Source organism: Nymphaea colorata, chromosome 12 (genome assembly GCF_008831285.2).
Source record: "Nymphaea colorata isolate Beijing-Zhang1983 chromosome 12, ASM883128v2, whole genome shotgun sequence".
NCBI lineage: Eukaryota > Viridiplantae > Streptophyta > Magnoliopsida > Nymphaeales > Nymphaeaceae > Nymphaea > Nymphaea colorata.
In genome coordinates this window covers 21,948,993-22,202,579 of record NC_045149.1, presented here as the reverse complement: position 1 = coordinate 22,202,579, position 253,587 = coordinate 21,948,993, and the positions used below count along the sequence as shown (strand labels likewise).

The 253,587-nt window shown below is 38.8% G+C and overlaps 26 protein-coding genes, 2 long non-coding RNA genes and 1 pseudogene across 41 annotated transcripts; 12 read left to right on the top strand and 17 right to left on the bottom strand.

The window, feature by feature from the left end:
• Positions 1-16,136: 16,136 nt before the first annotated feature.
• On the top strand, positions 16,137-20,458 carry LOC116265316 (U-box domain-containing protein 3-like). Its single transcript, XM_031645868.1, is given in 6 exon segments — positions 16,137-16,245; positions 16,248-16,402; positions 18,095-18,190; positions 18,321-19,006; positions 19,314-19,511; positions 19,513-20,458. Coding segments are annotated over 6 exon segments (2,085 nt in total). The 3' UTR covers positions 20,354-20,458.
• A 1,205-nt stretch (positions 20,459-21,663) lies between these two features.
• On the bottom strand, positions 21,664-27,455 carry LOC116266273 (3-phosphoshikimate 1-carboxyvinyltransferase 2-like). Its single transcript, XM_031647420.2, has 8 exons — positions 27,017-27,455; positions 26,587-26,831; positions 26,350-26,503; positions 23,308-23,522; positions 23,085-23,202; positions 22,784-22,991; positions 22,618-22,679; positions 21,664-22,302 (listed from the first exon to the last, which is right to left on the bottom strand). Exons 1-8 carry the CDS (start codon positions 27,332-27,334, stop codon positions 22,084-22,086), a joined length of 1,539 nt encoding a protein of 512 aa, XP_031503280.1. The 5' UTR covers positions 27,335-27,455; the 3' UTR covers positions 21,664-22,083.
• A 6,474-nt stretch (positions 27,456-33,929) lies between these two features.
• LOC116265386 (nucleoside diphosphate kinase B) lies at positions 33,930-35,966 on the top strand. The gene is made up of 4 exons (XM_031645959.2): positions 33,930-34,083; positions 34,353-34,401; positions 34,533-34,764; positions 35,552-35,966. The coding sequence occupies exons 1-4, from the start codon at positions 34,033-34,035 to the stop codon at positions 35,664-35,666; spliced, it is 447 nt and encodes a 148-aa protein (XP_031501819.1). The 5' UTR covers positions 33,930-34,032; the 3' UTR covers positions 35,667-35,966.
• A 2,080-nt stretch (positions 35,967-38,046) lies between these two features.
• On the bottom strand, positions 38,047-39,383 carry LOC116265382 (uncharacterized; annotated as a pseudogene).
• Positions 39,384-42,202: 2,819 nt separating this feature from the next.
• LOC116265929 (cationic amino acid transporter 9, chloroplastic) lies at positions 42,203-46,870 on the top strand. The gene is made up of 8 exons (XM_031646937.2): positions 42,203-42,562; positions 42,982-43,391; positions 43,916-44,092; positions 44,285-44,509; positions 44,737-44,913; positions 45,046-45,282; positions 45,638-45,727; positions 46,523-46,870. The coding sequence occupies exons 1-8, from the start codon at positions 42,313-42,315 to the stop codon at positions 46,667-46,669; spliced, it is 1,713 nt and encodes a 570-aa protein (XP_031502797.1). The 5' UTR covers positions 42,203-42,312; the 3' UTR covers positions 46,670-46,870.
• Positions 46,871-49,130: 2,260 nt separating this feature from the next.
• LOC116265961 (uncharacterized) lies at positions 49,131-55,191 on the bottom strand. Of its 3 annotated transcripts, none has more exons than XM_031646980.2 (9): positions 54,595-55,191; positions 53,538-53,647; positions 52,772-52,840; positions 52,178-52,293; positions 51,984-52,038; positions 50,922-51,042; positions 50,796-50,843; positions 49,910-50,037; positions 49,131-49,822 (listed from the first exon to the last, which is right to left on the bottom strand). In XM_031646980.2, exons 1-9 carry the CDS (start codon positions 54,677-54,679, stop codon positions 49,721-49,723), a joined length of 834 nt encoding a protein of 277 aa, XP_031502840.1. In that variant the 5' UTR covers positions 54,680-55,191; the 3' UTR covers positions 49,131-49,720. The 3 variants fall into 3 exon arrangements, with proteins under 3 accessions (XP_031502840.1, XP_031502841.1, XP_031502842.1); XM_031646981.2 differs by having other exon boundaries at positions 49,910-50,004; XM_031646982.2 differs by lacking the exon at positions 50,796-50,843 and having other exon boundaries at positions 49,910-50,004.
• Positions 55,192-66,499: 11,308 nt separating this feature from the next.
• Positions 66,500-69,411, bottom strand: LOC116266368 (peptide methionine sulfoxide reductase-like). Its single transcript, XM_031647548.2, has 2 exons — positions 68,887-69,411; positions 66,500-66,909 (listed from the first exon to the last, which is right to left on the bottom strand). Exons 1-2 carry the CDS (start codon positions 69,235-69,237, stop codon positions 66,658-66,660), a joined length of 603 nt encoding a protein of 200 aa, XP_031503408.1. The 5' UTR covers positions 69,238-69,411; the 3' UTR covers positions 66,500-66,657.
• A 4,094-nt stretch (positions 69,412-73,505) lies between these two features.
• Positions 73,506-85,807, top strand: LOC116265442 (uncharacterized). The gene is made up of 4 exons (XM_031646034.2): positions 73,506-73,589; positions 77,480-77,853; positions 79,168-81,301; positions 81,526-85,807. Exons 2-3 carry the CDS (start codon positions 77,516-77,518, stop codon positions 81,020-81,022), a joined length of 2,193 nt encoding a protein of 730 aa, XP_031501894.1. The 5' UTR covers positions 73,506-73,589; positions 77,480-77,515; the 3' UTR covers positions 81,023-81,301; positions 81,526-85,807.
• Positions 85,808-88,409: 2,602 nt separating this feature from the next.
• On the top strand, positions 88,410-92,977 carry LOC116265192 (uncharacterized). The gene is made up of 5 exons (XM_031645737.2): positions 88,410-89,030; positions 89,188-89,607; positions 90,757-90,849; positions 91,672-91,811; positions 92,373-92,977. The coding sequence occupies exons 1-5, from the start codon at positions 88,425-88,427 to the stop codon at positions 92,821-92,823; spliced, it is 1,710 nt and encodes a 569-aa protein (XP_031501597.1). The 5' UTR covers positions 88,410-88,424; the 3' UTR covers positions 92,824-92,977.
• A 700-nt stretch (positions 92,978-93,677) lies between these two features.
• LOC116265467 (uncharacterized) lies at positions 93,678-102,459 on the bottom strand. 2 transcript variants are annotated; one of them, XM_031646066.2, is made up of 15 exons: positions 101,803-102,459; positions 101,161-101,264; positions 99,673-100,797; positions 99,493-99,559; positions 99,335-99,397; positions 98,835-98,898; positions 98,653-98,746; positions 98,487-98,570; positions 98,306-98,395; positions 98,185-98,212; positions 95,208-95,744; positions 94,761-94,822; positions 94,521-94,630; positions 94,337-94,424; positions 93,678-94,255 (listed from the first exon to the last, which is right to left on the bottom strand). In XM_031646066.2, exons 1-15 carry the CDS (start codon positions 102,227-102,229, stop codon positions 93,977-93,979), a joined length of 3,222 nt encoding a protein of 1,073 aa, XP_031501926.1. In that variant the 5' UTR covers positions 102,230-102,459; the 3' UTR covers positions 93,678-93,976. The 2 variants fall into 2 exon arrangements, with proteins under 2 accessions (XP_031501926.1, XP_031501927.1); XM_031646067.2 differs by having other exon boundaries at positions 99,682-100,797.
• A 2,528-nt stretch (positions 102,460-104,987) lies between these two features.
• Positions 104,988-110,572, bottom strand: LOC116265230 (vesicle-associated protein 2-1-like). The gene is made up of 9 exons (XM_031645791.2): positions 110,414-110,572; positions 110,180-110,250; positions 108,903-108,973; positions 107,224-107,305; positions 107,004-107,119; positions 106,770-106,925; positions 106,650-106,676; positions 105,542-105,610; positions 104,988-105,367 (listed from the first exon to the last, which is right to left on the bottom strand). The coding sequence occupies exons 2-9, from the start codon at positions 110,226-110,228 to the stop codon at positions 105,215-105,217; spliced, it is 723 nt and encodes a 240-aa protein (XP_031501651.1). The 5' UTR covers positions 110,229-110,250; positions 110,414-110,572; the 3' UTR covers positions 104,988-105,214.
• Positions 110,573-112,335: 1,763 nt separating this feature from the next.
• On the top strand, positions 112,336-120,990 carry LOC116266229 (WD repeat-containing protein 55). Of its 3 annotated transcripts, none has more exons than XM_031647358.2 (16): positions 112,336-112,737; positions 114,358-114,490; positions 114,579-114,611; positions 114,703-114,767; positions 114,874-114,961; positions 116,171-116,243; positions 117,777-117,883; positions 118,201-118,243; positions 118,351-118,407; positions 118,615-118,691; positions 119,365-119,410; positions 119,515-119,561; positions 119,663-119,736; positions 119,824-119,879; positions 120,029-120,104; positions 120,500-120,990. In XM_031647358.2, the coding sequence occupies exons 2-16, from the start codon at positions 114,396-114,398 to the stop codon at positions 120,577-120,579; spliced, it is 1,017 nt and encodes a 338-aa protein (XP_031503218.1). In that variant the 5' UTR covers positions 112,336-112,737; positions 114,358-114,395; the 3' UTR covers positions 120,580-120,990. The 3 variants fall into 3 exon arrangements, with proteins under 3 accessions (XP_031503218.1, XP_031503217.1, XP_031503216.1); XM_031647357.2 differs by having other exon boundaries at positions 112,337-112,737; positions 114,368-114,490; positions 119,990-120,104; XM_031647356.2 differs by having other exon boundaries at positions 112,339-112,737; positions 119,990-120,104.
• Positions 120,991-122,443: 1,453 nt separating this feature from the next.
• LOC116265196 (50S ribosomal protein L19-1, chloroplastic-like) lies at positions 122,444-126,046 on the bottom strand. The gene is made up of 5 exons (XM_031645741.2): positions 125,825-126,046; positions 125,102-125,449; positions 124,879-124,965; positions 124,610-124,743; positions 122,444-122,746 (listed from the first exon to the last, which is right to left on the bottom strand). Exons 1-5 carry the CDS (start codon positions 125,846-125,848, stop codon positions 122,638-122,640), a joined length of 702 nt encoding a protein of 233 aa, XP_031501601.1. The 5' UTR covers positions 125,849-126,046; the 3' UTR covers positions 122,444-122,637.
• Positions 126,047-127,115: 1,069 nt separating this feature from the next.
• Positions 127,116-131,072, top strand: LOC116265888 (putative glycerol-3-phosphate transporter 4). The gene is made up of 3 exons (XM_031646865.2): positions 127,116-129,127; positions 129,950-130,498; positions 130,592-131,072. The coding sequence occupies exons 1-3, from the start codon at positions 128,041-128,043 to the stop codon at positions 130,627-130,629; spliced, it is 1,674 nt and encodes a 557-aa protein (XP_031502725.1). The 5' UTR covers positions 127,116-128,040; the 3' UTR covers positions 130,630-131,072.
• A 2,400-nt stretch (positions 131,073-133,472) lies between these two features.
• LOC116265768 (transcription initiation factor TFIID subunit 4b) lies at positions 133,473-140,606 on the bottom strand. 3 transcript variants are annotated; one of them, XM_031646656.2, is made up of 16 exons: positions 140,235-140,605; positions 140,000-140,114; positions 139,202-139,794; positions 139,000-139,095; positions 138,783-138,893; positions 137,871-138,680; positions 137,038-137,061; positions 136,837-136,967; positions 136,628-136,715; positions 136,378-136,513; positions 136,212-136,267; positions 136,059-136,115; positions 135,712-135,855; positions 135,545-135,604; positions 135,195-135,444; positions 133,473-133,857 (listed from the first exon to the last, which is right to left on the bottom strand). In XM_031646656.2, exons 1-16 carry the CDS (start codon positions 140,271-140,273, stop codon positions 133,673-133,675), a joined length of 2,895 nt encoding a protein of 964 aa, XP_031502516.1. In that variant the 5' UTR covers positions 140,274-140,605; the 3' UTR covers positions 133,473-133,672. The 3 variants fall into 3 exon arrangements, with proteins under 3 accessions (XP_031502516.1, XP_031502515.1, XP_031502514.1); XM_031646655.2 differs by having other exon boundaries at positions 136,837-136,955; positions 137,871-138,893; positions 140,235-140,606; XM_031646654.2 differs by having other exon boundaries at positions 137,871-138,893.
• An 8,199-nt stretch (positions 140,607-148,805) lies between these two features.
• LOC116265959 (classical arabinogalactan protein 9-like) lies at positions 148,806-149,752 on the top strand. The gene has a single exon (XM_031646978.2). It carries the CDS (start codon positions 148,867-148,869, stop codon positions 149,491-149,493), a length of 627 nt encoding a protein of 208 aa, XP_031502838.1. The 5' UTR covers positions 148,806-148,866; the 3' UTR covers positions 149,494-149,752.
• A 6,234-nt stretch (positions 149,753-155,986) lies between these two features.
• LOC116266082 (umecyanin-like) lies at positions 155,987-157,360 on the bottom strand. Its single transcript, XM_031647166.2, has 2 exons — positions 156,688-157,360; positions 155,987-156,587 (listed from the first exon to the last, which is right to left on the bottom strand). The coding sequence occupies exons 1-2, from the start codon at positions 156,860-156,862 to the stop codon at positions 156,151-156,153; spliced, it is 612 nt and encodes a 203-aa protein (XP_031503026.1). The 5' UTR covers positions 156,863-157,360; the 3' UTR covers positions 155,987-156,150.
• Positions 157,361-160,323: 2,963 nt separating this feature from the next.
• Positions 160,324-161,415, bottom strand: LOC116266171 (uclacyanin-2-like). Its single transcript, XM_031647282.2, has 2 exons — positions 161,197-161,415; positions 160,324-160,902 (listed from the first exon to the last, which is right to left on the bottom strand). The coding sequence occupies exons 1-2, from the start codon at positions 161,351-161,353 to the stop codon at positions 160,547-160,549; spliced, it is 513 nt and encodes a 170-aa protein (XP_031503142.1). The 5' UTR covers positions 161,354-161,415; the 3' UTR covers positions 160,324-160,546.
• Positions 161,416-163,493: 2,078 nt separating this feature from the next.
• On the bottom strand, positions 163,494-170,571 carry LOC116266059 (pentatricopeptide repeat-containing protein At2g38420, mitochondrial-like). 2 transcript variants are annotated; one of them, XM_031647133.2, is made up of 3 exons: positions 168,488-170,571; positions 167,862-168,183; positions 163,494-164,115 (listed from the first exon to the last, which is right to left on the bottom strand). In XM_031647133.2, the coding sequence occupies exon 1, from the start codon at positions 170,405-170,407 to the stop codon at positions 168,935-168,937; it is 1,473 nt and encodes a 490-aa protein (XP_031502993.1). In that variant the 5' UTR covers positions 170,408-170,571; the 3' UTR covers positions 163,494-164,115; positions 167,862-168,183; positions 168,488-168,934. The 2 variants fall into 2 exon arrangements, with proteins under 2 accessions (XP_031502993.1, XP_031502994.1); XM_031647134.2 differs by having other exon boundaries at positions 163,494-163,720.
• Positions 170,572-173,386: 2,815 nt separating this feature from the next.
• Positions 173,387-175,151, bottom strand: LOC116266037 (blue copper protein-like). The gene is made up of 2 exons (XM_031647104.2): positions 174,895-175,151; positions 173,387-173,966 (listed from the first exon to the last, which is right to left on the bottom strand). The coding sequence occupies exons 1-2, from the start codon at positions 175,046-175,048 to the stop codon at positions 173,617-173,619; spliced, it is 504 nt and encodes a 167-aa protein (XP_031502964.1). The 5' UTR covers positions 175,049-175,151; the 3' UTR covers positions 173,387-173,616.
• A 4,779-nt stretch (positions 175,152-179,930) lies between these two features.
• Positions 179,931-185,503, bottom strand: LOC116266022 (uncharacterized). 5 transcript variants are annotated; one of them, XM_031647076.2, is made up of 8 exons: positions 185,248-185,382; positions 185,055-185,133; positions 183,998-184,086; positions 183,778-183,853; positions 182,237-182,286; positions 181,843-182,151; positions 180,895-180,933; positions 179,931-180,407 (listed from the first exon to the last, which is right to left on the bottom strand). In XM_031647076.2, exons 2-8 carry the CDS (start codon positions 185,110-185,112, stop codon positions 180,219-180,221), a joined length of 810 nt encoding a protein of 269 aa, XP_031502936.1. In that variant the 5' UTR covers positions 185,113-185,133; positions 185,248-185,382; the 3' UTR covers positions 179,931-180,218. The 5 variants fall into 5 exon arrangements, with proteins under 5 accessions (XP_031502936.1, XP_031502937.1, XP_031502934.1 ...); XM_031647077.2 differs by having other exon boundaries at positions 185,055-185,140; positions 185,248-185,371; XM_031647074.2 differs by lacking the exon at positions 185,055-185,133 and having other exon boundaries at positions 185,248-185,503.
• Positions 185,504-190,074: 4,571 nt separating this feature from the next.
• Positions 190,075-197,030, top strand: LOC116266400 (probable phospholipid-transporting ATPase 4). Its single transcript, XM_031647606.2, has 10 exons — positions 190,075-192,746; positions 192,848-192,958; positions 193,164-193,440; positions 193,527-193,615; positions 193,716-193,803; positions 194,536-194,745; positions 194,826-194,951; positions 195,725-195,823; positions 195,914-196,105; positions 196,204-197,030. The coding sequence occupies exons 1-10, from the start codon at positions 190,915-190,917 to the stop codon at positions 196,876-196,878; spliced, it is 3,699 nt and encodes a 1,232-aa protein (XP_031503466.1). The 5' UTR covers positions 190,075-190,914; the 3' UTR covers positions 196,879-197,030.
• Positions 197,031-197,294: 264 nt separating this feature from the next.
• LOC116266402 (uncharacterized) lies at positions 197,295-198,668 on the bottom strand. Its single transcript, XR_004175351.2, has 3 exons — positions 198,529-198,668; positions 198,000-198,229; positions 197,295-197,922 (listed from the first exon to the last, which is right to left on the bottom strand). It is a non-coding gene; the product is annotated as an uncharacterized LOC116266402 (long non-coding RNA).
• A 757-nt stretch (positions 198,669-199,425) lies between these two features.
• LOC116266401 (uncharacterized protein At4g17910) lies at positions 199,426-215,064 on the top strand. 2 transcript variants are annotated; one of them, XM_031647608.2, is made up of 16 exons: positions 199,426-199,559; positions 199,650-199,713; positions 200,728-200,770; positions 202,503-202,609; positions 202,923-202,996; positions 203,121-203,211; positions 203,329-203,418; positions 204,752-204,825; positions 205,673-205,760; positions 212,009-212,135; positions 212,250-212,354; positions 213,155-213,287; positions 213,379-213,430; positions 213,613-213,657; positions 214,136-214,231; positions 214,327-215,064. In XM_031647608.2, exons 1-16 carry the CDS (start codon positions 199,510-199,512, stop codon positions 214,477-214,479), a joined length of 1,392 nt encoding a protein of 463 aa, XP_031503468.1. In that variant the 5' UTR covers positions 199,426-199,509; the 3' UTR covers positions 214,480-215,064. The 2 variants fall into 2 exon arrangements, with proteins under 2 accessions (XP_031503468.1, XP_031503469.1); XM_031647609.2 differs by lacking the exon at positions 199,426-199,559 and adding an exon at positions 201,038-201,127.
• Positions 215,065-219,350: 4,286 nt separating this feature from the next.
• LOC126410650 (uncharacterized) lies at positions 219,351-219,996 on the top strand. Its single transcript, XR_007575105.1, has 2 exons — positions 219,351-219,502; positions 219,609-219,996. It is a non-coding gene; the product is annotated as an uncharacterized LOC126410650 (long non-coding RNA).
• Positions 219,997-223,556: 3,560 nt separating this feature from the next.
• LOC116266160 (transcription factor bHLH94-like) lies at positions 223,557-226,236 on the top strand. Its single transcript, XM_031647266.1, has 3 exons — positions 223,557-224,043; positions 225,344-225,730; positions 226,023-226,236. Exons 1-3 carry the CDS (start codon positions 223,579-223,581, stop codon positions 226,143-226,145), a joined length of 975 nt encoding a protein of 324 aa, XP_031503126.1. The 5' UTR covers positions 223,557-223,578; the 3' UTR covers positions 226,146-226,236.
• Positions 226,237-231,183: 4,947 nt separating this feature from the next.
• Positions 231,184-232,951, bottom strand: LOC116265220 (RING-H2 finger protein ATL52-like). The gene has a single exon (XM_031645782.2). It carries the CDS (start codon positions 232,549-232,551, stop codon positions 231,370-231,372), a length of 1,182 nt encoding a protein of 393 aa, XP_031501642.1. The 5' UTR covers positions 232,552-232,951; the 3' UTR covers positions 231,184-231,369.
• Positions 232,952-237,490: 4,539 nt separating this feature from the next.
• LOC116265362 (29 kDa ribonucleoprotein A, chloroplastic-like) lies at positions 237,491-240,413 on the bottom strand (the record flags this gene model as incomplete). The annotated part of the gene is made up of 5 exons (XM_031645926.2): positions 237,491-237,788; positions 238,639-238,786; positions 239,242-239,523; positions 239,762-239,860; positions 239,970-240,413. Coding segments are annotated over 4 exons (948 nt in total), but the record flags the coding sequence as incomplete, so codon positions are not given.
• A 9,540-nt stretch (positions 240,414-249,953) lies between these two features.
• LOC116266364 (mannose-specific lectin-like) lies at positions 249,954-250,516 on the bottom strand. The gene has a single exon (XM_031647543.1). The coding sequence runs from the start codon at positions 250,448-250,450 to the stop codon at positions 250,040-250,042; it is 411 nt and encodes a 136-aa protein (XP_031503403.1). The 5' UTR covers positions 250,451-250,516; the 3' UTR covers positions 249,954-250,039.
• Between the last annotated feature and the right edge of the window lie 3,071 nt (positions 250,517-253,587).

Sequence of the window (253,587 nt, the reverse complement as noted above, 5' to 3'; positions counted from 1 at the left end):
AAGTTGCCTGTGAAACTGGGGGTTTAAACTTTATTAAAAATGACAAGAAAGTGGGGACATGGCAACAAAAAGATGCCGTTCGGTGGAATTCTATATCCCACCTCCAATTATAATGGTCCTTGAGATAATATTAAAAATGTAATATATATATATATATATATAACGGAATCCGAGGATCTTAGTTAAGAGATTTCATGGCTGAATCTCACATGGGGAGGTCGTTCACCATAAAAATAGCAAAAAAGAAGACAAAGAAATACAAATATAACATACTAAAGGGTGTTTTAAATGTCCTTTTGCCGAGTCATAGCGAGGAAAGTGTGGCTTGGGTAGTACCAATATATCTTAAAATAAATGTACTTTAAAGTTTTGGGTATAGGTTATAACCAAGAACTGGTCACATTTACATTTAAGGGCTGTTTGGCCAAAATAGCATACTATTCAGGTCTCATAAATATGTGGGAGGAAAATTTATAAAATATTTTAACTATGTTTTATAAGCCTGCCCTATTTATTGGAGCATATTCATGAAACAGAAATAATGTGTTGCTGTTGCCAAACGGTTCCATAAGAGGTGTTTGGTAACAGAAACATTGTGTCGGTGTTTCATGAACATATCATAAAGATCGAAGTAGCATTCCATGATTTTTTTTCAATGTTTGAGATAAATTTATGAAAGACTCACGCAATGTTCATATCACCAAACGCCTCCTTGAGGACCATGCTTTCGGTTGATATGCTGATCTACAGATCTACAAATTCTCTTTATGAATGAGTTTTGCGTCCTTCTAATCGATTCAAAGTCTTGTGAAAACAACTCTTTGTTACTGATAGCCCCTCTTTCAATGTTTTATGACTTTGCCAAATTTTGGTAAGTCCTTTGTATGATGCTTTCGGTCCTTCATGATCGCTATGAGAGTGTTTGGTAAGAAAAATATTATGTTCTTCAAACATATGCATATCTTTCAAATAGGAATACAAATACGGCTTCATTGAAAATATATGTTTTAGGAGCATGTGTTTCGTTCACACAATGTTTTAACTAAACAATCTTTGTGAGCGTTGAGTGCATTGTTTCACATTCATAAGGTAGTTGCACCGCGTCATGTGAATAAAGGGTTGGGTGGATGCTTTAGCCTTTTGTTGGACGGTGGGAAACTCCTCTCACTAGTAATATAGTTATCAAAATAAAAACAAGAGGCCATCCCAACTATTATTAACAAAATAAAAGAAAAGGGCAAGGGAAGCAATGCAGGATACAAACTCCAAACCTTGAAAAAAGCTTGAATTCTTGAAACCTAAAGCAATTAATTAAAAAATGGAAAAATTGTAGAACCAATTAATTAAATTGTTAAAGTCAATGTCATACTTTTCCATAAATTCATCTTCTATATATATATATATATATGTGTGTGTGTGTGTGTAAGAACGTCCATTTTATAGTTGGTTTGTTAAAAGAACTATTTTTATAAATAAAACCACACCCATCTATCATTTGAACTGTATTTTCGTGATCAAGTAGATATAAGGCAGCATAACCAAAATTTTCATTAACGAAAAGCAAGCTCACATAATATTTTAAGGGCATCACCATGGCACTTCCACAACAACTTCACAAGATCCAAGCGTCAAATTATTTTAAACGATTCAATAATTGGTCTCATGCCAGCAGTGAGTTCAAATTAATGCATTAACACATAAATAGGGATCTGTCTTCTTATACGTATACTTTTCCAAATTCAAAGCAAATTTGGGACCTGAATCCTTATAAATTATGATAGCAGCAATAAAACCCTAAAAGTTCTTCTTACTCAGTAGGTACACACATCTCAAAGCAATCTAATCATGGTTTTTCATTTGACAGCCATAGCTTCTTTGACTAAATAACTAAACCACTTACAGCCAGTAGGAGGTTAACAATCTACCATCCTAAAAAAGAGACCCAAGTTGCACCCATTCCTCCTACCTTCGAAGTCTTGGGTTACATTAGCACCATGGTAGTAGCAGTGTACTATTCAACTTAGGTAGTTTCATATTAAAGGTTGTGAGGGATCTTCAAGAGTTTATAAAAAATGTTATTAAATAGATGGTTGTCCTGGTTCTTACTCTTTTGAGAGCTGGAGCTGAAACAGCTAAGGGGCCGGTTGGGATCTACCAGACTAGGGGTCCGAGCCCAAAAATGGGTCGAATTGTTACATCTCAGGTCTTGGGTTCATCGTTGTCATGATAGTAGCAGTATACTTTTCAACTTAGGTATCATTCTTTGCCATTTAAGAGGCGGAAACATAACACCCACGAAAAATGAACTAAAGACATGCCTTTTCACAAACCTCTAACCAACTATGCTATTAAGGCTGCACAACGAGCCGAGCCAACTCGGGCTCGAATTGAACTCACTCGAAAAAACAAAGGCTCATGTTCGATTTGTTTATAAAGGAGCCGAGTTAGAGCTTACAAATATACTCGAAATAATAAACGAGTTCGAGTTTCAGGAACTGGACTGGGCTCGCACTGGTACTCTATGTAATGTTGCTAAAACCGGTTCACCGAATCGCCGGTTTTTAACTTTAGGGTAAAAACAAATGTTCACAAGTTATATAAGCTAACTTACACGAGTTAAACAAGTCAATGCTTACACGAATTAACGGTAAATGGGTTAACGGATAAACGAGTTAAATGGGTTAAAAGAGTCGAGTTCGAGCTCGATTGTGTGTAGTTGAGTCGAGCTCGAGCTTGCTATAAGGAGCTCGACTCGAGTTCTCTAAGCTCAGGCTCGGCTCGACTCGACTCGTGTGCAGCCCTATGTGCTCTGTAGTAACTAAATCTCTTTACGTCGTATCCTCACATGTTATTTATATCAAAAAATTAAGAAAACTAGGTGTATAGAGTTTTTTTTTGTGGCGAGGCCATGTGACATAGATATTGACGCAAGACATGGTGCCTGCCATTAGTGTTCATTACTCAGCCCTAGGAAGAGTCCTATCATTTTCTAAGGAAGTTAGGTATCTTCATCATGCAACAGAGTGCCCAGCAACTCACAAAGGATAAATCTTCAAACTATTATAGTAAAATATAGTACGCGCCTTTTGTGCTCATTGGTCATGGCTTGGTCGGAGTCAAGAAGTCTCTAGAACAAAAAAAAAAAGAAAAGTGCAAACAATAATTTATTGCCTTAAAGATTGCTTTCTTTGAGAACAACCTGACCTTATTGTTCATGTCTCTATTTTAAAGGGCAAAGTAGACCATTTAGGTTTAAACAGAGAAATCTTTTGGTGTCTCACATGTATCGACGATGTATTTAATCAGAACCATTTGATAATATAAAGATTAGAATGGCCGGAAAATCTCTCCCCCCACCTTTAAGATTGCTTTCTTTGAGAACAACCTGACCTTATTATTCAAGTCTTTATTTTAAAGGGCAAAATAGACCGTTTAGGTTTAAACAGAGAAATCTTTTAGTCTCTCACATGTATCGGCGTGTATTTAATCAGAACCATTCGATATAAAGATTAGAATGGCTGGAAAATCCCCCCCTTAGACGGTTGTGATTAGATAGAAATCTAGATGACCGGAAGATTTTACTGGCGATTGGTGTGGGCAGTTGTTCATACCAGCCTCTTAAAAATTCTTTATTTTTAAATAGAAATCTTAAATATTTTATCCTTATATGTATATAAATGCCTCACCAGATTTAAATATTTTATTACATTGAAGAACCTTGTAGGAAATTTTATACAGAGATTAGAGATGTCAATATATCTGATTTGAATTGGATATCCAATCGATCCGATTTGAAAAATCGGATATGAAAAAAAAAATTAAATATCCGATTAAGAAATCAGATCGGATTCAGATTTAATAAATGACATCTGATCGGATTCAGATATACATAAATAATTAAATATCTGATCAGATTTGGATATGGATTTGGATCGAATTCATTTTTAGGCAAATATCCAATATTTAATGCTATCGAATTTTGAAATTATCAAAATACAGTTCAATATTCAGATTCAGATTTAAATATAAAAATTGGATTCATATTGTAAAATTGGATTTCAGATTTGGATTCAGATATGACTTATCTTTATTCGAATTCGAATTCAAATACATTAATATCCAAAAAAACTGATCTGATTAAGGATATATGCGATCTAAATCCGATCCGTTGACATCCCTAACAGAGATGGAAATCATATACTCAAGAACCTAGAAAATTTGAATCTTGATATGATATTATTGAAAAAACATACCATATTTAAGGATATGTCATATTTGAATCTGATCCGTCGACATCCCTAGATTTACCATGGTTTGGTGCTTTGGCGAACTTGATCACCTATTTTAAAGGCGAGGTAGGGATGCATATGCAGAGCTTGGGAGTTGGCTTTGATGATAAACCTTGGGATGTCCATGGATCATATTCAAATATGGTATATTTTGTTCAATATTTTGGTTTGAATGCAGCTGACAAAAAAAAAAAAAATAATGACATTCAAGATCCGAATCCATTATAAATCCAACTTTTATATGCACAACTGAATCTAAAGCGCATTATTATCTATCAAAAACTGACTTTGAATATTAGATATAGGATATTTATTTAAAAGCAAATCTGAATTAGAAAAACACATCTTAGAGAGTTTGGATTTGAACTCATTGTCGAGGGCAAGTTTTGAGTCATTCGACGACTTGTTGACCAAGACCGATTGACTTGACCATTGGACTCAGTGACCCCGACCCAATGGCTACCCAGTCTCCACAAGCATAGGCCTTTGGAACCCATGGTAGCTCATTAAGTTGTATGTTTAGATCAATGAACCGAGTTTTGTCACTTGGCTGTGGCCCTAAAACTTTGAAGCTTAAGCATGGTAATACAGTTAAATATATTACGATACATGTAGTGGTTGAAATCCATTTTATAAACATTTTAACTTGAAATCCATTTTATAAACCTTTTAACTTTTCAGCATCAGATTTATTTTACGATACATGCTCCGTTTAGCTTTTATGGAAAACAACTCTGATTTATTTTAGACTCTATCTGGAGATAAATAAATGTTCATAGTGAAACTCAATAAAGAATTATCAGTACTACCCAATTGAACCCCAAAAAAATGAATTATTAAGTTGGTCCAAGTTACGGGATGGCCGCTTGTCCTTGACTTTTTTGGTCTTCATTACAGTACCCGGCTGCCGGTTGCATTTTATGATTCAAAAACTAATTATCAAAATGAAAAGATAAAAAAATTCCAATGAGAGCAAGTAGGAAACAACAACACCTCTTAAAAGGCAGCTAGGACAAAGATTTAGAGCCAAGAAGTTTAACGATCCCACTGATTTCGTTGATGGGCTGCTGCAACACCAGCTCATCCTCCTCCTTCCTATATCGACCATCACATCGTGTTTCTACCAATCAAACAAGACAAATATTAGAGATGCTAACTCTTTTTAATACGAAGTGTAGGACAACACTACAAACTCGTTTTAACTATAAGCGGTCTTTTGTGTCCTCCACCTACCTCTTCGCCTAACCTGCGTATATCAATTTCTATCATTCTCTTCTCTCATACACCAGAGAGGGAAATCAGCCACGCCCCCCTACCTTTGGTTGCCGCAGTCTGAGAGGAGGATGGAGATATGGCTTTGTTGCATTCTGCATTGTAGGTACAGATTGCGGTCCAGTCCCGCCATGGGACGATGGACAGCACCTACCTCGGGTCGAAATATTTCGGTGCACCAGTGGCGGTTCTTCTGTTGGAAGGATAAGGAAGGAGAAGGCCCTCCATCAAAAGTGGTTTGGCTTTCCAGATCAAGGCCGCCACCTTGGTCTTTCCAAAGCAAATAATTCTTTATATTCTTGTGCACCTAAATCTCTTCTTCTTTTTAATATTGGGGGTGTATGGTTGCATCTTTCCGCAGCAAAGGCTGCCAAGGATGGAAACTAGATCCTCCTGTTGAAAGCAAAGGTTTTACAAGCCAGCCACACTGCAATGCAGATGATATAATACATATAAGAAATGCCAAGAGCTTCATTTCATCACCGTTGCGACCGCCGCTGCTTTTGACATCCCACCCTTCCATGCACACAGCAACCGTCTCGACACCTCGATGTTGGACAACACCTTCCTTTCGACATCTGCATAGTACGTGTCTATTGCATGAATGGCACCATCTCTGTTGCTGCTCCTTTCCGGCTTTCCGCCGAGCAACTCCACCAAGATCGTAGTCTCAACTGCCGGATCTACAACTCTCGTTCTATGATCGGACAAGGGAAAGATGTATGTCTGGTTGTAGTAGATTAGATATAATAAAATCAGTCTTAGAAAAGGGAAGAACCATGGATATACCGGTTACTTGCCCTTGATTCTAAAACTGCCGGTCGTTGTTGTCGTGAGGGAGGAGTCTCCCAGAACCATGAGCTTCTTCTTCATTCGCAGCCATTCTAGGTATCACTTCCGGCCTCTAACCACCCTTGGAATGGAGGGAGATTGCACCATAAAGAGACTCGTGCGTTCTGGTCGGGGATTTGTGTGGGTTGAAGGGACGCAAGGGGTCCCCAGTTGTCGTCTGCTGTCTTCTTCAATCTTTAATCCAATCAGCCATGGAGAAGAGAGATTCTAGACGAAGAAGAAGAAGTAGAACGAGAGGAAGCCACTGGTTCACCAAGAGAAATTTCAGCGGCGCCAGTATTTGAAGAAGAGAGAGAGGGAGGCAGGAGAGATCAAACTCAAACTTGTATTAACATTCCAAAAGCTTAGGGTTTACGCCTTAACAAATAGTTTAAATAATCTTAACATTGTCTCAGTTCTTTAACGTCCTGAACTGAGACACACAAATAAAAGCAAAAACAAAACATAAAAGGAAATACCGAGATGATCCGTCTCAGTTGCTCAGACATCTCAAACTTTGTGAGTTTAAGGGAGGACTTGTTTGGGTGACACCCAGACTCGGTCTTCCAATGGTAACGCGGCCTCACCCGGTTGGGATCAGCTTGGGAACTTGCCTAGGCTGCCCTAGGTTGCCTTGATTAACTTGGGTCGGACACTTCACTCGGTGGGCTCAGTCTCTGCCGGGTCTAGGTTCTCTTCTGTACTATGACCGTTTGAGTACTCCCCTGAATGCCGCCCTATAACTGAATCCACCTGTCTCTTAACCTCCTTTGATGCTCCTCCGTCCTCCACAATGCACATCTCATATGTCACATCTTAACCTCCTTTGATGCTCCTCAATCCTCCACAATGCACATCTCATATGTCGCAGGTATAAATAGTTGGGCTCAGCTACTCCCGGTAGCCTCGCCAACTGTCCTTAGCGTAGGGCTAGGTAGGGCCGTATCAGATCTACCCTCCTGAGATCGAGCTTGTTCCAAAGCTTGTGCTTCTGAAAACAGGAGGATAACATTATCATAAAGCTCCCAAGAGGTCCTACCATCGACACCCTCCCATTCTACCAGTATCTCATACCTTGCCTGTCCTTCTCTTGTTATGCATGTGTGTCTTAATATGCGGTAGGGCCTATGCCGCTGATCAGATATAGACTCTTTTTGCACTGGCAACACAACCAATGATGCGGCTTCAGTCGTGATACGTGAAACACGTGGTGGACCAAGGCTGTAGGAGGTAGTGCAAGCCAATATGCCCAACCAGCTCATCATCCTTTTTCTCCGTGGTAGCGATGCCTTGATTTGGAAAGCCAAACCTCTTTTGAAGGAGGGCCTTCTCTATTTGCGTCCCTCCAACAGAAGAACCGTCGCTGGTGCTCCTGAATACCACGACCGGAAGTAGACACTCTTTATTGCCACATGGCGGGATTGCGTTGCGTTTGTTGCCGGCGATGCAGAATGCAACTAAGCCATAGCACTGTTCTCATCTCAGGCTGCGGCAACCAGAGGCAGGGGTGGGTGGCTGACTTTCCTTTTTGGTGTATGTGAGACGAGAAGGATAGAGACTGATATACGTAGGATGGGCGAGGAGGCATTTCCTAAGAAAAGTTCAACCTCTTTTGTTGAATTCTTTGCCACCAGGAACTGACCACTACAACCTTCTATGCTTTTTGCATGTCTTTGTTTTTTCAAAGGATTAAAAATATAATGAATATCATCTAAGTTGTCCACCGAAGTTGTTCCCTAGAGAAAATATTCCCAACAACAATTTGAATGCCTTGCATTAAAAAAAAACAATTTCTTTTTCTTTAAAAACAAAACTGTTCTTGGCACCCTCAATAGTTGGCCTATTAGCTTCAATAATGAATCCAACTGTAAGAATTGTTCTCATAGTTGGCCGGTCGCCTAGGATCTCCAAAGTCTCGACACCAAAGCAAAGTTAAAATGAGAATCGAATGGTGCGCAAGGTGAGGGACTTATCTCGCTATCCAGCCGAGAAGATCTGAGGAAAACCATCAGCTGAATGGCTGGCTGCGGTCTTCGATTCAACTATGGCTTTCTGCAGAGTAGCTCCACCAAGATCGTAGTCTCAATCGTCGAATCTACAACTCCCGTTCCATGATGGGACAAGGGAAATATGCATGCCAGGTTGTAGTCGACTAGATGTAATAAAATCAATCTTAGAAAAGAGAAGAACAGTGGAGATACAGGTTACTTGTCTTGATTCTAAAACTCTCAGTAGTTGTCGTCGTGAGGTAGGAGTCCGCCAGAACCACAGGCTTCTTCTTCCTTCACAATCTTTCAAGGTATCACCTCCGACCTCTAATCACCCTTGGAATGGAGGGAGATTGCACCGTGAAGAGACTCGTGTGTGCTGGTCGGGGATTTGCAAGGGTTGAATGGTCGCAAGGGATTGCTGGTTGCCACTTGTCGTCTTCTTCAATCGTTAATCCAATCGGCTATGGAGAGGAGAGATCTAGATGAAGAAGAAGAAGTAGAACAAAAGGAAGCCACTGGTTCACCAAGAGAAATTTCGGCGCAACCGGTATTCAAAGAAGAGAGAGATGGAGGCAGGAGAGATCAAACTCAAACTTGTTTTAACATTCCAAAAGCATAGAGTTTTCCCCTTAACAAAAAGTTTAAATAGTCTTAACATTGTCTCGGTTCTTTAACGCCCTGAACCGAGACGGACAAACAAAAGCAAAAACAAAACATGAAAGGAAATACCGAGACGATCCGTCTCAGTTGCTCAAACGTCTCAGAATTTGTGAGTTTGAGGGGGACTTGTCTGGGTGACGCCCAGACTCGGTCTTCCAATGGTAGCGCGGCCTCACCCGGTCGGGTTCAACCTGGGAACTTGCCTATGTTGCCTTGATTAACTTGGGTCAGACACTTCACTCGGTGGGCTCAGTTTCTGCCGGGTCTAGGTCGTTTGAGTACTCCTGAATGCCGTCCTTTAACTGAATCCACCTGTCTCTTAACCTCCTTTGATACTCCTCTGTCCTCCATAATGCACATCTCACATGTCGCATGTGTAAATAGTTGGGCTTGGCTACTCCCAACATCCTCGCCGGCTGTCCTCGGTGTAGGGCTAGGTAAGACCATATGAGATTCATCCTCCTGAGATGTAACATGTCCCAAAGTTTGATTTGGTTTGTTTGTTTGATTTGTCAGGAGGAGATACTTTCCAATGAGGAGGTCTCTTCGATCAGCTTATCATTCTCACCGCCGATCCTCCAAGGAGGAGACCTTGGTCACCTCCTTCAAATCGGACTACTGAAGTGGGGAAATATGAGAATAGTTTATTCGTTGCTGGTTTCAGCTTTGCCACCACTGAGAGAGATTTAGAGACAAAGTTCTCCAGATTTATCCCTTAATCTCCTTTGATGCTCTTCTGTCCTCCACAATCTACATCTCACATGTCGCAGGTGTAAATAGTTGGGTTCCATTACTCTCGGTGGCCTCTCCTACTTTCCTCGGCATAGGGCTAGGTAGGAGCATAAGATCCACCCTCTTGAGATCGAGCATGTCCCAAAGCCTGTGCTTCTAGAAACCGAATGATAACATTATTGTAAAGCTCCCAAGAGGTCTCACCATCGACACCCTCCCATTCTACCAGTATCTCATGTCTTGCATGTCATTCTCTTGTTACGTATCTGTGTCTTAATATGCGGTAGGGCCTAAGCAGTTGATCAGATATAGACTATTCTTGCTCTGGCTACAACAAATAATGATAATTTAGTCGTGATACGTGAAACACGGGGTGGACTAAGGCTGTTGGAGGTAGTTATAACCGTTATGCCCAACCACTCATCCTCATTTTTCTTTGTGGCAACGATGAACTTGATCTGGAAAGACAAACCTCCTTTGAAGGAGGGTCTTCTCCTTCTGCATCAATCCCGACTAAGACTACCTTCTATAGCTTTATTTCACTTCATGTTTCTCATATCACTACTGAAACCATATTATTTGGTGTTGCCAGAGTAAGAAGAGTCTATACCTGATCAGTGGCCTAGGCCCTAACACATATTAAGACACACATACGTAACAAGAGAATGACATGCAAGGCATGAGATACTGGTAGAATGAGAGGGTGTCGACGGTGGGACCTTTTGAGAGCTTTACGATAATGTTATCATCTGGTTTCTTGAAGCAAAAACTTTGGGACATGCTCTATCTCAAGAGGGTGGATCTTATGCTCCTACCTAACCCTACGCCGAGGATAGCCGGCGAGACCGCCGAGAGTAGCAAAACCAAACTATTTACACATGCGACATGTGAGATGTACATTGTGGAGGACAGATGAACATCAAGGAGGTTAAGGGACAAATCTAGAGAACTTGTCTGGTCCGAAGGGGGACTTGTCTGGGTGCTGCGACTCAGTCTTCCAATGGTAGCACGGCCTCACCTGGTCGGGTTCAGCCTGGGAACTTGCCTAGCTTGCCCTAGGCTGCCTTTGATTAACTAGGGTCGGATACTACACTCAGTGGGCTGAGTCTCTGCCGGGTCTAGGTCCTCTTTTGTGTTCTGACAGTTTTAGTAATCTCCTGAATGCTGCCTTTTAACTGAATCTGCCCATCCCTTAACCTCCTTTGATGCTCATCTGTCTTAACCTCCTTTGATGCTCATCTGTCCTCCACAATGCACATATCACATGTCGCGGGAGTGAACAGTTGGGTTCGACTACTCTCGGCAGCCTCACCATAGGGCTATGTAGGGTCGTATCAGATCCACCCTCTTGAGATCGAGCTTGTGTCAAAGCTCGTGCTTCTGGAAACCAGAGGATAACATTATCGTAAAGCTCCCAAGAAGTCCTACTATCGACACCTTCCCATTCTACCAGTATCTCAGCATTGCCTATCCTTATCTTGTTATATATGTGTTTCTTAATATATGGTAGGGCCTAAGCTGCTGATCTGGTATGGATTCTTCTTGCTCTGGCAACAATCAACGATACGGCTTCAGTCGTGATACGTAAAACACAGGGTGAACTATGGCTGTAGGAAGTGGTGCTCGCCGGTTTGACCAGCCAGCTCATCCTCCTTTTTCTCCGTGGCAGCAACAACCTTGATCTGAAAAGCCAACCCTCCTTTGAAGGAGGGCCTTCTCCTTATGCATCCCTCCAACAGAAGAACCTTCGCAGGTACTACAGAATACATGGACCAGAGGTAGGCGCTCTTTATCACCACATGGTGGGATTGTGCTGCGTTTTTGCCGGTGATGCCGAATGCAACGAAGCCATAGCACTGTCATCATCTCAGACTGCGATAACCGAAGACAAAGGTGGTGGCTGACTTTCCTCTCGGGTGTATGAGAGAGGAGAAGGATAAAGACGGATATACATAGCATGGGTGATGAGGCATGTCCCAAGAAAAGTTCAACCTTTCTTGCCGAATTCTTTGCCATCAGGAACTGATTACTACGACCTTCTACTATTGTCCTTTGCATGTCTATGTCTTCATCAACATGAAGGAGAGCCTTCTCCTTCTGCATCCCTCCAACAGAAGAGCCGTCGCTGGTGCTCCGGAATACCTCGACCAGAGGTAGGCGCTCTTTATCGCTTCGTGGCGGGATTGCGCCGCATTTTTTGCCGGCAATGCGGAATGCAACGAAGCCATAGCACTGTCCTCCTCTCATACTGCGGCAATCAAAGGCAGGGGTGGTGGCTGACTTTCCTCTCTGGTGTATGAGGGAGGAGAATGATAGAGACTAATATACGTAGGATGACGATAAGGTAGGTTGAATACACAAAATTACAAACAACTGAGGAATAACAAACTACAGTGTAAGTTTTGAATAACAACAGGACTCTTCCATAAACTTTTTGACATATTTTCTCAAATTGTAGTCTCCCTTCAAAAATATTATAACAATTAAAAAAAGGACTAATGCACCCTTTTTAAATTAAACTTTTTTTTTTTAAAAGGACCGTCATTGCGAATAGACGGTGATGGCAGATGGATGGACCCTTGACCAGTCTCACATGGTCCTACTTTTCTCTTTTTTGAAATTGAACCTTGCTACTCTTGTCTTCGCAAGCCAATTCAAAGTTGGTTAGAAGGAAGAGAAGAGGTCAGAGCAACCATGATCATAACCAGCCTTTACTCAAAGAACCGAAATCACAATTCCACTAGTCAAATGCAAAAACAACAAAAAGGGAATACACACGAAGATAGCAACGGAAGGAACCTTTGAGCAAAAGAAATGTTGTATCAAGAAGCTCAATCTTGGCCCAATTCATGGATCAAACTCAAACATGTATTAACATTCCAAAAGCTTAGGCTTTATCCCTTAACAAAGAGTTTAAATAGTGTTAACATTGTCTTGGTTCTTTAACGTCTTGAACCGAGACATACACACAAAAACAAAAACAAAACTTGAAAGGAAATATCGAGACGATCCGTCTCAATTGCTCATACCAGTTTTTCAACAGGATAGCAACATGAACACATGGCAGAAAGCAAGCACTGGTGATGATTGAGAATGCCAAAAGTGTGAAGCTTGTGATGAGCAATATTAGGAGGTTGCATTCTGTGATATAGAGAATAAATAGTAAACCTGCGAAAGATAGAAGTAACAAGTAGACAAACAAAATAAGAAAGAAAATGGGTATATGGAGTTTTATCCTATATAAATACTAACAAAATAAATAACTTATTGGAAAAACACCACCCACGCCTAAACCAATGAATCTACAGCCAGAAAGTCACAATGAGCATCACTTATCTTATCCTCCTTGAGAGGAAGAAACAGAACCTTTTGTAATGGTTTGAAATTTTGAATCTTAAAGCAAGAAAATTCTGCCAAGATACAGGATATACTATCATGGCATACTAGACAACACCAATATCTACAAGCACCTATTCCCCTTCTTGAGAGGACACAACTAAGAATTAGAGAAATCTTTTATTAATATATGATTTCCTTCATACAACAAAGAATTTAAATCCATATAAAACTCCATAAAATAATCCATTGTGACCAAATTTCCAGAGATTCAGTAAAGTGAACATCAACAAGAAAGGAACCAGAACTACATTTCCTTAGTACAGGAAAATGAAGAAATATAAGAAGCCCTTTAAGGTTAAAAATTATGCAGCATGTTGTACTTGAGACGAATGTCATTCATTCTCGTAGGCAGTGTTGTACGTATCGTACAATACGAGACTGTATCAACGTATCGTATCATTTACAAAATACGATATAATATACCTCATGTATCGTAAATAGGGGGTGTATCGTACAAGTATCGTACGATACGTATGATACAGGCTGATTTCAAAAAAATGGGGGCCCAAACCCCCTTTTTTTAAGTTTCCATTATAAAAACCCACCCATTCTTCATTTCTACCTTAGAGATTGTGCCGCCTTGGAGGGAAATTATTGATTTTCACCTTGAAATCATTGATTAAACCATGGATTTGTGTGTGGATGACTGATTCCCATTGGGAGAAAAGGGGTTTTTTAAATCAAGAAGATGAAGATGAAGAAGAAGATGGAGATGAGGATGAGAATGAATATGATGAAGATTATGAATGAGAGTCGAGAGTGTTTTCATTTTATATGTATTGACATTGAACATTTTCACAACTTCATTATCATCTTGTGATGTAATAAGCCAGCCTCATCCACAAAAGTCGCTTCCATGCCAAAAAATAACAAAAAAATATTCAGTCACTATGTGGAAAACCACTTGCACAATTCCTCTAGCGATATGGAAATAGAATTTCTGTTTGGAAGAAATTTGCAAAAAGGTAAGCAAATTGAAAACACGGCTGGCGGTTTGGTGGAGAACCAAGCATTTGTACAGAGTAATACATTAGCAATTTAGCAGGAATAAGCATGAAAAAGTGAATGCATCACAGCATTCTTCAAATAATAAAAAGATTATGGAGAAGAGCACATAACCCACCAACTTGCTCTGCAACAGCACTTTGCCACAATGAGGAAACTAAAAACAAGTTAGACTACAGTAATACAGAACAGATAACATAATATGGACATGCCTAACCGAGTAATTCTGCTGGTATAGATGGCTTAGCTGAACTTGATATTTTGCAATCGTAAGTTGATTCAATACAAATAACTAAATGGCCAACTAAAATCAGTTTCACGTAGTGACCAAGAAGCTCCATTTCTCCCTTTTTGGAAGAGCAACCAACTTCAAGAATATCGATTAGATAAAAACTTATTGATGATGAGCAGAAATGACGAATAATAAACAAAAGAAAAGGCGACAAACGTCGTTATGCTAAGAACCATAGGCCGCCCAATCGAGTGCCAACTTCCACTGGCAATCAAAGCGAATGAAAATAACAAGGATTAGCAAGTAGATGCACAAAATAGAGGTTGAAACATACAAGCATAAAAATGGAGTCCTGTAAAACAATAATCTTCATTCTCCACCAAGCTAATAGACAAATGCCCAAAACACCCCATCGACCATATAGAACAAAAACACATAAAAGAAGCTAATTTCCCAATCCAAAAAGAATGATACGTATTGAGGAATAAGGACAAAACAGTTACCTCTTGGCTTCTCCTTTCACTTTCTTGGAGAACTCATTGAAGACACTGAACTGGCGAACGCCCTCCATAAAACGATGGGGGCCGAAAAAAAACACAATCAAGAACGAGTAATATTTTTGGGAGTTATGCTATGTAGATGGTTTTGAACAATGAATGAGAAAGATGGATTGGTGGTTTGTACATTTTCACAACACGAGACTTTTAGTCTTATTTTTGGGACTCGCCAACGATTAGATGGGCTTTTTACAGTAATCATCGATGTCTTCCACTGTGGTGTATGCGAAACGTTGTCCATTCATTTGACTAAGCAATGTTTTCGGGGATGATTGTAAATTGCTCCAATGACTCCTAATTACTTGTGTTTTTGCCTTCATGGTTTACTTGCCTTGCGTCAAGCTACCTCAATCCTTATCCTTTTATCCTTCTTAACTATAACTAGCTGTGCATGAAGAAGTCGATCAATAATATTTACCTGATTATTTATGTCGATTGGCGTGACTAGCCATGAAGTGGTTTGAAAAGTACAGGCAAACATTTGAGTTGTCTTGATGGTGTTGGAGGGTCTGGTTCTTGATGAGTTTGAGAGAGTTGATTAAAATTTGAAAATTTTGTTAAATGATGTAGATCTATCGTATACCCGGAACGAAGGTTTTGGAAAGCAGAACTGCAGTATTTTGCTCATAAATTGCTAGCTTAAATTAAATTCAAGATATAATCTATTATCTGGATAAAAAGCGTGAACGTCAATCTTGTTAATGTTGAAAGGTTTGATATTTGATAAGCCCGACACTTTTGAAAATTAAACTTCGAAGATTTAGTTGGTGTCAGCAAATCTTTCTTATGCTCAAAAGAAAAGCTTTCAAGCTAAAGAGGGTGATGTAATAATGAGCCTGCATAAAGCAATAGAAGTTTCAATTGTGTTTTTTTTTTGTTTTACTAATTTTAAGAAACTATGGGTTTAATCTGATTCAGGTGATCTGTCTACTATGACTGTTCAAGTGGCACAAACATGTATAGTAATTTTTATCTTAAGATCTTTTGAATGAGCTGTTTCAGAAACTATCTGCATGAAGTTGTGCTTTAACACATGCATGCATTCATGGTGGTGCATGTGCATGATTAGTTGCATGCATTTGCATTGTTTCTTCAATCATAAGGTTGTTCTGATATTGTCCAGCGACTACTGTCATGTTGCTTCTTTGGAACAGGTCTGATGGGAAATATGACTGGTGAAGCTCTAGCCAACAGTATTTCTAGATATATTCATTTAGTTGCCTGACAGACCATGATGAAACTAGATCCACTTCAGAAAGACTACAGAAATATAGTTGACATCTGAAGCTTTTGAGGCCAATGCTTGATGAGGCCATTGAGTTCAACGTACACTAAGAGGAGATACTTGTGGAATTTAAGGAATTGGATTTGGTGGTTAATGAGGCCAGGGATGTCATTGAAAACTGGAATCCCAAAATGAGTAAGATATTAAATGTATGTCCCATTTCACTTGCTTTATGCTTGCCAACCTGGAGCTTGCTTCTAGTATAATGCTTCCCAGTACGGAAAGTGTTTCTTGAATAACTATATGTTTCAGAAAATTGTGTGTGTTATGCTAACATTGCCGAGAAAATCACTGATGAGTTGCTGCCATTGCCATCATCTGTTTATTCCTTTAAAAAGTGAAGTGCCTCGAATGTTGTGTCAACTGCATTCGGTTTATGTACATTCCTTCGAAGTAATCCCATTCACTGCATAAACACCTCATGTAGTTACCATTGTTTGTTTTTTCCCATATCACATCTTTGGTTAAACCCCTTACTTTTTGTTCAATGGTTGTATCCAAGACTTGTAACATTTGATGTGGTACTGGGGTAATTCTTGTTACATGTGCAAACTGGATTTGGGCGTCATTCCTATTCTTACCCCAGGAGATCGTTAGAGTTGTCACTCTTAGCTTTCAGTTAGTGTCTGGTCATCAAATACAACATGAATAACCAACTTTCAGTTACTGTCTGGTCATCAAATGTAACATGAACAATGAATGTCATTTGTAATATGATGGGCTCCAAAAGAGAGAGAGAGACAGGTGGGACGGGGAGGAGCTTTGCAGCTTATTATATTGGAAGGTATCATATATTTTTTTAGGCTAGTTAAACCTCTTATCTTCATTCTTTGTCTTGTTTTCTAAGTTTTTCTTAGATAAACCAATTAAAAAGCTTAAATGCATCATTCAACAATAGGATAATTTGCATTATGGAAAATGAGAAAATCAACACAGTCAGAGCAGTGCAGAAAATAAAAGGTTGAAAAAACAGCACCACAATTCGCAACTCTGTTTTCTTCAGGAAACAGGAAAAAGTACATTACAAATACTTGCATTCAATGAAACATTCATTTGGCTGACAGAATGAAGTTATTTTTTGAAAAAAAATTATAAGATAGAAATACTACACACACACACACACACACACACACAGAGAGAGAGAGAGAGAGAGAGAGAGAGAGAGAGAGAGAGAGAGAGAGAGAGACGGATGTGCTATAAAAGCACTCAAAGGAGCATTCTCAGGCCTGCAAAGTGAAAATGAAGAGGAGTAAGAGTCCCATTGGTTTTTATTTAACCCAAAAAAGGGGGCAGAACTGAATTCAAGGTTGACTGGGTCCATATTTGGGCAAAAATAGACTTGAATCCATTGACTTTACCTGACACTGTGTCCGAGTCGAGTAGAACACCACACCCACACCCATGAGAAGAATAGAACTTTATACTTGAATGCAGTAATGAAGATGAAGATGAGATCCGAATGGCTAATAAGAAAGGAGAATAAACATATGATCATGTGAAAGGATTGCATCATAGCACATCCATAAACTAAAATTGACCCATCATTTTCTTAACTGTTCCATTTTCTTAGCATGAGGTGGTAGATCGTGAACTTTGTACAGTATCCGGTGCTGGGTGGTTATTTTTCCCTTTACAGCATCTGCATGCTTGCAGTTCTTGCTTCCAGTATGCAACGTCTGATGGTGCATTCGAGAAACATGTGCCTAGTTGTATGAGTTCATTAGAGAAAGATGTAAAAAGCTTCACGTCTCAGTGTATCTTTGTTTGTGAAACCTCTCTACATCATAAGCTAGCTTTTGTCCCCAAAATCATGAAGTAGCTCTTGGAAGTTTTTTGCCCAGGTCTTCAGAAGTGAGCCAGTGGTGATGAAGGTTCAAAAAAGTTTTGTGGGAATTTGTTGTGTACTGAACAGATTGCTTCTCTCTCCTGCAATTGAGGTATTATAGAATTATCATTAATGTTTGTTTTTTTCATATGCTCTTCTATCAACTTTGATTTTTTCTGGTTTTTACAGCTTTAGGACTGGTTGCATACAAATGGCATCTGATAGAATTCGAATTGTGTCAGCACTGTATGCAGGAACTTCAATGTATGGAACAGGGACAAGCATCAGAATTCATCGAAGCTCTGAGAGATCAGAGAGACAATCTCAGACCCCGATCAGATAATTTGATGAAAATTGTGGAACTGCGTGGTTTGGCATTTAACCAGGAGTTATTCAGGGAAAGTGTTGCTTTGGAGAAGGAAAAGGAGAAGGCTGAATTATCAAAAGAAAGAACAGACATGCACTATCTTGGTCAGATTATTGTCCTTGTCAGCCACATTCCTGGTTGCATCAGTTTGAATAAATCCAGACTTAATGATGGCAGGGCAGTTCCTGCACATTTTTGCTGCCCATTATCAATCGAGTTGATGATTAATCCAGTTATTGTGGCCTCCGGACAAACATTTGAAAGGGCATTCATTCAGAAGTGGCTTGACTATGGCTTAAGAACTTGCCCGAAGACACGCCAATCACTTGCTCACTGTGATCTCATTCCTAATGACACAGTTAAGGGACTTATTCTGAATTGGTGTGAGATGAACAATGTTCTTTTCCTCCCTTCCTTCATGTCAGTAGATCACCAGCATTCATACCCTAATGTTCCTTCAACAGTCTTGGATTCTCGAGATAGTAAAGCCCTTCCACGCGATAGGAGTGTTAGGTCTGATGAGGCCCTGTATACAGCCAATCAGTACTTGGCAGCAATGAAGTATTGAGTGATCACAGTTCAATTTCTCAAAGAGTTAGGAACATGTCAATTCAGAAAGATGGCACTGTTATCGTTTCAAAATGGAAACTCCTTTACGTAGAGAAGAAAGGGAGTCATGGCATGCGATGAGGAATTCCAAGTATGGTGGTATCAGAAAGTAAACCCAGCAACCTTTCATCATGTGACCAATCCAGTGACCATAGCCAGACTGATCACTGTCAAGTGCCATTTCTAGCATTGAGTATAGTCATGCAGTGGGTACAGAAGATTCGAATGAAGCAACCAGGTTTTGAGGCAAGTACGATAGCAATGAGGCCCCTGGAGAAATTACATCTTTCCGTCATGTTTCCCCCACTTGGTTGCCTGGACGAGTGCATAATTCAGGAAACCAGGCACAGGCTGGTGATAGTACTGTTCCTCGAAAGCATGCATCTTCACTTCCATCTTATAGACGTGAGGATGCCTCAGCTTCAACAACTGTTGAACATTTTAAAAAATTGATTGAAACTTCATAGCCAATCAATTGGATCACAAACGGCAGCAGCAGAAGAGCTTCGGCTTTTGGCAAAGTATAATATGGAAAGCCAGGTAATGATTGCAGAATGTGGAGCTATAGCTCCATTAGTTTTTCTATTATATTCTCAAGATAAAAAGACACAGGAAAATGCAGGGACAGCACTTCTGGACTTGTCGATAAATGATGAAAACAAATGTAGAATTGCTGAAGCATATGTGATTGAACCTCTCATTCATATCTTGAAAACAAGAAATTCTGAAGCCAAAGAAAACTCTGCTGCAACTTTGTTTAGCCTCTCAGTTATGGAGGAATACAAGGCCAAGAGTGGGAGATCTGGCGCTATCTGTCCGTTGGTTGAACTTCTTGGTAAAGGAACCCTTAGAGGAAAGAAAGATGCAGCCACTGCACTCTTTAATCTATCCATCTTTCATGAGAACAAAGCAAGCATAATCCAGGCAGGTGCTGTCAAGTTGCTCGTGGAGTTCGTGATGGATCCAGAAGCAGGAATGATTGATAAAGCTTTTGTCGTTTTGGCAAATCTATCAATGACCCCAGAAGGCCGATCAACTATTTGCGAGGAGGGTGGGATTCCAGCATTAGCAGAGGTTGTTGCGTTTGGATCTCAAAGGGGTAAAGAGACTGCAGCTGCCGCCTTGTTGCATCTTTGCATTAATAGCCAGAGTTACTCCAGCCTGGTGTTGCAGGAAGGAGTTGTGCCCCCACTGGTCGCATTATCTCAGTCAGGCACACTAAGAGCAAAAGAGAAGGTAATGTGTTCTTCCATGATTTTCATGTTCCATAGAGTAGCCTTAAAACACCATGCAGATTGAGTTGGACGACCAAGTAAAAAAATTGGTCGTTCCATTTCAGAACTCTAGTATCAAGGCCAATGAATTTGGAAGGCATGTTCCAGCTGCATGCCAACAAGAGCACCGTACACCTGGCTATGGAGTCTGCTTAAGACTTTTGAGTTGGAGGAGGTTAAGAATTTGACACCCAGGGTTCATCTTTTTGCATAGTCTGGTAGAAGGCTGCTTAACCCCGGCTTGGCCATGGAAAAATATAAAAAATGAGCTCACTTAGACAAAGTAGGTTCCCCTCTCAGTTGACCATCTAGTGGCCCATTTGCACGACACAAGGAACATGTTAGATAACTCGTTTCAGTAACAAATCTAGTTTTAAAATACTTGTTTCTTGTAACAGTCGGGTTTCTGATAGTGTTAGTGCATCTTCACGGCTTGTCAAGCTTTCGTATGAGTTACCAAATTCGTAAGTGAACCATGTTAAGTTTATTGAGTCAGTTGATCATTTTCATTTTCAACTTAACTGAGCCAATTAACCGAAATATGCTAAATGCATTGCTCTGTTCCGTATGTATTCTACAACTAAAACTCAAAGAAGCTAAGCTGGTAAAGCAGTTAAATGCACAAGACCACCATCTTCTACGTCAATCAGAGCAACTTAAATGTAAGGGGTTCGCCCCACAGATATTAATTACAAAAACAAAAAATATGTCCTCCACTTAAACATGTCTAACTAGCAGTACTTTTGTGCATGATCATCATATCTTTTAGTGCATATAACCATTAATAAATAAATACACACACACACATATATTATCTTTATTATGGTCATGCAACCCATATTTTCCCAAAGATAATATAAGGTAAATTCGAAGTCTTTTCGATTTTAGCAGTGAAAAAACTTTACTTTAAACACAAAATTGGTCTCCCACACACTAAATTAGCCTCCAAATGGTGTTTTTTTTCCTCAAACACGTGAGTATTCTTGCACCCAACTCCTAAAGAGTGTGCAGAGGTGAGAGGCGTCTAAAGCCCAAAATCAGAAAAAGTAATGATCCAAATACACGTTGTCCAACTCAACTAATAATAAGAGAATCACATAACCTATGTCACACTGGTGCAGATGCGATACGAGTGCGGATACGGGGACATGGGTGCAGATACGGCAATTTTCAAAATTTTCGGATACGCGGACACGGCTACATTAAATATTCTAAAAAATGATAAGATTAAAAAAAACATTAAATTAATAGTTCACTCTTACAATCTTGTGAGAAAATGTATTTTATCACAAAAGTACTGAATATTTGAACGGATTGTTTATGGAAATAATTGGATGCATCACAAAAAATTGATAAAATAAAAAAAACATTAAATTTTTATTTTTTGCTGTGTCCTAACCGAGTCCCGTGTCGGCGAGTCGACACGGGTACGCGGCCTCTTTAGCCGCGTCCGTGTGACATAGCACATAACAGATGTGGGCAGGATGGTTGCACTTCCACTAACATAAAGAAGAAAAAAAACAAAAATGAAAAGAGAGTCCTTGTTCACCCAAATGACTTTGACTGCCACCGCTGCCTTTTGCATCCTTAGACCAAGGAATGGGCGCTTATGAATCCTCAATCTCTTGCCTCTTTTAAGATTCTCTAATCCCAGAATGTGGAGCTCTTCAACAGACACAAAATTACAGACCCCGGATTAAGTCATATTGTTCTAAAATTGCTTAAGAGATCTGGCATGAGACAGGATAACCTTCCCTAGTGCTTTGTGACACTCTGTAGAACTTGGAAGTAGTTCGGAAAAGTCTTGCGCGTGCAACCAGGATCCTTAATGGTGACAGGCACATCTGAACATGCAGCAAGAGAAAATGCCATTGCCATCCTGTGGTCATCATATGTGTCAATTGCTGTCACATTCAGCCTCTCTGGGGGAGTGATTATGCAGTAATCTGACCCTTCTTCCACTGTTGCACCCAACTGCAAACAACCAGAAAATGCATTTCATTTGGTCAGAGATGGAATGAACAACCAAAAAAATGACCGTTGACCACGAATTCTAGGTGGTAACTGAATAACATCATATGTTTGCTAAGAATTATCAAGTTAGAAATACAATCACAGTCTACAATTTACAGTTCCACTAAACTTTAAAATTTGGGAATACTGTAATTTAGATTGTAATTAGTGATCACAGAAACTTGATAAAACTCAAGAAGACAAGAACCATTTGAAGTGGTAAGTATACTCTAGTCTGTTATATACGAGAACTCATTCAAGGTGAAGAAAACCAACCTTTGTCAGCTCTGTGCATATTGCTACCATCCTTTCAGTTTCCTTCACTCTCCAGTTTGCCACTGCAAACAATAAATGAATGTTTCAGGTTGCTTGAATATAGTGTTAATTCCTATAGCAACGAGAAAAGTTAAGCTTTATAGAACATTCATAGTGCAGTAAGCACCATCTCTTATCGCTGTTGGACCATTGGCAAAAAGTGCAACAACAGCTAGGGTCATTGCAACATCAGGCATCTTGTTCATATTGACATCAATACCACGCAGACGCCTCCTTGAACCATCCTTTGGTGGACCAGTAACAGTGACACTGTTCTTAGCCCAAGTAACTTTTGCTCCCATTTTCTCGAGAACTTCAGCAAACTTCACATCACCCTTCATGTACAAAACAGAAATTAGCACCATCCTTACAAAGGAACAAACAAAAGAGTCCTTAAACCTCACAAAAAAAGCAAACGGCTACTGTACCTGCAGGCTACTTGTACCACAACCTTCTACAGTTACAGTGCCACCAGTTATTGCAGCACCAGCCAGGAAGTAACTTGCGCTAGATGCATCTCCTTCAACATAAGCACTTCCAGGTGACCTGTTAAGTATCACCCAGGCAATAAGCATATAAGCGACTTATCTGGCTATCCATTGTTTCTTTCTAACCAAGAAAACTCTACCTCTACCATAAGTCTAAACTTACTTGTACATTTGACGACCCCTAACCAAGAATCTATCCCAGCCACCACCATGCTCGACTACCACTCCAAAGCGCTCCATCAATTTAAGTGTCATTTCCACATATGGAACAGATACAAGTTTGTTAGTCATCTCAATTTCCACATCTCCAAGAGCTAAAGGTGCTCCCATGAGTAAAGCTGAGAGATATTGACTGCTTATTGATCCAGCGAGTTTCACCTAAAAAAGGAAGCACAAAAGGAGTAACTAATAGATATATACAATATATGCTATATAAAAGGATTTGATAAATGCATCAAATATTGTGTTTGTGTGTGAGTGGATAAGTGTGTAGTGCTTAGGCTAATGAAAGTACCATGTCACCTATAATAAAGACTTAATGAATTCACGAAACTAGGTTCTTCTACTTTGCTAAGTTCTCCTCGCCTAGCAGCATCTCCTGCTCTACTAAGTTCTTGTTGATGTGGTTGATAATGCTTGTTCAACATCTTCATTTTCAAAATTAGGGATTAGATTTTCTAGCGATCTATATTGATTTGCAAACTCAAAAACAATATTTGGTAGAAGTGAACTTTTGTTGTCACCTGCAACCCTTGTCCTTCTTTGTGTGAACTCTATGAATCATTTACAAAAAACAGGTGTCTTTTCATCTAAATGCATAACGGCACAACATATGACCACCATCTTCTAGGTCAATCAGAGCAACTTAAATGTAAAGGGTTCACCCCATAGATATTAATTACAAAAACAAAAAATATGTCCTCCACTTAAACATGTCTAACTAGCGGTACTTTTGTGCATGGTCATCCAACCAATATTTTCTCAAAGATAATAAAAGGTAAATTTGAAGTTTTTACATTTTTAGCAGTGAAAAATCTTTTCTTTAAACACAAAATTGGTCTCCCATGCACTAAATTAGCCTCCAAACTCAAACACGTGAGCATCCTTGCACCCAACTCCTAAAGAGTGTGTAAAAAGGTGGGTTCAGAACCCCTCTTTTCCTGTCAATTCTAATATTGTACCAAACAAACCGTGTCATACTTTATCATATGACATGGTGTCATATTGTACAATACAGGCATTACACCTATTTTAGACCCCTAAAACTAGTTTCGTGGGTGTTTTTTGTCATGACTTTTCTTTATCAATTTTTGCAATAGTTAAGTAATATAATGTATTGTGCGGTACAGTAGGCAAAAAAATTAATAGACTTCTAGTGCTTGTTTTCTCTTAGACTTTCTTCCTTTCCTCCTTCCATTCTAAATACAAATCCATGATAGAAAATCCTCGATACTGATGGTGATGATTCCAATAGTTCTATTGACCAGTTGTTTGTTATTGCACCAGAAAACATTAACACTACAGTAAAGATTAGAAAAAAAAAAAGCTAGCATCTTTCTCAAAAAGTACATATCCAACATTATATGTACATTTCATATAAACAGACCAATGAAGGTACCATGTCCACAATGACTGAATGCAGTCAATTGTTCCTTCTTATAAGCTAATTTTGTACTCAAATTGTATCACATTGCATCTTTCCCATGCACTTAGCATATACTTCAATTTCCTTTTTGCAGATATGTGCCTTCTTCATGCAATACAAAGTACAAGACTGCATAAAAAGTCACATAATAGACACTTCCACTAAGGCCTATATGCACTTTTTATAGGCCGAGGACATAGTGTACGTCTCATTGATTCATAATCCTAACGTCCAATAAACACCATGAACAGAAGAAAAAACTATGAGAGTTTTGATAGTAACATGGATTGCTTATTTAAAATTTATGGACAAGCAAGGAATTAGATAAGGGTGCAAACATATTTGGTTGGAAACAATAATATAATGTCATGAAGGCTACTAAAGTTCAACTAAGATGACCAGATCAAAATATACCTATGCATTTAGCAAATTGATTATCTTGATCCAACAAGCCACAAGCTTTTGTAGCTTATTTGACAGGAATCGTAGTCACAGGAATTCTTTTTTTCAAAAAAAAACTTGTTTTATACTTCAAAAATAGGTTTAAAAAACCTGTCTTTTAGAAAAAGATGGCAAAACGAAAACAACTCCAAGAAACATGAAAAACCACGTTTTTTTCACAGGTTTTGCCGTTTTGGTGTTCTTTTTGCATTTTCTATTACTATATTTTTATTTTGGCATTTCTGGCATTTTATTTTTAGGAATTTTTGTTTCAATTTTTTAAAATTTGTCAAGACTTTTCCAAGAAAAAGAACTTTTATCGTATTTCACTCAAGAAAAACCTTGCCGTTTAAGACCCGTAAACGATTTTTCAACTAGGGCAGGACTACATTGTAGGTGGCACCACTTGTCTTTGTCTTTTGCGATTTGCTTAGTTTTGCACTATTCTCATGGTCTCTTCCTAGAATAGATAAATCTAAAAGAAATGAACAGGAAGAATGGGTGGCATCACTAATAGGCTTTACAAATTTGTCTGTTGATTACCATGTTACTGACAAAGGGGCGCTCAACCTACCAAAAGGGGTTGCCAATGTCAGCCAATCAGAATAAAGGATGACTGCCTGATGGCAATAAGGTTACTGGGATTGCTTGTAATAGTAAAGGTAAAGTTCTCCACAAATGCTCATTAGACGTGACAACTTCTGCATACAAGGTCCCAAGAGGAGACCAAAACATGGAACACTTATTCGAAGGGTCATATCAAATATTTAAAGATGTTTAAAGTAGCTTCTTTTTCTCACTAATATGTTGAGACATTAAGTAATTCAAATTTTAGAGGAAGTTTCACAATGGGGGACAAGCAACGGTAGCCCAATTTTCACCACAAATTATGAATGGTAGAATCATTAAATTTAGATCTATATGCAGGAAAGTCCACCATCCTAACAGTCAGAAATTGGTACAATGAGTGCTTACCAAAAGAGAGAAATAAGGACTTAAAATTGAAATTGTCTAAAAACATATCATTATCATCCACGTATTTGAACCGAGAAGCAGATTTTGCAAATCGGTTAGAACAAAAACAGAAATATACATAACACAGCAACAAAGGACCCTCACCTTTCCTCCAGGAAGTCCTCTCTTTCCATTTACATAAACTGGTGGGCAGTTGGTACCTAGTGTACAGCCAATATCTGCACCGAGCTGCTGTAGGCCACTAACCAAGTCTCCTATAGGCCTCTCCCTCATTCTCGGAACCCCATCAAGTATATATCTAACAATTTACGGGGGGGTAAAAAATACAACTTAAAAAATTTCTTCTTTTGAATTAACATAAGAAAATGCAGATGGACGGACCTTGTATTTCCACCAGCAGCAACAACTGCAGCAGTCAGCGGGCGCATCGCAGTCCCCGCATTTCCCAAGAAAAGTTCAACTTCTTTTGTTGAATTCTTTGCGATCGGAAACTGACCACTACAACCTTCTACTATTGCCCTTTGCATGTCTCTGTCTTCATCCACACGAACACCAAGCGTTCTCAAAGCGCCAAGCATATAATGAATATCATCGCTGCTCAGTAAGTTGTCCACAGAAGTTGTTCCCTGGGGAAAACATTCCCAAAAACAAATTGAAGGCCTTGCATAATTTAAAAAAAAAAAAAAAAAACTGTTCTTGGCACCGTCAATAATTGGCCTATTAGCTTCAATAATGAATCCAACAATCTCAAGAGGTTAGGTTAAAATGAAAAGATAAAATAATTCCAATGAGAGGAAATAAGAAACAACACCTCTGAAAGGGCAGCGAGGAGAAGTGTGCGATTGGACAAAGATTTAGAGCCAGGAAGCTTAACGATCCCACTGATTTTCTTGATGGGCTGCAGAACCAGCTCATGTTCCTTCTCCTCCGTGGCAGCATCGGCCTTAATCTGAAAAGCCAAAACTTTTTTGAAGGAGGGCCTTCTCCTTCCCCTTCCGCATCCCCCCAACAGAACCGTCACTGAGCCACCACAGGAGTCCCTGGACCCAAGATAGGCGCTCTCCATCGCCCCACGGCGGGACTGCACTGCGTTGTTTGCCATCGATGCAAAATGCGACGAAGAAGCCATAGCACCGTCGCAGGGGTGGGTGGCTGACTTCCTTCTCCTTCTCTGGTGTCTAATAGGCAGACGCGCGAGAAGGTAGGTGGAGGAACGAAACAGGTTAGAACGTGAGGGGGGCGCCCGACTCTCAAATCAAGATTCAAATGGTAGCTTTGCTTAAAAAATGTTAAAATAACAGCACCCTTTTGAAATTAAATCTAAAAAAAAAAAGGACCCGACGGTAATGGCAGATGGATGGACCTCTTCGACCAGTAGTGCTTTTTTTTATTTTTTTACTTTTAAAAAATAAAAAATTTAATTCAATATAGATGTATTTCATGATTTTATATAGATGTATTTCACAAATTTTGAACCATTTTATAAATACAACAATAGATAGGTATCTTTTAGTAAATACATCCAACGTTCTGTACCTGTCCCACGAGGATTCGATGGGTGTTTGGTCCTTGGTTCTTGGTGGCCGCCACCAGCCCTCGGTGTTTGGTAGGATGTTGGGTATATAGTGTTCTTAAACTAAAACGACAACCCCATATTCGACCGTTAAATTTGAACGGATAACACCAACGCCTAATTAGTCGTAGAGTCGAACCAAACACTGCACCTAATTTTTTTTTTTTAAGTTCAGCCGACCCGTTGGTCAGTTTCGGGATTTTCAACCTTTTGGTTCTAAGTTGAAGCCTCCCATTTAGTAAGTATTACTATTTTTTGGAAAGGGGATGTCTATATCTTTAATTATATTCGTTTTTTTGATATTCATATAGTTAGATTTAGATTCAGATTTAAATTCGGATAAAGCAAAGTCATATCTGAATCCGAAATTCGATTTTACAATCCAAATCCGTTTTTTATATTTATATCCAAATCTGAATTTTGAATCCGATTTTGTCATTTTTCAAGTATTAGATAGAGGATATTTGTCTAAAACTGAATCCGATCCGAATCCTTATCCAAATTCGATCTGATATTCATCTATGTCATTTATTAAATCCTAATCCGATTTCTTAATCGGATAGATGCCTCGGCCAGTCGGTCGCCGAACTAGGGTCAATGGCCGCGGCGGCAGTCGGCGGCGGCTTTCCATTAATCTCCCCGCTCATGTTCCGCGAGCGCGTGCTCTTCAGATTATAGTGTGGACTACTGAAACGGCGAGCTTCCTGCAGATTCTCTCGGTTCTGGTGATTCTCCTAGGGCGTGCAAGGCCATGTTTTCTTCCTTTCACTTTCCTTCTCGAGTCTTATGGTTATAGTTTTGTCGTGAGGGAGTCGTGGTGTTGAGAAATTGTGGGTTTTGCTTGTGACGTGCTCGTAGCTTTTTAGATTGTAAATACTATAGAAGAGCATCTGCTTGGTTATTGGGGTTGGGATTACTCACGGAGGGCCTCCGTGAGAAGAATGAAGATCTCGTGAGCTTGTGCTTTCTCTCACGGATCTGGCTTTGGCTTATGCTCATGGTGAAGGGAAGAGGGGCCCAGTGTTAGTGGAGGATGATTGGAGAACAGAAGGCCCGACACCAAATTCAGTGTTTCTCTCATTTTTCCTTGTAATTTCTTTTACTAAAGCTTGAGAAACTGTTACCCATTCATTTTTTGAGAGTAAATCAGCATGAGCTAAAACTTCTATGTGTTCTTTCTTTTTTCCCTTCTGGAATTTTGCTCCCTTTCGCCCTTTTCCTGTTGGAGCAATGAAATTGATTTTCTGATCATTTATTCCATCTTTCTTCCCCCGACAGTTTTCACAACCCACTCTAACCGACTTTTTTCGCCTGAAAATCCCATCTCCCCCGAGGTTTCTCCTGCTCCCGCAGGAGACCAGCTCAGCTGCTCAGTGCGTCTTCCTCCTCAAAAATGAGTTTTAAAAACTTGCCTTTTAGAAAAAAATGGCAAAATGAAAACAACCCCAAGAAACATGAAAAAACAACATTTTTTCATAGGTTTTGGTGTTTTTTTGCTACTTTTTTTTGCATTTTCTTTTTGAGAATTTTTGTTTCAATGTTTTAAAATTTGTCAAGACTTTACCAAGTAAAATAACAGAGATTACCATGTTACTAACAAAGGAGGGCTCAACCTACCAAAAGAGGTTGACAAAGTCAACCAATCAGCATAAAGGATGACTGCCTAATGGCAACAACAAGTTCACTGCGATTCCTTGTAATAGTAAAGAAAAAACTCTCCACAATTGCTTATTAGATTTGACAACTTCTGCATACAAGGTCCTAAGAGGAGACCATAACATGGAACACTTATTTGTAGGGCCATATCAAATATTTAAAGATGTTTAAAGTGGCGTCTCCTTCTCACTAATATGTTGAGAAATTAAGTAATTCAAACTTTAGAGGAAGTTTTACAATGGAGGACAAGCAACAGTAACCTAGGAAAGTCCACCATCTTAACAATTAGAAATTGGTACGATTAGTGCTTACCAAAAGAGAGAAACAAAGACTTAAAATTGAAACTGTCTAAAAACAGATCATTATCATCTACGTATTTGAATCGAGAAGCAGATTTTGCAAATCGGTTAGAACAAAAACATAAATATACATAACGTAACAACAAAGGACCTCACTAAAACATTTCCTCTTTGAATTAACATAAGAAACTGTAGATGGACAGACCTTGTATTTCCACCAAAAGCAACAACTACAGCAGTCAGTGGGCACATCACAGTCCTTGCATTTCTCAAGAAAAGTTCAACCTCTTTTGCTGAATTCTTTGCCACGAGGAACTGACCACTACAAATAGTCATTGTCCAACTCAACTAGTAATAACAGATGAGGGTAGGATGGCTGCAGTTCCACCAACATAAAGAGGAGAAAAGGAAAACGAAAATAGACTCAAATGACTTTGACTACCACCATTGCCTTTTGCATCCTTAGGTGCTTATGAATCCTCAATCTCTTGCCTCTTTTAAGATTCTCTGATCTCGAAATGTGGGGCTCTTCAACAGACAGAAAAATTACAGGCCCCGGATTAAGTCATATTGTTCTAAAATTGCTTAAGAGACCTAGCATGAGAAAGGATAAACTTCCCTAGTGCTTTGCGACACTTTGTAGAACTTGGAAGTAGCTAGGACATTCTGCCTCTTTGGGGAAGTGATTATCCAATAATCTGACCTTTTTCCAACTGTTGGACCTAACTGCAAACAACCAGAAAAAAGGAAGCACAAGAGGAGTAACTAATAGAAATATACAGTATGTGCTATATAAAAAGATTTGATAAATGCATCAAATATTGTGTTTGTGTGTGAGTGGATGTGTGTGTGGCAATTAGGCTAATGAAAGTGCCATGTCACATATAATAAAGGCTTAATGGATTTGCCACACTAGGTTCTTAGAGTTTGCGACTATGGTAGTTTTAATTTAAATTATTTTTGAATTATTAGCACTAAACATTCGATTTCAACCAAAACATATCTTTTCCGTGGTGCAGCCAAAAGTTTTTCCCTTCTTGACCCCTCCTGAATTGCTTTCATCTGCATCAGTCAGAGGGGATCTAGTTGCCATCTTTGGTAGCCTTTGCTGGGGAAAAATGCAACCACAAGCCCCCAATAATAAGAAGAAGAAGAAGGGATTTAGGCACACAAGAACACAAAGAATTACGTGCTTCGGAAAGACCAAAGCCTTCCTATATCGACTGTCACATTGTGTTTCTACCTATCAAACAAAACAAATATTACAGATGCTAACTCTTTTTAATATTAAGTGTAGGAAAACACTACAAACTCATTCTAACTATGAGCGGTCTTTAGTAATTTTGTGTCCTCCACTTACCTCTTCGCCCATCCTGCGTATATCAGTCTCTGCAAAACTAAGCAAATCGCAAAAGACAAGTGGTGCCACCTGCAATGTATTCCTGCCCTAGTCGAAAAATCGTTTATGGGTCATTAATGGCAAGGTTTTTCTTGAGTAAAATACGACAAAGTTGTTTTTTTTTTTTTTGGGAAAGTCTTGACAAATTTTAAAAAATTGAAACAAAAATTCCTACAAAATGCGAAAATAAAAATGAAGTAATAGAACATGCAAAAAGAACACCAAAACTTGTGAAAAAAATGTGGATTTTTCATATTTCTTGGAGTTGTTTTCATTTTGCCGTCTTTTCCTAAAAGACAGGTTTTTTAAACCTATTTTTGAAGTATAAAACAAGGTTTTTTTTTTTTGAAAAAAAAAAGAACATTTCCTATGACTACGAGTCCTCCTGTCAAATAAGCTACAAAAGCTTGTGGTTTGTTGGATCAGGATAATCAATTCCCTAATGCACAGGTATATTTTTGATCTTGCCATCTTAGTTGAAATTTAATAGCCTTCATTACATTATATTATTGCTTCCAATATATTTGCACCTTTCTCTGATTCCTTGCCTGTCCGTAAATTTAAAAAAAGCAATCCTTGTTACTATCAAAACTCTCATAGTTTCTTCTATTCATGGTGTTTATTGCACATTAGGATCATGGATCAATGAGACATGCACTATGTCCTCAGCCTATAAAAAGTGCATATAGGCCTTAGTGGAAGTGCCTATTATGTGAGTTTTATGCAGTCCTGCACTTTTTTTTTTTTGCATGAAGAAGGCACATAACTGCAAAAACGAAATTGAAGTACATACTAAGTACAAGGGAAAGATGCAAGGCGATACAATTTGAGTACAAAATTAGCTTATGTGAATGAATAGTTGACTCCAATCAGTCATTGCGGACATGGGATCTTCATTGGTCTGTTTATGTGAAATGTACATATAATGTTAGATATGTAATCTTTTGAGAAAGATTCTAGCTTCTTCTTTAATCTTTACTGTAGTGTTAATCTTTTCTAGTGCAACGGCAAACAACTAATCCATACGACCATTGACATCATCACCAACAGTACCAAAATTTTCTATCATGGAATTGTATTTAGAATGGAAGGAAAAAAAGGAAGAAAGTCTAAGAGAAAACAAGCACTAGAAGTCTATTAAATTTTTTGTCTACTGTACCACACAATACATTATGTTACTTAACTATTGCAGACAGGGGTGGAGCCAGGATTTTTTCTAGGGTCGGGCCAAGACGATTCGCGGGTCGGGCCAAGAGGAGCGACGAGGAGCGACCGGTCAGGCTAAACTAAAAAAATTTGATTTTTTCAATGTAAAAAAAAAAAATCCTGCGCTCACCCCCCCCCCCCCTCCCTCCGTCCCTAATTGCAGAAATTGATAAAGAAACGACATGACAAAGATCATCCACGAAACTAGTTGTAGGGTTCTAAAATAAACATCATTTGGAGGCTAATATAGTGCATGAGAGACCAATTAACCAAATCCAATTTTGGATATCCAACTGAAATAAAATTAAAGAAAACGACTTGGTTATATATAAATGTTAGACCTAGGTTCGGGTCCATAAGCAGTGACAATTGCCGTACGAAGACTCGCTTTCGCTGTGGCTTGGGTGTTTTGAGTTAAAAAAAATTATGGATAGTCTAATTCAAGATTAGTTGTAAAATTGTATGTTGTCTTGTGCTAGATGGTATAACTAAAAACAGTCATCAATGCCCATTAGCAACAGTTACCATACAACAACAGTTCATCGTATTTTTAGCAATGATTCATAGTGCTTTTAGCGATAATTTTTTAAATTTTTAACCATCCAAGAACATCTAATGCACGACAACATAGAATTCTTCTAAACCGCAGATCCATGTCTGGGCCGATTAATTCATTGGCATATTCATCCATTATGAGAGCAATCAGAGCATCACGAGCATCACTGGTACAGGCTGAATAAGAAGATAGGGGAAGCTGAAAATCACAGAGTGGCATCACCATAAAAATAACCAAACATGAAAAAAATTCAGTTTTCACATGCCAACAAGCAGATGTGAAATATTTGCAGGTTTTGTAATTTCTCAACACAGTCTAATGTACATTTAAGGGAAGGACTTTATGAAATTTATGTGCAGCATGAAATCATATGGTAGATTAATGTTCAAAGTGGCAAAAAAGGAACTACTAAGAGTGCATTGGCCAAATAAATGTTATTCTCAAACAAATGGTGCACTTGAAAGTTCAAACTAAGGGTGGACACCAGGCGGGTACCCAATGGGTTCCTGGCCTTGCTTGGGCCCGGGGCTTAAATTTGAGCATTAGCTCGACCCAATAATTCATCGAGCTGGGCCGGGCTAGGTCCAATAAGTTATTTAAAATATCATTCTATTTGTGTGTGTGTATATATATACAATTACAATCTGAATGGAAAAGAATTGTGGGCATGGACTCTCACCTCGCCTATGCCTAGCTCTACTTGAAACTCAATGTCGTGTGGAGTTCTAGTCGAATTTATTATTTGCCAAATTGGATTCAGTTGGATCCTTTGGACGATGATTTTGATTCATCTATACTTGATTCAACTTAAAACCAGATCATAATTGGTCACATCTATATCAAATCTCAGTTGAATTTGATATACCCTAAAATTGGCACTCGTGGGTTGTTAAATGTCAATATCAAGTTATCAACCGCATGGTCTTTCATAAATTAAAGAAAAATGAGGATATTTTAAAATTGAATAAAACATTTGTCCTCTGAAAGAAAATGTGCTCCCAAGAATTTAGGGTTTTTGTCTCCTTGCAGTTTGGACTTGGGAGTATTTAGTTTAGGGCTTTGTTGGCCTCTCTGTTCACTCGTTAGAAGCGGAGAACTGAAAGAGACAGCGATCTCTTTGGTGGAGAAAGAGGGAGAGATGGAGCAAACCTTTGTCATGATCAAGCCTGATGCTGTTCAGAGAGGCCTGGTTCGTCTTTCCTCTCCTCTGTGTCGTAGTAGTTTTTTTTCTTTTTTATTTCCATTCGGTGAAATGGTTTAGCCATGGTGATGATGATGAAGTGGCTTTCTTCATCTGTTTATATTTAGTTGTCCAGTAAATATTTTTGTGGGTATGGATTTGATTTTTTGATAAAAATGGCGACTGCCATCTATGATTCTCAGTATCTAATGGAACTAGACAAAAAGAGCACAATGGGTGTTGATCATTTTATGCTCTTTTCCTCTTTTGCCTTTCAGGTTGGCGAGATCATTGCTAGGTTCGAGAAGAAGGGTTTCACGATGAGAGGTGGAAAATGAGTTTTCCTTATTTTTGCTATTGGAGAACTGTGAAAAAATGGTTTTCTTTCTCTATGCATGTTGGTCTTGTTCTACGTTTAGAAACTCAGGACTAGATTGATTTCTCTTCTACTGGATCAGGTTTGAAGCTTATGAGCGTCGACCGGGCGTTTGCCGAGAGACACTACAACGATCTTTCTGCAAAACCTTTCTTCAATATTCTCGTCGAGTATATCATTTCTGGCCCTGTTGTTGCAATGGTGTGGGAGGGCAAGAACGTAGTATCGACAGGTCGAAAGATCATCGGAGCTACCAACCCTGCGGAGTCTGCTCCTGGCACCATTCGTGGTGACTTTGCAGTTGAGATTGGCAGGTAATTGGCCTTTTCTTTCTTCTGTTTGGCTGTGTTAGAATCAGTTCTTACGTGCTGTTTGGAGATTAGGAATGGGCTTTGCAAACAGAGTTTGACGGTGAAGTATGGTTTACAACTTCACATGCTTCTGTCGGCTGCATGTATTTTGTCTATATATTTTGCTTCAACGAATCCATGTCTAGGCTGTGTAGATATTGTGGCTTGATGTTCAATGCATAAATATCATGTTGGCTGAACAGGGGACATTAATTCTCTGCACTTTGCTGGGTGCTACATCTTCCACTTCTAAAGAGTTATTCATGGTTTCATCTCATTTCAACCCAGATCTTCAGTTTTCTTGTCTCCAAAGTTGACACTGTGACTAGCAAGACATTTCATCATCCAATGCATGTTATTTTTCACAGAATTTACCGGATTATGTACTGTATCCTTACTTTCTAATATTGAGAAACGATTTGTTGTTTTTTAATGGTCTACACTTCTGTAATCTTACTGGAAGCCCCAGCATTTTGTTTGCAATAACCCCAGTATTATGTCTGTCTACCTTCCTGTTTGGATTTATTTCTGTGAAAACGCATGTCTACGCACCACCTATTATGTAAATGTCTGTGCTTCTTTCGTGGAAGTTTTGAGCTTTAAATCTGCCTAGCCCTCAGCTGTTAGTTCTCATGTATGCTGTATTGTAAATGGAAAAAGCTCATTCAAAGTCCGAGCTGCTTGTTTACCCTCTTCCCTTCTCTCCATTCTAGCAAGCAATTGATAAATCTTCTTATTCATTTTCCCTCAGGAACATCATACACGGGAGCGACTCTGTCGAGAGTGCAAGGAAGGAGATTGCCATGTGGTTCCCAGAGGGTATTGTTGCTTGGGAAAGTAGCATTCTTCCATGGATCTATGAGTAGAGAAGAAGCAGAGAAGCTTTGCCGCTGCTACACGGATCCGGCAGAACTTGCTACCAGGCTGCATAGGCAACACCGTAGGCTCATCATAACTCGCAGCTCGCTGTTGTGCCAGATTTGAGTTGCTCTTGCTTTCTGTTGTATCGAATAAGCTTTATGTTGGGACTTTGATAGGCTTGGCTTTTTCTGCTATTTGCTCGCCTTTGGATGATGGCATGACGTTCTTCTCCATTGGCATTCGATTTTGACAGGGTGGTTGTGGTAAACCTGTTTCTGCTTATATATTTGTCTTGAATGCCTGAAGCTTCATCTAAAAATTCATGTCTTCACAAAGGTTACCCGTCGTGTCTGATAAAATCAGCGTGATTTACGGTCATTATAATCCCGTCACTTGATGGCTGGGAAGGCCGTTCAAGGGCATTTTATTGCTTCTCATCTTAAACCGACTAATGTGACAAACGCATCCAATTTCATGGTTTCGTTTCTTCAGATCTTTGTACTAGCAATGTCACGGGCCGAATTTCTCCGACCCGCGCGGCGCCGAAGGCGTTTTCCAAAAGCCTTCGGCCAGCCTAACACCTCTTTTAAGCTAGCGGAAGCATTCATCATTATTCGGGACTGTGGACTAGACGAGGAGTGCAAAGCACTCGGCACACCATCACCCAGGTTTTATCCCCTTGTCGACCATCGGCAAGCCGTGGCCATAAGGCCCTGTCAGAACTTCACCATTCTTCCAAGTGCCTATCTACATCCAAACGAAATCTGGGTGGGGGTAGACTTCCCTTGGGAGGAAGTCCCCAGCCGAAGCCAGTTGACGACTATATGTCATTAAGTAAGGCGGCCGACCATCGCCCTACTCGACGATGAGCATTCACTTGCTCACCCCCGCGTGACTCTACGCGGTTGTGGAACGCAGCGTATGCGCCCACTGGGGGAATTGCCCCTAACCCACGCGCACCCCTTTGTGTATCCAAACACTACGCGTGGGGAACCTACTGGATTCCCCAACGACGAACTTGCACTTCCAAAGGGACTGCTGATCATGATGCATTTAAACGCCTTGTCACTGCACCACCGCGCTGCACATTCCACGTGCATTGCTTTCTGCTTGACTCGGCGACCGATTGATCCCACATGTCTTTCAATTATGCCTAAGCTGGCCAAGCAGCATTCCCTTTTACTGGCTTGGCCGGCCAGACACAGTGGACCGGCAACAAGCAATAAATCTGATTTAAAATTAAATGGACTTCAAAATTACAAGATCCTTAGATGTAGTCTCCACCTTCCACTCTTCTTTTTCATGCAAAGAGAGGACAAGAGCGAATAAGGTGTGGTGCTATACCGTGTTCTAAAGGGTAACGTACCTGATGAAACATTTCTCGTTCATCTGCTTGAAGTAGGCAGTATGGTTCCAAATCGATCAATCAGAGGAGCTTGCAATTGCAGTCTGACCGCCCACCATTTGCTTATGCTAATATGAATCTGATCTTTTGCACTCTCACCGGGAACCGGATTCTTTTGAGGAGGGAATTAGTGGGCTTAATGAGAAAATAAGATGGGGCCTCGCACAGATTGCCACCATGCTGCTGATCGGGAACCTTTTCTTCACGTCTAGCCGGACTAACTTTTCCACACTGGAAAATGGTTTTCGTTTCCTGCACCAGTTCTGCGTTTGATCAATTTGGACCTGAGCCTGAGGTCTGAAGTTATCTCAAATTCCACACTTTGAAACTCCACAAAAGGTTCTCGCTTGACTGCCATCTAGTCGAACAGAGGTTCGTCGATATAATAGGATTACTTTCTGATACCATCTTCCAAGTTTTACTACATGTTTGCAGGAAACATGAATTCAGAATATTTCAGTACTCGCAGACACGACGCAGAGGACCATGAACAATCCTTAGCAACAATACTTTCCGTCAGGATGAGAGAAGATCAAAGTAACCATGATTCCAGTGGAGGGCGAAGTCAGTATCAGCTTAACATCTGCGTATGCCTATCTTGAGTTTCTATTCATATTTACAAAGTTACAAATAACAAAACCCAGTGCTGCACAATGCTTGTTGGGCATGCATTCTTCCAGATCCCCTGCTGCACCTATGCAGTTGGGGATCAGGTGAGAATAGCATCACTTGAAAACACTAGACATTCCATTGAAAACTCAGTATCATCTATTATATGATAGGCCGCCTAATCCAGACAACGGCGATACCTTGGGATTCCTGCCTGGTGGAAGGAGAATGCGAGCTTCAAAATTTTTCTGCAGAACTTGTGCTGCCAGACATCTCCCAAAGGAAGAAGTCGCATGATTCAATAGTCTATAAGGGAACACAATTTGGTAATAGAAATCTTTTGGGAGTGGGAGAGAGAGAATGAGAGAGAGTACTTGAAGCACACATTCATTAGGAATGGCCTCCTGATTGAGGGGAACAGGCAGAAGTAGAAAAAGGTAACCTTTGTTAACAGGCAACACAAGAATAGGCGTTTACGAGATGTAAATGTGAGAATATATACATATCCATCCTTACTATATGTTTCCCATTTCAATGCTGGATGACAGAGGCACAGACTCCCCAAGATAGCCATCCAGATGTTCATACAGAGAAGACTTATCAATTCCCTCATGATGGAACGCCTTGCAAACATGGTAGAACACGCTCTGCACCAGCAAACCCACCAAATTCACCAGAAGGAGGAGTCCCGCGAGCAGAATCCCCAGTACCAATCTGGCCCGAAAGCTCAATCCAGCCGCCCCGTTGACCGCAGCCGCAGCAAAAGCGATCCCGATCCCCCAGATGCTACCAATTCCACCAAGGCGAAGAAACAACCCAAGACCACCTTCCCCTTCAGCAGCCCTCTGCTCTTCCTGATCACCTCCCGGCCGCGCACCTCCTCGAGGACGGAAACGATGCAGGAGAGCCGCCACTCGGCAGAGAAGTAGAGGCCGGTGGCGGAGAGGAAGACGGCGGTGGTCGAAAGGATGAGGATGGGGAGGAAGTGGTGGCTCTCGGGGTCTTGGAGGAGGGAAATGAAGAGGACCAACTCGACCATGAGGCAGGTGCAGAGAGTGACGGCCCTGAGGAGTACGCCAGGGAAGGTAACCAGGAGGGGTTGGAGGAGGCGGGGGACGGCAGATAGGAGGTGGGAGAAGGAGATGGACTTGGTGGTGTAGACGCAGGCGACGCTGTAGACGACGGTGCCGGTTGAGAGGAGGGACAGGGAGAGGAGAAAGAGGAGGGAGAGGGACTGGTAGAGGGCGAAGAAGAGAGGGTAGGAGAGGGAGTACGGATGGAGGTAGAGTCGGGAGATGAGGCGGAGGGTGAGGGAGGAATAGGCGAGAAAGGAGAGGGAGAAAGGAAGAACGAAGACTAGCGTGAGGGAGAAAAAGTGGGCAGTGGAGGAGCGGGCGATAGCGATGGAATTGGCGAGAATTGAAGAAGCACTAAGGTGTTGCAGATCCTCTGGTTCTAAATCCATGGCGGAACAGCAAGAGAAAGGGGTCGACTTTCTCCCTCCAGTGAAGAGAGAGAAATAACGTGGACCAGAGATGTTTGTTGCAGAAGCAAAGCAAAGGGGACTAAGAAGGCTTTGGGGCTTAATGAAAGGGGCGGCCAAAGAGCTTACCTGTAGATATCATCCGGGTGGGAGCTCCTCTTTCCCCTTCTCTTCTTGATATGCGTCTTGATACTTCATAATCTACAGATGACAAGGTCTCCATATGCTTTAACTATATAAGAGTATAAGCCTCCGCTCATTGAAAATACAAGATTTCTTTCTTGTTCTTCCTGAAATATAACCTTGGAAGATCAGTATAAGCAAAATACATGTAATTCTGATTGTAACTGGATTTCGTAAAGCCAAAGAAACCCAAAAATCTAAAAATCATATTCAAAGGCTGCCTTGTTTTCCAAAGTCCGATACTCCATAAAATTCATCTGCATGTAAGAAAATTATTGCATTATGTGGTTGATGTTAATAATGAATCAGTTAAGAGAGAGAGAGGGACCCAAAGAAGAAGAATGCATTGTTGGCAAAGTTGGTATCAGAGATAAATCAGTTTACAATACGATATATAAAGCTGGGCCGTATCTAACGTATCGAACTGGACAGAAATCCATTAAAACAAATGTCTGTGCAACATTATATCTAGAAAATCTGGTTGTCTTGACCATGCTTTTATTTCTTAAAATACAAAAAGGTCCCAAAACAAATGGACCAATTCTTAAGAGTTGGTTAATTTTTTCTCTATTTTTCAAACAGCCACTTCCAAATGAAATATACTAACATATACATTTGAACAATCGAACTGTCTCTTTTTATAAATATGTTTCTTTAAAAGATCCCCTCACAGGCCACAACTGGATCCCGAGGTGCAGTATACTAGACTACCCTCATTGCCGGCCGCAGTGGTGGAGCCAAAGTGGGGCCGGCGAGGGCCCTGGCCCTCCTCAATTTTTTTTTTAAATTCACACGTGAATTTTAAAAAATTTCACTTGTTGTATATAAAAATTATGAAAAATAAAAATTATGAAAAATGATATTCCGGCTTCTGTAAAAAATTTAAAACTATAATCGACCCCCTTCATGAAAATTTTTTGACTCCACTCTACCGCCGCCTGTCATCTAGAAGCAAGAATTGACCAGTTTGCCGCCACTCTGGCTGTCTAGCAAGGGGAATTTTATTTTTCAGTGAAAGGCTATGTTGGTCGTTCGAGTGCATACTCTATTTTTTTTTTTTATTGAAAAGCAGATGCTTGAGAAGTAGATTGTAAATCTAAGCATCTCCTTCGTATTTTTCAAAAGATAAGCTGTAGTTCCTTAATTGCCCATCTGTTGGGCAGCCTTTTTGTAATTTTCTATATCTTTAATTAAGATTAAATAACACCATTATACTAAAAATTTCAAAAGTTTAGAGTGAGATAAATAAAAAAGCAAATCTGCTACCTCCTTTGGCCACCAGCTCACATGACCGATTAGGTACTCGGTAAATGTAACATTATGCTGTGTAAATGCCTCATCATTGAAATGATAAAAAAAAATAAAAATATTATTATTTTTATTTTAATAAGCAGGTAGGGCTGATGCCCTGCAATAATGTCAACAAAAACATGCAAATTAGCTAGACATTGGCGTCCTGACTAGACCAACCTTAAATTGCAAATTCTTTACTTAAATTGCACGATTGGTGACCTTGTCAGCGTCTTCATTTAAAATATGACTATATGAAGAAACCTATAAACCCTAAATCAGCAATAGAAATTACTGACATCATATTTCTGGTTTTATTCATAAACACTTTATTTCTACATAATGGGTTGTTTGTTGTAACATTCTATTTACGAGGATTGGTAAAAAAAAAAAATTGTCATTTGTTGTAAAGAGGTTTGCTATACGTCGTATGTGAAATGCCATAATATGAAAGTCACCCTCCTCATTTTCATTGACAACAGTGAATAAGAAGCCTAACATTAGATTGTCTTGTTGAAACATAAACAATAATTTTGCTTTCAAATGATGTTTTTTTAGTCCAAACATATATTTTCCTTTACCACAAGAAGTAAAGATGAAATTTGTCACTTTGTTTTTTAATTTGGATTAATATTTTAACCAAATTAAGGGACATCGGCGCTGAAACAAGTGATGCTTGTATGAAAAATCATAATATTAATAGGAGTCTTGTGCTTGGAATTATAACAGAATTATAATAGAATGTAGTAGTATTAGAGCTAGTTCACTACTCGGATCTGAGATTCTACATACGCATACACAAGTGCCATGAGAAATAGATTGTAACACCCTAAAAGTTTACTTTTGTGTTTAAGATTGTCAAAAATCTTAAGAGACTTATGAAACAAGTTATTAAGTGATCGGTTGTCATAGTTCCGAGCTTTTTTGAGGGGGTTGAAACTAAAGTGGTTAAAGGGTAATCTGAGCCATGTGTAGGAGTGAGCAGGTTGTTACACCTCTATCAATTATTGGTGCATGAAACAATTACATAAAGTTACTATTAATAAACAAACTCAAGGGGCCGTTTGAGAATAATGACATTATGTTAATATCTTATACACCTAACCTAAAAGTTGGTTGGATATATTATTGGACACTTCCATAAGTGTTCTATAAATTTACCTCACTTTATAGAGTCTATGCATGAAACAATAATTCTCAAACATCCTTTAGGGGCTAGTTTGGTAAATGAAACAATAAATCTATTACAAAATTTATTACAAAATTTAAGGCGGATTCATAAAATACTTTTTATTTTACACTTTGAGAATAGTTTGGTTTGTCAAATGGGCCTTCAGGAATGCAAATTGTTCAAAAATTTCTAACATTTTATGAAGCAAATTCAATCACATCAACTACCAAACAACTTTTTAATAATGTTTTACGTTTATAATGTCACTCACGAGCGACGATAACTTCATATTTTTATCCAAATCATTGATTTGGTTCATATCTCGTGTTTGACGTGAAGAGATTCAGATTCATAATTTTTGGAAAAAAGAAAACACTCTGTCGTATATTATTATTGGATAGAACCTGGCAAAAGGAACGAGGAGAGAAAAAGTGGGGAGAATTCTCCGCGGGATATCTTCCTCTCTGCCTGCGACGGTCCGGAATCACTAGCCCAAGAGCTTCGGAGAAGATGGCGCGTGGCGGCGCTTCTCGCCGCGGCCCGCCTCCCTGGCTCGCCGGCTTCTGGAATTCGGCCTGCCGAGTCAAGCCCATCCAGATCGCAGCGACCCACCAGGTGGCACCGCCGCTTCCTGAAGGTGGAGGAGAAGAACTCGTGCGGCGGCTGGGCGCTATCGACCTCATCCTGCTCGGTATTGGAGCTTCGATCGGCGCCGGAATCTTCGTCGTCACCGGCACCGTGGCACGCGACGCTGGACCTGGTTCCGTTCCTCTCCCCCTTCTTCCGCTCGAGTATTCTTGGATCATGAAACTGTAGTTTTCTCATTTCTGTAGAGAAATTTGTAGCATTTGAAGTCGGTCCGCTAGCAGTGGATGGAATCTAGTGCTTTAAGTGCGGGTTGAAACTTCAGAATTCATCTTCGCAGAGCATTCCTTGTCAATTGAGCCGTTAAAGTTCGATTGTGTGTTGGTAGTTCCAATTCTCAGGTTTTAGCTTGATCATGGACCAGAATCTGGGAATTCCTATCGTGTTTGGTGATTTTCAAAATGCAAGAATGGAACCATATCTGTTACTCGTTCTTTAGAGAGAGGGCGATAGAGAGAGAGAGATTATCACCTCATGCACGTGTCGTCTAATTGCTGTTTTGCTTTATTAATTTTGTGTTTACATTTCTTTTAGGTGTTACTATTAGCTTCATTATAGCCGGTGCAGCGTGCGCGCTCTGTGCTCTATGTTACGCTGAGTTATCGTCACGCTTCCCTGCACTTGTTGGCGGTGCATATTTGTATACGTATGCAGCATTTAGCGAGCTCGCCGCATTCCTTGTGTTCACGCAACTGATGCTCGATTACCATATTGGCGCGGCAAGCATTGCCCGCAGCCTGGCGAGCTACCTGGCAGCGCTGTTGAAAATCGCTCCCTTTTTCCGGCATATCTTGCCTGACTGGATAGGGAGTGGTCAAGAATTATTTGGAGGAGTTTTGTCTATCAATGTGTTAGCACCAATTCTTTTGGTAATATTGACCATAATTCTATGTCAAGGTGTGCAAGAATCAGCATTGGTGAATTCGGTTATGACTGCCACAAAGGTGTTGTCTTGCTTCTAGAACTTTTCGTTATTTTATTTTTTCATTTTCCACAAAAGTTTGTTCTTTTCCGTGGTTTCTTTTGCTCAGATACATCCTCATTAGGATAACTATGTCTTATTTCTCTTGCTCATTTCGCCTGAACAGTGGGTTACTAGGAGTATGGTCTTCATGTCTGAGTACCAGCTAAAAAAACTTTGTGCTTGGTGCAGTGTTCAGAATTAAGCGAACATTTTACATTTAATTGGACCTGTCAAGCTTATCATATTTGTTTTATTCGATTTTTTTTTTTTTTCATGGACGCATTTTTTGACTCTTTGGGTTGAGAATTTCAGTATCTCTGAAAATTGGACGTTTGTTCGCTTGACCTGTAGCAGCGTCCTCAAGCAATGACAATTTTTGTCATGTTTATCTTTAACTTTCTTGGTGAAATTTCGGTGCTTTTTCACTTGGCAATACATTCCACCTTCTTGTGAGCGTTGTCACATGGTTTAGTTCCTAGCTAATGGGTGTTGATGACTATGCAGGTAACAATTGTCCTCATTGTTATATTTGTTGGTGCTTTTGAGGTGGATGTCTCAAACTGGTCTCCTTTTGCCCCAAACGGGTTCAAAGCTATCATTACTGGAGCAACTATAGTTTTTTTCGCTTATGTTGGATTTGATGCTGTTGCTAATTCTGCAGAAGAATCCAAAAGACCACAGGTTCAATAACTTCTGGAAATTGGTGCATTCTTTAGTAGGCAATGCTAGAATCTCATGAACTTTTGCCCAAGCAATTTCCGTCTATCTTTTATTGAGGTTGCAAACTTGCAATGAGCTGCTCAGCCTGATTTTGTGTATCATTATGCTGATATCATTGTCCTTTGAACTATTTGCATCGGCTCCATGTTTCAGAGAGATTTGCCCATTGGCATTCTTGTCAGCCTGCTGGCTTGTGCAATATTATATGTTGGTGTATGCCTAGTAATCACTGGAATGGTTTCGTACAAGTTACTTGGTGATGATGCTCCATTAGCTGAAGCTTTCTCTGGCAAAGGGCTGAAATTTGTGTCAATTCTGATCAGTATAGGAGCTGTTGCAGGCTTGACTACAACCCTACTAGTTGGCTTGTATGTACAGGTGATGGTTTGTTTTGGATTAATATCTTGCTTGGCTGTATGAACATGCATCCTCCTTGTCTTCCTTTTACCATTTTCTGAAGGCAAGGCATGTGGGTTGCCCGTTGTGATTAAGTTGTAATTTTTCTTGTCTTGTATCATGACATATATGAAGTGACTTGTGAATGAATATGTGATTTACTTTGTCTTGTCTTTAGCATACATGAGGTGACTTTTCTCTTTTTTCAGTCTCGGTTGTACCTTGGGCTTGGAAGAGATGGACTACTGCCATCAATCTTTTCGAAGGTGCATCATATTCGGCACACACCTGTACGTTCACAGATTTGGGTTGGTTGTGTTGCTGGAGTCCTGGCCGGGTTGTTTAATGTCCATGAACTCTCACATATTCTTTCAGTTGGAACGCTAGTGAGGTCCCTAACTTCATTTGAATTGCAGTTATGATTTTAATTTCAAGCTTATCTTTACTTGAATTAATGCAGGCAGGTAGTTCATTTGCATTTTTGTTTTTTGCTCATACTTGTGGGATTTCTTGGACAGACGGGATATTCTGTTGTTTCAGCCTGCGTTATTACTCTTCGCTGGAAGCCGAGGTCATCAGGTCATCTTTCTATAGGGGGATTCTCAGCTCGACATGAAGGCATCATTTCCCTTCTTGGTGTTGCTTGTGGTGGTTTTTTGGCTGGGTTGTGCTACCGTTTCAGTGCTGGGATAGTATTTTTGTTAATAGCTATTCTGATGTCTGTTGTGTTTGCTGCTGCTCTTCAGTATCGCCAAGTGAGTTTTCTTTGTTTCTTTGTGAAATTAATTTACCATCGATGGATACACCGAGAATTCAGCCATTTAACTTTTGGACTTCATAATGAAAAAAATTCTTGCTTGAATGCCATTGAGTAACCCTGATATGCCTAAGAATGGTTTGCTTACGGTGATAAAATGGGTGGTCTGTCACCGGGTCAAGCAAAGGTTCATCCTACTGTCACTTTCATTGTTCCGTCAAGTTGCTTAGACTGAACCATTTGTGCAAAGGCTGGTGTTTGTTGACATGCAAAAAGGATCCATGTTATTTTCATATCATACTGTGGTTTCTTCATGGTCTTTGGGCTAACATCCTTTCTAAATAATGTAACAGGCCTATGCAGATCCCCCTGGATTTTCTTGTCCAGGAGTTCCCGCCGTGCCAATTATTTCCATATTTTTCAACATGTTCCTGTTTGCTCAGGTTAGTATGAATCGTTAAACAGATTTTACTGGTAAAATTCTTCAAATATATGTAAATGAACTTGAACAGCATGATCTTGGCTGATTCCTTGGAGTCGAGGATATCTGCAACTTAATCAAATGGATTAAGTAGTAGGACTGTAGGGGCAGGTATGGTCAATCTGCTGTCTGATTTAATTAAACACATGCATTTATTGCATGTACTGCTTCTACTTCTTGATTGCTTTCCTCTGCAAGTTGGACCCTGGGCAAGATCTTTTATTCCTAAATGCTTTTTCTCCTGGATTTGAAGGTTCTTCACTTGTACGTTGTCTCAATGGTAGGATTTCTCACGTGAGGCTTATGCCTAAACAACACAAATATTTCCTCCCTTTATGACTACTGGTTGTTTGGTTCACTCTCTTTTGACTGATCATTTGACTCTGGTGGATCACTTTAAACAATATCAACTTGACATGAATTTAGCGTCATTATCCTTATCCTTGAGGTTTCGAAAAGGAAATCCTGGTACTTTTCTTTTACATTTGAATTTTCTGACAAAAATAGATTTTATGTTGTAGAGAAGGATCATAGGATATGCTTGACTTGAGGCCAACTTGATTATTTCTATTGCTTTAGCTGGTCTTGCTGCTGGGTCAAGTCTAGCTTAGGCATATTGATCTCTTGGTTTGGAGCCTTGCTGTAGTTGCCAGAATTATAAGTTTTGTTGCATTAGACAATAATACTAGGAAGCACCATTGCAAATTGCTGGGTCGCCTTCCACCAACTATTCTTACAGTTTATTTTGCTCTTACAGCTGCATTGGGAAGCATGGGTTCGGTTCATAGTGGTCAGCATCCTTGCTATAGGTATTTATGCTGCTTATGGGCAATATCATGCCACTTCACCGGACTGCACCAATTCGACTATTTATCACCCGATGCCTGCAGAGGATTCTCAGTAGTTTCATTTGTCTTTCATATTGCTTTTTTTTTTTTTTTCCTTTTTCTGTAATTCATTTCTTCTGAGCTTCCCCACAATGATTATTAGACAAAAGACAGAGGTCCTTCCACAGTTTTCATGTACAGTATGAGCAAATTGCTGCCCAAAAAAAAATAATAATAATGTAAATGGGGAGGGTCAAGAGTCCAATATTGGCTGTGCACTTCTGCCCAAATCTTGGCTCAGCACAAAATCTGCGCAGCTGAAAGTCACTAAAGGAATTTCTCCATTTCTGTATTTTTAAGAGCAAAGTCATTGGTGTGTTTGATTACCTCAGATCTTATATTCGAGATTACCTTGGATTTTAAGATTTTAGACATTAGAATTTTAGATAAGGATATGAAAACCTAGATTACATCATGAATTTGTCAATTTTGCAGTCTAAAATTCATGGTCGTCTATTCAGAGCCCATTCCTCTCTTACTTGAGATTCATAGTTTTGAAGCCTACTAGTGATCTTAAATCGGTGGTCGTCAAATCTGAAGTTCGTTGGAATTATGGATTTAAGGTGGGCCCTTTTGTTAAACCAGACAGACCATTGGATTTAAGAGGGGTAATTGAAGGCCATGCTACACCCAAGTTACTTTTCCAAAGCTTGCAGTTACTGTGCTTGATGTTCACGCTTGCAAATTAACCGTGTGGCAGAAATCGGCATAGTCCAAATCTTGGAACCATTAATTTTGGCGACATGAACTAAGCAAGCAAGTCATACAGCTTGTATAGGAGAGTTAGATAACTAAGAGCTTGTGGAACATTAACAAGAGCACCGCTATTCGAGTTTTTCGTGGCTTCAAAACTTGGATGTTTTCACGCTTATGACTTGAAAATTTACCTTCCCAGTTGCAGTCAACAGTCCAATCAGAACGGACCAATCAGTGCACGGAAACTGAAGTTTCAACCTTTGGTGTACACATATCGTTTGAATGATAAGCTTTGTTGCAAGCTACATGCATATGCTGTATGACCAATACCTATATTAACGATAATGCCTCAAATTACTTACGGCCTCTTACAAATGCTTGTGCTGCTAACGTATTATCTTTGTGTGTATATGTTGTTCTACATGAGTAGTAGAGCAGTTGGTTGTCCTACTGTCAGAGCATCTATTTCTCTGCAGAGCATATCGGATGTCAATATATCTGATTTGGATTTGGTTTTCGAAAAAATCAGACATGAACAAATTATTATACAAATTATTATCTGATTAAGAAATCAGATTGGATTTGGATTTAAGATATGACATCCAAACAAATTCAAATATACATAAATATTCGATTGGATTCGGATTGGCTTGGATTTAGTTTCAAATAATTATCCTATATCTCCTACCTTTGAAAATCGGCCAATTCAGTTCAAAATTTGGATTCGGGTTGTGAAAATTAATTTCGGATTCAAGTTCGAATATGACTTTTTTTTTTATATATTTGAATCCAAATTCGAATATGAATATGTGATTGCTTGAAAAAACAGATATGGTTCAGGATATATCTGATTCGGATCTGATTTGTTGATATCTCTACCTTTTAAGGCATTGTAGTGGACTTAGGGAGTTTCAGCGACAGGAGGTGAAATAGAAGAGCAGAGGCCTGTTGGAAGGGACGACTACCTTGGGCTCTGTTGGGTTGGCAGCTCTCTTCTAGTGGCCATCACCTTCTCCGCTGGCGTGCTGTTGATCCTGGTTACTTTGCTGGTACTACGTGTCTCCAATGATGAATGCGGTGACCAAGGCATGCTCTAAAGTTCATCAAGCCCACTAATTAATCCATTTGTATCTATCGAGGACTCTCCTCTCAATCTAAGAAGCTCCTTTTCTTATATGGGTTTGTCTTTGTGTTTAATAAGAAATTATTAATTTTGTTAATTATCATAACCAAGATTATTGTTCTTTTTTCTATTATTTACACTCTCTTTTAGGAAGTTATCTTTATCTGCTGTGTAGTTTGTTCATGTATCTATAATCATATCTTAACTTCCCTTTTCCCTGTTAATTTATATCTTTTCCCGTACACATTTTATTTTCACAGAAAACTTCTTTGCTTCCTCCTCTCTTTGCAAACTATGGTGATAAAATGGATTGCCTTTTAGGCAACTATTTTGGAAGCTTGAACTTACAAATAAGCATAATTGCTCAGAGCAGAATTCAGCCTGAATAGGCCGATCCACATTATCAGACCCTTCTCATTTCGATACAGGGTTTAGTTCAGTAGGGATAGATGGCAATTCGCATACAGTTCGGATTCCGGTTCAAGTCAACTGATCTCTGAATTGTTTTGCGTCCTTTGGCAGTACTCCTTTCTCTTAATCAAACCCCTACATGCATCATCCTCGATTTAGACTTTTCAAATCAAGTCTTCTTTTTTCCAGAATAGAAAACACCTTCCAATTGACCTCGTTCCAACTTAGACATCAATGACAAGCAGGACTTCAAAATTAATATAATTATAATTGCAGCAGAAGGCGCTATTTGGAAGAACACGTGTTCCATAGTTGCTGCTTTCCTACATTTTACAGAGAGGTTGAGATAAATTGGTTTTGAGAAGAAACAAAAAACCCAGCAACCTCGTCTGGAAACAAGTAGCCAACCTGACTTTTACCAGCTCGGTTTTGCGGCCAGCAGAGCCAAGACAAGCTGTTTAAATTCAAAGGAGTCAGGACAAACGAACAGGTGTCACGAGTGGCTCCTTCCACTTGTTTGCTAGACCAAGGTGCAATGGTCTCTGATCTGCATGGGCAGAAATTGTATTGCAGAAGAAGCTCCACCAACATCTGCTCTCCAAGTGCTCAACTCTTTGATGAGGGTTGACTTCCACAGGAAAATACAAAGACAAATAGCCTGTAAAATTTTCACATACAGGAGCCATGCACATGTTTTCTTCCTCCCCCACTCCTCTCAATTGACAAAAACTCAAACCCTAAAGAAGCAGGATTTCAAATAGCAAAATCTGCCATACGGCAAGAGGGAAAACAAACAAGTAAAAGCTGTTCAGCCAACGCAGTTACAAACTTCTGTTCGTCATTGAAGAAGCAATTTGTAAGAAGGCATGTCCTCCAGGCGCGCTACATCCTCAAGGAGCAGCTCTCTTTCCAGCTGAGCACGTGTGGCCTTCATAACAGACTGTCGGAACACAGTAGAAAGCAAAGAAAGATGCATCAGCAAGAACTGCCTAAAAGCAAGTATTTACTTTCAGCAACCAAAACTCACGTTGAAGTCCATGTATGTTGCCCTCATTGCAAGCCACTGCTGATCCATCATCTTGAACGCTATACAGTACAACAAGTCAAATGCCCACTCGTTCTCTGTAAAGTAACAGTCTTCAATGTCACCAACCCCTTGTGCAATGCACAAATTCATACAAGAACCAAGTACCCAAATATCATCAGGATATTAGCTTTAACCTAACATTACAGCTAGTAGGAGCTCTTAGCGTGAGTACAGCAAGAGTAATAGGTAACTTCCCCAAGGTCATCATCTCATAAAAGCAAGATAAGAGATGTGCAACAACAAAATACATTGCAAATTTGTAGATAACTAGTTTAAACTAGCAAAATCTTCGGTCTTTTTTGTGGGCTGATAGTGCAAACCATGGTAACAGGAACCAGTGAATCAGTCAGGTTGAGAAAGATAAATGGGTCCAGAATCGAGCATAAAACTGTAGATTCAGATAACAGACGAATCGTTGCTCAATTGACCGAACTTCCAAAAATCTCAGGAAAAAAAATCATAAACTGCATGTTTCATCGTATTTTCCAAACAGAAGTGGCATTTTGATTCTTGAGGCTCAAGAGCAACACAACTGGTGAAACAAGATTTGAGCTTTGTACCACTGCAGTTACAAGCTTAACTGAATCAGGTAAATGGGGAATAGCACTTTCAGCTCACAATAATGTGTGGCGGTAATACTCCATAGACCAACTGTTTTGCGGATAAAAACTCCAACCAACCATTTCAGCAGTATGAAAAACTAAACGTTTTCAAAACAAAGGAAATTTGACCCAATGATTAACTCCAACACAAGAAAGACAGTTTACAGAAGATTGCAGAAGACCACTACAATTTCCATGCACCATTTCATTTTTGACCTACATACCTGCAAGCAACTTTACAAAGATTGCTCCTAATAGAGTTTGTGGTTTCACTGTAGAAGTCAAATGACGCGATTAACAACCTTGTTAAAAATATTATAGTGAAAGCACAACATAATATAAATGCAAACCTGATAGGAGGTCAAGCATCTGAATCAGCATGAACGTAATGTTCACACCAGCTACTGCAAATGGGTATTCCCACATGGCTCGGTCACCTTCCTGCTTCCGAAGAAGGTCTTGGAAACATTTCTGCAATGAAGTCAACTGATTAGTGATTCAATTAGCAACAGCCATCAGAACTACAGAAACGTAATAAGCAACATGTCTAAGGTCTCAGGTTCACTACCAAAAAACAGAAAATACCTGCTTTTATTTTCAACAAATGAAGGTAATTTGAAGATTTTAACAAGGCATAGGTGACAGAGTACTGCAGGAGATTTCATTTGGTTCTCCCTTCAGCTATGCTAACAACAGTTGCAAGGTCTCAGGGCCACCCATAGATTTAAAGGTACATACAACTCGCAGGTAAAAACTATCAGTTGTGCTTGAAGTATCATTTTCTTCAAGCAGAAATGAGATCGAAAGAAGGTTAAAGTCAAAGCTCAGGAGTAGCTCACTCAAACTGCAAGTTCAGATAATGCCATTGGACTGGAATCTTCATGCAAAACAGAGTGAACAGTGATGTATGCCACACTTCTATTAAGAGCCACCATAAGAAACACAGAGTAACCCTTCTTAGGATATCATTAGTTAAGGTCCTTTCTTGCTGATAAAAATGATCTTTTTAAAATAAAGTTCCTCATGATTCTGAGACTACATAGGGAGCCAACACTCAGTTGGATGTTTGCCAAGAGCTATACAGTATATTGTTATTAATTTTTGTCATATGTTCATGTAGATCCAAGATCTTTTCCTGCCAAAACTAAAGAATTTGAATAATCTAATTTCACATCAAGAAACAGAGATTCACATTTTACGCTTCAAAGTCACCCCTTTGAAGGAAAAGTCATTTCTAGCATGAAAAAAACTATGTTCCTTAACAATGAATACAAAACAATGGGAACTGTTATATACAATATTTCATATTACGTGTGTGATCATTTCATCCACCCATACATTCATCGACATATCAATATGTGTGTGTGAGTGTATGTAGCATTCAAAGGAAATGAAATCTATGAGAAATTTACCGGATAAGTCTTTGCAAAGAATAACAGATTTTCCAAAGATATAAATCCACCACCCCTACATCATCAATTTAGCATAGTTAGACAAGAAGTTTGGAATTTAATGTCAGAGACGTAAACTGTAAATGGAAAGAAATTGGCTAAAACTTGTGGAACAGAAAATAACCAGATAGTTTATAAGAGAATGAAAGAAGTACCTAAAATCAGTAGATGGGTCTTTTCCTTGCCAACCCATTTGCTTCCATTGTTCTGATATCAAATCACGAAGTTCTTCATCAGGGAAGGCTGCAGACCACAAAGCCCTCAAAGCTTCCTGCCAATAATCCCACAACAGTGAAACATAGAGAGCTTCAGAGTTGCCTTGCAAGATATGCCTATGCAATCACATACGCTCGCTTCATGTCCACATACTTGATTATTCAAATTTGCATTAGACCTTTTTTGGTTGATGAAAGCAACAAATCTTTTTTCAAATTCTGTGTGCTGATGTTCAACCATTGTACACTTGGCTTTGACTTCCTATACTTTGACTGACTTGACAAGGTGCATGTGCTTAAAAGTTTGAAAAGTTCACAACTTTGTGTGGTCAATGAAAAGAATAACAAGTTTGTCAAAATAGAATTCAACAACTCAACCATTGATCAACAAAATCAGTACTTTACTCTTAAACAAGATTAGTCTTCACAGAGTCCAATTTGCCATGCAAGCCAATTAATAAGTCTCGTAATGCAACATGCACAAGGTGAACATAAAAATGTTGAATCTTGAAAGTGATATTGAAAATACACTACCTGATGTTCAGGCTTTGAACTATCATAAGTAACTTCTATCCGATTCTTCAGCCTGAGTAAGCAGTCCTCCTAAGCCCAATATACAAAGAAAAAAGGTCGCTTGAATTTAGATAACGTCTGATAGAGAAGCTAAGATGGAAATTATTTTTAAAAAATAATGCAATTCAAAGATAGAGATAGATGAACAGGGTAAGCAGATAAATTGCTTCACCTAGCACCTAAAACTATAAACGGATAGAGGATTAGTATTTATTGAAGGGAACTTAACTTTTAAAAAGCCTAATAGACAATACAAACTACAAAGAAATAAAGGATTCTTTTTGCATGAGACTATACCAATATATTTCTGCCTCATATTTATAAGATGATAAATACAGAACCTTAAGAAATGTATAATCATGTTTGCAATTTTTTTACACAGTTCAAAATGGCAGGAAACAAGCTATGAATTAAATATCTCAGAGAGCCCACCAGTGAACATTCTTCAAGGGGACACAAATATGTAACATGCCTGTTGCTAACTCTTTCTTTTTCTTAGGATCAGCATGCAAGTAACTTGATAATAATGCAGCTCTGAAATGTCAAAAATTCAAACCTTACCAGTAACGATGAATGGCCAGTGATCAAGAGCCAACACAAACATATACGCTAGCATGATCTAGAAAATGACACTGTAAACCAGAACATAAAACATTGTACAAGGCGAACTAACAGTAAGGAAACCTATATGGAAAATAACATTACAAATTATAGACATGGCACCAACCTGAAAAGGGGTTAAATCGAAAGAAGCACGAGCATCACTTTCTCTTCCTTGTACACAAACACATGAAAGACCTCTCCCGATCCAAGCTGATGATCCAGTAACAGCTTCGGCTGTAACATTGAAGAACCACCATGAGAATGTAGACTGTAGAACCTTCTTTTCTTTTTTCCCGAGAACCAAGAAACAAAAGTAACTTGATACAGTGAAGACGCTAAAAAAAAATTCATCTTATTTACCGTCAGATCCCCTTAACAATATGAGATCTGTATCCCAAATTATTTCCACCTAATTCTGTTTTTCTAGGCAAGTAGGAAGTCCGAGGAAATATTCAGCACGTAAAAGCCTTAAATTTAAGGAAGATAAGAAATCCAAAATAAGAACCCTAAAAAGTACCCCAAAGAACTTTTAATATTATGACAAGTTCACAAAATGTTAGAAAATATCATGATCTTATCGTTACCTACTCTTGGAATAAGATTATAAAGTCACTGTTCCTTCTACCGTTATCTTATCTACGCTTGAAATAAGGTTATAAAGTCAACGCTCTTTCTAAGCGGAATGGTGCTTTCAAAATTGCGATAAATTCACATAACTAAGTAAAGACTGAAAAGCTGACGGCCCTAGGACAGGGATTGGAAAACATATCATCGGCAACAGAAACATATAGTCTGCTCGTTGAAAACAGATATAAATTGCGACACTCCTTGATGCCAATAACCAAGTGAAAAATTTTAGAAATTCCGTTTGCGATGGAAAGCAGGTATCAAGACTTACAGAATCACCAAAACCATATGAATTGTACAAACTTCATCCTCATCATATTCCAATCGTGCAAAATTTAGGCACTAGCACATCAAACGTCTCCCACTTATCCCACATTTCGCTCCATATATAAACGTCTCTGACAGCTTATTTGGCCTCTACTATCTTCAACCGACCAAGAACCATCTTTTACCACCAAGAATCAATGCAATAGTCAGGTGTATGAGTGTTTACATAGATAGATAGATATGACTTGGGGAAGAAGGAGATGAAAAATAACTTGGGGGGAAATTACCGGAGGTGGTATGGCACCCGTTCCCGCGCTCGATTCCGTGGGAGAGCCGCCTCACGGCGACGAACGACCCTCCTCGCTCGTCCATCTTCTTCCCCACCACTCCACACCCGAAGCCAGGAACGAAAGCCTTCCCACTCCGTCGATCTCTCTTGCGCCTCCACCAACCAAGCCAAGAACAAAAAGGAACTCGAAGAGAAACTCGACTTTGCTCAACGGGAAAGACGAAACGAAGGACGCCTCCTTCAAACCCTAATGCACCAGAGAACCCAAGAACAGGCCCCCTCCTTTTCCCGCCATGGGAAACCAAAAAAAAAAAATGAAAGAAGTAAAAGAGAAAAAAGGGCGGCAAGGAGCTCCGGCGAACCGGAAAGATGTTCTCCCCCGAAACGAGGAATGCCAATTCCGAAGACGACGAAAGAAGCGAGAAAGAGAGAGAGAGAGGGGATGGAAATGGAATCTCCGGAATTGTCTTCGCTGATTTTGGTTGTCCGTTTTTTCTGGTTTCCTACGAGAGAGAGAGAGAGAGTCCTTTATGTGCACACAGAAGCGGAGAGAGAGAGAGCAGAGACAGAGAGCTGGAATACGTTACGAGTGAGGAAAAATATTTTGTTTAGTTGGTTGGTTTACTTCCAGAGTGGCGATTAACGCCCCCCTTTACATACTGCCGGTTCTACCCTTCAAAATTCGTAGATTTTTCAAGCCGGCTACGTATCGGAACGCACAGAACTCGGATCGGCTTACTCCTTCAAGCCCAATGGCCCTCTCGAACACGAACAGTTAACTCGTTAGGCTGAACAACTAGCTCAAATGAGTTTTGGAGTTTACGAGCGAGCTTAAGATCAACATATAAATGATAAATCAAGTTTGTCGAGTCTTAATAGAGTTGAGCTCAAGCTCAACACGCTACTCAAATGAATTTGTCAAGCCTTAATTAAGTTGAGGTCAAGCTCAACACGTAGTTGTCGAGTCAAACTCAAGCTGCTTTCATCAAGCTATTCTTGAGCTCATCCTGAGTCGAGGTTGATTAGTCGAGCCGAGCTGAAATTGAGTGAACTCGAACTCGACTCTTGTTTACCCCTACATCTAGTCTTAGTCTTCAGTCTTGAGTGTAGAAAGGCGGGGAGGGGCATTCTCGTCATTATGTGGTATGGCCCGTTACAATGAAACTACTCCACGTTTCAGCTGGAATATGTCGGTGATGTCAATAAATCGTGAGATGAATGGCCGCCGTCCAATTGGTCAATCACCGGGACATATCCCTTTTCAGTATCATCTTCAATTTTTTTTATTTTTTTTATTCCTTAAGAAATAGATTTCATTTATTTTCTTCCACTTTTGTCGTGTTCTCTTCAATATTCCAATGCCTTAAAATTCACTGTAGAATTTGTTTGAATTTATTTAGCAATTCTCCATTTCATTTCTGTTTGGGGACACCCTAAAAAAAAATACTTGGCTTTTAGAAAATCTAAGTTTTGTGGAAACAGTTAAAAACTCGTTTTCTAAAACCTGGTTTAAATATTTGGATAACAAGACAAAGTCAGTTTTACAAAATCTTGTTTGGTAGAAACCAGGTTTTGCCAAAACTCGGTTTTGATATCATTTAAACATGCTTGAAATGGCGTTCTAGTGTTATTCAAACGCCGCTTTTAAAGCTTTTACCAAATAGGCAAATCACATTCTATGGGTGGATTTGAATCAGATTGGTGGCAAACGGATTCAGTTTGGTGATCTGATTATTTTTCTTTTCAGAATTTTATTACTTTAAATGTTTTGGCTTTTATTTCTCAAAACATTATGGATTTTATGTATGTATCTTTGCTAATCTCTGATTACCAAAGTTATCAATATCAATGTGTATCGCATCTGCTGCTGCCGTCTCGCCGCTATCCGATACGATTCGGAACTTTGCATGAGGAAGTCCCCTTTCTAAGAGGACCCTAATCACACAAGCCACGAGCTTCAACCAAATTTCACTGCACTTTCATAAGAAAGAAGAAAAGAAATGTTCAAAAACCTTCCTTGAAATAATATAGCGACATTCATTATGCATGATCTTTGCTTGAGAATAAAAGGAAAACAAAAGCTCTGGAAGAAACAAAGACCCACACATATATTTATATAATGTGGTGTCAGTAATAATGTGATTGTGGAAGAGAAGCTCTGTGGCTGTGGGTTGCCCCATGTGACAAAGGGAAATAAAAGGGAAGGTGGGGATGGCTCATTTTTGCCTTTTTCTTGCCAAACTTTTCTGGGGAAGAATCAAATTTTTATGTATTTGGACAGAATCTGCAGTCCCCACATTAGATCAAGTCAGAAAGGCAGCAGCCTAATCTTTCCTAAAGAACAGATTCAACTTTTAAAACAGATTTTTTTTTTCTTAAAAAGCAAAATTTATATATCTATAGCAAGAAATCTGCATCAATCTCCTCTTGGTTGGACAATTATGAACTGTTGAGGCTGTCATCTAAAAAGAATAGTTACTATTTTTCCAAGAATCCACTTTCATGGTGTCTAATGTTGTTCCTCGTTTACATAACATATGGAAGAAACTTGGTTGTTACTTCTCTCGTAATCTTGATTGTGTGAGTACTAAGTTCTGTCATGCTCTCTGTTTTCAAAATTTAGTTTCGTATTGAAGATTGTTAGGCATCTTTAAGGACTCATAAAGGAGATTGTTAAGTAATTCGTTATTCTAGTTCCTATCTTTATTTGATCTGGAACTGAAAATATTAGGCGATAGGTTGGAAACCTACCAAACTCGAGGTCAAGCCTGATGTGAGAATGGGTTGAGTTGTTACATCATCTCTTATAAAATTATACTTACCAGTAGGAGAGATGAAAGAAGAAGATAAAGACTAAGATGTCACTGTTGCTAGGCTTATAATAAGTCATAAAATGGTATATGCATAAAATTTAATATGTATTCCCTAACTACCAACCAAACAAGAAACTTATATTTAAATGTTTAGAGGCATAAGATTGGTATTATATTGGGAATGCCATCATGTTTTCACATGGCGTTTGGCGCCTCTTAACACATGCTTCCTCAGCCAATGGGCAGAGACACCCAAAAAACAGTGCTTGTGGAGGTGCTTGCACGTGGTTGCCTCTATTTTTGACTGCTATGGACCTTTTCGGCCATTTCCCTTTAGCCCATCCAGATGGAAAAAGCAGCAAACATGGCAGAGTCATTGTCCCGAACTCTAAAACAAGTATGCTTTTGAAGAAGGGCAGCTTTCCTCCTCCTCTTCTTCTTCTTCTTCTTCTTGTACTCATAGTTCCCCATCTCTTTGAGGAATCAAACTACATTGAGATTACTGGATTCAAAGAAGTTGGCAGGATAAGTCAGTACTCATAATTCCTTTATTTTTTTCATATGCTAAAGTTGGTGGTAGTTTTGAAGTTGAATCAGGTGTTTGCATTGGTCTCAAACGCAGAATTTGGTCCTACAGTTTGTATTTAGAATGTTAAAAATTATAAACATTTAAAAAAAAAAAAGTGAGCGGTTCATTTCATCACCCTTAAGAGAAACCATTGGCCATGTTCCCGCCCCTCGGGTTAACAGAGCATGTTTCAGAATCTTTTACGGTCCAAAAGAAGAGCGCACTAGGACATGACAGTGACCATTCCAGGATTCAAACACGAGTCCCTATAAGAGGTGGACTATCTTGCCGTCCAGTACACTACCACCACTCATGGCATACCCATGTTTATGGTACACTAGAAAACAACATTTAAGACATATTTTGGTGACAGTCGAAACTAGGCTTGTGAAAAAACCCAATTTTGAGAAAATGTCATTCTAAAAAAAAAAAGACCGAACAATTTGTCCTTCCTCCCTAAGGTTTTTCGCAAAAAAACATTGTTTTTGTGTTGTCACCCAAATACATGGACCATGTCTTCTAGGTCCCCATAAACCATTGTTTTTGAAGGCATCATTCAAGAAAAACCTATATGTTTGTGGAAAAAATGATATTGCAATAATTCAGTATGTGTGTCAGATTTTTTAAAGGATTTACCATCCACAGTCTTTTACTTCATTTGGCTTGTAAAGTTCGATTTGTTTTTCATTTTTGTTCCCATCTTTTTTTGGACAATCTACATCTATTTATGCTGGTAGACTTTGGAAAGATGCCTATCTAGAAATGCCATATGGCGAAATATTGGTGGGTAGGCAGATTTCACTATTGAGCTCCCTTAAAAAGCATTCAGTTGTGTTCTTAAAATGCATACTTTGAAAACATGGTGTGATTATAGATATTATTCCTAAAAAAACAAGTTAATTTTTAGACATAACCAACCAACACAATATTCTTATTATCAACAGTCATCTTAAAGCATCTTTATGGGGCATTTGATTGCTTCTAATCTAGAATCCTCTAGATTTTGGAACCGTGGATTTAAAATCAGACCCCTTCCCCCCTCCAATTTTAAATCAGATCTTTCCTCAATGCAAACAGGTAAAAGAAAGATGTTAAACGTGAATCTTAGGTTTGACGTAAGATCCTAGTTTGATAAACCATGGATCTTTTATCACATCAGTAAAAGCATGTCACGTCATATCTACATTAGGTCCATGGATTTCAAATCCAAAGTAATCAAACACCCCCTTAATGACTAACTAACAGGACTCGATCAAGGTCCATCTAACATACACAAATTTACACTGCAAAAAAGTCAGACCCTTGCTAGTCTGACCATTTCATCGTTTGCTTTCCCCTTATGGAAAAGCAGGATGAATCGGGGCGAACACTTGTTCTCACCCCTTCAAACTCCCGTGTTTGATGGTGGAGAGAGATTTTTTTTCCTCCTTCCACTGGCGGCGAAGAATGTGTCCACCTATCAAACCCCACTTTAAGCTTTAGTTTTTGCTAAGCGAGAATCATTCGACTGCTTTCAGGATACGATTGAAGCTTGTGATTTTGGAGAAGATGATATTGATGGTGTTACAGTTATTCCACCACTGCTTCTTTTTCTTTGTGTGGCTATACATCAAAGGTGTGCCATGAGCATCTAGATGTGAGGGCAATTTGTTCTCCTTTTCTCAAAATTGGACAGGGAAAGTCAGTATCAGTGGATTGCCGCCAATCTCTAACAGCTTGGAAAGAGATTCCAGTAGTCAATCTTTTTTATGCCAATGCCATTGTGGGGGCTCATGACCACCCAATAGTATTAGGCTTCATCTCATTGCAACCAAGTGAAAACAAGTGGCCTCGAGAAGGGTGCGGGTGCAGATGCCGGTGGCATGGTGCAGCCAAGTAGGTCTAAGTTTGCTTTGTTGAATAATCCGGCCTGTTGGCAGCAAGTCACTAAAACATCAACTTTCTGTGCCGCAAAAGGGGGTCACTGATATGCAAGTTGAAGTGCAGCGAGGCCAGTACCTTAAGGGCCGAAAGCAGACCTTATACTATAAGAAACAAGGGCGTTGGGTGTGAGCTTCAACTCTCTTTTAGGTGGTAGGGTGAAATATCTTCCTGCTCACGCATAAGATTTGCATAGCTTTTTTTTACAGCATCTAGAACAATCTATATGGTGCAACAAGGTTTTCACACACAAGAAGCATTTTTTTCATGTTGCGACATGATCAATCGATAATATTCACAAATTAGAAAAACATCACATCATCCTCAGTGTTTGATTAAGTAATCAAACCTATAAGCATGGTTTCCTTATTAGATAGCACAATGATTAACTGGTTGGTTCCAAATGTTATACACCATAAGTAAGTTTTAATTTAAATATATTGGACTGAATAATCCTCAAGGAGGTTGGCGCAACAGCCGGGGTGGAGGATGATAGGCTGACGTTTCAAACTCCAGCGGCATCAACCCTCTGTATTGCAAAAGTGGGGCCACTGATATGCACGTAGTATATAGCGGGTCACCTTCCTCGAGGCACCGTAAAGCAGCCTTGGATCTTGAAAATGGTGAGAGAAAGAGGGGTGGGAGGAGCTTTGGCCTTCACTCAAGCAGTGGGATTAGCCTATCGCGCAACTGAAAATACATTGGACTGCATATCTGGAGATGCAAAGACAATTAGCCAAAAAAATTAAGACCATGATTAAGATACTTTCACTTAATGCAATACAAACAGCAGTGATCAGTGTCTGTAAAATAAATCCAAACAACATGGGTAATGGCATGTCCTTTCTAAAAACATGCATTCATGTGCTACATGAAAAAGCAGGCAAATCACATGGGATGCTCCATATGTGGACCATCTCAGCAACTTGGACTTGGACCCCTTCCCTTGGCGTGATGCATCCAACGAAGTTGGTATCTTGTCATCTCTGAGATCCATCATTTCTTTTCCTTTTCTTCCTTCATAAGCATATACATGACACGGACCCGATCAAGCACACTCCGTGGACACGAGATACATAAAAAAAAAAAATTGACTTTTCAAAGTGTAGATCAATTTTTGTGAGCCAATGGTGACACCCGGGAAAAACTTATGATTTCTGTGATGAATCTTATAGACATGGAGCTTGCTTACATGTACTTTAATGTTGGTGATGAGTTTTGGATGAGTTGCCCATGAGGGGGTTGGTTTCATGGCTTGTGGTGGGGGCTGGTAGGCGGCCGGTCTTCATTTCGAGCATCAAGGTTGTCAACATCCTGTGTCATGAAAGAGGGTTACCGATATGCCTTAAGGGGAACAAAGGGTTAGGTGGGAGTTTTGACTCTTTACTAAGTACCGAAAGCAAACCATGGACCCTAAAATGATAAATGGTTGGGTGAGAGTTTTGATTCTTTATTGGGCAGTGGGTCTCTACCGCTCCGGTGATCAATCAAAGTGACTTGGTGCTAATTAAATACACACAAATTGGATTCACACAAGAAACCATAGAAAATGTGTGTGTGCACGCACGTGTGTGTGTGAAGCAAAATTACAAGTCCAAACCTGTTCCATACCCCTTGCACGAACATTGCTAGGACATTAATATATCTGTTATTGCGATCAATATGAAATGGACTTAGGTCTTGGATTGAGCGATTGTACAACTTCTTGATTGCACGGTACTATCATATCTCCTGCTGGTGAGTAAGGAAACACAACCTTCCCATTAGTTGAAAACTTGTCCTTGAAACATCTCATGCTGCTATAGACTACTATCATGAAAAAATTGTTGCTTCAAGCTCTCCTTTTTTTTTTCCTTTTCCTATACGAAGAAGTGGATGCTTCAAACTCTTTTTCTTTTTTTTACTTTTTCTTGAAGCAAACCTACGTTATGAGTCAAATGAGAAACACAAATCTTACACACATGCATCCATGCACGCAAGCACACATAAGCGTGCTAAGAATAAGGCCTCTCTCTATATATATATACATCTCCCTCTCACCATATAAAGAAGAAAAAGAAAAAACACACAAGGATTTTTTACATGGTTCAGAGACCAAAGTTCTCCTACACCTACAGCCTTACAAGAATTTTCACCAACTCAGAATCAAGAATACAAGAGATAACAGTCCCTCTTAAACATTAAACATGGGGAGTAAGACAAACCGCAAGTAAGTCTTTAAAAACATGCTCTAGCAACACGTGTGCACGCGCGTGTGTGTGTGTATGTGTGCACACGTACACACACACATGCAAAAAGAGAGAGAGAGAGGGAGAAAGATATTTTTGCAAAGTAAGCTTTAAGAGGCCCAGATATCGAAGGTAACTAAGTTGTTTACTTTCTCAGGTAGCTTTCAGACTACCTAAAATTATGGCCTGCAATATGGTCAAAATACACTGTCCAGTGCAGATTGTGGACCATCGGTTTACAGGCGAGATCCTAACTGTACCATGGCTTAGCCAGCTTTCGGGTTTGGATCTTGATTCACAATCACCGGGCACACTTTATAGGCTTTACCCCTTTTTGCTCTGAATATGCAAAATATTCTGGATCAAATTCATACATACCCATATACAAAATTCTGTAATTTCTCCTAGGATTGGATCTCGGAATGGATCGTTTTTGAAGTCAAGTTTTGTAGGCTTTACCCAACTCCGCTCTTAATATATCTCAGCCTTCACCATGCAGAGAGTCAATAAAGGGTGGCCCGAGTAGTCTGTTGACATGAGAGTTGGTCCTGAATCTGAAAACTGCAACTAAACTTCAATTTTCTCTACAAATCATTCACTTCATCAGGTCTTACAGCAGTGGCGGACTCACATATAGAAAGGCCAGTCCCATAGAAATTCTTTATTTTCATATAGTTTTTTGCTCATTTATATATAGTCGTGCCCCTCAAGATATGGGTGTTCTTAAACTAGCTCCGCCACGGCAAGTAATTGATTTTGAGAAGAAAAAGTGCAGAACCATTATTGCAGGCTCCCCATGAGAGGGAGCAGAAGGTCCACTGTTGCTGCAGAAGGTCCACTCTTGCTTCCCCCTTTGAGTCCTCCATGATTTCAAGGAGGCTTCACGTGGAGGGGAAGCAAATGTGCAGGCCTAGCTGGGCATTATGACACCCTACTGATCTCCCTCCCTTCAATTATTTGCTTCATTTTGATTTCATTCACGCAGCTGAATCCCAAGGGATTATGGTTGTGCAGCGTGGAGGGAGCAGACAGGGTCTGTCTCTTTATCTGCTACCAACTTTGCTATCAGAACTCACTGACTCTTTTCATTCAAGCTTACTGCATGAGAAAACTGCACTCGGTTAAGAGACTCTGAGCCTGCTCGCGGAGTTAAGTGTGCGCTAATGCGAGCAATTGCCTATACCAGCCCACAAAAATTGCCTTTTTATACAATAATAGCGCGCTGGGGAGTTTATAAATTATAACCCCATGGCTACTACCTACGCTTTCAGGGCCTATGTGTTCTTCAGCTTGAGGAGAAAGCTGTCCGGATAACAGCAGAGGCATCACTCACTCCTCTGCCGGCCACTTCGTCCTCTGCAAGGATTTCACTGTGTGTCTGCTGTTCTGCTGTAACTCTACGTGCTCCATTAGGAAGATGAAGACATGTAGAGTTCTATTATTACCTCCATGACTAGGTGCTTGTTTAGCTTTGACTGAATGAATATATTATGGAGACACTCTTTCCTTTTAATAGTATAACGGTTCAAGCAAACACTTGACTAAGTGTCAACGACTCGACCGTCATGTGGGCTAGAGCATGCAGCTACTCACAGAGACCCTCATAAACTGGTAGTGCCCCAGCCAAAGTATTCAATGATATATTTGAAGGGCTTCAGGGTGGGCATCAGGCGGCAGTACCCGACATGTACCCACTATCCGGCCCAACTAGAGCTTAGGCCCTAAAATTGGGCATTGGGCTGGCCCAATTCAGCCCCACAATTTATATTTTATTATTTATATATTTTTTATAATTAATTATATTTATATATTAAATCATATTAAAAGCATTTTTTATTGTAATGAGGTCAAAACTTGGGCCTGGGTTGTAAGCAGTCAGGCCAAGACTACGCTGCAGTCACAATATGAGGCTTGGCCCGAGCCTGATTATTGTGTGGCCGGGTCGATTCGATGCTCAGTCCTATTTAAAATTTTGATCTTGAAAGGACCGAGCCCGATTCTTTTTTCTCATGGACAAAGTGAGACATAGTGAGGGATCTTTTGTCATATAGGCGAAGATCATAAGAGTGAGACACAATCACATTAACAGCACTGATTCTAAACTCTTCTAGAATTTGGTTGAAATTAGGATGTGCATCAGAATCAGAATCAGGTAGAGTCAGCTGTTTCAAATTAAATCAGTGAAGAGATTTTATTCACCGGGCTGATGCATGGGAGTCGCATTTTACACCATATTCATTGTTTTATCTTTGTTCAAATGCTTTTATGGAGCATTTGATTACTCCAAATTTGAAATCCAAGAAACTAATGTGGATCTTACATAGCTTGCTTTTGCTGATATGACAAAAGTTCCCTGGTAAATCCACAGTTCATCAAACTCACTTAAGATCCTTGTTTTATTATTTGCATCAGAAAAGTCGGATTTAAGTTCAAAGAGGGAAGGGTCTGATCTTAAATTCATGGTTCTCAAAAACGAAAAGAAAAGAAAATAAGAGAGAGAGAGAGACTTCAGTAGTGTAGTTTATAAATGTATCTGCTAACATTTCTTGCATATCAACATTATTTTGGTGTCATGATGCACTTGCAGAAGGTGTATCTATTGTTGTCATATGCTTCCCATGGAATATCCAATTTATATAATTTTCGCAAAACCCATGACAAATCATATTATCCATTACATCGTGTAAACTCTTAAAATAATAGTTGTGACAGTTAAAACATGGGCATCTAATCTTTTTGTTCAGCATTGCATTGTTTTCGACAACAAATTTCACAAGGTTATCAACACCTGCACAATATTCTTCACTTAACGTGTTCATGTCATGCCAAACATAATAGGAAAATATTGAATAATGTTAAAATATTCAACTACAGTTTGAGATAATTTCAAACAACTTTTCACAAGTCCAACGCTCTGGATTCAAATATTATGGAATGCAAAGGTTTTCTTGAAAACTGGATCTTATCCCTATCGAATATTCTTTTTTAAGAAAAAGACGCCCTCCAATTGAAGGCCTCTCTTTAAGCCTTGTCAACATCATAATCCAAAAGGAGTTACCGATCACGTAAACAATCTTGGACATTTCAAAGATGTCATGTCAGCCTGAACAGAAGTCCAACTTCAACTAAGGCGCGTTAACTGTAGCCCAACCAACATTCAAAGATGCCTTTTATATCTCGAACAAGTTGCTGCTGAAAATTATCCAACATGAAATGCCAAAATTAAAGTGCAGAGATACAGACTATTCACCACATCACTCCCATCCCAGAATGAAATATGATAGAGCAGATAATATATCTTGGCGAAAACTCACTATCCTGGGAAATCCTATATGGAACAGAAACATGTATTTTCACCATTGTGGGAATCTGCAACTTGCTCAATCTAGGGGCGTTCTAGATGAAATCTAGTGCTACTATTTTCACCTCAAAGAACATGGTGTAGAACACAACTTAAAGAATAAGACGCTTAGTTTGGGATGCTCATATGATGACTAAACTGAAATCAAATCTGATTGTTTGGGCTTTGAAACAGAAACTAACCCAACCAAACAAATACAGCCTGATTTATTCATGAATGCCTTTTTACTTTTCCGCTTTCAGTATTACAAAATAGTGCCCACGCAATCGAAATGGGAGACAAATAAGCCAGACAATCTGTTAAGAAGGGAACCAGATGAGCACTTGACCATCGTCATGAGGCATGCACAAACTGGAGATGTTTGGTAATCCAAACTGTGGGGTACACCATCTTCTAGACGTGAACTACAGGCAAGTTTGGACAACAAAGGTCTATGATAATTCTCCAAATTGTCAGGTGCGGCTGGAAACAGATGAAGACAAATTTAAACAGAATAGACTTGAACATGCATTGCATGCGGGTAAGTGACAGCCAGCCCAAGGACTTCACCACCAAACCAAGCACTTCACTTTGAGACGAACGAACAATAAAAGAAGACTTTCACAATTGCCTGAGATGAAGGAAATATGTTCCACTCTAAAAAATAAAATCAGAAGCTTGCATTTTGTAAAACGGAATACTGAACGGTACTTAATCCCATTCTCCAACTACACATACCGCCAATATTTTTTTAAAACACTTAGGATGGAAGAAGGTCCCCAAGCTCTTGAGGTACGTAAAGCATGGCAGTGGGCACCCATTCAGGCTGTTCTTGGTAAGGGTTCTTCATATGAAGGGAGAGAAAGAAAGCTAAATAAATCTACCACTTTAAGCACATATTGCCCGGACAAAGATCGATGACCGGTCACACCTCTTAGAAATGAACCAAAAGAATCAACATATTCTTGCTTGTTTGTGCAGATCAACATATTTATGTCATCGTCCTTCACCCAAATTTCTAAACCACAAGGTCATGCACGCAATCTCTTACCACAATTATTTATTAACAACAAAAGCATATCAGAGAGTAACAGTTTACATCACGTTTCATATCAATAGACCAAAGAAGCAGAGCCTTTCCAAATGTTGTCAACCTTGGCGTAGATTTACCAAACCAAGGATTTTGTAAAAGTCAACCATAACAACGGATAGGATCATTGCAGCCTTTAGCTGTGGACTGCTTGTCGCCATAGCGGCCACCCTTGGCAAGGTACTGCTGATGATAATCCTCTGCCCTGTAGAACTTTTTCGCCGGCAGGATCTCGGTAACAATCTTTTTGTTCACAACCTTCTGGTGTTGTTCCAGCGATTCAAGAGCAGCTTTCTCCTGCTCTGGTGTATAGAAGTATATTCCAGAACGGTACTGAGTACCCACATCATTACCCTGGAGCCAAATCCTAATTCTTAGCAACCAATGGAATGGCAACAAATTTTGAAGTTCTTTGCAACAACAAGCTTTTATAATGCAAAACAAAAATTAACAACATATGAAGCACAATAGCACATCCAGTACTGCCAGAAGAATGATCAGAAACATATTCATAACATGTCAAATTATCCTTGCATTAGATCTTGGGAACAAATATTGAATGTCAGCCGAACTGGACCAGAATCTATCTGCCACTAGCATATAGACAGTGTTTCACATTTGAACACAGAAGAGGTTTATAGACTTGCCACGTCAGCATGGGCAGTCCTACGTCCTTTCCCATATGCATTAGTTAATCTAATTATGCAAGGGTATGTGCTACATGAACTTCTAAAACAAGAAGTATGACTTGTACCAACAGTTGAAATCAATGGCAAAGTGAGTACCTCTTTACCAAACCTTCAATAATTTGTTCCTTTTTCTCCTTGTCCTAGACATTCAACTTTTTTTCTCCGATTAGCCAACTTTTCTCTATTCAAACACGGTCTACATTTCTATATTCTTCTATAACTAACTATTGTGAAGGTTTAGGATGTGCTATACTTCCAGTTCTAAAACGTGCCACGAGGCCTCTTTAGATGGATATCAGCACTGCTTGACTGTGTCATAAGTGAGTTATTGTCATTTCTAATAACAGGCACATGGTATTTGTTAGTTGATGAGGACGCTTTTATATTCTCAAATATCATCTTTATATGTGCATTCCTCTTGTCAGTAAAGCACGCACGAACTAATTTTTTGGAAAAAGTACGACTCTGGAGGAGTTAGCAAATCCAGGATACATAACTATGTAATACCATTCCCAAAACCTGGATGCAGAATTTAAGCACCGAAGACACAGTCGGCTTGAAGATGCATAGTCTGTTTTCAAAATGTTGTATGTGGTTGCAGAACCAGAAGTGGTGAACATAGACGATAGTCGCTCCCTGGAGACATGTACATGGAGAATAGGTGGCATAGCTGCATACTTACACCGCTTGTGAAATCATAGAGATGAGACCTGCAGCAGTGCAATGCACTTAAAATAAGAGAAAACATTGTCCAACTCCGATCTCCAAACCTGTTGCGGCAAACAGACAAAGATAAACTATCTTTGTCAAGCTGGTATCTCTTCCTATGCAGGATACATACTCCAACACCATGGCTGCTGACTCAGGAGCCGTTACTTTATGAAGTCCTTCTATCCTGTATGTACGGCGCCAGATGTGTAGCTCAAGTTGCTAATGACTCCACAACTTATCTTCCTCTTGCAGTCGGTGCTGCATGTTCTTAAATAACAATTTTCCGACTAATAACCCTTCAACTAAGAATTATAATTGTGTAGGAATTCTGGGACCTGTCTTCCATGATTAAAATAGAGAAGATCATCAGTAGTTATTGTAAAGGTGAGAAACTAACATGTAACCTTTTTGCCCTTTCTCCTCCTCCTAATACCTTCTTGTTTTTCTTTTATAATTTTATTTCATTCTTACAAGGTAACTTGAGACACCACTCTCAATTGGAGCCATTTGGAGACAAAATGTCAATTCACTTCACTAGTGAACAACTTAAAACATCCTTGTTAATAACCTTCATTACGTATATGAGGTCTTACCATTCTCATTCTTATATCTCACTTGCCAGAACAACCTCAAACATCCAAAATTAGTTGGGCTAAGAATTAAACATCAATCGCGCACTGCCACTGGATTCATTGCCACATAAAGCAGAAAGTTAGCAACGTATATCCGAAAAAAGAGGGAAAAAAACATAGGATCACAGATTTTCTGACACGAAACATCAAATGAACTAGACCAGACCATCTTCTATCTCCAATCAAAGAAAACCTACTAAATCCTCATGAGAAAGCAGTCCCCAGATATAAACCATACCAACAACAATTTTCCGGCAAAGAAAAAGGGCGGGGAAAAGCGAAAATGATAGAAATCGGACCTGACGGTTGATCGTGGTGGGATCATGCCGACCCCAGAAGACATCGAGCAACGACTCGTAGGTACACTCCTGAGGGTCATACTGAACACGGACGACCTCCGCATGGCCGGACATCCCGGAGCAGACGTCATTATAGGAAGGGTTATGCAGCGTACCCTGGCTATAACCAACCTCCGTCTTGGTGACGCCAGGGGCCCTCTGGAACGCCAGCTCGACGCCCCAGAAGCATCCGGCCCCGAATTGGGCGAACTGCTGGCCGGCCGGCGGGGGGTGGTCATCGGGGCCAGTCGCCTCCGCCTGCGCAGTGGCGGCCTTGGGGCTCCCGAATCCCAGCTTTCCAAGAATATTCATGGCGATGGTAACTCGGATTTAGGGACTTTAGAGGTTACCGCTTCGTGGGGATGAAGGAAATCCCTGGTTCAACGGCAGATGAAGGAAAACGGAGGCGCGGGAAAGAGTGAGGAAGAAGACGATCAGGTGGTCAGCTTTTGCCCTTCCATTGTTTTATTATTCTGTGTTATATCCCATCATGGTCACGGCCCCTTTCTTACGCAAAATGATTATTAAAGCGTCAACAGTCGAATTTGGCTAGCTAAATGCCTTGAAATTTTGAATCGGTTATTAATTAGATTCATATTTGACATTACATGACTGGATTGACTCGGAGTCTGATATCTTAGTAAGATTCGATAAAAAAATTCAACCTGATTTTCGTAGCCCAGCTGCATTCAAATTCAGTTTTGTAAAAAACAGTATAAATCTGAATTCGAACATAAATCCATTTGCCTAAGTTCAAATTAATCCAGTTTCAACTATTCATGAGCTTCATGTAAGTTCCAAATGAACGATAATTCCATAAGATAATATATATATATATATATATATATATATATATATATATATATATATAAAACAAGAAAATGGTCATCCTGAATTTTTTGAGCCAACCAAATGTTCATAAATGAACAGCCAAAGAATATGCTTTAAGCTATACTCACAAATATTATTGATGGGTTCTAAATAGCAAGACTTTTCTCGGGAATAATATTCTGTTTTTACAAAAAAAAAAAATCTCAAAAAGAACTGAAAAAAAATCTTAAAACATTAAGAAAATATATATTGAAAATAAAATTGCAAAAAAAATCTAAAATTAAAATGTGATAATAGAAAATGCAAAAAAAAACATGTTTTTTTGCTTTTGTCATCTTTTTTAAGAAAGACTGGTATTTTTTGTAGTTTTATACGGCTGACTTATTTTTGAAGAATAAAACATGTTTTTTAAAAAAATGCATTTTTTATGACCATGCTTTAGACAAAATTTCCATGGACCTATAACTTTGGTACATACATTAAATGGTGTTCCCATAAGCAAAATATGTGAAAATTGTGAATATTGTTATTCCAGCATATTTCCAGCAAGAACAAATGAAACTAGAACTAACATTGGCAGTAAGGAAAATAAAAATAATCTCTTTTGGAAGAACATTAGCAAGTGCAAGGCAAATCTTATTCACAATCTGTGATGCTTGAATTACAGCCGGATGATATATAGGGACGGCAATCCAATGAATTCGTAATGTCTAAAATTCATCCACTTCTGCCATTTCCTTTGCTCTACTATATAACTGTGTATTATAGCTAGATGGTAGTTTAAGCAAATTAAGCATGAAATTTTATGAATCAAAGTCTGATTTTATATTCTCTTTTATGGGTTATTGACTCGAATAACAAATTGTTATTATCCAATACATAATTTGGGGCAGATTCATGAAACAATATGTTCTTCGATTTTATAAATCTACGATAGCTTTTTGCACAAATTCACTGGACAATAACAATTTATTATGACGGTCAATGGCATATTAGGGATCACATAAATCATTTGCATCTTTACCTTGTATCTATTAACAATTAATGAATTCATAATGTCTTGAAATTCATCCACTTCTTCCATTTCCTTTGCTCTATTATATCACTGTGTATTAAAGCTAAATGACTATGTAAGCAAATTAAGCATGAAATTTTATGCATCAAAATCCGACAACAAAATTTTATATTATCTTTTATGAGCTATTGGCACCAATAAAATATTATTACTATCAATAACTTGAGGAAACATTATGTTTCAAGATTCCTTGAATTTATCACAATTTTTTTTTGCAGACTCACTGTTTAGTGACAAATTGTTAGCGGTGTCAAATGGCCTATATTAGGATCACATAAATCATTTGGATATTTAGCTTGTATGGCAGCAAAGTTTTCCTGGATGAAGGCGACCACAAAAAAAAAAAAAAAAAGATCTCTTTGCTCTTTGATTAAGGAAACAAAATATCTAGTTATCTTGTGTCCAAAGTATACTTCTTTCTTGATATATGCAGGGAGAGAAACTTATAATCACAAAATGTCATACAAGACAAGAAATTAAAATGCTATAAATTACAATAGGAAATAACAGAAGTGGTAAGATAATGTACCGATCTCATTAGAGATTTCTTAGAAGGTTTCATAAACCCACATAGCAACATTGGACATGAAAGATACCAGTATAGATGCATGTTTAGGGTCATAGCAGCATGTTCTTTTTCCCTTTTCCAATTCGAGAAATAGCAAATTGTCTACCAGCATCAATTCATAACAAAAACACTTTTGCAATTCAACTATTTCAAAAGTTAGTAATAGGCACATCTAGAAAAAACTCATCCCAAAAAAACAGACCATTAAATTTTAAAAAAGATCTTTTAAAAGATAATGTATAATTTCCCAAACATTTATACTTACATCCACAACAAAATGTAAAATAAAAAAGCAGTAGAAAATAATAAAACATGGATAAAAGCAAGCAACATGTTGAAAAAGTAAATTGACAACATACGAAAACAAGGTCTCCCATGGCAATAAACAATTTCTTATCGTGGACATCATTTGTCATTAGTTAAGACTTCAAGTGAGCAAAAGAAGCTTGAGAGCTCAAGGCCCTCACTCATTCCTCATATGATACCAGACCTATTTTTTGTGTCTCTGCCTTAGCTATGTTTTAACTTGCATATCGTGTATTTTTTTTTGCAGCACAGAGAGTTGGTGCTACAAAAACTCGAAACAGAGATTGACTGTCTACCAGACATGCTTCATCCATTATACCAACCCCCTTGGGCTTGGGAATGTCATCAGTTAAGACTCAAGACAAGGTAAGTGTCCAAGTGATGCGGATAAGTTCACCACTTTCTCGTCATCCCTCAAGCAAATGCTTTAAAAATCACAACCTAACTAGAAATAAACCAAACAAAGAATCTATCGGTATGCAACTAAGTGAATACTTGAAATGGAAAAAAACACAAAAAATTTGATGAAGGAAACAAAATGCATGCCTCAACAACAAACGAAACAAACTACTAAGGTAATCATAATGTAAGTAATAAAAACTTGTATTTGATTGTGCTGAGCAATGAACTTTTCTTGACAAATGTAACCACTACAATGACGACAACGTTGCTCAACTTAATAGACTAGAATTTCGCCTCCTTTTTTTTTTCTTTTTTTTTTAAAGACAAAGTCAAGCTAGAGTAGGCTTTGAGAAACTTTAAACAAAAAAAAAAACATTTACTTTAAGCCAAAATTTTTACAACTACATTCCACATTGAATGTTGATATTGTCACGACATGATCTACTCCCACACTGAGCTCGAGCTCTAAATTTGATGGATACCAACCCATCTCTAGTTCTAATACTAAAAAAAAAAAGTTTAAGAACCAGAACAGTCAAACACTTACCTAACCCTTTCTATAGATCTCTCAAGATTCACTACAATTATTGATATGAGAGTGGACTTATCAATGAGATGTTATAGGATTTCAAGACTACATGGGTTCAATCAACACATTAACCAAAAAAAAAAAAAAAAACCTTTGGACTACTTTTGAACTTTTTTTTTTTGTTGGACCATCTAATTGTCCAAGGCATCGCCTTAGCAGCTTATTGTAGAAGTAAGAACTAGGAAAGGTGAAGCTTTTGCCGATAAAATGAGAATTCATTAACAAAATTTGGTGCTCTTACTCATTAAGAAAACAATAAGTCAGCAAAAAACAAAGAAAACAAAAGTAAACAAAAAACCCACCGAAAAAAGAAGATAGAGTGGAGAAAAGAGAGAGAGAGAGAGAGAGAGAGAGTGAGTGAGTGAGAGATGAAGTTAGAAGCTTTTGAAGATCTTTGTTATGAAGGTCTTCAATTGTGCAGGAACCATTTGATTGTGGAAACAAAAATATAGAGATGAGTTCAATTGTATCGTTTTTATGAGGCAAAGTTCATGTTTAGTGTGTGACTCCCCATAACACATAACATGGTCGCTTCTCTCCAGTGAGGGTAAAGAAAAAAATAGAAATACTAGGTATGCATTTGAATTATGTAAAATGGCAGGGCTCAAAAAAGAAAGTTTCCTGAAAAACCAAAAAACAGCACAGAGGCTGGGGACATTAAAAAAATTCCGGATAGATTTCCAAAAATACCCCTAAACGTATAAGAGCGCGCATTTGGCAGTCGTGCTAAATGAGGGGTAATACAGTCAATTTCCACATTGAAGAACGTACAATTTCATTTGCACCATAAAGCGGCAATAGGGCGAGCTCAGTCTCGCCATGCTGATGGAAAGAGATCGGTGGGGTTGAGTCGTCCGTACGTTGCTGCCGCGCTTTTTCTCCATCTTGAGGAGGTGACCCTTCTCTTTGTTCCCTCTAATTCCTGATTGCCGTTAGTTTCTCTTCCGTCAACCTTTTTGGAATCGGTGATTTTGTTTCGAGTTTGGTATGGGCGTACGCATTTGATGGGTTTCTCTCTGGGATGGCTCCCGACGGTCCAAGTTTGCTGACCTTCGTAAACGTACTGAACATTCTGCCTCGGATTATTCTTTATTGGATCGAAGGAAACGAAACTCTAGGTTTTTGTGGCGTTTGGGGTTGCCCTGGTGTTTGTCCGAGGGATTCCTTGCCCTAAAATTGTGGGCCAGTTCTTTGGTGTATAATCTGTGGCACTCATAATGGATTGCATCGCAACAGTGCCTGGGCTGTTTGATTCGTTTTTATGGTTTGACTTCTGGAGTTTGGTGCTCCAAAGAGATTTTGAGGGTCAAATTCCGAATTTCTGCTTTACTATTAGATGCTTATTTTGTTTGACTGCGGCCGGATTGAGTGAGATTGATGTAAGGGACCTCTTGATCCATTTGCACATGAAATTGGTAGTTCTTGGTTTTCATTTGGAACTTGGTGGGACGACCCTTAGAAGTGAAGTGAATATTTTGACGTATATTCGGTTTAACTGGATTAGATTTCGTGGGACTAATGCAGGGTTCTCTTGGTTCTCTCATGCCTTTGCAAATCGTGGCTTTAGTTATTCCGGATATTTCTTTGGCGTCAAATTATCTGGATTCCATTTTGTTTGATTTTAGGCAACGTGGAGGAACTCTTACTATATTCTTTAGGAGAACAACAATCTAGTTATTCCTTTTCCTCCTCTCAGGTGCCTTGCTTTCTATCTATTTTACTTATTGGTCGACAAAGCGATGCAGTTTGAGACCATCTTACCAGAAAAATCTACGTCACTTAGCTGGTAGTCCACCAATGCAATGAAAACAGAAAGAAAACTAGAGAAACTCAAATTCTTTGTTGATCACATCAACCGAGCTGCTGGAAAAAATTGAGAATTTAGATAGGCAAAATCTAACTCTAAGCTAGTTTGGATTATGCAAAAAATTAAGAATTTTAGTCTATGCTACCAGTCTTTGCACATGCCACTTGTCGCCTTTCCTGCATCATTGATCCAAATAAAAGGATTATTAAATTTAAGCCCATTCCTGCAACATTTTCCTTGGACAGGAGAAGATTTGGCTTCATTATCTTCAGGGATTGGTGCGCTTGTAGACCACTTTTTGCTAATTATTCTCGTTGGTTGTTCAGTTAACTCATATAATTTCCATTAAAGCTTGCCCTAGGCCATTGTTGGCAATTGCTAGACATTGTCCTTCACACTTGAAGCGAAGGGGCCTACCGTCTAACTTTTTCTTGGAGGGTGTCTTATATGTGCATCCTACCTTATCTTATTTTCACATTATGAAGGCAATGACCTGTCCTTGTTTTGAAAAAGGTGTCTTTCTGAAGGCTTGAAAGATGTATATCCCCCATTGGTGTGTAGCTTATTTTGTACTTCTATTACTTTTCGATGTGGATGATAGTAGATAGAGATTGTCGAGACACAAACTAATTGTCAACAATAAATGCATGAAGTTCATCTAAGTATATTGTCTGTCCCGTTTTTCCTTAATTTGGATGTAAAGGTTGAGGCAATGAATCTTCTCTCTATATTCACCATCGGCCTTGAGCTCTGCCTCAATTATAGGCACTTCTTGTAGCTATACAATGGGTAGCTCATGCCTTCATCACCAACTACTCGTACTCCCATACCGGTCACACCAGTCAAGTCAAAAGGTCAGGCAGATTCTAAAGCTGCTGATTTTAGCACACCATAAACCCTCACAGTCAAAGTGGATAGGTTGACATCGGTTTGTTTTGAAGGTAGAAACCAAGGCTATGAAAAAATGGTTTTCTCTGTGGCTTGGTTTCTGATAAACCCGTTCTTCACTGTCTGCAGTTGGATTCGTCGAACAACCGAAAGACTCTTTGAAAGAGTCGAAAGTGGATCAGTCTTATTTCACAGCAGAAAGAAAGAGTGATGTAGGTCAGCTACCGAGTGAATAGCGGGCTTGTCATTTCCTCGATCTTAGTACAAGATCGAAAATTGATATCTTTCTCACAGCTCATGAGATATGAACTTATCCTGCATAACTCGCTTCATCTCAGCAAAGTGTGGATTGTCGCGACCCCTAACTTCCATGCTTGACCTAAAGTTGTCCACCAAAGATGGCAAGCCCTTCAAATTGAATCATAGCTAAGTGCTACCATGTGGTGTTATGGTGCCTGGTGGAACTCAAAGTGCTGCCCATTCATGGAAAGCAGTAGCCTTTAGTTCCCTTATGAGCTTAGTGGCCAAGATTTGTCCTTAACAGGGTAGGATGCCGATGACCAGCCTTCTGTTGCTAGTTGATGCTCATTAGCCCTTGTACTACCATTCATGCCTTGCGTCGCCAGTGCAAGCTCTAGAAACTGCTAACGTTTGAAGCTTTCAAGGTGCCCTAAACTGCCAACAAACTTACCAAACATTGCCAACATTTAGCTTGCTGTTGACCACTTGTGGTCTTGAAGCTGGTCTTTTTTTTTTGTGGTTGATAGTTTCTGCATGTCTAGTTGATGAACATGGTTTGTTGCATGGATGTTCTCGGATTTTGGTAAATTCATATTACATGCTGTCAGTTTCTGGTCATAGGTCACGCATCCTAAGTGTCTAAGCTGTTCCACCTGAAATTTTGATCAAATTATTTTCATGCATGTTGGAGATGTATACCCACACCTTGCATATACCTGATTCCACATAATAACACATTGATAGTGTCTGCATGTTTCAGATGTGCTTCCATTGCTTCTCGTTGCTCACTTCTAGAACTATGCAACATCATGATCAAGGTGATGATCAACCTAAGTCAGATATCAAATTGATGCAAATTCAGGAATGAATCTTAAGAAAGGCCCATTTTATCCTACTCATATGCTACTAATGTAGAGAAAACCTAAATAAAATTAGAGAACAGAAATTCTTAATTAACCAAATTGGGCAAGCTTAGAACAGCGCCTAAATAAGAATGTAATAGGCAAAAAAAGCCCTTATCTAGCATGGATCATGGATGGAATCTAATCAATACAACACAAGTACCAAAATCCATAAAAATAAAAAAACCACAAATTAAATATGGGTCCAAGAACATTTCTTCATCCTCTCCTGCATTACAAACTGAGGATATATCCTGATCCTTTAGGTCAATGGAATTTGTATGGTACACTTTATTTTCTGTCTCCTTCTTTGTTAATCACATTATAAGTCAATCCAGAGGAGAATGTCAATTGGATTTTTATTATTTAAAGATGTTTACCTATACAGTTGTATTGCTTAGCAATCTGCTTTGTGTTGGTTGTGGGCTTTCTTATGCAGTGGATTCTGGTTGATAAGTTCGTGAATTTTGCTTCTCCGGCTGTTAGTTTTCTATCTGAATAATATTTGTATGTGTCGTTTTTTCTCTTTAGTTATCATAATTAGTTAGAATGTAGGTTAACCATACCATTGGACATGATTAGATCAGAATCATCAGATAATTGTAGTTATTCATTTCTTATGTGGGACATGCTTGAGATGTTTCACTTTTTGACATTGATGCAATGCTATCAGAGCATGATGTGCAAATGTCTTTGCATTTTTGCTCCTTTCTATGCACCTTCTTTGCAAGGAGCATTCTGAGTATGAAAATTGTTTGCCATACTTTATACATGGGTCACCTGTAGGGAAGTTCACACAAATTGTTCAGTATGTTTTACAAAGTTACCACTTATTTAGAAAATAATTTCTAATGTCCTTAATCAGCTTCATTTCTTTGTAGGATGTTTGTATTTGCAGTTGGCTATGGGTCTACGACTGATGAATTGTTTTCAGTTCTAATTTCAGAGGAGTTACAAGAGAGGTGAAATTTGGGTGAAGGTTATGGAACCTGGTGCTGGAACACCAAATAGCAATTCCAATGCAGGGGTGCCATCAAGTCAACAGTATTCTGACTCTGTTGGGAAAGCACCTGCTTATGTGCCTCTGCAGCCTATCAACACACCATTGATGCAGCATGCTATAGCACTTCAGCAGTACCATTTTCAGCAATCTTTACTAAATCAGCAACTATTAGCACAACAGCAGGCAGCAGCAAATGCTGTCAGTGTTAAAGCGGCTGCTGAGGAAGCAGCCGCCCGTGCAGCACAAATCAGCAAGTTTTTAACTGGAGAAAAAGCAATTGAAGGGAAAGGAAACACCGATGAACCTTGTTTGAACAGGTATATTCTATGTTGCATACACTTCAAAGAACAAGAAGTGTCATGTCAGACCATGTCCGACACCAACATGCCTGGGACATGCCACTTTTGAAATATGAAATATCCAAAAAAATATGTGTATCACATGCTTCTGCAATGCACTTACCGTTGCTATTTCAGTTCCACTCATATATTTTGTCAAATGCTTCAAAAAAGATGAAGTGTAAAAGCTGGAGTGATGATTTTTTTCATATGTGCATTTTCTTATAACGCTTACAACTTTACATCAATATGCTTCATGTAGTTACCACTTGTAAAGTCATCAAGTATCATATTTGCATTTTATATGTTAGCATTTTGTCATTCTTTCTTGTAGAATTTGTTATTCTTCTTTTCCCTATAAAATTTTATATCATATTATATTATATTGTATATGTATATGTATAGTGTCCAATTTTTTAAAGTTGTGTCTAATGTTCAATATATATATTATCATAGTCACAAATAATGTTTTGGAGTTTTAAACAGGGAGGTTTATCTCAGGTATAACACGGCGAGCTTGAAAAAAAAGGGAAAAAAACAGGAAAAGTACGGTAAACTTTTAAAAATTGTAATCTGGCTAGTCATATTGGTGAATCAGATAAATCACAAAATTGTGTGTGAAAAATTAGTATGAAGTTTCCACTTTCTAGCATCAAGATTTAAGGCCTCGGTTCAATGTAAAAGTCAATTTCTACATTTTACAACTTGTAAATCCCATTCCCATTGTTTTTGATATTCATAAATGAAATTAGAAAATAAAATATAAGGAACAAATAGAAGATATGATCGACAGGATATCTGACTGCTTTGAATAGCCAAAGAGAAAACAGAACATAGGACTAAGAGTGTGATTGCTACTTCCTGAACCAAAAAGAATGGCATGTACTTTTGTAATGCATGAACTGTAGATTCATAGAATCATAAATTGACAATTTTTTTTCTACAGATTCTGCACACATGGCAAAAATCAGAGTTAAAAGATATTGTTAAAATATGGTTTTAGGACAGTTATGTCATTGTTAATTTCATGCCTCTTACTTTCTTAATAGAAACATGATTCTATTGATTCTTGTAGAGAACTAATCTTTTAACTGTATTTATATCCTAACCCACCTACTTTTCCAGTTTCATATTCTTTATGAATTCCCTTTCTCTCTCTTTCTTTCACATCTAAATATATATAGGTTACATGTGTGTTTGTGTGTGTCTGAGAGAGAGTTTATATTGTGTTGTATCCTGGCTTTACAGAAGCATGCAAAAATAGGAAGATGACTTCACTTTTTCTTTATGCAGGGAAAGATCTGAATCCCAGTCTAGACCACATTCTCCTTCAATTACTCATTCCTCCAAGTCTAGATCACGTTCTCGATCCATTTCTTCGTCACCTGTCAGACATAGGACTAGACGCTCTGAACGTGAAAGATATTCCTCTAGGGGCTTCAGTAGTTATAGAAGTCGGAGATATTATCGATATGGTAACCGTGGTTATGACAACTTCTACAGCTCAAGCCGTAGAAGAGATTTTGATCGTCGTTATCATGACAAAGATTATGCCTCTTACCGTAGGAAGAGAAGCAGAAGTAGAAGCAGGAGCAGAGGCAGTCGATCACTGTCCAGATCCAAAACAGAGAAGCATTTGCTTGACAGGTCCTCTTCTTGGCGTCGTGGCCCTTATAGATCCCGTTCTCCTATATCAGACCACAGTACTGAGAGAAGGTTGCATAGGATTTCAAGAAGTCCTATTAACAGCAGCAGCCACACTCCAAGTCCAGAACAGTCAAAAGGTAGTGACAAGAGGTTTACAGGTAAGCAAAGCTTGACTCCCTCTGATGGCAGCCAAAACTCCAGTGGTAGGCATCATGCAGGAAGTGTCAGCAGGGATGATGATGGCGTTACTAATCTTCAGAAGAATGATTGGTCTGAACAAATGTACAGACACCGTGAGCATGACATTTCCAATGGTAAAAAATTGTCCAGAAATGATCACTCAAGCTCATCTGTGAGATCAGGATCTATTTCTACTAGTCATTCTGGTGAGAAGGTTATGGAAAGCACAGAGAGAAGCCCCAAACTTGTAAGATCTGCACCTGAATCTGGAAATTGCAGCAGTCATAGTGGTTCAGATGAAGAGGTGGTATCCATGTCACTTGAAGCAAGTGAAGACGAAAACATGCCATCAAAAGTTGGTGATCAATATCATGATCAAAAGAATACCCAGAGTTGGAAGTTATCTGGGAGTGGCAAAACTTCTGATGATTTAGGTGCTTCAACTAGTAGAAGGGAGAAATCTTTTGAACCCAAGGTTGAACGAAGCTACAGATCGGAGGGCAGGGAACCTGACTCCAGAAGCTCACATCTTCAGAATGATGCCGGCCATAACTTGAAGTCCACCAATCATGTTAAAGATTCTGATTGCTGTCGGAAAATAGTAGCTGAGGGGCAGATAGATGAGATCAAGGACCAACACCTCTTAGAAAATATTACAGAAGACGGTTTAATTAGTCACAGCACAGGTAGAGATGAGTATGCTGGTTTGAGACAGGAAAAAACAGATACATCATCAGAGGCAGGTGAGGATATGAACATGAATCTGTTGCCCTATCCAACTACTGTAGGACCGGAAAAGGAAAAGGAAAGTGATGAGCTTGAAAGGATTGATGATGACCTGAATGCTCAAATTGCAACAAAACGACATGGCAAGAGAAGGTCCAAAAGGAGGTCAAAATCTAGGGACAGAAGGAGCAAACATGGTAAAAGCCGGCATAAGAAACATAAGAGAAAATATTCTGATGAAAATCTCAAGAATCGTCACGGTAAACATCAGGAAGAGGAATTAGAAGGTGACAGGCACAAAAGGGTTAAAAGAGAAAGGTCTGAAGAGTATGAGAAGCATTATAGAAGGCATAAGGGGGAAGACCCAGAAGAGACTGAAAACCGACATGACAGGAAACACAGAAGAGATGATTCGGATGAGGATGATTTTCTTGATAAGAGCAGAAGGAGAATGAAGAGGCATAGAAGTCATAGAAAGCATACACGTAGTCATAAGGAAAGAAAACAGAGAAGGAAGCATCGAGATACATCTTCTTCCAGTTCTGACGAATATTCGTCATCCTCCAAGGACGTGTCCAGTGATCCTGACACTTAGTAATGATTTAATAACAGGAGAAACAAATTTTCTCACTGTTTGGCAACTTGACTGAGCAAATGATGATGTATCTCCATGGTGGTGGTTTTCATTGGTTACCAGGTGGATGTTGTATGTGATGAGTAGCATTTACTTTTCTACACCATTTTTAGTTTATCATGCATTCTTCTTGTTGTTCTAACCCACTTTGTGCTGGTAGAAGTTGTTTTACTGCTTGTTTTGCAGGACAACTCGGTTCCTATGGGTTGTGTTGGTGATCAAAGTCCTCTTCCTGTCTAGGTAGCTTGATAAGAAAATGGATCTTCTATTTGACAATTTAAGGATATCATTTGGTTATGTAATCTATAATGGACTTGTCACTGAAACTTTTAAAGGCACCTAGTTCATTTCGTAATTATCATATCCATAAATTTTGCCCTAATTGATGTTGAAGGAATTTGATTGTGAGTCACTATGCAGTCCTTGCATGCTTCTTATTTTAAAATTTTTTTGTCAATCATCAGGTGACAAGATCTCGAATACCTAAGTGTGCCTGTGTTGGTAAGTGTGTCTTCTTAAGTTGGTTTGTCCGCCAATGTGTTCTTCCTTTAATGCAGTGATAACCACCATGGAATTATCCATTTATTGCAATAGTTTTTTTTCCATTCCACAAAGTCCTCAATCGTTCTTGCAGTGCTGGTAGTTGTGATTGGGACGATGATTTTGACTGATTCAGGTTCTAAGAAAAGCAATAGTTTGTTTTCTCACAGGCCCTTGGCATTTTCAGGTAAAATTGAAACCTAATAAGATTGTAGTGGAAAATGATTTTGGTTGAGAAATCAGTGAATGCTGCTCTGAATGCTTTCTTTGAGAACGTGATCACGTAAATGATGGGGAAAACTTATTCCATCACTATTCACACTCAAAAGAGTGATAAATATGAAAATGTTAATTGTGTGAAATTCGTTTGGGGTTGCTATGTTTATTTTATCTTCTGCTGTTCTTATAGATGAATCCATCTTACTGCTAGGAAATCTCTTTTTAATATTTCTTTTAAAGCTTTGGTCTTACTATTGTTGTTCTAGCTGCAGATATTGCAATGCACAATGAACCAAGATTTTCTATGTTGGAGCACTGGAATATGCTTTCCTGGTAAATTCATCTTTATCTAATCAAGTTATTATCAAAATGTTGAACTATATCTGATCACATTTGGATTTGAGAAGGTTCAGAATAATTGCATGTTATAAAAATTTGTAATCTTGATATATTTTTTATTATAATTTATGTAGTTTTCCTAAATTCTGCCTGTTGTTTATTGACTGGGGTTTAATTGATTTACTAGGACTTTCTAGATTATCTTTAGATTACGTTTTGAGTTGTCACTTGTCAGATAATTCTACCAGGCATTTGTATCACCATAAGATGCAAAGATCCATGCAAAGTTAGTGAGGTCACTGCACCTGCATTCAAACACATCTTATGCTGGTCTGTGTGCGAATGCAGCTCTGGCCTACCAAATTATTGGAGTCAGCCATGTTGAGGCTGCACGGCAGCCATTCAAATCTACCCACATGAGTAGCATAGCAGACTTGACTGTTGTTTGATCTTGATAATCAACGATTGCTGTGTGCTTACCGGGTCAGATTTGTCCATGATCAATAAATTGGTTGGTTTGGCAGACTCTAGTTTCATCTGTTTTCAAATGTGAAAACCTGGGAAGGAACTTGACTCAATTCATTGAGGTTAAGTGACCTAATGTTTCAACTACATGACTAGAAAAGGACATGTTTTTCTATGGCATGATAACGATGAAACAGCGTGGCCTAACCAGTGCAATTTGCATCCATCAGCTAAATGATTAAAAAAGCTTGTTCGTGTGAAATCTACCAAAAATTATATCCTTTACATCTTAACTACCAGCAAGGACATTTGAGTATTCATCGCCTCATTGTATTGAGACTTTTCCCTAGATATTGCGTGACCATTGAGGTTGCTTAACATTTTCAAGTTCTAAATTGTTTCCTGCAAAAGCAAAAAGTTTATACATATGCTCTTTGAGGCAATGTTGTAAAAAGTGCAATGTAAGCCGTATCGGTCTGGCTTTAAGATGCGCCATAAAATATCACAACCATATCATTATTTTTAATAAATAAAAAAATAGGAAAAAAAATCGAAAAAATCATGAAAAATCAGTAAGAATAAAAAATAATATGTTCTTCATAAAAAAACATGTTTTACAGAATGATAGACTTATTATTGCTATAAAGTTATGGTTCATCATTCGTAAACATCAAAATTCATAATAATATTAATATAGAAAGCACAACAAGTCAACAATTACATAACGTATATCATAATTTCATAACCATAGATTCATAAGTCATGAGGTCCATACGTCTATGAGATACCACATCAAAAAACAAGTTTTAGATGTTATGTATTACATCACAAGATGATAATGAAATTGTGAAAATGCTTAATGTCAATACATATAAAATGGAAGCACTCTCGACTTTCATTCAAATCTTCATCATATTTATTTTCATCCTCATCTCCATCTTTTTCTTCATCTTCATCTTCACTTTTTAAAAAAACCTCTCTCCTCCTAGTGGGAATCAACCAACCATGCACAAATTCATGGTTTAATCGATGATTTCGCAGTGAAAATCGATGATTTAATGGTAGAAATCGATGATTTTTCTCCACAGCGGCACAATCCCTAGGTTAGAAATGAAGAAGGGACGGGCTTTTATAAAGAAAACTCGAAAAAGGCGGATTTGAACCTCCCTTTTTTGAAATCAGCTTGTATCGCACCGTATCGTACGATACATGAGCCTGTATTGTACGTATCGTACGATACAAGCACGATACACCCCTATTTACGATACAGGGGATGTATCATATCGTATTTTGTAAATGATACCGGTACGTATCGTGATACGGCCCTGTATCGTATGATACGTACAACACTGCTTTGAAGTGAGCCAATGACTGATTGTCATTGAATGAAGCTGTCATCGCCTGCCATGTGTTGTTGTCCTGGCAGCAGATGATTGCAGAGTGGTTGGTTCCTGCGGTTGTTTGGCAGATTTCACCAGAAAAGCCTATATCATGTAAAAGTAACACACTTGGATGATTACCACAAAAGAGGTTCACCAGTGACCAGCCAAGATGCATCCTTCTCTAATATCCAGAAGCTTCTATGATCCTACTAATTTTTGTGTTGTCCAAGTCTGTCCAAGTGCTGCTTAAATTTCAATCAACTTGTACCCCTAGGATAGTGTCCAATCTCATGGTTTCTCCAAGTTGCACATGGGAGTAGCAAGGAACCATTTACGTGGCATTCTGAGTTTTATTTTAGGGTGTGTTTTGCTTTCATTGTTTGAAAGGGTGGAGAAAATGGTCGTATGACACCATCTTTATAACTGTTGGTCCCTCCTGTATTATATACAGTTAAACGGGAGAATGGGCACCCTCATTCATGTTATTTTTCCTTGCATTTCCTTCTCACCTCTTTAGGTGTGACATGAAAGGATGGTCACATAACAACTCATCTTAGAATGGTTGTCTTGAGGTGCAGTGTCGTCAGTGTCCTTATTCCCTGGTCAAACATGCCCTTAGAAGTTAGAACATTGTTAGAATGATATTCTAGGGGATTTTGAGGTACTTCACAGTTGGACTTTTTTTATCATTGTTTCTCCAGCTCAACTTTGCAGGATAGGACTAATTTGGGCAGTGAGCTCCATGTCTCCTCTAACAAAAAGGTTAACCAATCATTTGTGCATATATATTATGTTGGGATTACCCTAAAGGCCTAAACACAATCATGTGTCGTTAGATGTTGGCTAGATTACAGTATTTCTCTGTCATATTAGGGTCACATGTTGTCAATGTTGCTATCAAATTTTGTCAGTGTATGATCAATTGTAGATCTGTCATGTTGTATGATCAATTGTTGAGCTGTCATATTTAGAAACTGGTGGTAGAGTATGACTTTGAAGACGTCAAGTGACAATCTCAGTGGTTGCAAAAGCAGCAAGTTTCAACAGTGTTATTCCTAAAGCAGTTCCTTAGAAGATGGCATCTTTGCAGGACCTCAGTTAGGTGGCTTGAAATTATTTTTAAACTCGCTTAGATTGACTTGTCAGATGCCACAATTGCTTCATCCTTTTCATACAAATCCTTTTGTGATTGAAGACTTGTGCGCCATGAAGATCAAAATGCTGAATTTTTACTCGTATATGCGGTTAAGAGTTCACATACGTTTGTTTCTGTTGGCTTAAAGGATTCAGGTAGGTGGTGTACATAACCCTCCAACTTAGGCCCTTCATTTTGATGGGATCCTGGTTAGTGTCAACACGATTGACTTGGAAAAGGGAGTATATCTGCTATGCTTTTTTACCCAGTCACAGATTCATGGTGAGCCATTTTGTTTGTTTTTTGTTTGTTGAATCATGAATGTATATGCCTGAGATGATTGTGCACCTTTGTTTTTCATTTCAGAATCTAGTTGTGCTTGCTTATGTTGGATTACTAATGTAAATTGTGCTGATTATCTGGATTTTTCTTTGCTTGAACCTTGGCGAGGTTTCCCACTAAGCAGCTACATTGTTTCCTCCTTGTAATGGCCCATTCTCTTTGTTTTTGATTCTCTATGCAGTGGTTATCTTTTTGTTGGATGTTTCTGTTTTCTGGAATCTAGGCTTCTGGATTCCACTTATAGTTATGCGGTATTTGATTGACATCTATAAAGGCTTGAGTATTTGTTGCACCATAATCATAATTGCTTCTAATTCATTACTATGCCATCTTAAATCTGAACTATGTCCATCTTAAATCTAACACTTCGTTATAGGTTAAATCTTATATACTGAAACAGTACGTGTTATTGTATTTCAACCTTGTATCCCAGTGTGAATCAATTCTTTGATGGCTATACTAGTGAATACATCATGGTACGGTCATTTCCTAGGATTCGGTTTTTATAAAATGAACCTGAGTTTCAATCTTTACGTTTCAGCAGAGTTAGGCTCACAAGCACTATAGTCCTCTGGAGAGATGAATTTGCCTTTGCTGATGTTTATTCAGTTTTAATGATTTTTAAAAACACGAATAACTGTTAATGTTGGAGAAATCATGAATGACTGCCTGAATTCTGAAAATATTTATCGAAGAATCTCCTCCATCTAAACAGCAGAACCAACGTGTAAAATATTCCGTAGTCTCCTTTGCCCTCAAATCAAAGCACAGTGTTTTTTAAAGTACGTCTTAAAACAGGATTATATACAAAAAGTTCTCATTAGAAAGGATTTTCTAACATTGGCCGATATTGTTTGCCCGTCTTAAACTTTAACCTTTTTCTATATAGCTAAACTCCGATGGGAGAAAAGAAGGAAATTTCTCATGAGGATGTCATGTTCGGCGCCATTTCTAATTGCGTGATTGGAACAAAAAAAATTCTGGACTCCAAGTTCAAGCCTAGTTGAGGAAGACTGAAAGTGATATCGTGGTGACCACTGACCATTCGTGTTGCAGAAATTTTGTTTTTTAAGACCTCTGTTTATAAAATATTTGAAGCATGTAGGCATTCATTCATAATTTTTCAAATGCTAGCAGTTATTTTAATTGGCTTAAAAATGAAACATGTTTCCTATAATGTACTTTTCACTTTTCAAATTTTGGTTTCTCGGTACTCGCATGGTTTGCGTGGGTAAGTTGGACGTTCTATAATTGTATTTCACCTTATCCTCTGTTTAAGGTGCAGACCTTCTGTGAAATTTGCTGCAATCCGATATACAGAGCCTTGCCTGTGTTAAATCTCTATTGTTGGATTGGTGGTGCTTTGGATTATAACTGCTTATAACACGCAACAGGGAGGCACTTGTGTTGGATTGTCTTGATGAAACTTCCGATTGAATCTATCTCTCCTCCCTCCTCTCTCTCTAACCAGGAACCAAGTTATTTAAGTCCAACCATGCCATTAGTAGCCTAAGTTTAAATCCATGGGTGGTTGTCTTTTGCAAATAAAACTAACTTGACTACAAATTGAAAGACTTGAAAGCCTTAACGATTCTGCATGCAACCTTGGCAAGATATGGTTCTTTGTGATCAAGCAGTCTGCCTTGACTAAGTTGGATTGTGTAGGCTCAGCGGTCATATTTCTAACTTGACTCGATTAGGACTAGTACTCGACGAAGTGGAAAGAAATGTTACAAAGCTTGCAACAAGCATAAGCGTATCCCATAGCTGTTATTACATGTAAATTCTATATGGCGATACAGGCTCATTTGCCTGATGCAGGTCCGATAACAGAGTTTTTGACTGCATTCTCAATGATAATGAACTTCAAATTAGAAAACGAGAGTCCATCTTCATATCTGTCGCTTCCCGGATCTCCATCTAAATCAATATTTACTTATGGGGTGTCCATGGCTTGTCTGCTGCTTAATGAGTGGTTTCTGATCATTCAAAAATATTCACGGTATGCCAAAAAGGCTGGCTTGAGAGTGCGGACTTTGATACTCTCAAGATCCTGCTCGTTTCATTCCAAAATGAAGGGAAAATGTTGAAGTGGAAGGATGGTCTAAAACTTCCACTATTAACGAAACAAACATCAAAACTGGATGGTGAGAAAGTATAAGGTACAGGTGTCACGCCTTTCCTTTTTTCAGATCTTTCCTATTTCAAAAGCGATGTGGAGGGATCATTTTGCTACCAATTTCACGTAGAGCCCAGCCAAGACTCTATTTTGATTTCACAATTTTGTAATAAAAAATTTTAATAAATTTTAAATTTGCAATCCAGATATGGTGAACTTGGATGGGGGTGGGGGAGAGAAGGTGTGGGGAAAGGGAGCCCCTCTCTCCCTGTTTTTGGGGTTCATAGTTGCTTTAAGACTTGGATAGAGAGCAGGATACCTGTCAACTATAATGTCATTAAGGATACCTGTCAACCATAATGTCATACATTAACCATTTGCAACACAGATGAATAGTGTCCAAAACAATCAAATTGATCACCAAACTTTCATCGGTCTACTAATCCAATCAACTACGTTATGCCTTGGAGACAGATACACTACATTGGATTCATACACAATATGATATATTCACCTCCATTAGAATCTTATCTTGGAGAAGCTTAAACCCAAAACTTTCGTTAAGATTTGAACAAGGTGAAAAATTTGTTTAGAACTTTTCATGTTTAACAATTTTAATTGTACAATACCAAAATTTCAGTCTCAAGTTTTAGATTCGACCCTTTTTGCAAGTCTCTCTTGAATACTTTTCTCAAACGCCCCTTAGGAATTACCGACGAGTACATGAACAATGAAGGCCTAAACGTACACGAATCCAAGGCGCAGTTCATCGGTGTTCATTAAAAAAAAATGTGAGAGATTATATTTTAATATGGTCCCACCATGTTCGATCCAACGAAAACCCGAAACCGGTGGAAGCCGCTCGTCCGGACTCAATGCAGTTCATCACGAGTCCGAGTGGATATAGCAGAGAAAGTGAGAACCGATGAGGAGAGGGATGGAGGGACGGAAGACCAACACGTTTCTAACTTCTGTTGCCTAATTCAGCATCAACTCGTCTGTCGAGGAGGAGGGGTGGTAGTGGAGGGAGATAGCGTTGAAAGAAAGATGCATGCCCAACACCAGAGTCTCCTCTTCCGAGGAGGGTCGAGAGATTTCCGCCCGCCATTCTCCAAACCCAGCCAGCAACATCAGTTGGCGTTATTCTTCCCGTGGAAGACGTCGTCGTCGCCCTTCATGTGCGTGGCTAACGGCAACTCGCGAGGAGGGGGGAGAGGCAGAGGCCGCAGGGGGACACCAACCCTCAAACTCAGGGGTAAGGACAACGTATGGAGCGTCGATAATGCGCTTGCAGGACGGGAGGGGAAGAAGAACACGGACTCGCACCAGAGAAGGAGGGTCAAGAGGTTTCGGAAGAAGGGAAAGAACTCCAGAGTCATGGTGTCCGATTCGATGCTAGTGGAAGTCGAAACCGTTCTGCAGACGCAGGTGGGGAGCTTCCCTTTGTTCCTCACTTGAAATTTTATGCATGTAGGTATGCCAGTATGTGCGTGAGAGTGTTAGTTAAGCGTATATTGAAGCTTCTTGTTCATTATCTCCGATGCTAATATTTAGTTTTCTCCAATTTTCAATCTTTAATATTCAGGAGCCCGTTATAAGACCATTATGGGATACATTTCTTAGCAGCGTTAGCGGCATATGGAAAGGAGTTGGTGCAGTATTCTCACCAATTACTGCTTGCATGGAGCCTGTTGGAATTGATAACAAAAATGAGAACCTATATGACTGCTATACCCTTTCATTCCTTGAGAAGGTTCCATCTTCTGATGGTACTAATCATCTCCAGAGAAAAATAAAATGGGCGACTTTGAATCCTTATGGTGAGATGCATCAGAAAAAGGAAGCTTCATCAACAAATTTAAATGGCTCTTTACATGAACGCGGTGGTTATGATTCCATTAATAAAAATCAAAGGATACCTAGCTTTGAGTCTTTTGATCTTACAAACGGTGAGGTTATGGAAGAAGATCTTATGCCCATGGAGCCGGGGCTTGTTTTCTTTGAGGTAAAGTGCTCGTCTATATTCTCTGGTCTGTTCGATTTTTGCTCTTCCTGAGATTCTTTTTTACTTTAGCCATCTCCGTTTACTGCAACCATGAGATGTGAAAAATAATGATGATGATCGTGATGGTGGTGGTGATCTTATTTATCTTGTTGGAGGAGATGTGCCTATGTAGGATGCTTCCCTGAATAACATTGTCGTTAAATAACTTGAATTCTGTTGTGATTAAAATGCTAGTTATAAACCGTAAAGACGTGAAGTTGACAAGCACTTGCTCCTGTAACTAATGCATCTTGAACTGGTCGTCAGTCTGAGAAATGATTCCGGCAGCCTTCTGCTGTCACCTAATGTCTTCTCCTGCTTTCTCATTAACTTCAAATGAGCTGCCTTTGCTTCTGTATCAGTGGCTGCTTTCAGGGGTTGGTTCTTTTGTGGTGCTTGGGGTTATTGCATCGATACTATGAAATTCTTCAGCTGTGCGATTGGTGTATTCTACTTAATCAATGTACCACTTTAAAGAATTCTGCGTATGTTTTTTTCAATAGTTCCATTTTCACTATAAATTTATGCTTAATGGTCATGTTTGCAAAACCAAATATTTGAACTTGGATGTCAAAGAGTTGAGAACATGTTGGAAACATAACTAAAACAACAAAAAATTCTTAAACATTCGAGTGAGTGTCATAGGATGGATCACCAGGATCCTAACATTCCTTAGCAAGTGCTTTGTCTCCAGTCACTCTAAGATGGTTTTCTCTCTGGCCTTAATTTCAGAGCTGTCATTTTGGTCCTCGCAACCCTTTTCTTAGGTCATGTCTTTCAAGAATTAAACTTAGAATATGGAGGTTTGCACTGATATCAAATATTGGGAACTCACCTGGCCAAGGCCCTAGGATGATGCTTCTTTGTAAAGTTAGGCCGTCAAACCACTAGAATCCTAGCACCACCAATTAGTTGATTATTGAAGGATTAGAAGTCGATATTGTATGTCATATCAAACTTTGCATGATAGATTAGAATTTATATGTTTGTAATAAACATATTGATGATTATGGTTGTAAATTTGTCCATATGGCAATGTTTTGTGACTGAGTAGAATTTAGAGGTTCTTAAAATAAACCTGTCCACATGCATGTCTTTTATCTTTTTCAGGATGGATCCTACTCTAGAGGACCAGTGGAGATACCGGTTGGAGCAGCTGATGATTCAACATATTTTCTCTCTCCAACTTTCAGATTTGAACAAGTAAGATTTTTTGTGAACTAGATGGTTCTGCTTCATTATCAATACCTCTCTGCCAATGCTTTCTTGATTAGTAATTTATGTGGAAAGTCCTAACCTTTTTTTGAATTGTAATGCATGATAGTTGTAGATAATTGGCAGCCTGTGATTGCAACCATGACTTTGTTTCCTTCAATGCAAAATGATGTCATGTTCGGAAGATCAGCTTTTGGATAATCACAATAAAAGATTGTGAATTACTTGACATTTTAGTATGGAAACATACTATTAATACAATGCACATGAATTCACTTTGAGTCCTAATATTTTTTTTTTTCTCTTTAAGTTTCATAGACTACTGGCTTGCATATCCTCCTTCTAGTACTGGATAAGGAAAGATAGTAAGCAGTGGAAGTTCAGTATAATAAACAAAAACGATCATCTTTTTTGTGTGTCTGCCTGTTCAGGTTTGTGAGCCTTGGGAAATGTTTTAGTTTTGGCCATGTGTCTTCTTTGTACTGCTTTTCCACTTTCAGAATGTTGACTTCATCTTCAGCAAAATTGGGAATTTCAGAAACATCATGGCTAGGAAATGTGGCTACATGTCTACTGGATTTTCTTGCAGTCTTTTTAATAAAGCAGCATCTTGTTTTTGCTTTGTACTTCTTTTCTTTTAATTTTTGTAACTTTAGTCATCGATTGCATAATTGTCCTTCCTGAAGAAAAAGGAATAAAAGGTTTAGATGTGGAGTCATAATTTCTGCCTCACAGTTTGTTCTTATGCATGATTATTGAACTATGGTGTGGATAACATAATAGTCAACTGGTTTTCCTTTCTTGGTTTAGTGTCTGGTGAAGGGATGTCACAAGAGGCTACGCATTGTGCACACCATAGAATTCAAGGATGGTGGCTCAGATATACAAATAATCAGGGTTGCTCTATATGAAGAACAGTGGGTTTGTCCAACCAATGTGCAAGATGAAAGGTGAATGTCCAGTTGTCTCTTCCTTAATAATGTTTCTGGTAGCTTACTTCTGGTACTTGATTGTCTAGATGGCCGTCCTTTTCATTCATTTGCTAGTTAACTTGCCACTTGCCAGCATCGCCTGACTATTATCAGATTTATGGATTGATATGACCTTAACTGGAGAAACCAAGGGATATTACATAAATTTCAGGAAAGGTTTACTAGGGCTACTTGAGCAAGCTTATCAAAAGGATATGTGCTTCTAACTTTTCCTTTTAAAGGACATCCAGTATAAACTAATGATCAATGCTGAGGTATCATTTTTAAATAAAAAAAAAATACTCACTTATTGCTCTTAAGCATGCTTTTAACATTTGATTCAATCAAATAATGTTAGCGCATATGGAGCTCAAGACATTCTGTTTCTTAAAATGAAAAGCTAAAAAACAAAAAGTTTTCTTCACCCTCCTCAGCATTATGTTTCTCGTATCACTCTCATTTCATCAGATTAACAATCTTGCTTTGATACCCTCGAGAACTTGAAACTGTAACTCAAGTCTTTTCCTTGTTGATTTTCAGTGACGTTGAATTCGACTTGAAGCCATTCTCTCAGTGCAAGCGTATTCAACCATCAGATCTTGCTGGATCATGGAAGGTCTTTGAAACGAGTGCTACTGTCATATATGAGGAGTCAACTAGTGAAGCAAAATCAGCTGCAGAAGTAGGCCGGCCACCGTACGTGTATCTTTGCATGGAAACCTTGAAGAAGAGGAGTCTGCCAGAGAATCCCATCTATTTTGGTGAGGAGGAGCTACTGGACATGGAAGAAGTGACCATTCTCTGGTTACCAGGAGGTGTTACAGGCTATGTGGATGTGAAGGATGGGATTCTTTGTATTGGTGTTGGTTGGTATTCTGATGAAGGCATTAATCTTGTCATGGAAAGGGATTATGGAGTTGATGGGAAGCTAAAAGAAGTCCGTTGGAAGACCGAGTTAAAGAGAAGGTGGTCTGACCCCGCCCCTTTGTAATTATATGTTATGTCTGTCTGGTTTTAGTTTATACCTTCTCGCCGTTGCTTTCCTTCTCTGTAAACATTACAATCAGATGGAAGCAAATGAATGAAGAAAATGGGGGAAAAAATGGAAAGCGAAAGGTATCTGGCCCAAGATCAAGTCCAGAATTTCCTCAATCAATCACGAGGTTTTCTGCTTCTAAAATTGTAAATTCTCAAAATACCGTTTTTCAACAATACGTCTCGTAATAATCTTTTCCTTAGTTCTATTGAAGCTCATAGACAGCCGAAAGAAACACTCAAAAAGGAACTTTTCAAAGGAGAATTTTTGTTGGCAATGATAAGCTCTTCCGTACCATGAATGTCCCATAAGAAAATTTTATGAATGGGATGCCTGAACAAGTTGAAGCTTCTTTTTCTCGGCATCCAAAGCTGTTAAGGATGTTTGGGGACTTGGGTAGGAAGTGGGCACATGTCAATTAAATGAATCAAATAGCTATGTTACACTTGTGGAGGCAATGGTGGATTTTGGATTCTAACCCTATGACTTGTATCACTACTAGGGAGGAACTAGCATATAGATGCATTAGATCTATGTGGGACATCCATTTATGGGGTTATTGTGTCTACGCAGGTCGCTAGCCCCTTTTTGCTGTCTATTTTTTTTAGTAACCAAAAGGTTGGAGGCCTAACTTCCTGCAAAGTTGTTTCGGCCAAGAACTGCAGAGAAAGGAAAAACCGACCTTATTTTTCAGCATGTACGACCCAAAAAAGCTCGTTCCGTTTATAATTAACTTGAAGCTTTCTTGGCTCTAAGATCTATCAAATTTTTCAGGTTTCTGATGTCAAAGAATGAAGTGTAGAAGGAAATAGCCAACCCTTATTCTGGATTTGAAAAATAAATGGATACAAACGATGGTGCATCCTTTGCACCCACCAGAAGATAGAATACATTACAGGGGAGCTACATGGTAGCCCCGTATATGCGGCATATTAGTGAGAAATGAACAGAGAAGGGGGTAGGTATTGTACAAGTCAGTAAGACACAAACAAGGATGATAGGCATCTTGACGCATGCGCGAGCCGAACTCCGTCACCTTATGAAAGGTACAACATGAGCTGAACTTGTGAAGGCTCCCTCTCTTGGTACAAGCCGGGTCCGTTCATTATCAGCAACTGATGCTGTTAATCGTCGAAGCTGTGGCATCTGAGGTTAGTCCTCGTCTCCGAATCCTGTTGTTCCTGATGGCCTCACGACAAGGAGAGAAGAATTCATGTTCAAGGGCTGCCTCTGCGTCAATCCTGAGCCTAGGATTGACTGTCAAGCATTTATCAAGAAGGTCGAAAAGCGAGTCGGGCATTCGTTTGAGGAAGTCGGGTTTCCGGCTGTTCTGTTCACACCAGTCCCGGAGTTTCATTGAAGGTACAGCGCTTATGTCCAACAAGTCCTGTGACAATGGAAGCTTCCGGCTCAAAACTTTCAATGGTATAAGATATTAGTGCGTGGAAAATTGGATAGCAAGGAGTACCATTGGAAAGGACAAGTCTCGGTTGTGCAATTTGGCCAACTCCCATAGTTCCTCACTTCCTCTGAGCTTTGCAATATCTTTTATATTTCTGCAAGCAGACAATAACTAATTAGATACAAGATGTAGACCATAATGAAACTGTTTTCTCCGAGGCAGATTGAGGGAATCGTCTATAGCTGCTTACTGTTCAGGATCACCAACAAAAGGTGCTCTTCCAATCATCAAGTAAAGTAAGGAAACTCCAGCTGACCAGACGTCAACCTTGTAACCCTGATAGAGAGATTTGAACAGCACCTGTGCAAATTCATCGTAACAATTAACTACAGAAATAATAAAACACGGAGAGGAAAAGAAGACTTCAGTCAATAAGCATATATGTGAATGCTTCCACGTATGTGCTATGATGAGTAGTATAATGGCAAACCTCTGGAGCTCTAAATCCCTTTGTCCCAACACAGGGGCCTTCTCTTTTGTGCTTTCCATCACCTGAACAAAAGGAAACAGGTATTTAGTCTCTACAAACGAACAGCTACTGGACAACAAGCAGCCAGTAAGATGCGGGATGACGCTGCTTTTTTAAGTTCGTGGGGCGCCATGCTGGCTCATCGAGTAGCTATAAAAGAGTAAAACTTACAGCTACATAAAGCTATGCAGCCAAAATCACTATAATTTTCCGTTACAGAAATTTTTTTTGACGTAAGTGCCAAGTTTTTTGTCTTTTGGAGAATCCTGACAAAATATTGGCAGCAAAATCTTCAAAAGATGCAGAAGTAAAAATATGATTCTGATACACTGAATCAAAGCGTGGTTCTCAATGTGAGTTTATTGGCCTGGAGTCACAAAATCAACGGTTTCAAGATATACTAGATACCTTTACTTTTCAACGGAGCAGAGCCAGAAACAGCAAAACCATTCGAGTGCACCGGCATGGGACTAAGGAAGACAAGATCTCTGTCCATTTTGCCGATAGGTGCAGCTATCCTTTTTCGTTGAGATGAAGGGACTGTCGTTAACTGATGGTGAGGCCCTTGCATTGCCTCTTCCACCATATTGATCAATTCCTTCCTTCCTTGTGATGGTAGAGGCAGTCTGGTTCTTTCAGCAGAAGTTCTGGTGCTTGTACCCTCTTTCGTCGGTGTAACTCCAGACAAATCAGCACCTTGACTTTTGTACTTATTGTTATTGCATACGTCAAGGAATAATTTTATTTGAGATGAATTGATCCGCTTCACCTTGTTTGTTTCCCTAAGTAACGAACTTTCTTTTGTTGACGCTCCAAGCCCAGTACCTTTCTCTAGTGATCTTCCACCGGCTACAGCGCTAAAGGTTGTAGTAGGTAATTCTTTGACATTTGGAGGCAGATGCTGGATAGAACGCAATTTTCCGTCTGAACTGAACTTGGTATTTCCTGTTAAAGCCGCAGGTTAGAAGGAAGGTTAGCAACTAAAGGAGTCTCAAGCAACATTTTGTGCAATGACATGCTTCAGCCATATGCAAGAAGCAAATCAGTGGATAGTAGTTAAACACTAATTGCAATTGCAGCTCATAACTGCTTTTACTATTCTCATCGAAAGGAATAATTTTGGCCTACAGCTTGCAAAACGGACTGCGTAAACAGAGCATAATTTTAACCAGTGTTATACGTAACAGTGGGTATCGTACGCTATGTTACAATAGTTAATGCAATCATGACCCTTGCAAGTTGCAACTAGTTCCAAGGGTGTAAACTATGATACCACCCCCTCTCCCCAACAAAAAAGGTCATGGACTTTGATACAATATTGTTGTTATATTACACCTAAAAAACATAAGGTTGCGTTTGGTTCCCCCCAGGTCTTGGATCCGAGGGAATCTCAAATCCATGATAGCTGAAATCCCCAGGTATCAAACTGCGGATTTCAGCTTCTACCCCCGACGTGGATTTCAAATACACACTTTAATGTAAAAAGTGTCCACGAATCTCAGATCTGCAGTAATCAAAAAGGAAAGTGTCAAAATAAGTTCCTTTTTTTACTTAATAAAGTGACATAAATTTATTAAGATTGAATATTAGGTTCAGCATGAAAGGCATTCTTGCACATTTAAAATTTTAAAAAGAAAATGTAGAGAAGATTTCATGCAACTGAAATAAAGCTTTCATCATTCATGGTATTTCTACAGGAACCTATGTTCGATCTCAAATTCTCAAAACTTAAAAAAAAAATCTAATCCTGTGATCACTAAGTTGCTTAAAGACTCCAAAAAGTAAGTCATAAATAATGAACTCAGTATTTTCCTATGTTGTCAAGGAGCCAGGGCGCTGCGTGAGCACCAGGCAGAGCCTAGAGCTTAGGCAAAAAAAGCAACCAATTTTTTTTATATTTTTTTTAGTTATGTTAATATGTCAAGTTATTTTGACTAACTAGTACTAATATTTGGAATGTTGAGAGTAGTAATATAACAAGCATAATCAACTTAGACAATCAAAAGTTAATTGTCTTCTTCATTGAGTATGCAAAATCAATAGAAAAAGTTTAACATTACTCATTAAATATAATCTAATACAAGTAACCAAAAAAAAAAAACTGAACCTAGTCTCTAGAAGAAGGAACGCAAATCAGTAGGAAGGCTGTAATCCATCTGTACTTAAAGAAAGACATAGTATAATAAAAAAGGCTAACAGTAAGTTATAAGTACATAGCCATACTAACATATACATATAACAGGTATCAGAATATTACATGTTATATAACAGGCTAACAGTATATACATATAATAGGTTGATGCAATACTATATAACAAGCATAACAGACTGTACCTAACAATATATACATATAACATGTATTAAAATATATATAACAGGAATAACAAATTATATTACAATACAATTGAACATAACAGTATATACAAATATAAGTTTATAACAGGTATAACAAAGTAAGAATACATATAACTATATGATTAAGTACGTAACATAACCCTACTAATGTATACTTATAACAAGTATGAGGTATCACAATACTATACAGCATAATCAACATAACAATACATAAAAATACATAATCAATACAAAACAAAGTTCATAACAATGTATATTAATTAAGAAACTTTGATTGAAAGGGAAGGTGCCTTTTTTCACTTTCCAATTGGACTAGGCGCCTTGGTGCCAACACATATCCCATTGCCTAAGTGGTGGACTTAGGTGATGGGTATGAACTCATGCTTAGTCCACGCCTAAGCGAGGCCTTAAAAACATAGGTATTTTCTATACCCATTTAAGTATTTGGAGTAATTTAAGCAATCAATTTTGATTGTTTTAATGATAGTGTGCATGTTGTATGTAAATATATTTGTTATTTTGTTATGTTTATGCAATCCATGTCTTTCATAGAGAATTTTTTTATTTTTTCTATTATTTTGTATTTTTATCTTTTAAAATTTTTCGTGAATTTTTTTTGTTTTAAAGAAAATAAATTTTGTGATTCTTACCGGTGTGTTATATATCTAACTTCAACCTCATTAATAAGGGTTATTTTCCACATTTTAGAATATTGCTTTTAAAGAATGTCACTATCGGTGGATTCAAAAACTAAATAAAAATATTCGTACTTTAGTGTATGTTTTCCATTTTATTGTTTCCTTTAAAATTTGAAAAACTATTCTGATTATTTATCAACAATTTTAAAGAGAATTAGTAGAAAATCGTAAAAGATTCATAATTCTTCAATTATGCTGTACACATTTTTCAAATTTTTTAATTCCTGAGAAGTTAGTCAATCCATTTCATTATCAAATTTCATCTAAAGCAGATAGGACATCAACGAGAAGAGGAATGATATGAAAAAGCGTCATTGTGGGAGAGAGCTTACTGCCGGTGTTGAACTTCTGATGAAGATCCTGTCATCATAAATTAAGTGAAAAGGGTCAGTTATAATTGCATAAGGTATACAGGATCATCTTATAAAAACCCAATGAGGAGAGCAAACCCACCTGAGCTAGGTTGAAGTCGATGAGATAACCCTTATTCAGTCTACGTGAGAACAGAAAATTCCCAGGTTTAACATCCCTATGGACTATTCCCTGTAAAAGGAAGAGTTATAATGGGCGCTTCTTACCGTTCTACGTAAGGAAACAAAGATGTCAATGTGTCATTTCAGTTGAAGGTGTTTACCTGCTTATGCAAACCTGCGAGAGCTCTGAACATGCAGTAGCCATACCACCGGAGCTCAAACATATCTATTTCTTTTTTTAGCACCTAAATGAGGCACAATGGTTATTGACAAAATAATAAGCAACAGAATCAAACAAGAAAAAGCAGATTTGGGAAAAGCTACAACCTCTGGCCGATCATGTTCAACATACTCCAGAACCAAACATTCGGAATTGCCACTTTTGAAAGAACCTTCATACTTTATCACGAAACTCCTACCTCTGGAAAATAACAGCTTTAGAAACAAATAGTTGTACAAGGGGAAGAAAACTACAAACAGCAAGAAAATAGCATGCACTCAAAGCTCACCCAAATCTTTCAAGCATCTTTAACTCATTGTTGATATGGTGCATGTGGGCATTAGGATGAGGACCTGGGAAAATGAGAAAAAATTGTGAATGAAAAAATGGAAATTGTACTGCATAGGTGAAGCCATGTGAAGAATAAGGAAGGAAGCCACAAAAAGGTCAAGCAAAATAGCAAATGATAAGCAATCATGTTCTATAAGGAGCCAACATTCATAAGTTCATCTATTGAAAAATGAATCACATTGAAGTAGCGTAAACCTAATTCTCATTTCATTAAAAAAGAACGAAACTGCAAAACCACATGTAATTTCAGTTCGCTTTTTAATCTTTTTTTTTATAAAATATTAGTTCTGAGTATAGTTCAAAACTATTCAAGTTAAATTAGTCAAGCTAGATTTTGAAAGTTCTGATCATTAAGAAGAACCTGTATAGATTCAGATGCAACTCCACATAACTTGCAAAGCTTAGAAATCTAAAATAGTTAAAGAGCATTCAACATACATTTAACAGCAAATATCTTTCCATCATGCTTCCTTCGAGCCCTGTAGACTGTGCCATAGCCACCTGCAAGATCAAGCAACATGAAATGCATAATGCTCTAGAGGAGAATTATAGAGGTACGAAATGGATAACCACCCGCCCATGAAAGAGCACCTTACCTGAACCCTCCTCCTCCTCAACTATGAAAGATTCAAAGGTTGGTAGTTCTTTCAGCTGTGGGCGATTCTACAAGACGAGCATGAATCAACCTCAAAAATGTGAAATAGGTTGATGAAATCATGAAAACCAGAGAGTTGAACTATGATATGAAACAAACCTTACTAACTAAAGAGTTATACCTTTGTTACCTTTTGTGTAGGATCTGGACCATTATTTTTTATAGGAATGCTATCTTTACGGCTCCGCTTTTGTTTCTTTGGAAAGCAATACTTCTCATCCAAATTTATTTGTCCAAGCTTGGAAGTAGTAGCAACATTATTTTCTCCTATAAATTCATGTCGGAGTTGCACTTCTGCACACAATGGCTTCTTGTTCGTACATTCTGTGACATCCATTGAGCCATTTGCTACCATTTGGATCAAAGGTACCTTGGTCTCTGGAGGTTCAGATGGTTTACTTTCATGTTCAGCAAGTTCTGGGTGTGTAAATTCATTTTTTGGCAGCTGACTTTGCTGAGCACCATTTCCTGGTGCAAACCTTCCTTCAATCTGTTTATGACGGCCATCCAATTTTCTAGATATGCAAGCCTCGTTCTGCCTAACACTTCCCTCTTGGCCATCAAAACTGTCCGGGATTTCTCCGATCATTTCTGAATCATTGCACTTCGGTCTACTATTTCCTTCTGGGTGACCATCAAGACTCTCTGGAATTTCTGCCACGGTTTGTGCATGATTGCATCTGTTTTCTCTTTCCATAGAGCATAATATAGTATCAGCATGTTCATTCTTAGCTTCCCCATGGCTGATCCCGTGATATGTTGTATTCCTTGCTCTATTTTCTGACATATCCACAAGTTCTCCCAAATTTTTGGATGCATGGCTACAATCAACATAATCACTGATTGGACATGTAGGGAGGCAAGCACCATCTCTCTCCATCTCTCTCACTTGCATGGTTTTGGCTTGACAAACAGCTTCAACCTCTTTGTATTCCTGCAGTCTTACATCAGAAACAGTGTGAGAACTTTCTATGTCTCTCATTGTATTTCCTAGCTTGCCACAATCGTGTGTAGCTAACCGTGCTGCCTGTTGTCTAGCATTTACTGTTTCTTTCATATCAGCCTTACTAGTAGTACATTCTACGTGGCAATCGCTTCTAACACTTGGCGAGACAACATGAGACTCACAGAATAGGGGAAGCATCAACTCTGCTTTTTCTGAAATATGAGATTGAAATGTCACATTAAACTCATTCCTCGCCATGGTGAGTACTTCTTTCTGCATCGCATCATCTGATCCAATAATCTGCAAATGTATTGAATCTATTGATTCAGAGACGGAAAACAAGAGAATGCCATGCATTCGGAACATATACCAACTAACTGCAGATGTTAGTTAACAATCTCTAAAAGGTGATAAGGTGGTATTTATTATTAACTATAAAATCATCAAATAATCGACAAATGCATTAACCGAAAAGGTGGATCGTGACACTAAAACCACAAAAATAGTGCAAACAAAATAAAGATGTAACATGTGAACGCAGAAAACCCATAAAAGAATTTGTCAAATGTGTGCCTTCAAACGTAAAAAACGATTAAGTTATCCAACATAACAAAAAAGTTGATTTCTTTGTTGGTATGCACAGAAGCACTACAAGCTAGCTACCTTCGGAGGAGAAGGCGTTTGACCGTTCCGAAAACAAGAAGCTAAGAGAAGCGGACCCCTTACATCCGTTGGTGACTGTTCCTCGGAGAAGTCATCAAGCTTAGCTGAAAGGAAAAGGTTAATAAGCATCAGCATATGTGAAAAAAAACCACATCTCTTGAACATAAACCACTTATGCATTCCGACGAAGTCAGAAAATCGAGGTTTCTACAAACTTAAAATAAAAACACAGAAAAAGAGAAGGCGTGGCGATCAGATATGAACACGTAAAACCATCTATTTGCCAGCCACAGGTGGAAAATAAACAAACCACGACGATCACGATTCCTATCTAAAGGTTGTCGGAGAACCAGAATTTTTCAGAATCAAGAAATTGACCGGGAGTACGTTTCAGACTGCATAACTGAACCACCTCTTGTCGAAATACAGTGAAGGAAATCAGGATCCGGAAGTTCCATATTTACAATAAAACACAGAAAATGGATACTCAAAGAGAAGAACTGCAGAAGAAGTGCAAACGACCCTGCTTTTCAATCGATTCTGTTCCGTTCAGAATTACCTCCTAAGTGCGTACGGTAAGTTTTCGATCAATCATGATCCAAAGAACTGAAAATAAATAATAGACACAAAATCCCCCCTTACCCTTCCCAGAGTGAAACAGCAGTCTCGTTGGAACCCTAAGGCTGATGCACTTTCGCTTCCTTGAATACGTCTTCACATTTTCTTCCCACGGCCGTTTCAGCCCATTCAACGGAGACATAACCCCAGTCCTGGGCCACACGCACGAGCTGTGCACCTTCGCCATGAAATTCCCCAGCGCACATGTGGCAATCGTCGACGGAACGACGAAAAAATTGCCAGTAACGGACAACGGAGAGTCCCGAACAAAGCAACTCCGGATAACGGTCTCCGGCGGAACGGATAAGAGAGAGCAGCCAGCAGAGATCTCTTCAGGGCGACAAGGCCGGCCGATCCGCAACAAGACGGTAAGGAGGTACCAAGCCCGCTCCACCTCGAGGCCGTCCGAGCTTAAGGGGGAGGATTCGAGAGGAATAGTGGACGATTCCATGGAAGATTATGGATCTTTCTTTCGTGAACTAGAAGGAGAAATGCGGCTGAAGACGACTGCAGGAAAGCGAAATTCGTGGAACGGAAGGAAATTCTGAACCACTGGACGATCTCTTCATTTCCGACTCGATAACTTCAGGGCCCTGAAACGATCCACGCTCATGGCTTCCTCTCAATCCGCCATTGCTGCTACTCTAGGGTTGAGAGAGAGAGAGAGCGAAAACGAGAGAGAGGGAAACAGCACAATTTTGAGAGGGAAGGCGCCAACTTCGCACGTGTTGCGGCTTTGCGACTCGCACCTGCGAGTTTCCCGCCAATACAAGCGAGAGAAAAAATTTGGAGGGCGGATGTTGAACTACTAATTTGCCCCCAAAGAGTTTCATATTTGCCCCCGTTTCCCGCCCATGGCATCTCTCGCCTGTGGCAGAGTTGGAATGCGTGAATGGATCGGTTTTGGTCGGACATTTGATCCGAACCATTGAATTAAAATCCGAATGCACTTTGGATCAGATTTTGGATGTGATACGCCGCAACTCATGGGGAATCGGACTGGAATCTGAACCTCTCGAAGTTGCAAGTGATCCGGATCTGGATTAAACTTCGATTGGATTGCCTGCCTTTACGTGTGAACAAACTTTATCTGATCCAGTATGATTTTGGGCATTCAAATTTTATCGGGCTCCACAACATGACGATGCTTTCATATTCGGATTTGGTTGATCCAACTTGTTGGGGTTCGGAATCTATTTTAGATCTTGGACTTGAAGGCGATAAATTCTTACACATTATCCCATCAATTTGCATCCGTATGAATCTAGAGTTTAATTATAGAAACAAAACTTTATTTCAAACTGCAATTAGAATGAAATTTTCAATTATAGTTTCTCTTTGAGTCTGGAATTTTGATTCCATAATTGAAAATGATGTGTTTCATATACCAAGAATTAAAATTGTAGAATTAGTGATTTAAAGCCATTATGACATGTATCCTAAAGATAAGTGAAAAAAATATATATAAAATTATTAAATCATAATTTTACCCCTAATGCATCATCGCCATTGTGGAATTTTGATTCAAAAGTTATCCTATAATTCCGGAATCAAAATTTTTCATCCAAAAATGAAAATTGAATAACGTTGAGAGTATATATAAAAAAAAAAGGAATGTGCCAAAAGCTTCTTATTTTGAGAGCGCCGTGCTGATTTGAAAATAAACCACCCGCGCACACTTAGAGATATATATGAATTTATGGAAAATATATAAATGCTAAACGCCTTTAGGAAAATATTTTTTGAGAACTTAAGTTTTGAAGTTTCTAGGTAGGCTACTAAATTGAGGGTGTATCATACTGAGAACTATCATAAATGATTATTCAGTATTTAATTAAGTTTATATAAATGACTTTGGATGTCAATGCGTTGGATTTGAATTGGATATGCTCCTCATTCTCCATAGATACATTTTTAGATGTTCACATATTTGGATTGAAAAATGAATGATGAAAATTCTATGCCATATATGAGTCCTGATCTGAACTCAACCGCCATGCGATATGTTAAGAACCAACTTCAAAACGTATGAACATTAGATATTAGACATTTATTTGACACTAAATCTGATCGATATATAAATGCGATCAGATATTTAAATTTAAACATGAATGTGAATCCAATCACATGTCACTTCTTAAATCGAGGTATGATTTGAATTTTGCAGCGCAACGGTTGGGGTGTCAATAAGTTATTTTTGTTGTAAATCGGAGGTAACGACATGCAAGTTGAAGTATAATGAGAGCAGTCAATACCTTAAGGCACTGAAAACAGACAATTTACCTCAAGGTTGGAAGGTTGAGTGGGAGCTTCGACTATCTTCTAAGTGATAGAATGAAATACTCATCTTGTTCACCCATAACCAATACTAACACAATTAAAGCTCATGTAAATTAGCCTAACTTAGCTTGTCATACAGAATCGAGAGAAAAAAAAGTCGGTGAAATGCAACTCATCTGTGAGCTCAAGTGAGACTTGATCCACTGGGTCAACTGCAACCCAGATTTTGGATTGATTGGCTAGGAAGGTGGGTTCGGTCTTCCTTTTATATGCCACAAAGACACAAACAAGGCATTTTGTAGTTTTCTTGGGCATCTTAATCCAGACGTAAGTTGGGTGGGCACGGGAATAAAGACGATTTCGCGTTCCTCTCCTTTCTCGTCAAGAGGATTTGCAATAAAAAAGAACATGTTAAAAACACCAAGTTATTAATCCAGGAAATATGGTGTGATTATATCCAACTTTCTAGTTGCTAGATTTGAAAACAATATTTCATAATCACACCATATTATTTGAAATAAATTCAGTATTTTCTTTTTGGAACATGTGTTCTAAGACCACAAATGTTCGTTCCAAACACTGTTTAAAGGAGAACTTGATTACCTCAAAATTAAATCTATGTCACGTGTTCTAAGGACACAATGTTCTTCTTATCAAACACTTAAAAGAGAATTTAATTACCTCAAAATTTAATATGGATGCAATTTGACATGTTTTTTCTGATGCAGCAAAAAAATCAAACTAGAATTCATGGTCCATCAAACTAGAAATGTACAAGTATGTGTCGATCGATCCCCTTTGAATCGATATAAGACCAAAGACTCCTTGCAGAGCATGTTTCCAATTACTGGAAGCTTGTTTCTGCTAAGAACCTTCTGTGTCTGAAATACGATATCCCACAAAATTTTCATAATATTTTGCTCAGAGTGTAAACTACAAATTTTGCAGCTTTCAGATTACTGGAAAACCAGCTCGATCAATCGAGCACAACACAAATTACAATTTAACAGTTTCATATGTACGCCTTTTCAACAACAAAACCAGCAAAAATGGAAGAGAACAGAAAGAGAAGCAATTGGAGAAGATACATATATAGAAAAAGGAGAACTAGATGATTGCTTTCATGGATCAGGCAGATTTACAATAACGAGAAACATCACAGTTCAGCATTCAGCTTGGAACCCAATTGCATAGAGCGTGATAGGCTCAATATGTACCCAATTAGGATTCCCACAAGTCCAGCAATGAATATCAACTTTATTGAGAGGCCAGCACGACGCTTCTGCAATTTACTTTGCTTTAAATTATCCTAGATTGAACACAACAACCAAAACACAGCAGTGTCATAAGAAAAACAGAAATCCAAATGCCCTGCATCTCAACATAAGTTAGACGCAAGAGGAATTTGATGTCTTACTTTCTCTTTCCACAATCTAATTACAAGGAAAGAAAAGGAAAAAAAGAAAACAGCGATGGAACATACCAGCTCTTGTTGCAACTTTTTACGCTGTTGAAGAGCCACAATTATTTCCTCCTTCAATTGTGCCACAGCCTGCCATTACGAGAGAGAAAGTTATGCATGGCATTCCTGAAAAAAAAAAATGCTGCATTGCAATGGAAAGAACCTCTGAAAATGTCCAATGGTAATATAATAGACCACACTATTTGTGACCAAAAAATGCAACATCCCCTATCCCTTTTTAGTACATGGCAAGCAAAATGGAATGCACAGCTAAACATTATTCTTGGAAGAAAAAAAATTATAGGAGGCTGCCCAGAAACCAATAAACCACCGCAACCTTCTTATTTGTATGCACGTGCACTGGCAACCTACTTGTTCCACCGGAGCATGCCTTCCATACGAAAGGCATGACCTTGGAAAATTATGTTGCTCCATGGAAAGATTAAACTTTTCACAAGAGGGACCTTGTAGAAGGATTTCTTGTTGAGACATGGTCGAGACAGAAAGCATGGAGCTGGTGAGTCCATGGAACCTTTCACTATTCCCCAAGGGCATTTGCTTCATCCACCATGGGCAACCACCTTCGTAGTTGGTTCTACAGTTTATACAGTATTGTACGCATAAAAGATATTGAAGTAATAGATTCGAATAAAAATGTTTATTTCAGGACTTTTGAAAATATTAGCAACAAAAGTATAAAATTATTCGCATCATGCAAGCTCCATAACATTTGGTTTCAAATTCAGTACTTCTTAGAAAAATTTGCAAGCAAATGTCCCAATCAAGATGGCAGGAAATTCTGGGAAGATCATATAAAGGTGGTCCAATAAGTCATCAGTTGCTATGATTATGCATGTAAAGATTGAACACAAAGAGTGACTCAACTTCAGATTCTCAGAATAATAGGGTAAAGGAGCAAATAACCAGATCTCAATATCTCAAGTTCATGGAATGAACTGAACAGAAAGTGTGGTACAGCATCCATCAATCGTGGACCTTAGATGAACTTGAGTATATATCAGTAATCAAAGTACCATTAGGTCATTAACAACCTAATGCAGTCTTAAACATAAAACAACTTGCAAAATGTTGAAGAAGAAAAAGAACATAAGAGAAAGATAAAGTACACCTCTTCGGGACCTGCAGCACTGCACATCTGCCAAGAGGAAGATTGAAACCAGAAAGTCAGAAGATCAAACTGAAAATCAAGTATCCCCTGATCAAAGCTGTAAAAAGTATAAGCCCTCACCGAGTTGCTATCAGTACTACGCTTCGAGCTCCTTAACATGGATGAGTGGAATAATAGGTGATCCTCTAAGCTTCCAGGACCATTAGAAGCAGACGGAGCTGTATAAACAACCTTAAGTTTGCACTCTTCTATCTTCCCTTCCGCATCCTTGTTAAACTGTGGAAAGATGTAATTATTGCATGTACCAGTAGCTCAATTAAAAATGTAATAAAACATAGAAAAGGTGCAGTATACCGTGTCAGGGGGGATATCATCTGAATCTGTACTAGGAGGAACAACTGTACTCTGAACAAGAAATTTATCCTTGCATTGCATATCTGGTGGACACTCCCGTTGTGCTTGAAGGGTAACTTGAATTTCAGAACCAAGAGCAAGAAAAAAGATTAAGAAACTAATGAAATATTAAAAGGAGTATAAAGAAGGAACCTAATTGTAATTGCAGCGAAATCACTACCTAAAACTACAATGGAGTCCCATGGTAGTATAATGCCAGTAGTAGGCCGTACAAAGTACTTTTTTGGTGAAGTTGTCTTGATCTATCCAAGAGAGAGAAAAGATTTTATAAGTTCCACTATTGTAGTAAAATTAGGTAAAAGTCAAGTATCATAAACAATTGATGGGGTGCTTAAGGATGAACAGTGAGAAATGAGACAAGGATGTGAAATCTCATTTTGCTGTATATAGCAATTTATGCGACCAACCATGTTTTTCCACAGCTAGCAACCTCCATATAAAAATATAGGAAAATCTATTGCTTTCATATACATGCCTCGATTTTACAAACACCGGCAGACATGCACACCTTATCATAAATCAGTTTCACCAGAAAGCAAGTCAAGGTGGTTAATAATGTATATAGGAGATGTGCTCGCCCTGAAATCCCCATGTCAGGCTTAACGTGTTTCTGTTATGGACTAGCTGATGCATTAAAGAAAACTCACTCTCTCTCTCTCTCTAAAAACTCTTCTGTGCCAGCATGGATGACTGATGCCCATGCTACCTGCTGTAGCCAGAGTCAGGCTGACTAGAGGGGACAAATTTTGTAGTGTTGCTTCAGATAGTTCAGGTGGAACCTGCATCGAATGAACTAACTAGCCGACTTAGTAGTCAAAAGTGTGCCTAGGCAATAAGCATGCGTAGGTCCTAGGAACCCACCTCTTCTACTAGACTGCACTCCTACAAGCAGGGGCAGAGCTAGGAGTCCCTGTTAAGGGGGACCACTATATAATTTCCAAATTTTTTATAGAGGCAAAACGAAAATTTTGAAAAATGTCATAGATTAAAATTTTATTTTTCAAACAGAAACACATCAGGTAGTCCATAACAGAAGCACATTTTTATGAAGCATTGTATGTTTTTCTATATTATATAAGACTTTACATGTGGCATGCATGTATATGCAAGTATAACATTTTTGGATGTGGTTAGGGGCCGGCAGCAAGTCAACCAACTCAAACCCGACTCGGACTTTACTTGGTTAGGTCTGCCTGGAGGTCGACGACTGCTATAATAAGTAAGTTGAGTTTGAGCTTATACAATCACACTTCCAGCTGAAGTATTAAACAAACCGAGGTAGCATAGACACACTCGCTCGTTTAAGCTTGACTAGGCTCATAAAGATAATACATATATAATCTTTTTTTTGTTTAATGTATATGCTTCATAAAGTGATGCCTGGTACAATGGAAGCCGTTCCGTGCTTCCATTAAAGGCCTTACAAGTTCAAAAACCAATGTTCAACTGTCATTTTGTACATCTTTGGAGAAAAATCAAATGAACTTTGCAAAATAAGCAGCGCTCGGGCTTAGCAAGGCCAACTCCAAGCTGAGTTCGAGCTTTGTTCAGTTCATCAAGCTCAAGCTGATGCTCTTAAGTATCAGTCCACAATAACTCTTCTCTCAATCAGGCCTGTACATCATGCGTATACATAATGTCAGTCTTTTTTGACTTTTCAACTTATCATAATATGTCCTGCCATATTTCTGAAACATTAGAAATGCATATTTCTGTGGACACATGGGTGTGTATGCATAAATGTTACAGCATGGATACTCTTAAAGGACTTTTCATCTTTCATACTAAGGCAATTAACAGATGTCCTAACTTATAATGCTTGTAAAACTACTGTAGTACCTTAAAAGCAACATGATGCTCTCTGTTGTTCACTAATTTAAGATTGCAATAGCTTTGCTTCTCCAGCTCAACTGTTGACAATTGACATACATACATGGTTAAGCTCAGCCAACCATGGAACTGTGAATTATTTGAATTTGATGCAACAATCTAGATCATATCCCAATAAACAACATAAAGTAAATAGCTACAGGAAATTTATCTTTGATTACTAAAATTAGTCAGAAAATCTGTAAAAAAATAATTAAACTTCCATAAAATCTACATGGTAGGAAAGTGAGAAGGGCAAAGAAGTGTCCAGTGTATGGCGCATGGTAAAGAAAACAATCTGCTCCGATTCCTAAAGGTGAATGAATCATAGTTTCTATTGCTACTGCTATTTTTCTATCACAACCTGATCTACAAGTCACTCGTATTAAAGATGACTTTATGAACAACATGATCAGATCATAGAGTCAACGCATCTTTATTACCGAAACCTTTCGTCAGGATCAAGTCAGAACAACAAATTCACGTTAATTGATAAAAGGAAACCTCCTATAACACTCAAAGTATCAAAGTGCCATATTTTTCATTAATGTTCATGAGATTATATTTTCTTTCAAACAAATACAGTAATAGGCTTACCCACCCTCGCAAATGAACACCCGAATGTGTATCTTAAGCGACTCCATTTAAGGAACAATTACTTGTTGTGGACCAGCTTTCATGAATCTTACAAGTTATGCCTTTTAGTTAACCTCGAAAATCATTTTTTCCCCAGACCCCTGCTCAAGTTGATTTATCAATGCGAGTAATATCCCTAAACCCTAAAGTTCCTGACATTTGGTCCTACGCAGCAAATAGTGCACACAGACTTAAGAGTGCGATTGGAACCCTACATAACCTTCCGGCTGCATCATACTTCTCTTCCTCAAGCTTCTGCCCCTAGATCTTACGTTAAAGTCTAAACCCAGTCCAAATATCACGAATGCATAACTACTGAATCCGCGTGGAAGGCTAACGCATAATTGGCTAGCCCAACAGGAAGATCATATCATCACAAACCGATCTCATATATAATTGAACGGCAAAAACAATCCAAACGAAGGGAAAATCTGCTCTAAGCTCGCTATGCATCAAACTCACGTATACATAAAAGAATCACCAATCCATGGAAAACTTTTTCAATTAACAAAATACAGGCAGCAAATCAGCCACGATAACTAAAATTTGAAACTTAAAACTCAGTATTTCTCAAAGCAAAAAAGAAAACATCGTGCAGATCAAATACTTACACGGAAAACTAAGCTCTTCAGGATAAACGGAGATCAACTGGCTTCCCATGGATGAAATCTACGTGAACGAACTGCACAATTACAAATATCTCCTCGAACTCATCAAACTTTTCTGATTCAAATGGTCTTCCGATCGAGAACTCCGCGATTCTCAAGGAAAAAAACGAAGAAGGGCAGAGATGCGGAAAGAGGAAGAAACTTCACGACGAAGAAGAAAAACGCAAGTGACGTTACCTTCGTGATCCACGGCGACTCCACCACGTTCGGCCAGGAAAAGAAACTCATCAACTCTCCCTCACTCCCTTTATCAGAAGAACCCCATAAAGAGAACTCTCATTAAACCGCATTCTGGTCCGAGGAAGAAAATGAAGGGTAGGAGGAAAAGGCGCGACGTTGCAAGGCCTCGTTGCTGTACGGGCGCGGGAAAGAAGCGGAGCCACGCGTACGAACAAAATTCTTCCTTTTGATCCACTATTTTCTTATAATGTCAATTACAAGCTTGTATTTCTTTTTATTCGGGCTTAGTTTTTATGTTCCATTTTTTTAAAAGGTTACTTCTCACTTGAAGCGACAACATACCTCAATTAAATGTCACGACCTAGTTTAATGAAATAGCACTCACAATAATCGAACAAGTGACATACCTTGTATGCACCCACCACCCACCATTTAATTGTGTGTATTAATTGAATAACTTTAATGCTTTAAAGAAAGCACTTACGTATACAAACAATCAAATATATCAAATAATTAACATAAAAATAAATAAATTTGTGAAGCTGCCCACCGTGCCGCTCCGCCACTGTTGTCGGTCCGACCAACCATTCTACACCTCTCAAGCAACTTTTTTCTATGTTTTTGCAACAACTAATACATGTAGTGGAGCCACTATTGCCGGTCCAACCAACCATTCTAGACCTCTTGAGGCAACTTTTTTCTATGTTTTTGCAACAACTAATTACATGTAGTATCCTCTAGGCAGCCTTTTTTTTTATTATGAGATATACGTGAGTATTATATGAATTTTAATATGAAGCATCCACCATGAATGTTTATAAGAATCCTCTTATTGCGGGAATCAGTCTTGATATGATATTCTCATAGTCATGACCAGTGCTAAGTTATAGCTGGTGTGGGCAAATGGCCACACAAGCCCGCAAATTTTACCTTATTCACATACGAAAACATCGTTGATTTGCCTTGTTTTAAATCTAATTATCTAAAACTAGATGTCCAAGCAAAACAGTATAATTTCAATGGACTGTTTGGATGATACCCAAAACTTGGTTTTAGGAAGAACTATGCTTTGCATCTAAAAGTACATTTAAAAGGTGCTTTAAGACATCGTTCTCTGAAAACCCGGCTTGCCTATACTTATATGGAAACTGGAAAGGCTCCAATTAAAATTGGAATACCAGTTGTTATCATATCAAACATTGACAAAAGTATATATAAGTATAAACATATGCTTACGAGTCACTACTTAATCAAATGCTTTATCAAGTTCACTATAAAAGACAACTAGTAAGCACGTCTTGTGTCTTGTCATCTTTGAGGTATTTGTTTATTATTTTGTTCATAAACTGCTAGGGCTTTGTGCTTTTTGATATTGTTCCAATTGGTTTTGTTGATTTCTGTTGAGTTCAGCTCTAAATTGAGTTGGTAAGAGCAGTACCATGTGACAAATTTGTTATATATATATATATATATATATATATATATGCACATACACGAGAACATCTAGTTAGACTACGTAAATGCATATAGAGCTATTTTTTAAAGTCGAATATGATATGGTGTTCAGATTTTATTTCAGTGGTTCAAAATCCAACTGGGAAAAATGAACACGGATTTATTGCAAATAAGAACCGATCCATTTTGCAGCCTTTTCAGACTCTTCTTTCGCCCTACTTCTCTCTCAGAGGAAGAGGAAGGTACGTTGTTTTTTTCTCTTACCAACTCACCTGGCACCCCCGTTTGATTGGGGGAAAAATCGTGGAGCGGGTGAAAACTGTACGGCGGCGGCAAATTTCACCCGGTAACTGTTGAGTGCATCAAACGCGGAGAAAGATACCCCGAATAAATTTCACCCGGTAAAAAAGTTCGAGGTGAGAGCGCGGACTTTTTGCCACGGATTTATTCGAGATCCGTAATCCGTGTTTTCTCATCTTTCCCCTCCTTCGCCTCAGTCTTCCCCTCTCCTCTCTCGGTCTGTCGTTCTTCTCCTCTCTCAGAGCCTCTCCTCTCTCGCTTTCTCCATCCTATCCCGTTTTCTCTTGTCTTTCCCCTCCGTCGCCTCTTCCCCTCTCCTTTCTCGGTCTCTCGTTCCTGTCCGCTCTCAGAGCCTCTCCTCTCTCCAGCCTATCTCGTTTTCTCTCCTCTTTCCCCTCCGTCGCCTCTTCCCCTCTCCTCTCTGGGTCTCTCGTTCCTCTCCTCTCTTGCTCTCTTGTTCTGTCGTTCCTCTCCTCTGTCGCTCTATCTTCCTTCAGACGCAGGACCTCAGGCACCATTTCAACAGGAAATTTCTGTTCTTCCCTCTTGGCTGCTCCTTTACTAAGGTATGTGGCGATTTCTCATTCACTGGTAACAGCTATATGTGTTTACTTCAGCTACCTCTGTTACCGTTGAATTTTACAATGATATTAGGGCTAGAACATCAAACGGACAAATGGGATGGTTTTTCTGTTTTTCTATCATTGGAATAGGATGAAATTTCCAGATATTTTATGAGGGAATATCAAAGACACTTATCCTCATGGTTCTTTACGATTATCCTTTTGTAGCCAATGCAGCTCATCTTTCTCAAATAGATCCTTTTTAGTGTCCATATTCTGGTGTGTTGCATGCTTAGCATTTAGTATGAATTGTTCCTTGTTGCCCAAAAATGTTCCTCATGGCTGGCTAAGTTGTTCATCAAATGTCCTCTCTACTCTACTATCTGGCTGCACATATGTAATTGCCATAATGCCGAAAGCCTGAATTTAAAGGATGACTTCGATGATTGTCATGGATGGGCAACAACTAGAAGAGCCACAACCAACACCATCCTTCTGTCAGTCTGTATATACTATGTACGATGTCTATGAAGTTCTCAAGTTGTTATAGTTCGCCCTTGATGCCTTGTTATTTGTTGTATTGTTTGCTGCATTTGTTTTTCATAGCAAATTTTATCTGTAATTGCAAGCGCATCATTTCATTGCTGCTTACCTTTTTGACTTAATTGAGTTGATCATGGATGTGTTAGCAGCCCTTTTTTTTCTTACCACACCTTAATTGCTTCTTATCTTTTTGACCTTTCTGGGTATATAAATCTTCTTTGACATCGACATACTTTTCGTTATGCTATGCTTAGTATTTTTTTTTTTTTTGGGTTCAAGTGTCACATTCGTGTTATGAAGTGCTTACATTTTTCCAAGACTATTTGTCTTGCAATTCGTCCATCTGGTTAGCTACTACTTATCTTCTATGAACTCATTCACTTCATGAATCATGGCAACTTGATTGATGACGGTTGCTTTTGTTCCTTTGTATTGGTTAAATTTCTGAGATTATGCTTTTTACTGTATCATAATTTGGAAGGTCATCTTCCAAATTGTTCCCTCGTATATTTTGTCTTGTGCATCAAACAAGGTTAATTTTACCCTGCAAAAAACTACCATGTGCATCAAATAAGGTTAATTTTACCACGTTAAATTATACCATGTCATCAAACAGGGCCTCTGATTGGAAGAGGGAGAGATTTCATCCTGTAAATTTTTTCAGCATTTTTTACCATGGTAAATTTACCACGTTAAATAATTCCCTCCTTGTTTGACTACGTAGCCTTTTTTTTTTTATTTTTCGGATTTATGGTGCAAATTTGTGTCCTGGGATTTTCCCATTTAAAAACTGAAAAGATTTTGTGCAAGTGGTCTTTCGATTGGGTCTTCAGCTTTGCTCAATCAAAATATATATGTTTGTGGGGCTATCTGTTCCGTTTTCATTCCTTGCGGAATATATAGTTTGTGTAAATGATATTCAATGCCAAAAACTATGACGAGCTTGAGCCTTTGTCATCATCTTCTTTGGTATTCGGTGCATCGCCTGCAAGTACTAGAATAAGATCGCACTGAACTCATTAGAGTCTGCTTTGGTTTTTGTTGGTGGTGGTGCTTAGATGATTTTATGGTTTGATGTAGGAATTTGCAGGTGGTTGACGAGAAACACCCACAATAAGATGGAGATTGACACGGGAGAGACTGCCTTTGACCTCGACTTCCACCCTTCGTCTCCGATCGTTGCCACTGCCCTCATCGACGGCCATCTCCAATTGTAATCTTCTCGCTCTCTGATTTCCCTTCTTCAATTCAATCAGCTAGAGTTCTGACCATTTGTGTGTTTCTGGTTTGTCGTGTTTCAGGTATCGTTACGGCGCTGACTCAGGGCTCCAAAGGTAGCAACGTCTAGCAAGCGAGTTTTTGCTTGAACTAGTTGGATTTTGCAGAAGTATGAATTTATATTTGGTTGCTTTATGGACTTTACAGAATGTTGGATTCTCCAGTGCATGATGAGTCATGCAGGGCTGTCCGATTTGTGAAATCTGGAAGTGGTAATTGGGGCCCGACAACCAATTTTACATCTAACTTGCATTTATTTTTGTTCATTGAGCTATCTGTTCTTTATTTTATTTTATTTTTTGTTGGTTTTATTGACAGTGGTGTTAACCGGTTCTGCTGATCATTCTATCGTTGCAACTGATCTAGAGACCGGGAGCCTTATTGCTCGCTTGGAGAATGCCCATGAGTATTTCGCTCTCTTGTTCTTCTTTTTCCTGTTATTTTCTTATCGTTATACGCAGGATTCATGGCTGGTGGTAACTCAACAAGTTTTGAATTGTTTTGGCGGAAAGTGGAAACTGCTTTACTTTGGTATCCTTTATGCAAACTGCATAATACCTTCTGCTGCTATTATATTGAAAGCTGAGACTTAGTTGATGGAGCAATGCTCGGCAAGATCCTGCATGTGGACTTTTCCAGCTGATGTATTTAGTTCCTTTGTTATATGTGCTGATTTTTTGTGAGCATTGGTTCCTTCATACTGAAATTTTCCTATTTCATTGCTATCATGGGGCTGGCATACTAGCATGTAAGCAAGATGGACAATGTCTATACCAACTTAACTTCCATGGGAATTGTCCGTCTCCCTCTGAGTTTATCAAGGACTTGCTTGAGGCTAACCTTTTGATGGTAAAGAAATGATGGTTGTGTATGTTGGGTACTTAACCATTTCGTTACTATAAGACTATAAGTTAACCCTAAATTAGCCTTCAAATGAGCCTGTTTATAAGTTAATTTTTTATCAGCGTTTTTGGAAAAGTGCATATGATAGGGGTCACTTTTTTAGAAAGTATTTGTATCAAAAACAAGAAAGCTTATCTAAGTTATCTTCTGTGTATGGTTGCAGTAATTGGCCTTTTCCCTTAGCAATTGCTGTTTAATGACCTCATATGACTCATAGTGGGCCCTTGTGTCCCTTCCTTAACCCATGGAAGGACATTCCACAGTGCTACTGTTTCCAGGAAAATGCTTGAGTTCCATGTAAGGGTTCCAGCATTGCTATTGTTGATAATTTATTGAGAAACAGACATGAACCATCAATTAGCATTAGTTGTCTAAAAGTCCTGAGCAGAGTGAGATATTGCAAAAATGACCTCCCTCCCCCTTCTTCTCCAAGTTGGTCACTCATATGCTTAAACAAACTGATCCCTCAAAGGCTCAAATAATTCCTTAATTTCCAGAGGCTAAATCATCTTACTAAGGTAAGTTATATGACAGTCTGTTGCTTGCATTATTAAGTGCGTAACCGATTATCACTCCGTTTAAGCAAGTGTGGGAAGCATTATTTTCATGTTGTTTATCGTCTCTTCTTTGAATATGATATTCTTGGCACTTTAAATTATTTTTCTCAATGTGTCTTACTCTCTAGTTGTACTTTGATCTCACCTGGTTGCAGGGATGCTGTGAATCGCTTGGTAAATTTGACAGAAACAACTATTTCCTCAGGAGATGACATGGGATGCATCAAGGTACATGTATTTTTTTTTTAAATTATTCAATATTGATCTGTTTCATAATATCTTATTATTCCCACTTCCCAGCAGTTAAATAGTTTTGACTTTGACAGAATATGCATTATATCTTTAAGCTTGATCTTGTTTGAAGCTTAGGCTTGCCTAGCATTATTGTTTTATGCAGATGAGGATCATGGATCTCAACTTTGTGGCCCATTCATAAGCTAGCTAATTTACCATGGCTGGGCATTGAGTCGATCTCCTCAAGCCCAACTTGATTAAGCTTGGTTAGGTTAAATTTGGCTCGAGCTTGACTTGTTTGAGCTCAAAGAGAGAACATGATTAAAGCACTTAAAGGAACTGAGCTTGAGTTTGACAAACTTGACTCAATTGAGCTTGATTATATCCATCTCTCTGTCTCTCTGTCTCTGTCTCTCTCTTTCTCTCTAGACACACACACACAGAGACTCTTGAAAATTGAAATTTGGTTGCAAAACCAAATTTTGAAATTCCCTTATCTCTCTCTCTCTCTTTCTATGAGGAGGAGCATTGTGTGCTCCTCCCATCTCTATCTCTGGGCATCTGGCAGTTTTCTCCATTGTGAGTACCCCGCCTCTCTCTCTCTCCCTCTTACTATAAATGTCTTTATATTGAGGGCGACAATGTCCATGTTGACATCCTTATAGGTGGGTTTGTCTATGCTGCTGTTGTTGCATCATCGTGTAAGGAACTGGATTTGAGACCATTGTAATATTGGAGAGCAGTCTGGGGCTCAATGTTGCTAGGGAGGGAGATGAATTTGTTGTGCTCCCTCCTGTGAGTGCACCCATCAAGTACCTTCTCATGCACAAAAAACTTGCTAGCTATTCCAATGTCTTTTCTGCTCATGGCAGGAAAAGTGGGTTTTTTGTGGTGACAAGGTCGATGATGAGGACAATCATGGAGTTTATGGTAAAGCCTTACACCAAAACCTTCAGCAGAATAAATGAGCCTAAATAAGTCAAGCTTGAGTTTTTGTCTAACTTTTCAGGTCGAGCTTGAGGCTGGCTTGTAAAGCTTGATTTGATGTTCAGCCAAGTATTAAACAAGCTGAGCGAAGCTTGAGTTTGACTCAGCTCACGTGCAGCCTTATTTGGCTCTGGGAAAAAACTTTCATATTTCTTTGACAGCAAGGAATCCTCCAAGCAATAAGTTGCTTGATTGGAGAATTCCACTTTTGGGAGATTAAGACAAGAAATGGATTGCAAATATACCTATACAAACAGGCACACATAATCTTCTGTACCTATTGTGGTTCAGTTTTCTTAGTCTTTTTGCTTATGTGAAAGTTTACCCTACAAATGTGATTGTTATGTTTAAAAGCGAAATTGTTCTAGTGTTCTCATAGCATGAAAAGTTTTGGATCATTTATTATCTTGCATGGGGAAGATATGAAATATTTAATTTGTGCTGTATTTATTTATGCTATAGCAGAAAAAGATCCAATCATCGTCTTTTGGTTTATTTTTTCTTTTTACATGTTTTTGTTTCGTTTTTATTTTTATTCAGGTATGGGATACTCGGCAAAACACATGCTGCAATTCTTTTAATGCTCATGAAGAATATATTACTGACATGATCTTTGTTCCTGGTAGCATGCAACTGCTAGGAACAAGGTAACTGCTCCATTTCTTCCCTGATGTGTTGCAGATTAAATAATTTTTGGTTAGGCTTCTTTGTTCTTCTTCTTGGTCACTTGCATAATATTTTCTTTTTGAATAAATGTCCAAGTGGTTTTATCTTGTCATTGTCATCCCTAATTAATTGCTGTAAGTTTTGTGATCTTGGATGTGTATGTCTTGTTTTCTACGGGTTTCTGAGGAGCCAATGAGTGTCTGCCCTGCCTTCACTTGGCTACCCCCGTTTCTTGCTTATTTTGCTCAAGAGAAGAAATAATTTGTTTGTATTTTTTCTTCCTTTTTTCTTTATACAGTGGAGATGGCACTCTCTCTGTGTGTAACCTTCGGAAAAATAAGGTGAAGCTATTTTGTTAGTCGCCTATTATTGTCTTCCTATTGTCCCACCTTTTCCTTCTTGCAATAACTGTCAGTGAGTTTATGTTGGTATCATTCATCATTGGCAGGTTCAATCCCGGTCTGACTGCTATGACTGTGACCTGCTATCTGTTGTGCTGATGAAGGTATTAGTCATTCACTTGACTGTCAATTTTGATTATGTAGGGTCTCAAATTGTAATTCCTTTGTTGATGTCACACCAGTGTAACAGGTTCTTTCTTAATGAAGCTTACTATTTGTTTGTGGATAAACAGGATGATTTTGAGTTGTATTTACAGGCTTGTTATTTCTAATTTGCCTATTGGCTGACACTTATATACTTTTTTCATTAGAATGGTAAAAAAGTTCTCTGTGGAGCGCAAAATGGGGATGTTTTGCTATATTCTTGGGGTCATTTTGAAGACTGCAGGTTAGGCTTGCTCATCCTTGCTGTTTCTTGTTTATCCCTATGCAAGTACAACCCACTTATAAGAAATGTTTTGGTTCTTCTATTTGATGCACACAACTTATATCTTAGAAAGGTCTGTTGCATATTATTGATTGGGACAAGTTTCTTAGGTTATTGTGTTAGTGATGATCTGCTTTTCTTTGTTGGAAAATTTTTTGCGGATAATTTATAGATTAACTTTTGCTTTTCTTAGGACAACCCGGAGGCTGTGATATTTTTGGGCAGTTTTTCATATACTTGTGACACTGTTTAATGTTTTGGTTTGATTTTCCAGCAATCTTTTAGCCATTTACCAAAGCTGTTTGTGGTGAATTTAATATCTAAAAGATGTAGCTACTTTGTTACTATTCTTGTCGAGAATAGTATATACCTTCATTTGAACCTTCTATGATACTTGAAAGAAGAGATTTGGAGGCAAAGGGGGATTTATGCCATGAAACTGCTGCAACGTATGTTGTGCAAATCATACTACAACCTGTGATGGAGATGTGGGATAACATCTGATTATGGTTTCTGAATGATTCCCTCTAACGATTGTTCAAATGAAGCATCTCTTGATTTATGCATGGAATCCTGATCATCATATCATTTGACCTGATTATTATTTTATTTGTTGGTTGCAATTGCTGAACAGTGATAGGTTCCTTGGGCACCCAAACTCTGTGCAGACATTGCTGAAGGTGAGGTTGCCCATTCTATCTATTGCTTTTCAGCACCTTTTCTTGAATCCTTAATTATTTACTTTGAGAGGCAACATTGCTAATGGTTAGTTCTCATCCATCAGCTTGATGAAGATACCTTAATTTCTGGATGTGAAGATGGGGTCATCAGGTTAACTTGGTTCTGATATTATTTTTTTTAGTTACATGCTTCCATACTGATTATATTGAACATTCCTTCCTACTGTGCATTTCCCCCTTCCTTTCCTTTAGATTGCTTGGTGTCTTACCGAACCGAATCATTCAACCAATTGCGGAGCATTCAGATTTTGCAATTGAAGGACTTGGTATGCTCAACTTTTCAAATATGTTGCTCTTTTCTGTGCTGAAATAGTTTTTTAGTTATTATCTGATATTTTAAGTTGATTTTGCAGCTTTTTCACATGATAGGAAGTTTCTTGGTAGTATTTCTCATGATCAAATGCTGAAGGTAGGTGGCAAAGCTGAAATCTGCACATGCATACTCAGATGACTCTTGCATGTTTAACTGGTTAATCTGTTATTATATGAAATCTTGTTTGGTGATTTGAATTAATGAAGCTCTGGGACCTACCATGTTTACTGGAAAATTGGCAAAAGGATCCAAGCACGTCCAGGACTTCTGTCGATTCAGATGATATGGAGGTGGACACTGAGACTCTTAAAGCTCCAAAAGGTAAGCTGAAGTGGAGACGTTACTAATTTCTTCTCTTGATGAGCTAGACTGTACATAGCATTTACCCTGTTTGATACTTGCAGCTTTTCTGCATGGCCGTGTTACACCAATCTTGTTGTTTGTAGTCTTGCCATACGTATCGTCCTTTTCACATCTATGCAGTGCAAGGAAAAATTCCCTGGAAAATACGTTGACATGTTTTTTGCAAGCATTGTGTAGGAAGATCCTGAATAACCAACTGTTTGAAACTCGTTGTTTCATTTGAAAGTGGCTTTTTTTTTTTATTTAACCTTCTTTCTATTTCTGTGCCATAACGATGTCACTGATTTCATGTGCACTTCGATAGTTCAAAAGTCTCACGGTTCCTCCATCTTAATTTTGCTTTATTTGAACAGTGTCTAAGAAGAAGAAGAAAAAAGCCAACAAGGGTGGCCTGCAGAACTCTTCAGCATCAGACTTTTTTGCAGATTTGTAGTTGGAGGTCTTCCTTTTTAATTTATGGTCTTCCTTTTTAATTTATTCTTTTTGATTTTACCGTTTCTTTTACACCCTCCCCTTCCTCCAGTTTCGGTAATAATGTGATATGTCCGTCCCTCTCCGTCGGACTTTATAGTAAAAATCTAGATGATTAGCATGTTTAAGATGTCCGAGGTTACTATTGTTATCCTTTTTGCTGAGTACAGGTTTTTTTTCTTGGCACGGTTGCCTGTATACTGTATCGGTATGTAAAATTTTTTGGTGATTTCTTTCTTCCGTGGTCATACACGCTTAGAGTTATATTTTTTTTGAGAGGCTCGAGAATTAAAGATACTGTATTTGAAATCTGGTTGTGAAGAGCAGTTGCATGATAAGAAAATCATAATGAGAGCATTAATTTTTCTTTCTCGATTTCTTTTTGCACGGTTGGACTATATTGTCGCCACCATTCATTCTGGCTAATATTTTGTTGCATTTTTGTTTCTTAAGTTTATGATGCATTTGGACTTCAAGCGCTTCAAGCGTAGATTTTGCTGTACCGTTTGAACCAAATGAATTTTCGAACACTCCAAATCTCTCCTCCAGATAAATTATTGATAAATTATCGATATGGTCCCTACCACACTTAGGAACCGGTGTACCGTTCTTTACCCAGGTCCAGATGATGCGGTTGTGAACCTTTTGGGAAAGAAGGTAAGGGGAAGGGTTTTGGCCCCTTTGGGTATCCAAATCCCCAGAAAAATAAAGTTTTTCTTGTGACGTCGTTGAGTTGGCCCAAGTTTAGCTTTTTAAACGAGTTTTATGTTCATTTGGTGTAAAATGTGGTAGCGGTTAGGAAGTGCAACTGTGATGACTTGCTTATGAAAATTAAAGGGTGTTTGCATCAAACGGAAGAAAGCTTGATTACTAGGTTGCAAGAAGAAGTAGCTTCAGTTCAGTAAATTGAGTTGAAGTGCACCACTCATTCCATTAACATGACACGGTTCGGTCAAAGAACTCAGGTGAGCCACTTGAACAAATTAACAAACTGAATCCAAACGTACACTTTATGATTCGTTTGGACGCTTCTTGCATCCACAAGTATACGGAATTAGTTTGGACATGCTTCTTAAATGCAAACGGGCCGAGAGAGATCAAGTCGCACCCTCCGTGAGTCCCAGCAATTTCAGCCAATTTAAAAAGCCGCGATGCTTAGGAGACCTTAAAATCGCCCCGGAGGCGGCATCATTCCTATTCCAGAAGGGCACTGGACTAAACAACTTGATAATCTCAGATAATCTAACAAATTCCAAAATCAGAATTAGATTTCTAAGTTTTGTAAAAGTGCCAAATAATATTTTGATTTTCTGAGTTTTTGCTACGTAAGCCCGTAGAAAGACCCCAACTTTTCATTGACAAAAAATAGACATCTAAGAGAGGACAACAGAAAGAATATACAAAAGAAGGGTACAAAGATTTGTACACTATTGAATGGCTCCGTCTCTTTCCCGTCGCATTAGTGCTCGAAGAGGGCTGCCAATCAAATTTGTGAAAATTCGTCTTTATAATGCATTCCCAATTACATGCAAAATAGAGGCTTTATGAAATAAAAATTTCCGGTCAACCAGGAAAAAGGGAACAGGGATAGGAACAGAGAATCGCATATCCAATTATCCAAGGAAGTTTTAAGAGATCATGAGTTCCTTTATGCCAATGATTTAGTATCCACTTGTAATATGACAAAGGATGCAGCAGGTTGCTTGCTTTCTTCTATTGCGGGAAAGACATGGGAGAGTGAAACCAAGAACTTTTCGCTAAAATGAAGCAACTCTAACCGGCAAAACACCATATTGGACAGAACAGAGTGGCACTGGTCAAAGAGATCTAAGAAGCAAAATTTTAACCAATCACAAGAAAAATGAGTGATAGGAAAGACATCAATGTTGATGGCAAACATCAAGGACAGAGATGAAGCTCTAGCAGCAATTGGTACACATGAAAAATTATGCAACTTTGTCACTAAACATAAACAGGCACAGTATTCAAGCAAGATCTCATTTCCTTTCTTGCAGCAGACTTAATTGAAAGTTGACAGCCTAGGCAACTTGTCCCTCAAGTAGTACAACCTTGCTCTCCGAACCTTCCTATGGCTCACAACCTTGATCTCTTTGATGTTAGGTGAGTATCTGAAAAAAACCAGCATTATCAATACCTGGCATGCAAGAAAGTTGACAGATAAAGTTCCAAGAACCTCAGCATCTAGTTCAAGAAGCCCATGATGAGCAACAATTTCAAGAAGATTAAATCCAAAAAGAGCATTAGCTTCAGAGATAGGAGAGATCTAATGGTGATCTACTGTAAAACTTCAAATGAAAGACCAAATTGAAGAAATCTTGTTACAATGCAGTACAAAAGAAAAAGGCAATAAAGCAAAACACTATGTGGATAGACTATTATACATGAAAAAGGGCTAGAATAATTAGAACACATCCTATGCTGCAATTCAGCGATAACTAGAACAAGATAAAATGACCCTGTAGGAACTTGGGTACCGTGAAACTAGTATCCAAGATTATTCTGTGACATCTAAGTCATGGGATAGTTAGGTCCGACAAGGATGTGAGACGACACCAAGAATAACAAGTACCGCTGCAATGGAGAGATTGACACTTCCAATGTGTACACTAGGAATAACGAGTTCTGCTCTAAGGAAAAGATGGCTCTTCCAAGTGCCGGAATATGGTAAGTGGTTGGTCCTATCTAGCATGTACATGAGCCGTGGTCTCATAGTTAAAGTCCTAATTTAGGTTGAATCTAGTTAGTACCTACAGGCTACATCTAACCATCATCTTTCTGCTCACATACTAGAAAAGGCAGAGAAGAAGGAAAAAGATCTTGAGGTATAGCTTTTATGCAAGCATCAGAGGCACAAGAATCATGTAGTCCTTGTTAACAGTAACGTTAGGGTTTGAAAAAAGCATAGACAAAAAATGAAGCAATTTTACTGTTATAGTACAATTGTTCATGTTAAAACACGGCCAAATAAGTGATCCAAATGCAGATATATCTTTCATTGGGTAGGTCAGAAACTAAAGCAAGCTCACGAAATTACATGTGAAAGAAGGAAAGGTCAAAACTGATATATATATATATATATATATATATATATATATATATATATATGCACCCGAATAATATAAGTCTAAGCTAACAGTTCGACAAGTTCAATGTACATGTGACAGAAAAGTCTACGTAGGATAATGTGAAGCGATAATTATGGTTAGTCTGGATTTAGGCGCTTATAATTAAGGTTAATCTAAGTTATCTAACCACTATAAATTAATTGACAGCAAAAGATATTCCTATTTAGATTGAACGTTTTGGAATGTTCTCATATTCAAGGACCTTAAAGTCAGTGTTTTCTCTTGTTGACTGCTTCCCAAGATGTCAATTTGTCAATCATCGTTCGGATTTAGTAGCTTATGAAGTTATAACCTTTCCCTTAAGTCAAAAAGAAAAAGGTAACAAAAGCAGGGTGGTAAGAGAAAATCACACACATGCATATGGCATATTAACATCTCACTCACCTGGTTCACCATTTCAGCTAGTGCAATTTTTTTTCCCTTTTTTTTTTCAAGTTTTAGCTATGGAAGCATCAAAGTACACATAAAGAGAAAACAGGGACGACCACTCATAAAAATAAGTAACATCGACGATAACCACAGTTTCGCCACTCCTTGGTTGTGCAAGACAGGATAACCCTTTGCACTGCAAGTTGGATTAGACGTGCCTGAAGACATAAAATTCTGTTGTTTCTTCCTGAAATATGAATCACGACACTGAAAGATCTGTGTTGAATGAATTTTTGAAAGGTAAAATACGTTATATTAATTATTAAGGTTCAAACTTCCAGAAATCTTGTTCAAGCAATATCACTACCTAATGAACAATAAGTCTAAACCAACACAAAGGAATCAGAACAATAACTGATGCTCCTACATCAACTAGAAGTAAATGTTATTCACATCATAAGACTCAAGAGCGCTTACAAGGGGAAAACGATTTCAACACCGACTCCAGCAATAATTCTTCGTATCCTAATCGTCGTATGGATTCCTGCATTTTGCCTTGACATCACTATACCCTTGTAAATAGATGCTCGGCGTCTATTTTCTGGCACTTCCTGAAATTATCATAACCAGATCATCTTCATCAAATCAGCTGTAAACTTATTATCACAAAAAAATCATGTGTTTAGTTCAACAAGCATCAACATACTAAACCCCAACTCAGTATGCTCACAAAGCTCGGTATTTACCAGCTTAATCTGCACGACATCTCCAGTCCTGATGTCAGGGATGGGCCTTTCCTTCTCCGAAGCCTCAATAGCCCTTTTATTCAAAATCTATATATCCAAGAGACGAAAATCAATTGCTAAGAAAACCCCAAAAAACTGTGCCTATTCCAATGGAAGAAGAGAATCAATCAGCAAATAGAGCTACGCGGTGCACAAAAGCAAAAGCTATGACATCAGTCAATACCCCCATTATATCTCCCAGCTTAACTCTGGGCTTTCTCTCCACAGATTGTGCACCGGCCTCCGGAGGCTCCAGGGTTGCGACGGACGTTCCTGACGAAGAAGGCACCTCCTGCGAGCCACCATCATCTTCAGATACTGGTGCTGCTTCCGACTCAGATTGTGCACGAATGACAAATCTCTTGCTTCTTAAATCTAGTTGAATTCTCGAACTAGATGCCTCCAATGAAACACGCTTCCCCAGAAATTTCGTGTTACCGGGAATCACTCGGCAGCTCAACGAAGATGGGACCAAGGAAATGGCCGGTTTTGCGAAGTATGGCGCGGGTGTCTTGTGAACAAAACCATTAACCTACAGAGGAAAAGAACACCAACAAGGAAATAGCTGAAGGAAAGCCATCTATGCTTTATGTTTCTGGACTAGACCACCTGCCCAAACATGTAAGAATGAAAAACTTAAACTACCAGAAAAGTACCAATCAATTCTTTTCCCAATTTTATGGAAAAAATCGTCCAAATTGGAGGAATTGTGCAGAAAGGCCAAGACAAATGCCGAAGCTAAAGAAGAAAAAATCATTCCATTTCGAAACAAACACAAGGAATTCCTTGAGGATTCAACAACACCCAAGAAACAAAATCAAGCTAACAAAGGACCAATCAAGAAAAAGCAAAAGAGGTCAAGAATCAATGCTCGAGTTCGAAAAGGAGAAGAAGAGGAAGGAAGAACCTGGCTCAACAGCTGCGTCCCCATTTGAAGGTTCTTCCTCTCTCAGAATGAAGAGACTGCCCAGGAAAAATGTACACCAGAGAATGCTAACTTGATTGCGAAATGGAAGCCAATAAATGGATTCTCTTCTTAACCATGTCCACGAGAACGAAGATGGAAGAAGAACGCCTAAGACAGACCGGCTTAGCCGTTCGAAAGAGTTTATGGGCAACCGAGAAGGAGCGTGAAACTGAGGGGACCTTATCCATTCACCTTACTCGTTCTCTGAACCGTCATCACATGAGTCGTGCAGGGTTCGAATCCATTTGTTGTTGGTGCACCGCCTTGGTCAGTCCACTAGAATTGACGAAGATTGTGTTCATTCTCTTGGTAGTTGAATTTGCAGGGTAAGATTTGGGCTGTCAATTTAAGGACAAAACTCGTTAAGTTATTTTTAGAACTGAACAGAGAACATTTGATCCGCTGTTTCTATAATCTGTGCAATTTATGCAGCCAGAAATCGATACAAACACGAGACACTTGAACCTGTTCGCAATTCATAGGGCTTTTGACATGATAGGAGGAGAGAAGGGACAGAAACCGTCACACATCCACCTTTCACAATGAATCAAACACGGCGAAACTTCTCCTAAAGTTGTTAACATCTTTAAATGCTAAGAACAGGCGTCTCGTTTCTGCTTGGTACAGAAAATCAAACATATTCTACAGAACATACAAATGCATATTCTTAGCAGGCATTTTTTCAGTCAAACAGTTTTTGTAAAGGGTGAAAAGAGAACAACTGTTGTTAAAATCAGTTAGAATGGGTGATTCAGATGGAATGAGATATTTTTGGATTTGATACTGGGTATTGTTCAATAGAAACAGGTCGAGTTTCCTTTCTTTTAATTTTCTATTTTTGAATAAAATTTATTCAGCATTCAAAGCTCTATCTAACATGTCTATGCAAAAATACGTGCTATATAGTTATGGTCTTATGGACCATGCTTAATATGGGATTTAATTTTCAAACGTCCGTAGTTTTTTCATTGAAACTCAAATTTGATGATAACATTTTTTTGACTTTCGATAAATTTAACCTCATCGCTAAACATTTTAGATCTTATGCTAGGGAATTAGAATTCAGTTCTAAGGCGTAGTGGCGAAATCCAATAAAGACAAAGCCAATTAAGAATAGGAACCGTTTATATTAATCGAAAAAGTCGAGGGGCAAATTGATGATGAAAACTTTGGTCTCGAAACTGGCGGGTAGTAGACAGGTGGCCGCATCCGTATCCCTTTCTTTTGGAGCCACGCGTACACGTGCGGGATGTGCGGCTCCCCACCATGAGCACCGCCCGAGGTCCGCCCATTCCTCCGCTCCGTTTCATCGTCGTGTCTCACGGAGGAATCCGTGAATCATCCCTCCCTTCATCATTGTCGCCTTCTTCTTGTTCTTCGTCTTTTGTCTGCTTTCTTCTGATCCACCGGCGCGACCGCGTCCTCCGGTTTTGTATGATCGTCAGAAGGCGGTTCACTGCGATTTCGTCTTCAACTGGCATCATTCTTTCCTAGGTGATATTTTTTTTTGGTGTCTTCTAGGAGAATTGTGCTTGGTGGGTTGTCATCGGTTGCGGTTTGGTTATTGATTAGTAGATGTTGGTGGAAGCGAGGGGGCTTCGCAGATTTTGTTCTCTTCTTGGAGGAGTTATCAATGTCGTTTGAGTGTAGAAATTTAGCAGTTTCTGAACGAATATATTTTTTGCATTTTGGGTAGAAGTTACGTAGATGGTGCTTATTTCGTTTTTGTTGGAGCGCAATCTTTGTTAGTTGGAAAGTTTTTGTTTCAGGGGCGACTTTGACGAACATAGCGTTTCCAAATTTCGCTGTGGAAGGAAACCTTTTTGGGGGTTAGTGAAATTGATGGTCTTTAAAAGGTGGTGGCGGTTTCGTTTCTATCTTACATTTACAGAGGAAAGGTGTATCTTCTCTTACTTTTCTTGTTTTCATGGTGGTCTCTTGAGTGTTTTAGTGAATTAAACATTCTTGGATAATAGTTGCTTGGTCCTCAAAAAGAGATATTTTTCCACGTTAAACGATAGTGAACGTGATTGCTCTGAGGTTTCAGTGGATTTCATCGTTGTGTTTACTGAGCAGCTGGTTGTGAGTTTATTCTATTCTAGAAAACCTGCTCCTCCCCGGTCTTTTGGTGAGGCTTTAAGAAGTCACAGTTTAAAATGGGAGGGCCACCCCCAGGAGCTAGGTTGCTCAATGATGTGACAAACTCAAGATGGAGCCTGAGCACCTATCGGACCCTTGTCCTGATACTCACTTTTATCGCTTACGCCTGCTATCATGCTTCAAGAAAACCTACCAGTATTGTGAAGAGTGTTCTGGATCCTCAGCCCCTTTTAGATGGTGGTAGCCAGAGCTTCCATACACGTGATGACCAATTTGTGCCATGGCCGGCAGGCCCAATCTTTGTCAGAAGAAAAGGCCTGGTTGGTAATTTCACCTCTGCTGCTGATAAAAGTGCAGGGTCCCGTGGGCTTCAGACTGATGGTTGGGCACCGTTCAATGGAGAAGATGGGACAGCAAAACTGGGAGAAATTGACCTTGCTTTTCTTCTGTTCTACTCAACGGGAATGTATGTTGCTGGGCACCTTGGGGACACACTGGATCTTCGGCTGTTTTTGGCCATTGGAATGGTTGGAAGTGGGGTGTTTGTGGGACTCTTTGGGATGGGGTATTTTTGGAATGTTCACAGTTTTCTGTATTACATATTAATGCAAATGGCTGCTGGATTGTTCCAAGCAACTGGTTGGCCTTCTGTAGTTGCTGTTGTCGGCAACTGGTTTGGCAAAAGGAAGAGAGGTCTGATCATGGGTGTTTGGAATGCTCATACATCAGTTGGAAATATTACCGGTTCTCTTCTTGCTGCTTGTGTTTTACAGTATGGATGGGGTTGGTCCTTTATACTGCCTGGCGCATTGATCTTTTGTGGTGGCATTATTGTTTATTTATTTTTAGCTGCCTATCCTGAGGACGTTGGGCTTGCTTGCCCTCACTTATGCAACTCCGAGAATGAGAGGGAAATATATGCTAAAGATTTGGAAGGGCAGATGCATGCTCCAGCTGTGAAGAAGGGTAAGGCTGATCCTGAAGCTAAGGAAAAAAAAGCTTCTGCAAGTAGAAGCAGCGCCGTGGGGATCTTGGAAGCATGCTTTATTCCGGGAGTAATTCCTTTTGCCATGTGTCTGTTTTTCTCAAAGCTCGTGGCCTACACATTCCTCTATTGGTTACCATTTTATTTGAGTCAAACTGGTATGGTTCTCATACTCAACACTCCAGACAAATTTTCTCCCCGAGTTAAATTATGGAAATGCATAGTGGTATGGGTGGACACTAGGAGCAGCTCGGTTAGATCCCTTATGGGGCTTCCGCCTGAGAAGGTTAAGCCCAGTATGTGCTTGCTTGGAATATCTTTTTTTACACATGACAACAGGCCTGGATCCCATTGACGTTGGGATACAAAAGCTGTCTCTAAAACTGGCAGCACCTGCTTGTGTGTCCTGGACCTGCTCTTCTGGTGTCCATCTTCACTGTATCTACGCCTGCTTTCTGGTTGTCTCATCCTTTCTTTTTTGTGCTTCTCATGGTCATATTAAATGTTAGCATCTCGCTTCATCTTTTGGCTTATGTCCTATTCAGATATTTCGTTGGGTTTTCAGTCTTTTAGACTCCCAAAATGCTGCAATTAGAGACGACATTTTGATTTCTGTCCTGCCTTGTTGAGAAATTTAGAGTACAAGCTTTTCATAATTTGCAAGGATCAGCCTGTTTCTACTTAGATTAATATTTCCCGAATTTGCAAACTTGGAGGGGGATATCATTTTGGTATAGGACGGATGTTTGCTTGTTTTTCCCATGTATTTACCTGTATGGTCATTGTCCTAATGAAAAGGTGCGAGCATCTTACAATCATGACATTTGTGCAAGGCTTGAGAAATAACCAATACATTTTGTTACATCAACTAACTTGTCCCTACTACAAGCTATAGGGAGCATTTCTAAAATGTAGGTAGGTTAGTTACATAATCGACTAATGAACGGATGACAAAATACTTTCTTTTTTCCTGTGTGCAGCCATTGGTGGAGAATACATGTCAGTGAAGTCTGCAGGGAACCTCTCAGCACTGTTCGATGTTGGTGGAATCATGGGTGGGATTCTTGCTGGCCATATATCCGATAGGCTTAGGGCCAGGGCTATTACTGCAGCCAGCTTTATGTACCTGGCCATCCCTTCACTTCTTTTATACCGAGCCTATGGTGATGTCTCAAGGTTCTTGAACATAGTACTCATGATGATTGCTGGGTTGTTTGTCAATGGGCCTTATGCTCTCATCACTACTGCTGTTTCAGCGGATCTTGGTACTCATAGTTCTCTTAAGGGCAATTCTCGTGCTCTTGCAACAGTAACCGCCATAATCGATGGTACTGGATCGGTTGGGGCTGCATTTGGTCCTCTTCTTACTGGGTTTCTCTCACGAAAAGGATGGAATGCAGTTTTCTCAATGCTCAGTTTTGGGGCCCTTGTTGCTGGCCTTCTCTTGTCCCGTTTAGTTATGACAGAAATTACAGAGATCTATGGAAAGTCAGGGCACGATGAAAACTTAAACCAGCAAGGAAATCAAGGTTCTTCTTCTCTTTCTGCACGCACATACACACACTCGTAGACATGGAAAATATTCACCTAACGACTCGTATCCTATCTTTACTGCTTTGCAGGTTCTGCATCTGAACCTTTATTGAGGGAGCAGAGGTGAGCCAGAATGGTCTCGGATTAGCTAAACAATCGCAGGCCCGCGATGAAGATATGTGAGCAGCAATACAGGCATAATCTCCATGGTGTAAGGACTTTAGGATGCCCACTTTTGGACATTGCTGGTTCTTGTCTGTATTTTTGGTCATTCAGGGTGGGAAACATAGCTTTAATGTCTGTCTAGGATGTTCCTTCTTTATCTCCAAATGAAGCCTCTCGGAATAGTTTCAGGACTTCCTCTTTCCCTTTACTTAAATGGTTAAGGCAAATAAAAAAGAAATGGATATGAATTCTGCCACAGCGAACCGACTGCTATTAATGAAGTGGCATCAACCATGCATGACAACTGCTGGTATTGAGGAGAGAGGAACATGAAATTGTTCAGACCATAAATGTAATAAGCTCTCATGAGGCGCTTTGTTGTTCAAGAAGATGTATCTTATTTTAGAGCCGTGTCCATTCTGAAGGAAAAAAAGAAAAAAAGTGGGTTATCACTTTTGCTTTCCCCATGAAAGTTACTGTAAGATTTCCTGTTTGAAAGGGTGTCATTACAGGAAGAACTAAAGCGGCAGGGGAAAATTCCCCATATTTTTTATCATTACTGAAGGAATGCTTCTATCATCGCACGTATTCCTCGTACGTATTGATTTACCGTCATAAGATCTAAAACGAACAAGGGCATGGACTATCTGACTTGAGTTGAAATTCATACGCAAGTGGACATGTAATCTTGATAAACTGGCACGCGTCTATACTAAGTCTGCATCGTTCAAGTTGATATGTATTTCGATCTTAACTTTTCTTTATTAAAGAATCTCTTACGTGTTTTCTGTCTCCGCCGCCATCTGAACTGGACTCTGATCCATATAGGATCAATCCGTTGAATGGCGGTGACTATGCCTAACTCAAACCCAAACTGTTTGAATCTTGTTGTCTTCGTTGCATTAGGACGAATTAACTCCATGGAGCATGCTGCAGATTGATGATCATTTCTCGATTATGGTGTGATTGAGGATATTATTTTCATATTCATCAACATAATACACCATGTTCTCTGAAGCAAGATCATGGTTGCGGCTGAGCACCAGACAGCAAATACAATTCACCAATCGGGTCACAGGTAAGGCGAGAGGAAATGGAGCAGACCCCATAGTTTGTCTAGAGCCCAGCCAGCTCAGTTTAAATAGGTTGGGTCAGATCGAACTAGTTAGGAAGATGATGAAGAACATATTTTTTTCTCTCTGCTATTATTAACTTATAACTATCCATTTAAAGTTAATTTTTTTTAGAGAAATACAATGATTCAATATATATCAATACTCCATCTCTTTACATTGTTATATAGAGCTAAAAACATTGTCACCAGAGTGAGTTCCACACTAACTCTTGGCTGCCTCAAGCCTTTCCAGAGCTCGGAACTTGTACAAATTGTCAATAAATAACTACTGAATTTATAGATGAAATGCTATGCAGCTGTGACCTGGCCCAGCTTCAATAGGTCTAAGTAGGGATGCACAACAAGTTGAACCAACTCAAGCTTGACTAGAAGTCGGTCGGGTAAGCTCGACTTGTTTATTCTCAAACTCGCTTGTATAACTCGACTTGTTTAATAAATGAGTCGAGCTTGAGTTAAAACTCGAATCGTACAAGAGGTGGTGAGTTACTACAAGCTCAACTCATTTAAACTGAATTTGGCTTGTGTCTTCCCTGTTTATTAATCTTCAGGGGCATGTTGGTAATTTTTAATGAATTTTAACACCTTTTTTTGTCGTTTCCATTCTCATTTAAAAAAGATATATGAATCATGTGGCACGGGTTTAAATGAGTTGAGCTCGAGCTTGTCTCATAAAGCTTGACTTGAGCTCGAGTCGACAAGTAGAGCAATATGTGGCTTGAGCTCGACTCGCATGTTGTCCATTCATAGGCCCAAGTCTCAAGTTTTAGACCCAGGACCGGCCAATTATGGTTCGGGCCCTGACTACCCGTTGGGGGCCATGCCTCATACCGTCCTTAATCATGGGGATCTTGGAACATGTATTTTAGTACGACGTATTCCAAAATATATGATCTTATCGAATACTTCCTCTGGGTCTAATCAAAGTTTGAGTTTGAAGTTAGCCCAAACTTTCGTTCTTCCTCTTGGAGGACCATCTTAAGTAGTTGCAAGCAAAAAACGTTCTGTTAAAAAGCGAGCCTCATATTTTCTGTTCGCGTTTAAACTTCATATATGGAAAGTATTTTTTCAAGAAACAATACTCCCACAGGGACATTTCCACCAGCATTGAGGGATAACGTTTGCTGAAAAAACTTTATATACAGCAACGCTGGCTTTACCGGGCCGGATCGGGCCAGCCTTTACCGGGCCGGCCCGATGCCCGCCCTTAGAAAATACAGAGGGAAGGTAAGATGGGTTTTACCTTCGTGACATTGTTGCATGGCAATTTTACCTTGAAAGTTTTTAACAGTTCCTAGGAAAGGATTGAGGGAAGTTAAAGTTCCTTTCTTTTCAATTAGCAAAGAATAGCATATGCACAAGAAACTTCCATGTTCTAATCATTGTTTACAGAATTAAGCACATAAAGCCTGATCCCCATGACAAAAAATGTCAAAATCAAACATGAAATCATGTAACCTTCTTTCCTTTTTTTTTTTTTCTGTCGGATAAAAATCCAGTCAACTGAACGTGAGATTTTTTTATCCCAAAGCACTTGCATTGCCTATACACAGATAGCAAACATACATTTTAAGTTGGTCCCGAGCTTTTAAATGTGAAATTGCATCTAAATATGCATCTACCTCGTTTTCATATTAAGGTCAAACCTATTCTTTGCAAACAATAGTTGTAAGTGGATTTCAAAATAAGACGACAATGGCCTTTCCTTATCATTTTACAATCACGATCAGTAACTGTAGTGTTACATTTTTTAACAGGACTCCTGTACTAATGGTGCAGGAGACATGCAGTAATTTATAAAACTACATGCACCATGGAATATTTCACAACGCTAATCGGCGAGGCAGGAGTCATAGTGCAAAAAAGCCGATGTTCATGTTGTTTCCCCAGCTTTTTCCGTTGAATCGTTAGGCATCCATTCATACAACCGGTAAAGCAATGTAGACTGGGCTAGGTGAGGTTCTCTTTGAAGAACAGAGATCACATCCTTGATAGAGATGGTCCTTGCTATTTTGGCTTGACCCATTCCAATGGGACTCCTCCCATAACTTCTGACACCTGCATTACCAGGTAATTGAGAAAACCTTTATCAAGCACGAGTAATAGATAACCAAGAAGCAGCACAATGGCGTCCGACCATTGCAAACCATGACTACGAAGGATGAAAGAACTCTAAAAGATAAATTAATCATCACCCTTAATGTTGTTAAGCAGAAAAGAACAAACCGAGTGTAACGTGTTGACCGTGCAAAGTGTTGACCAAAAGCTACGCAATTCCACTCTAAAGTTACAAAATTTCAACTACTTGCAAAATTTCAATACCCTGGATGAATCTTCATATTCCAACTCCAAGGATGCTATATAAACAGGATTTCAAGAAAACAAAAAATTCAATGTTGCAAAATTTCAATACCATGGATAAATCTTCATATTCCAACTCCAAGGATGTTGTATAAGCAGGATTTTATAAGAACAAAAAATTCAATATTTAAAATTTTTATAAGTTACATAAAAATTTATCTACATGTTCAAATGAACTTATACAAAAACATGTTTCTAACTTCTGAAATATGATAATCACATGCGTGGTTAAAATTACATAAAAGATGCATGATTGCATAAGTTTGGATTTGCATGAAAATGGTGCAACATTGCATGCCCATTCCATTACAGAACCCTCAAATGGAGTTTGGTTTAAGTCACAAGAAAATGATCCTGCACCAATCTTATCTCTTCCCAGTTTGCAATTATCATCATCAGGAAATTGGACAATTCTACTATTGAAATGATTTTGGCAGACTTTACTGCATCTTCTAGATATAAGAGCCAAGCCAAGTAACAAGTTCTTTGCCACCAACAAATATTTTTTTTCTTAGAACCCGTCTTGGATATCTCATCATGTGAAATTTGCTTTAGACTGACGTTCATGCCTGAGGACTGAGGTACTAAGGGGCCGTCTTATTGATGGCCAAAACACAAAAGTTTTGCCTATGCTAATGTTTAGCAAGAAAAAATGTAGGCAACAGCAAGTATCTCAAATGTTAGCCAAAATGGGTGTACCGCACAATTTTTGTCAACAGGCAAAACTGTAAGATTCAATAGCCCCTGAAAGGCATATTTCTATTGGCATCCAATAAGTCAAAATCAGTTTCACAGTATGACAGTATTATCCTCAACATTTATGTGTGTTCAGACCCACAAAAGTTTTTGTGATAGATAGACTAGGGTTATAGTTGAAGAGACGTAATGTCTTTTTGGAGATTCAGATAAAGAAATAACGGATCCACCTGCTGCTGCATAAGTAAATATGCAACCCACCATGATCACAGATCAGTAACCACCCTTCTGTAAGCTCCTAGTATAACAAAAATAAGATACTGAACTGTTATACATACCATATGCTGTACCAGAGGTTGCTCGGCCCTCAGTGTGATTGTCGGAGCTGCTCATAGCCTTTGCAGAAATTGCCAAGGCCTTACGGTTTACATCCTTGCCAGATGCTCCATCAACTCCACCTTCACGTTTTTGTCTTGCTTGTTCAGCCATGAGTTGCCATTTTGATAGCATGTCATCTCCCCCCACAGCTGCTCGGGCTGCAACATTTGCTGCCGTTGTTCGCATTTTGTCATCTTCTTCCTTGTTTACCTGACACATATGACAAAAGTGATAAAGGACCAACAAATTGCATGTCATATACTCTCAAAGAATAGGATAAGACTTGAGACTCTTAGGAAAAAGTGAATACCTTGACTGATTTCATACGGCCGTCATCCTTTTCTGTATCTGTTGCAGTGTTTCCTTCAGCCTATGTTAAGACATGACGAGTTTCTGTTGTTAAGTTTTGAAGCATCACAATGTACCACAGTACCACTAAATACTAGGTAGCTTCTCAGCTTTTGTAGAGACACAAACCTCATTCTGTTTTTGTAGCTTCTCAGCTTCTTCTGCATGTTTTTTCTCCAGTTCCTCTTTTGCTTTCCGATTCATTAACAGAATCTGTCGCCGAACATCTGAAGTGACCACAACCTTGTGTCTCCCCCTTTCAAGATCTGCCCTCTATAACAACACAAATGCAAGACTAAAAGTCGATCAGACAACCTTAATGGAGGCGATATATAGAACAGACCAGTAGAAGAGAATGTCTTCTCCAATAAACCCACCAGCTAATTGCTAACAGAATCAATGGATAGACAAACACAAAAACAATGGGAACCAAACGTGGTTGGAAGAAGAATGTATCCACAACTAAATGAACCAACCTGCTTTGACATTCTAATGAGCTTGCATAGCAATCCTCGTAGGCATTCCTCGACGCACTAAATGGAAGAAAGACAAGGATGATAAGCACAATTTAAGCATGAAAGCACAATTTAAAGCATGAAATAGGACGGCACAATACACTATCATCTTACCATGGACAAACACTGGTCAACGTCACTGCTGGCATTCTTTATACCGGATTTGGCCACTACAAAAAGATACAAAGTCAAGCTTATATTTTGTAGAAGATGGTCGCTTGAGGCAACCCAAAAATGAATTATTATAGACATGAAATCTATGTAAGGAATGGATTATAACTGATTTGTGCTACTTTTCTCTGTAACAGATCCCGTTGTAAAATTAGCCTCTCTTCTTCTTCCTGTACAAGCCGTCGCATGGCTTCTGAAGCTCGACTTTCCTCTTTAGGTGCAGAAAGCAGCTGCTCCTCCTCTTCCTACAACAAAAAGAAAGTTTCCTTTATGAGAAGCAGATTGAGACTATTTCAGGATGTTTAGAAATAAAGAAATAGAAAACAGTTCATTGGAGATTGATAGAACAAGTACCATACCTTTAGGTTCACGCCACTGACTGCAGTAACATCATTAAGTTGCTCAATGCTCTGATCTTGATATTCACCAGATGTCTTTTGCTTTTTACTACACAATGCCAGGAAAAAAAAAGGGAAAAGGGAAAACTTTTAGCAAGCTAAACCCATGCTGTTATTCCTGTTGAAATGATAGTGGTAAAACTGCCTAGACATCTAATAGAAAAAATTACGTGGGAAGTTGTGTTGGAGAAGCAGAAGCATCAAGTGGCTTCTTTTGCCCCGCTGAAGTTTTTTTCGAAGTTGCCCTTGCATTTGTGTTCCCAGCTGGAGGCGCAGGTGTAGAAGAAGTCTGAAGGTGTATCTGATTTTAGGTCACACAAAAATGAGTTGCACACTGACCAAATGCCAGAAACAGAAAAATCCAGGCTTACCGTAGCAGCAGATGATGGTGCGTTCTGTCAGAGAAGAAAGATATGGGTCAACAATATTGCAAACAAACCATATCCATAATATCAGACATTAGCTGGAACATAACTATTGAATGACACTACCAACTTACATTTGCATGTAAGTTAATAAATGAAGCACTTGTAGAAACAGAAACAGAGGAAATACAAACACTAGTTACACTATTCTATCATATCATGGATTAGGTTTGTACCGTCGTAGCACTTCCTTTCACGATAGTCAAAACCTACATTACAAAGAATCCACCAAAAAATTTTCTACCATTGCAAGAAAGAGAAATTTTCATATGAACAGCTTTTAAAGCCAAAGAAACTTTCATTTGAGAACTCCCGGGAGAAAGAAATTTTTCACACGGAACATTTTCAGTTTATACAGCAATTAAGCATTTTGCATGTACATTTACACGTGGCAATAGAGCATTTTCTGTGTATATATCTGTGCATGTGTGTGTCTGTGTGTGTGGTGAGAGCATTCTTTGCAAATGTTAAATCAGTACAACATTTTTTGTCCATATTTATGTTTCTAGATGATATGCTTATACAATTAATGAGAGAAAGTCCTTGGATCCAGTTTTACAAGATACAACCAAAACCATTTGGGTTGAATATCTTTCTTATGACAGCTTCGGATATGCAAAATTTTCTTCTTGCATAAGAGACAGCCCCCACTTTCCAACATATCTTACAGTAGCAGTCTAAAGGTGGACAACATATCAATATGCTAACAAAATACAAACCTAATGTAGCAAACTGGTTCATCATGTTCACTTTCAGTCTAAAATGCGAGTAAGATGTACCTGTGTTGAATGTTCTAGATGTGTTGGCAAGGAGCTTGAAAATGGATTTGCAGGGAGAACATTTCCAGCGGCCGTGAAGTTTACCCTGCCAGATTGCTTCTCCAAAGCTTCTTCCTTTATGGGACCATGACTTGAATTCCCTGAGTCAATGTTCATTGGACTGAAAGGTGTCCCCTGACCAGACATAAAAGGTTTGTGTTGATGGTCCATTACATGGTCACTAGTCTCCTGTTTCATGTGTGACGACGATGGCAGTCCACCAATCTTCAGTTCTTTATCCAAGCTAGTTTGCCACATGCTTGGATTTGGTTGAAATGCTGACACACCAGTTATCTGTGGGTGTGATACACTTTGTGGCCTCTTGGTTTCATTTCTGGGACTTTGCAGGTCATGTTTGGGAACAGTCTTCAGGTTCAAAGGCTGAGATGATGGTAACTGAGGTGGAGCCATTCCTTGGGAATTTGCCATTTGTCGAACTTGAGGATCTTGTCCCTGCATCTTAGCAGGACCTCCCTGTGCAGTGACAGATGGCATAGAAAACCCATATGAATAATAATTCGCCACTGTTCCCCCATACATTGAAAACGATGACTGTGGGAACGGCATATGTTGCTGTTGTTGTTGCTGCTGCTGGTGCTGCTGATCAACAGATGGCACTAAGACCTTCGAGGATTCTGTTTCCTGAATAACCTGGCCCACATTAACAGGGACTGCTTGATTTGAAGAGACTCCCTGTCTATCAGGATGATGATCGGTACCCTGCCTAGCTTTCTGAGCAGTGGTTTCAGAAGCAGGAAGGGATAAGTTTGCCTGCATTTGCACATTTGGGATTTTCGATTGTTGATCATGCAACCTCTTATGGGATGTATTAGGTAAAGCATGAATTTGTGATGATGATTGAGTCTCGGCTACCTGTGGATGATTGTAACCAGAAAGACCAGAATCCTGCAAGGGACTAGAAGACTGAAATTGATACCTAGATTGACCTCTCGGTGTTTTCTGGGAATTCCGAAGCTGCATATGCTGCAATGAGTGCAGGAAAAATGTGAAAGGGAAGTAACAGTTCTATAGTCAAATATAACACTTACAGCTGTTACATCTATAACTTTCTAAAAATTCTATAGCTTGCCTTCTCCTGCATTAGTTCGACAGCCTTTCTGAGCATCTGATCCCCCACTATGTCTTTAGCAACTCTTAAAAAGTCTTCCTTTGAAACCTCATTTTTCTGAGCAAAGCCAGTAAGGGAGAACAGAGTAATGGACAGTTGATCAAAATGTCATAGAAGACAAAAATTAGTAAATATAAGTAACAGATAGGATGAAAATGCCGACCCTCAATCTGACGAAAAGTGTTTGTAGCTGCATGGTCCTGTCTTTGTCAAGGTGAGGAGTTAAAACTGGAAGCAACAAGGCAAAAGGAATAGTTCCTGGCTTGGAAGGCTGTTTCGGATTACTTGACTGTGCCACTGCAGATGATTGCTGAGTACTCACAGGGTGCAAATGTTGGTTACCTAAGGCAGCATCCTGTGCATTAGATGGTAGTGATTTAAGGTATTGCCCACCCTTTTGAAAGGTTTCCTTTTCTATTCCTTGTCCAGAGGATTTCCCGGAAAGTTGATTATTCTCTACAGACATCTGCTGGCCTTGTGCAGGTTGTAAAGTTTGATCCTGAGCTTGAACTTGCTTCTGGTCACACAGAGGTTGGTCACCACCTGATGAGATTATACCACTTTTCTGTTCCAGAGGCCTTGCATCTTCCCCATGTTTTAATTGGTCCATTACACATGGGTGCTTCCCTTGTATTTGCTGGAGTTGATGCACTTCCTGCATATGCTCTTGCTTGACATTTTCTTCTTCTAGTGCAGATTGCTGCCATTGTCCGAAAGAAAGAGAAGGCGAGGATGCGTCACCATGGGACAAGGCACCTATAAAGTTGGCAATATAATGCATTTAATGATCGAATCAAAACCAAATTGTGGTGCAACCATTCATCTAATCGATATTGGAGAGATGGAAGGATTAACAGGGTATCATTCATTGACGTTTCGAAAACCAACTTGAACAAACCCTAACAAAAAACAACACGAAATAGAAGATGGGCATCACGAAAAACAGGAAGAAGGACCTGACCAGGATCAGATTCCACCGTACAGGTGGTTGTCTGAGGTAAGAGCGTGCCTCCGATATCCCGATTGAGCGCCGCGGTGAGCGCCTCAACATCTGCCCCGGAATGCATGTGCTCGTCCTAAACACGAAGCCCATATCAACAGAAAATAACATAAGCAAGAAAAAGGGAAAAACGACAGGCCCCGACGATTGATGAGAACGAAAAGCTAAAAGAGACCGAAGCAAAATTTTTACAAACCTCGTCTTCTTCAAGCAGCTTCATGATCGAAGGATCCATGGCGACTTATTATTCACAATACCAACTACAATGAACGAAAGAGAAGTTAATGGATTACAATCGGAGAACTAACGGTGAGGGGTTGTTCGAGGGGAGTCGCCCAAAGTTCATGGCAAGGGAAGAGAAGCTCCTGCGGATCCTTGCGGAGGCGGACGTTGGCTCGTTGCCGGTTAATCGGGCAGTTGCTGCCGACTGTGATGTTGGCGGCATTTGATGGGGGTTGGAGACGTCAGGGGCGGGACGTCCAGTTCTTCGCGTCTTATAGTCCCCAAATGAACGTAAACCAGAACAGGACGCCTCACGATAACCTAGACTGCCCGTCCTGCGACTACAAAACGTGCCCCTCGTTCGACTGGCTGTGTAACGCACCGCTTTTCAGGGTGGGACTCGAGCGGGCCAAGCCGCAGCCCATAACTGCGGTTCGAGTTCGGCTCGACTACTTCAAAAGTCTGAAACTCGGGTTTGATTCAACTCGACTCGGATCAAGTCAATTAATATTAAAAGACATGTTTTTAATATAAATCATGTATAAATATAATTAATGATAATATATATAATTATATATATATAATAATAAAATAATATTAAATATAAATTATTCAACAATGTATGGAGCCAAGCGAAAATCTAATTTTCCAATTTTTGAGTCTGAGTTTGCAACTGTGTGGAATAGTACTGGGTATCTGCCCGGTGTTCTTAATTGCTTTGTAGAATAAATGTCCGATGATTTGAAGACAACAACGCCTGTTTAGGAAGAGAAGATATTGCGAATTTTTTTTTGCAATCTAACCTTATTGATATGATCTTAAGAATGGGTTGATGCAAAACTTACACTAAATTGATAATTTGTTAGACTAGACTTTAATGGTGTTTTTTAATAAAAAAAGAACATTTTTGCAAGATTTCCCACAGCTTATCTTTTTTACCTTCCCTTGATGAATGGCAGATTCATGCATGAATCAATGTGGAGGTGATCCTAATTGATGGCGAGTAATTGGAGACATAGGTTATCGGCCATGGGATGAAGTACATTGCATGCCAATATGAAGCACACAGTGAAGAATTTAAGGTGGTAAGAAGTTGCAGGAAGCAAAAATTCGAAGTTGATGTTAACGTTTTCTCTCCTAAAAACTGTGAAGTGGGTGTTCATACCATGGTGTCTTCTAAAATCCTTGTTTCTGATCCACACCCATGAGAAGTGCAAGGTTGCTCCTTGTCTTCTAGTCTTACTGCTTACTGTTTTTTTTTTTTCCCTGGTCTCTACAAGCAGTGGAGCCAGACAAGTTTTCTGGAGGGGGCACCCATTCATAGATTTTCACATACGAAGGGGCACTCACATATAGAACAAAGCAAATATTTAAAGATATTAATGTAAAAATGAACAAACATTGAGGGATGTTTGGCGAAGCTTTGATCTCCTCATTCCTCAAGTGTGATTAGATCGCCAAACAAAAATCCTTCATAAATTAGACAAATTTGAAAACTGAAATTCATTACAGGAAAATCCTATACGTTAAGTGCTACTGCTATCAGATTCACCGCTTCTTCTTAATTTTCCACTAATAGTTAAGAAAAGAAACAAAAAAGCAGGAGTCAGAAGCAGCAGAGGCGGAGGAGACGGAAGCGATTAAATGCCAGACTCTCAGACATTTACCCCGCAGCCTGCCGCCAGCGATTTCGGTGTTGGCTTAGAATTCTCGAAAATCCCTGAACGAGATGCTTGCAGTAACCTCGGCTGGAGGCAGATGAAAACGGTGGGGTGCGACCCAATTCTGGCATGGGCAACTGCCAAAACATGCCTTGAAGCTCCGCATGTGAAGCTCCTTTTCACATGGAGCTTTATTGGGCTGGCGTGGGCAGAGGCCTACGCCAGCCCACACGTAGCTCCGCTACTGTCTACAAGTAGAAATTTCTCTACTGCAACCATCGCAATGCTGTGTTGAGTTTTCTCAAAAGAAGATTAGTTTTTTCTTTTCTTGATGAATGATTCTGTGGTCACTATGTGTGTGTGTGTGTGTGCGTGAGAGAGAGAGAGAGAGAGAGAGAGAGATCCTACAGTTTTGACACAAATAAGGATGCTCAAATTTCTGGGATAAGGTGCACAGTGCAGCAACGACAGCGGTTCATCACATATATGTTCCAAAAGAGAAGAGAACTTGAAAGGAGTGGAAACCGAAAATATTAACACTATGCCAATCATCCATGTCATTTGGCATTTCTTCTCTTGTTGCATGCTTCACATGCAAGAATCTGTTCTTCATTATGTGCTGCATTGGCAGGTTAGTCGCTTGTGTCGCCCAAGTTGTGGACTTGGTGAGTTGTGGCTGACATGTTGAATTCGTTTGCTCCAGCTTGTAGCTTTTTAAGAGAGAACTTCGCAGATGCATGTGGACAGTGCAGTGTCGCATCAGTTTGTACTGCTGTTGATTCACTGTGTTTTCGACTAGTGAAATCATCGTGTCAGTGCTTTCTTCTAGCGCAAGATTATTTAGCTACTCCTGTGACTTTATTGATCATTGTTTCTATCAAAATCCATAGCCTGATGCTTCCTGCTGTGGCAGCATGATTGAACAAATTTCACCGACCTACAGTTAGTTTGCAGGCAATGATAAAGAAAAGAAATTCTGCAGATAGATCTGAGCATCCATCTTCCTTTAACAGAGATATCTGTGCTGGGAAAATAAAAGAAAAACAAAATAAAATCATTAAACATGATTTTACACCATGGAAGGCCCCCATGGATCTTACAGACAATATAGCACAAGTCCCTCGTATTTTACAATCGAGATCTCACATGAAGGTAATCTTATTTTGATAACTTTCATTGCATTTGGCAGTTGCCGTGTGTCACCATTTTTTTCCTCATTTGGATATGCTGCGGATAATCCATGATCTTCATTAGCAGCTACATTAATGCCTTCCTACTTTGAGATCCTCTGTCCTCTGCAACTCTTGTCAACCAATTTCTTCGAGATCCCATGCCTGGCCTACAGAATCCACCACAACTAGAGTCCCTACCCACATCTCTGAACCAATTACTCTCCTGCAAGATGAAACTAATCACTGTTCTAAGTGATCCTGAAAGCTATGTTCATCTTGTCAAACGCAGATCATAAAGGCCATCTGATAGACGAGTTTATAGTCATTTATACAGTCTTATGTGTGAGTTATTACAAGATGCGCACATTGATGTTCACAACCTTACAGTAGTAATAAACTTCCTATTTTACATTTCTGGATACACCAGTGACTCCATATTACAAGGGAAATCACAGAGATCATGAAAGTCCAATCACAAGGGAGAGGGGTTGTCATCTAAGAAAGCAAGTAAGAAAATGTGAGCCTGAATCCACTTAAGAAAAGTTCTTCAAATAAAAAGATGGTTTAATTTAGTTTTAGTTTCACAAAACCGCTTCAATCATGTGTGTTTTTTCCTTTCTTCTTGGGAATCAAAGGAAGCAAATAATCTGTTGGTTTGAACCTTAGGGTGCATTTGGTAGTCTCGAATATCAGATCCAAGGCTGATCTAAGATCCTTTTTATGTGAGATTCATGGAGTAAACAAACACCAGATTTTACTACCATGTGAGAAAGAAGATTTGAGATCTTTAGTTTTCTGCAAAAACATCAAATTTGAGGGCACATGGGAGGTGGTCTGACCTTAAATCTATGGATCTAAGATCCTAATGATCTCAAATAGCTTTGGATCTTTGATTCAGATTGCACAATTTATATTTTAAAGTTTGCAAAGTATAACTCTTGCTGGTGAGTGCAAAAAAAAAAGTTTTTATAGCTGATACAAATTTAAGCATTTTAGGGACCTCCTTACAATCATGAGCCACATAGAGCATGAACCACCAGCGGAGTCAGAAATTTTTGGCTAAGGGCACTAATTTGAAAAAATTTAAACACTCTAAATACCTAATAAGATGATCCAAGGACACCTATATATATATATATATATATATATATATATATATATATATATATATATATATATATATATATATATATATATATATATATATATATATATATATATATATATATATATATATATATATATCATAAACGACTGAGTGGGAAAAATATATGAACAAGTAAATGGCTATGAACAAGCAATATATAAATAAGTAAACTTTGTGGGACCATGTGGGCAACTGACCACACAACAAGCATGCATGTGGCTCCGCTCTTGGCTCGGACCGGCAGTATTCTGATAAGCTAAATACATAAGAAATCAAATTCTGATAAGATCAAGCACAAGTAAAATTGAAACCCCAAAACCATAATCCAATAATTTGCACCCAGTTCACAAGAGACAAAGGGAGGCAGCCAAGCATCAGGCAAGTGGTGGAAGGACATGGAAGTGTAGCTTCTCTGCCTTTTCTCCCTGTGTCTCTGCCCATAAGTTATGGGCACAAACCTGCAAGCTCACTTGACTCATGTGTGGTGTGTGGGCCAGAATTCGTCGCCATTTCCATGTATTTAAGTGGTTTGGATGCTTTATGGTGAAGGTATCGTATCCCACATAATGGTGACAATTTCAGTCACTTTCCATGCATTTCTCGAATGTAGCATTTTGATTTATTGAAAGAAAATGTGGCATTTTTTTTATCCTGTAGAGTTTACTGGTAGGGTTCATGGCTGTGTTACCGTCCCAGTGAGAGCATGTGGCTTTCCTTTTCTTTTGCTAAGTCCCAATGTATATCAACTAGTATACTTTTTCACCACGTTAGCACAATGCAGGGTAATACACATCGAACCAATGAGTGGCTGCCTATGAGCTCCATATGTGACACAAGAATTGACATTATTTTAATTTGAAAAACACATTCTGTAACAACCCGACTCACTCCTGGGTTCGGGCCCCTGGTTCGATAGATCCCAACCCGCCCCCTAACAGTTTTGGTTCCAATCCTAATAAGGTTAGGAACCAGGACAATCATCTCATTAATGGCCTCCCTTTATAAGCCCTTGAAGATCCATCACAATTTTCGATACAGGACTAAACTTCTAAGGTGTTATATGTTTTGTGCGAGTGGGAGGGAACGACACTGCCGGGGTGAGATGCAAAGCCCCCTCTGTTTTGTCCCTGTTCCTGTGGTCAAGAGCTCCATCAAGACTTTGGTGAAATTACATTTACTCCCTTCAACTTGAAAGTACACCTAGTCCAGAGGAATAACATCTGCAAGAATTGAATTGACAACTTGACTCTCACTGACCCACCAGTTCGACGAGTTATGCTGCTTCTTGGTTACGCTCCTCCCCAAGTATACTAACCCTTAATTTAGATCCAGTTTAAATATAAAATCCACATACTTAATGAACATGAAAGACTTTTTAGTTCCCCCATATATAATTCTTCAAAACTAACCAACCATGAAGAAGCTTGTAGAAATTAAAAATATTCTTCCCTTTGACTTGTTGAAAGCAAGTTGGGATACAAGGGTGCCCATGTGCAACGTGACCATCTCACATGCACGGTATCTCCCTTGCATAAAAATGATAGATTCATCTTCTCTTCTAAAGAATTTCTCTCGTAAAAAAAGAATGTGCAATCCTTCAATAGTCCATCCACGTGCAACAGATTAATTAAAGATCAAGCATAATTCAGTTAATAATAGAGAGTAATAAATTAGCACAAAACCGAACTTGATAGACTTTTTCTTTTATTGTTCAGTATTAAGCTTTGAGCATATGCAAGTTGAAGTATAACGGGGGCATCACCCTGAAGTGCCGAATGCAGACCTTGTAACTTGGGGGAGATAAGAGGAAGGGTGGAGTCGTCAGCCCTTTTGTTGGACGGTAAGTTGAAATACTCCTGGTCACCAAACTTTTAAGTACATTTATTTACTAAAAAAGGTGAAATTAGTAGGATATTGACTTAGAACTGCGGAACTAAGTTGAAATGATTTTATTTAGAAATAAAAGAGTTATTTTAGAGAAATAAAAGAAAGACAGTTTTATCCTTTTTGCAAGCTGACATGACTTACAGTTGTGTGTTACATCGGTACTTTGAGTTACGATGTATGAAAACTTTATAATTACAACCACTTAATATACACACACTCATTTTCTTGTGGTACATTTTTATTAAAGCCCATGGCTAGTGTAAGTGGTTCTGCCAAGTATTTGTCATTTGGGCTGGCCCGATTAAAAATAAACTTGCTGTGGGATATTGCTGGCCCTACTTGGCCCAATATGTGGAGATTTCTTTAGGTTTCACTTTTTACATATGAGTACCCCCTTAAAGTTTGAAATTTCGAATAACAGTGCCTCTTTCTATGTCACCACTGCTCACTCCACCATTAGCTGGTGCTGCCGAGGTTTGAACCAGACTGCCTTGCCAGCCATTGGTCCAATCAGGTGTGTACCAAATCCCTCAGGGATGAAATTATTTGAAGTTACTAAAAATGTTTTTTAAAAAGAAAAAAAATGTACTGAACTACATTTGTCATTTCACACAAAAAATTTCCAACTTTTTCATATGAAGAATCCAATCCTCTTCATAAGTTTTAGACGAGAACATAATAACAACATGCATATCTAAATGCTTTAAGCAAAGCTCATGGCAGCTTGGAGGCATGAGAATATCCCTTCCTTCTTGTCTGCCTTCTGCACAATGTCACATGTAGAACATGTACTTTAGCAGATCAAATTCCCTTTGATAGCAAGAACCAATGTGCTTCTCTAGCTCAACTGGTCACGTTGGGTGGGGGTGTTGCAGCCACGTTATTAGTTCAAATCCTAAAAGGTTTTATCCTGATGGTATTGAGAATGTTAGATCTACCATTAGGGGTGCCATCTACTCTGTTATATCATTGGATCCTTGAGGTCCAATATGGAGCCGAAATGGGTCATTATAGAGACTCCCCGTTTGAATGGTGCAGATGAAAAACTTCTGGACACCCAATTCCAATTGACCCTCGCCAGCTGTTTGCTTGTGGTAGTTAATTTACCAAAATGGCCTTATGACCGTTGATTGGTGCAAAAAATTCGGGGCCTCTGCAAGGAATAAGGGGGGAGTTCGGCGCGTGTCATGGCAAGGGTAAAAAAGACAAAATTGATTTTTTCTTATCGTTCTGCCAAACCCATGGAACGGTGACAAAATGTCGCGGGAAGTTCTGTTTTTCGCATCAAACGCCCTGCCCTCTAAGGTTGTAAGTCAGGAGGGGCTCGAAAAAACGAAAATATAATATAAGTTAGGAAAAAGGTTTTACGTTCGGCCCCATTGCTTACTCGGATGCAAAATGAGTAGAAAGTCTTTGGTCTCCAAAAAGAAAAGCCCTCCCTCTCCTCGAAACGAGGAGAAAATTTTATTTTTTGTAAAATGACTAAAATACCCCTCACACGCGCTTTTGGCAATCAAACACGGGACATAGACTTTACCTTTTTAATTTTTTTTTTATAAGTTTTTCTTTGGACATGCTTCCTTTTCTTCAAAACAAAAAAATCTTGATATGTTTTAGTTTGGAGTGCTCAATTAGAAATTTCTCAACAGTGTTGTGGGTGACACCGGAGATATTGGGCCTTAGTCCAAAAAAAATGTTATTCTTCGCAAAATAAGAAATATATTACTTTCTATTTTGAATCTAAAAATATTTAAAATATTTTAATATATATATATATATATATATATATACATATAACCTGTATGAGTATCGCGCATCGTGTTTCTCTGTGGTTTTTGTAATTTTATATATCCATAAAGGGGATCCACTTTCCTCCGTCTGCTTTTCTCAGCATTCATATGCAAGAAAGTAGAGATCTAGTTGGCCAGCCATTGCTTAAAAACCTTCAAAAATCATAACCATATATTTAAACAATATTTACCAGCTATCATACCCCACCAACAACTTTTTTTAAATTTTAATTTATTTTTTAAGATGAAAAAGAATTTACTATTATGCTAAAACAAAAAAATATCTTCTCTCTCTCTCTCTCTCTCTTTCTCTATCTACAGAGAAGAGGCCAAAGCGGGCAAGGTCATGCGAGTAATAAACAAAAACCTTACAAGAAGGTACACTTTTCAAAAGAAACGAATTAGGTCGACCCACATTCCATCGATACATACAACAAAACTCGCTTAAGTTCATGAAATCTGACCGGTTTTGCTAGTTTAGGAACTTGGGCAGCCTTCAAAGGGTACAAAACAGTAAAAACAATTGGAAATCCGGACCTTGGTTAGTTTTCACGTGACTATCAAACGTACTCTCACTTTCTTGTGGCCGGCCTCTTTCATGCATACAAAAGATCTCGCTCCCACTGTAAAATTGGAGAAAACATTAAAAATTAAAAAAAAGAAAGAAGCATGGTGACTGACAGCAACCAAAAGAATCCAAGAAAGTTGTAAGGAAAAAAAAAAATGTGCCAAAAAACGGCCATTTTTTGCTAGGTTGGCAATTATTCATCCCCCACATCTTTTGAAAATTCTCTTATTATATTTTATTATTATTTCATAAAAATTATTTTAATGTAATTTAAAAATTATATTCTCATTCTCCTAACTATATATGAGCTTCTTCTCCTCTCCCTTCCTTCCCCACAGTGCAGCCCTCCTCTGCTCTGACCTCACTGCTAGGTAGAGAGCCATGGCCCTCCCAAGAGTCATGCTTCTGCTAGCCGTTTCTCTTGCCGTGGTGGCTTCCGCCATTGCCCAGGCCCCTGCCTCTCCACCCACCACCTCCATCGCAACCCCACCCACCACCACCACAGTGGGATCACCGCCGCCAGTTACCGCTACACCACCACCAGTTCCTTCTACGCCACCACCAGTTCCTGCAACCCCACCACCAGTGGCTTCTCCGCCACCTGCCGCAACCCCTCCTGCATCAGTGCCATCACCGCCTACGGCGACACCGCCACCAACAGTTGCTTCTCCGCCGCCGATGACGGCTAACCCTCCCGCATCGCCTCCACCGACATCATCTCCACCAGCATCCTCCCCGCCAACACCAATGCCACCGGCAATGTCGCCTTCTGCTCCCGTTCCGCCGACGAGTTCTCCCCACACATCGCCTGCACCGACCTCCTCACCACCCACATCAAGCGCCGGAGCGCCGTCCGCTGGTGAACCTACTGGTTCCCCTGCTACATCCTCGCCCAAGGCGCCGGCTGCTTCACCTTCAACCTCCAACCCCGACAATTCCGGTGCCTTCACGCCCTTGGCCAGCAGGGCTTTGTTGGCATTTGCTGGAGGATTCGTGCTGCTTCTGTAGATTAATTCCTCCGATCTCTTTCACTCTCCCTCACATTTTTTTTTTTTGAATCTTAGTTCAGGAAATTTACAGTTGCGCACTCCATTTTATTTCTTTTTGTGTTTTTCTTTGCTTAATTAGCCCGAGGAGGGTCCATGGATGTGAGCTCAGGGGAACAGGCTCTGTAATTCTTGGTTCAGTTGTACAATTATTTAAGGAACTTCTCCTCTCTGTATTCATCTGTGTTCTGATAATAAAGAATAGTGAATCCTTTTTCTTTCGTTTTTCTTGACATTGTTGCGATGTGGGCAGAAGATTCCGACTTCCAACAGGCCCAACTTGCAGATGGGTGCTTTGCTCAAGACTCGAATACAGCAATGGCATTAAACTTTGTGCTTACAGATTGTAATAAATTCCTTGTCAGTATTCAAAGCAAAAGATAAGTTCTGTGACAAGAAGAGATCGGCCAAGGAAGAAAAGTAAAATGGCAGATGAAATAAAAAAGATTAAAGAAAGGATGAACAGAAAGGCAGAGAATGCTAGCTGGAAATTTGGAATCTTATATAGGGAGAAAGGAAACGTCCTTTTTGGTTTTTCTTTTGGTTGGTGGAGGGTGGGGATTGAAGTAAAGGTCGGAATGATAATTTAAAGGTGGATCATTGATGTATATGCATGACGCATGTGACTAAGCAACGAGTAGGGACAAGCATCATGAGAGAGCAAATGGACTTCATGTGACCTTTTTTTAACCCTTTTGATTTTTACTCTCCAATTATTTGTGATTTATAAAAGAAATTTACCAAGAAAAATGGACAAATTCAAACTTTATGGGATAGTTGTCAGCGGTAGGTCGACAACAAGGACACCTTGCGAGTGTTTCATGAATCTGTCTCAAAATTGAAGCAGATCTTTCGTTTCTTTGCTGCCAAGCGACATATTAGTGTCTTTTAATTATAAGAGACATTTAGCATCAAAGACACATTGTTAATATCTCATGAATCTGCTTCAAAAAATGAATTAGATACTAGAAAGCAATGTATAACAATTTTTCATGAATCTATCGTATTTTTTTGCTAAAATTTTATAGGATTGCAACAATATGTTGTTGTTTTGTTGCCAAACAGCCCATAAGTATGAAAGGTTAAGCCATCAGAGAAGTAGTTTTCCGTTGTTTCCTAACAAGTAATGTCACATGAGATGGATCCAATCTTATTTTGATATCTGCAATATAAAGTTTACTTATGTGCTTCCTGAATGTCAAATTGTTGCTTTCTCAAACTCGATGCTTAACTTACAAACGTACTGCAAAGTCCTTTTAGAGAGTGTTTGATAAGAGCACCGTGTTCTTAAAAATATATGGTGTTGAAACAGATGTTCCAAAAACACCATAAATTTTGTTATATCGAGCATGGTGTGACTATGTTCGGCACCTGATTGTTGGTTCTACGAATAATAGCTGTAATCTCACATGTTTCTTAAAACAGGTACATGGTATTCTTAAAATATGTATTTTATGAAAATATATTTCAAAACTACGACAACCTTCTTCTCCAAACGCCTTGTAAATGGTCCTCCTACGTTTATGTAAATGGTGCCCAGAAATGTACGATGTAGCGACGGCTTTGGTCGTCGTTGAAACGATATCTTGGGCGTCGTAAACAGTTTTGCCAACGGCTACGAGCCGTCGATAATAGTATCGTTGGCACTACATTTGCCGACGTTAATGGGCTTCGGGGAAAACATAATATTATTTCCGATGGTCACAACCGTTGGGATGTAAAACATCTTTCCCAACTGTTCAAACCGTTGTAAAAGAGACGTTTTCCCAACTGGTTACCAGTATTAGTTTCATCCTCAATATTAGTTTCACTGACGACAAAACCCGTTAGTAATGGTGACGTACCATGACCGTACTATTCGGCCCAATGTACGTGAGATCCAGTTGCATTGGAAAATTTTTATAAAAAAATTATACTTTACTTTTAATTGTTTTATAACCATTTTTGTATTTTTTTTAAAACATATTTTTTACTTAATCAGGGGCTGGACTTGAGTAGAGCTCATGTGAAAGATATAATACCTAGCTTAGGTCAGTTTAGGCCGAGGCTCGAGTTCGACTCGACCTTCCAACATCAAGCTAGGGCTCCACCCATTAATAGACAGCTCGTTTCTGTTAAATTTTAAGTGTTAACTTTGGATGGGCTCGTCGTCGAGATGGGGAATCAAGAGTTAAATGAAGGTAAGACTGACTATAGTCGAGCTTAAACGAGTCGAGTTCAAGGAACTCGAACTCAAATCAACTAAATGATTCAGTCCGAACATCAACTCAAGCTCGACCCGCTTAGCAAAGAAGCTAGCTCCAGTTCCAGCTCGAACCGAGCTCGAACATACAACTCTTGGCGTCATATTAACTCAGTTGGTGGGGATATCAATTGAACTTGAGATCAGCCAAATTTCACTGGTCGTTCTTGATTCAATTGCGTGCCTAGAAAATAACGTCCATGGTATGGTCTTGTGACCTTGTCTGATTTATAAAAGCATAGATGCATGGTTAGAACAAATAAGAAATTTATATGTAATAAATTAAAGAGCAACATAGATAAAGAAAACAATAATTCTTTGCGGAGAAGAAAGACTTCGAAGTGCCTAATAAGTTTATTTCAATCAAATCGCTTATGACATTATTTGCATTCACTTGTGAGAGAAAAACAATAAATATAATAGAGTAGAAGATCAGGAAGTTTAATAAAATAAAAGCAACATGCAAACTTGCATTTGGTTGACCTAAACTCAAGGTAGTGTCGGTGAAATCAACACCTTTATCGACGGTCACAGTTTGACCGTCGGGTGGATGTAACACCGAAAAAACTTTCACCCATATTTTGTCAGTGGCCGTCAGTGAAGATCGACCTTTTCCAACGGTCCAATTGCTCTATACGTTAGAAAACGATTGTCCCATCAGACATCGATAATGGCACGATTTTTTGTGGTACCATTGATCATTAAAAAAGAAAAGTTTTTTTGTCGTTTTTTTAGTGGAGTGAAACCAAAATTTTTTAATGAAGCGAATTAAATTTGACTAATGCTCAAATATCATTTTTTTAATTTTTATATAAATAAATATTTTTTTAAAAAATTTATATGCAATTTTTTTTTTAGGTGTGACTAGCCCATGAGAGCCCTACCTTTCTCCTTCATAAAATTTCAACGCACTATTAGAAAACAATACTTAAAAGCTCTTTGATCTCCAACAGCGGTGAACGACAAGGGGCTTTAGCCCCACCTCAGTTTTTAAAACTTTAAAAATTTATATGTAAATTAAAAAAATTAATTTATATATATATAAAAAAGTTTGAAAACTTTTTTGTTAAAATCTTAAAACTATAGTTTGGTCTCTTAAAAAAAATTCCTACATCCACCTCTGGTCTCCAGTTTATGTGCTTTGTGGGTGCTTGAATTGATAGGAGGTTGCCTTCAACTCACCCCACCTTGTGTTTTTGTAACTAGAACAAATAGTACCCACAAGAATTGAAACAACTATTCACCATTTATTTACTGTTAGAACCAGCTAGCGGGCATCTTCATGAACAGTTTTCCTCATGCTGAATCATTGCAGGAAAAGGAGCAGGATCGCGACAGATTATCGGCCAAATTTGTGGAGCTCAGGAAGATGCGTATGTGTTCCCTTCCTGGATCGCATTGCTGCGTTAGTTGTCTCTGTCACAGTAAAAGATGCGAATCCATCGATCCTTCTCCATGTACACAGTAGAACCACCAATTACGCATCTGTTCCAGACAAGAGGTCACTTCCCCATGAAAAGAGCTGTTTTCTCATAAGGATGTCCAGAATTCTTGTGGAGAAGTAGCAACTGCAGTGAAGAGAGGCAAATTTATGGATGTTTTTCTGGAGATTCAAAAGAATTAATGCATGTTTTTTGTTTTTTGTTTTTGATGGGATGTTTGGTAAGAAAAACATTATGTTTTTGGAACATCTATTCTTATTATGTGTCCCAAAAACACAATATTCTTGTTGTAGAAGATATAATTGTGTCAAGTATTTGATTATTTCTTTGTAATATCAAATTTCCTCAAACAAAAATATGGTATTTTAAAATCACGTTTAAAGGTATAAAAAACCAATATAATGTTTTTCTTGTGATCAAATGCCTTTGAAAAGATCTCAAGTCTCGATTGCTCGCATTATTTCTGGTGTTCTACTTTTTTTTTCCCTCCCCTTTGAGCAGTAATTCAAACAATTGTTCTTTAATTAATTTAGTTCTTCACCTTCATTGTCTGTTCGTGTTTGTGGGCATTTCTATTATTATCCGAAATATGCGAACAATTAATCGGTTGATTTTGGACAAGGGCGATTCTAAAAATTCTGGTTTTGTGACACTAGTTATAAAAGTTTGAATTTTCAAGGGGCATCAATACGTAAATGAGCAAAATTTCCTTGAAATATTAATATAAAAATATGAATTTTTGCTGCCATACATGGGCAGTTGCCCACACAGTACCCACACTTGCCTCCACCATTGATCTTGGATTTCCTGCGTAAAAGCTGCATGAATTACAATAAAATTGTGTAATACATGCATTTTAAGATGTGGATCTAAAGATGTCAATAAATATGAATTAGTTCGAATATATGATCAAGCAGCTTCAAGAAGTCGAATATTAGAAAATTCTCAAATGTAATTAGCAAATTCGAATTCAGTTTTTTATTCAAATCAGATATATTGGTTTAAATAAATATCCTATATTCAATGTCCATATATATATATATATTAAACGTGGTATTTTAACATATCATATGGTTTGGATTCAACGTAAAAGTCGAATTAACTCAAATTTATATGTTAGTATAAAAATCAGATTGGGATCAGATTTGCCTTGTGAATTCAGATTTTGATTCAAATACGATATAACTTTCTTTTCCAGCTGTTCAAATTCACATTCAAATTCGGCTAGATGAAAATCTGAAATCAAACGTATATCCAATTCCAATTCGACCTATTGATATCTCAGTGAAGATCTAAAGTCCAATCTCCGCCTCTTCCCTTCATCCTACCGGAGAATTATCACTTCGACGCAAAAAAGAGATTTTATATTTAGGAATGTAGACGGTATGAATTTGGGTCAGCTACCCCAAGGGGTGGTAGCGCACTGGGCGGCAAGGTGGTCCTGCTCCTCTAACGGCTTGGTTCGAGTCCTTGGAGCGACCACCGTCACGTTCAAGCGCGCCACTTCTTGGCCCGTAAAAGGGTCCGACGCAGCTCTGTGAAAACCCTGGGGGGCGGGCACAGAGGGGGGCCCGAAGGCCTCTCTTAGGGGTGGTGACAATGAACCGCTCACCCCTAAAAAAGAAGAATTTGGGTCAGATAGAATCGTTACTCCATTCCCTTTAATCGAATCCTATGCAATCATTGGGACTCTGAACCCAAAGTCAAGTTTTAATTTTGAAGAGTGAATTTCGGTCTCTGTATTATAAGGTCTTGCACACTTGCCCCATTGATTCCAATCAGATATCAAACTCGGATTCCAATACGAAGCTAGAGACCACATCTGAATCCTTTTAATAATCAGATCCAGATTTCTTTATCATATCCAACTAAACAGATCACATTCTTCACGCACGTTTTAATCAGCTGGCTGCTTAGGTATGTTGTGAAGAAATGAGATTAAAACTGCAAAGTGTTTCAATGCTAATGGAGATTGACACTAATACACGGTTGCTGTTTTATAAATCTATCTTAATTGTTTTATGAATCTGTAAGCAAATTTATTGAACAATAACAATGTTTTACTCTGCCAAACAACAATGAATTGCTTCATCATTTAAGCAGGTTTATTGAACAATAACAATATATTACTATTGCTAAACGACTATTTAAGACAACATTTTACACCTCATGAAACATGTGTCACCTTGTTATATACTGTACATATGAACCTTTGTTGAAGGTAGGGCTGAACAAGTCGAGCTTGAGTTTGGCTTGACTAATAAAACCTCGAGCTTGACTCGGCTCGAGCTCAAGAATAGTTCAACGGAGCAGCTGCAGGTTAACTCGGTAGTTATGTGTTGAGCTCGAGCTCGACTCGATTAAAGCTCAACAAACTCGTTTGAACAGAATTGATATTCGTCGTTATGTGTTGAACTCAAGCCCGATTAAGGCTCGACAAACTCGTTTGAGTATAATTGATATTCATCCTTATATGTTGAGCTCGAGTTCGACTCAATTAAGGCTTGACAAACTCGATTAAGACTCGACAAACTCTGCATTTACGTGTTGAGCTCGAACTCAACTCGATTATTTGAATGAGTCGACTCACGAACTCGAGTTCGACTTGTTAAGTAGATGACTAAGCTTTAACTCCTTCATGAGCCAATCTTTAACAAGTCGAACTCGAGCTTTTATAGTGCGCCAATACAATCTTCCATCCATATGATTAGATGGTTCGTATAAATAAATGTACATAGCACATATTAAGTAACTCTCCTCCAAAGATTAGTTTCTGAATTAACTTCATTACTTGGCAGTCTTTGCAATCGTTTGATCTATACATCAAAGGGGGTGAAGCTAGCGAATACAAAGTGCGTGTATGTGACAGAGATAGGGAGATTGTAACTGCGAAAATTAGAGATACAGCCAAGAAAACTCAGCCACCAAGCTTGGATCAAAACCGAAAACTGATCCATGAAAGGGTACCAACTGCCCACTGCCCCCACAAGAAAACAAGCCCTCTTAGAACAGCGCCGACATTAACAGAAGCAGCGGCAGAAGAAGAAAAACTGGGGTTGCCGTTAACCTGGGGCGGAGTAATCAGGCCGCCGGCGCCGGCGCCGGCTGGCTGCTGAACCACAGGCGGTGCTAAAGCAGGGGCAGCAGCAGGGCCACCAGACTGCTGACCATTGCCCAGCGTGTTTACTTGCAGTTTCAGTCCGGAGAGGCAATACAGACGGACGCCACATATGAAGAACCTCGGGCCGGGCTGTGCCAGAGCGATTGACGCGTTCCCGGTCGTGCTGGTGAAGATGGCATTGCTTGAATTGCAAGAATCATACCCTTCCTTTGTCACCTCATGCAGATCGTAGTATGATGAGAACTGGAATGCTGCCAAAAAGAGAAGAAATTACAGAAAAAAGTTGCCGTCTGCAGCAAGAGTGAAAGAAGATGGGGGTTGTCTCAGGGTGAGAGAAAGAGGGGTGCTTACAGAGGATATCACCAGGCAAGAAGGTCTTCCCCACGAGCCATGAATCAAGGTAAGTGCTCATGTCCCAGCCGGCGAGGCCGCCCACCAAGTAGAAAGTGGCTCCACACGAGCACACCATGGCCATAGCCACGGTCACTCCTAACAACAACGCCGGTGGAACGTTGCTACCCACCATGGCTCTTCCTCCCTTCTTCTCTCTTCTCTTCCTTCTTCCCCAGAGGAGAAAAAGAGAAGCTCTGGTGAGGAACAAGAGCCTGCCCAGATGACAAAGCGCCACATTTCTTATACTTTTGAATCATAAACAAGAAGATGGCCCTGTAAAGGAGTACGATCACCTTCAGTTATTCAAACTGGAAGTTAACCTAAGTCGGATAATCTGGTTTGTTTTCCTCTTGTAGGAACTTCCCCTTCACTTCTCAAATGATGGTGGCATCCATCGCCTTTGGGCCGTTGAATGAGCTGCAAGTACGTCTGTCGGCCGTCCGATAAGGTGGATGAACTTGGGATTGGGATTCTGAGGGAGTAGTTGGAGGTTGATATGAAGAGGAGGAAGGAAGGTGGCTCTGGTGATTCATTTAATTGTTAGGTTGGATTTGTTGGCTGGTTGTTAATCAACCACAACGCCAAAGCTGAGGAAATTCTTGATGAGTAGAAGAGAAATTCTTGAATCAGTGCACGGATTAAAAGTTATGAACCCGAACACGGAAGAGGTCGTATCTAGTTTCTCCAAAGCTGATGCAGTGATTCACATGTTTTCATAACTGAGAAGGCACTTATCTGTAAAAAAGTAAATATTAAATGATCTTAATGTAAATTAAATGAAATGCTGACATCAGCTTATATGTAGGTCCGCTGTTTGATGAGAATTGTTTATGTCATTGATTTCAAAGATATCAAATGATGTAAATTAAGCTGCAAATATAAAAATAAAATAGTTTTCTCAAGGGTTTCAAGGACCCCTCCAAAGAGTCAAAGGGCTTCATTTAAGGAAACTCAAGTTTTTTACTCTCCTTCTGTTTTCTTTTAAAGGTTATTTTGGATTCATGAAAAAATAGCTTGACTTATATGTTTGCAACTTATCTCTAAAAATTGTTGGATTTCCTTGGAATTCATAACCCTGATGATTCTCATCAATGATCTAGTCGTAGCTATCAGTTTCTTTCTTTCTTTCTCTCCATGAATCTCGTGGAGTGAGAAACAAAAAGAAATGACGTACCATTTGGAGAATTTAGCTGTTTACTTTTTGGTGGGTCATTTGAAACTCAAGAAATGATATTATTTATAAGAATGAGGTTGTCTCAACTGAATGCATGACATCCTCCATTTTGTATGATATTTGGTTAATTTCTCGTAACCTATGCGAAAACATTGGTACCTTTAACTTTATACAAGAATTAAAACCTGATTTGTAAATGTAATCTCTTTTTCAGGTTCAACTTTTTGTTGGACTTATGTTGATGTTATTTTCCTTTCTCTCCACTCTCTCTGCTGTGCCATCTATCCTCTCTCTCTCTAACTCTTCTTATTTTCTCTTTGATAGTCATTACTTTACAATCTTTCTCGAGTTTTATTCCTGATAGTTTCCAGTATAATACTAGGCTTCTATCTATGTGTTTATTTCTGAAAGTTTCCAGTATAATACTAGGCTTTTATCTACTATCTATGTGTTTGTCTGTTAGACTTATAGTATAGTTAGGTTTTATAATAAACTTTAGTTTTTGATAAATTAGGTTTACTCTAACTTTTGCTATTATAGCTTTCTCTGCTGGGTAGACTATCATATCAGAATGCGGAAAGGGTAAAGAATTGTGCGAAGTGAATCTTTTTTTTTTTTGTGAATGGTATTGTATATTTCATCTTTTTACTTCTATCTTGCTGTTTGTTATTGTAACTAAGAGCTTTCTTGTCCTCAATTTTTGGGGACTTTTTGTCTCCAAATTTTAAAATATATTCCCCTTTTATCGGTTTTCTCTCTCTCTCTTTCTCTCTCAACCCACTTTTTTGGGAGCTGATTTTAATTGGCCTTCCTTCCACCTTCCAGGGATGAAAGGAACAAAGAGCAATGAAGTTATAGAGAGATCGATTTAAAAATGTGATATTTGAAGATTCTTTCTTTATATTAAAAGTAAAATAGCTTCTAGACAATCTTGTTGAATGTTTTTCATTTATAAAGCGTGTGTTTGCCAATGATTTTATAAACTCAAGTAAGGTTTTATAAGTTTTCATGAAACGTTAAGATTGTTACTATAAGAGTACAAAAAATTGACAACGGATTTGTATATATATATATATATTATATTCATGATTTGTCTTTTACAGGAAGAGTAAGCTCCCATTAACAAGCCTTATAAGAGCAAAAGAAAAGAAAAAAAAAACTCAAACGCTAGAATGGCTGGGTTCTGATTTAGTTTTAGATTATTCAACTAATTCAAGCGCATTGATCAGTTCCGGCATTCATCTGCTGACCTTTCTCGTAAGATGTTCCACGTCAGTGTGTGGAACCCAAAATGGATCTGGGTCTGATCCAAATTCCAACTCAGTGTTGTGCCTCTTCATGTCAAATACATCACTGTGCATAAAAAACTCAGTGTAATGCAAGACGGACTAAGATTAAGGAACCCTAATCCACTACTAAGCTAAAATTATGATTAAAACTAAGTAAAACTCAAGATGAAAATGAACAACATAAGAAAGAGCTTGCATTTCATTTCTTTTTCAACTTTCAACTGTCTTATCTACAAAAATGAAGCACATTCTCCTTTTTATAAAGGAATGGATGGATTGTTTCTGGCTCTGCATCACTTTGACTGGCAATGATCCGAAATTTTCTATATAGATACAAACAGAAAAACATTCATTTATCGAGCTTGATTTAAGTTAATCTTAACTGGTTGCCAGATCCATGTTGAAAACAAGCACCTTTTTAAGAGGCCCTGCCGGATATTTCGAGACGTGTTCTATTGAGAAAAAAAAAGCGTCAGTCAGTTGTATAAAACGTGAAAAAACTTGTTTTTTTTAAAACACTAGAAAATAAAAAAATGTGGAAAAAAAACACGTTATACACATGTTATATGTGTTTTCACATTTTTTTATATTTTTTATGAGTTTTATAATTTTCAGAATTTATTAAATGTTTTAAATTTTTTAGAAATTCACCTAGATTTCCTCAAGATATTCCTGAGATATACAACTTTGCTGTATTATACTCGCGAAAATCATCACCGTATAATTCCCTGACATGTTTTTTGTGACAATGATTTAAAACCATCTTCTTTCTCTCTTTTGAATTTCATATTTATAGCCTCGAAAATAGATCAAGTCCTCAGGTCTTCGTATTCTTTTCTATACTTTCACGAGTACTTGATTTGTTCATACCAATAAATTAATGGAAATTAGAAAATATTTTCATTGAAGTTTTAATATTTAGCCATGGCTCCAAAATTCCTTTGCCAGATTATTATTATATCATCTGTCTTTTAAGGTACATTGTCTGAAAAAAATTCATAAGGCCTCCGCTGTGGGCCTTTTACCAGAAATAACAATGAGTTTGAAAAGCAAAGGAGTGAAGTACTGGTGCATAAACAATGAAGAATCTTATATGTAAATGAAAATTATGCGTAGATGATACAAGTCACATAGATATACCAAACCACATTCCACAAACATGTAAAAAAAAATGGAGAAAATCTCACATACAAACATAACAAATTAACAATTAAAGATGATCCAATCAAATGGGGAGAAGATTCAAGCCCCGCCAAGTATCAATCTCCCTGTGTACGTGTGTGTATGACTCAATTATTTGAAAACAGCGCAGAATGAATGAATGAAATGAATTGCTCCGCCTCCAACTAATTTCCTAGCAAGCAAGTGCCAGAGCCACCATGGACGAAACTGCTAGCACCAAAGAGCTCATGGAGTATGAAATCCGGAACACTCCGTTTGGCTGCGCACTGGGAGAAGCTGGAGTAGACGGTGATCCAGACGGCGAACCCACCGGCGAGCCTGCGGCGGAGCCAGTCACCGGAATCTGGACCTTCATGCGCTGTTGGCAGTGGCCTGGGGTGGCGCAGATGAAGTAGTGAGTCCCCGCGGTTTTAAGGGTGATGGTGGTGTTCCCATCGCTGGCGGAGCTGATGGGGCTTGAGGAAGAGCAACTGGTGTAGCCTGCCTGGTTCACTTCATCTACTGTGTGAGATGAGCCGTAGGTGAACACTGCATGAGCCCATGATACAATGTTATCGACAGAAACAGTAGCTAATTAATTAGAGAGGTTCTGTAGAACTTTTGTTCTTGCAATTTGATCAATTCCCCATATAACTATGATGCTAATAGTTTGTTCAGTAAGAACATATGTTTTAACCCATTCTGTTGCAACACTAGAACAGGTTAAATCTTGAAGTTCTCCAGAGCATTATGTACATGAGGCTTGACCACCATGTGAAAGAGAAAATAAGGTAGTGGTATAAGGTGAAGGTAATCGGGATAAGAATGAGAGGGAACACATACCGAGACGATCGCCAACTTTGAAAGTTTTTCCGGCAACCCAATTGTTGTAATCAACGCCAAGAGTCCAACCGGAGGCGTCTCCGACCGTGTAGTCAGTTGCAGAGATTGGAACGATCAACAAGAAGGCTAACGCAACCAGCTTCACCAGAGCTGCCATAGCTTAAGGTGTATGAAGAAAGGAGAAAGGCAGAAAAGCGAAGTGCAAAAGCAAAGCGGGAGGAGAGCAGATTGTCCAATGAAAGAATGAGAGAATAAGATGGAAGGATTGGCTACAGATGGTTGGTATATATACATATAAAGCCTGCGCGGGGGCGGTGTCTTGTATCTCGTGCTTTCCTTCTTCCCTCTCTCCTACAAAAAATTGGTCAAAATGATACTAAGTTATCATATTTGGTGAACATTACATAATCAACACGTGTCATGTGATATATATATGTATATATATGCACATTTTTTTTTTATATTTAGACAAACTAATTTGTCTCATGCATTTAACCCTATGAAACTAGAGTTTAAATGTGCTTTTGCTTCGTGTCTTGAAAATCAAAATAATTTCAGTTGGTAAAATTAGGTAGAAAAGAGCTCATACCTTTGTAAGTCATTGCAAAGCTTTCTCTATACGTTTATGTGGACTTCTCTAGCTACTAAACACATAGAGAGATTAAAAAACGGTATGCTCGAAGCAGATTGTGACAAGAGGAACAGACTGGTGAACTTCATGAGATTTCTAACCGTCTTTCTCTAAGACTTGATACAGTAAATGGTTTTCTAATATCATAGTTTGTGCCTAAGAAATTTCAGGTTAGTAAAGATGGACGCCAGGTTAAAATAGAGGAAATAGTTTGTTTATTCAGTTCATATTTAGGTCAAGTTTTCATCGCTCCAACCAACTGTCAAGAAAATTCTTCTGTTACCAAGACCAGCCACCTTCTTGCCTTGAATTCTCACACTGTTTTCTTAATCGTCTGTTGGGGACTGCAAGTTTGAATGAGCTTAAGAGTTTTCCGTCGCTTTTGCTCGGTCAAAGCCTAGTTTGCTCACCAACAAATTAGCCCAATTGGGACCAAATTCAAGTTTGTCGTCGGAGGAGCTCATTCCGCGTGACTCCCAAAACAGAGGAAACGCGGTTCCGCCTCTCATTGTGTCCGAAAATGGAGAAACTCCGGCCGACGCCCTGCCTAGGAAAAGGCTGTTGCCGCTCATGGCCGGAAGCTTCGTCCACAGAGATGTAGGCGGCCAGGAATGCGGTTGGATTCCACTAGACCGTGCATCTGCAGCATCTCTAAAAATAAATAGAAGCCCGTATAGACCATATATCATAAATCATATCAATCAGAAGAGGCCGATGCCTCGAGGAATTAAAAAGATAAAAGAACCCCAAATTTGGGAGATGTTAAGACTCAGTGAAGACAGATTTGATCGTCAAGATGGAAAAAAGAAGCCCGCGTCTTCTGTTATTGAAAACCAGAAAATTTGTTGTTTCTTGAAATATCTACTCACTTTCTGAATTTTCTAGTCTGAATGGCTCAGCGTAACTGGCCGGCCTGATGGTCCTGTGAAAGGCTAATGGTTAGATTCCTGTAAATGCTAGTCCTCTGAACTGCAAACAGTGGATACCAACACTCTTATGACTCATTGCTGATTTTCCTATACGGGGAAGAAAGAAAATCAGATTCCAGAACTAGCGAATTTATTAGCGTGCTCCCCAAAAGTAAATACAATTTAAACCAGCGCCAAATTTAAAGGCAGAAAAAAGTTAATAACCTGATTATTCTTGAACCGCCAAATTCAGGCTTCACAGAATATGCAGTATACGCAATTCCAAGAGTTGGTGATAAACTGATAGTGTCTTTCTAGGTCATGTTAGCTTTCATTACATCAGTTGCTGCTTCTATAGAGTCAACTCACTCAATTGCTGCTGAACAAGTATCAAAACTACAAAGACAAAAACGGACCAAGATTCTGACGCTTTCCACTACTCACAGTATTAGGAAATACAAATGAATAACTAACTATTCTATGTTCACCAGCATATATTGCTCCTGCAACTACATACATTTGAATTTTTTAGCAAAATGAAGTGCCCGTAGCGTAAGGGTAGTTTCTTCTACAGTCAAAGAGCAAAGGCCATCTTTTTTTTTTCCCCTGTGCAGAGATAAGGATTTGAATCATGCCACTGAAAGCACACCCAAAAGCACCATCAACCTTAAGGTTTAAGTCCATTCAAATTAATGATCGCTTGATTGCAGGTCATGCACAAAAGAACGAGTGGATCTTAAGTATCTCAACATAAAACGGAAAATCAGCAAAACATGCTCAAGATCTTTATGCACAAACAAAATTTAAAGTTAATTACAACCCAAGAACAAGAATAAATTGGCTAAAGTCCTAAAGTAGAGCCATTCTCCTCCAATATAAGCTCCAAATGCCCCAAGCGAACTAATGCAGGGCCAACCAGAGAATCAACAAGCACGTCTCAATCAAGTTCAGCCAAAGTTTAAATTTCTGGGCTCACTTGGAGAACCTATGCTCAAAATCAAACACAATATCAAAGTAGATTACAACCTAAACCTAGCCTAGAAACCCCCTACCACAATAAATAAACCTCTAATCCAACATCTGCCCGAACCTAGCTAGATGCTCTAATAGACTAGAATATTAACCAAGTCCAAATCACCAAAATACATAATAAACAAGGAAACAAATTAATATCTACACTAAGCCTATACAAAATAAAACAAAACTTAAGTAGAAAATTCTCAAACTCTGGTACACTAAACGGCAACCAGAAACAACTAAAATTTAACTTAATTCTTGATCTATTGACAGGGTACAGAACCAGACTAAAAAATGCTACATATTCGCCTTGTAAAAGTCTAAACTTGTGCACTGCAGAAACAAAATTCTGCAAAACAACACCTGCAATTCAGACCAAAGCGAAACATAACATCAGTAGAGAGGCAAAAATCTAAATTTAAAGATAACAAAACTTTAACCCAACTTACATATAATAATAATAAAAGAACACGAAAAAGAACAAGTCGAAAAGCTATTGTAATCATCTTGATGTAGTCAAACTATCAGAAAGACAAAATAAGATATGTTCTTTGACAAGCCACACTAAAGGCTAAAGATGGGCTCTAAACATAGCATCCAAAAAAAAATATTTTTTTTGACATTTTTCCTAAAAAATAAACTCAAAAAACTTTTCAAAGAGCATGTGGACAGTAATGAACTCAGCCTAAAACTTGTTGAACCAGAGTTAGCAAATAAGCTATGCAGAGCCTGTTTCATGGAACATGCCTGATAGAGACAAGAAACTCCAACAGATAGACTAACTTGAAAAATAAAAACACCAAAGAAATGGAATCCATAAAATCAAACAAAAAATATTCTGAGATGAGATATGGATTCAAATCCCTTACTCACCTGTCTCTCAGTCCAGTTGTTCGAACTGTGGGCCATATACAAGACGTTTGTTTAGACACTGGTACTAATTTTATAGATATTGGATCTTTTCTCTTTTAAGCTAAATCTTGTTTTGTATGTTCTCCAATTCACAACCATTGAGCTCAAATTTCACTCAAATGCTAAATCTGAGTATTGAAATACTTTAATTATATAAAATGCATGAAAACATTAATGAATTTGAAATTATACATATTTCACACTCTAAGAATAGTCAGGCTTGCAACATCTTTTATGTATATAAGTAGGACATGTAAAACCCTAAAAGAAGTGAAAGAGAAAACCAAAGATGCATAAAGGTCAAAAGAAAGATGAATATCCTTTGTAATTTGTTTCGGATTTGGATAGGTAATTCTTTCTTAAAGTTTGGTTTGCGAAGTATAAAGTTCGGTCTATGAAATCATTTGTCAATAAGCTATAGCTTTGCATATTTTAGAGAAACTTGTCAATTCTACTGTAATGTAAATTTCTTTTTAAAACGTGCTCATTCTATTCATATGATGAAGTTGCTTACCAGTTGAAGTGAAAAGCTTGCTTGGGGGTTAGGCCCCCTACTTTTATTCCAACAAAATGGACATATACAAGGGAAGGCCAATACAGACCTTAACACTAGACAAAAACAAAGGATTGGCCCAACCCTTCACCAAAAAAAATAAAATGGTACATAGCATAATAGCTATGCCTATACATTGAATTCAGCAAAGTATTCATGAGTATCATCAGCATGCTCCATGATTAACTGACCTAGGTCAACTGTAGCTTCTCCCTGTTTCACAAAAATCCTTTCCTGAAACTTACCAAGGAAACCAGTCCAGCCTGCATTTGTCCTTCTTCCTTCAAGTGCCTGTTTTGTTTTCTTCACCCAATCTTTAGTTGGGGAGACTATAAAGTAATCTCCACCGTATTCCTTATGAAATCTAAGGATGCCCTCCAAAACCTCCATTTCTCCCTCATGAATCCTGTCCCTATCCTTAATAATCACCACACAACCCATAAGCCTATTATTTGCATAACTTAGGCCAGCTATTTTCGGCTCAAGTCTGGTATGAGCTCTCACAATGTTAATTAATATAGCACTTCTATCCGAAACAATAGTGTCAACACTGTAAAGCCCGGTTTCCAGCCAAATTCTCAATTTAAGTTCTGCCTCAGGCGACCATTTAACGGAGGAAAAGCTATCCATGCAATTCCTCCAAACTTCGCTTTTGAACCTACTGATCCGGGGTTGGATACTGTCATGGAAACATGTGTTTCTGAGACGCCACAAATTCCAGCAGACAATTAAGAAGGTCATCATCCAGCACCGGCGCCTCCACTTCCCCAAAATTCTAACTTGTAGCCATCTTTTGAGTTCAGCTACAGTCTCTCCTTGAGGAAACTTCACTCTACCAAACTTAGCAGCAACATATCTCCAAACCTCCTTGGTTGTTTCACATTGAATTAAGACATGACCATTTGTCTCCTCGGCACAAAAGCACAGGGGACAACGATTGGCAAGTTGAATGCCAGCCTTTTGTAGTCGATCTAGTGTGGGTAACATGCCTTCACAAGCTATGTAAGTGTGCCAGTAGCTCTTAGCTGGGGCAGAGCTATTCCAAATCTTTTTTCGCCACCACTCTTTAACACCTTGCGTCCGACATTTTTTCATAATGTCACCAGCTCTGATGTTCTCCTTACCATCATCGCTCCAGACTAAGTTGTCATCAGCATCTCTAAGCCTTATGTCATCCTTGTACACACCAAGACGCATAACAATATCCAGAGTCAGACTATCTTGGCTGACATTAGTAAACTCCCAGACACTGATATTAAGCTCCTTCCAACGCAACCCATATCCGCTTCCATCAGCTCTAGTGAGGAGTACTTGCCTCTCCCAGGGATCAGTCCAAAAGCTGATGTGTTCTCCAATCCCAAGTCTTCACTCAACTTTGTCTTGAATCCAGCTCCACCCCCATCGTAGTCCTTTCCAACGTCAGCTCTGATTAGTAGTTCTTTTGAATGTCCAAAGGCTGTGATATCTCAAATACTTCTCTTTAAAAAGGTTGGCCTAAGGGTTCCCACTGATCAATGCTACTATCATGCATTGATGTGATATCCAAACTCTATAGGAGGTGTCATAGCCCTTTAAATTTCAGTTTATACCATCAGTTTATAAGTCTTATACTTTCTTAACAATTCCAGTTGTGATCATAGCCCTTTAAATTTCTACGTTGTATATACTATATTACCTAACAAACTCCTACATAAAAAGGTTTAAATATTTCAGGCTATTACAGATAACTTTGGAGTTTGGGTATTGGTAAAGTGGAAGCCCTTTGCCAAAATGACACTAATTCTTTCATGTCTAGCCTAATCAGGGAAATCAATTGACCAAGCATTAGCCATCATATACAGAATAAGAAGCAAAGGATCTTCTATCACCAGTATCGTACAAGTATTGCTCCATGCCTGCAGGACACTAGTGACAACATTTCCCACTGCATACTCATAAACATGACATATCAGGAAAAAACAAACCTAAAGCATGAGGAATAAGAACCCAAAGTCCAAACAGAACATCAACAAAAGGATTCCTTCAAATACTATATATATATATATAGTATTAGCAATTAGGTAGGATCTTTCCTCATGCATGTGAGCAGCATGTATCATGCTTTCTACTTTCATCTTATAATGAAGAACCCGGTCTAACAACAGCATCATCTAAATCTAGGTGCATATTACACATGTATGGCATACACCATTTCCCCATATTGTGATATGCAAATGGAATATTTCCATGTTGGTGTACCAATCAAATATCTGCAGATAACCAAATTTTTTAGTTAACCAAGAAGGGGGTGCTCCAACGGATATCAGGCAAAATAAAACAGGACACTAAGAGCGCTTCTTGCATTTCAGGTTGCTCATGCAGTAAGGAAGTATTAGTTCCCCTTACCCTAAAGCCACACAAACAGCCAGATTAGCAATTAATTTAGCATGATACAGCAACTTGTCAGCGAGTTACTAGATAACCGATATTCTAAGCATCACCAAGGAAAAGGGGTGCAGACATCTTATCTCACAATTCATGCATGGCTGATAAACCCATTGATACCAATATTTGTTTTGAAAAAGAAAAGAAAAAAAATTAAAAAAGAAATTAGTATAATGATATACTGAAACTGAACATTTTGACAAATTCAAAGAAAAGTAACCTGCATTGATGGAACCTTAGTAGACAAAAAAGTGGCCAGGTGGGCATTCCAGGCAGCCACCTTTTCAATTAGGCTGGGCTACCTAAGTCCCCAAATGACAACAAAGTGTCTTAAATTATTTCCCCTTTCTTCTTCTACTTCCTCTATTCTTGTTCTTCCTTTTTCCAGTTTTTTCTTCTTGTCCTTCTTTTTCTTCTCGTACTTGTTCTTTTTCTTCCTCTCCTTCCTTTCATTTACTGTTTTGACCTGCCCGGGTCTAGGTTGTCCACCTAGGCACAGTTTAATGCCCACCGCCTAGGCCTGGAGGGCACTCAACTAACATCTGCATCAACATTTGTAACTGCTTTAGGCAACAATAGTGAATCACTTCATTTGTCAAAACAAATAATATGAAATGGATGCCATGTTACTGTTGAACATAAACAAATGAAGTTTCCAGTTTTAGATTTTAAATTGCCTGCACACACACACACACACATATATAGAAAACCTACAACCTTCCAAGGAGATGTCCAATTGGTAAGCCAAGAAGTACGAGTCAAAACATATCATGAATGCAAATACATATTCCCCATTATATTTCTTGGGCAAATGGCAATCAGTTAGAAAACAAACTGGCATTTTACCTTCGTTGCGTTCAACAGCCAATACACCTTCAGAAACATCCAAGCTGATTAATATGCCAAGCTCCACAAAAATCGAGGCAGTAAATATGCTTACTCTATATCATGAATGTAGCACACCTAGTGCATCTGGCAGCTGAATTCTATAGAGAAAATGACGAGACAAGACTTCTACAGTCTTTTCAAGTAACCCCAGCTTTAGCTATTGGAGCGTCCAATCTGAGGAGTGCTGTACAACCGCCGTAGTTCCACAGCTTATGGATATGGCTCTGTAATAACGGAAGAAATTCCATTACACCAAAGATAGTGAACTCAACAAGTTCATAATTGCATCTCGGGCAGCCGTAGCATCACATCAAAAACATCTGTCTCTGGCATTAAAATTATGTAAGGTGTAGTATCTAGGATAGTCCTGGCCGATATATGATAAATGTATGTCTGTTAATCCAGTCACCGAATTAAGTCATCAAAAATTGTGGTAGGCTCTAAACAATTTGATCTCCGCAGGGAGGTCAATAGTGTCTCCCAAATCCTGGCACCTGGAGGAATGGACCTTCTGAACATCAATGCAAGCAACTGCAATGCTTCACGTACGAGGATTCTGTCGAAAAGCTTCCCAAACAACGCATCAAAACTCTGAGGGTGAGGAAGAAAGCCTCTATCAATCATCTCACTCAGTATGTTACAAGCTTCTTCCAGTTCCTCTATCCTAATGAAAGCGTCAATCAATACCCTATATGTAATCATATTGCTCCGTAATCCCTTTTCCAACATCTCCTTTAAAAGCGCCGTTGCGTTCTCAGCTTTCCCTTCCTTACACAATGCTACAATAATAGTATTGTAAGTAACCACATTGGGATGACAACCAGATTCCTCCATTGTGTGGAGGATCTCCAAAGCTTCCGTTACTCTACCTTCTTTACACAGGCCATTGATGTAGATGCTGTAAGTGAAAACATCAGGAACAAGTCCCATGATTAAAATCTCATCGAACACCTGGACGCCCTGATGAAAATTTCCCAGCTTAAAGAATCCGTTCATGATGCTACTGTAAGTAACAATGTCCGGCTTAACACCCTCAACTTTCATTTTATTCAATAGACAAAGAGCACTTTCTGCCTCACCTTCTCTGAGCAATGCAGCTATCATTTCCCTATACGCCATCATATCAAAAGAGAAGCCCAGTTTCTGGACCTCATCAAAGAATCCCATGAACTCTTCAGAACCCCGATGCTTGCAAAGACCATGAAGAACCAATGAGTATATTGATGAATCAGGAACACAACCATGCTCAGGCATCATGTGCAACAACTCAGTCGCATGCTCCACTTTCCCGAGCTTACAGAGAGCCCTTAAGAGTATCCCAAAACTAGAATAATCAAGCCTAATCCCAAGTTCGCCGGATTTCAGCAGAACATCCTGAACCAATAAAACTCCCCCTTTCTTTCTGCACAGAACTTCAAGCAAAGCGTTCAAAGAAGACGCAGAAGGCTTACATCTGAAGCATGGGATTCCCAGGAACACGCCCAACGCCTCTTGCACCATGTTGGCGCCCCCATAAATTCGTATTAGATCCACGAAGATACACTCAGGAACTTTAAAGGTTTCGTTTTCCTCGAGTTGGTGCAGCACGGAATGAAGTTCTGAGAAGTACCCTTTTCGAGCAAGGTTCTTAACTACGTACCTGTACGCGGAGGGAGTTGGGCGGGAGCCCAAATCGTGGAACGACTCGAACAGAAAAGAGGGGAGCTTCTTGGGGTCCTCTGCCGCCTTCCTCTTGATGACCTCCATTGCCTGCCTCTCGGTCAAGCCCTTGCGGTTGCGCCATTTTCCTTTGTGACTGTGGGAGTTTCGGGCGGAAAAATACCGGGAAAATCTTCGACTTCCGAATGCAGAGATGGCCCCTCTCTGGAAGACAACCATTGTTCACTCGTCGGGCCCGGCGGGAGAACAAGGCCGTCAGGTATTTGTTGCAGGGTAGCCGCTCGGGAGGGTTCCGAGGAGCACATGACCTCACGAAGGTGCAGGGAACAATGTCATGGGTGCACACACAAGTCGAGCTCAAGATCGGCCTGCTTGAACTTACCTGGATTCATATATAGCACTGAACTCGAAAGCTTGAGAAGTCCAGCTCAAGCTGGACTAATTCGTCATGCCTGCAATCTTATGATTTGTTTAACCAAGCTTAGTTAAAAACATGTCTGCAACCTAATGATTTGTTTAACCAAACCCAGTTCTGCTAGTAAAAATAAAACATGACAAGCTTGTTGTAAACTTCAGTTTATGACCTCTTTCTTTCTCTGTTGTAGTTTTACTTGTTGCTTTTGCTTTTTTGTTGTTTTCGCGCCCAGTTCTCTTGATGTGGCTCCGTTTAATGAAGTTCAGCTCTCTCTCTCTCTTCCTCTCACTCAAAGTGGAACATAGAACTCTCTCTTTCACATGTATAATTTACCATATCCGCCTTTTCAAATATCTATATATTCTAATTTGAATTAAAGAAATCTAATATCATATCTGAAACCAAATTTATAATTTGAATCTGATCCAAATCCGATTTGTAGATCAACATTTGAATTCAAATCCGATCTTTAAATCAAATCCAAACCATATTATAGACATTGAGTGTATGATATTTAGACTGACCCGTAGTAGCGGCGAGCGAAATGGGAGTAGCATAAACCGTGAAAACGGGGTTGTGGGAGAGCAATAAACCGTGAAAACGGGGTTGTGGGAGAGCAATACAAACGTCGTGCTGTTAGGCGAAGCGGTGGAGTACTGCACCCTAGATGGTGAGAGTCCAGTAGCCGAAAGCATCACTGACTTACGCTTTGTCATAGGGCAATTGTCACTGCTTATGGACATGTCACTGCTTATGGACCCGAACCTGGGTGATTTATCCATGACTATAATATAATTCAATTCATCTATAATTGAGATAGATTTCAAAAAATAAAAACCATTGAGTCGATGGTATGTGAAATCTTCGGTTTCTTTCTTCGGTTTCTTTCCTCTCCCTCTATCTCTATCCCATAGGTAATGAATATGAAAGCAGTCAATGTTTAGTTAAACTCGAATGAATCCAGATCCGGTTAAACGTCATTTCTTACATTCAAATCGGGTCTCAGTTCTTAATCAGATGTCAAAATTTATTTTATATCTTAATTTTTTATGTGGTTCGATTAGATATCAGATGTAGATGGGAATAATTGACATCTCTAACTGGCGTGCCTCGGCATGGGAGAAGCCGTCCCCTTCACCGCCTTTCCTCTTGCGGTTGTCACAGTCGATCAGACTCTCAGAGAGAAATGAGACTCCAACAGCCCCCCAGTGGTTGTCACAGTCGACTCTGAGAAAGGAAGAGAGAGAGAGAGAGAGGGCCGCCGGATCAGATTGCTTGGGCAGGCAGACCTGCAGATCGTTGGAGAAAGTGATTCAGTAGTTGGGTAAGAATTTGGCGTGAAGAAGCAGACAATGCACTAACCATTAGAAAGGGATCCCCAACAAAGACGTGCACATGCTTGGCATTGTCGTCGTCCATTTCTGTTATCTCCAATTCCTGAAGCTCAATGCTTACCATAATTTGACAGATTCCAACATATATGGAGCTCATAGCAACAAAGTGCCCAAGTACCCTGAAGAAGGTTTCTCCATAATGTGTAATATTTTGTGTCTTGACTTTCAAAGAAGTAATGTTTTCGATTGTAAGCAGGAAAGCTAAGAAATTGTCAGAATTGATAGGATTAGTTAAGGGGAAGCTTTTCTCTTTAACAGATGGTGGACCAAATAAGAATATATGGATGACACATGTTATAACTTACCAAAAAAGCAAGAACCAAAGTGCCAACCGATGGCATAATCCAAAAAAGCAAGCTACGCATGCCAAAAATATGTTGTGTTTATGCTTGTCATTGACAAAAAATTGCACAAAAGCCTATCGAATTCCATCGGTCAAATGGTGGAGCCCTGTGGATCTTCCAATGGCTTATATGGTGCACTTAGAAAACCTCTGGGAGGGGAAAAGAGAAAATGGCACAAGATAAGTTTCTTATTAATAGAGTTTTGGGGATCAAAACTTTATTTATACACTTACCAGAGTCTAAATGAAGATTCTGCTTATCATAACCTGGATATAGATTGTCCTTCATTTCTATAGATTAAATTTATATGAATTGAGGTGATACAGGTCCATGCATAATAGATCACTTTCAAATGAGCCTATCTACACATACATGATCTCTGCATCCATATTTTGTCCATTAAGGTCGGTCGGTGAGAAGTTGAAGGTGGGAGATAACATAAACGAAGGCGAGAATGGTTGGAAATTTTCTGCACCCTAAAGGATTGTGCCCTCCTGGGAAAAGATAATTCTTTCTCGCTGTATTCACAACTACGGAAGGCACTATAATTGGTGTTTTCTCTAACAATCAGAATTGGAAAGCTGTCCTTACGAGCTCTTGAAGGTAGAAACCAAGCTCTTAATCTATTTTCTGTTCTACTTGCAGTGGCCTCGAAAGTTACTGTTGCCGTAGAGAACATTCCGATGCAGCTTGTAGGTATACTTCTTCCTCCGATGCATAGAGCTGTTGATCTTTGTTATGTTCTGAAAAGTGTTAGCCGTTTGACAAACAAAAGAGTATGTAACTGTTTCATGAATATGTTTCAAAAATTGGAGTAGTTTCATAAAACAGCTTAAAAAGTGTCGTATGAATTTGTGGCTGCTGTTATAATTTGATTGTCAATTTTTTATCAATAAAGGTTAGGGAGACCTCTCCTGCATGCTTGCATCGGAAATCTGTAGATCATAGAACATAATATATGATAGTATGAAGGCCCACCAAATGGATTTCTAATGCCAACATCGATAAAATAAATGACAAATAAGTGTTGTATCAGAACACAGAGTTATACATATAATTAAATTTATTGATCAATCTATAACAACCACATCCAAATACGCCCCGAAATAGTTTGAAGTTAATCCCACACATAAACAAAACGAATACATAACAGAAACCCATCAAATGGGAGATCAGGGCCTATGCCCCTAAGCATCTCTCTCTCTCTCTCTCTCTCTCTCTCTCTGTTTGAACTTGAAAATGCAGAAGAATGAATAAAATTGCACTGCCACTTTCCTAGCATCCAAGACCAAGCGCGACAACCACCACGGATGAAACTGCCATCACCATAGAGCTCATGGAGTATGAAGTCAGAGACACACCCATTGACTGGGCACCGGGAGGACTGGGAGTTGAGGGCGACCCGGACGGCGAGCCTGCGGCGGAGCCAGTCACCGGAATCTGGACCTTCATGCCCTGTAGGCAGTGGCCGGAGGTGGCGCAGATGAAGTAGTGAGTCCCCGCGGTGTTAAGGGTGATGGTGGTGTTCCCATCGCTGGCGGAGCTGATGGGGCTTGAGGAAGAGCAACTGGTGTAGCTTGCCTGATTCACTTCATCCACTGTGTGAGTTGAGCCGTAGGTGAACACTGCAAGAGGAGCCACAAATTTTTAACTAAGGAGAAATAGTAATAAATTTAAAATTTTCAAGGAATAAATGATAAAAATTACTTTGTAATGTTAATACAAAAGTAAATATTTTTTTGGCTCCGTGTGGGCAATCACCCACATGTTGCCCACACGTGCCTCGGCCAGTACAAAAAGACAGAGGGAAGATAGATGAAAAAAATACTTTTGTTTTGTTCGTTTTTGTTCTCGTTTCCTTTTTCTTTTTCTCTGCTGGTTAGGACGATAGGTATGCTAATAAAGAAAGAGCAAGAAAATTCATGCCAATGTCTTCTTTCTCTCCCTTGTGAAAGTTTAATGTATATACGGCGTTTGATCTTATTCTATTTTTGTTTTAAACTTTTTACCAAACTTATTACATTCCAGAACCGACTTTGTAGTTTGTACCCAATAAAAATGCTTGGCAACGTAATGAACTGATTGATATATATATATATATATATATATATACATATATATATATATATATATATATATATATATATAGAGAGAGAGAGAGAGAGAGAGAGAAAGAGAGGGAGAGAGAAGACGGGTAGTTATAGCTATCATATCCTCATAACTAGATTTGGGCTATTGATTTTAAGGAAATCCAACAGTGGATATTAAGTTAAAAGAGCAGAAACTTAGTCATATTTTTAAGAGATTGAAATGCTCTCAATAAAAGGAAAAAACGGGTTTCCTTAATTCGGATTTTCTGCTTTCTTTGAAGGGTACTTCAGTTTTTTGAAAACACAATCAGGTTTTCATTTTTATAAACTTAATCTCCGCATAATGTTCTTGAAATCAATTGGCCTAGACAATTTTCATCAATTCTAGAATATCAAGTATATATATATATATAGGGAGAGAGAGAGAGTGAGAGGATAATAAACAAAGAAAGAGAATGCGTACCGAGACGATCGCCAACTTGGAAAGTCTTTCCAGAAACCCAGTTGTTGTAATCAACACCAAGAGTCCAACCAGAGGCGTCTCCAACTGTGTAATCAGTTGCAGAGATTGGAACCGCCAAGAGAAATGCTAAGGCAAGGAGCTTCACCAGAGCCATGGCTGACAGCACAAGCGAATGAGAAAGGAAAGGAAGAAGAGGAAGTGCAGAGAGGCCTAGAAAATCAAGACGCGAAAGCAAGGGAATGCAATGAAGGGATTGGTTCTTCAAAGTCGGTATATATAATGGAAGGCAAGGCCTATGTTTTGTAACCTGCTTCTCTTTCACTTCCTTATGGCACCAAATTGGTCAAGAATAATATTTAAACAATATTGGGTTTGGTGAAAAGCTAGGCTTACATAGTTGACATGTGTCTCTTGGTCAAATATTTCATGTGAACGGCTCACATACATTTATATGTATATTTATATGATGGTCACGCTGTATCTATAGACTGCTCAAATCATGACTCAGGGATTTGGTGAACATAGAAACCGAAAAACAAAAAGTTTAAAGAGTTCTTATTTGTTTGGTCAATAACTCCAACCTACTGTGAGGAAAATTCCTGGCATACCAAAACCGGCCGATTTCTCCTCATCTGACTTGCTTTCTTCCGTTGGCTTTGGCTTCCTTCCGACTCTTCTTAATCGGTGGCGGCTTGGTTCACCTGGATAGAGAGCCAGCTGTGGTTTGACCGACAGTTTTGAATGTATTTCAGAGCACTTTTCCGGCGTCCATCTTCCCCCGACTTAGCCGGAAGGCATTCAAAGGACTTGAGTCTGTGGACATATATAATCGAATTCTAACGGTAGAGAGCTTGTCTCTCAGCAATCTTTAACTGGAACATATACAATCCAAACTTCACTTGGTACAGTTTTTAATGGATTTCAGAGCAGTTTTCCGGCGTCCATCTTCCCCCGACTTAGCCGGAAGGCATTCAAAGGACTTGAGTCTGTGGACATATATAATCGAATTCTAAACGTAGAGAGCTTGTCTCTCAGCAATCTTTCATTGGAACACATACAATCAAAATTTTACTTGGTAAAGCTAAGTATCTAATGCTGCAATTTTTTGTTTGGTGCATCCAATCGGAATAATAATTGGTAAACAGCCAGTCGCTAGTTCAAATCTCAGTGGTTCAAACTCTCTATCTAAGCTTCAGCATGCTAAAGATCATCCGCGCCAAACCGTGTAGGGTGTTTGCAGGGTTAGGTGGAAAAAGCCGACCAAATAAAAAATGGGTTCCACAAGTGTCGCTCTTCTTTCTCTCTCATTTGTTGCCAGATTCGACAGGAAAACTTGGAGAAGCAGCAGAAGATTTGATCAGCCATACGTCAACTTCTAATGCCGAGACGATACGGATATTGGAGATTCTATTGGAACCATTAAGCCCGAGACGATGTGGAGCCAGAACCGGTCCGAACTGTTCGGACACAGCGTTCTCTGTACAAATACAAATCGGACTTACATGTCTGGTACATGCTTCTTATAGAGGGCGTTTTACTACTCTGGATTTGAAATTTTGTGCATTAAGAAAAAGCCGGAACTACAGGGAGTTTCATACACCAAGAATAATGGAATTTTAGAATCAAAATGTTTTTTTTTTAAGAAATTGGAATTATTAAACAAGAGGGTATGTTCCAGAATTATGAAACTAAAACTAAAAAATTTGATTCCATTCTAGTTTGAGGAAGAATTATGACTATGGAATTTTTATTTTTGAATCAAAATTTCAAACCATCAAACACCATCTTGAGGTTGAAGGGAGGAGGATCGGATCTTAAATCCACATTCTCAAATCCGATAATCTTAAATCTGAAGCTATCAAACACCCCCATATTGACCCAATTGTCTGGTGTTATACGCGTTTTTGAGGGCTGAATCGGACCCATTTGAACTCGGGTTGGAGCCTATAACTCAATCCATAATTTCTTCTTAAGTTAGACATCTAGAAGCTTCTTTAAAAAAAAAAAAATCTGACTACCTAATTATATAATTAGCTAAATCATGAAGCTTTTTATCAATATCATTCAAGAAATTTCAGCCTTGAGGCATGTTATGGTATTAGATGAAACTGGCTAGGAAGCAGAGGGCCAGAAAATCCAATGGGGATGTGACTACTCAGGAGAATTTTAAAAGCTAAAATACAAAAGGAAAATTTTATAAAGAAATTTGATGATGATAACAAACGGAGGGAAGCTTTTAATAATGTTAAAAACAAACAAGCTCGCGCGCACACTTTCCCCTCGATTTAATATTGGTCACATTAAATGTTAGGTGAGTTGCTAAGTCAAAAAGATTATAGAATTCTCAAAATTAATTGCTTTTGTTGATTCTTGGGTCTTCACATTTCTCGTTTTCTTACTCCAACAAATTTTTACTTCTTGATATCAATTCAATGACTTTTGACCCCATCAACTTTCCATCCATTATTTAAAACATAGAGGATAAAAGATGAACCTCTTTTTGTCTACGAGGAAAATGGACCTTGATTAATTTCTTAACCTTTTCACCTTATGGGGCTTGGCAAAGAGATATTATATCATCACCTTACGATTGTGCTCTATCCAATGAACATAACATCCATGAAAATCAAACCGCTGACAACATTATTTTCGAGTTATTAGTATAACTTCTATTACCATCTTTAATTTTTGTTATAAACTAAGAGTTTAGACATTAAAGTCAGTTTGAGGATGGCTGTTACAGTTATCATTTAAAAAAAAAAAATCAACACTCAAACTTGGGATCTTACAAGTCTACATATGTGGGTTTACAAGAGAAGAAGATTGCGACACTCATGCAGCTATTTTAGAATTCGTTAAGTCAATATGCAAGTCTTAAGATGATCTTTCATTGATCACTCATGCAGCTATCTTAGAATCCATTAAGTCAATATGCAAGTCTTAAGATTAATATATATATATATATATATATATGTGTGTGTGTGTGTGTGTGTGTGAGAGAAGGAGAAGTGGTTGTTGAAACTTCAATAGATTAGAAATTAAGGAGAGTAGGCAAGAGGTTTCTTGCAAAGACTACCTTCCCTCCCTTCTTTCCGTTCTTTTGTTTGTTCTGCCCATAAAGCGAGGAACTTCCGAGAAAGTGGCGGCTATGAGCCGAGATTTGTTAACCAAAAGCCGCGTGGAAGAAGAAAGTATTGAATTCTGCCACACAAGTCGGCGACGACTAAAGAGCTTGCATACATGGTCGGCTTAATGTCATCATATTGGTGTCACATCTTGTTGTTTGGGGGAAATCTCAGGAAGTACTAAGGTTTTGTTTTTCTCAATGAACATCTCCATATGCAGATATGCTGTCAGCATATACAAGACAGCTCCAGATGCTTAGAAGATATGAATGATGAAACGAATCGTTTACAATGGCGAAGAATTGTAAACTTTATGACATTGATGCTGCGATTAAAACAAGCAGATCCATGATTTTCTGGAAATAGTGGTGGCGCGGCTACCATGTTCAAAATGTTGGCAGCTAGTGTTTTCTTGTATTTTCGTGTCTTTTGTAAAAAAGCAGGTACATATTGATCCTTCTTCAACCATGTGAAACAGTTCCTTCAAGAATGAAAAAGGAAAAGAAATAGTTTGGTTTTTATATCTGCTACTTAATCTCTACCATCTTATGTTCTTGAAAACGATGTGTGTTCCAAAAAGGTTAAGGTCCCCACTGCCCACCAGAAAACACGGCTGGTTAGTTTTGATGACGTTGACCAGCTCTTGTCTCTATTAAATGGGCAAAATCTTCTTCTAGAAGGATCAAATTTATCCAGCATACATTATGCCATGTCTTGCTGACTGGGGTCATTATCATGGTTTGTGGAAGTTTTTTTAATCTGAGTTGTCTATGTCATTTGTGCCTCCAGTTTTTTTCTTCAAGGCTTAAACTCTGCTGGACGGTAAAAGAACTTAAGTTCATGAGTTTTTACAACAGTCTTGAGCCTTTTCATGAAAACTGAACCCTCAAAAATGTCACATATGTTTTTTGAAACTTCTGCAGTAAATGGAGTTTTTTTTAGAATTTTCACTTTAAAATCGAGTCCTTCAAAAATTAAGGAGTACAAAATATGGGGAACATTTGAGGTAGAAGAAATAAGTAACTGAACTTGCATTAAAAATATACTTGTATTCTTAGTCATATGACTCCAGTAAATCCTATGATCCTATTGTATAGACAGTCAAGATTCATGTACAACAGATATAGTTTCTTAGAATTTCTGTGTGGAAGTGTGCATCTGTATTTTTTTTTTTGTTCTTTTTTCTTCACTGAACACTTTTAAGATGAGTTACAATTAAAAAATGTGAAGAAGAAAATCCAAAAAATTATGCAATTATTAAGTGGCAAACTTTTCTTTGATCTTTGCAACTTGCTGTGGTATTATAATGTACAAACAACATCCATATTTTTATGTTAATGGTGATTGCCCAGGGTTTACATTTTATGCGTCAGATGATATCCTTGAGTAACTAGGTCACCATTTTCACAAAAATATTAAACCTTTGTCTGCCACCAACTATCTAACTGATTGGATATGGAATATGGTGTTAAATCAAACCAAATTATAATCACCAAGATCAAATAGCTGCAACCCAAGGTTTAATCTTTCTGCACATACTTTCCCTCTTCATTTTCTGTTGAATTGTTCTGATGTTGGTGCATCCAGCATGAGCATATTGCAGAACAATATCCACCGGCGGCCTCCGGTAACAAAAATATGTCAAACCAGGTCAAAGTAGTTGCACATAAGAATGCAAGCAGTTCCATTGTCTGCTCCAAACATCCCTAATGTTAGTTCTAGATGGGTGTTTTTTTTTTCTTAATCTTACCATATGAGTGGAGCTATCAGTGAGCACCTATATCTAGGAATTTTGTCACCTTATGTTTGATAAGTTTTTTTTATTCCTTTACCAGAAAAACAAAAAAGGAAAAAGGAATTCAAGTATACTCACCTTAAAGAGTTAAAGTTACATCAAGAACTCAAGCAAAAAATTCTAAGTAAACATTGAATTCATAGTGCAGAACATGGACTCAGATATTTTTGTTATGTTGCCGAGACGATGGCTACATGAAAATCATGGGAGACGTGAGGTATGGGATAGGTTGGCTCTTCTACCGAAACCTTTTGGTACAAGAACAACAAGAACGGGGGTTGAGATTTTCATTGCTCATCTCCTACTGAACTTGGCAGAGGAAACAGCTCGTATGGTTTCATGAGAAGCATTTAGAACAGTCAGAACAGGTACTACCAAGTTTGATCTTTCTCCACCGCATATTATCATCTGCGGGATTTCCTGCGCCGTCTCCGGCACTCAAAACAGTCGGCACATGTGGTATCAAGTTTCCATCTTTCATCGCTGCTTGTTTTAAACTTTTCTGGTGAAACATTAAACTCTTTGATGAGAATTTGGCGCAACTTCTCATTCTCTTCAGTCAGTTCATCGATGATCTTCTGATGTTTCAATAGCTGAAACCAAACAACATGAAATTGCTTACAATGTAGTGAGAGACAGACATGTCCCACTAGTAGAAAAGGAAACCCTTTGGACCATCTTTTCATATACATGTAGGTTTATACTTCATGTAGAAGCTGAAAAGCCGACAGCTGACTGCATTCAAAACTCACTATTTCAATACATCCACATCAGGAAAACAACGTCCAGGAGACAATTCCTGTATTTTGTACTATGCTGAACGTGTCTGCTGGCTTAAAATGGGTTAAACATGACCTCCACTGTGAAGACTGGAACCCACTGAAACCCCAAGTCCTGTTTTCTTGGAAACACAGACTCATGTCACCTTCACCATTGAGTCGCAGTGTTCACTAATATCTATGTGACAGCAGATATGCATGACACACAAAACTTGTATGAGCACTTGCCTGTGCATTCACTTATTGCAACGGTGCAACTAAATCTAGTTAAATAAAAAAACAGCAGAACTGTTAGACCTACCATTTGCAAAACATTATTCTCTGTCTGCAACTTGCTAGCCTGCAAAGCACACAAAAAGCAAGTGACAACATGCAATAAAAGGGGGTCAGAAAGTGGTACTTCAGTTGATGATAACATGAAATTTAAGTGTAAATTTTCTTGCTAAGGTTTTAGCAAATTTCTGTTATATAACTTGACCAGAGAAGGAAGGTGGTCTTTACAAGTCAGTGAACATGCCATGGGGCCACAGGCTACTGCAAACGTTTACAACCGTTTAAAGGTGTGTTAACAGCTGTATGCAGATAGGAGTGTCACAACTGTGAGACTCCAATTTAACTTTGGCATAGAAAAATCACAGCCTTGGTTTCCTATAATATGTATTCTATATTGACTGTCAGCAATTTTAGGAACTATCAACCCTTCAACCAGTAGAAACCTTAATTGCAAGCTGAAAATTCTGATTTCCACTAAGTGAGTTGCACCCCTAGACTGTCATTGAATCCCAAAGGTTTCACTATAGCAAGCCTTTCTCATAAAATAAAATCTGGGCCATCATATCAATGAACATAAAAGCCATGTAAATTTTCACTAGTGATTCTCAAGGTGATGAGGCTTTCATCTCTGTAACATAAATGGGAAAAGTCATGAACGTTTAAAGCAAACAATTCAGGTTGCTATAGGTGCTTTCAGTCATGTGTTCAGGATAATCTTCTTCTGACGTATGAGAAAATTGCAATTAGATTATAAAAACAAAGAATATTTCTTTTGGAATGAAGCACAGACTTGGTGAGAAAAGACATAGATAAGGGCCTTAAAATCTAATGCATTGCTATAGCATTGAGAAACCACATAAAACAAATAATAATAGTAATGAGAGCGCATGCAATTCATAAAGGCATCCTCTGTATGATATTATAGATGACATTTCTGTGCAGCTGAAACCTAAGGACTTCAAGTAGTTACACCTACCAGCTCATTAACCTCCATTGCCTTCTCATCTTGCAAGAGTGGACTGTTCAAAAAGTTGTTGATGATCTTTTCATATCGACTGTCAAATGAAGTTTGTGGTAGAATTCTCCTTTCTCCAACCAAACTATGTGATCTACTCTCAGAAACTTTGGATGCTATCTGGTGGATATCTCCACTGGAAATTTCATTTCTTTTAAAGGTCTCATCAACAAACTTACTTCCAATCTGTGTTGGTCGAGGGATAAGGTTGTGACCAACAGAAAATCCAGGAATACCTCCTAGATTCTTCATCATCTTTACCATCATTTGCTAGCAAATACATGAACAAGAAATTAGAATAATTGAATGATGGGAAAAGATACATTTACAATGAGAAGGGTGGACACTAGCATACCCCAACACAGGATTGGATATGATTCATCACCCCAGGTTTCAGAGCAACACCTACAGTTCAGATGCATGATTTTGTCAAAGCTTTGCAAAACAAATAACATCTACTACGTACTAACTAGCATCTAAATAAAATTTGCAAGGGAACAATCTGACAAATCTCTTTGTAGAATCGCCATGAAATTCATTCAGATTACAGTCTTCAAGTTTAGCACAATATTGAGATACAACTGACAAAGTTTAAATAAAGAACTTTACCATGTCTTCTTTGGATCCCCTTTCTTTCAAATTTAGATATTAACATTACAGTTTCACCAGTTTGTGAGCACTAGTATAAGGAAGTTAATGCATGGTTCTGAATCCACGTGTTGTGGATTGAAACAAAACAAATTCTTGAAGGAACAAGTATGAAAAAATGTAACTGATTTTGAACCATGAATTATGATGGTGTGCATCATTTGACCATTTATATTCTTCAATCATTAAATTATTGTAACAAGTTTACCTCCAAATGGAGACTGAATGTAAAGTTTCTCTAATACCAAAAGAACAATTTAACAGTTAAATTATTTCCTTCTGGCAAACATGAGTCATGAGGTGAAGATAGACTGCAAGACCGAAAACATATAAAGCAGTGACAGTTAAGCTACTTGGAATCCATTGTTGTAGAATATCAGAAATACTAAACACAAATAGATGGCTAAAAACATACATTATCTACCGTTGCTAAAACCACTTAGCATCTAAGGCTCAATTCAACTGATGATGGAATCAAACAAAATGACTGCACACAAGCTCATGAAGATAATGAAAAGTAAAAAGGTAACACCAAGGGAGAATAATAAGGCTTGAAAGTTGAAACAAACCCATTTAAGAAGACAACAAGCTCCATAGATTTTTGGTAGCACGTAAATACAGAATTCATTTTTATAAATTATCACAAATATTGTTTTCACGCTTTATTAGCAAAGGTTTTTCTTGGGTATTAATCAGAAAATTTATCCTTCTCCAAACTTTTGGGCATTCAAAAAATTAGAAAAATAAAAAATAGTAAAATAATTATGAAAATTTCAGTTTTCACTAATTTCTTATAAAAGGACATTCAAAAAAAAATTAAATAGTTACTTAATTGTTAAAAATAAACCTCAATTATTCTGAATTATATTAAAAATTAGCTTTTTTCTAAAAAAATTAATAACAATACAGAAAAACATGGTATTTTCATGTTGGCTCTTTTTTTCAAGATATCACAATCTTTTCACTTTTTCTTCATTTTTCCTTATTTATCTAATTTTAGCATGATATTTTGGAAAAAATAGGTGGTATTCTGACAATGCTTTTACAACATCTTGGCATATAACTCAATGCATGTTCTGTGCTGATAACCAAGACTTTTTGTTATTTTTCCCTTCAACGTAATTTAATGTGTCAAATGGTGGCCTAATCACAAATTAGGATCAAGAGATTATAAAACACAAAGCGAAGTTTAACAAGTCAACCTCATTAATATGCATAACAATAAAGAGCTTGCTTTGCAGTGCCTACCAACACCAAAACCATGACCAACGCCAAGTCCACAACCTACACCAGCCTCAATGCCCTTCATCCCCAACCTTCTTAGCTTCAAAAAAAAAAAAAACCCGAAGGAAAACATAAGAAAAATCGCTGGGAAACCAAGACGTCGTGCGTCTTTTGTTAAAAGGTAAAAAGGAAAAAACAAAGAGAGCTAGAAATAACAAGGAATGACAAAAGGATGCCCACTTACAGAGCTATTCACATGGGCTCCAATGCCAGAAACAGCATCCGTTGCACCCCTGGTGGCGCTCATCACCTGATTCAGTACTGGAATTGCACCTGATACAATTACGTACTTGAGATTGCTTGTAGTTCACAATCTAAATATTTCATGTCTGAAGGCAAGCTGAAAGCATATGCAACAAAAATATGTAAAAATGGAAACTGTCTCTCTCTCTCCTCCCACACTTTCTAACTTTCTACCGGTGTCTTGTCAAAATCGCCAGAAATTATACAGCCTAAATATATTTTGAAACGTAAAGCTCAGAAACATCATCCACGTATGCTGTGAAACTCGCGAGTAGAAGTCCAACCCGAAGGCAACACAAGCTAAACGTCAGCTCTGTCTCTATCATGGGTTCTATTGGTGTCTTGTCAAAATCCCCAGTGATTATACAAGCACCAAAATATATTTTGAAGGATGAAGATCAGAAACATCATCAACACGTGCGTCCAACTCGTGAATGGAAGTTCGGTTGGGAGTCAATTCTAATTTTGCAGTCATCTTACAATTGCTGCAATTGTATAAATGTCTTGAAGCACTGTAGAACTATCAGCTTTCCAGGGATAAGTTGCCATTCCAGTAGAACAATAGTATAAAATGGTCATGCTTCTTTTAGCAGCTGAATCTCTATTTGAATGATTAATGTGGGAGAGTCTGAATCAAATTTCTCCGTACCAGGGGTCCTTCTGATTTACTAGAGCCCGCAATTTGAACGAAATAGTAATGTAAATTGTAAACCGTACAAAAAATCACGTTAAATTGTTCAAAGCCTATTCCGTTCTTAACCAATCTAGTAATTGAACTGCCTAGTCAACATGAACATTCCAACATCCACAGAAGTAAGCCAGCTTTTGTTGGAAGAGAAACATCCACACCCTCACATTGCACTTAAACAAGCAAGAGAACGACCTCTAACCAACAAAACCATTCAACAATTTCATCTCCCATGTGATGGAAGAAAGACAGAGAGACAGCAGAGCATGCAACAAAGTGTCACAATGGGAGGCACAGAAATCATGATTACCATTATTTTCACGTCGATTTTCACTAGCGTTCCTGCTGAAGAAGTTACCAACGTTCATCCTTCTCTTCTTTTCTCTTCTCTAAGCACTCAAAACAACCATCCAAAACCAATTCACCCTCACAATGACCCAAGAAGAAAGACGTCGAGGAAAAGGGTAATCACCAAAAACAAAAGGGAAGGAAGAGACGGGTACCTAAATTTCGTGGCCCGCCAACTCCGATTCCAATCCCACATCCAACTCCAAAGCCTGTAAAGACCTGCCCTGCTTTGAAAGTAAGGGGATTCTCCATCCCCACCATTCCCCTGGAAGCCTCCATCGGAAGAAAAGAATATCGTACTCTCGCTTCTTTTCTGCTTTGTCCGGTCACTTCTTCACATTCTACTAGCGACCAACGATCGCCGACAGCGTCCTTTCCAATTGAAGAACGGCAGCGCCTACAGGTTGGAAGGCAAACAACAACATTCGCATTCAACAAAGACGTTGAAGGCGCCTGGGAAAACGAGTGGTAGCTTTAGAACCGGTTCGTTTGGGTGATACGAACCGGTATCGTGACGGTATACGTCGCACCGACTCGTAGATGAGTCGGGAAATTTTTCTCCTTTTGGAAGTCGGCTCAGGAGTGCAAGTGAATCCGTTTCGGAGATCGGCTCGGGTCAGTGAGGGGTTCGAGCTTCTATCAAAGCAAACAAATCGGACTTGAGTCCAAATCCAGGCTCCCTCACGACTCAAATCCATTTGGTTGAAAAACGATCTGGATTACAGATTTTGGAGTCTAGATTTGGGATTAGAATCAAATATATCTAGATAACAGGTTATAAGATAATGATATGATAAGAAGGAATTAGTTGGTTCCCTAATTACTATTTAGCTAAGCAATTTAAGCATTTTTTTTAATAATAACCAGTTTATAGTTTTTATATATATGAGCGTATATGAAGAGAGTACGAGCATGCAGAGCCAGAATTATAGTTTCAAAATTTTGAGAGGAACTGAAATATCATTTTTTCAAAAATTTTATATAAGATAAAAAGTATATTTAAAACATACTTGTAATTGGCTCTGCCCCTTAGAGCATGGGTTTAAGAAATAAAGGCATAACGCTGTGACCGCTCAAATATAAATTAGAAGAATAAATCAGAACATAAAAGAAGGAGAGGTGAACACATGATCATCTCAATAAGATTCAAAGTTTGCCATGAAAATTCTGATCTTTCAAACTGATAATATGTGTTTGAAAGCTTGGAAAACAACAGTATCACCGAGATAATCATGCTGGAACGATAGAGGGTTTGATACAATAGGGGCCGGTGTATTGAGAAATAAAGAATGAATGAAAACAGTAGGCGTCTTTTAATTTAATCACTTTAAACCTTATAACTTTAGGAAAGATGTCACAAATGAGAAATCACGTAAGAATCTCAAGCAAATTCGCATGAAGGCTCCACATTGGCGAGATCCTGTAATGTACGTGTCTGTGTGTGTTTGCATGTATAATATGTTGTATATTACTTGATATTAGCTCGGGAGCATATATTGGATCACATCGACTATGTTAAACTTTTGGAATTTCATTCTCCATTCTAATGCAATCTAGGTTATTCTCACATCCATTATTATTAAAATTGTTAGATCCAAAATGAGAAACACTATTTACAGGTTTGTATTTGTTGCAAAACAAACCCAATAATATGGTATTTACATTACTATAACCAATATATGTATATGTTTGTGTATGTACATCATACTTATTAATCCTCAAGGGGGTTGGTGCAACGGTTAGGTTGGGGGCTAGTAAGTGGCCAGTCTCCGTTTCGATCTCTTGTAGTGTCAACCCTCTTTGTTGTAAAAACGAAAGACACCAATATGAAAATAGTATATAGCACGGGCACCTACCTCAAAGCACCACGAAGACATATGTATTAAGTATGTAGAAGATAGATGGGGGTAGAGGGATTAAAATGTCCAACTTGATAGATTTAGGGGCATTCGATAATAGGAATAATACCAATTCAGGGGGCAAAAATTCATGGGACACTATAATGTTTTGTTCCATGAGTTTATCTGAATTTTTGAGACAGATTTACGAAACAATATTTTAGCGTTTCCATTTTGACAAATGCCCCTTTACATTTATTAGCGGGAACACTGCATTTTTTGACATAAAATACTGCACGAATGTGTGCAGTAGAACAAAGTGTTGAAGAAAAAATTGTTATGCCAATAAGTGATTGAAGATATTTGGTTAAGCTTTTGAGTTACAATATCTCTTGGGACAAACACACATTTTGAGGATTATATTTTCATTTTTTTTCTAAAATTTGATTAAATTGTACATTTAAATATAATGTCTGCATGATATAGAAATTATGTGTTATGGGCTGATAGAAGATTGGAGAAAGTAATCCGCTGTAAACATGAATTATCTTTACAAGTTCTAAGAAAAGTTCTACTTGTATGGAACAATGTTAATGTTCCAATGGCAGGAGGACTAAGGCTTTCTCTTATTCCTCTTGCCTCCAAGGTCTAAGGTTGCATCGGGCTCTGCACTATTTGTATCACGTCTCTCCATTTAGCCCGAGCGAAAAGTATCCTTGCGAATCAAATTGTTGAGGGGATTCTTCTTATTTGCTGATATCATCGGATTTGAGATCTTCAAGATTTGAGAACCGCGACGACCCTCCCCTGTCCCATCTTATGTCATATTTTTTTTCAATGCAAAAAAAGTAAAATAATGAACTTAAGTGCAAGCATGAAAGTTAGTGCCACATCAGATGCATGGGTTTCAAATCCACATCAGATGCACGTTAGCTAATTGAATGGTTTTTGTGATCCAAATTCATCAACTTATAAGATCTTAAAGTAGATGTGTCTGAGTTTAAAAAAGGGAATAATGGATATGAAACATGGCTAATAGGGCTAATAAGGTGAATATGGAAAGATCTTAATTAAAAACTAATTATTTAGACGTGATCTTTAAAAAAAAAAATAAAGAACTACTTAAAGGGAAAAATTGCAAATTTAAAATTACCCGTCTAAAACTTTTTGGCCAGTACACCCGTATACAGATATTTTCAAGAAAACAAATTTTGTCTAACATAAAGATTGCGTTTGATGACACCCAAATCCAAGTAAAAAGCATGGTTTTGAGAGCAAACAATAATGTGGGAGTGAATTTTTTTTCCTTGTTTTTTTGGATGACACAAAGTTAATATATGAACATTAGATATAGATATTTATTCAAAACTAAATTCTATCTAGATCTAAATCAGAATCCACTGTGATATTTACTTATCTTCAAATCCGAATGTAATCAAATGTCATTTTTAAATCCAAATCCGATCTGATTTCTCAATGTTTTTCCATGTCTTTTTTTTTTTTTTTTAGCAGTATCAGTTCAATTTTTTCATGAATCTTTCTCAAATTTGAGGTAAACATTGTTTCTAATGCCAAACGACCTAGTTTCCTTACAAACTTAATAAAGAAGAAATTAGTTTTTGGAAAACTTAAACTATTATGTAAAGCTTTGATTGTTACCTGAAAAGGGACTGCAAAAAAGATTAAATTGTAACATATTTGGAATGTTTCTGGATACTTCGAGATTCGGAACGTGATTTTTAAAGCAAAACTTTCACACATGTTGCCTCGCTGTCATCAGTTAATTGGGATCGTTGGTTGCACGCAAAGTGCATTGATTTAGAAAAATGAAGAACTCATTTGAAAATTTTTACAAAAAGATGCTTACGTTTTGAGACAATAACAAGAAATCATTTTACATTTGGCAACAAAGGGTCCCATTTGAAATCATACACATTAGAAACTATTGCCTTTAATTTTCTAGATGACAAAACCAACAAACCATGTATTCATTTATGTATGCATATGTTTATATTTTATTTTTATATGTATATATTCCCAGGAAACGGTTAATAGTTCTCATGTGGCGATTATTTTTTGGCAACAAGTTATACAAGAAAAGAAATTGTTAAAATTTTAAAATTCGCCAATAAATCGTTGCTAAAGCTTCCTAAACCGTTACTGTGTCATAAACTATGGTTAATGCCAATTTAAAGGCTTTTTATAGTAATATATTTTTAAAATTTATCATTCCGGCAACATCCGAAACACAACAACATTGAATGCCATCTCTCTAACAAAATAACTTTTAATTTACAATTTTTAAGACAACAAAAAAGATAATATTCATACGAATTTCTCTCATCAAGGCCAACAATTATGTGAGATGGTTTTTGGACGCAAACAATGTGACAGGTTTCTCATGAACATTGGTTGTGTGTTGGACCACTTTGCTGCAAATTGGTAATAGTTTGTGGGGCGAACCAGAAAGTATTGTGGCAACAGGTAGGATTTAGGCTATGTTTGGATGGATGGATTTTAATGAATGGAAATGAATGAAATGGAAAGAAAAAGAAACAGGGAAAAAAAAAAGAAAAGAAAAGGAAAAAAACTCTGTTTGGATAGAAAAAAAAAAGGAAAAGAAAGAAAATACAAAAACAATCGTGTTTGTTTGGCTGCCTAAAGAAAAATGAAAGGAAATAAGTTAACTTAATTGATGAAAATACCCTGATTATAATTGTAGTAGTTCTTTCTTTCTCTCATTCGCTTTTCCTTTCTCTTTCTTTTATTTTTACAAGTCCATTGAATAATAAGTTAACTGTTCATTGAAAAGAGAATGCATAACAAAATTTAGAGACAAAAAGTTTCTTAATTACAAAAACAAACCAAAAAAACAAAATAAAAGACCGGTAAGAACACCAAAACTGTCGTTGCATTACAATAAAAGCTCTTGCCAAATGCTCTGCTCTTAAGTTGGAGTTGAATGAACTTTACTTTTCTTTGAAAAGATTCCAAGTAAATGTATCTCTCTTTTTTTTTTTTTCCCTTTCTCTTCCTATTCAAACAACTTATTTTTGTTGTCTCTGATCAAAATCCATCCAACATCCTATTTTAGTCACTTTCCTTTGTTTTCCTCCTCCTTCTCTTCTACCAAACAGGCTGTTAGAGTCGGAGGTCGGGTCCGTTAACAACGGCCCCTCTCCCGATGAATTGGAAATTTGGAAAGTCTTCCGGGAAATTGGTGGGAGAGAAGCGTAGGACAGAGGAGGGAGAAGCGGCTCTTTCCCCACAACCGCGTACTCTCTTTGCGGTTTGTTGGGTCGGGGGGTGTGGACTCCCCCATTCCTCCGCTCCTTCCTCTTCCCTTGCTAGAGCAGCTGTCTCTCTCCCTCTCTCTGAACGCGGAGCGAGCTTCCTCCTTACGTTCATCGTCCTCCCTTTCGCCGACCTGTTTCTGGGAGGATCTCGAGCAGTACAGACGCCGACAAGGCGAAATTACCGATTGGTAGTCTGCCTTTTCCTTCGCTTTGTGCGCGCTTGACTGACCTCCCTCTTCGGACTCCCACGCCACTCGCGATCACCTCGTCTTATCCCACCGGAGGACGGTGAATGGGAGCCGCGTAAAGTTTTGGCGGAGAAAGATTTGGCTTCCGTGGAATGGAGCTCGCTTTCTCCGACTTGAGTTGCTGGGATAAATCGTCTTGAGAGTCGGGTTGATGGGTGCGACTAAGAATCGTCTCTATTCTATACCAAGTAATTGATTGACACCCACAAACACCATGATATGAAAAGCGGTAAAATGAGAGATAAAATGCAGCAGAAACGGAGATAGGAATGGGCTGCGTGCTGGTTATAATCGACGCCTGGCCTGTGAATAATCTCCGGATTTACTGCCATGATCGAAGGTATGCTTGGGGAGGCCAGCAGTAATGCCGGTTTGTGATCATTTTCGATTGGGGAAGACGTAATTCCCTTCTCTTGAGTTTGAGGTGAGCAAGAGAGAACATGGCTGTTGGTGGGGGGAAGAGGAAGAGAGGGAAGATATTGTGGAGCAAGCTCTACTCTTTCTCTTGCGTCCAGCCAAGCACGCTTGAGTCGGATGATGGTGATGGCGGCCATTCCCTCGAAGGCCCCGGATTCTCGCGAGTCGTTTACTGCAACCAATCTCACATGCACAGAAGGGCGCCATTGTGGTACCCAAACAACTGTATATCCACCACCAAGTACAACGCCGTCACCTTCTTGCCGAAGGCGACCTTCGAGCAGTTCCGGCGAGTCGCCAATCTATACTTCCTCTTGGCTGCAGCTCTGTCGCTCACCCCCGTGGCTCCTTTCTCTGCTGTTAGCATGATTGCGCCGTTGGTATTCGTGGTGGGTTTGAGCATGGCGAAGGAGGCATTGGAGGATTGGCGACGGTTTATGCAGGACTTGAAGGTTAACAGCAGGAAGGTTAGTGTTCACAAATCGAAAGGGCAGTTTGTAACCAAGACTTGGGAGAAGCTTCGGGTCGGCGACGTGGTGAAGGTGGAGAAGGATCAGTTCTTTCCGGCGGATCTGCTCTTGCTGTCGTCGAGTTACGAGGACGGAATTTGCTATGTGGAAACCATGAATCTTGATGGGGAGACGAATTTGAAGGTAAAGAGAGCCTTGGAGGTGACTCTACCTTTAGATGGTGATGCTGCCTTTGTGGATTTCACGGCAATGATTCGATGCGAAGATCCAAATCCCAGCCTCTACACGTTCGTTGGCAATCTGGATTACCAGGACAAGGTTTTTCCTATCGATCCCAGTCAGGTGCTACTACGGGACTCGAAGCTCCGCAACACGGAATTCGTGTATGGTGTGGTGATCTTCACTGGTCCTGATACGAAAGTCATGCAGAACGCCATGAAATCTCCGTCGAAGCGGAGCACCATCGAAAAGCAAATGGATTATATTATATATTTCATGTTCAACATTCTTGTTTTCATATCGTTGGTCAGTTCAATCGGTTTCGCCGCGAAGACGAAGTTCTCAATGCCTAAATGGTGGTATATGCGACCTCAACATACTACCAATTTGTACGATCCTAACAGAGCTGTTCTTTCTGGGGTCTTTCATCTGGTCACAGCTCTGATCCTCTACGGATACCTGATACCGATTTCCCTCTATGTCTCCATTGAGGTGGTAAAGGTCCTGCAAGCTACGTTTATCGACCAAGATATCCAAATGTATGATGAAGAAACTGGAGTCACAGCAGAGGCAAGGACTTCGAATTTGAATGAAGAGCTTGGGCAGGTTGTTACCATCCTGTCTGATAAAACAGGTACTCTGACTTGCAACCAGATGGAATTCATAAAGTGTTCCATTGCTGGTGTTTCATATGGTGTTAGCTCTACTGATGTAGAGATTGCTGCGGCGAAGCATATGGCTGCTGATAGGAGAAGACGGAAAAATTCTTCTAAAGGTGACAAAGACAGTCAGGATTCGTTTGAGGAACAGGACTCACAAGCAGCAGAGATAGAGTTGGAATGTATAACCATCTCCAGACCTGATACTGCGAAGAAGCCATCGATAAAAGGATTTGCCTTTGAGGATGGTCGACTTATGAACCAAAGCTGGCTGAAAGAACCTGAAGCGGAAACTCATTTGATGTTCTTTCGTATATTAGCAGTCTGTCATGCTGCCATTCCTGTGGAAAACTCAGAGACTGGCAACTTCAACTACGAGGCAGAATCTCCGGATGAAGCCGCACTTCTTGTTGCTGCGAGAGAATTTGGTTTCGAATTCTGTAGGAGAACCCAATCGAGCGTTTTTGTTCGAGAGCAGTACCCCACTCCTGGGCAGCCAGTGGAGAGGTTAGGAATCCAAATTATTTTTTTTGCTATTTGAGAAGATTCAATCTTAATCCTTTCTGGCTAGTGTTTTGACACCATCCATTTTGATCGTATATTGCTAGGGAGTACAAGATACTCAACTTGTTGGAGTTTAGCAGCAAAAGAAAGCGAATGTCTGTGATAGTGCAGACTGAGGATGGCGAGATTCTTCTTATGTGCAAGGGGGCTGACAGGTCTGTATGTCCTGATTTTGTTTTAATCTCGTTTGCTCTTTTCATCTATTGTTCAGCTTTATACAAACAGATCACTTAGTGTTACTTAGCATCACGGTTTTATGTCAAGTTGAAAATATAGATCATGGATATGCGATGGTCTTCCAAGAAAATTGGGTGTTAGGCTTTCGAGGATCCATCTTCATGTGATGTCTTGATTATGCAGCATTATACTTGAAAGGTTGGCAGAAAGTGGGCGAACATTTGAGGAAGCTACAATTAAGCATCTAAATGAATATGGAGAAGCAGGATTGCGTACATTAGCTGTGGCTTATAAGAAACTTGAAGAGTCGAAATATTTGGCTTGGAATGCAGAGTTTATCAAAGCAAAGACTACCATGGGGGCTGACAGGGAAAACCTTCTTGAACATGCCTCAGAATTGATGGAAAGAGATCTCATCCTAGTTGGTGCAACAGCGGTTGAGGATAAATTGCAGAAGGGGGTAAGTATTCCTCCTGTTTCTGTCTGCACCAATGCCAAAACTTTATGTTATAGTTTCTTTACTGTAAGTTCTTCTGTCTGCTCCAGGTTCCTGAGTGCATAGATACTCTTGCCCAGGCTGGTCTAAAGATATGGGTGCTGACTGGGGACAAAATGGAGACTGCGATTAACATTGGGTAAGGTTCACCTGCTGACAACATGAAACTATTTATTTTTCGATTTATAAATTTTGTTGCTGACACTTTTTTTGTAACTTGCAATTTACATCACTTGCAGATACTCTTGCAGCTTGCTCCGCCAAGGCATGAAACGGATTTGTCTGACCGTAATGAATGCAGAGTCGGTAGGCAAAGACTCTGACAAGGTTAGATTTATTGTCTAAGGTTTTGGAGAAATTATTTGCTTGTAGCATGGACGACCACAGAGTCACTAGGCAAAGACTCTGACAAGGTTAGATTTATTGTCTAAGGTTTTGGAGAAATTATTTGCTTGTGGCATGGACCACCACAGAATCACTAGGCAAAGACTCTCACAAGGTTAGATTTATTGTCTAAGGTTTTGGGAGAAACTATTTGCTTGTAGCATGGACCACCAAGATATATCATGTAATGCTTTGTTCATTTTCTTGGTAGGGATGTCAGCAGTTCCGATTCTAATATGATGTAATCTTAATTTGGATGTTCACATGCACATAATTGAGTTTAGATTTAAATACAAACTAAGAAAAAAATTACACCATATCTAAAATCTGAACCCACAATTGTAATCCAATCTAAATCTGATTTACAAATTCACATCCAAATTGGGTTGAAATTTTAAACTAAATCAGAAATGCAATACAATATGTTAAGAACCGACTTTGAAATGTGTGGACATTAGTATAGGATATTTATTTAAAACTAAATCTAATGCAAATCCGAATCCGAAACCAATCAGATATTTATTTAAATCTGAATATGAATCCGAATCTAATGGAATGTCATCTGCTAAATCTGAATCCAATATGATTTCTTAATCGGATGTAAATTAAGCGGTTCTATTGGATATTAGATCCAAATGGAATTTATTGACGACCCTTTTCTTGGTTAATGATCAGGCTGTGAAGGAGGACATTCTATGGCAAATAAGAGGTGCCGCAGAGAAAATGGAGTTCGAGAAAGACCCTCATGCTGCGTTTGCTTTGATTATTGATGGAAAGGCCTTAGCTTATGCACTAGAGAACGATGTGAAGCAACATTTCCTGAGTTTGGCAGTAGAATGTGCGTCTGTCATTTGCTGCCGTGTCTCTCCAAAGCAAAAGGCGTTGGTAAGTCTTGGTTCTTGGCAGTATGGTATTGAAAGTTTTGAAATGTCTTCACGTTATTACGAGTTTGTTCATCTTCTTAGGTGACAAGACTGGTGAAAGAAGGAACAGGAAGAACAACTCTGGCCATTGGTGATGGAGCCAATGACGTTGGCATGATTCAGGAAGCACATATTGGTGTTGGAATTAGTGGAGTCGAGGGAATGCAGGTAATAAGATGAAGGTGCTTCTACTGCCTACGTTGAATCGGTTCAGACAACCTTTGAAATTAATAATTTATGCACACAGCATTTAACAAGAAAAATATGTATACATGTGCGCGTGTCTAGAGAAAGAGAGAGAGAGAGAGAGAGAGAGTTAGGAATAATCACAATCCCTAACTATATTGTGAGATGTTTCATCTGAAAAGAGATCAATATCTACCCATTAATCCAACTATTGAAAAACGTTTTCCAGTCGGGTAACTTACGTTTTGGTTGGGTTTGAGGATGGGGGTAGAAACTGATGGTCAAATGCACTGAGTATGATTTCTTCAATTGGTTTTTCGTCGAGAGTTCTAGACTACTTATCTTCGAGTTGTGCAGTCAACTGGGCTATAACTTTAGCTACAGCATCCGGCTGTGCTAAGTCTTGACAGGGCACGGGTGGACCTGAGTGTCAACTTTTACACACGCACATGCAATTTGTCTGCACAGTTTACAGTTTTCATGCACATGAAGACTTCTGCTTGTGAAAGATTTCTGCTCATTGCGTTGCTTAATGCAAGTGACTGTCGATGGATACGCAACTCATGTCAGATATGGTTGTACCCTATTGTGTGAATAAGCGAATACTAGCTTGTTTAGTTGTTTGAGCCACCGATGTCCTTAGGTTGATGTTTAATTGGAATTGTTTTTTAGGCTAGGCAGGAAATTTTTTTCATTCAAATAATCAAGTGGTGGGAAATATATTTAGAGGTGCTTCTGTCTTTATTCTTTTGTAGGCAGTGATGGCTAGCGACTTCTCAATTTCTCAGTTTCGGTTCCTGGAGAAGCTTCTTCTGGTCCATGGCCACTGGTGTTATAAGAGAATAGCTCAGATGGTATGGCAGCTTTTCGGTTGAATGTCATAATCTATGTTCGTCATTGAATGAATCAATACCTAAACTACGTCCTTTGAACTGCTTATGCAGATCTGCTATTTCTTCTATAAGAACATCACATTTGGGCTTACCATCTTCTACTTCGAGGCCTTCACTGGCTTTTCTGGGCAATCAGTTTATGACGATTGGTACATGCTTTTGTTCAATGTTGTCCTCACTTCATTACCAGTTATATCCTTGGGCGTTTTCGAGCAAGATGTTTCTGCTGATGTCTGCGTACAGGTGAGTAACCTTTCTTTAGATGGACTGACCTCATGGTTGCATTGAACTATGTTCTTCTCTGCCTCGGACTTACCCTCTCTTTCTCTTCAAATTCCCAGTTTCCTGCACTGTATCAACAAGGACCAAAGAACCTGTTCTTCGATTGGTCTAGGGTATATGGTTGGATGGTGAACGGTCTATATTCTTCCATCATAATTTTCTTCTTCAACGCTTTCATCCTTGGTAAGCAAGCATTCCGCGATGGGGGCCAGATTGCAGATCTGCCAGTACTTGGAGCAACCATGTTCACCTGTATCATCTGCACAGTGAATTGTCAAATTGCCCTTACCATGAGTCATTTCACATGGATCCAGCATGCATTCGTATGGGGAAGCATCGCCACCTGGTATCTCTTCCTATTTCTCTATGGGATGTTGTCGCCAGCCATGACAGGAGACTCCTACCACATATTTATAGATATTGCCCCTTCACCCATGTACTGGATTGTCATCCTCCTAACCACTGCCACCTGCAACCTTCCCTACTTTTCCCACATCTCATTTCAGAGAGCATTCCGCCCCTTGGACCACCACATCATCCAAGAGATCAAGCATTACAAGAAGGACGTCAAAGACGAGCGCATGTGGAGGAGGGAAAGGTCGAAGGCACGACAGAAAACGAAGATTGGATTTACAGTAAGAGTGGAAGCCAAAATTAGGCAGTTGAAAGGGAAGTTGCAAAAGATGCATTCCTCATTGAGTTCATTGCCGTTTCCTCCAGAATCAGGTTCATGACATTCGTCCATTTTTTGGTTTACTTTTGCTCATGGTGTTGGTTCTTGCTTCACCGTTTCATCTCATATGTAATTCTCGGGGGTTTGTCTTGGATTCCCAATCTCCAACGTAACGGCCATTTAAAGATGACTTTGCTATAGATATTTACGGAAAACTTCATGCAACAAATGTTCAAACCAATATATATACACACACACACACGCATCTTTATGGTGTATGGTAACTAACCATGCATGTAAAGGCAATCGTCAAAAAAAGAAAAAAAAGAACAAAAGGAGCTATATGAAATCTGGATCCGAAGTAGCTAAATTATGATATATTTATACGGGCTATACATGCGCCACGAGCAGACTCGATGATTTTAATCGACTTTACATCGTTACTTATTTCTCAAAATCCATCTTATAAGATGTGAGTTAGCAAAGGTTTCTACCACCACTTCCAGGAGCTTTCAGACCGTTTTCCTTTTAAACTCGTTCAAGAGAGTATATTAATTCAGACTTGTTTAACTCCACCGAGAAGTCCTTGCACCAACAATCGATTTTAGAGTTTAGATCACAGGACCAAGAATTCAATAGCGCGAGAATGCTTTAGTAATAATCTAGTAGGAGAAGGTTTAATTCATTATGTGCCAACACTGTCATGCTGCCGCTTGAGCTTTTCTATAGTGTTACCCATTTTCCATGTGGGTATTTGTGTTTTTGAAAGTTGAAAACTTTCTTCATAAGAATTTCACTGCACTTTAAGGAGAGTTCAAGCTCAGATTTTTCCTACAAAACTTAAGATGTTACTACTGAAACTTCGCTGGCGTTGAACAAACCCACAGAAAAACCAGAGTGACTTCCATTGATGGGTTCCAGTCACCTGCGAGATTTCCATGCCGAAACATCCCTAGCAACCCTGATCTTTACACATAAAAGAACGGAGTTCGTAGACCTGCTTGTGAGCAACAGAAGGCAAAGGTGATGCGAGAATCAGATATCCCTGCACGGATCTTTCCCTGTCCTGCTCCACCCATGGTGTCCTTGGCTGATTTTCTTCAAGCTGTACATACATTCCTTCTGGTTATAACTTATAGCAAAAGAGAGAATGCCCGAAAGACATGGCTACTACCCACTGACCTGAATGCGTCTGATCATGGGGAGCTATAACCCTTTCCTTCTCGTTCATGATTCCAGCGTCACTTCATGTTCTGCCATTGGAAGCGATAGCATCTCTGCACCTCCGCCGATCCTCACAGGGGCTCTCCCATTTTCTCCTCACTAGTCCTTCCCTGTGCCGAGCCAGACATGATCGCTGCTTCTCTTCTTCTTCTTCTGGCTTCTACTTCCGAGCCATGGATGCAATCATGCTGAATAAAAAAATCATTTTGAAATGTAAAATGTTAACAACTCTTGAAAGAACATAGAGTTCTATGAAAACTTTCGTGTTTGATTTAAAGTCCTATACGTTCGAGGGTCTGAAAGCCCGCTGCTTAAGAGTCTTAAACCCCCAATCTCTTTCTCTCTCTCTCTCTCTCTCGCTTCCTTCGAAGCGGTCGAGCTTTCCTGTTTAATTTCAAGTCCTAAGCGTTCGAGGGTCTGAAAACTCTTAAACCCCCGATCTCTCTCTCCCCCCCTTCGAAGCGGTCGAGCTTCTTCTCTCACTGACCGCATTCGCTGGATGCCGGCTGCCGTCGTCTCCTGGTGATCTGCATTACCGCTGGCCGTCGTCTTCGGGCGTCCACCAAAACCCTCTTCCGACGGTCTAGAAATCTCTCTCTCTGTCGCTGTGGGACGGCAGGAGGGGATTGAAGCTCTAGTGTTCCTGGCAGAAATGAAGATTTCACGCCCCCTCGGCCGCCATTTCTCTCTCTCTCTCTCTGTACATCTGTTTCTCTCGATCAGATGCTTCGGAAACTCACCCACTCGCATGGGTCTCTCTCTCCCTCTCCTTCTCTCTCTCTTTCTCTCACGGTTGCTTTCTCTCTCTCTCACGCTCGGCCATTGCGGAGGTCAATTTTCCCCCATGCGGGCGAGTCCTGATTTTGTTTCCAAGGTTTTCTCCTTTTTTTTTTCCAAATGCCGGCGGGATATTCCCCGGCGAGAGGGAGATTGCTGTGGGCGCCGTTCCGGCGAAGCAAGCGGCAGAAGTGTGGCGGGGCACCTCCCGCCATGTTCTCCCGGGGATCTCAAGCCCTCCTTCATTCTCAGTCGTGGATTTCAAATCGTCAGCTCCTCTGTGGATCTGAAATCCAGTTAAACGTTTTACTTTTGCCGTAGGCGTTGTACCTCTACATTTTTAAGAGCTGGGGCGTGGAACTCAAGTTAAAAGGAGTACCTAAATCAAAAGATGCAATGCTGCTATTCCAGATCCCCCGATCTGAAACCTGCAGTTCTGAGTTTATATATATCTCGGACCTCAGATCGGATCCGAGGTCGATCATCCGGAGCTGTCAAACGCAACGAAAAGCCAAGGATGAAACGGGAAAAAATGAAAAAGGGACAGCAAACCTGAAAAGATTATATCGGAAGAACGTTATTATTACTGAGATAATTGATATATATACGGAGCGGGGGCGGGAGACTGTGGCTTCTGGAAAAGGCCGGTCGTTCTCTGAGACAAACGGTCAGTGAGCGAGTGTGAGATCCGATGGGTCTCCCGGGAACTTCCTTCAACCCCAACAAGGACCTCAAGGAAGAGTACGCTCTCTCGCCGTCTCTCTCTCTCTCGGTTTCATTTGTCCTCAGCTATTTTTCTGTTTTTGACTTCAATTTCGCCTTGATGGATAGATTCGTTAGTAACTTGACGGGTTCTTCTATGGTCGAGATCTTTGCGCTCTCTACGATTGTTCCCGTAAGATCCCCAGCCTTTTGTTGGTTCCTGCTGCTTGCTGATGGTCTTTTTTGCTTCTGTGTCGTCATGTATTTTGACTGTTTTCTTGATACTCTGATATGATGGTTTATGTTTCTGATTTTAGATTGGAGTTGGAATTGGTTCCTGTTTGTTCATTTATGTATTTGTATGATTTCGGTGGTCGATTCATGATTATCAGATAGCTGTGCCTTGTTCGTGGAATAGATTGGGTTGCCTCACGTGGAAATGGAGGCTCTGCTTAGGGGCTTTTCTTTTGTTGGTTTGGGTGAAGGAGATACGTGGCTAATGAGATTTTAATTGCCGACTGTTCTGTTCATGTTTTGATTTATTTGGATAGATATACTTTTGAGAGGGTGGTCTGTTCAGTGCCATGCATAACTGATAGCTCCATGTTGAAGTTTTTTTCAAATTCAACTGGACCGAAGATTGCAATGTATCAACATCTTAGCCACCTTGAATATTGCAATGAAGACGAGTGCTTTCCTTTTTCACTTGAAGAATCTTGTCATGGAAACTTCTTGATACTTGATAGTGTTTTGGGCCGGAAACTGGTTTACCTAATTGCACTTAAAAGGTGTGTGTGATTTCACTTCACATAATAAAGTCGGACACTTGCCTACTTAATTACCTGTTATGTACAACCATGGCTACTTTTGTGCTTTATGATTAGCCACACGCTAGTTTTTTTGGACTGATTACTTTGAGCAGTCAACCCAATGTTAAGATCTTATGAGGACATGGTTGACAATAAGAACCTAGTGATATATATATGTCACGAGCAAGTACTGTTGCTATGCTTGTTTATAGCAAGCATTTGTGAGTTCTTACTTGGCACGATTAAGACGTGGTAGCAGATTTCTTGGCTGGTAGAGTGATTTTTTCCTCCACATGTATCTGTTTTAGTAAATACTGAATATCTGTGGCTTCTACTAGTTCTTTTTCATGTCCTATTCCAGTATATATGATGCAGTTTTTTTCCCTATCCTATTGCAGGCCTTCACTTTGCTCAGAAAGTGGAATGGCTTAAAGAGTGCAGGTATACTATTAATACCCTTTTGTAGCTTAAATATCATTTGTAGGTAATTTATTCAAAATGGGTACTTTTGTAATTCGTACGCACAATATCAATGGATACTTTATTCTGGAACTTGTTCTACATGTTTCTGATGAAGAACTAAATGATGACAAGAGACTGCATTTGATGCTTTTCATGTGGCAACCTGTTTTATTGCCATTCATTTTTTTCTTTTGAGGACGAGGAAACCCTAAAGAATTGGACCATTATTCATTTTTTTCTTTTGAGGATGAGGAACCCCTGAAGAATTGGACCATTAATCATCCTACGCTTAGGTGGTACACCCGCAACTAGCCCCAGAGAGCATCTTTTAATGAGGTTAGCACATATTGTTTCTCCTTAACTGGTGCAAGTCTATTTTCTTACAATGCCATAGGCCCATAACTAGCCCTGCCCATACCCTTTCACTTTTTGTGAAAAAAAATAGTTATTGTTGGCTACCATATGATATCTATCCTCTGGTTTGAGTGCCAAATGCGCCTTTTCTAAATAAAAGGAATAAAGCACAAGAAAGCAGTTAATTAGCAAGTAGCAACTGAATAATAACACAATTTTCTGCAGATGGATGATGTGCTCGGAGGCTTTCTGTAATATTGCTTTTGACTCCGCTAATATATTTAAGATAAAACAAATTTACTGTTTTGATGGAGAGTTAGTCGAACATGCTTGCCCACGTTCTTAATGTCCATTTCTGTTGACACAAACCAATGTACGTCAGGCATCTATGCATGAAATCCTGTTAATTAGTGGGGACCACTGTGAGATGAATTTCTGCATGACATGGTCAAGTGCTAAACTGCTGTTGTTCAAAATGCAACAGCCATGGGCACTAATGTCAATTATACTTTTTGCAATAAACTTTTATATGTCACAAGTTGTGTATATGAGTATATCTTTTCCTATTGATGTCTATATATTTAATTATATTAAATGTTTATATCAGTGATTGTGTATGTCTCCTATAAAAACCTTTTTCAGGTTTTGGAACACAGTCTAAGACTCCAAGGCACCATAATTGCATCTATAAGTTGCAAAGTTTGTCTTAACAAGTTTGAGGATCTAACTCATCAATGATTTAGCATCTTGTGTAAATACTCTTGACCAAGCCTTTTCATCCACCTTTTTAATTGTTTTGCAGCTATTCAATAAGCCATTTCATGAAAAAGAAAGCAAACATGTAAATGTAATTACTACTATGACATATAACTGCTTATCGCATATTTATGTGCTTTTTGAAGTACTGTCCCTTGGAGACATTGCATGTAATGTCACAGACAGTTGGTTTGCCAACAAGTTCCCTTTGTAACTAAAAGTGCTGGATTTCTTGGATAGGTTATCCATATTTGATATGGGGAAATAATTCAAGAAGTAAATATATGGAAAAAAACCTCAAATGGTAGTGATATATATTGTCCCTCATTTTATAACGTAGGATATGCCTCAAAATGGGAAAATTTCTGTTTGTTATTTGTTAATGTTTTTATTTTTTGGAATTGTATCACTTGGATTGTTAGGTTGTAATTTTTGAATGTCAATTTTTAAGTCTTTCACATTTAAAATGTTGATTATGGCATGACTGCTATTTGCAACTGGACTCATATATGTAGTAAGATGCGGCAGAAGAAAAAATTTGACAGATATGATTTAATTGATGTGAACATAGTTTTGATTTAACTAATATCATTGTCTGCAGGAATGCAGAATCAAAATTTCGTTGGACCTAAAGGTTGGAGACAATATTTCTTCATGTTGGCATTAGACTTTCTTTTTGTTGTTCTTCCACCTGCCTTGTTTTTCACTGTAAGTTTCTTCACTCTTCTTTGAACATGCTTATGAACTTAGTCCATCCCTTTTTTTCAGATGTAGGGCATTACCATTGTTTCATTCCCATTATCACATTGTAGTTTCGCCATGGTTGCTCTTAGCATGGAACAAATATGGTGACTGAACTTGTTTATATTATTAGATATCGCGGTCGGAATATGTTAAAGTACTCTAAATATGTTTCTTGCATATCTCATTTTTTTTTTCAGCACATCTCTTTTTCTCTCTCTCAAAAAAGGAGAAAAGAAAGGGATACTGTTAAATGAATATTTTAATATTTATATGTCAGGTATTAGCAGAATGGACATACATATGTGCTGGCTGCATGATGCTACTGTTGGTTGTCATTGTTGCACTTGGAAGGTAAAAGTTGTTAAGAAGCATATTGAACTAATCCATTCATCAGTAAGTTCATAAACATCCTTTTGAAGCACACTGGTTTGCGGTTAATATTGAGTATTTGCACCTGACATAATTTGCATTTTAGGATCTTGCCGTCTAGATCTCATTACATGAGGACAGGGGCTGACTCATCGACAGCTATTAGGAGGTTGATCTCATCATACCGAGTATCAGTTGTATGTCTTGAATCTACTTCCACTGTCCTCGACATCTTTAATAGTTTTATGATTGTATTTTTAACTTTTTTTTTCTTTTTCTGTACTAATGAAAATTTCTATGTTTGTTTGTAGTAGATGATTGTGACTTGCTTGTGCATCTTGGGTGTTGATTTCAGAATTTTTCCTAGAAGATATGCAAAAACTGAGACTTATGGCACTAGTTTGGTGAGCTCTTGATGCATTTATTTCATGTTGTATTGCTTGCTGACTTTGTCCATTTATTGTAGGCAACAAACATGATTTAAATGTAGAAAATATTAGTTTTAGGTTGGGAATCACTGTTACAGTTTGTGGAGCTTTTCTGCTAATGATTTGCTTTTTATTACCAAGATGAGAGCGCACCTATTGTCTGGGTGGTTATTACTTTGCCGTCCAAATTGGGTGGTTTTAGTTCTTTGTGGTTTACTGCTTAGAGGTGTGAACATGTAACAGCAAATTTTCAACAAAAACATTTATTTTGTTTAAATCCCTTTCATTTAGTGATATATTTTGGAACTTTTGTTGCTTTTGAAGCATCATCCAGAAACATGAGAAATTGAAAATTTGATGATAAATTTTGGACAATATAGAAATCTCAATTTAAAAAATATCAAAGTTGATATACTAATCTCTTAATGAAAGAAACTGTAACATAGAGAGATGTTTTTGTTTTTCCCTTTAACCTTTTGAACTTCAGTCATGGGAGGTCTGTAGGCCTAATGGACTTCTCTAGTCATTTGATTTTTGAAGTCCGTAATGTCCAAGTCTATGAAATTCTGAAATCGAACTTCAATAATGATTTAGAATAGAATGATGTGAAGATGGCAAAAGGCAAGAGTCGGTCAGTTTCAGATGTCTGTTTCTCATTATTATCATTTTTCGAACTGGTTAGATTGGAAGTGGTCTCATAAGTTCCAACTATTTAGATTAGTATTGGACTTACTTCGGAGCAATCTTCAGACTATGGTCTATATTCGTACAAGGGGTCTTTTCCTATTTAAAACTGAGATCAGCATTCTATTTAAGAATGCATGTTTGTACATGGTTATGCATCTCTATCTCATTGGAGGTTCAGCTAACCAAAAGATGGAAATGTTAAATCATGCTTGATATATTTAAAACACAAGTTTGCTTTCTTGACCTTGGAGAAATACCATGCTTGCTTCAGTAGCATATTTCGTATTTAGCAATATATTTCGTATTTCATCTTGCTTTTAATGGCTCACCCATATTTGTACAAGAGTTTTAACAGTGAAAGAAATGGTAATCATACTTGATGCTTGGTATGTAGGTTTTTCAGATGATCTTCCCCTTACTGTGATTTCCTGGTTCATTTTGTGTACTCACCTACCAAACCATTTTCTTGTCTAGTTATTTTTCACCATCATATTGGAGAATTTTTTCCCTCTATGATGTTTAGAGCTGCAATTTCTCTTCTAATTTAAAATTTGTCAATGCTAATATTGGTCATCCTTTAGTTCTCCGAGATTTATGGGCATTTGTATACTACTTTTGGCAGATGGATCTTGGGGTTGGTTCTTTTGTTTTGGCAAATTCTTTGGTTTCAAGGCAAGCACGACAAGGGACAACTTTGTAAGATTTCTAATGGGAACTGCTAGCTTTGAGGTCCATTTAAGGCTTTTGAGCCTTTTTAACCTAAGTAAATGACCAAGGACTTATAATTTACATGACTAATTTGGACATTCATAGTAAATAGTTGAGAATTCTTCTTGCTATTATAGGTGTCACTTTGATCTTTGCTCTTCTTCCTTTTTAGCTTATGTGCTCTTGTGTTGGTTGTTTCTTTGATTTCTGTTATTCTAATTAATGCCTTCATTCATAACCTACATAAAATGGTAGTGGCATCAACTTGGCACTAGATTCTCCAAAGGTTTTGTGAGTTTATCAACAATTCTGATCGTAAAACTCTAAAGAGAATATATTTAGGACTAAATCTGTCCTTGTGGGTTTAAAGCTCCCTATCTGGAACCCATATTTTCAGGTCGCTGTTCAGTGTTCACAGAACTAGCCATGTAGACGTTATCTCCACATTCAGAAATGTGGGCAAAACAAAAATTATAAACATGTTTTTGAGCTGTAAACATACCCATGCTAAAATCATGTTTTTTTTTTAAAAAAAAAACACTATATTAACTTTAAAAAAGAAAGAAGAATGAAAAAAATGTGAAAAAACACTTTTTTAGACGAAAGTGAAAATAAATTTAACATGTATGGGCAATTTGGTATCGTACATGGCAGTTTTTAATGCTGTCAATGCTTATTGTTCCTTCTTTAGTGTCTCATATTGCCCCATCATCTCTTACAATGTACCCAATGTAGATTTATTTAATCTGTAAAACTTTTGTTAAGATTTATTTCATATAAAGGATCCATTAGTGACAATTTTCATTTCTTTTGGCCATTTTATCATTCCTTGCAGGAAATACAAGTCTTCACTTCAGGCCATAACTCCACTTATACTTTTAGGCTTTGCTCGACTTGTGTTTACGAAGGGTGTTGATTATCAGGTATATCATGATATGCTTATGCTGACGTTCCCCCTTTACTGTGTCATTGTTAAGTGCTTTGTTATGTGAAAATTAAAAGCTGTCACCCACTCAACTGCATTATTTGACATCTTATTCTGTCCTACAGTAGAAGTATTATTGAAGGCTTTACTGTGAAATTGCCTGCATGCTGCTACAAATGTATATGAAGTTAATCTATGTTTAATCAACCCATTCAGGAAGTCCTGTAGTGGTATTACTTGAAAACGTTTTAATTTAACTGAGTGTCTTTTGGCTAGTTAGCCTTCATCGAAATATTGAAGGGTTCCTGACCCACTTCTGTATTTACATTTGAAGTATAACTGCATGCATCAGGAACATTTTTAATGATTATGTAAAGAGTTTCTTGGTCTTAATCTCACATAGATTTGGTTAATATTTGCAAACAATACATGGACTGCCACAATTATGAATTTATGACAACAGAATTGGAGTTTGTCATAATTGGAGTCTATACTAGAAGCTCAATGGCAACCACTGATTGTCTGGTTATCTTGGCAATTTGATCCTCAAAACAACTGTTTGGATAATATTCTTGACTTTCAAGAATTTCATCTTAGACAGTATAGGTTTTTCTTGCACTTGATGTGCACCCACAAATTTTGCCTTGGTTTTGTTTGGTTTATTTACTTGTATATGTTGGTCAGAAGTTTAATCAATCTAAGCTGTTTTTGTTCTAGAATTTTATCCAATATAATGAATTACTTTAGATGTGTCCATCAGAGTCTGCTCTTTGCTGGCAGGGAAACTTTGCAGAGATGGAAGCTTTCATCTTACAAGTCAAATTAAGAGTGTAGTGGCAGCAATATTGGAGAGAGAAAAGTAATTTTTTTACTAACCCTAATCCCACGTTAAAGCAGGATTAGACAGAAATAAAAGTTAACAAAAATAGTCCAGAAAAGATGAGTAAATACTAAAGGGGCCTGGACTAAACAGAAACATATAAAACTTTCTAAATAAGAGTGTAGTGGCAGCAATATTGGAGAGAGAAAAGTAATTTTTTTACTAACCCTAATCCCACGTTAAAGCAGGATTAGACAGAAATAAAAGTTAACAAAAATAGTCCAGAAAAGATGAGTAAATACTAAAGGGGCCTGGACTAAACAGAAACATATAAAACTTTCTAAAACTGCCATTAAACACCCACACTCCTAAAAGGCTAAAACTAATATTATTTGTCAACACTCCACCTTAATATGGATTATAGATATCTATCATGGTCAGCTTGTTACAATAGTCAGAAAAATCTCCAATTGGAAGAGGCTTCGTAAGGATATCAGCTGCCTGATCTTCTGAAGAAACATGGATTGTAGATGTTACTCCCTCTTGCACGAAATCTCTGATGCAGTGACAATGAACCTCATTGTGCTTAGTCCTTTCATGGGCAACCACATTGTTAGCTATGTATGTGGTAGACCTATTATCACAATACATCGTCATAGGAAGACTACCTGAAAGTCCTAAGCTTATGAGCATGGACTTGACCCAAAACATTTCAGCTGTAGTTTGGGCCATAGCCCTATACTCTGACTCGGTGCTTGATCTAGCTACCACATTTTGCTTTTTGTTATGCCAACATATAAAATTGCTTCCCACAAATGCACAAAAACCTGTAGTAGACTTATGTCTTCAACAGACCTAGCATAATCAACATCATTAAATGCTTCAACCTCAAAAGGTGATCCTTTTTGAACCACAACCCCTTTCTTGGGGATGATTTCAAATATCTAAGCACCATCATGGCAGCTTCACAATGCACCTTTCTGGACTTCTCCATAAATGGGCTTAGCTCTCCCACAACAAAATTGATGTTAGGTCCAATGATAGTGACATAGAGAAGCTTACCAATGAGAGGTTGGTATGACCGTGAATCCACTATTTTCGCCTGATCATCATGAAGATGTAGACGACGATTCATAGGCAGAGTGGAAAATTTCACTCCCAGCATCCTAGTTTCCTGTAACAAATCAAGTACATACTTTCTTTGTAATAGGACTGCCCTTTTTTGCTTCGTGCTACCTCAATTCTAAGTATCTCAATTGGCCAAGATCTTTCATCACAAAGTGCTATTGAAGATACTTCTTTGTAACCAAAATTTCTTGGTCATTATCACATGCGAAAATAATGTCATCCACGTAAACTACAAGAATAACCATACCTGTAGTTTGTAGATCCTCTTTTGATGAAGAGTGAGTGATCCAGTTGAGATCTCTGAAACCCAAATTTCGACACACCTCTGATAGTTTATGGAACCAGACACGAGGACTTTGCTTAAGTCCATATGTGGCCTTTCGTAGCCTACAGACCTTCGTACACTTCCCCTTACTCTCAAAGCTCGGGAGTTGTTGCATGTAGACTGTTTCAAACAAGACTCCATGAAGAAATGCATTCTTGACATCCAATTGATACATAAGACATTCCTGCTGAACAACAATCGAAATTATAAATCTAATGGTTTTCAACCTGGCTATTGGAAAAAAAGTTTCAAAGAAGTCTACACCATAGGTCTGTGTATACCCTTTTGCAACCAATCTCACCTTATACCTGTCTATAGATATATCCGAATGCTATTTAATGGTGAAGATCCACTTTGAGCCAACAACATCACAATTAAGAGGAGGATCAACTAACTCCCATGTCCCTCTAGAAATCAATGCGTCCATCTCATCCTGCATTGCTTGTTTCCACTTCTTATCCAACAAGGCCTGCTGATAACTAGTTGGAACTGAGAACACAGCCACGGCATGAGCAAACTGAACCAAGCTATTGCTCACATGATCAGTGCAAAGTGCAAACAAAGTTAGAAATAGGTTGCAAAGTACACTAATTTTTTCCTTTCCGGTAGCAATAAGTAGATCTTCTATAGGCTCAGAATCATGTGTACCATGGTCTTTGTCTTCAAGAGAGGCCTTATGCCTTGAGAAGAGTTTGATGGAGGGCCTGGAGATGGGTCTCTCCGGCGAGTGTATACCTGTGGGGGATCTTGAAATTGATTGACAGGATGAGAAGATATATTGGGATTGGACTCCAAAGACACTAGACGAGATACCACACTGGGAGCCGGTTCCAAAGGACAAGGTGGAATAGGAAGAGAAAGAGAAGGTGGCATCCTTGTAGGAGGACTTGGAGGCTGAAAGTAGGGTTTAGACTCAAGGAAAGTTACATCCGCATTGATAATCTCTTTTTGGGATACAGAGTCAAAATATTTTATATCCTTTTTGATTGCCTGGGTATCCAATGAACACACGTTTAATGGCTTGGGCAGCAAGTTTGTCCTTCTTTGGGCCAAGTATATGAGCAAAGCAGGTGCATCCAAAGACTTTTGGAGAAATTTGAAATAGGGGTCTGTTTGGGAACAATATTTGAATAGGTATGTTATTTTGAATAGAAGAGGAAGGAAGTCTGGTGGTCAAAAAGCAAGCTATGAGTATTGCATCTCCCCAAAAATAAGTTGGAAGATGAGTTTGTATCATCAGGGTTCTGGCCATTATTTAGGAGTTGGCGATGTTTCCTCTCAGCTGCCCTATTTTGCTGAGAGGTATGGAGGCAGGTAAATTGAGGTCGAATACCATGGTCGAAATAAAAGTGCAAGAATGTTTTAAGATTTAAACTCTAGAGCATTATCAATGCACACACGCTTGATAATAGAACCAAATTGAGTCTTCATTTCCAAAATGAGTTTCTTGAGAATACTTATCACCTCAGATCTTTTTCTCAATAAGAAGACCTTCGAGAAATCATCAACAATGACAAGATAGTAACGAGATTTGGACATACCGGAACTCCTGCCCCCCACACATGAACATGAACCTAATCAAATGGAATTTGACTCGATGGACTTAGACTCGTAGGATAGCTACTTTTAGTGTGTTTGCCAAGTTGACAAGCTTCACACTGGAATGACTCAGACATGAAAATATGAGGGAAAATTTGACGAAGTCAATGACCCAAACATAGATGCCACTGGTAGGGAGAAGGCTTCAATTGTATAGAGGAAGCTGCAGTATCCACGGTCGTCGACAAGAGACAGACCCCATTTTGCTCACGGCCTCCACCAATCATCTTCCGAGTTTATAAGTCCTGATAAACACAAGAACCAAGATAAAAAATGACTCTACACTTCATATCACTCGACAACAGTTTGACAGAGAAGATTTATAGGAAACTCAGGAGCATATAAAACTTGTGTGAAAATAAGAGAATTAGATAACCTCACATCTCCGCTACCCATAATGGGAGATGGTCTGCCATCAGCAAGTTTAACGTGCCTAGGCTGACAAACCTGGTCATAGAAGAAAAAAGGTGTGGTCTGCTACAAAAATGTCTCGAGACTCTTGAATCAATCATCCAATGATTCCAATCTATACCTGGACTGCTGACAACTAAGGAGAAGGCCGAATCACCCACTACAGTAGAGGCAAAGGCAGAAGATAGGTTCCTTGAAGCTCTCTGAGACATAGTGTTATCATACTCGGTCTTCCCTGAGAGCCTGTATTCAGTCTTCTATGTATGTCCCAGCACCTGTCCATTAGATGTCCTATCTTCCCGCAGTGAGTACATTGGAACCTGCCAGAACCACTATACCTTCGTCCTGTACCTCTTTCCTGAATGTTAGGAGATGCATGAGTATCAATAGTAGGCTGAGGGTCAACCACAGTGTCCTTCTCCATGCCGATTCAGCCAACACAAAGATCAGAAACTGCTGCAAAGAGTCTATATATATATATATATATATATATATATATATGTATATATATATGACTTGCTGTATAATCGGCAAAGGGGGGAAAAAACTTCAATGGTGTCAAACCCTGATCAGCAGAACAAAAAAACAGTATATCTGAGAAGGTGACAACTTCATGTCTCCAGCAAGAGATTTTTTAATAAAAATCAGATCATGGACTCAGCAGATGTTTCATGCAGAGACAGTCTACAATCGCCACATCTAACATCCCATTTTTCTGTGTATTCAAATAGTAGACACAGCAGATCATAACAGGCCACAACTACCACATGTAAACAGCAGTTTCCCCCTTTTTTTTATTGGTGTATTTAAGGCATGAAAACAGCAGATCATAAACATTCCACAGACATTCCAAGGATGCAACAGAATTTAATCAATAGACTTTATTCACCTCAGAGATAGAGGACCATAGTAATCAGATCTGAAACCTGTCAAAGCAAGATCTGAAAAGCCATCAACACCACAAAAAGGGATCAACAGTCCACTTAGGGAGTCTAATTACGCCTTATACTTGTTTATATTTGCGTGATTAGACTCCTCCTCCACGTTTAGAGTGATTTTCTGGTCAAATGATCAGAAAGTCAAGAATTTGAAACAGAAATACCAGAAGTTGAGGAGTAAATGTGATGCCGGAAAAGGTGCAGATCCCGCCGGAAAAAGTCATGCTAGTCGTCGGACATTGAAGACAGGCTCTGATACCATGTAGCGGCAGAAATATTGGGCAGAGAAAAGTTATTTTTTAGTAACCCTAAGCCTATGTTAAAAAAGGATTAGGCAGAAATAAAAGTTTACAAAAATAGTCATGAGTAAATACTAATGAGGGCCTGGACTAAACAGAAACATATAAAACTTCCTAAAAATGCCATTAAACACCGGCACGCCTAAAACTAATATCATTCCTCAACAAAGAGTTTCAAGAATACTTCTCAAAAGTGATTGTGCACTTAATCATCACATAAGCACAAATACACTTAGATAAAGGGGACCTAATCACATTCATGAAATACATTATTATATCCCTGAATGCATACATGATGCACAACGAATACATGAGAGAAGTCTGTGTTTTATTATGTTATAGAACAAGATGGGACTGAAGTAGCCATTAGGAGTGCCCAATGACTAGCTGTCTAGTTATTATTGGTTAAAGTCAAATAGTGTGTGTTCTAACTGAAGTAGTTGTGGTTAAAGTGTGACTGCTGTCTTTGTGAATATATTGTATTCTCCAACTTGTGGCTTACAATCATTAAGTTAGTTGTATCAACACCTTCATATAGTATTGGATTAGTTCCAGATAACTTGATACGTGGTGAAAAGAGTGGCATTATGGCATAATAGGGCACTATAGCTTTATAATGAAATATAGATTTTTTAATTTAAACATGCCTCTTTAGAAAGATACTCTTTGATGTCTATTGAATTGTTTTTCATAACATTCCTTGCTTTAATCCTTGTTTCATTTTAGGTTCATGTAGGAGAATATGGTGTTCATTGGAACTTCTTTTTCACCCTTGCTGCTGTTTCTTTGTTAACATCAATTTTTAATATTCATCCTCGATACTGTGGATTTCTTGGTTCATTCATCCTATCAGGTATTACTCTTCTGATCTGCCCTTAGTTATTACCTTTGCTCAATCTTATGCATTTTTTGGCTTTGATGATTAATAATGTGGTACTAAATTCACAAATTTGTTGTCAACTTTCAGCTTATCAGATATGCTTGCTATTTGGACTAAATGAGTACCTTACCTCAAGAGAAAGGAATATGAATCTTTTCAGCCAAAATAAGGAAGGAATTATCAGCTTGTTTGGTAAATGAAGCGAAAACAAGTACCTTTGTGCAACTAAGTCTAGATTTCACTATGCTTATTGCTATTACTCATCAATTTGCTTATATTTGGTTCAGAAAATGTCTATCACTGATAGTGATGCTCCCGTTCTTTTCTGAATTTTATACTTAAGATGTCCCAAGTTAACATGATTGTGGAACAGAATTGGTAAATTCTAGCAATCTATTTGAATTATCAGGAGAGTATACTGGTGGCAATAGTATGTGGGCAGTTTTTACCAACTTGTGTTTCAAATGTTTTATTTGTATTTTTCTTGGGAAAAATACAAATTTGCTTTCTACTCTTAAACAGTGAAGATATTTCAGTTGTTTATGGAAAAGTAGGCATGAATTCTAAAGAGTAGGCATGAATTTCTAAAGGAGAAAATATGGTGATATAGATAGCCCTTGCTTTTTGAATCCCCAAGTTTTTCTAGCTTGACTACCAAAAGGAAAGAAGATAAATAGTCTGGGTACTTATATCTCCCATCTTATAAACATATTGTTAGTGGTATGTAGTATGTACATCGTTATTGCTCACTGTAGAGCAATTATTCCATCATTCATCAAATGGCTGCTAGAAAAAAGAGTTGGTCATATGAGTGTATATGACTCTTAATGCTTATTCCTGTACATCAAGATTACCTTGCGTTTAGTGGCATGGCATGTGAAACCCTGTTGAGCATAATTCGTCGTGTATGATGTGCTTTGATTGCATAAAATCAGTAATATGTTTTCTATGCCGAGCTTGTCTTTTCATTTTCTATGTTTTCTTTTTCATAGGTTATTGGGGCATGTACCTTATTGGTGTTAACTTAGGTTACTACCTTTTCTTTGGGAAAAACTCTAGAAAGGCGGATATGAACTCTGTTCAAACTGTGCAACTTAGAGTCATGTTTTTTTCTATAACCTTTTGGTATGTATTTTCCATCATTGGTTGATCTAATATTAGCCCCATGGTGGTTGAGGCGTTGTCTTGATGGTTTATTATCCTTTTGGTGCTTTAGGTTGCTGACCATGCTTCTGGACAAATATGTGGAAAATGTTTCTCGTCGCATGGTAGTAATTCACATTTTGACTGTCGCTCATTTTTAGTTGTTCTTGTCTATGACGTCACTGAATCTCCACCTCCATCTTTTGCTCCTATATGGAAAGAATTTGGTTCTCATCACCTCGTATGCACTGAGTGGTGCGTGCGTATGTTCTGCACTGATGCTTGTTACTAATTATATTTTCTACAGTGCAATCTGGCATATGTGACACTTGTATTGGCACAGAACTTTCAGGTAATGGTTCATCCCTAAGTGAAGTTGCTGTATTTTACGCTGTCTGCATTTCAGTTTTATCCATGCATTTCATGATATTTTAGGTGGCCATTTGATGTGTAAGTGTGAACATTAAGGTGGTAACTTGATTTGTATGGGCAACATAGTTCATAATTTTTCTGGGAACTTCATTTTCAAACTGCCACCACATAGGTGGAGACTGAAGTACCGTCCCTTAGATGTCCTCCCATATGTTCTTAGCATATGACTGTGCCCTTGTGGAGATGGCCTTCAAAGTCGGTCTCTTCCTAATGTTGCCAAGAGCATCATTGTTTTTATGTTTCCTTGTCTTTGTACTTGCTGAATAAGCATAACCATGCATCATATGAAGTATGAACACATGCATGCTCTTCCTGGTGTTCTCCACTTCTCATCGCATATGAATGTGTTTCTAGAATAGATGCAGATATAAAAATTATCTTTCATCTCTTGTTTGTAGGTCCTGGCAATTTTGATGCTTTCTGATGTTCTGAGGTCAAACCTATTAGTCCTTGAAGGGGCATTTGATCAAAATTTATTAGCTGCATTTCTTTTAGTAAGGACAAGCTTCCTCTCAGCTGCTGTGAATAACTCAAGCTTCATTTTCTCTTTATTTTAATTTACAATTCACCATGGCGCTTCTTCATGCAGGCCAACATCCTCACTGGATTGATAAACTTGACCATTGATACCCTTTTCGTTTCATCAGCCATGGCACTTGGTGTACTGCTTTTATACTCCATGTCCTTGACTTTTCTGGTGGGTTGTGCCAAGTTTCTTGGTATGAAGTTGAAATTTTGGTAGCCTTCACTTTTGAAGCAAATGGATGCCAAACTTACAGACTGACGTAGGAAATTTCGTGTGTTAATCTTTTCTCGTTGCACGTACCTTCTGTACTATATTTTTACAACCAATAAGCATTTATTGAATCCCATAGTTTGGATTATGAAGGTGATTGACATGGGAATTTAAGTTATTACCAATTCTGGTACTAGTTCTGGATGATGAGGCAAACGATTAGGAAGACAGAAAAAAGCCGACACCATGCCTCGTTATGGTCTGGGTGCGGCAACCACAAACAGAAGGGGACACGATTGTTGATTCTGTGAACGGTATTTATTTCATTTTCAATAGAAAAACTCTCCTGCTCCATGTCTTCTTGCTTGCCTATGCAGTATGAAGTTGATAATTTCGGCTTTCCAGTCCAATGTGCCTGTGATTGTGCCTTATAGTATAGAACGATGGGATCCGTCAAGATGCTGAGAAAGAAGGGCGGGAGCTGTTCAAGTTGCCGTAGTTCGTCTCATCTTATTCTTTTGATTCACTGATACTCTGTTGAACCTCGTCCACCGGAGTTAACAAATAGTAATACTTTATGGTTGTGTGTCACATTGTGTGGTTTTTGTAGCTTGTGCGGATGAGTTTTTTGTCGCTTTGGACATTCAGCCATAACGAGTGTCAGAAATTTCGGAATCTTATATACAACTTCATGGAAATCAATCTGCTTGAGATTATCCCCTTTTCTCTCTCTCCCTCTCACAAAATATTACTGCAAAATAAAATTCTCTTTTCTCCGGAAAAAATGTGGGTAATTTGTATTTCCGTTTTTTTAACATGACATATTATGACATGCGTATATCTGTACCACTTGGTATATCAAAATCTGTTCAAGTGACTGTTCTTTGGAACGTCCTCCGATCGAACATTTGTCATTTAAATTATGCAACAGCTCAAAGTTTTATGTTCAAACCAATTTCTGAAAGAAAAAATGAAAATCGCACAAGAAACTAATAATTTTGTACTGGGGTTTAAATATGGTCTAGCCAGGTGGTGGTTACTCTGTTTTGAATTCTTGGTGTGTCTGCTGCAAAAAGGAGGGAGGTCGGGGGGAGGGAGAATAGGAAGGGGAAGGGAGGTAGACTGATATGTGGTAATCATCTCGAAATATCTTCAATAGTGAGGTAATCATCTTGAAACATCAAAAGGCAGCCTACTATTTTGAACGATGGGTGGAAGGGTAGAAGCTTTGCGGCTCTATTGTTGAGTGGCAGGTGGCATGTCAGGTACAGTCGACGTTAGAATACTTAAGAGTCAGGCTCATATATTGCTGAGATCGGCATTGTCTTGCATTATGGGGCGGACCTAGAGCGACTGAGTTTAGGCATGTAAATGAAAGCTAAAAACGCACTTGGATTGGGTGTCAACATGTATCTTCTCCAATCAAGTTCAAAAACTTGCTACTAGTTTATCCCTTGAACGGGTACACAGAGAGAGAGAGAGTGGGAAGAGATGAAAGGGAGGTTTAGTGTGTCACGGGTCTAAACACCGACCAACGCGGAAGGCAAGAGGGACGTTGCCGGGAAAGAGCTGCAGCCATTCTCAAAGGTCTGGTTATTCCACACCTCTACAAGCAGCAGCATAGAGACCACGATCCCCAGATGAACAGCCAAAGCTGAGGCACAGAGTGGGGCACTGGGAGGGCGGCAAAGGTGCAAAAGAATTACAGACTGGAATTACTTTCTACTGTTCATTGATTTCCATTTATTCCTTTTCTTAATTGAGTTTTTCTGCAACATCTTTGAAAGTAATGATGTGAATACTCGGCGAAATAGAGCAAATAAAGCTGGAGGAGTCAGTCGTCACTGTAGATGCATGTATTAAGCAGTGAAAACAATTGTACAGACTGATATCCACCACCAACTAAGCCCTCTTTCCATTTTTTAATTAACGTCGTGCTGACAGCCTGACTCCATAGGCATATAGAACAGTGGCTTCACTGATATTCTTTACTTGATTCTCTCTCTCTCTCTCTCTCTCTCTATATATATATATATATATATATATATATATATATATATAGACACACACACACGCACACACACACACACACATATGAAGAAATCATCAATATCTCATCTATAGTACATTCGAACTATTCAACGTGTAGGAAGGAAACCATATATACAAGGCCTGGTAGAGTCGGACTCTCATAGAGCCACACAACCAAACGATAGTTTTATGAAATAAGAGGTACTAAAACTAAATGTTCCAACTTCAGTCAGAAATACAACTCATCGAACATAATCTCGAGACTAATCGATTGCCTGTTTTCCATCCTCGTCGAGTTTTGAAACCAATTTGAATGTCTAAAACTTCAAATCCCTCGACTTTTCCCGTCATTTTGTTGCCGCATGACCGACTGAATAAACTTCTCCCCACTTTCTTCCAAAAGAAGAAAAAGGAAAAAGTCATCTTAAATAATACACGAACATGGTATATGGTTGCAGATAGCACACACAGGATCCTCAAATGAAATTCTTTCTACGTCTTTGTCTATTACCTGAAAGTAGAGGTTCCCCTAGCACTACGTTCTATGGAGCAATGGCTGTTATGCATTCATCATCTGCCTCCTTGATTGGGCCTTACTGTGATCATCCATAGAATCATATTCACATATTGCGATCGAGTAATTAGAAGATTATCATTGCCAATCATAGAAGCGCTAATTAACACAGGCATGTTTATCATCTCCGCTGTCATGCTTATCATCTCTCATCTCCATCCTATGATGACAATCTGATTTTGGATCGGACTTGGTCTAATGGCCGATATAGGGTGTTAAGCTTGTCAGAAAGACCCTTGAAGCCTTGGCGAGAATGGCGATTAATTAGAAAATATGCAACTTGGTCGTCTATGGCAAGCTAATGGGCATTGAGTTGATGGTTTAAAACATGATCCTGAATAAAGGGGATGCCGACTTTTATATGCTTGATGTGCCAACGATGCACAAGATCAGCCATTAAAGAGGTAGCCTCGAGATTGTAAAAAAACTAGTCGTGATGCGCTTGGAAGAGGAATATGAAGTCCTTTGAGGAAGTGAGCTAGTCTAGGGTTATTTCCACAATTGTGGAGCCAAGAGCCTCAGTTGTGGACTGGGGCAAAGCAGGTTGCTTTCTAGCAAGAACAGTAGAATAACCAAGAAATATAGTGAGGCCATTTACAGATTTTCGACCTTCAAAGTTGCCTGCACAATCTGCATGAAAATATACTGGAATATTAAATATATCAAAAAGACCAAAGAGGACACCTGGGAAATAGTATGCTTGGCATACCTGGACGTATTCTGATCGTCAGCTAATGATTGGTAGTTAGTGCATCCATCGAAGAATTGATGTATAACTTAGGGAAGGTTTGATAAGTGGGTGTCTAATGCTGAAGTGCATCCACAATTTGGCAATATTGCCTTCTGATTTGGAAAACATGATTTAGAAATTAAGGATAAACAAAGCCTTAAGGTTGAAGCATATGGATGTCCGCTCTAATATGGATGTCCTCTCTAAGTATGGAGAAGATATGGCAAGGGGAGTAGGTGTAGCTATAGGTGAGGTTTTGTGTTGGAAAGAGAAACCCTTTCCATAAAAAAAAATTATTGCAACGAAAAAAAAGTCTTTTCTATGTGCTGGCTAAAACAAAGATGCCCCTTTCATTCACTACTATATTGCAAGAAAACATATTTTTGGCTTTGAAATTGAAGTTTGTGGCAGTGGTATGATAACATATGTGGATAACCAAGAGTTTGTAATACTTAGAGATTATAGCTTAATGTGAAATATCATTTGGCTAGCTGCGTTCATGTTGAGGACTAGAGTTGAAAGGTAGTTCATAAGATAAGTGCCACTAAGGAAGGCATAATCCTAAAACTTATATGGAATTTGGGCATGGCCAAGTAAAGTAAGGCATGCTTCTACCATATGCTGGTGTTTTTGCTCAACCTTGTCATTTTTGTGACCACGCTGGAAAAGCAATGTGATGCTCAATACAACACAACTTCAAGTAAGTGAACAAGAAACACTACTAACCACCCCAATCATTTTGGAAGGCCTTGGTATGACTTTTGGCCTTGGGTGAGTAAGGGAGATCCCTTACCTGGCTAAAAGCTGAAGCTTCCGCCCAACAGCTCTTCTCCTTAGGGTATAGAGTCATCTTTTGGTGTCTCAAGATGCCACACCTGCTGCGCTTCAAATTTGCACATCAATGGACCTTTTTTCGCATACAGAAAGTTGATGCTAAAGAGATTCAAAACAAAGCCAGCCGGCCTACTAACTCCTGCACCCTCAGAGGACTAATATGCATTCCCAATTGTTTCTCAGCCAACATATGAAAACCTATAAAAACGGACACATCAAACTTATCTTTAACAACAAGCACCCGTATCAAAAGTTGGTCTGGTCTTAAGTGTCGCATCTTGATTTGAGCCTTGAAAAATCACATTCACATGTTACGATCCATGAGGTGGAAGATTAACATTGGCAATCAAGATAGAGCTAGCACATAGTAGCAAACATAAGCATGCTCATCATCTTTGCTTTCATACTTATCATTTCTCATTTCCATCTTGTGAAGTTGATCTGGATCATCTGCCTTCATAAAACGAGGCGCTACTGGAAAACGTTCTGGACGTGAACCAAGTAACAGCCACTTGTTTGCCTAACGCGGCATCATCAAACAGAAAAATTAATGACAAAAAAGAGCAGTAGGTCACATGGGTGGCCGGCCGGGGACGTGTCTGCATGTGTGCGTGTCTCCTAGCGGGACCTTGGGGATGGCCCCTCGGCAACGTCCATGGTACTCTGTTGAAAAATTGGTAGCAGCATTTGATGGCGGAATGACAACCATGCAAAGTGATCGCCGAGGGGAATGGCTCTGCCGTGGAGCATCAAAAGTACTACTGATCTTGGTACCAGATCATACATGTGCTTTTGGTGATGGATGGGTCGATGCAGAGTACTGCTCCAAGACCACTTGGAAACTGCAGAACCCTGCAACAGTAAGCAAACAGTAACAGGTTCAGTTTCTTCTTTTAAAATGGAAAAACCGAAGCAGCGGGTGGATTCGATTGAGGTTTTCTTTTTCTGTGTTTGACCGATTGACAGAGAGCAGAGGAAATGGAATCGATGGTACCGAGTGGAAGGGAGGAATGTTGATATCGAGGGAAGCGGGGAGCGGCACATGGCTTCTGCCCTGAGATCCTGACCTCTCACGTCCCAATCTCAGCTTCCAGTGTAGCCCACGCAGAGGCCACCGAGAGCCATCAGCCTTTTTTTTTTTTGCTTATTTAAATTTTAAACGTAGGCGCTCTAGAAGTAGCCTGAAATGTTATAGGCATAGCTGATGCTTGTTCTAAATATTCCGAATAAATAGCTGCTTCAATCCTCTCTCTCTCCCTCTTGCCCTTGAAAGAGATGACTTAATTTGAGAGACTGAACATTGAGGTGTTCTGAATCTCTTGTGAAACATGTGAATGAAGATAAGTGGTTTTTTCTGCAAATGAATACTTATTGTACGATACCCACATCAGATACAGTGTTGATTCCTGCAAACGCTAACAAGCGAGCGAGAGAGAGAGAGAGAGAGAGACACGGAGGGAGAGGAGAGAGAGTGAGGGAGGGGATTGGTATGGTACTATATATCTACAATTATATATATATTGCTAGTGTCCCTTTAAAATCTTAAGTTCAAACCTGCACGTGCCCACAAGTTTCAATATACATATATCGTATTCAGGAAGTTGTTAAACTAATCATATAGATCACATTTATACAAGCAAATACGGCCATAGTAGCGTAAAATATTTTTGACATTGACATTTCAGACCACTTTCAGACCTGTGCTGGAATTCAGCAGCGTTGTTCCTTGCTAGAAGCCTAATTCATATCCAGTACTATCTTGGCACTTTCCGCTTAATGTGTTGAAAAATCCGTTCATTGTTCGTTCAAGTTCACATGGCTTCACAGCAGCAAAGCTGCAGTTCGATCTGTTATGTAATATCATTTTTGGTCCTTGTTCAAATTCAATCGCATCACGGCTTGACTCGAACCAAGTGAGCCAGGAGTGATGGCTCAATCTTCACCTCTTTTATCAGTTAGGAGTTGGGGGGAAAGGAGGAGATGCTGCTGTTAGAAAAGGCTGAAGCCCCTCCCTCATTCCCCTTATCTTCTGAGTCTATGGCTGCTTAAAGACCAGTATGGAAAGTGAGTCATCAATTATATGTTCTTACCATTTGCAGTCTTAAAGAATACCAGCCAGCCACGAGTATCAGAATTGGCAACCGATTCTTCATTACCCCTCGAGACTACTTAAAAAGTTGGAGATCCGAGTTTTCCATTAAAGATTTTAGGGCATTTTGGACTTTAATATTTTCCTGTAATTGCCCTCATAGAGGAGTTTTCCTTCTTGACTTATGAGGGCATTTAGGTCATTTTGGACCCCAAAAAAGTTTCTCTGGAGTCCAACATATAATGGGCTCCCACATGTAAATCCAACAGATATATTGGGTCTCTATATGCAGATTACGCTTTTTCTTTTGCTCATTTGTTTTTTAATTAAGAACAAGTGCATGTGGATAAACGATGCCATTACCTTCAACCACTGAATTTGCAGTCTGCAGATTCTGCGCCACTGCTTGATTAAATTTTTTGTTTGCTTCCTGTTATCTATCGGGAACATCACCCTCACCATACCGCGTAGCATATAGAGCAGGCCCTATCATGATGGTTCCTACTGTTTCTTGTCTTAAAATAACAGCCACTGCAGTTCTTGTTGCTTCTCTTGTCTTCCCTGCGTTCTACCTCATGCCATCCAGTCCAATGGCATGGCATGGTTCGAAATATCACCTTAAGCAACTGCACCATTTGGGCTTCAATTTTTCCTGCAAATTCTTTGATAAAGGGGACACTGTTTCTAGTAAACAACACCATAGATGCATTTGGGCATCTCATTCCCGTTATGAAGAACTTCATGGTTTATTCTTCAACCTCTTGATGGCAATTCCTTGAAACTCGGGTCTCGCCAAACTTGGTAGGCCGGTAGGCCTGCCAAGATTCCTAAAGTATGGTAATCATTTAAATCTTAAAATTGGTTTACGTATGCATGTTATTCAGGGATATGTCTGTTTCCATCTGATTCTTGAATTTTCTGAGCCATATATACATATGATTTGTGGTTTATGACCATCATGACAATATAGATGCAAGCTATACAAATGGAAAATGTAGCTTTCTCTAAGTTGAGGTTACATAAACTTCTCAAGCAAAAGCAGCCATAAATTGTTCAGGAATCACTAAAGTTACCCAAAACCAGGATGACAGAAGTATTGGACATAAATTTTGTCTCTTCACAGGGCTCGGTTCTCAACTGAATTTAAGCCATGGCCTGTTTCTAAAATTAATTTCCTTGTTTCTGTTTTGCTTCTTCAACTTCCATCAATTATGTTAATACAATATTCTTCATACGTTCGGTTCTCTGCTTCCACTTAGGCTTGAAGCTTTGCTCTCCGTACCATTTCGCTGGCTATTAACTACGATCAGGACTAATACAACAGTGGCTTCAATTCCTCTGCTTCGACATCAAAGAGGGGCATGTCCAAATCCTCTCTTTACTATTGATGATCTTCTTATAGCAGGACCAAGTGAAAGCAGACAGCAAGCATGATTTTATTCTCTGCATTCCTTTGAGAATATCTATATGCATCGTTTCTCAACTTTTATACGTGTAGAATAGTCCTGCTGGAAATGAGTGACGCATCTCCCTTGGATTTTGAAGTACCAACTCCTTTTCAGCATTAGAAAAGAGAGCAAAGATTCCCCTTGTTCTTCTGCATGGCAGCGATTTAACATATTATTTCCCCTGTTGAAGAACACCCCACTCCCTTTTTTGCCTCTGCTTTTCAGTAAGTATGACGTCGTGAATTTTGTCTTCCATACTATCAAGAAGTGTTGCCATCAAGAGGTGTTATTAACAGATACCTCTCCCATGCAATATCTGTGGTCGTGCTGGTCGCGCAACTTCTAAATTGTTGTTGCCACAGACAAGCCTTCTTCCTCCAAAATTGACTGTCTTTTCTGTCCACTATTTATAGAAAGAATACTTTATCTTCTTTCGAAAGAAAAATATATCCCTGAGATTGTTGGTACAGAGTGCGTATGGCTAAAATGATTTACAAAGATCATGTAATATCAGAGGATATTATAATTCTGAGGATTGTACCCGCGATACTGCGTATTTATCATAGTCTTGCATTTATTTAATACGGCTAAGCTGCAGAAAAATTGCTAGTATCAGCTTAAAAATGAAAACCATTTATGGGATTTCGTTTTCTGTAAAAGTTTTCACGCTTTTTGTAGGAGTTCATCAGCATCAGGAAAGAACTGTTTGGGTCCATTCTGCAACTACTCTTACAGGAAATCAAGGATTTTCAAGGATATTCTGGGGCCACAAGATGCTTAGAGCCTGAGAGTGTTCACGAAAAGGCGTTCCTGGCTTAGCTGAAGGCACAGCAGAGTGTTCCTTATAAACTAAATTTGGTTTAAACTTTAAAGTTGACAATATGCAGAAACAGGGAAAATTCACAAGATAAAAATTTGTCTATCCATGCTACAACAGTCCAATTTCTGTTCATTGATTCTTGAAAAAGGTCATGGAGGGTATGGGTCCCTCAGAGCAGAGTATGGCAGGGAAGGCATAGCCATGACAGGATATATCCATGCACTTGGAAAAACACAAACACCTTTCCCCTCACTTTTTTGATGCAAAAAATAAGAAGCTCTATTACCCTTTTCATTGTTTCCCACGTGCATTGCCTCTCTCTAATTATCTCTCTGCCCACCTAGTTTTGTGTTTCAACTTTAAAGCAAGTGAAAAGTTGCATATTTGATCCTTAACCCTTGTAAAAGATTGTTTTTTCTTCTAAATAAAAAGGCCTTTATAGTTTATAGGAACCAACAAGTTTTCTTTTTGTTTTTTGTGTTTTTTTTTTGGCCTCCGATCAGAGATATAAGGACAACCCAGTTTGGTATTGGCTTCTCTTTTCTGTCGAGGGAAGAACAGCTGAGCTAGTGCCCAACAATGGCGCTTGAGGCAATCACGTCTCCTTACCTCGCCAACTTTGTTCCAAACGAACTCCATTCTTCTTCTTCTTTTCCTTTTGAGGTGAACGCTGGCAACAAACAAATGCACGAAATCGGTTTCTTTAATGGCAACGGGCCAAGCCTGCCTCCGCTTCCATGTTTTCCACCTACCAATTGGATTTCCCATTCATCATCCCCACCATCTCCTTCCTCTTCTTCATGTCTCTCTTCCTCAGCAGTCGGTCATCTCCTCAGTCCAATGGAGGCCAAGCAACCAGGCCGGAGTTCCTCTGCAGAGAATGAGACTCAGAAGAAGAGGAGGAGGCCCCGGAGCTTGAAGAACAGCCAGGAACTAGAGAAACAGAGAATGACGCATATCACCGTGGAGCGCAACCGGAGGAAGCAAATGAATGAACACCTAGCCGTCCTACGGTCGCTGATGCCAGAGTCCTACATTCAAAGAGTTAGAACTTCCTTTCAACTTTCTCTATTAATAGTTTTCTTCACTTGCATTTACATTTTTTTTTGTCTCCCATTGAATGCTTGAAAGCAATTAAGTTTTTTGGTGCTTTCTGCTGTTTGGTTCATTAAATGCATTAATTGCAGAAGGCTGTTTAGTATCCTCAAGTGATATAAATACGCATGCTCCAGACTGACTTGGAATGAGAATAATGGAGTCTTCATCCCCATGACGACATTGACATACCCCCAGTATCCATTTCCAGCCGGATTCTGTCATCCATATAATGATTCATGTCTTTATACTCATTTCTCCTCTTGTTGAGTCTCACAGCCAGAACAATTTAGTTAAATAGGTAGAGAGATATGCGCTGCATGATTCACTTAACAGAAATCAGCATTCACGATATCCTCTTTAGAAATTAGAATAATTTTTCTTTCTCAAAAATTCAAAGATCAACAGCTAGAATAAAAGACAAACACATACATTTTTAAATATTAAGAAAGAGTGGTTGGCAGGTTGATTCCTTTGAAATCGACCAAGCTCCGTCCTTCTCTATGGTCCATTTTTTATTAACACAACTTACAAGGAGAACTTTCTGTAGAAGGCATGCAGATAAAGATAAACAGGTATGACAGAATCTGAGCTTCTATTTCTTCACACTTTACGAGGTGCTTTCTTTTCGAAGGTCGGCAATTGATTATCCGGGAGGAAATTTTATATAGGATATGGAGTTTATCACATTATCCCATTGGATAAGCAGTTCTGTCCAAATTAGCATGTGTGAAGCGTCTAAACTCATATTATTTTATGTGGACTGCAGAGCATAAAAAACAAAAGAAAAGAACAAGCTACCCTCTTCTCGCTAGGACTGTACTAGTTACTTGCCTGGCAGCAGGAACAGCAAATTGGTTATGGTTCTGAGATTTTCTTTTCACAGCTGCATTTAATTAGATTTCTAGAAAGCTGCCATTATTTTCTCAAAATTTCAAAATAGTTCACAAGGAAAAACTAAGGAAGCTGCATTAAAAGGTGTTTTAGAAGATTTACTTAAATTCACATTACATGTAAAAAAAGTAGATTTAAGGTTGGATTGAGGGGGCGGGGGGGGGGTCCAACCTTAAAACCATGAATCTGATTTAATCTCAAATGCACGATGAAACAAACAGGCCTTAAAGTTTGTGCATTGAAAATCGACCATGCCAATTTAGTTTATGTTGGGTTTCCAAGAACAAGAAAAAGAAAAGTTTGCACATCTCTTATGGTTAGTTGATCGTCTGTTCTGAATTCGATGCTTTATTAGGGCGATCAAGCCTCCATTGTTGGCGGAGCCATTGATTTTGTGAAGGAGTTGGAGCAGCTGGTTCAGTCACTAGAGGTACAGAAGAGTGAGACGAACAAGAGGAGGGGCACCGGAGAGTCACTCCCATTTGCTAGCTTCTTCACGTGCCCACAGTACTCGTTCACGGGCAATAGGCTCTCCGGCGAGCCTCCCTCGGAGGACTCGCCGGCGCTGGCGGATATCCAGGTGGCCATGAGCGAGACTTATGCCAGCCTTACGGTTCTGACTCTAAGGAGGCCCGGACAGCTCTTGAGGATGGTTGCGGGGTTGCAAGGACTTCGCCTTACAGTTCTTCACCTTAATGTTACTACAACGGAGCCCTTCGTTCTCTACTCCTTTAGTACAAAGGTAATTATATATATGTATATATATATAAGAATTGAAATCATATCACTATGATTAGATGGTTAATTTTTTTTTATTTTATATCACTAAAATCCATTACAAAAGGTGTGTTAACAACAACCAGTTTGTTGGCTATGATTTTTAGCTATACAATGTACATTTTGCAACGGTTTTTAGGGACACACAATAAAAAAGAAAACATCCAACCAAAGATATAACCGGTATATATATATATATATATATGTGTGTGTGTGCATGCGCAGGATATTAAAAGTGTATGTTGGTGCGGGTGCAGGTTGAGGAAGATTGCAAACTTAATACAGCAGACGAGATTGCCTCGGCCTTTCATCAAATGTTGGTCACCCGTGAGGCGGCCTTGATGGGTGGATTCACAGCTAAATCAGAAGAACATTTGTAATAGACATTTTTTGAAAACAGCTAAAATGCTCCATGGTTTCCCTGTGTAAGGTGACTCAAATGCTTACATAGGCATACCTTCTATTAATAGGCCTAGAAATATGATACTAATATATGTTGGTTGTTGCATACATGTGATTTCGATGCAAAATGTAAGTTCAATTATGTTTCTAGTTCGTTTGTTTACAGCATTTTCCTCCCTTTCTTTCCTCTTTCATAGAAGTTCTTCAAATTGTCTTTGCACCAAATGTCACACATCAAAGCTTGAAAATGCAACCAAACTTTCGGTTTCAAGAAAACATGTTTCTTTACTAGGAAAATACAAACAAATCGTCAAATGTCAGGGTCATGATCATGCTAAATACTGCAAGTAGGCTATCGGATCAAGTGAACCCGAATATTGCAAAACTAGATTGCATAAACACAGGCGCTTATATCAAATTAAAAATGGTGTCTAACACATCTACCATACACAATTTCATATTCTTGCAGACATGTGATTCCAATGCAAACTGTAAGTTTCATTATGTTTATAATTTCTTTGTTTGTAGCATTTTTCTTCCTTTTCCGTCCTATTTCATAAAAGTTCCTGAAATTGTCTTGAAGCAAATGCCGCATATCAAAACCTTAAACATGCACCAAATTTTTTGGTTTCAAGAAAACATGTTTCTTTTCTGGGAAAATACAAACAAATAATCAAATTTTATGGTCTTGATCATGTTAAATACGGCATGAAAGCCATTGGATCAAGTGACCCTGAATATTGCAAAACTAGGGTGCATGCACACACGCCTATAGCTAGCATACACAAATTTCATGTCACAAAATGTCAGATATACTGCTAAACATATTGAAACATATATATGTTCACATATGTTCCATATGCTCATAAGTGGTGTCTTTTTCTGAACAAATTTTCAAGGAATGAGCCTAAGCAACAAACCTTGTGCGAATCTTTTGGTTCATTCACTAACGCTTATCGCTAGAGTAAAAGAGGTCAAGTTTCTCGGTCATTAAGAACGATGCCGTGTCTCAGAGCAAGAAGAAAAAAAAGAAGCAAATACCCAAGAATATAAGAATCAGGGATGGAGTCAGGAATTTTTCGTGAGGGAGGCCGAATTAAAGTTTCTAAATTTTGATTAGGGCCAAAATATCATTTTTCAAAATTTTATGTAGAACAAGTGAAATTTTCTAAAATTTACATCCACGATCGCATTGAGTTCCCACTATTACGAGCAAGACAAACACAAACATTGAGTTTGAAGTGGGGCCAAGGCCCATGTGAACCCTACCTTGTCTCGGCCCCTAACAAGGGTCGACCAGGTTTGGAAAAGCCCAAGTTTTCTTACATCCACGACCGCATTGAGATCCCACTATTAAGAGCAAGACAAATACAAAAGAAAAAAAAACACTAATAATACCATATTTTCACAATATGGAATATATGGCAACACTACAAAAGTCAGAACCTTATAATAATACTCATAACTCACAAATTTCCACAGAAAACATGGGAAACCAAATAAAATGGGATGATGCTCCACACTCCAAGATCAACAACCATAGCTTTTTGTACTTGAGTAGAGTTTCAAGTTTGGCAACAGTAAATGTGTGGCCTAAGTTGCAGACCTTAATTTCAATTTGAGGTATGAACTAAGTCAACACATGTTGAATTTTGCTTGATCGCCAAGACCACGTTTCTCTATAAACCTTTGAAGGTCTTGGCTACAATTCTGGGTCAAGGTTGACCAGACCTGATTACTCTATAACCGAGTCCGCGTCTGGATTGTCTTGACTCACTGAATCTCGAGTCCTCGTTGACCAGATGTATAGAATGTCAAACACTTTATGTGCTAGAAATTACAAAAAAGTGAAGAAAAATTACCCCTTTATTGTGGACAAAATGAGGACTAAAACGACTTTTTATTTTTCCATTTTGCGATTGTTACAAGGCGCACTGTGATGTGAAAGGGCGGTGTGTTCGACCCCGGCCACGCACCACGGTCTCTTATTTTGGGGCTCACACATAGTTAAAATGCCATAGTCGACCTTGAAGCAATGGCCTGCTGGATCACACAAGATTTGTAAAAAATTCTTACCAAAAAAAAAAAAAAAAATCTTCATATGAAAAGGTTTCTCATATCTAAAATTGTCTGTTGGGAATGTCAATTTATCAGATTTGGTCTGGATATATATCAGACCTAATTGGTCTAAAAAAAGTCAGATGTGGATAAAATTTCACATCCAGTGAAGGAATCAGTTCGGGTTCAGATTTAAGAAATGATATAAAGTTGGTTCAGTTTTAAATAAATAGCTAATTGGGTTCAGGTCCATATATGGATGTGGATTCAAATTTAGGTAAATGTCTATATCGAATATCCATACATTTTGAAAGCCAATTATTAGAAGATCATAATGTCTTCTAGATTTGATTGTACATTTGAAAGTTGGATTCAGAATCAAATATGAAAATAAAAGTCAGATATGGATCACATTTAGATTATGGATTTAAAAACCAAACTTAGATATAGAGTAAACATTTCTTTATTCATATTTGAATTTCGATTTCAATCTGAATATGTAAACATCCAATACATCAAATATAGTAAAGAGTGCATCCATGCAAATCGGACCAGTTGACATCTCTATGCCTAATCATATGAAGGTTAAGAAAGCAGTCGGAGTTCGAATCCCATGGGCACTATCCGTTGGAGAAACCAAAGTAGAAGGAGTTGAAAGAAGAAGCTTCCTTGTAGCTAGGAGTATGTAAGATAAGGACAGATTTAATGTGGTAAATTTAACGTGGGCACTATTTGTTTGATGCATAGGAAAATTTTAACGTGGTAAATTTACCATCATAAATTTTTTTGAAAAAATTTACAAGATGAAATTTTTTCCTTTTCCAATCTAAGGACCTGATTGATGCACACGAAGGATTTAACGTGGTAAATTTAACCATATTTGATGCACAAGATAGAAATTCACATGAAAACAAATATTCATAAAAAATATTCCATAATCTGCTCAACTTTTGAAGCATATTCATAAAACCGTGATAAATTATTCCATTTGCCAAATGGGTCTGTTGCATCAGAGACAACTAGAAAGGGAAAATAAAAAATTGTAGGCTTTCTCAATTAGGTGTTCTAGAAAAAATGGAGATGGGTATTTCAACAAATATCATGCCAACCTATAGAAAAGCGGCAGCTGGTGATGTTGTCATTATCAGTTAGTTAAAATGACCTAAGACTTATATAAATGACCCAGCACATCATGAAGGAAAATAATAATAATAATAATACAATAATAATATACTAATAAATATAATAAGTTCATATGTCATTTTCCATTTAATAAAGAGTACAGTGAACGTTTCAATAAGGTCTACCCTGAAAGCTAGTGATCGTTTGTAGTTTGTCAAGGCAGAAAACCAACTAGATGACAACAGTTCCAGTTGTTGGGATGTGCCTACCATTGGTTGGTGGCGTGGCCACCTAACTCCAGCTTACTCTTAAAACAAATATATTCTCAAACTTGCCTTGAATATTATGCATTAAATCAATAATTGCCTCCCCAAGATACGTATTCCTAAGTGTTATATATTGTATATGGTTCCAAACTAAGGTACCCTCTATGAAATTTTTAATATTTAAAACACAAATTCTTGGTAGAACAAGAATCATCGTAGATTTGGTAGAACCTTCCGCCGTTAGTTGAACCCACTTGAATTTTCTTTTGTTCTTAAAAATGTTGGTTTGTGGAGAATTTGCTAAGCTAATGGAGACCTGACTCTGGTTTGCCTGCCGTACATAAGGCTACCATTTGGAAAAACTTGTTTACATATTTTCCAAGCCAAGTATGTTGCACTCTCCTCTCTCTCTCTCTCTCTATATATATATATATATATATATATATATATATATATATATATATATATATATATATATATATATATATATATGAGACTCCCGATTCTCCTAATCAGGAGCAGCTTGCAATCATTGCACAAGAAGAAGCATGAAACCAATGATTCTCTCTCTCTCTTTCTCTCTCTATACATATATATATATGTATATATATATTAGGGGAAATTAATTTGGCTTGTCAATGGTAAGACTGGAAATGGTCAGCCCCAAGATAAAGAATACATTGGAGCGCGGGCCTGAATTAGGTTTGGTGTTACAGAAAACAGATAAGGGAAACTTTAAACCAGATCCAGACCATTTGCAAATTGCAATCCGAGGCACTACATCAGATTGAATAAGCAATCATATTTCAGAATCTAATGAACTGAACTTTTGTAAAGGAAGCAGCATTATTGGGCTGTAAGAGTTAATGCAATACTTCTCAGTTGAAACCAGATGTGGTACTGCCAAAATGACAAAACCCTGATATCTTTACATGATTATAGCTATTGTTTTCTGTGTTTAGGTCTTCAATCCAAATCTTCCTTTCCTTTATTTGGATAATCAGGGAAACTAGTGAATTTCTTGAATATAAGACCACTAGGCATTTTTTCCCCATCTCACCATGGATTTTATAGCTTCTGTGACACCAATTTTTTTTATTTCCAAGTATGAATTTGTCAGAACCAAGGAAAAATTGAATTGTTGGGCACTCTTAACTGCATTTTGGAAGAGAGAACATCCATTAACATGCATTTGTTGGTTTACCATTACACAATCCATGACAGAAACTGCAAGAATGAAACACAAAGCTAAAAAAAGCTGCATATGTATGACTTCTTAAAGTGCGTCGCTTCCCTTCATAACATTCACATGACTCTGAAGACTCCAGCAAAAATGGAGTGCATTTTTTCCCTTCATAATATTCACAGGAGCCTGAAGACTCCAATAAAAATGGAGAGAGAGAGAGAGAGAGAGAGAGAGAGAGAGAGAGATGCAGTATCGATTGAACCAGTAAATGAGCAGGTGAACTCAGGAGAAATCTACAGACATGCAACACAGCGTACTGGATTCAGTAGAAACGTCAAGTCAATCCCTGTCTCATGATTACCAGAAGACCTTCACACCAGAGGCTAGACCACAAAAAGCCATTCCTGCAACTGAGCTCGCAATCTTTGATTATCCCATTTTAAGAAACCATCAGGACTCGTTAAACCATTACAGATGATTTCTCAAGAAACTGGGAGAAAGAGAATAAGGCAAGAAAACTAACAAATTGGAGTTTTATCTCTATAATATGAATCAAATCGTAAGGCGTTTTCAGAGTGGAAGGACCGTGTTGCTTCCTCTGCCGTTTCTGGGGAAGAGGAACTTCCCACCAGATAATGACCTTTTCATTATCAGTGGAGTTCTCACCGTGTGCAATATCTTTCTTCTTGAAGCCTCCAACCTATTTCTGCAACTGCTCTGCTCCCCTGCGACAGACTTTGATCGTTCAGCATCCATAGCAATCTCGCAACCTCGTGTTGCAGATTCACCATCACCATCCTGTTCTATATCATGATCTATCAACAGTATATCAGAAATGGACATGCCATTCCCGCTCGACCAATCCATCGAGACCGATCGCCTCAATGTCTGGATTTCGTCATTGCTAATCTCAATTATTGCGTCTTCCTCCGTACCCAAATCACTTAGAGCTCTCGTAGGGACCTTAGGAGCCACACCTCTGGAACTTTCTTCGTCACGATGAATCCCACCCATAAGAGTCGAATAATCTACACCAACATTACTGCTCCCCACTTCCTCGGTTACCGGAATATCAAAGAAAAACTCATTTCCCGACGAGCTCGTTTGCTCCGGAATTTCTTGAGGTACTGCAATCGCGATCTCTGACGGTGGCAACTGAACAGGAACTGCGGTAGGATTACATACTACACTTGCTCTACAGAGCGGACAATTTGGGTGTGCCTGCAGCCATCTATCAATACAGGGAACGTGGAAAGCATGGCTACACTTGGGCAACAACCTTAGACTCTCGTCTTCTTGAAACTCACTCAAGCAAACAGAACAATCTGTTCCTTCAATGAGCCCATCACTTCTTTTATACTTGCAAACCGCGATAGATTTGATAACAGATTCATCCAAACCAGAAGTTGGTGCCTGCCATGGCTCAGGTGCAGAAGCGTTTTGATGATTTTCATCCAAATTCTCATTCGGATTCGCCTGAAACCGTCTCCTGTTTGAATCCCTATTGCCGCAATACTTCGCTACCACGGTATAATATGTAACGAGAAGGAAAGCACTAGCCAGGATTCCAATTATGGCAATAACCAAAGGGGAGAAACTTGATCCCGAATCCTGGCCCTCCAAGCCAAGTGGAGGAGGTGGAGGGAATATCACGTAGCACCATTGAGGACAATAGAAGGTGCAGAACCCCTGTGAGCAATCTGTTGAGTTTTCCACAGGTACCCAAATTTGTTGGTACTCTGGAGAAGCCATCCAACTTATGCAGCAAGAACCAAGGAGAGTCAGTCGATCAGTCAAGAGAGGAGATAACTCACCTGAATTCTGCACCTTCACAGATTAGCCACACAGACCGACAGAGAGAGAGAGAGAAAGAGAGACGATCAAATGGGAAGATGCATTAAACCAAAAAATTGGTGACAAGCTGTCACCAAGAGAGGGAGACTGCAATTAGGGGGAGAATGAAGAGCAGGACATGTTAGAAGATGAACTGATGAAGAAACTTCTTTGGGGAGGGGGCTGGGTGGAAGAATAAAGAGAGCAAGGCTTTTGCAGGTGCGCTGGGGTGGAAAGCGGGTGAAGAATTGAGAAAGGAGCTAAAGGGGATGGCTTGGTGGCACATATATCCTGTTTTTTGTCTTTGACTGAAGGAGGGCGATGCGATTCGTTTACATAAAAAAATGTGGCTCTCCTGGGTACTTATCAAAGACCAACTATTCAATTATTGTAGTTTTCTGTACAAATAGGAATTTTAAGAAGGGTCAAGCGCGGCCAAAATGAGACAACTTTGAGACTTCAAACAATTTAATATCCATTGTGTGCGTTCCTCCACATCTCAGTATATAATCTGTGGTTAGGTTCTCCACAGCTGAATTCATTTTCAGTACATAAACTCTGTAAATAGAAGTGAATTCGTTTGGTAAGATCGAGTCCATTTTTTCGAGTCATTTAACTATATAAGATTGTTCTTCAGAAATTTCATGGCTTTGGCTTCAAGTTTTGTTTATGTGTAGGTCACACTATTTAAACTATGGACGTCGTTTATAATTTGATCAGATGTTTTCCATAAGCAGTCATATTTTGGTAGCCATAACACACAGACATGCAGGCACACAACACACATACACATGTATCTAGAGAGAGAGAGAGAGAGAGAGAGAAAGATAGGGGGTTGGGCTATCCCTTTGGCCAACCACCAGTGGAAGTTGGAGCTTTCTTTGCTTTTACTTTTCCTCTTTACCAGCTTTCAATCAGTAGTGATCAGAATCGCAGTATTCTGCAACCAAATTAGGTTTAAAACTTGCAGGGAGTCAAACTTTAACGATAAACTCTTGACTTATATATTGGGTTGGCTATCTACTCTTGTCCATCATGAGTCAAAGTGCACGGTGGCCCAGAGAGAGAGAGAGAGAGAGAGAGAGAGAGATCCAAATCTCCATCCTTCATTTCAAAGTGTCCTGTGCGAGCAGCATCTTTAGCTTTGCTAAAGCACCAAACTATGTGGTGCTTTTCTGTGAAGGCCAACAACATGATGCTCTTCCTGATGTGGTGCACTGTGTCGATATTCCTCTCTTCTGATCAATTCCCTTCTTTTCTCCTCTTAATTTCTATCAACAACACAATTAAGAACTTTTTGGTTGGTCACACACTCAAGTACCCAGCGCTTTACCTATGTAATAAATTTCAGCTTTTTATATCATGTTAGTAAAGGCGAGTCATTAAAGGTAGTATGCATAGACCGTGGGTGTTTGCCTTTGAAAATATCCCACTCACAAAATCTTGTGTTTTTATAAACTTTTGGGCTTTCTGTAGATGCAGCATCACGAAGGGTAAATGGTGTGTAGCGTAACTGGGCAGGTGCGTTGCTGGCACATCCGCCATTTGAGAGGTAACATTGGCTAAAAGGCCGTTTGATGGTCACAGGACATGTAGAACGGAACACACTTGTAATTATAGTCAGCGCCAAGATATTGTTTCATCCTGTAGTAATTAATCTGTTTTTTTCTCTCTCACCCTCTGATCTTTTTGCTATCTCAAAAGAATTTGTTGTGTTCCTAAAAACATATAATAGACAAAACAAACATATACAAAACAAACGTGAGACAAGAGGAACATAGTGTTTTGTTCTTAAAATCATCAAACATGGAATAAAAAATATCATTGTTCATAAAGACAGGACAGTGATGTGTATTGTGATGGACAGAACGTCTATATGTCCTATATCAATGAACAGTAATCAAATGATCTTTAAGTGGACGGGTCATATGCCCCCTTGAAAACTTTTAGAACATTTAAAATATAATAAAAAAGAGAAAAATACAAACATGTGAATGATGAATACCTCATTATGGATTATTTTAAAATGTTGTATTTCCAAAAATAGATAGTATTTTTAAATGGCACTCTTTCCAATATTGATTTGGCTTTTGAAAATGTTAAAGTAAATTGTCCTAGTCCTCTCCCTCACTTGGAAAACATCAAAGTAAATTAATGAGATTTTTTGTTCTCACACTCCTAGATTATACTATGCGGCATGTTTCAATGAAGGAAAAATATTCAAGTGGTGAAAAGAATAATAATCCAACCCAGTCATTCCCGTCTTCGCTTTTCCAATGGCGCCTTCACGATAAGGCTTGGTAGTCGGGATTGAAATTTGCATCCGTAAAACATCTCCTTTTTACCGCAATTCGCTTCCAAAGACCAGGTTCAATTACCACCATCGCCGCGTTCCAAGTTTCACAGCAATTAAGCACATACCCAAGAAAGAGGCAGTTGAGGACTGATTTAACTGACCAGGTTTACAGAAAGATGTTCTTTGAAAGGAAAGCAGACGATTCGCCTCCACTAAAAAGCAATCCAAATAAGTCTCCCATGCTTTCAGGCAGAAGCAGCAAGATGTGGCCTACCAACAGCACCAAACATATATGAAGCGCCACCTACTTGAATGACTGAAGTACAAGGCTCACTAGATTATGGAAATTGCTTCCGGTCAATCGCGCTTTGGGTTTGCTAATACAGTTTTCCATTTTATCTGTTCTTTTTCCCTCTCTTAATCGCAAGCCTGGATGGTTATTAAGAAGCACTAATTTAATTGCTCTCCAAATGAAACCAACACTTGTTTCACCCTAACGTTGATGCAGATTGGTTGCAGGTACAACTCTAACTTGCAGAAGCAAGCAGGGTTATAAGTTTAGATACCAAGAAGGGCCAACTCGTCAGAGCTGAGTTCCAATTGGTCAACAAAAAAACACAAATTATATGAGAATTGTTGTTGAACCCAGAGCAGACGAGTTCCAGAAGTCTGAGCGAAGTACACAAGTAGAGAATTCGCCACCACTGCGGAACGCAGTGCCTGAAGCCGCAGAGGCTTGGACTAATATTGAGAAATGGTTATGGAACATAAGAGTGAGACATAGCTGTAAAACCTGGGGCGAACGCGGTCTCTGAGTACACACATGCACCATTCAGCTTCTCTAAGCTTTATTGCAGAATGCTTTTCATGTAAACAATAACAGCCAAAGAACAAGGTATAAACCCATGTGACCACGGCAGCTTTTGTTGGTCAAAATACTGTTGAACACAACAAAAAGAGATAGCAGAAGGAACATCTTCACTACAGTTTCCACATTGTTAATCCTACAAAGGGGTTTTGGGGGAAAAAGCTTTTTCCTCAGCCATGGGTAGCATATTGGGATTCAGGTGGCAATATGTCATCTACGAGAACAACAACACTGGAAAGTGCAAACCCATATAAAAATTGAACAAAGCGGGATAAAAGCCTACATTCCCTGCAAAACGAGTTTTTATAATTGAAAGTTGCATATCTTATTCAGAACTCAGCTCTGACTTGGATCAGATGAAATTTCATAGGCCATATGAGGTTCCATATGCTAATCCCACCACGCAAAACCAAGAGTTTAATGACCAAGCTTGCAGATCCCTTTAGTGTGATTCGGAACCGCCTGCTCATTGAAGTTTGCATCTCTTTTGGCAAGAAACGGCAACACGACTGTACAACAAATATTATGACAGGGACAGTACAGGGTAGTCCCAAGCAACGTGTTATCCCATAACAATTGTCTTGGCATGTAGTAACCACGCATAATCAAGTCACTTTTTTGTCGATATATTTACATCTCACGCAAGCTGATTTTACCTTGTCTTTTTGAACTTCAGGGCCCCTACATAATATGCATAATTTAATTCATTATTCACGGGCATTATCACACCATCAGAGGCGGATAGCAGGTGGTAAGAAAGCTATTAGCATTTCAAAACCAAGCGTAGTGTCTCTTACGATAATGTATCTGGGTTTTCAAACTAATGCTTTACTGAAAGAGAAGTGCTATAAGCCTAGAACATGAAATAGTTGAAGAGAAATTCCAGTTTATCTCACAAAGCTGGTTGCTCAGAAAATTATTGGATTTTCTTTCTAAAAATAGTTGGACTGTGCTTTAATAGTTATCATCTGATCGGGATTGATGAACTGTTCACGAATTGAAAAAGACAAAGCGCAGAAGACAAAATACACCACCCCAAGGGACTACAGCTGGAAACTAGATGGCACTTGGTAGGAAAACATAAAAACTGAATGAGTGAACACATAGTTATCGAACTACAGAACAAAAGGAAACCATGCATACCAGAACACATATTAGAGAATATTGATCACTAAACAAGTGCGTGTGGCTGAACTGGACAACGCTGATCCGGACAATTTATTGCTGCAACAGCAAGATTTTAGGCTGAACAGGACTTGATGACCCCAAAAAACAACAAAAAACAAGGACAGCAAGAGAACAAAGATTGAACCACATAAGAGATCTGTCTCCAGAGCCTGTAGACTCGTAGAGCTAATTATCTGCTAAAGGGTTCAAATGTTGTAGTATCATATTAGAGGATGGAAGAAGTGCCTTGGGGACTCATTACATATCGAAATTTTGAAAAAGACTGGCTCTCAGCATGCACACAAAGGCTAGCTTGCAGCTATTTATGCCTTTAAAAAAGGCACCTGGACCAAGAGACCATACTCAAAACTTGAACCCATAACGCAAAGATGCACTTTGAATCCTTTTCTTGTAAGGTTATACTCTCAAATGGATATATCTATTAAATGCCACTCAACTCACATGCACCTCAGACTCATTTGTTCATGTTGATCATAACATGGAACTCTCCTTCAAGGACAACAATGAGTCAATGATTAATTATACTCAATTTTCATTTTTCAGATTGCTTACTCCTTGATTTAGATGAATTCTCCAATATTATGGCCACATCAGAGGCTGGCTTTTACAGCACATGCTACCATTCCCATTATATTGCACAAGTAAATATCAAATGACTAAGGTCCTTTATGCACTATGCAGAAGCTAAGGTCATCTGCCTTGACAGATTCAGGCATCGAATCTCAAAGTGAGGGAGAGAGGGGCAAAAAGAGCTAAGCAATGGCACATTTTCAGGGCATCAGACTTGCATTGCACACGAGGGGCCTACAAATGAGTTCAACAATATAGATTCGTAAGTTGAAATTCAATATGAATTTGGGAAAAAGCTCTTATTGCTAGACATCCTTTATTTCCTATGAGCTATACTTCTGTTGCATCAACAAAGACCTGATCAAAATACCAAAAGAAATAAAATTGGAATGCACAAAAAATGCAAAATGGAAGATTTCAAACACAAAGAAAATGGTACCTCAGAAATAAGTAGATGAACTCCTAAACAAAATGAACATACACCTAATTTTTTAAAGCCCAGTAACCAGGAAGTCAACTCGTCCATTTTCCATTTGTAACTTGGCATGTTAACACGATGACTTGGGCCAGGTTTTGTTGACTAATGCTTTTGAAAGAAAAACAATTATATCAATTATCACTTAAACATGAGAAGATTGTAGAATAATGACCAAGTTATATTTACTCAAGTGATGATATGAAAGTAGATCATCAAGCTACTCTATAGTTGCATACTTCAACATAATTGAGTATCAACCATCAATATATAAATGAAAAACAATAACTCAACAAAAACAAGTCAAGAGAGAATCTATCAACAAATTTGGGCAAAATAAAAGAGCCTTAGGCAAGTCATATAACTTTGGGCAAGCCTTTCCGAATTTCAGATAAAAAAAATAGTACATAGCTGATATTACAAAGAAATATCTGGTTTAGGAAGAAGAGAGAATTTTATCACACAAGGGATGAATCAACTACGCTGTACATGCTAGGTATACATTCTAAAATTGGATAGTGCATGTCGACACATCCACGTTGATAGGGGAGCTGAACATGGAAACTGTAAATAAAGTAGACCAATTTCTATACATCACAGGAAGCTCACCAGCAAAAAGAGGCAGAATCACGGTTCAGGATTCGGGTTCCTTCACTTTGGAACTTTCACTGACGTTATCTGGCTTGTTTGCCACATCTTCAGGGTTGGTTTGAAGATCCCGACTTATTTTAAGCCGAAGTGGCCTTCCCATCAATTCCTGAAACATGCGAATGAGTGATTAATCATCCTCCACCTATTCAGCGTTCAATGTACATATCAATTAACCTGTCCTTCGTCAGTCGTCACAATATTTTTCTTTTCGTTTTTCCTTCTCTAAGATTTCTCATAAGATTCCATTTTTGTGAAAAATCTGACGACTAACGATCTTGGTGCCCAGCCAATATGTGGTTTTACAATATCAAACGACTGACAAATTGCAGGATCTTCAAAAAAATACACTAGTGGCACGAACCAACAGGTAACTGGCTAATAACACAAACCGACTACACGTATCGTAGAACCATAAACATTTAACCACAACTCGTGAATAAAGGAAACACAGAAAGACATTTCGGAACCAACCATAAATCCACACATATTTGTATGATCGTTAATGGGTCTAACTGAAAACTTAAAGAGCAGTACACAAACAGAAAGGAGAATGTCAACTACCTTCCCGTCTAGTGCAAGAGCAGCGGCCTCTGCTTCTTCTTTGGTAGCAAAAGAAACGAAGCCATATCCAGCAGATTTCCCTGATGGACTATCGAAAACCACTTTTGCAGAAACAGGATTGCTGTTGGCCATGAAGAATTCTCTTAAATGACTAGATCTCACTTTCCAAGCTAAATTTGAAGCATAAATCTTGTGCCGCGTCTCAACAGCTGTAGGTTTTGCAGTCGGTGGCTTCTTCGCTGTCTTGGCGTATGATACTCTAATAATTCGTCCCCCTATTTCCTTTATTACCAAGAAAAAGCAATTCGAAACTATGAATTTGATGGAAACCGTAGTCCGCACAGAACGAAGGATATCGGAAATCACTCACATGCTTTCTCATTCAAAATTAAGTAAAATGATATTTTACAACCAAACTCAACTGATCCATTTGAACCTCAGTTTTCCCAGGAACCCTATAAATTTGTAGAGAAAACGAATCCAGAGAAACACATAGATTAGCAGGGAAAGCAAACATTACAATGGAATCGAGCTTGTCAATAGCGGAAAAAGCCTCATCTGGAGTAGACAGGGTGATGAATGAGAATCCTCTGCTCTTCCCATCCTTGTGCTTTACTAACTATTATAAGAACAAGTCTTAGTTCAATAGAGAGGGGAAGGCAAAAGCACTCAACCTGAGAAACCAAAAACACAAGAAGAGAGAATTAACAAGTGGGTAATGGTTGAACCTCCACTTTCTTCACAGTACCACATTGCTCGAAAAGACTTCGGATGTCTGCCTCTGTCAAACTAAGTGGCAGGTTCTCGGCGTATAGCCTCTTCCTTGCCGTCCACGCACTTTTCTGCTCTGCAGCTTCTGAGTCATCTTCTACGGAACTCTGTGCCCCCCTGTCGCAACAGCCTCTGCTTCTTGCACTGTACAAGGGAGTCTTTGGCAAGGGCTTCTTCTGACTGGGATATCCTTCAGTTGAAGAAATGAAAATGAATGTGAAAGATGGGAAAAAGGGTGAGACTGAAGAGCAGATGGGTGCCTTGCAGAAAGTGTTGGGGAGACCCGTGGAGTGTGTTGCAGCTGCGGTATGAGGGAGCCCAACACGATGGTGGTAGTAGCGGTGGCGGCCATTCAACAGGAAGGGGGAAAAAGACGGGGAAGAGAGTGGCTCGTGGGGAAAGAGGTTTATCCGTTACAACTCACGAGGCACTGGATGAGCTGCCAGGAATGCGGATTTGAACGCTGAAACCGACCTCGGGTCGAGCCGTCGAGCCTTCAGCTTTTGTTTTTGGACATTGTTTTTGGACAGGAAGGCCAACGAAGAAACCCGAGCACCACTGTCTTCTCAAGATCAAGCACAGAATAGGCACTTGGAGCGAGACGCCGCTGAGAGAATGGGGCTCAGTTCTAAGTGCCTTAGGTAAGGCCATTAAGAGCATCGACGGCTTAGGGCCCACAATGGTCGAGTCAATTTGGATTCAACTTGAACTCGTTCGAAAAAAACTCGATTGACAAAAAATTCGATTTGAGTCCGAAATGAGTCGAGTTCAAGTTCTATGAACTCAACTCGTTTAAATTTGGCTTGGCTCGACTTGGCTCAACTATGTAAAATTGGTTTATCATAATTCAATTGGTTAAACAAGTTGACGAGTTAAAAAAGAAACGAGACATGGTAATTGAAACTAATTAAACAAGTTAAGCGAGTTGATCTTGAGCCAAACTTGAGTGTTTTTTTAGTCAAGTGAAGTTCGAGCTAACCGAACTCAAGGTCAACTTGGTTCATGTACAGCCCTACTAGGCTTCCTTCATTGCTTGATTTGATTCCAGTGTACATGGAAAAGAAATCAAACTCCATTAAGCTTATGTTATGAACTGCGAACATAGGTTGTACAATAAGGGAGGTTCAAATTTTTATTCTTTAATTAGAACTCAATTTGAAAATTTTGATTAAGCTCAATAAGGAAAAAGTATGTCGTCTCTTATTAAATTTATTAAACTACTGATAGCCCAGTGACCTGGAGATGCCCAAAGGCCCTCTCCTTCCTCCTACCACAGGGATATAAAGGTGAACCCGTGGCACACTTAACGTCGTACTACTATATTTTGTAGTCCAGGACCTTAGCACCTACCTGAATCAACCTGCCCACAGGATTGTCACCTAGATGTGACCAGTTACATTAAAAGAGCTACATTACAATATGTTAACTACAAAAAATGGATATTAAACATAAGATATTTTTATAAAACTAAATCTAAATCTGAATATAATCTGGATACGTACTTAAATATGAACCCATCGAATGTCATTTCTTAAGAGAAAATTTTAGTATGAACCCATCGAATGTCATTTCTTAATCGAAAATTAAAATTTTCTCTTAAATCCATTTTTTAAAAGTTGTTCTGTTGGATGTATTGATTTAAATCGGATTTACTGACATATACGACGTGTCACAAGTAAAGTGACAAAGTTGCCGGTATGGATGTCGACCGCTACCGTAGGCTCCTTGTGTCGACTTTCTCTCTTCTATCAGCTTCCTCTCCCGGCCGGTGTTCCTCTCCATTGGTAAGGATTTTCTTCCCTCTTCTGATCTCTTTTACTTCGTTCTTATGTGATTCGATTTTTTTTTGAAGATTTGCTTGGCATTCTACTCATGGGATTCGGTCCCTGTTGTTCTCTCGTTGAATTAGGCATTTTCGGGTTTTCTCGGATGGAAGTTGGCGACGACAGACTTTGTCTAGGGTGTTGAAGCTTAAACATTGAACATCACGTGCATCAAAGATTGAAGCGTCTGCTTTTAGCGAGTTTCAAACTTCAGAAGAGAGATCAGCAGAAGCAACTCTGCAGGCCTTTTGTGGCCATAACGTTCAATTTTGTGGTTGGAGTTGGTAGCGTCATGGCATAAGAATTGGTGCATCCCTGTTCATCTGCCAAAAGGATTCAGAGGTAAAAGCAGATGTCGTTGGAGCTAGAGCTAAAAACAACCATTTTTATTCCTTGTTTGCTCTAGGTACAGTCGTGGCCTTCTGCAACGGCCTTGCTAATGTTAGTTTAAAATATTAAGTGAGGCCCTTTCTGCTATTACAGTCATAAGCGTCCTTAAAGACCATTTTTTTTTGTAAAGTACATGAAGTGTAAGCTTTCTTGTAGATTTGTCCCATTGAACGTGGGAATTAGTTCTCTGCTGTTACCTTTGATTTTTTTGGAATCCATATTGTGCTATGCAAGGATTTTGCTAATTCTAATGGAAGGGTCGATGGTGAACTAATGTTTTTTTCAAGCAGAAAGAGCATGCTAAGCAGAAAGAGCATGCTTATCTAGCTCGTCTTTATGATATTTGATCTAAGATTTTTCGGTAGCTGCTTATGGCTTCTTTGCAATGTTGTTCCGTGGAGTTTGATGGAGGAGTCGTCCCCGGTCATCATTTTATTACTGATGATAACAGCGTTACTAGGTTACTTAGTTACAGATTTGCGGCCTCCATGGGTCAAAGGCACCTTATAAGTTGAGTTGGCTATTTGTTACTATTACTTTTTGGGAACCGCGTGGTTTTTGTTGACATAATTTTGAAATGCTAAGATCATGGAAATTACATAATATTTTTCTTTTCTATTAGATTACAATTGGATTGAAATAGTTTTCACTGCATATTCTTTTCTTAATATTTTCCTTCAACATTCCCAAAAGTCACAAATACTTACTTTGCTAAGAAATTTTTTTATACTGAATCTGGTATCTACATCATAGGCATTACGAGGTGTGGATTTGGTTGTTGTTCAGGTAGGTGGAATCCCTGTGTATTGTGTAAACTGTAAAGTAGACGCAGAGCTGGAAGGTTATAGCTGCAGAGAAAGTTAAAGCATATGGCTTTTTCAGATAATCACTCCCTCGTATTATCTGTCCACATTTGACTGCAAGAACTTTATCATGGTCATAACCTTGGATGTTCTTTACTAAATTGATGCATTCGTTTTCTGGGTGAGTTGGTCAGGTTGGTCTACATTATTATTCTGATTGTAAGTTGGTCACGTTGTTCTACATTATTATTCTGATTATTTTTTTCAGGTCAGTGGTTCATACAATTGAACTTCTGCATAATGGATTGTAATAGGATTATGTGTATGGATTATGATACTAGTTTAAGTAATTGATTACCTTGACCTCTTGTTGATTGTAGCCTATGCTGATTCAATGACGAAAAGTGAGAGTCGTGCTACCATAGCAGGGCTTCATAAGATGTCTAGATAATGGTCAAGCACTGAGAGGTGTATAACCTTGTCGATGTTTTTGCAAAGTCATGATCTTGATATGTGAAATTGAGGTTTGTTTGTGTATTATTTTTTCCGTTTATTGTGGTTACATCTTGCAAACAGTACTCAGATGATGAAACTTTTATCATGTTTTTGGTCTTTTTATGGCACAGTCACTGTGATTAATCATCTGAATTCTAAACTCAATCATGAAAGATAGCTATCCGGAGCTTTGCATAAATGGCGGCGTCACTAATTGTGTGTAGATTATGCAAGGCTGCCTTGGTAATGCTTTCCGATTGTGGCGAACAGAGTAGTTAATAATTTTTTGCAGTCTCAGTCATCAAGGAGTAGGTGCAGGTTACTGACATCGAAGATCATATTGCCGTTGTTAAAAACTATTAACGGTTGCACTAGCACTATCCAACTAATTCGCAATTACAATAGCTTTCTGTGGTATGATTGAGAGAAAAAAACTGAGAAAAAAACTAAGTACTTATTCCAATCAAAACTAGTTTCGTAATTTTGTCTACTTAATGTTGCTTGATCTAAAATTCCCTTTCAGTAGTTGTGAACAGCTGCTATTAACATAAATAGTTAATATGCATATGAAGATGTGTCTCAAGTGGGCTGGTTAAAAGCGTGTCTCATATATTTTGAGGACATTCAAAACAACACATCCACCACACAAATGTCTGTCTGTTATCTTCAAAGCATCATGATATCCAAAAATTCTTTTAGAATATTTTTAGGGTCCCACTCTTTTTCCTGAGTATAATATTATGGTATTATATTATGTTATGAATATCATTGACTATAAACTACACATCATCCATAAGGTCGATTTTTTGGGGGTATGAGACTATTGTAGTTTGAGTAAAGTTTGATATTATTATGGCACCATTTTCTTTCTAAAGCGCTCTTGCTTTAATTTCTAGGAGACTGTGTGGCTGGTTAAAGCTATATGCTTGTTTTCACTTTTTACCTCAACCTTCTTGTTGTGGTTGTGCAAGTGTTATGTTGGGCTCATGAATGCAGGTTAGAGGAAGCCAGTTCTGGGGAGAAGAAGTGTGCCGATTATTTAGATCTAGTTGCCGGTGTGTCGTCCTTCCTTGGTGTTCATTCGCAGGATGCTTCTTTAACTACATCGATCATGAAAACTTACATGCCTACTAACTCAGTAAATTCTCTTCATGCGTTTTTCTTTTCTCATGATCTGTTTTGATGATTGGTTGCTAGATGTGAAGCACACTGTTATCCAAAGTTTCTGCAAACGACAGTTATTATGCATATTTCGATCTCATATTTGTGCTCATATCTGTACGATCTTGATTTGTATAAAGTATGTGCCCGTGGCAGATAGTTTCTCTTTTTTTCTGCCACTGTATTTAGCTTGCCGTTTTCTTAAAGGAGAGTGAGATCCCCAGTACTAGGAATAGCTTACTTGGATAGAAATGGGAAAAATAGAACCTACAAATGAGCAGAGTGAACAGTGGTTGCCAAGTTCAAGCTTGGCTTGCAAAGTTTGTGGAGCTTGAACTCTGAAAGTTATGCTAAAGAAGCGAGTTTGAGCAAGTCCATTGTAATGTGCAACACATTATTCTAGAGTAAACGTAATGAGCTTTGAAATCTAAACTTTAAGCAAGATCCAGCTGATTTGTTTAGAATAACATTTGAACTCAATTTTTTTATTCGCAAAACAGACATTTTTGTGATGTGAGAAATTCATGAAATGTGTAAAACTTATTGTTTAAAAAGTTTATAGGAGCTTCGGGTAGCCAGGATATATATATATATGCTGGTTGCCACTACTTGCTTTTATGAGGATGTCTTAATGCGATGGATGATGGTCATGTTGGTTGCGGATATTATTAATAATGAATTTTTCCATGTCTTCCTGTTACTTTTCTTAGTAATTGAGTTTTTTGCACTGGTGGTATTTTGCGCATTTGGTTTAGATTCTAAATGTGCCAAAGTTTTTTATTTTTAGCTTAGTTGAGTAGTATAGGCCATAGATATACAAATATTATGATATTTTCCGAAATATCACGATATTAACAAGAAAAATGATAAAGACAAAAAATCTGAAAAAATGTGAAAAATATATTTATCGCATTTTTTATTTTTTAGTTTTCTCTTTTTAAAGGTTAGTGGTCACGAATTCACCTTTAAACTTGAATTGAATTATTTTATTATCATTTTTATAATCATTAAGACATTATTTTTATCATTCTATCCAGTTTTTAACGCCTTCTTACTAGTTTCTCATTTGTTTCATTTTTACCTATTTTTTTGGATTTTTCATCTCTCAAAAAATTTGTCAAGATTTTCGCAGAAATTTTCTGGGAAAACAATTATGCTTAAAAATACTTGAAAAAACTTGCATTAAAAACCCGAGAATGATATTTATGGTTATATAGACTATTATCATAATAAAGAAATGGATGCTTGCAAGCTCTGGATGCCATTTGACAGCGAGAGCAAACTCGATGCCAACGAGTGCTAGCAACCACGTCAATAACTCTCAATTTTTTATGAAAAGTTTGTCTCCAAATCAAGAAGATATATAGTCATAAACATGTATCCACGTCCCACTAAAAAGATCTTCAACCCAAATTTTTTTTTGATATGTTGTCATCAAACATCACGGCTAGACCCCATGTTATGCTTTCTTTAGACTTTCCATCTTGCTCCAGTGTCTAATTAGAACAAGAGTATTACCTCTGGCTGCCATGGTCATCAAAATATTATATAAGACAAACTTTTCTCTTATTCTCCACCTCCATCGCTTTGAAAAATTTAGAGTTTCCTTTGAAGTTAATGTTCAATCAACTTGTTTTTCGTCGCTCCACCACTGTAAGTAAGAACCTTGCATGACAGGATGTGGGTGCAGATGGTCGTGGACATGGCTCGTGGTGAGATATCAATGATAAAATAATCAACTCATAAAAGAGGTAGAAATTCGTAGAATTTCTATATGTGAAGGTCATGTTCACGTAGTCTTACAACTCCTGCCGTCGTGAATTTTTCTTCAATTATTCATTTGAAGAAGGAAAGAAAAAGAAAAAAATACAGAACATCGCTCAAGTTTCAAATGATTTACAAAAATCTGCTCATCCTTTGAGAAACTACAAAGCGCCTCCTGATTAACAAAACAATTCACAATTCACCTCCTACATGTGGGGTTGCACAATGAGTCAAGCCGGCTCAAGCTCGACTCATAGTTGCTCATCAAATCTACATAGGAGCTAATTAGCAACACTTCGAAGCTGCAACAGTGCATATTTCTACACAAAATTACCCTTTGCAACTTTTTTCATATAAATGTTTATATTGCAAAATTACTCTTTGGAATGGTTTACATAAAATTAGAGTTTATAAACATATTAAGAGGTTTATATTTTGCTTTAAATATTTTCTAACTCAAATTTAAGTGATCTGGTTTTATCCCCAGGTAATCTGATTTACAAATTACTCTTTGCAACTTTTTTCATATAAATGTGTTTTGTGACGTCTATTAGCAAAAAACACACACACACACACACACACTCTTCAGAGCCAACAAGCTTTACTTTTTTCAACTCTTTGACTAACAGTTTAATGGGAAAAGAAAATCAGATACAGTCTTCTACTAATTGTAGCAAAATGAATCTAACCTTTTTCAATTTAAACTGAACAACAAATATTTGTTGACATAGTTTTTAGGGAAACAAAAACTATACTGAGTCTTGCACGAGAGAAATACCATGTTTTTGAAGAATCTGTTTATGACTGGCTCTCCCTGGAATACATGGCTCACAAATATTGAGACCACATTTCAAGGAGGTATCCTTCTTCCGAATCGCATGCCATAGATCCTGAGATTTCAAGCTTTTAAGATTCAGACTTTTGCTGACAAGCGGATCCCTATCAGCAGTCAACATGATGGATTGCAGCGAGCGAAAGGCAGGCAGACTGAACACATCTAGCCACCGTCTGAAGCGAACCTTTTCCTTCAGCTATCGTTAACCCCAGCTGGTCCACCACATCACTATACTCTTCTCCAATAAGCTGCTGAAGAAACCACTCTTTCATGCCGCCAGTCCACAGAAAACGGCACAATAGTTCCACCTGCAATCGCCTACTGGAAATCCAGAAAGGACACCTTGGAACCCAAAAACAGGATTGTAGCTACCAAAACCAAGTATAGTAAATGAGAAAGGTGGCGTGACAGCATTTTCCAATTAGCGAAGAAGCAAACACATTGATGACACTTTCTAAGATAATTTAAAACAAGGGCTAGAGGGATTTTACTTGTATAATTGTTAAAGTGTAAGTGCCATGGAGACGCTTGTGCTTATGTGCATGCATGTGTTTTGTGAATTGCAATCTAGAACTAAAGAAAAGGACGGATGAATAACATAGACAGGGAATTAGAATTTCTCTGAGCTACTCAGTCTCACAACTCATACTGCATAAATTAGATCTCCTAGCAAATGAAAAACTCATTAGAGTTAGTACTTAACAGGGAAGGATTGTTTCCAATACAAAAGATACTATCCAAATTCACTTTAATTACATCCTACCGGTAGAAAAAGAGGACAGGATCTTCTAAATACTTTCACAATTCTTATATACAATACATGGACCAACTGAACTTGGGCATGTTTCTGCAAAACAATTTGTGCAGAACACACATTGCAGGGGAATGTTTATGTCTTTTCTTACATTTCAGATAAGAACACACGTGCATAGACACGTATGCGCACATACATACACATATATTTAATACAAACACAATGAAACCAGGAATACTCTGCTAGCTGTAAAACTCATGAAGGAGAGATCAACATATATACAGACGAAAAAAGAGATAACAGTGGCTTCAGTGAGAGAGAGAGAGAGAGAGAGCTGAAAATTAATTCACTCAATTAGAACAAAAAATGATGACTAAAGTTAGAGATAAAATATGTGCACCGAAAGCCAAAGTGACGTCTGTCCAGAGATGGGAAACTAAAACTTGAAAGTCGAACACCTGTCTTTTAAAGAAAACATTATTTAAACACTATCTCTTGGATTTGTGGATCTTGCATGGACAAAAGAGGAGGTCACAAGCAAAAACTGCTCAAACACTAAGAGAGAAGGGTGGTTCCATGACACATGGTATTGACGAACTTGACGATACCCTGCGTGTTGCAAGATTGATGGCACTGGATTCCACATCGAGAGAGATGATCTCGACAAGAGAAAACTTGCAGCTGGCCGCCCACCCGCAAATCGAGAAATCCCAATTGCCATGGAAGGCCACCGGTTACAATGCCTGTACGCGGATGACCACTAATGGAAGATCAACAAGTCGCCGGAAAAGCAGCAGAGAAACTGGAAGGCTGGAAAAATTTGGGAAAATAGCCACCAACCCGAGGCCGAGCCACGTGTGGGCTGCTTTCAATGTTTTTTTTTTTTAATTTATATTAATATTTTTAAATATTTGTTCTCTTATATACATAATGCATGCTCCTTTAAATATATATATATATATATATATATATATATAAAAGGCTAAATGAGTGCCTCGGCCTCCAACAATTTCTCCTGATTCTGCCACTGCCACCATCCACACAACTACGGTGGTGGATGGAGGGAAGATCAAGTGTTCGGAAAAGGGTCAGCGATGGGAAACCGGGAAAAACTCGCAAAAAGGGGCACGACAATATATAGTCTCCTTTAGCAACGAAACTTAATTTCATGAATGAAAGTTGGAAGAATTAGAAATGCAGGTCTACGGAGTAGAGATGATAGGCTCAATTTAGTAAGGAGAACTTTTTGTCTCTGTTTTCAGCACCTTTATCTTCGAAGCTTTTCCGTGCTCGAAGCATACAGGAACGAAAATGGGTTTTCGTTGCTATCCCCATTTGTAACTGATAGCTTAACAAGCAGGAACAAATAGTATCGTCTTGTGTTATTAAAGACTATGCTTCTTGTTTTGGCTCAAAAGTCGGCAACTCCTCAATGTTGCCAGATCGCTCATGCCACTCCTTCGGTCATCTATCCAGAAAAAGCAATGCAATAACTTGAGGATAAGTTTCGACAATATATGTTTTATGCGTTGGCTGGTCGTTCGAGAACGCGAGCTGAGAAGAAATTCACAGCTAAGCGGTTGAATCGTGTATGTTACATAGGATGCATTGTCACAAACATCATTCTCAAATTTTTAACGGTAAAACTTTTCTCGGGTAATTTTTGGTGTAAAGAAAAAAACACAGAAAATCATTAAAAATTTCACATTCTTTTATTCTTACAATTCCTGCCTTGCTGTGAAATTTTCACCAAAGAAAAACAGAAGAAATCAGATTATGACATCTGACAGACAGCATAACAAAGCAGTCCAGATAAGAAGTAATTTTATTGATAGTTGCGGCCGTAGACAATCACGTTTCAGGCCACACATCAAAGACGTTGAGGCCTTGAGGGCCATGAAACTCATGACGCAGTCTATATAGGAACTAAGCAACAGTGCATATTTTATTCACGGGCTCTTTAAGTTGGATCTACAGCAAGCGTGTCCTGCTGCGCGCCACTCTATTTGCTCGTATTGGTAGCCCACACAGCATGTCCGGCAGGATCGTAGATCACCACGTTACCATCCGCCTGCACCTTCAGGCGGTAGTTGTTGGCGCCTCTCGCCGTCCCACTTGCCCAAAGAGCTTTACCTCCTGAGTAGACAACCAAATTGGCGTCTCTCTGTAGGGTTGCCCAACAGTTGCGGCCTTTCCCGGCGGTGCCGGAAGACCACAGCGCCCTGATTCCGATGATGTAGAGCACCAGGTTGCAGTCCGCCTGCATGATGAACTTGTAAGGCCCATTCACTAAGAACTGGCCTGCAAGGAGGGTCTGCCCGCTGTACAGCACATCCACCGCAGCTGCATGAGAGGAGAGGGTAGCCAGGAGAGCTAGAATGGCTACGGCTTTAGCTACCACTTGTGCTGCCATCGAAACTTTGCTCGAGTTTGAGCTCTCTGCAGAGAGATCTGTGGAAGAGGAACAAGGGGAGATGGGTAGCTGTTTCCTGGGTTGAGCTCCACCTGGGTTTGCTGGTCGAATTTATAGCGGAGAAGAAATAGGTAGAGTTTGAATCGAGTCGCTTGACTTATCCATGCACACCCGAAATATATTATCTGTTCCAACGTGCTGTTCCTTCCCTAGGCACATCGTTTTCTTGCAAGAAAAGTAGTTAAAAAAATCCTATCGGACTGCCGCATCTGCGCAGTTTGATTAAATCATCCAGCTCACCCTTTGAAGTGCCGGCCCTGGACATGGGCAAATGCCTAAATTATGCCTGCCAGAAAGCAATAATGTCTTCATTCTTGTCTCCCCAGTTCAAACTGCTCTATATGTTGCATATATCATCTCTTAAAGTCCATTGGATAATGAAAAGAGTTTATTATTGTCACATGAACTTGAATAAAAGATTTGAGTAAATTCATGAAACACTATATATAAATTCTTCGTAATGTTCAAATTGACCGATACTGCTAATTTTGCTCTCAAAGTAACGCCCAATCATCCTGTGGAAGTGGACGAAGGCATCAAAAAACCAGATTTATATTGCAAAGGATACATTAAACCATGTAAAACGAGTTTTATCATCTCTAAAAATGGATGAAAGTTTGCAAGCTTTGCCATATGACAATTCTAAAGCAAACTGAATCACAAATATTGCTGGCAACAACATCAACAATAGCACTGATTTTGGGATGAACCTGTTGAAAACCATTGTATCCAAGAGCAAAGAAAGCTAGATAAAAACAGAAGAGAGAGAGAAGAGGGATTTACGTGGTTTGGCAGTTTTAAGCCTACATCCACGAGAAGGGAAAAGTCTGTTTTTCATTCATATTTCAGAACCACGGTACAACTCTATATATAGAAGATGGGAGCAAAGAAACAGGAACGTGATAAGCTAGATCTTCACAGCAAGGAAAAAAAGGAATTAAGATAAACTCTTATTTCTTTCAAAGAATCTTAATCTGCTCTTGACTTTTGTTTGACTTGATCTTCTTTCCTGATCTTTTGCATGATCTGTGTTCTTCGTGATCTGCCTCCTATCTTGGCGCACTAGATTCCCTTCTAGAAATTTCCAACAATCTCCCCCTCAAGTTGGTGAGCAGATATCAATCTGCCCCAACTTGTTTGATATGTAAAGATGTTTGTCCTTTGCAAGACTCTTAGTGAAGATATCAGCTAGTTGCCTTTCGCTTTTAACGTGCGGAGTAGTGATGGTACCATCTTGAACTTTCTCTCTAATAAAGTGGCAATCAACTTCAATATGTTTGGTGCGCTCATGAAAGACAGGATTAGCTCCAATATATATTGCAGCCATATTGTCGCACAATAAGCTCATAGCTTTCTTTATTTCAATGTTCATGTCTTTTAGTACTGCTTTGACCCACATAAGTTCACAAGTGCAAGCTGCCATTGCTCTGTATTCAGCTTCAGCACTTGATCTGGCTACAATGGTTTGTTTTTTGCTTTTCCATGTTACCAAATTTCCTCCAACAAATGTGCAGTAACCAGACGTAGATCTGCGATCATTTGGATCTCCTGCCCAATCAGCATCGGCGTATCCGATTACTTCTAGTTGTTGATCACGTTTCATGAGTATTCCTTTTCCTGGAGTCCCTTTTAGATACCTCAACACTCTATGGGCAGCTTCAACATGTGTGGATCTTGGTTTATGCATGAACTGACTTATTAAACTAACAGCATAAGCAATATCAGGTCTGGTCACAGTTAAATATATGAGTTTACCAACAAGTTGCTGAAAACCTTGAATATTCTCAACAATGTCTCCATCTTCTTTACGCAGTTTGCAGTTTAGTTCCAAAGGAGTGTCAGCAGCCTTAGCTCCAATGTATCCTGTCTCTTTTAATAGGTCAAGAATATATTTCCGTTGGCAAATAAAAATACCTTTGTCAGAGTGCGCAACTTCAATACCCAAAAAATACCTTAAAACACCTAGATCTTTGATTTCGAACTGCTTATTAAGGAGTTGTTTGACTTGCGCCATGAATTCTGTGTCATCTCCTGTCAAAATAATGTCATCTACATAAACAAGTAAGATAACAATTTTCAATCCTCTAGTATAGGTGAACATGGTATAATCTGCTGAACTTCTTTTAAAACCAATTTGAGTAAGAACATCGCTTAAGCGAGAGAACCAAGCACGAGGAGACTGTTTTAACCCATATAAAGCCTTTTTTAACTTACAGACATACCCACTTGGGTTTGGAACACCCTGCGGAACTTCCATATAAACTTCTTCATGAAGTTCTCCATGCAAGAAAGCGTTTTTCACATCAAGCTGCATTAATTCCCACCTTTTATTAGCTGCAACAGAAAGTAAAATCCTGATGGTGTTCATTTTGGCAACTGGAGAGAATGTTTCATTGTAATCTATTCCTTCTGTTTGCATGAAACCCTTTCCAACTAGACGAGCCTTGAACCGTTCCACTGTCCCATCACTTTTAAACTTTAGTTTATACACCCACTTGCATCCAACCAATTTCTTTCCTTCAGGGAGAGGAACAAGATCCCAAGTTTGATTTTTGTGCAACGCAGTAAGTTCTTCTTTCATAGCTTCTCTCCACCTACTGTCCCTGTTTGCCTCATCAAAGGTTTTTGGTTCAGTTTGGGAGTAAGTGTTTAACACATAGGTTTGGTACGGAAGAGATAGGGTCTGAAATGTTACATATTTTTCTATTGAATGAACTTTGCCTGCAGTCAAGTAGGTGTAGTAGTCACTCAGTTTTATTGGTGGTCTGGTATTACGAGTGGAACGACGAATAGGTAGCTCAGGACCTTGGCTTTGGGTTGATTCAGATACATTGATCTCTGGGAATATTTGTTCAGGTTCTTCCATGATAGATCCCTCTCTATGATCTATGGGGTTAGATTCTATAGACTGGTGATCAACAACAGAGGTGTTGTTAAAAACATCAACAAGAGGCTGAACCTGCTCACTGTGCTGCAAATCTTCATTACTTACTTGCTCCCCCTGAATTGAGACACCAAAGTATGGCTCCTGCTCAAAAAACTTAACATCACGAGCAACAAGAAGTTTCCGAGAAATA

What these genes read in the sequence shown, in the direction of transcription:
- LOC116266273 (XM_031647420.2), bottom strand. Translation starts at nt 27,334, where the DNA reads ATGGCTTCTTCGTCGCATTTTGCATCGATGGCAAACAACGCAGTGCAG. An exon ending in GAGGACTTCCTGGAGGAAAG is followed by an intron (nt 23,523 to 26,349) that starts GTGAGGGTCCTT and finishes TTCCTTTTTTAG; the next exon opens with GTGAAACTCGCTGGATCAAT. An exon ending in TATGCACAGAGCTGACAAAG is followed by an intron (nt 22,303 to 22,617) that starts GTTGGTTTTCTT and finishes GGTTGTTTGCAG; the next exon opens with TTGGGTGCAACAGTGGAAGA.
- LOC116265386 (XM_031645959.2), top strand. Translation starts at nt 34,033, where the DNA reads ATGGAGCAAACCTTTGTCATGATCAAGCCTGATGCTGTTCAGAGAGGC. An exon ending in GAAGGGTTTCACGATGAGAG is followed by an intron (nt 34,402 to 34,532) that starts GTGGAAAATGAG and finishes CTACTGGATCAG; the next exon opens with GTTTGAAGCTTATGAGCGTC. An exon ending in TTTGCAGTTGAGATTGGCAG is followed by an intron (nt 34,765 to 35,551) that starts GTAATTGGCCTT and finishes ATTTTCCCTCAG; the next exon opens with GAACATCATACACGGGAGCG.
- LOC116265929 (XM_031646937.2), top strand. Translation starts at nt 42,313, where the DNA reads ATGGCGCGTGGCGGCGCTTCTCGCCGCGGCCCGCCTCCCTGGCTCGCC. An exon ending in GGCACGCGACGCTGGACCTG is followed by an intron (nt 42,563 to 42,981) that starts GTTCCGTTCCTC and finishes CATTTCTTTTAG; the next exon opens with GTGTTACTATTAGCTTCATT. An exon ending in ACATGTTCCTGTTTGCTCAG is followed by an intron (nt 45,728 to 46,522) that starts GTTAGTATGAAT and finishes TTGCTCTTACAG; the next exon opens with CTGCATTGGGAAGCATGGGT.
- LOC116265961 (XM_031646980.2), bottom strand. Translation starts at nt 54,679, where the DNA reads ATGGACGAGCGAGGAGGGTCGTTCGTCGCCGTGAGGCGGCTCTCCCAC. An exon ending in CGGGTGCCATACCACCTCCG is followed by an intron (nt 53,648 to 54,594) that starts GTAATTTCCCCC and finishes TCAATGTTACAG; the next exon opens with CCGAAGCTGTTACTGGATCA. An exon ending in CTTTGTAAAGTTGCTTGCAG is followed by an intron (nt 50,038 to 50,795) that starts GTATGTAGGTCA and finishes GCATTGCACAAG; the next exon opens with GGGTTGGTGACATTGAAGAC.
- LOC116266368 (XM_031647548.2), bottom strand. Translation starts at nt 69,237, where the DNA reads ATGAATATTCTTGGAAAGCTGGGATTCGGGAGCCCCAAGGCCGCCACT. An exon ending in CCACCACGATCAACCGTCAG is followed by an intron (nt 66,910 to 68,886) that starts GTCCGATTTCTA and finishes ATTTGGCTCCAG; the next exon opens with GGTAATGATGTGGGTACTCA.
- LOC116265442 (XM_031646034.2), top strand. Translation starts at nt 77,516, where the DNA reads ATGGAACCTGGTGCTGGAACACCAAATAGCAATTCCAATGCAGGGGTG. An exon ending in GATGAACCTTGTTTGAACAG is followed by an intron (nt 77,854 to 79,167) that starts GTATATTCTATG and finishes TTCTTTATGCAG; the next exon opens with GGAAAGATCTGAATCCCAGT.
- LOC116265192 (XM_031645737.2), top strand. Translation starts at nt 88,425, where the DNA reads ATGTTCGATCCAACGAAAACCCGAAACCGGTGGAAGCCGCTCGTCCGG. An exon ending in CAACTTTCAGATTTGAACAA is followed by an intron (nt 90,850 to 91,671) that starts GTAAGATTTTTT and finishes TTCTTGGTTTAG; the next exon opens with TGTCTGGTGAAGGGATGTCA. An exon ending in ACCAATGTGCAAGATGAAAG is followed by an intron (nt 91,812 to 92,372) that starts GTGAATGTCCAG and finishes GTTGATTTTCAG; the next exon opens with TGACGTTGAATTCGACTTGA.
- LOC116265467 (XM_031646066.2), bottom strand. Translation starts at nt 102,229, where the DNA reads ATGGAATCGTCCACTATTCCTCTCGAATCCTCCCCCTTAAGCTCGGAC. An exon ending in GCTGTTTCACTCTGGGAAGG is followed by an intron (nt 101,265 to 101,802) that starts GTAAGGGGGGAT and finishes TTTTCCTTTCAG; the next exon opens with CTAAGCTTGATGACTTCTCC. An exon ending in TCGACTTCAACCTAGCTCAG is followed by an intron (nt 98,213 to 98,305) that starts GTGGGTTTGCTC and finishes TTATGATGACAG; the next exon opens with GATCTTCATCAGAAGTTCAA.
- LOC116265230 (XM_031645791.2), bottom strand. Translation starts at nt 110,228, where the DNA reads ATGGGAAGCCAGTTGATCTCCGTTTATCCTGAAGAGCTTAGTTTTCCG. An exon ending in GTGCTGCAGGTCCCGAAGAG is followed by an intron (nt 105,611 to 106,649) that starts GTGTACTTTATC and finishes TCGTAATGGCAG; the next exon opens with GCTGTGGCACAATTGAAGGA. An exon ending in AAAAGTTGCAACAAGAGCTG is followed by an intron (nt 105,368 to 105,541) that starts GTATGTTCCATC and finishes TGTTCAATCTAG; the next exon opens with GATAATTTAAAGCAAAGTAA.
- LOC116266229 (XM_031647357.2), top strand. Translation starts at nt 114,396, where the DNA reads ATGGAGATTGACACGGGAGAGACTGCCTTTGACCTCGACTTCCACCCT. An exon ending in ATTTGTGAAATCTGGAAGTG is followed by an intron (nt 114,768 to 114,873) that starts GTAATTGGGGCC and finishes TTTTATTGACAG; the next exon opens with TGGTGTTAACCGGTTCTGCT. An exon ending in GACTCTTAAAGCTCCAAAAG is followed by an intron (nt 120,105 to 120,499) that starts GTAAGCTGAAGT and finishes TTATTTGAACAG; the next exon opens with TGTCTAAGAAGAAGAAGAAA.
- LOC116265196 (XM_031645741.2), bottom strand. Translation starts at nt 125,848, where the DNA reads ATGGGGACGCAGCTGTTGAGCCAG. An exon ending in AGCTGGGAGATATAATGGGG is followed by an intron (nt 124,966 to 125,101) that starts GTATTGACTGAT and finishes TTGGATATATAG; the next exon opens with ATTTTGAATAAAAGGGCTAT. An exon ending in ATGTCGTGCAGATTAAGCTG is followed by an intron (nt 124,744 to 124,878) that starts GTAAATACCGAG and finishes TGATAATTTCAG; the next exon opens with GAAGTGCCAGAAAATAGACG.
- LOC116265888 (XM_031646865.2), top strand. Translation starts at nt 128,041, where the DNA reads ATGGGAGGGCCACCCCCAGGAGCTAGGTTGCTCAATGATGTGACAAAC. An exon ending in ATTTTATTTGAGTCAAACTG is followed by an intron (nt 129,128 to 129,949) that starts GTATGGTTCTCA and finishes TCCTGTGTGCAG; the next exon opens with CCATTGGTGGAGAATACATG. An exon ending in AAACCAGCAAGGAAATCAAG is followed by an intron (nt 130,499 to 130,591) that starts GTTCTTCTTCTC and finishes ACTGCTTTGCAG; the next exon opens with GTTCTGCATCTGAACCTTTA.
- LOC116265768 (XM_031646654.2), bottom strand. Translation starts at nt 140,273, where the DNA reads ATGGATCCTTCGATCATGAAGCTGCTTGAAGAAGACGAG. An exon ending in TCTCCAACACAACTTCCCAC is followed by an intron (nt 136,716 to 136,836) that starts GTAATTTTTTCT and finishes GGCATTGTGTAG; the next exon opens with TAAAAAGCAAAAGACATCTG. An exon ending in AGCTACAAAAACAGAATGAG is followed by an intron (nt 135,605 to 135,711) that starts GTTTGTGTCTCT and finishes GTCTTAACATAG; the next exon opens with GCTGAAGGAAACACTGCAAC.
- LOC116265959 (XM_031646978.2), top strand. Translation starts at nt 148,867, where the DNA reads ATGGCCCTCCCAAGAGTCATGCTTCTGCTAGCCGTTTCTCTTGCCGTG.
- LOC116266082 (XM_031647166.2), bottom strand. Translation starts at nt 156,862, where the DNA reads ATGGTGGGTAGCAACGTTCCACCGGCGTTGTTGTTAGGAGTGACCGTG. An exon ending in CTTGCCTGGTGATATCCTCT is followed by an intron (nt 156,588 to 156,687) that starts GTAAGCACCCCT and finishes TCTTTTTGGCAG; the next exon opens with CATTCCAGTTCTCATCATAC.
- LOC116266171 (XM_031647282.2), bottom strand. Translation starts at nt 161,353, where the DNA reads ATGGCAGCTCTGGTGAAGCTGGTTGCGTTAGCCTTCTTGTTGATCGTT. An exon ending in CAAAGTTGGCGATCGTCTCG is followed by an intron (nt 160,903 to 161,196) that starts GTATGTGTTCCC and finishes GGGCTCATGCAG; the next exon opens with TGTTCACCTACGGCTCATCT.
- LOC116266059 (XM_031647133.2), bottom strand. Translation starts at nt 170,407, where the DNA reads ATGGTTGTCTTCCAGAGAGGGGCCATCTCTGCATTCGGAAGTCGAAGA.
- LOC116266037 (XM_031647104.2), bottom strand. Translation starts at nt 175,048, where the DNA reads ATGGCTCTGGTGAAGCTCCTTGCCTTAGCATTTCTCTTGGCGGTTCCA. An exon ending in CCAAGTTGGCGATCGTCTCG is followed by an intron (nt 173,967 to 174,894) that starts GTACGCATTCTC and finishes CTCCTCTTGCAG; the next exon opens with TGTTCACCTACGGCTCAACT.
- LOC116266022 (XM_031647074.2), bottom strand. Translation starts at nt 185,371, where the DNA reads ATGGAGGCTTCCAGGGGAATGGTGGGGATGGAGAATCCCCTTACTTTC. An exon ending in TGGCGGGCCACGAAATTTAG is followed by an intron (nt 184,087 to 185,247) that starts GTACCCGTCTCT and finishes TAATTGTATCAG; the next exon opens with GTGCAATTCCAGTACTGAAT. An exon ending in AGAATAATGTTTTGCAAATG is followed by an intron (nt 180,408 to 180,894) that starts GTAGGTCTAACA and finishes GTTTGGTTTCAG; the next exon opens with CTATTGAAACATCAGAAGAT.
- LOC116266400 (XM_031647606.2), top strand. Translation starts at nt 190,915, where the DNA reads ATGGCTGTTGGTGGGGGGAAGAGGAAGAGAGGGAAGATATTGTGGAGC. An exon ending in ATGTGCAAGGGGGCTGACAG is followed by an intron (nt 192,959 to 193,163) that starts GTCTGTATGTCC and finishes TTGATTATGCAG; the next exon opens with CATTATACTTGAAAGGTTGG. An exon ending in AGGATAAATTGCAGAAGGGG is followed by an intron (nt 193,441 to 193,526) that starts GTAAGTATTCCT and finishes TGTCTGCTCCAG; the next exon opens with GTTCCTGAGTGCATAGATAC.
- LOC116266401 (XM_031647608.2), top strand. Translation starts at nt 199,510, where the DNA reads ATGGGTCTCCCGGGAACTTCCTTCAACCCCAACAAGGACCTCAAGGAA. An exon ending in AGACTTATGGCACTAGTTTG is followed by an intron (nt 203,419 to 204,751) that starts GTGAGCTCTTGA and finishes TACTTTTGGCAG; the next exon opens with ATGGATCTTGGGGTTGGTTC. An exon ending in AAAATGTTTCTCGTCGCATG is followed by an intron (nt 213,431 to 213,612) that starts GTAGTAATTCAC and finishes TATTTTCTACAG; the next exon opens with TGCAATCTGGCATATGTGAC.
- LOC116266160 (XM_031647266.1), top strand. Translation starts at nt 223,579, where the DNA reads ATGGCGCTTGAGGCAATCACGTCTCCTTACCTCGCCAACTTTGTTCCA. An exon ending in CAGAGTCCTACATTCAAAGA is followed by an intron (nt 224,044 to 225,343) that starts GTTAGAACTTCC and finishes ATGCTTTATTAG; the next exon opens with GGCGATCAAGCCTCCATTGT. An exon ending in TCTACTCCTTTAGTACAAAG is followed by an intron (nt 225,731 to 226,022) that starts GTAATTATATAT and finishes GTGCGGGTGCAG; the next exon opens with GTTGAGGAAGATTGCAAACT.
- LOC116265220 (XM_031645782.2), bottom strand. Translation starts at nt 232,551, where the DNA reads ATGGCTTCTCCAGAGTACCAACAAATTTGGGTACCTGTGGAAAACTCA.
- LOC116266364 (XM_031647543.1), bottom strand. Translation starts at nt 250,450, where the DNA reads ATGGCAGCACAAGTGGTAGCTAAAGCCGTAGCCATTCTAGCTCTCCTG.